Raw genomic sequence first — 223,676 nt, 5'->3', positions numbered from 1 at the left:
ACATTTCTAAATTATTTTGATACCACACAGTGCAACCTCATCAGTGGACAGAGCATTCCATGATATTTATTGTCTTCCATTTTTCTTTCGCTGAGCAAAGATAATTCTCAGATATTTCACATCAGTGAGGAAGGAAAACATCATAACTACCACTGTGAACTGACAGGCTATTTTTGCAACACTTGTACGTCCATGTTGCCTCATACAGATGGAAGCTGAAATGACTTGTCATTTTAAGCTAAATATCCTTAAAGCCAAGACTCTGTTGCTGCCAATGACCTGGCAACTGTTCTCTACCCAGCAGCTGGGAGCTGTGGAAGAGAGGTGTGGGCAGTATCGCAGCGCTCCTGCTGTTCTTGGCTGCTACAACAGCTCTTGAGGCCTTTGAGACACAGCACAGAAATTGAGCAGACATGAAGACTGTCTAATGTCGTGGTCCTGGGGAGACCCAGAACATGGGAAAATTCAAGAGACATATTAAACTGCTGCTGACTTTCCCACCACCTACCTATTCCGCCACTGGATCTTTTTTGTCCAGTGTAAAACAGATGGGTGATTAGAGTTTTCTACATGAAAAAGACGTACACCAAAATTTACAATATTATTACAAAATAGCATACAAAGACAAGGATGACGGCTATAATAGAGAAAATACTTAAATTAGCACAAATTGCTTTTATGATCCTGTCATGAGACAAGCAATATCTTTTTTTATATGTTCTTTTCAGTGCTCCTCCATCCTATTCTTTTGGGATCAATTGTTTTGCGTTGTCAAAAAAATACTTAAAACACAGGGTGTGCTTTGGATATATTTTAAATTGACAGTTTTATACCCAATTGAGTATATGATTGCCAATGTTAGAAAATACCTAGATAAAAATTTACTGTTAGTCATTAAAAGAATATTACAGTTTGGATAGATGATGGTGGTAACAGATGTATACAATTTTTTTCCGCACACATTTGTATATCTTTATTTCCTCAAATATGATAAAAAAAAGTCTTCTGGAATTGTTCAAAATTTTGCATTTGAAATACTAGTTGATATCTCTCTTAAAGTAACTTTCCTTATTTGCCCTGGAAGACAGATTGCTACTTGTGTGTATGTTCCCTAGAATACATGATGTGTTAATTATTCTATTATTAAATTTTACTATATTTCAGATACATTTTACTTTATTCTTGCATCATTTTTGTTTAACTAGTATGTAGTGTATTTGTTTTTAAAGAGAAACAAATAACTTACATGGTGCTACATATGCTTAACACTGTTTGCAGGTATGTTTTTTTCCCAGTGAATGGGAGGAGAGACTGACACAGGGAACATTTTGAAACATTAGTTTGAGAAAAAAAATCCTTGGAGAACTCTATGAAAGACAGGGCAAAGGAGTGAGAAGTTAATAACAAACTACTTAATAGAAAAATTATGAGTTTGATAAATATGACTGCAGTGCTGAGTTGTATATAGAATACTTACAAATGCACTACACAGAGGAGTACGTAAAAAGAAAATAAATGGCAGTAACAATAACCAATTATAAATCTTTCCATACTTCTGATAAGATCATGAATCACAAAGCTGAGGCTTAGATCAGTCCTAATATTGTTCCACAATCTATCACCTTATCTTTTCTCATCCATTACAATTGTTGTTGAAAGTCTTTTTCTTAGACATTGAGAGGAAATCATTATTTAAAATTGTTTCAGACACTGTCTGTGTGTATTGTGTATGTGCTGGCACTGAAGGAGGATTATTCTCCTTTGTGGATGGGGAGTGGCAGGGTAATCACGCTGATGCAATACTGGAAAGTTCTACTCACCATGACACAGACTATCAGCATTACAGAGACAATAATTATTTGCACTTTCATAGTATCTTTCATCCCAAACTATTACTGTGTTCTTTAACATGTTAGTTCATTAATAAAGCCACAAACAAATGCACAGAGAAGTAGAGAAGTACCAGTGCACACATTGTACATCCAGGGAAACACGTCAGTGAAGCAAACAGAACACCTAAGAGTGATTCATAGGTGTATTCCGTACTCCTAGATGGCACTTCCTGCTGACACTACTTCTGTTCAGTTGCCTTCAGGAAACAGCAGGCTACAATATCTAGGTCAAAAGTAAAAGTCCTTACTGATACCATAAAAACTGTTTTAGGGGCAAAAAGCTGTAATGGTAATTCTCAGCCATTTGAAACTGGGGGTTGAACTGAAGTGCAGGAGCCAATTTTACATGAAGCCAAGGTGTATCACAAAGCGTCAGAGGGTTGACTAAGCTTTTCAGCATATTGCACTCTTTTCTCTTTAGATATTTCTATTAAAATCAGAAGCAAAGAAGCCCCACCCAAAACAACTGAAGAGAGATTTACTGCAGAAAAAAGGGGTTTCCAGATGCTTTTTTCATCTCAAAATAGCTAAAAGAATTGTCTTTAAAAGTTGTACTTAAGGCTTGCTTTTATCCCAGTTTGCGTCAGGTGATTAATGGTGTAGTATTAGGGATATAGTAACTGCTAGAAAGAAATCAATGCACAGCACTCGGCATCCGAAATTCCTTCCTGGACTCTAGTTCTGCCTGTGGTGTTATCTGCCTTTGTGGCCTGCCACTCACCGAGCCCCTCTGCCTTCCCACTTTTAAATCAGGATAGTACTAGTTATTCAAGCTGTTTGGATAATAGCTAGCAGTTCAAGATTCACACCTAACAGTTGCCTGAGAGTCTGAAGTTTTTTGCTTAATGATCTTTGAATTCTTTAGTTATGTGTCTTCATCAAGCTAATAGGGCACACAGTTTTAATTAGGGAAGCGACACTATTGCTGGAGAGGAAATTCAGAGTATCTTCACTGAAGTTGGGGAGTTACCGTGACATAAAGTTCATGTTAGAAAATAATATACTCCACAAGTAATGGTCCGCAATTTCTAGATATTCCAGGCAGACATTTTTGGCATGATTAGTTTCCTGAGTGTTGAAAAAAATCCCTGTACTAGCATGTGATATGTACGCTGTACAAATATAGCACTCAGTCTGCTCTAGAGGAACCAAAGCCAGCAATAAAAAAGGAACCACAACTTTTAAATGTCAGCATTTGCTGCATCAGAGAGAACAGATTAAAGGAGCATAAAAATAAAATGTTAGTATATAAATCTCTACATCAATAATAAAGCTCTGTAAAATAAATACATCACAGTCATATGATATTAGCATAGATGATTTAGCTGGTACACGTACACAACAGAAACAAGTCCTGTATTTTCTTTAGGTAGCTTCTGATAAATATCTCTTCTGTCAATAATTTCAGTTATAAAAACCACATAAGGCTTTGCATTCACTTATGTCTACCCTCAGGTTTAGCAAGCAGTAACAGACAGTGCTTACTACAGTGAGAACTGTTGTTGAAGGCAGTGGGACTATATACAGTAATCCCTGTATATGGCTGGAAGCCTTTTGGAACAGAGACATCATTATATGTTTATAAACAAGGACCTGAGACTTCTCTGTGTCACTTCAGTTTTTTATTGCTGTAACTCCCTCAGCAGAAATATGGGAATGAGCCTTTTCATAACTGTAAGCATCACATCATGCCAAGGTGAGGCATTGCTGAAGTACACAGATGTGTAAGCTGCAAGTTCTCCTCAACTTCTGCCTATCTTGATATCAAGAATTTCACAGAAATGAGCCTTAAAATATTAAGAAAAATTATCAAGGTTTAACCATTACATAAGCCCATTCAGTATTACTAGTTTTACTGCCTTCTGCTGCCCATTTTTCACATGAATAAAGACCGAAGGCTACAAACTTTAACCTGGCCACCTGCTTTGCTTAGAAAGATTTAGTGTTTCTTTCGCTCCAGGCTTGCAGACATGCTTATGGACTTTACTAGAGCTAAGGCCTAAAAGGATCAAGTCTTCTGTGGTCAGTCTCCCTGAGGACAAATGGAGTGGTAAGAAGCCTACTTCCCTCAGTCATACTCCACAGCTGTGACTCAATCCCGACTAACAACTCCTCTTGGAGTGGAAAGCAAGACAATAACCAGACAGCTTCAAAAACCACAGTAGATCAAAGCCAGAAATTAAAATCAGTGGTTCCTCATGTAGCACAGTCAGCATCCGGAACAGAAATGTGCATTTATTACAGAAATAAGACAACTTTCAAAAAGTGATGATATATTCTGGAATCTATTCCTCACTGGAATAATTTGTAGAAATTCTGAAGAACGTATAAGAGGAATAAATATAATAAATAAGTACAAAATAGCTTATTTTAGCATAAATAGAATATAGAAACGGTATGAAAAACTTACAATTTTTTCCCACAATGATTGTATGATGATAAGCTGCTAAGTAACAATTTCTGTGAAGAGGAAGACTTTCCAAAATAAGGTGTTTGACTTATTCTCCATTTCGTAAATCTAAAAATTACAAAGTTGTCCTGATTGCCAAACAGTCTAGGTTCATGGTTACACAGGTCAGTCGCCTTCTTTCTGTTTTACCAAGAGATGCAGTTGGGTGACTGGTATTTCTGCTTACTTCTGGCAGCTAAGTATTTTGATTTAATGTTAGATCCTGCCTTTATTAAACTGATGAAAAATACCTGTTCCAAGGAGGTCTTGTGCCTTTTTAATACTGCCTGTGTTAGAGCACCAATGCTCCTCAGTGCAAGCTGTGTTATAACACAACAGCTTCTGCAAGAGTTGTTCATATTGTCGGCAGCCTTCCATGTATCTAACTATAACTTGCCAACACTGTGTTGGTAGAATCCACAGCGTGTTGTACACTTAATTTTCTGAAAGATTTTGGAGAGAGGAGGCTCTAAGCTCAACGTCATCACAAACCAAAAGAGTAAACTGAACACTTTTGTCACCAGGGACAATAAACTCTCTGAGGGGTGCCTGGGATTCCAGACGGCCAAGGCAGATCACTGCTGGGGAAGGAAGGCATGGCGTCAGCAGACAGGCTACCATAGCTGATGACAAGTTTCCTTGCAGTCCTAAAAAACCCACTCACAAGAAGGGGTTTGTTAGGAACCATCTGGCTTTTTTTAAACTGAACTTTCAGTCCAAAAAAGTACAGAAGATCACAGGAACTGAAGAGAACAAAATGTCTTATTGTTTACAATATTTGACTTTTCCCCCTTTTCAAGTTTCTGTTATGATCTCAGTCTTTTGCAATCATTTTATCAATAATTTTATCAATCATTTTATGCAATTTTTGCATACATAGCAATGGATATAAAAAGGCACCAGAAAAAAAGAACTGCAAGCACAAATAAGCCTAAACTGTCTCATTCGAATACTAAGTGTTTTTAGTTTATCTGTGTTGTTATTAGTTCTTCCAGAGAACCCTGGAGACCTGATCACAAGCCCAAGGATTGTTCTGCATCACGCTCCAGAGCAAAGAGAGGACCCTTCCCAGAAGAGATCTATCCCAAGCAGAGGGCAAACAGATACAGTTAAACACAGGAATGCAATTAGATAATTGGTCTATGTGGTAGGTACATCAAGGGCCTAATTTTTCATTCTTTTGGAAATATGGTAACTTACGAGCCCTGAAGGAGAATAGAGGAATCGTGGCATAAACCTACAAGGAACTACTAAATATAATGGATATATGTCGAGAAAGCTTAAGAAGACATTTTGAAACTGTAACAAGTAATGTGGACTAACAGCATTTTTTCTTTGAATAGAGGAATATTTGAATACCTGAGAAGAAATTTTAAGTAAAATGAAATAAAACATGAAAAGACTTGAAAAGATAAGGATGTGCTTGTCTGATGCAACAGAGAAAGAGGAGACAGGGTTAGGAAGCAAAAATGGGATGATGGCATTAAAGTGATGGAAAATGATCTCTGCAGCCATCAGCCACAAACTGCATGTCAATAGTTCTGAACTTCTGCATATTAAAGTAATCAGTGTTCTAGCTAAATTGAAAATTATTTTACCGCCATGACAGAGATGAAATCAAAGGAGGAAGTGTGGGATGGTTTTGAGGTTTAGTTTCACTGTCCAGATAATTAGCTAATTTCCAAATCTTCATGTGACAAAATCTGGTGAATCTCTTCAATTGGTATTCAGTTGCATTATCCACTCCTTTCTTTGCTAGAAAGCTAAAGAGTGTTTTATCAATCTCACTATTTAATTAAATAATTAGATCCAAATCAATACCGATGCTAACTTGTTATTATGAACTAATTTATTAATTATATTGCCTATTTTAGTGTGAAAAGTAATTTACATTTAATCAAGATTTTTAAATTGATACTGTGTCACATCTATTTCAATGTGCAACATGAGCCAGCACTAATGAGAATCTGGCAGATATCTACCAATAAATATAAAAGTTAACCAGCTCCCTGAGTTAACCTTTGTGTATCACATTGCATTCCAATTTAATCATGGAAAGCTGCTAAATGTCCCGTGGCAGCTAAATCACATTTGTGCGTAGCTGTTGAGAAGGTGGTCTCAGTACACATCATGGAGAAGGGAATGGAGACGATAGGGAATTAGAATTACCTTGGAATTCCAGAGTAGGGCCTGGACACATCTCAGTTCTTGTGCCTTCAGTACTAACAGGGTTATTACAAACTTCAGATGAGGAGGAAAAAAGAGATGCCACTGTCTTCACAAACCAGACATGCTGAGCTGACATAGAAGGGAGGCTGGGGACACCAGACAGTGGTAAAACCACTGCTGTGTACATTACTTCCCTGCTTGCAGAAGCACTACACCTGTCTTTGGAAAACTGTAACAGACGTTAAGACACTGTGAAATTGGAAGCTGTTGCATGAACTTTATGGATAATACACATAACTTCTGGCTCCTGCTTTTTTTTTTTTTTTTTTTTTTTGGCACAACTTGCTGTAATAATAACCTGAAGGATACTTTCTGAATGAACTCATGAGGAGAGTGAAGGCTATTATTTCAAGTTCTCCAAAATGAAAACAGTGCAGATAACAAGTCCTTTGAAATTTTCCCTCTTTGGAATAGTACAGGTAGGCTCAAGACAGCCAGGCACATGAAAGATATGAAATTATAAACAGATCAATCCTGGCCTCAGAGGGGATCATTCATCTTTGATTAAAGAACTGACAGAAGTCTGTGACTAAAGAGGGATCTGAAGAGCTTTGAATCTGCTAGGATACCCTGTGGAAGATGAACAAGTTCCTGAGAAAGTAGGCTTTAAGAGACATTTTCTTTGAGACCTTTTTAATCTGTGTGAGTGGTGTTTTGCTTTGTAGGAGTCAATAGGATAATCTCAACTCTGAGCCATTTAACTCCACAGTCTGAATTTCACTCAGATCTACTTAGCAGACAGCAATGACCTGCAGCTGTCTGAAGTTGGAGAACTGCATCTGAAGGAAGTAGATCAGGGATTTTCACGCTAAGAGGGAGCTATCTAAAGGTCTGAGATCCAAATGGGTTCCTTCAAGTCTCATCAGAGGCTGGATGGAGTTAAAAATTGTGTTAAGGACTGCTCTGCTCCCTGGTTCTGCCATTTATAACCTGCTCTACTTCTTCTGACCCCAGGGCAACACCGGTCAGGCCAGAGGGGCTTCCTCACCCTAACGCCACAAGCTCTCGAAACACAGTGTATCTGTAAAATAGTCCCATTCCTGAGAGCACAAGCTTGTGCCTGTAGTTTCCTTAATTGAACTATTTACAGTTTCCAGCTACACAGTGTTTGTTTTCCACTCTATTACGTAACTAATGGATTACGGACAAAGGGATTGGAGATAAACTTGGGAAGGTGTCCAGTTTTGTTCTGGAATTCTTTCTTTGTGCACCAGCATGATTCTGTGGCAATAAAATAGTGTATTACAAGGAGTTCAGATCAAGATATTGATTTTTCTGTTTCATTTTATAGTTATTAAAAGTTGATTGAATGAAAACTGTATAGAACAGTTCTGGGAGGAAAAAAAAAGGGCCATCTTCACAAATGGTATTGGTTGTCTACTAATCTTTGGGGCATTTTCCCCTATCTGCAAAGCAAGTGTCATGATAATTTATGTCAAAGAGCTTCCTAGGAAGTGCTTGCAAAATGTTTCAGAAATCTTAGGTGCAACCTGTACTTGAACACTCTATTTAAATTTCAGAATAACTTAAGTGTTGGCTTAAAAAGCATAGAAAGTATTTCCTTGTGGATTAGCTGGCTCGCAGAATTTTTCTAAATGTTGTTCTGCATGAACAACAAAACGACAAAAAAACCCACCCAAACTCCGAAAGCATTGTCAATATCGATGCCCCATGAGCTGCTTATTGAGAAGGTTAGAGCGCACACCTGGGCCAAGCCCTCAGGCTGCTCCGCCTCAGCTGAGCACAACTAGCTCCCCGGGAAACGGATTTTCGGAATCACAACAACTCCCCGTGGGCTCCCGCTACGATTTCAACACCCGAGGGCCGAGGCCTTGGCGAGGAAGCGCAGCCGGCGTGCGGCACGGCTGAGGGACGTGAGGGGGTCCCGGCTCCCGCCGGTCGCCCCTTCCCGCGCCCCGCCCTCAGGCGGGCCCCGCCATACGCCCGCCTCGGGCCGGCCCCGCCCTCCCCCGCGGGCATGCGCGGCGGGCAGAGGCCGGCGGGGCGGTCCCGCGCGTCAGCGCGCCGCGGCACCGCCCCCGGCGTACGGCGCGAGGGTCACGCACGTCCGCACGTCGCCGGCGCAGGGCTCCTCCCCGCTGGCGACACCCACCGCCGGGCGCGGGGAGGGGGCGGCTGCGGGGCCCGGGCGGCGCGGCGGGGGCCGCGGGCAGGGGTATATGGCGGCGGGTCTGTCCGCCCTGGCTGCCAGGCTCTCCCAGTCGGCCGCGGCCAGGTCCTACGGGGTGTTCTGCAAGGGGCTGACCCGGACCCTCCTCATCTTCTTCGACCTGGCCTGGAAGCTCCGCATCAACTTCCCCTACCTCTACATCGTCGCCTCCATGATGCTGAACGTGCGGCTGCAGGTGGGCGGCGGCAGGGGGCGGGGAGGGCTGGCGGCCCGGCTCTCAGCCCGGTGGGGCCGCCGCTGGGCGCGGGGGAGCGGTGACCGCTCGTTCCCGGGGGCGGCGGCTCGGAGCCGCTATCGCCTCCCCCCGCGTAGCGGTAAAGCGCCGCCGGACGCGTCCCCGGGCTGGGCTGGGGCGGGGGGAGGTCGCTGGGGTTCGGCGCGGCTGCGGTCGGCTGCGGAGACCCGCTGTTGCCTGCGTGCAGGGGTGAGTGCCCCGGCCCGCTGCTCGCTCTGGGCCGCAGCAGCACACGTGCCGCGTCCTCACCTCGAGTGCGTTCGTGTTACTGAGCCATAGTCAACTTAAAGACAGACCATAAATTGTGAATATGTGCGTGTTGGTAGTACATCCCTGCCACTCTAAGGAGCTAAGAAAATTTATTTCATAAGGTGTGGTTTTTTTTTTTTAAAGTCAAGAACAATTGTAGCAGGGAAAACGTGGAGAGAGTTTTAAATAGTGTCACTGTATGAAAATGACAGTTCAAATTTAATTTGCATGTCTCCTGTCTTGAGCCTGTTTCTTGAAAACACGGAACTCCCTCAAACAGCTTTGACCTAAAGACATGAGAGGCTCTCACTCTTCGTAAGGTTGAAGTTTCATTGGGTTTGTGATGAAATAAAAGCAATTTAACTGGCAACAGAAGCAGGCTATGGACTATGACAACAAACATCTGTTCTGGCCACAGATTGGACGCTTTCTTTCTCCTCATAAACATAACTGTAATGAAAGCTTTGACAACTGGCTAGTGTCCAAGTGCTGAAAGACAAGTCTGGTTGCAGTTTGTGACTTGTTAAAGGTGAGTTGAAATGGGAAGAGGTCACAATGTGGTGTCTCATATTTTTATATTTGGGTCTCATCCTACAGTTCTGAAGCTTGAAATCAAGCCACGCTGCCAGGAGTTGTACACGTAGCTTAGTAGCCTTGGTGGCTAAAAATGCTTTGCCTTTTGCTTGTTATCTGTGCTGGTACACAATAGTTCTCTTGTAACAACATCAGCTTGTCATTTGATTACAATACAGGCAATGCCCTCTAACTGTGCTGGTGCAGCCAGTCTGACCAGTTCCCTCTGGGAAGCCGTGCGTGGTACACTGCTGATTTCCAGCACTGTGTATCTGATTTCAGTATGCACTTCTGTTTACAGGAGTATTATTTTAATATTTGCTTTTAATGTTAAGCCTTTAATCAGTTACAGTCTGCATTTTCTACTGTTACCCAGCAAATCTCTAGCTTCTCATTTGCTGACTGACATTGATGCCTGTTACCAAAAGAGAGTTTGTAGCAGATTAAACTGAAACTACAGAAGAAATTTTATATTTGGGTATCCTTCCTACCTCCTTGGATGTGCTCAAGCAGCCCATAGGGAGACTTGTCTGTTTGGACTACTCTTACTTTCTGCAGTTGGGTTGTTCTTTATGTTAAAGATTTTTTTTAAAAAAATTTTTATATACCAGGCATCAAGAAACTGGGATATTAGTGTAATAAATTTCTGCATTTTTTTCTCTTTAGGTCCATATCGAGATCCACTGACTTCGGACTTGCTGTGCTGCTTGCACTGTATGCTGCAACTAGAGTCAATCGCAGTCATCTTCAAATTCAGCCTGTCGTGAAACAGCAAAGCTATGCTCGTCTTCTCTAGGACTATGAAGAAAGATTTAAACCAGAAACGAGTATGTGACGGTGGCCCAGATCGTCACAAGGCAACAGCTCACCTGACCCATGTGCATTCCATGTTGAACAATTCTCAAAATCATAGTAGCAGTTTACAAGAATTATTTTATTTTAACACCAGGAATTGTTCTCTCGTTAATACTATACCTCTGCCTTCTGTTGGCAAGGATATGCCTCTGAGTTTGAGTGAATCAGCAGGGAGGAACTCAAGTGCAGCTGCTCCTTGGAAGGATTCATTTCATTTGCATTTTTCTTCTGGGAAAGACAGTCTTGATAGGGTTTTTCACTGCATTAATAGAATTTCAGTAATGGGCTGGCTGGAGAAAGCTTGCAGTTTTGCTGGAGACTTTAGCTCATGCAGTCCAGGAGACAACTTTGTATGTTTTGCACACTTCTGGCTGGGAAATTTGCAGTGTAATAAAACCCTACAGTTTCTGGAATTAGAAATGAGCAGTAGCAAAGAGAATGAATCACAGCTTGCATTTCGTAAAGAGATGGAGCTTGGTGGACTTCCTGATCTCTGTTCTATTCCAGTTGCCTCACTGAACGAATATGCTATGGGACTCTTAAACAATCAGAAACCGTGTTTTTTGATTTGTTACTTAAACCTTGTATCTTCAGAGCCAGCACTTGGATACAATCAAATGCTTTCAAATATACAATATGTGACTAATAATTTTCACATCGTACAGCTAGTAACTTCTGTGCTAGCTTTTGCACTTAGCAGGTGTCTCATATGCAGTAGTGAAGGTAAAAAAGTACTAAGATTTTAATAATTATTTTAACATTAATAGAAACTTAAATAGCAGAGACAAGGTTACAGTTCAGGTTTTAGTGAGAAGTAGACAGCTAAAGTAAAAATTATACTTGTGTAATTGCCAGTCAAACTGGCTGCTGGAAGAATAGGGACTTTTTTGGGAAGGAATACCTGCATCTGCGTGGAAAGAACTTCTTAAATCTCAGAAATCTTTGGGACTTCTGCAGGTCTGCTGTTAACACTAGACTAGAACCCAATGTGATTGTTTAGCACAGATCCTTTGTTTTCTTTAGGGTTTGTATTAGCAGAGTGTTCTGGCTATTATTTACAACCATTTCCAATGAAACTGTTTCTTGTAGAATTGAATTCCTGCTCTGAATTCAACAGTAACTAACATATCAGTCCTTAAAACACTTTGAACTGGAAAGGTGTTGGGAGGGTGATCTTCAATACAGCGTAATTCTCAGCAGTGTTCCTTTTCACAGTACTGCTCTAATTTAAACAATATCTCATGAGCTTTATTGGGCTACAAATAGACGCTATAAACAATTTTCTAAAAGAATGTTTTCTTTCCTTGAAAAAGTGATTGTTATCACTGAAGCATAGTAATTATTTCTTGGCCTGTTGACTTTGGCTTTGGGACAGACTTCTGACAACAGGGCTTGGCAAAAACTGGAGCAAGAATGTTGGAATCAGTAGAGCTGCTTGTGAATAAGAATTTGCAGGAATAGGCTCCCATGGGCTTTTAGACGAAGAAATTAATTGTGCAGTAGGTCAAAATTTGAACGCAGTGTCCAAAATTCTCAACAAGGGAGTTGGTATAGGTGGGCTTAATGTGCTCCAGGGGCTTACCTGAAGAGGGAAGTATTGATACGGTGAGTTAGAATGCATCATCAGCTCACCCTTCACCCTGAGTTAAAAGTGAGGACTTAATGCAGAGTAAAGTCATGCCAGTGATTTACACACCAAGTATCCTTTTTGCTAGCTAGCTTAATTTTGGAAAGAGAGTAAGTGATGTTGCATTTAGTTTGAACTGAATTCACCTGGAAAGCCAGTAGAGTTTCTAATGTGGTGGTTATTTGGGTGTTGGCACACTTATGTAGAAAAGACCTTGATCATGAAGATGAGATGCTGGTTATCAGTTTTATGGGGAAATATGTTGGAATTTTTTAATGTTATTTGAGTCCTGAAAGTAAGATATACTACTTTTTATGTTAAATGATATGTTGTGTTTTTATTATCCCTATTGGTTGGATATTTCTTCTGGATGTTAGAAGAGAGAAAAAGCCATTTACTTTAATTTAGAAAATAACTTTTTCCCTGGTGTGTACTTATATTAATTGTTTAACTTTTAGACTTTTGACCACATGATTACCTGTCACAAAATTATCAAATCCCACAAAATAATAGGGGATTATATACTGTAAGTAATTATTTTGACAGCAACAGTTTCCTCTTAGTCAAGCCATTCATGCTATTCACTCCCACCTCCACTGCTGCAATTTATCACTCTTGCAGTGGTATTAACACGAGATTAACAACAGATCGCTGAAGCAATGTGGATCTGAAACCCCAAAACACCAGAAACAAATATACTTCTCCAAAAGTCTGTGCCTTATTTGAGTTATGGTGTTAAGCTGTTGTCTGCATACAGCTTGACCCAAAACAGGCACTTGGCAGAGCTGGGGATAGAGGAATGGAGGTGGGGAGGTGTTGGAGCGTGTTTAAGCTGGCTTGACTGCTAAAGAAAACATTGTGCAACTGCATCTTAATCTCTATAACTATATAGGTAAAGAAATGCTCTCTTCCTGTATGGTGAGCTTTTTTTTTTTAAGTTGCACATAAACACAGTCCTGCATCTACAGTTGCATTTACTTCCTATATAAAGACTCAATTGGCACAGTTGTACCTGTAGCTGGTACTTGAGACCTTGTCTGTTCAGCTGAACGATTTGGCCTGGAAGATTTTCTACTCTGCTGTACATAATTTGGGAACCATAGTCACATACAACAACTTGTAGGTGATATTGTCAGGTTAATAGGCAAGAGGAGTAGCTAAAGGCATAAAAGTATTAATCCAGTTTTTAACACAGCTGTTCTTTGTGGTGATTTTAAAGGGGAGGAAAAAAAAAAGGGAGGGGAAATGAAACATGAGAGAAACCACCTGTAAATTAGAATTTAAATGTGGGTACACTGGGGTGCCAAGGGTTGTCTCTATCCATGACAAGCCTATGCAGAAGGGGATCTTGGAACATTGAATCACATCATGTATCACAGTCCTGTTTTAAGCAAAATTTGCTTTGAGTAGCCTTTAATCACTTATTACAGGATCACTTTAAATACAGATACAATGCAGCAAAGCAGAATGATGGATTTTTTTTGTGTATATGTATATTGAACATAAGATATAAAGAATATGTCTTAAGTGAGTGGATTTAATCCATTTTAAGATAGTTTATGTACTTTGCCTTGGATTTTATTGCTTAAAACCTAAAAGGTAACCTTCTAACTTGAACATTCCTTCTGAATTTCAAATAAAGGATAGTTTGGTATGTTAAAATGTCATGTAATATACTGCACTTTAAGCTTGGGGAGGCCATAAATTGAAAGCACTGTTCTTGCACTAATAGAACTGTTTGACTGGCAGTGACAATGCTCAAATGGCTTTTACTGTCTGGGGGGAGAATAGTGAACCAGAAGGATGGCAATCCTTTAAAAATATATGTCAATCAAACACTATATGGTTTAGACCACTGTTCTCTTCCTACAAACGTTTTGATATTAACTCATCTCAAAAGATGGAAGGTGTCACAGCTAAGAACCAGTTTTCATGGAGTTTCGTGGCTTCAGTAAGTCAGCTGTGGAAAGCTTTTCTGAGTAAATATGCCATTAGGGCTGAGACTGGCTTGGATGATTATTATAATACAGAAGAATAACATTTTTAGTAGGGGTAAGGGACCTGTATACTGAACCGGAAGTTGCCTTCTTATTTCCAGTTCCTCTCTCATCTTGCTCTTCTCTTGGCGTTGGAAAGAGGTATTTCTAAGCAAAATGTCAGGGTTCTACTAAACAACTCATGCTTTCTGAAGTTTCATTGATTAGTGTCCAGATTCTTCCTGCACTACATAGCACAGAGTTCTATTTCTGCCATTAGAAAACAAGTAAGAAAATATTCAGTATTTAGAGAATTGCCTAGTAGTTTCCCATAAATTTACACTTGAGTGGAAATTTACTATATGGTATACTGCTTTGAAAACAAAAAAAAAACTTCTAAATGTATGCACACAGCTCTGCATGTAGATAAAAAGTGTTTTATCACAGTATGATGTTGGAATGCTTATGCAAATGCTTATTTACTTTCTGACATTACAATGCAAAATGCAGTAGAGATGGTGTTGTACTTCCCAGTGTGATATTAGCTAGTGCAATCTTTAAACTGTCTCATGGTGTATGATAATGCACACATAATTTCTATCTGTAGACCTTATTTAGCCTTTTGCTTTTTCAGTGTTGGGTTGTTTGGTTTTTTTGTTTGGGGCTTGGTGTTTTGTTGTTTGGGGGGTTTTTTGGTGGTGTTCTAGGACTGTAAAGACTGCACTTTCTTAAAACTTTGCCAAAGTTTGCTTTCTTTCTGCTTTTTTCCTCCCTTGCCCCTCCTTATAGGTATACACACTTCTAACTTTTGGAAGAAGCAAGTCTGTATGTACTCTCCTAATATATCATCTTATTGTCTACCTGTTCCTTTTGGTTTTGTGGCCTGGTCTTACCTGTATCTTCCTTCTCTTCCCTCCCCATCACTTCTCAGTATAAGCATATGCTGATATTCTGTTTCAGGAACACTCCCCTGTAATGAATTATGCATAAAAAATTGACAGAAACCATGTAGAGATGTAGGCATCCATAGTCTGTCACTAGGGTGTGTGACAAGTGGTATATCTGACAGAGCAATAGGTATTCAATGTGACATATCTCTGCTTTTTCTCTTCAAAACAGCTGCTTTGCTTAAAAATCTAAAATTTAATTTAAATTTGTAGTACCTCTGTCAGCTGAGAATTGCAGCTAGAACTTGTATCAAATACACTGAGGTCAGAACTTAAGAAACAGTTACACTAGCTTCAATACTCTTCAGGTTTTTAAGTTATTAGTGTAACTTTCTGAAAAACTCACATGAATGTACTCTGAAGGTTTAGAAACCTTTTTTTTCCCCTAGGAGTGCATAGAATAAAATGTGTTCTGACACGTGTTTCTGTGATGCAGTCAATAACCGGGGGGGGGGGGGGGGGGAACCCCACAAAACTTTTTAGGATTTTTAAAAAATATTTGTGATGAATCCCCTTCTAATATCTCGGACTACAAAGCCTCTAATCCTCAAGGAAGAGTTGCATTTGGTAGAACTTTCCAATAAACAACTTGTTGCCTATGAACATACTAGTATTTATGATCAGCTCACTTAAATACAATGATATAGATATCAATCTGCTGATGGTTTGAAAACAATAATATAGAAGTGCTAGAATAATGCTATCCTTTACCACCCTGCATGAAGTAAATCCTATTGGTGTGCACTTTGAAATTAATCCTGTATTGCATTCCAAAATCTCAATTATCTTAGTCTTTTTGGAATTGGTGATACAAGAGTCAGACCAAGTAGATGGTTCTTTTGTTGTTAATGATGAAATAAATTTAAAAGCTAAAACATCTTAGAAAATGGCCTGAGGGGCTTCCAGAAAGAATATCTGCCTTGAAGAGATCCAGTTTATCTCTGTGATCTCAATATATTTATAGTCTGTTTTGCAACTCTCTTTTCTTCCTTCTTTGTGGAAGATTGTATAAACCTGATGGCAAAAATTGTTAAAACCCAGATTTGTAAAATTAAAGAATACTGATACTTTTCTGTTTTGTAGTCAGTTTTATCTAGTATCAAAAATAAAAATACCTATATGTAATTTAAGCTGTTCTTAAAAGTAGGTAAATCTAATGCTTAGTTCCTGACGTATTACTTGAAGTTGAGTGTTTCATGAACTTCCTTGAAAATGGGGCCTGCTACCTGCTGGTGACTAACACTAACTTTAAATGCTGACACTTAATACTTCCTGTGAACTGTGATGTTATCCCTGCAGAACAATTTTAATTTATGGCCTTGGTCTTTGGCCCCAATAATTTTTTTTTTATAGCAATGTGGGAGATGGAGAAGGCTGCCACAAACCATTTTTGTTTGTTCCAGAGAAAGATGTTTACAAATTTGTATGTATTTTTAGAAATTTATTGTAACATTTCTTGAGAGGAGTTTCCATAGTAAACTTGAACCCTGTTGTCCTAATAAGGTGAATACAGACTTTTGAATAATATGGAGTGCTATTTAAGCTTCCAGAAGCTGTTGATTGTGATGCTGCTCGCTTATACCACAGGAGGGAGTTAAACATCAATCTTTTAAATATTTTCAGTTACGGCATCGTTTTTTCTTAGTACAGTGCATTTCAGTTTATAAAAGTATGCCGACTTTGGCTTGTCTTATGGATTGTCACTGCAAATAGGTTAATGTACAAAATCAATACACAGCAGTAATGTATTGTAACTGTTTACAATTGAATTCTGAGTACCAATTGATGGGTTTTATCAAGCTATTTAAAAACAGAAATAAAAGTCTTTTCAAAAATGATGTTTTGTCTGTGCTCTACAAAGGAGCTAGTTCTGGTGCTTCTCATTCCAATTGTATAAATTATACAGATATACTTAAAGAGATCATGTTTCTGACTATAGTCATAGTGGCTTTTTCAGAGATAGTTTGAGCGCTGTCTCTTTACTGAAACAAATTTAAAACCTGTCTGAGAATAAAAAGGCTAAATGCCTTATGCTTGGCTTTGGAAACTTGGTATTTGAGCTCTAGGCTAGCTTAATCATGTTAGCCACCAATATTCATTCATAGGCATTCTCTTTACACACTTTTTTTTTAGTGCCACGCCTTAACAAACCAGTTACATTCAATGCAGTTCCAAGGTATTTCCTAACCAACTAGCTCTAATCTTGCATCAGAGTTTCATTTTACAAGGGGGAAGGAAACCATGCTAAATATGTAGAAAGGCCACAGGAACTCTCTTGCTTATGTCAGGATAACATTACTGGATGTTTCTCTTGAGTTAGAATCACTGCAGTATTAACAGATATGTCAGACCTCTTGTTTTTGCTGAACAAAGTATTTACCTTAAAGGAGTGGAATAAACATGTATCTTCTGCTTAATGTTGAGCATTAAAAAACATTAAAAAACCCCTAGAAAACCCTCACTTCTCAGATCTCTCTTCTGAAAGTTGCTATCATGACTTTTTGATTCTAGACTCAAAAGACATGATTCACTTACAGTTTCTGTTTGATCTCAGGATCCCTTGATGCCACAAGTGATAACTTTGAGGAAGTATGTTATTGTTATGTGCTGTGTTTATTCTGAAAAGAAATGGTATTGACAACCCTGAGAAGGCTGATACACATTAATTTTGTACTGAAGGTATTTTTTTCTTAATGATGAATGCTGAGAGTATCTTTCCCCTCAAAACATGCTTTTTTTTTTTTCTGTTACAAAAAAAAAAAGGAGGTGAGGAGGAAGGGGAATGAATGTAATCATCTAATAAGATCTGTTAAGTTTTGGCATGTGGTTAGGCATCCACAGTTAAGAAAGTGCTATCAAGATGCTCTCTGCACTTCACTCTAGATTCCTCATTGCTTCTGCAATTCACGTGGTACGTACTGAAGTAATAGTTTCTAACCTGTTTGGATGCCCATGATGTTCCAGCCACCCCACTGTGACACTAATGTGATCTAGCCTTAATTACTCAAGTTGTCATCACTTTCAGATGGTTTATCAATAATTTTATATATATTTATATAAATGGGTATGATACCTGCAGTACATGGAGAACTTCAAGGAACTTGGAATACTTTTGCAAATAAACTCAGGAATAGACATGCTACCACGTGCATATCCAAATCTATTCCTATTAGGATTTGAATTCAGATTCAAGTTGGTGGCCTATGTCTTTGTCCATCTTGTACTGCAGAATTCTACGAGAGCAGCTAATTGGTACAGGAACCAAATTTCCTCTATGCAAATCTGAGACTGCCAGAGGACCTTTTAGCAATTTAGACCAATCACAGCATTTACCTCTTCAGTATGTTTCTCAGCTCTTGCCTTTCTGGCAGATATGATAGCAACTTAAAATTAAAAAAAACCCCTTGAACCAAACACAAATACCAAAGATTCTGCTGAAGATATTCACATTTCTTAAGGAGATGATTTTTTAAAAGTGGATGGAGTGCTTTACCTTCCATTAAAAAAAAATATTGGATGGGGGTCTTGTAATCAAGAACTATGGTGTGTTTGTAAAAATCACGTTATAAGACTCTTGAGTATTAGGAAGTGCTATGTCTGTTATCACAAATATTTTCTAGACATGTCAAAATACTCCTTTACTCATCTTTAACCTCATAGTTCAAAGAAAAGAAAAAAAAAAACCCCAAACACATTTTGGAATTCTGTCAAGTATTATGCATTGTTAAAAGTATCCCCAAGGGCAAAGGACCAAAATCAACACGGAAGTTAAATGCTCACCTCTTGCTCATTGAACAAAAATGACAAGCAGGATGTTTTCGATGCTCCTTTTTTTGGGGGCTAGTGGCTGGAGCCCTTAATCACTTCAGCTGGAAGTTATTCACAAATGACCCTTCTGAGCTCAGTAATCCTGTCTTGCTTCGTATAATAAAAAAAATCCTTTCTACAGCAGAGATTCCTCAATTGCCTTTCAGATCATCGCCTTGCATTCCAAGTACTGCCCACAGAATGCAAGCATGTATGACCTGCTCCAGAGTTAGAATAGTTACATTTCCGATTTCTGGTCTTTGGTCCCCTCCTTTGATATAAAAGCATTTAAGATTAGAAAAACAAAAACTATTTTTATGATACTGTATAGCACCTTTCTAAGGGCTTGCTTGTACACCTTCAGGTGTCTGTCATTTTAGGTCAGGTTTGTCGATGTTGAATTTTCTATCAGGCTGAAAATCAGAGACTACTCCAAAAACTAGATTCACTTGTCAAGACAGAATGAAAATTCAAACCATTTTCAGAGTTGGACAGCCTTCTTTTATCTTCTGTTCCCTCTGGCTGCTTTCTGAGTGAGAACATCTGTAGAGACTATAGCAGGTTTCAAGTACTTCACTTTGATATACAGTGTGTGTTCCCAACAATCTGTTGGTTAAAATAAAAGCTGTCTGGTGTGTGTTGTCACTGTCAAACATCATTTTCAGAGCTCTTCCTCACAGTTTCTTTCTGGTTTATAATCATTCATTCGTAGTTGATAACAGTATCTTCTGATTTCTTTCTATTTAGCTAAACTACTTACTTGCCAATGCCAGCAAGCTAGAAGTCTGTAGATATTTTCATCACTGGATGTTTTGTTATGATCAGTTTGTCAAGCTTCTTCACTACTTGCTCAATTTACAGTTAATTCTAATATATTTTCATAAAGTATCCATAGGCGTTGTAGCTATTCCTGAATGGATTATTTAGCAGTTTCTCTTTCCTCACATAGGAAGTGGTTTTTCTGAAGGCCTCTATTGAAACAGCATTGTCCAAAGGTTTGATTCCATTTTGTATATTGCTATTGTTACTACAGTTACTATAAAAGAATGCTTTTAACAGTGAAAATACCTCTGGTAAATCTTTGTTACTCACATGTGCTTGTTAAATCCATCAGCTGATCTGCCTGGGAGGGAACTGCACTTCTGCCTTGGAGCAGATATTCTAGCTGGGATAGATAATGACATACACAAGATGACCCTTCTCAACCTCACATATAAAACCTGAGAGGTAAGGAATAAACTCAGGGGGGAAATAAAAGACCAAGAAAAAAAAAAGTGCTTTGAACATAATCTTGGTTTAATTTTGATAGGTCATCTTTCCAGAAACATGGAATGAGAAGAAGTAAATTACAACTTGAGACAAGAGGCAACGTAGATATGATCTGATTTTTCCTTCTAACAGGAACTCTGTCAAATAGTTCAGATTCCATGTAGGGGGTGGGGTTAAATAAGGACTGGAAATGGGCTCAGAGGAAATAAAAAAGCACAAGTATTTTACATCCATTTTATGGAAAAGGAAAATGACACTTTTACTATTTTCCCCCGAGTTATTTCCAGTCCTACATATACCTTATGATAATGCAGAGTTAGAAGGTGAAGCAGCCCATTAAAAATGTGAGGAAAGCAAGCAAGGTTTTGGGGGTTTTTTTGCATTTCAGAAAGTGTAATCAATAAGAAGAGAAATCTGATAGTAGGATTTATCTGTTTAAGTAACTTAGAGTGGTTTTAGTAAGACAAATCACAGCTTCAATCCTGTAATCCAATCACAGAAGATCAGTACTGATATCTAGCCTTGTTGACTTAATCAGAGCTCTGGAAGCATGAGGAACTCCCTATGTGAACCAAACTACAAGGTCTGGACTTGTGTATTTTATGGGAATATCCTTAAATTTAGGCCAGGTTAAAAGTCCAGGCCTACTGACAGTAGAGTTGATGTGAATCTTCCCAGCAATTCAAATGGAGACAATACCATGTTCCTGAAGTGCTTTGAAATTTATTGCATACTTCCCAAATACTGTACTCCTCATAGAAAAACAATCTTAAAATAGAAGTGTATTATTTTGAAACAAAGAATCAGCATTTAGTAACTGAGAATTACAAAAATAAAATACACAGTGTCCAAAGTTACAGCATACTGGATGGTCTTCTAAAACAGAGAAAACTCCCAGGAATTCCATTTGTAAAATGGTATAATTTACTACTTCATTCGCATGAATACATTTATAACAGCTTTTGCTACGAATTTTTACATAGCTTTAGTCACTCTTGTTTTTTAATTTTAGATATTCTCACATGAACTGCACAAGTCATTGTTAACAAGGTTATTACAGCTTTTTATGCAAAGTAAGTGTAACTTTCGTTGTTTTTTTTTTTTCTTGGAGTGTTAAATTTTAATTTTTTTTGTTTCTCAACTACACATTGTTTACCTGTGATATGCTGGGTTTTTCATTACTTTGTTTAAATTCAGCTGCTTGATGTTGGTGCTGCAATAAAAGAAATAGAAGTTTCATATTTTTATCTACTACTAATGATCAAGAAAATATATTGGACTATCTTCTTGAAATGGTGAGTTAATGAAGTCACACCAAATTCCATTAATAAGAAAGTCCTTACAAGAAATTAGGCTGTTAGAAGAAATATGTATGAAAAAATATTTTCAGAGCATTTTTTCTTTTCACAGTTTAAATCACAACAAATTCTGCTTTCGAATTACTCTGACGTTAAGTTGTAATAATTTCTTGTTATTGTATGGAAGAATCCACAGTTTCTCCCAGTTATTCTGAAGGGTGTTGTGACTGACACACACATCGGCAGAGTAGTAATAGAGTGTCCCCTTGTAATTTCTGCTTATAACATAAGGCACCCCAACTAATAGTATATTCAATAATTCAGGGAGAATTTTACATGACATTTTTAAAATTTGCTGCTATTACTGTTGGCTTTATTAAAGAAGTACTACAGAAGTGTTAAATAATTGCTGATTGTTAGCAGAAGGAGAGGATAAATTATTTTAATCAGGCAGACTCCAAACTCAGAAGTGGAGTCTCTGTCTAAACTTTTGCTAATGAGGTCTGTAAGGAAATCAAAAAAGAATTCCCATTATTCAACCGATTATTGAACGTGAGTGGACATGCCTCTGTTCAAAATTGGACTGAAACCAACGCAGTATATCCACACCAGCTTTGCAGCAGCCTTCAGAGAGTCTTTTGCTCATCATACTCCCAGCATACCTCTAATCTTGTGATCTAGAGATAAAAGACCATTTCATTAACATAAAATATGAAGTTGTAGTTTTCTGACTGCATATATAACCATATATAAATATTTACATATAAACATACACATGCATGAATGTCTTTGCTTGTTTACCTCACGAATAAATTTCTGCTTATGTGCTTTCCATAAATGGTAAAAAGTCCAGTAGCAAAGAATGGAAACACATCCCTAAGTGCTACATTAAGCATGGTAAAAGCATACCTTTATTTTCTGTTGAATTATTCTGGAATTAATACATATATTCCAAAATTCCAGTGTGATAAAGGTACTGCTTTACTCATTCCTATTGCCTATGGTCAGCATTCTGGAATAACATCTTCAATTGATTAGCAGTTCAGATTTCTGAGAAAACTCGTTTATCTGCATTTATCTGTCATTACTTGCAGTTTCATAATCTAATAAAACCAATATTATCTCCTTTCTAATAGTTTCAAGAAAGCTTTTCATGATTTTAGCTGAAGAATATGAAGAAGAATTTATCTCTTTTTAAGTCATAACTTATATCTCAGCTATACTAAACCAGAATGAAATACAAAAAGGGGATCTTTGTACAAATTATGCAGAAAGCCCAGACCATTTCAGGAAAAAGCAGCAGCTAGAAAAAGCACTGTCAGGCTACCGTTCGTCATAAATCTGGAAATTCTGTAGAAGCAATCAGACACCAAAGATTCAAGTATAAGAAATGCCCAGAAGTACTTCATGGAAACATTTAACCTATGAAGGAGATAATCACTCTTGTCAACAAGTTAAAAAAGGTTTTCACTGTGAGAGAACGAGACATTATTAAGAATATAAATAGTACTCAGATAACAGTCTATTTATTTTGCAAATGTGATGACGATGTTGAAAAATTTATGTTTGTTTTAATTGTAGTTATCTGCTATCTTGTTTTTCAGGTTTGGAGTCTTCCATACATTTTGAGTCCTGGAAAAGCCTTACAGATGGGAATAAAGAACAAGGGCTCGATTTTGTTAGTCATGAGAATTCAGCTGTGCTCATTATCCATCCTCTACTGAAATGGTTTCTCTTCTAGCAGGAATACCGGAATGCAGGCCTTACACAGGCCAGAGAGGAGAAAACATCCTTGCAGAAAAGAATTCATTTGTTCTCAGCTGGTACAATAACTGAACTAAACATCCTAGATTCTCCTGCTTTTGAAGTGTTCTCAGTGTTCTTAGTCAACAGCAGATTTCAAAAACTTTTGTGTGAAAAGTCTTTGTACGGTTACTTTGTACTGTTATTTCCTAAAGCTTTCGATTTTTCCTCACAAACATATAAGGAAATGGAGAAGATATTCTGTTTAAAAAAATATTCTTTATCCAGTGTGAAAATGTTGAGAAGTACACATTTACTTGAGTAGCTCTGTCAATTAAAATTGTGCAGTAAATATTTTAAATATGTGAATAATTTTTCTATAAACCATGCTTTAATAGTTCTGCTGTTTTGAAAGCAAAAGATTTGCTTTCAAAATAGATCTCCACCATCTTTGTTTAATTTTTGGATATTTGGAAATCTTCTACATCCTGCTGAATGGCACACCTGATGTAGACATCCTTAGAGGAGAGCTTGCATCTGTACAACTGAGATTTCTGGTATTTGAAAATATAATGAAGCTTTTAAAGATACCCATAAAAAAAGGAAACAAAAAAATTTTTAATTGAATTACTTTGTAGGACATTAGTTTTTCAAATGTATCTATTGTATTTTGTACACTAAGTCAATTTTTTTTTTACATTACATTGCCTGTTTTATCTGAAGCATGGCAATTTGCCAACCTTAGCTTTTAGTGATAAATTGTTCTATACAAAGCAAAAGTTTTTATATCTGAGGCCACTTCCTTCTGCTATTTTATCATCTTCCTGGTTTTGTCTGTTTTCAATAAATGCCTTTGTATTTTCACATCTTTTATATGCATGTATACACAGATCCTTTCCTCTGTATTAAAACTGATAGTTCCAAGTTGGTAAGGATAAAAAAGACCAGACTGTTGACTTCAATTTCATTGCACTAATATACTATATGGATGCTTTTATATTACAGTGTTAAAAGATCTTAACATATATTAAAAGTATTTCTTGAATCTGGGAGTGGGGTGGGGAAGCAGGGGTTGATGTTTCATAACAAGGTTTTAAAATGGAAATAATCTCTGGGTACAGCTATATTTGAGTACTACAGATTGACACATGAAGGCTGGGTTCTCACAGTGAAAATGCGTTATTTTAAAGCATCTCAAATTTAAGCATACTGAAATATAAAATCTAAAAAGAAATTATGGTGGAGGCCAAACATCTCTCCTTCATCTGTCCCAAGAGGTTGAATATGTCTGCCTGAGGAGAAAAATCTAGAAAACTCAGCAGTGTGGAGAAGCCACAGAGATCCCTGCACACACAGTGGAACCCAAAGAAACTTGAGGGAAAAGAGAACTGAATTAGGGGTAGTCAGGGGAGAAGAACAAGATCAGAGGAAAAAAGTTGAAGTTGCAATGCAGCAAACTGGAGAAAAGCTTTTGGAACTTACAAGAAAGAGAAGCTGTCCCTGACGTCACTGCCCATTTTAGCAGTCTGTCATTAATTCCTCTTTCCCACAAAAAACTGTTACTAAGGATGTAAGCTGCAAATCATCATGTACTAATCTTTTTATAAAGTCATTTTTGTTGTTGTTCTGTAGACCTATTGTTCTTTTATAATTGTATTAATGGACTAAAAATAACAAGGGCAATTCCATCAGACATAATTTACAATTTTGTTTCTTAAGAATAATTATTTTATATTGTTCTGATTGAGATCACAGAAATCCTTTTCTGACCACAGAGGTATAAGGTACCAAATTCATCCTTCATGTAACTGCACTGAGGTAAATGGAGTTACATAAGGAATTAATTTGACCTGTCTCCTCCATTTCCTTGGAAAAATTCTTTGTTTTAGTGCCTGCCAAGTTTTAACTTTGACTCTCCCTTGCTTCACATCTTCTTGTACTCAGAGACAGTTTTTCCTTCTTTAAGACTATGAAGAGAAATACAGCAGGAGAAAGACAATTAAGGTGAAGATCTGCTTTTAAAATTGAAAGTACGCTTCGACTATGGTAAGAAAATACCAAAACCTTTTTGCTTTGGTATAGAGGTGTATGGCATTATTCTTACATCCATGAGAATATGAAAGGAATAAAATAGTATGTATAGCCATGAGAGGGAAAGGATTTAAGTGATGTTTTTCTGCCTCAGACCTCGTGTGTTTCTTTATAACTGCAGCAGTTGGAATAAAGACAGACCTTTCTTGGTTAGAGACAGTAAGAATTTAAAATATTATACATCACCTCTTAACAAAGAATCACCTCCCCTTTTCATCTGGACTCAACAGGAGAAAAAATAGCGTACAAGAGAAGCTGAAGGCATATTCTCACCGGTATACAACTGCAATTTCATGATACAATAAATTTAGTTTTTGGATGGCAACATGGCACAAAATTCTTTGTACAAATTCAACCCACCAATACAAAGTTATTTATAAAACAAAACTCTCACCAAACAAGGAGTGAAGAGTGGTTTTACTCCTGATGATTTTACGTTGGAGTTGGTATCATCTGTCTTCCTGTTGCCTGTATAAAGCCAGGATAAAGCTTGGTCTAAACACTGTAACTCATAGCTGGTAAATCTTGGCAGCAATGCAATTATGTGGTCATATTTGATCTTGATCAATTTATTACCATTAGATGATCTAGTACTGCACAGATCAGACATTAACAAGCACATAAGTCTGACTAGGAGCACAGTCTGAGAAGGGCTGAGCATGAGGGATCAGGAAGTGAAATTGATGGAGAGTCTGTGGTTCAGAATAATGTTAGAATTATGCAGGGATATTGTCCCCACTGACAAAATAACTATCCACCAGCCTGCCTGCTTGCTTTCCACACCATCTGTGTGTCAGTCTACCAATGCTGCAACTGTGCCAATGCAACTGTTTGTGGGAGCAGAGTGTGAACTTAATAGATGGAATAATTCTGGATAAAAATTATTAGTTTAGACAGAACTTTTAAAATCTGGATTGAGTGATCCGATTTACAGCATGGCTTCACAAACGGTTGCATGAACAGCTGAGAGGGCACTAGAAGTCACAGTCATTAGTTGCCAGTTCCTGCTCCTGTCTAAATTTATGGTTCCATATTTATTAAATCCAGATTTGTGCACTGCTGACTAGCCAGCAACAAGATTTGAGCCAGCTCATGTAGAGATACACAATTGCATTTCAGAAGCTCACTGGTGAATCAACAAGAGCACCTGGTACTAACCCTTCTAACACTGTATGTCATGAGCAAGTCCAGCTTGTCACTTGGCTGCCATATGTACTGTGGGATGCCAGCCCTGTGACACTGTGGAGGTGTTTAAGAAGGCTTCTCTAGGCAGGGAGGAGGAAGGAACTGCGGGGGCCTTCCCTGTTATCAGCACTATTACAATAAATCCCTCAACTTCTGCTGTATGCATGCAGCTAGAGCACGACTCACGTACGGTCTGCAGCCCAGCTACGGCTCCCAGTGCAGTATGAATTAGGAATTTCAAATTCCCAGGCCTTTGTGAGACTGGAGAATGGTATGTGATAATACATTTAACCATCCAAGCTGGAGCTAGCTAGCAGAGGTGAATTCACAGACTGCAGCTACTGCTCAGGGTGGGAACAGAGTCTGGCCTTAATCAGTGCACTCTCCTTTGAGAATTACTTTACATCAAGCTCTTCCATTTTCCTTATAGAAAAACCCTCTCAAGCTTCATGCAAAATTCCACTCATGATCTGTTTCAGCCCATGTCCTTTGAATCTCTTTCTGTTATTTTAGGCACAGTTTTCATGCTAGAAAGCATCCTGTTTGTGTCTAGTACTATGCATAATTAATACAGGTAGAACAAGTTCTAATGCAAAATATATTTCAGATCATAAGCATTACAGAGTTGGTGGACCTCCACAATTTCTAATGCGTTTGGTTTTCCTCACTGGGACATTCTGGTGTTCTTTACTCCATGAGTCACCAGTGGCCCTATCAGTGTTACACAATGGAAACAAACACTGACTTCCAAAACCAGTAATATCTGATGCTAGGAGTAGATTAAGCTCATTTAAAAGTCTTAAAAAACCCCAACAACCTCAAAATATGTTAAGAATTGGAATTTTAAATAAGCTGCAAATAAAATTCAGGATGTGATTTAAAAGTTCATCTGGAGAAAAACCCATGCAAAATTCTTAGGAGAGAGGCATCTTTAAATTTGGGGTTTTTTTTACTATTTTAAGGGAATGAGCTCCCTATCCATACAAAAAAAGCACCATCATAAGAGGTGTTTGACTTGCTAAACTTCAGCTTTGATGTTCTGCAAAGCAATATAAAATACTTGCATGTAAATTTTTTTTGCACTAAATGAAAGGTGCAAGCACTTCTGAAACCGTTAAGACAACCAGCAAACAGGATTTTCTATAAATGTGTTTTTCCAGCTGAGACAAATAAGATATGTGTGACAGCATAAACATTTTAAGAAACAATAGATGGCTAAAACCCGTCTGCCAGACAGAGGAAGTCAAAGAGTTTGCCTTAGGGGTTTAAGAATACCAGATTATTCAAGTACTGATAAATAAAAAAAAAATATAGGGGAAAAAAAGACATGATGATGGACTAAGACCTTCCTGTCTGGAAACTGTTAGGCAATGCTTCTTAAAAAAATAAAAATTGTTTGATCGTCTAGATTTGAAACAGAAGTATTCTTTAATACAATAGCTGAGTATCAGTGTCAGTGATTCTGACCATCAACAAGATATTGTCTTAGGAAATTTAATGCTTGCACCATTTTTCTAAAAATGTCAGCATTTAAGTGAGCAAGTAGTAAAATCAACCAAATAGTTCTAGTTTACAAAATGTCACGCAACATCTGTATTTTTTAAGATGTATCTATATTCTTTAAGATATGTCTATATTCTTTGAGAATGTACATTATTATTCTTAAGACTGTACAGATGTTCATGTCTTTAAGATTAACTGTTCTCCTTAAGGGTAACTATAAAATCCTTCTTACCAAATCTAACAGAAGTCACAACAAGACAGACTTACAAATTAGCAATGTCTTGACTGAATGCATGAAATGGGAATACCTGCATGCAGGATGGCTATCTCATTAAATAAGTTTTCAAAGATTCTTCTTTCCAACAGTAAGGTACATTATTCCATCTCCCCGTGTCTGATACTGATGTTTAGTCTGATGGCACAATGGCAGTTACTTTATTTCTTTCTGCATTGAGAAAAATCAGAATTGTATTTCTTGTCTTTGAATACAAGTTACTATCTACTTTGCAATTACTATCCATGTAATAAACATCATCATAGCTCATGCTTTTTAGAAATAAGTTTATGAAATCTATCATCATAAAATGTTTACATCACTGAAACATTTACATCACTGAAAGAGGAAATTTACCATAGTAAGATCAAGCTTATTTCTTTCTACAAGTAAACTGAAGATGAATGATGATGTTTTTTCAGAATTTCCATTAACCAGTAAAGAGCAATCCAGAAAAAAGGGAATCCACTCTTGCTGAGGAAAGGATGTGATAACCAACAGGGCTCTCCTACTCTTGAATTCTTTGATTATTAAAAAAAAAAGAAAAAAAAAAAAGGGAGGGGTAAAGAGTCATTTTCATTCACTGCTGCTTGGAATATGGTTCAAATTGAAATTCATAGAAATGGCTTAATATTTAATGAGCCTTTTAGACCACAAAAATGTGATGTAAGGGATTCAGTTGTCTTCACTGACTCTCTGCGTAGGGATGAATGTCATAACAGATGTGCTCCTGACCCCTTAAAATGAAAAATGACACGATAAAGGACTACTTAGTGGAAACTGAATCAGAACAGGTACTAAACTATCCAATGAGAAAAAAAGGACAAAGTGTATTATTACCTGAAAACTCAGCAAACAACCACACTTATCATTAAGGAATCAACCCTGCCAACAGCAGTTTTTGGAGAAAGCCCAATTTTCCCCTAAAAATAATTTCAACAGACCAGCTATTAGACTATTATTTACATGAATGACAGACTATGAAGTTCTTCCAACACAGAAGGTTAGACTTGTGGATATAAAACTGGCAAAACATACTTGTGGTAAAAATAGAGCTATGACTACAGAAGGGACTGCAAGAAAGAAAAAAAAGATCAAGCAATCTTCAGAAAACTGTTGATTGAAACCCTTATTAATATGGAGAGAAAAACAGAATTCATATGTGTTTCAAAACAGAAGAATGATCAAAGTTCCAGAAGACAAAGTAGATGTGAGAGAATTATTCACATGAGTAGGAAATAGTTTATTGGAGTGTATCCTAAAACTTGCTGAGATTGTAGCCTCTCTTGCTACTTGGCATCTTTGTTGGTAAGGAATTAACCAGTATTTAATGATAATGGCATTGTTACTGTCAAATTACCAAAAACTACAGAGTAGTTCTGCTATGGTAGAACTACTATAGCTACAATATAGAACTAGGACTGTAATTCTTTAGTTGATTTTGTACATTTTCAGAAAAACTATTTCTGACCTAGTTAGGTTTATACCCAGACATGAGACTTTATACACAGGAAAATGAGACAACATAAAAGGTTTGATCTTAAAAGCTTCTATCACACATCTCACCTGAAGATTAAACAGCTTTGTCCAGTAAGCACCTTGTATGCAGAACTACCAGTTTTATGCCCACAACACTTGCAGGATCAGGCCCATGCAACACCAAGTCTATTTATAGTTGTGCTGGGTTTGTGTGGTGGGGTTTTTGGTAGTGGCGGAGGGGGCTACAGTGGTGGCCCCCTGTGAGAAGCCTCTCCAAAGCTTCCCCTGCTCCAAGTCAGACCTGCCTCTGGCCAAGGCCCAGCCAATTAGCGATGGTGGCCACACCTCTGTGATAACATATTTAAGAAGGGAAACCTGAGAGAGGGTGAGGGACTCTGAGGAGGAGTTATGAGGACACTTATGTGAACACTGAAGTCAGTGGAAGGAAGGGGTGGAGGTGTGCCAGAGCAGAGAGCCCCCCTCTATCCCATGATGAGATGTCAGGGCCCCCCTGTGCCACCCCTGGGGGTCACCAGAGGAGCAGAGACCCACCTGTGGAGGATCCCTGGGAAGAAGCAGCCCTCGTGGTTGTAGTTTGGTGCTGGGAGGACTGCAGCATGTGGGGGTGACCCACGCCAGAGCATCTCGAGAAGAATGGATCCCGTGGGGAGGCCTCATGGCAGAGAGAGTTTGTGGAGGACTGTCTCCCGTGAGAGGGACGCCCTGTGGAGCAGGGAGAAGAATGCAGAGGAGTGCTTCCTCCACCCTGGAGGAGGCACTGGCAGAGTGCCTGCACCCCCATCCCCTGACACTGCACAGGAACAAAACTGGGCCTGGGAAGAAGGGAGGGGTGGAGGGAGGTGTTTTAAGACATGGTAATGCTTCTTCTCCCTGCCCCATTTTGTCTATTAAATGGTGGTGTTAGTGTGTGAATTAAAGTGATGTTCTTGTTTTTCTTCCCCTAACAAGTCTGTCTTTTGCCTGTGACCATTTAATGGGTGAGCCACCCCTCTCTGTCCTTATCTCCATTCCTGAGCCTTTTGATTAATTTGACTCCTTCCCAGCACTGGGGGGGGGAAGGAGCAAGTGAACGGCTGCATGGTGCTCAGTTGCCCTCTGGGCCTAAACCACAACAATAATATACACCTTATGTATGAAAATTTCAAGTTTTAAGGAATATCTACCATCATTTCAGAGACAGCCTTGAAGAAGACATTATAATTTCAATACTCTTTTGTACTATGTATCATGAATGTTATCCTACTAAAATAGGACTGGAAAGAATAGATTTTCCTTGAGATGGTATTGAATGACATATATTTCAAAGTTACGACAGAGTAAGCTACGTATTCAATAACGCAAAATACTGAAAATTTAACTGTTTGCTCAAGTTAATAATGAAGTTATAATAAAGAACATTTTGCTTATCTCACAAGTCTGACGTTGTCTGATTTCACCATAAAGTTTATATAAAATATCTCAACTGATCACATAACTAGGAGTCTTTTTTTTTCATATATTGCTTGCATCACAAAATAATTTTTACCTTTGCTATTAATTTGAAGAATTTTAAAACCTAGTATTGCTTCCATGAATTAAACAGGAATTTTGTACTGAATTGGTGGGAGGAGGACTGTTCTCCACGGCTCACTCTTCTCTGCTGTTAGAATTAGTGATTGGGCTATCTTTTATTTTGCACTAGAATTTTCCTTATAGCTAAAGTATATTAAGTTACACTGAAACATAGGAAGGAAAAAAATTATACTGACAAAAACAACAAAGAAATATATTTTATATAAATATGTAAAAACAGATTAAATGAAAGCAAACAGTCTGTGATAAATTATAAAATTAGAATTTTTCGTATGAACCAGATTCCCCTCTAATGTAAGTTAACAGTTTGCTCAGTGTGCAAAAATATTCAAAGCCCACTGTCAGTGTCTGCACTGACTTATTTTAAAACCATCCTGCAATTGCACTTTATAGACACATTTCAAAATAAATCTCTTCCCAAGGTTTTATGTAATCATATCCTTTTTATACACTAACTTACTAAAATTATAACAATGTTTAATCTAAAATATGAAATACAGATGAGTATTTTAAAGGTTTGTATTGTTTATGATTTCTAGATGAGGTAAAACGCTTTATCACCAGAGCAGCTGTCAGAGCCAAACCTCAGCTCTCAGCAAAATGGGCTGTAATAACCACCTATTAGCAGCGGTGTCAAGAGGTGAGAGCTCCCGACACAGCTTCCTAGACAGTGCTCTGTCCCGTGCCAGCCTACAAAAGGAAAATGAAAACCCCAATATTTTCCTGTTGGCTGACCCTTTCCTCCCACAGCTTCCTGAGTAAAATTTTGACACCAAAGGTTTTAAAAAAATAAAGAGGGGTGGTGCCTGAGAAGGAAGGAAGGAAGAACAGTGGTCTGTGCCAGCACATTTCTGCTTACCTTTACAGACTTTGGAGGCTGCCGAACCCTGACTCCCGTGGTATCTCACTGAAGATGTTTACTGAGGACTTAAGAAATCCCACAGATACTCTGACTCCTAGGGCAGTGAGCAGCCAAATCCTTTCTGTTACCAACACAGACAATACACACCAACGCAAAACCCGTAGGGGAACCGTCCCACTTACACACACATGGCTCCTGCGGCGGGGGAAGCACCCAGCACCCCTCCAGCGCCGGACCGGACTCAAGAACAAGGAGCAAGCAAGAATCAGCTGAAAACATGCAGAAACGTCATATGCCTCAGGCTCCTTTTCGGAGACTTCAACCCACCTCGTCCCCCGTCACGACGAGGCTTCAAGCCAGGTCGGCCCTTGCCTTCCTGTCACCTCCAGCTCTTTCTTCCCCCTTTTAGACCTCTCCAAAAGAGTCGGCGGCTCTGCAGACATTTTCTGGCTACCGCAGACCCCCAGAGAGAATCCCTACCGACATGACACCCAAGTGACTCGACGGCTCCCCTCAGCCCCTCCCGCCGTCGCCCTCAGGCTGCTCCCCAGCGGGTGCCCCGCAGACCAGGCTCCTCCCGCTCCCCGACCGCCGCGCTCGCCCCCTTCCCGCCGCGGCCGCCCCTCGCCCCACGGCGAAGCCCTTTTAAGGGCCTCAGCGCTGCCCAGGCCGCGCCGTGAGAAACCCGCCGGGGAGCGAACACCGACTAGGAGAGGCGGGAAAGCGGGAGGGACGCTCCCCGCCCCGGGCCCGCTCCGCCGCAGGGCACGGCCCGGGAGCTGCCGCCCCCTGAAGGGAGGAGGCAGCACGGCGGTGGCCGGCGACCCAGTGGCGGCGGGGGCGGTGGCGCGGGGCCGGCCGGGCCTGCTTTCCCCCCTCCGCCCCTCCGCGGGTCACATGAGAGGGGCGGGCGGCTGGGCCGAGGCGGCGGCTGCCGCCGGGGCAGGGCTGGGCGGAGAGGGACGGGGCAGAGGAGCGCGGCGGCGGAGCGCGGCGGCGGAGGAGGAGGCGGAGAAGGAGCAGAAGCGGTCGCGAGGCGCCGAGCGAGTGGAGCGAGCCCCGGGCCTCCCTCAGCTGCGGCCGCCGCGGAGCGCCCTGCTTGCGGCCCCAACATGGACGAAGAGGGCGGCGGAGGTGGCGGCGGTGAGTGGCGGCGCTGCTGCGGGGGCGGCGCGGGGGGAACGCGGCCCCTCACCTGGCCGCCGCGGGCCTGAGGAAAGCGCGTTCCCGGCCAGGGAGCCCCGTTCCCGGCCGGGGGGGCTGTGGGGGGGCCGCGGCTCGTCCGCCTCCGAGTCCGTGACACTTGCTGCCGCCGCCGCGGCCCCTGCGCGCCCCGCGCCGCGCCCTTCCCCTCAGCGCGGAGCTGCCCGCCGGTGCTGTGCCCCCGTCCTGCCCGGCGCCCCCCCGCGCACTGAGGGGCCGACTCGAGCGGAGCGACCGAGCAGTTCCCGGGAGCGGGGGAGAGTGGCGGCGGGGGCCAGCCCTTTCGCCGGCGGCCACAATGGGAGCTCTGTGCCCCGCGGCGGGCGCCCCCGCGCCCGGGAAGGGCCGGGTGGGGGGTGAGGCAGGGTCGGGCCGGCTCGGCTGGGCTCGGGCACAAAAGGGGCGGCGGGGCGGGGCAGGGCAGGGCAGGCGGGTCCCGGCCCCCGCCGCGGTGACAGCCCGGCGACATCGCTGCGCTCCCTGCGTGCAGCTGCTCGTCTGCTGGGAGAGGGGGGGAAGGGAAAAAAAAAGTATGTGTCTTGCAGTGTACGAGCAAGTGAAAAGAATAATTAAGCTCTGCGAGGGCTCTGTTTGTGTGTGTCATCTTAATGGAGGCTCGGTGATAATCACGGGGTGGTTCATCCAGTTTAAACAGGGTGAAATGTTTCTAAAGGCAGCGGCGTTAACGTTGCCAGATACTACTTTTAGAAAATCCGGACTCGCATCTTGGGGGAGCTTTTATTCTTAATTTTTGTCTTTCGGAGACCGGCTTGCGCACCGTCCCAGTTGAAGGCACTGCAGACTTGCAACACGCTTCCCTCCTTTAATTTATAATGCGTTTTGTGAGCGCGTGTGTAAAGCTGCTGCCTGAAATAACCAGTTCTTGTGTATCATCAGCGATAATGGTGGTTGCGGTGGCTGAGGAGTAGCTGAGCCTGCCTTGGGGCAGAGGGATTGACTGAATGGACCGCCCTATATTCTCTGTGTCTGTCAGCGTCTGTGTCGGTGGTGGTGGTACAGAATGAAGTGATGAGGATATATCTTAAATAAAATGCTAAACAGGCTGCGTTTGATTGAATGCATTGGCTGATTTCTAAATAGGTAAAGTAAGGGCTAAACCTTGTGTGATTAATAGTTGTGCGGTGCTTGCTAATTCTAAGTATAATTACCAGAACTCGGAAATCAAGTGGGTGTGGTGTTTGTTTTGACAACTTGAAAAAAAAAAAATGCTATGATGATTCAGAAAAATAATTCTTCAAGCAGTTGTCTGGAAATGTGGCCGTTTCTCAGCAGGCACTTCTGCTCATTTTGTCAGTGATAGACTTAAAAAAAATCTGAAAAAGGAAAACAAAAGACAAAACAAGCCAGTCCTGAAAAGTTATTATTCAAAACAGTTGAACGCTAATTGTAAAGAGCAGAAAGCTCATTCAGCTCAAAATATGTTATTTTTACAGTATTATGGACTTGCATCTGTACTTAAGGGAAATGAACATGCTTATTACTGGCACTAACCTTGTGTAGTATAGTCCTTAATCACATGCAAGATGTAAACTAGAAAGTGGATGTATTGCTGAATCAATCTTTCATAAGGTGTTAAGCATTTCAAAGTTTGATTTTCATGGGAGGAAAAATACTCAGGACCTCGGGAGGAGACAGTCTATATTTAGCTAAAGGCTGGTTCTTAGGTGAAGTCAGATTTTTCACCTAGCATGCAAGTGAAGCTATTATTTTATTTATAACGTCATATGACATTAATAAGCATGTTGCTTTTTTTGGGTCAAATTACAGTGTAGTTTATGTTCCTCCTTACTTGGCTTCATTGTAAACCAGTTGTAGACTAACAAGACTGGAAATTTTTTGCCATCAGTGTATTTGACATTTTACACTGTCTTCTTGTGAGTACTGCACTTTTTTCTTGAATAGAGATCCAGTCTGGCTTTTTCTTATGGACCACTGACAGTTTGGAACACCAGGATTAGTTAGGTCATTTCCAGCGAATTAATAGGTATTTTGAATTGAAAGTAATTTTCTTTTAATTTTTCTTTTTAAACAATAGAAAGCATGTGGAAGGTGTGGATTTCCCAGCCAGTTTTAAAATCCTTTATTGCCTCTGATTAGCGAGACTTGTGGGGTACCAAGGGAGTCTGACCAGGGCAGTCCAGTGTTTTGAACCTCAGCAGGTCATTTGCAGTCCTCAAAAAATGGACATTATTGAGTGGGAAACTCATAGAGATAAGCATATCGCTGTGCACAGGTACTTCAGGAAGCATGCAAATTTTTTTGAGGACTGCACAGAATCACCCTAATTAGAGACTTGAACTAGATAAGCATCTAAATATCTAGGACATTAAACTGTGATTCAGAAGGTAAACTGCTATTCCCAGTTTAGTTCTGCCTGCTGCCTTGCTCTTCAGTTTCATTTGCATCCTATGCTTCAGTTCCCTTATTTGTCAAATGGGGGTCAGTTGTTTTACCACCTCTGATAAAAACTGTGAATGAAAACAGCTGTGTAAAGTTAGGATTTGTTATTTTAGAAGCACTTGATAGAAGAGAAATGTTAATTAAGGGAATTGTTCTTAGTACCGCTTTCTCTTTTGTATGTGGAGCCCTAAATAGGGGCATGCGTTTATATTATACAATCCACTTACACACAAGCCTCCCATTGATTTCAGCAGAGGCTCTGTTCATGGATTATTGATGCGATATGATCCGAGTCAGTTGGTGTTTGTCTCAACCTTCTTTTGTGTTCTGATTAAAATATCTCTGTGGTTCACTTAATCCAGGATATTTCTCCTCCTCCCTCTTCTTGCTTCATTTCAAACCGCATCTTTTGTGATTTGACTGAGGCTTTTTCTCACATGCTTGCTGTTATGTGGTGCTGATGGTACCAGTGCACTGAGATCCTCACGTTGAATAGTGCTGTTGGCAGCAGATGATATGGTTGCATACTGCTAAACAGTAAGCAATCTTCTGTATAACGTTGAAATATATAAACAGGTAGTGCTGGAGGTGTAGTGTTTTTCTGAATTTCAGTCTAGTCATGCAGTGGCTTTGTAGTCCCCCAGATTCAACTCTGTGCCATTCCTCTTGGAAAAAACTGTAAGATTGACTACTTACCAACTTCTGTATGTATGTTTGTTTTAAGCTGTCTCTACAAAGGGCTCTAAACAGACATCCCAAAAGGTTAAAATCCTGCTTCTTGACAAATAGGCAAAATTATAGCACTAATTATGGCATTGAGGTTTCCCTACTGGTCCTCCAAACTCTGTGCTTTATTTCTGAATTTTGAAGCTTTTTTGGGGAGAGAGCAGTTCAGTTGCCAAGCTCTGTTAGTTGCTGGCTGTATTTGCCAGTGATGGTGCCAGGTAGCATGTTGATTCTGTTATGTAGACAGCCGTTCACGAGGAACTAGACCGAGAGACCAGATCGTCTTACAGAGGACTCAGAAGAATGGAGTTGCTGCCAAACCAGATTTATCAAGATGACTTCTGTTCTTCTGCAGGGCAAAGCAGTTACCCATTCATAGGTAAAAGCTGTTAAATGTAACAAAACCCCCAGATTTTTCTTAGAAAAAATGTTTTTAAATTGATTAAATTTATCTACCTATCTGTTTTGCGCTTTTAGACGTGAGCAGCCCGATCTCTTCTGTTCTTTTCACGTTGTAATATCTTTCACAGATGTTAAGGAGGATCCCGTGTGGCCTTGTGGTTATAGACATACTCTGAATTTTAGACTAAATCTGCATAAGAAATGTATTTTAACACAATGTTAAATATGTTTCACTCCCTACTCATCAAAGTGGATAACTTGTACTGGTAGTTTTAAAAAGTTGTCCCAAAAGTTCTTTAGAGGAGGGCTTGTAGTTTTAAATAGCACTCTAGGGAAATGCCAAGAATATAAAAATGCACCTGAGTGTTAGACTGACCACATGAATTGATTCTAGGAAGAGAAAAGAGCAGATAGAGAGATAGAACACAAAACCCTAAATGACATAAATATGACTTTCATCAGCCAGCAGACCTTTATGCTGTCTCTTTTTTGCTAAACAAATGCTAATCTCATATTTGTACAGGTTACCTGTCAGATCAGTAGTATCTTAATTTTTAGCCCAAAAAACATTTAATCTGTTATCACTCAAAAAAAAAAAAAAGCCTTCGTAAAATATTAATAATTATGTTGTAAATATTAGTTATTTCTGGTGGTATCAAAAAATGGGCTTGTTAATTGCAGTAACACATGAATAAGTTTTTTCTTAGCCTAATGTTCAGTATTTTTAGCTGTGACTTGGAAGAAAACATTAAATTTTTGCTGATACAATTTCCAGAGGATAGTTGGTTGCCAAAATTGATGTATTGTTATATAATGGTATTTGATGACTTGTGCTCAGCAATGTAAGGATGCCATAGATTTAGGGGAACAGTATGCCTATCACATAATATCTGTGTGTACTATTACATCTAGGAAAGAAATCTGTAGGATTTACTTACAGAACAGAGTGTACTTTGCAGAACAATGTCTGGGAATCATAGTAATAGCCACCTGAAAGTGGGCTCCCAATGTGCTACTGTTACTGAATCTTTTAATATCACTGGAGTTATAAGAGCTTTTACCAGTTGAGGGACTGCAGATCTTGAGGCAACAGACTGTTTTCCAAGATATATTCTGCAGTTCACATCAAATTTCTCAATCCCATCATATTTATTGTCTCCCCTTCTTTCTTTATAGGACTTTGAACACTTTTTCAAGGGAAAATGAATTAAATACACTGTGCCTTTCCGCCGGTTTCTTCTGCTTGCCATCTTTTTGTCCTATAAGTCTCCTTTCCTAGTACAACAGAAAAGTTTTAAAAGCTTTGAACTGTTTTGCTTATACTGTAGCTCCATCTTATCTGCTGCTAACTTTTGCTCCCTTCCTTTCCCTCCCAATGCAAACATACTTTAGTCTTGTTTCTTTTTGCATCCCATCTTTGGCCCCATTTACTTTTTGAACTACCACCCCATCTCCTTTTCATGTTGAAAGTCATTGAATGAGCTGTTTGCAGTCACTGTCCGAAGAGTATCCCCTCCAGGTTCATCCTAGGGTATTTCCACACTTGTCCTGACCCCTTGTACTCGGTACATTCCCTTCCTCCTCTTCGTCCTGTCAGCTGCTTCTCGTACTGTTTACTATATTTTTCTTTTTGAAATCTTGCTCTTTTTTTGGCTTCTTTGACTGTTTTCTCCTTGTTTCCCTCCTGTTTTGTTAATCGCTTTTTCATTTGGAAGATAATCTTTCTGCTTCCAACTTTTTTGTGAAGATTTACAGGACCCTGCACTTGGTTTAATGTTCTCTTCCTCTCTATATCTTGTTTCTGGATAATCAATTTTGCAAATAAAAATGGAACTATCATATTTAAACTGATGACTCACAGCATATACTGTGTGCTCTGGATCCAGTACCATCTGTTGGCTTGTTTGACATCTGAAGAATGCGTAATTGTCATCTTAAGCTTAATGAGTCTCAAAACAGAGCTCTTAATGTTGTTTCCACCCACTTCCTTTTTTTGATGTCTGTGGATGCACGCTGACATCCCGCATGGTTATTGACAAGTAAATAACAAGTGAGTTGTTATAATTTATTAGTTCTTAAAAAATAGTCTGTAGAAAAGATGTAATAAAAATGGCTGTAAAAGGGCAATGCGTAAGTATTGGAACACTTCTTCAATCTCCAAGTTATGAAAGAAGTTACATTCTTCTATGCAATATTAATTTTCCTGTTTGAACACACAAATAAACTTAATCTGGTTGTAAGTCACACGTGACATTTTCTGTAGACTTCTGCATGGGACTAGCCAGCATGTAGGATAGTGTTTTGTGATGATTGAAGGAATCTATATGAATTTTTTTCCTTCCTTTTAAAGTAAAGTGATAGTTAATGTCTGCTTCACTTTTCTCTCCCTGTAGTTCATGAGTACTTAAGCACGTACAGAAGGATTGCACTTATTTTAGTGAAGAGTTTGGACACATTGACCATGTGCTTCATTCACAGAGGATAAAAATAAGTACTTAGCAGTTGGTTTATTAGAAAAACCTGTCAACTTACAGAACTGTAAGGCAGGAATCCCATGAAAGTGAAGAACACATACCTAAAATTTACAGAAGCAAAGGAAAAATCACGTACATGATCATGTACAGGAACACCAGTAATGTTGGCATTTCTGACTTCTTCACTGTGCATTCTTTTAAAGCAGTATGTTGTATAGGAAAGGTATGTGATTTAGGTAGTAAAAGTGTATTTAATTATGCGATTTGTATAACTTTTAACATCTAGTAAATTGTTTTTAATTGCATATGACTTCCTTCTTTTAATTCCAACAATTTCATGGGAAAACTTAGTAGTGCAAATTTTTTGGATAGCAGTGTTTCCTCTTAGTGGGATAGACACACAAAATCCACTAGAAAACCATGTGTTTTGTGGTCCTCTGAGAGTTGCCTGAAGACGGAAATGGCTTGACCTATTTGGTTGCTATGAAGTAAAAACATTCTTGTTCTTTTTTTTTTTTTTTTTTTGTGAACATCTGTGTCACATTTATTTCATTAGTTTCTGAGGTTCTTTAAACCCATTACTTGGTAATATAAAGTTTTATTTAAGGAGAATAAAGTGATGTATAGCTGCTTCTACAATCTAATACCTATTTATACATAGGTATGATATAAGCAGGTAGGTTTTCCAATAAAAGTTGACATGTTAAAAGGCAAACACAAACATTATCTAACATTTCCTAGGAAAAAAGTATTTGACAAGTTCAATAGGATCTCATGGTGTTAAGAGGAAATGTTGCATGCTAGAAGCTTGTGAAATCTAAATCAGAATCTCATCTGGGATGTGGAGTACTGAAGATCTTTGATCTAATTTTTCAACAGATCCAGGCTTCTTAGCGTGGTTTTACTAATTAGCCTCATTTTCAGATGTTCTGTTTATTATAAAAAGAAATAGTTACCTTATGTCAGGTGTGCAAGAACTGTGAAGCTGATATTGTTATTTAGCAACCCAATGGAAATTGTGCCAACAAGCATAGGTTTTACTGCAAGGCGATTATCTAATAAGTCTTCTGAATTCCATAAGAAAATTCTTCAACAATAATTGAAGATCAGTTCATTTGTGAAAGTTGAATCTGAATTCAGGTCTGACTTTCACTGTCATGTCCAAGGGCTCAGTTGGATTTTGAGGAGCTGCTGCTGTTCTTTGCAGGTGTGGGTCCTTAATACAAAAGGAGAAACCGATGTTGATTTTTAGGTGAAATACCTTGAGTTTCTTAAAAAAACAAAAAAAGTGTGTGAAAACGATGAAACACAAGTCTGCTGACTTGCAGGCTGAATAACAACTGTGGGAATTAATTTTAGTGGCTTTTCTCCCCAGCTACCGGCTCACACACAGCTTGTAGGAGTATCTACTCCTCAGTCAAATTAGATTGAAATTGAGTTCTACACTAGGCGTGCTTTGGCAGAAGGAGTTGACGGGTAGGAAAATAAATGTGTCCAGTCTCTGTTGTGCTCACTGTCATTCTCACACACATGTGCGTGCAAAAAAGGCTAAAAAAAATGGCACGTGCAAGTAAAGAACTGCCTCTTACTGTTTACTCTAAGAGGAACTGAGAGATGTAATCATTTCATGAGTTACCTCTACATTTTTATACAACTGCCTCATTAATAGGCAGTGTAACTTAATTCTAGCATGGAGATTTGGTGTTTTTTTTTTTTTTTTTCCACTATCTGATTCATATTGCAAAATACCATCCAGGTTGTTTTCTTGTTTAATTCCAAGTATTCAAGAGTCTTTATTTGCTGTTACATTTTTGCTTTCATGTACTGTAGATACCATGTTCTTTAATAAGATCCTTGTTTAGCTCATAAGCAGTGTTGTCTGTAGGGTCAAATTCTGACATAAACAGATCCTGTGGCCTTAATAGAAGAAAGGGGGAATTGTCAAAAGGGGCATTTGTAATTGCATTGGATATTACAAAATAAGGAATTACGGTCGCTTCAAGCATTATTTCTTATATTCAGTAGTCAAATTCCAAGTAAGTGTTTTTTCTTTCTTGCTCATGTGAGTTTGGACTAATGAACTTCCTGCCTAGTCATTCTAATACACCAAGGAGGAATTTTCCCACCAGACTGTGTACTCTGTCTGAGTACAACTTTGACCACTTGCAAATGCAATTTTTGAAATTGTAAAGTTGCTGCATGTTTTTGTTTCAGTATCTCATAACTGGCCAGCTAGGGGATGTGGAGGAAAGTTTTCCCAAGAAGTTGAGGTTAAACCAAGTGGCTGTAAGAAGAGATGGTGGCTTTGTTATGGAGAAACTCTGTTCCTTGGGAAGAACCTTGCAAGTTAAATGCATTCTCTGACCATGCAACTCCTAATGTATACGGGACAGGGGCTTGGTCCTGCATAGGACCATTCTGAGTCCTTGAGAAGACCAAATGAACCTGACCCTTTGAATGTATAAAGTGCTCAGCTGTTTCTGATTGCCCACACAGGAGCTACTGTGTACAGATTGTGCAGACTGATGATCCATTGTAATAGATCCGTGGACTTTATTGCGTGGGGTACGTGAATGTGTGTTTATATACTGTTTTGTGGTTTCCCTTTTTTTCTTATTTCTGGTTCCATTTTTTTACATTTCTTTTTTCTTTTAACTGAAAGAGTTCTGCTTGGGACCCACCCAAAACAAACACTTAATATTTCAGGAATACACCTTCAAGAGCTTCTATCAGGCTGAAGTAATTCTTGGTTTAGTCTTGCATTTTGTAACCCCAGTATATACTAAATGGGGAAAACTCGTTTTTCATGCGGTATCCGCCATGTAAATGCCTAAATGGGTAGTCTGTATTATGGAAATATACATTTATTGTCTCAAAAGTAACTTTTTATATTTTATAGAACTTTATTATTTAACTTGCTTTTCTGCAAGTCAGGTTTTACCTAATGTACCACCCTTTTAGTTATTAAAATTATCATATCGCGTACTTGCAAGATTTTAAAGCAGCATCCAACATTCATCTGGGGACAAGGAGAATATCTGTGCTTTTTTCCCCACCATCTTTTATCATTTGTGCTGCTATTCCTGAATTGCCATTTGTATAGAAACTGTCCTAAGTGGCAGTTGAAACTGGTAGATGAGGTTAGTCAGAGGCAAAGTTTAGAGAAATGGCTGTTGTGTCTATGAAAATGCTTGCAGTCACAGAACAGAGAGACTAAAAAGGTTTCAGGTGTGTGACTAATTTCTTCTTCTTGTAGGTGTTGCTGATTAATACGGAATCTTCGACTGTGCCTTAAGCCTATCTTCTGTGTATTATGTGAGGTGAACTTCTTTAGGCAGCGTGTGGCATTTCAGTTTGTTGTAGATGTTTTAGCAAGGACAGATAAATGGACCATATGGAGTTGATTATTTATTTGGCTATAGGAAGTGGATTTTTGTGCATTAAATATAGTAACTTTCTTTTTTTAAATATCTGAGAGGAAGCTTCCCCACCCCCAGTGATTTTTTTTAAAAAATCAGAATACATGTAACTTCATTCTCATTTTGTGCAATGTAAGTTGCAAAGACTGCAATGTTTAGTCTTGGTCTTGTACCAATAAATGACATACTATCACATGAATGTTTTAAAAGATTAGGTGATATTTTATAAGAGCAAACATAAAAAGATGACTGGTTTAAGTCCTTCCGCTGTGAGTTCACTGATATCCAAAGTAAAGAGAGTCTACATTATGTTACTGTTCTTATTTTGCTGAAAAATTATTTTCCTTTTGTATCTAATACCCATGTTGTAAGCCTGAAAAAGTAACATGTGTTATGAAGGGGAAAGGTTGGGTGAAATTGGTAATCCAAATTAAATACAAATAATACTCTAAAGTTTATGGAGCCTGTGGGTGGGTGGACTTGGCAGATAGATCCATTGTGGTATGTTAGACTTGAAAGACCATATGGAGATTATTATTCTCTGGCATTTTGTAGTAAAGGTTTTTGAAGAAGGAATTGTTTTTTTATTTTGTAGAAGAGGGGTGAAAAATGGGAAGAATAACTTCAGTTTGCATTGAGTAGTAAAATAGCTTGTTGTCGTAGCATATGGAAAAACAATTTATTCAAAGGTAAGCTGCTAAAAGTTCTCCTACTGTTTTCCTATTGGCTCTCTTGTCTTCTGAAGGCAGCCAAAGATCCTGTGCAGCTGGGAATAATACAGGATCCAGCTGTAACTTTTTTTATTGTTGTTCAGATGTCCGGTGATGGTCAAATCTAAGTTATTGTGTGGAAATTCAGTAAAGGAAAAGGGTAGGGTGGGAAAAAAGTGACTCTCTATAAAAATATTCCAGTAAAAGCAACAGGAACTAGGAGTATCCATTTCAGAACTCTGCCATAAATCCCATCCTGAAATACTTAAACGCCTTCAGATTTTGCTGTAGACTTTAAGTCATCTAAGAGTTCTTGGTTTATTTTTTAAACAGAAATGAAGTTAGCTGATTGGAGTGGGAAAGTGGCCGTTCTTTTAGATTACTTATGGAAGAAGGTACCATTTTCTCATTCATAGTACAAGGTTTTAGTTAAAACAAAATTCTTTACTGTCTTACATATTGTACCAATACTTTAAATGTTACAACATGGAGTATATCAAACAGTTTTGATTTACTAATTTCATTTATGCCGTGTTTTGCTAGTCTTTGTTTTACAGAGTCAAAGTATGTAAGGAGGGGAGAAGCCTAATAGTTTTCTGTAAAGTTTGGTTTACCTTTGGTATATTTGGTGCTTCCAACTCTGTAGATGATGCCTTGGATTGAGCTTAGACAAAATAAGTGAGCGATGCAGCAGGTAAATGGAATGGTGAGAATACTTGATGATGATCAAAATAATGCATCCTTTTTTCTTTCAAAACAGTTTGGTTTTTTTTCCTTGTTAAAAAGGTCATATTTCTCAAGTTTCTTCATAATTGTAGCCAGTGATCCTTTTTCTTAGTTACTTGAGACTAGTGATGCCAGTGTAGAAATGCACTGTCCTTTAGGTATCTTCTTCCTTTCCAAATCTTCCTTCCAAACTTGAACTTGCCAATGGAGTCCATCAGATGGCTAACTGAATTTCAGTTACTTGTACTGTTACTGAGTCTTTAGTTTTGAGTGTCATTACTTAGTTTGTAATTATGCTAGTTTAATTTAGTAAGTTTAATAACACTAGTATACAAATTGTAAGTCCTAATTAACTGAAAGACCTATCTTGAAATACTGTAAGTTATTTCCATTACTAGTGAAGTGAAAGGAATTGTCTCAAGCATAATCCTGGACAGTATTAGTGCATTCCTTTCCATGTGCCTTAATTGGTTGTTGACATTAATTCTTTTATCGAGGAGGTGGGGGGAAAAAAAAAAAAAGAAAAAAAGGAGAAAGATCTGTGGTTGGTTTGTTGGCTGTCAGACAGCCTGGCATTTTGCCCCACAGTGCTAGAACATAACAGCAACAACAATTTATTTTCCTTCCTGAGCTAGTAGGAGCTGATCTGTGACTTCAAAGTGGAGGTGAAATGTGGACAAAACACTGTGCTGTGAAGGCAGAACACTTCTAACACAAATCAATTGGAATGCAAAAATATCTATGATGTCCATATAGTGATGTTTTAAAATGCAATAATTTTTGGAGTTCTTGAATGTGGTCACCAATACCAGTTGTATGAATGAGGAAGTTTTCTCGGTGGTAGGAGTGCTGCGGTCTGTGGGTAAGTGACAATAAGAGTTGATATTCTTTGCGTGGTGACTGAATTAATTCACTGTCAATGTGTTTTGTAAACCTGCAATCAAATTATTATTTTTTTTAAATCGACATGTGTTTCTTCTTTTTAATTAAGCAAATCATGACACTTCTTTTGCTCTCTTACCGCACTGGGTGATGTATATTTTGTATTTATGTTTGGGCTTTGGTCAGATTGTTTCCCAAACTCTCTTGTATTTTATCTTCTTTTTAAATACAGTATTATAAATGAATACAAGGCAAATAATTTGCTTTCCCTCTTTTTTTTTTTTTTTTTTCTGACATTGTAGGAATTAAATAAGCAGTACTTCTTCATTTTGTTTTACAAGAATGGTAGTCAAAGTTCTTTTCTCCCAATTTTTAAAGGTTATGATCTTTATTCGAATTGTGAGGAGCCTAAAGGAATCTCTTTCAGTTTAATTGTTTTCTTGAAGTACAGGTCAACTTTCAGTGCTTTTTGCAAAATTGATTGTATGTAAGGTCTGCCAATGTCAATTAAAATGCAACTAAAATAAGAAACTTTGCTTACAGATTTGCTGCGAGATGCTTTGGCTGTATTCGTGATATATTATAAGGGAAATTCAGAAAATATTCGTGGCTTGAGAATAAAATTTGCCAGCTAAATTGAAGAAGGTAGTATGATAACATGTTGCATCTTTGAGAGGGCGAATACTGTATTTCAGCTGTTACTTCATTCTGTTTTTCTCTGGAGCTCATATGGATTTAGGAGATGATTTTCTAATGTGACGGGAGAACATCAAAAGGTCCTTTTCACATTTGAGAAATAATAGTATAACAATTCTAGTAAAGTTTTGGCTTTTCACTACCTCATTTTACATTTTGAAGAAAGGGTTTCCTGCTGAACAAACACATGTTAGCCTGATAGCATTTTCCTGTATTTGAATTGCGAACAGTCAAATGACTCAAAAAAAAATTTGTTATAGTAGATACAGAATTTTAACATAGAGTATGTGCATACAATAAATCTATTCAACTAATCAGTCTGCTTCCTTTCTCTCCCACCCGCTTGCAGCTGGAAGTTCATCAGCTTCTGCTACTATATCTAGCTTCCTCTTGAGACTTTCTGGAATAGAGTTAACAGTGGTGGCAGGCATTAATGAACAATGTCATGATTATATTCTGTGGGTCTGTATAAGTTGTCATTTTCCATTGCTACTAATTCTTATGGAAACTATGTCATCTATTTAGTATGAGCACATTATGAGTGCCATGCAAAGTTGCATGCTGTAGTATTTAGTGAAAGCATGTACATCATCATCAAATCAGTAGAAAATATTTTTAAATTTCTTTAGTGCCCAATCTGCCATTGAAAATGGAAAATTTATGATAAGATTTTATTTTCATAAGTTCTTAGCAAGTGCAATGCAGGATGGCTAGACTTCCTTTGATAGTTTGTAATTAATTATGTTTTGAGGTTTGTTGGCGTATAGTAAGACATTTTTTTAAGGTACAACTGTGCAGGAATCCAGGAAAAAGAACAATTAGATGTTTCCATTTGTCTTAGCAGTTGTAAACTTTCATGATAAAATACCTGCAGTCAGGTCTAATGGAATCTAACAGCCTGATTAAAAAGTTGCATAACAGTGATTTTTGCTGACCTTTTTTCTTTAAAGAATTAAATGTAATCTTTCAGAACTAGCTTCTGGACATTTAGAGGTACTGGCTAAACATCTGCAGCTTCAGTTGGGTGTGACACTCAGGTGTTCTGATTGAGCTTCAAATACTTCAACAAAGTTTTAAGGTCCAATTTATTAAGACATTGAAAAGATGGTAGGACAGATGCTGTACTTGAAGAATCTTTCAGAACTAGTTTTTGTACAGTTTTGGACTGTAGATGGCCGCCTATCTAGACGTATGCTGTCAGGATTAGATGATGGTTGGTGACAAAAATCAATGCTTAATAGTGCCACCACTTTTATTACCAACCAGTTTTCTCAGTGGTTGAGAAATACTTAATAAAGAGTTCATATGTGAATGGTATTCTCCAGGTGTTTTGTATTCACTGCTGTATTGTCTGTGTTTGTGAAATCTGGAAGAACCTCTAAACTGCATTAATAAGTTTTCTCACTACCTGTAGCATGAGCTGTGTCGGCAGAGTTGCAGACACTGTTGCTACAGACTGCTTAACAGAAGTTACAACTTGGTATTTCTGGTTGCCCTAAGGCAAATTTGGGATGATTGCAAGTATGTTAATAAGAGTCAGATTTTTTCAGCCTTATACAAAGTTTGTCTTTGTATAGTGAAAGCTCATGCCAGGTAGAGCACTGCTCTGAAGAAGAGACTACCTCTTTGGAAATGTGCTTACCAAAGCTACATATAACCACATTGTCAATGAAGCTGGTGTCTGCAGGTAAAAAAATACTGATTTGCTGTAGGTTTTACTCATTTAAGAAGTGATATCTTTTATTGTTACCTTTTGTCTGATGTTGAGGGGTAGCAGAACTAAAGCATTTGGTCCCACTCCATTGTTTCCTAGTCACCAAAAATGTTTCTTATTTGAGCATGGCAGGATGAAGTGGAAATCTGAGAAAGAATGTTTATTAATAGGAGTAGCAGGAGCTGGTGGGTTTAAAAAGAGGTTGAGGGTTGAATGCCAGTTAGTTGCTTAAAGTTTTAAAATATCTATTCATTTTCAGGGAAAATGCTGAATTTTATATGCTGTAAGTCGGAGACATTGAGAGTATTAAAACTAAATTGCTTAGATCTTTGAAGTTGTAGGGATATTTTTTCTTAAGTACTTAGCTGAGAAAAAATGATTGAATTATTTGAAAATAAAGTACAAAAGATTATATGTTCAGATTATTTTTCACTGATCTCTGGAAGGAATGCAGTGATTTTTGCCAGCTTCAGACAGAAAAAACAGCTTAGAAAGGGCAATGTAATATTTTAGCAGATCTGGCTGAAACTGTTAGGGAAAGTTTAAATAGGAAGAATGTATTTATTCAAATGAGTTTTTGATCAGAATGCCAGAAGGTCTGCTTGGAGTATGAAAAATCTTTCTTTTTGTAACATGGAACTTATGTCTGCACTTACAAGGATTCAAGCATATGCTGAATGTGCTATATTTTGGAAGTATGGCGAGCCAGATTTGGTATGAACTGCTGATGGTCTTTTGCCAAGCAAAGAAAGAGAGACCAGGGGTTTGACCTTATGGTAAGTGAATCCATCCAGCAAATTTCTTATCAGTGGACCAGATAAAAAGCTCTTTTATATCTGGATTAGTGACCTGTCAAGCTAATTGTTTCATGGTGTGATGGCAACCAATAATTCACAAAAGCTAAATATACTCTTTTCTGAAGAATCTGAAAATGCTTTACAGTCTTAAACTAAGCCTTACTATTCCTTCACTAACAAATCTGTGAATAAATTCCTGACCTCTCTTAGTGCCTCCTGTAGGCTGCAGGACATATGACAGTGGGCCTGTTGATGTAATAGCAAGAAGCTGGAGCAGTTGAAGCCTAAGATGGCCAAGAAACAAAATACTGTATTACCTATAGTTCATTTCTTTCCAAGTACTGCAGCTCCATGGTTTCCATAGCAGGTATCAGGGTTATTTTTTTGGAAGAGACTGCAGGAATGTCGAAGGCTCACACAACGTCAGGCATCACATTGTGCATCCTGGAATTTGTCTTGTTTTGGGGAAAGGTAAATGTTACTCGAGCAGTTATTCGATAAGTGAGCAGTCCTGTATGGGACTCTGTAGCTGCCTTTTGGAGACATTCTTCAGAGGATGAAGATTGCTTTCAAATCCAGCAGTTGCTCTACCTCCTCCAGCGTGCAACTGAGCTAGCAAAATGAATAGATAGAAAGCTTCTGCAATAAATACTGCTTCTGAAATCTAACTCCAGAGCTGTGGCAGGCAGGGAGGGGGGAAGGGGAAAGATGAACTTTGCCTTGCTTTTTCTGCAAATTGGATTTGTGTGCTTTAGAAACAGCCAGGAATCCTAAGTAAGCTAATGCTCTCCACTAATGAGTGAAGCATAGTGAGCAGCTCCCTTATTGCCAAGAGTAGATGTTACTGGAAATTTGTGACAGAAAGACTGTCTGAGCCCCAAATGTTTTGCTGGGACCATGGTAGGTCTGATGAGCTGTACCTGAATCTCTAGCAGGATTCGAGGGTATTGCTGGCGGATGGCTGCAGGGGCTGGGCTCCGGGACCCCCCTGCAGCTGCTCAGCGACATTCCTGTCAATTTTCCATGCTGCTACTTGAAATGGATCTGACAGGAATGTCTGCTACTACTCTGGTGTGTTTGCTTTTCGAGTCTTTTTTCCAGGGTCTATCCTAGGAAAAAATGTAGGTGCATGCCAGCCAACCATTTCCACTTCCCAGTAACTGGGGGTGCTGTGGGAAACACAGCCGTTTTGTAAGCGCAAAGCTGAAACATACTGCTTCAATATTTTTTTTTTTTTCCTTCTCATAACATTTCAAATGCTGAAGGGATCAGTATGTTCTTGTTTGGCTCTTCCTCACCCAAGAGATTATAGAATCATAGAATGGTTGGGTTGGAAGGGACCTTAAAGATCATCTAATTCCAACCCCCCTGCCATGGACAGGCACACCTTCCACTAGCCCAGGTTGCTCAAAGCCCCATCCAGCTTGGCCTTGAACCCTTCCAGGGAGGGGGCAGCCACAGCTTCTTTGGGCAACCTGTTCCAGTGCCTCACCACCCTCACAGTGAAGAATTTCTTCCTTACATCTAATCTAAACCTGCTCTCTTTCAGTTAAAAACCATTGCCCCTTGTCCTATCACTACATGACCTTGTAAAAAGTTCCTCTCCAGCTTTCTTGTAAGCCCCGTTTAAGTACTGGAAGGCCATGATAAAGTGTTCCCAGAGCCTCTCTTCTCCATGCTGAACAACCCCAACTCTCTCAGCCTGTCCTCATAAGGGAGGTGCTCCAGCCCCCTGATCATCTTTGTGGCCTCCCCTGGACCCGCTCAAGCAGGTCCATGTCCCTATGTTGGGGGCCCCAGAACTGAACGCAGTACTGCAGAGTAGAGGGGGAGAATCCCCTCCCTCGACCTGATGGTCATGCTTCTTTTGATGCCGCCCAGGGTACGGTTGGCTTTATGGGCTGCAAACGCATATTGCTGGGTTGTGTTGAGCTTCTCGTCAACCAGCATCCCCAAGTCCTTCTCCTTGGGGCTGCTCTCAATCCACTCATCGCCCAGCCTGTATTTGTGCTTGGGATTGCCCTGACCCATGGGCAGGACCTTGCACTTGACCTTGTTGAACTTCATGAGGTTCACACGGCCCCACCTTTCCAGCCTGTCCAGGTCCCTCTGGGTGGCACATCCCTTCCCTCCAGCATGTCGGCCGCACCACACAGCTTGGTGTCGTTGGTGAACTTGCTGAGGGTGCCTCGATCCCACTGTCCATGGCACCAACAAAGATGTTAAACAGCGTCGGTCCCAACACCGACCCCTGAGGATGCCACTTGTCACTGCTCTCCACTTGGACATCGAGCTGTTGACCACAACTCTTTGAGTGCGACCACCCAGCCAATCCCTTACCCTCCGAGTGGTCCATCCATCAAATCCCTGTCTCTCCAGTTTAGAGACAGGGATGTTGTGTGGGACAGTGTCAGGTGCTTTGCACAAGTCCAGGTAGATGATGTCAGTTGCTCTTCCCTTATCCACCAGCGCTGTAACCCCATTGTAGAAGGCCACCAAATTTGTCAGGAATGATTTACCCTTAGTGAAGCCATATTGGCTGTCACCAATCACCTCCTTACTTTCCATAGCATGTGCTTATTTTTCTAGCATAGTTTCCAGGAGGATCTGCTCCATGATCTTGCCAGGCGCAGAGGTGAAACTGACTGGCCTGTAGTAACCCAGGTCGTCTTTTTTTTCCCTTTTAAAAAATGGGTGTTATGTTTTCCCTTTCCCAGTTAGCAGGAACTTCACCGGACTGCCACGACTTCTCAAATATGATGGATAGTGGCTTAGTCACTTCATCCGCCAGTTCCCTCAGGATCTGTGGATGTATCTCATCAGGTCCCATGGTCTTGTCCACCCTCAGGTTCCTTAGATGGTCTCGAACCTGATCTTCTACAGTGGGCAGTTCTTCATTCTCCCTGTCCCTGCCTTTACATTCTGCGAGTTGGGTGGTGTGGCTGGAGCCCTTGCTGGTGAAGACTGAGGGGAAAAAAGTCATTGAGTACCTCAGCCTTTTCCATGTCCTGGGTAACCAAGTCTCCTGTTTCCTTCCGCAGAGGGCTCACATTTTTCCCTATTCTTCCTTTTATCACCAATGTACCTATAGAAGCTTTTCCTTTTGTTCTTGACGTCCCTGGCCTGATCTAATTCTGTCAGGACTTTTGCCTTCCTAACCTGTTCCCTGGCTGCTCGGACAGTTTCTGTGTATTCCTCCCAGGCTACCTGTCCTTGCTTCCACCCTCTGTAGGCTTCCTTTTTGATGATGAAATAATCTCTGCTTTCAGAAGGAGTTGTCCCATCCTTGGTCTGAGGTGCTTGGATCCTGGAGCTGAAAGTAGTCTAGATGGGCTGCAGGACATCTGTGGTTAGTCCAGGTGTTTGCAGGGACTAGTGGGAGTTGTGTGCCAGCAGGAGATGGACTATCCCTGGTTTCTTTTTCAGCCACATGTACTCCTTGGGATTGTTGGGAGAAAGAGAGTCCAGTCGTGGTTGACAAAGAAAAGGAGTCGACAGAGGGGGATTTGCTCTTCTGTCAGTAATTTAAACTTTGCCTCACACTCCGCAGAATTGCTAGGAATCATCCCAAACCCTCCGAAGTGAACACAGAGCCAAATTCTGGTCAGTGGCGGCAGTAGTTAAGCAATCCAGCTTCCCAATCTGTACTGGCTTCCATTTGTTCACCTGTTTTCCATCAGCAGTCTGTGCTGATAGCTCTCCCATGCTGGTGAGCTGAAGATTATGTACAGGATCACCTTTGTTCTGTTAGAGGAGTGTGACTTTGGTGGTTGGAATGGAGGTAGTCCAGGGCTAACCACTTCCCATTTTACATGAAAAGGGAACGTAGTACAACTCAAAGGTGGATATTCTTTGCCAATTTTCTGATCTGGATTTGAACTAGATAATGTCTTCATATTATATAGCATAATGTCAGTCTGCTGAAGACTTAGTGGAAATCTGTTAAAGCTTATCTGAAGTTTTGAAATCTTGCAGTTGTTTAAAGTGATATTAATTAATGTCAGTATGGCCTGTATACTTGGCTCAATCAGAAGTCAAGTGTGCTGTTGTAGAAATTAGTTGTGGGACCATCCAGTCCCTTTCCATCCCATTCTTCATATAATTCTGTTTAGTAATACACTACACTTTTATTGGGCAAAATCATAAATCCCCAAGTTAAAAGGTACATGCTGCTTCTGTTCTATGGCTTAAGATACTATTCTGGGAAAGCTATTGCATCTACACTTTTTAATTTCAGAATTTTCTCATCCTTCTTGCAGGCAGTCCAAATCCACTGCTCTTTTGCTACCCATTCTTTCCACTGTAATGAATGAAGGGTTTCAATTAAATATGTGTTATCTTTAATGAGTCACTTAACTATGCTGTGCATATTTGGCATGGTGATCTGTTTCTATCACCTCCTAGGTAATACTGAGGGGGATCCTGCATTTCCTTTCCCAAGACTCCCACTTAAAAAGTGGCTGTTGTTCTGCATTGCAAGTGGATACATTATGTGCTATCAGCTCTTACCTGTGGTCTCTCCTGGCATTGCTGAATCAATCTCTTACTCTGGGGTCCTAAAATTTCTTGTGACCTGGATCTTGCTATGAAAGTGAACAAAAGGAATTCAGAATTTGCAGACTTCTACTCTATAAAGACTAAAGTTTTGTGTTAATACTTACTGTAATGTAATATGCTATAAGCAAGGGCTTTCAAATGCAAACATTGGAGAGAATTTATTTGATTTCAGCTGTAGCACTATGTAACCTACCTATTTGTTTCTCTGGTTTTTCACATATGGGTGCTCTGTGGGAGGAAAATTATTACTGAGTTCTTCCAAAATTATTTATCTGTGAGACTCTGCCTTGCAGCATACATATTGAGGGGGGGAAAAATTGATTCTGTTTGACAGTGTTTTGTTGATCTGATGCAGTGTAAAGAAAAGGCTTGAGACCTCTTATGTTTGGATGGGTAATTTCTGTATTTATACTGGTAGTGTTACTCACAAAGCTGATTCTGACCACCCCTCCCCATTATTCGCTGTGGGGGAAAGAAATCAGATGCAGTAATTTTGTAAAAAAGCTGAAAGCCAACTAAGAAAATTTTAAGGCAATATAAATGCACCACTGTCCCTAAACCAGCAAAACAATGCAGGACTGTGCATTTTTACTTAGGGTGCTTGGCACTGCAGGGTATTACATTTGTCCCACATTACCTCGATGTTACTGTTTTCCCTGTTGAAAGAGGACTATAATGTTAAGATGATAGTATGAGTGCCAGTGTATAGCTATAACACTGTTATCAGAATGGTGATTCACCAGATTTCTTGAACAATAATTGGTAACTGATGCTAATGAAGGCGCATGTTATCTTGGATAATTTCCTGTATCTGTGCTAATCTGTTCATAACCCTCTCCAAAATATTTGCCACTACAGTGTGGCCAACATCTCCCTTTATAATTTCCACATTAGCTAGCATAAAATTTTTCTTCAGTTCTTAAATATGCATGGTCATGCATATTTTAACAGTTTCTATTATTAATGCGAGTATTAATGTATTTGGGTAAGGGACTTAGAATGTTAAGTTAAACTCACTTTTCATATTCAGTAATTTGTATTTACATATTTTAGAAAGAAGAGTTGGCCTAGAAGCATCTTCTGATCTTGAAGCAAGAGTAGAATGACTTCAAAAGAAAAATGCTTCTAAAAGGAGATCCACACTTATCTATTTTTAATATCAGATTGAACTACTTTTAGGATTTAGAGAATACAACCTTGTAAGGGTGGGGTTTCAGGGCTGAGCTGGGCTGGTTTTAGGGCTGGCTGATATCGAGGGAGTTGCTGTCCCCTGTTCCTCCCTGTTACCAGGGGTTTCTGTTGCACCTGTTGCGTTGTCTTGGGCAATTCTGTGAAACCATTGGGCCTGCTAACCTGGCAAAAAACAAACCCAGAAAAAACAGGATCCAGACAGGATCATATATGCAGGAGCAGCAAGTGGCAAAGTGATGCAGGAACATACAGGAGCCGGCACCAACTCGCTACCTGGGAAATCTCGCTCAGAGCTGGTCCCTGTGTGGTTTTTCTTCTTTCTCCCCAGGTGATGCTCCTTTATTTGCTTGAAGGTGGTTCTTTTATTTTGTTGTTGCAAAACCACTTGGCTTCCTAATGGAAATACATCAAAATTAGGAAATAAGATACATTATTGAATATAAGATGCAGAGGAAGCAAATATAATGTAATCGTGGCCTTCACTACTGCCTGTTCAAAAAAGTAACACATCATGATTAGTAAAAAAGAAATACTTATTAACTTAATACTGCTTTCAAAAGGCAAATATCTGTGTCCATGGCATAATTAGGAACTAAAAAGCAAGGTAGATGTCTCCAGTTCTTTCTATGGATATATATATATATATATATAGCGCAAGGTGAAGATCTGAAAGCCGTTATAACAGCTCTGTATATACCTATTTGTGCTTCAGTGCCTTTAAGAAGGGCAACTAATAGCAGCAAGGGTTAGCAGCTCATGCGAGAGCTATGAAAAGCCTTTATGCTCTTCCACTTCACAGCTGTTGTTGCTCATGTTATCCACATACACAGTTTGTAAAGATACATATGCTGCAGCTGCAAGCTCCTGTTCTGTCAGGTTCAAGAAATGCATTTACTGTGCATTATACTTTATAGACAGAAGCATGTTTGCAGGCACCATGGCAAGGCAGCACTTCTGTGTGTGACAGCTGAAACCCAGTGTTTTTTGGAAGGCAGGTAAAATGGGTGGATTGGATCCCCCCCCTCCAAATCAGTGTTATCTGGACCCTGATTTTGAACAATTTTGGAACTGCCTGCTTTCTGCTTGACTAGAGATGCTAATTAAATTATATATGGCTATTTCTGACCAGGACAAAAACATAATCTTGCCTTATTTGAAGTAATTCTTATGGATTATAATAAAGACTGTTTGTTTTTTTAAAAGAAATGATTTAATAATTGGCAGTGCAGTTACCCTGCTGTCTCTTTTCTCTATAGAGTAAAAATGTATTTCATATTTCCAATTTTTATGCTTTTGTTTGTTCTTTCAAAAAAAAAAAAAAAAGTGAATCACTGGTATAATTAAACCTACCTTGTGCTGGAAGTAAAAAAAATCTTAAAAATTTAGTGGGTCATGTCAGAGGGAAACTGTGTCCTCTAAATTTCTCAAAACATATTTTCATGTGGTAATAGGATTAATACTGTTTTCCTACCATGTATTATTAGAAGCCCAAAAGGACAGTATCTTAACTATAACTTGCCTGTAAAGTATCTCCTTATCCTAGAGTGAAAAATATTTTCAGGAACATCTTGTAATGGTGTAATTTCCAGCAGCTAAACAATGAGAGCGATGGATGTGAGTTTGAGGTTCTTTTCTGGGTTTGGCCACTAATGTGCTTTCTGGCCACAGTGTCCCTCGTGACTGAAAACTCTCAAAATAACTTTGCAAGCCATGGACTTGGTCCTAAATTCCTCATACCACCAACGGGTAGCTTTTGTATGTGAAAGGATACTGTGTACAGGATTAGTTCCCCTCTTAATGGAAGTGTGATCGCCTCTATGCTAGAACATGTTCAGCAGTGACTAAATAGCAAAGGTTGATGCAGTAAGGTAGTTAAAAGAAGGAAGCAACCAAATCCAGCTAGTTTTACTGATTGAATTTAATGCAGATAGGGTTTGGTTTTGCACTGTGAAATGAATCTATTCAGAAGGATGTCCTCCTACAAAAACTTCTATGGAATTTTTAATAGCCACAAGTGGTCACAGCTTTGTTTATACATCTTGTCTGAAAGCTGGAAAATGTTCCTATAATTAAGTTTAAAAAAAGGGAGCGTGTAGGGGGAAAGTAAGAGAGAATAGCCTGAGAATATCCGTTGAGACAAATGTCCTGAGACAATCAGATTTGTTCTCAGGGATGAATGTGTATTATTTTAAAGGCCAGAAGAAGCATGTCTACATTCTGTGTACGGGTGAGGATAGGTTTGTTTAGTTTTAAGCCTTGCATTGTGTAAATATCTTTACACTCACAAGATGTTTCAATCGCAGCAAAATTATATTCCATCTAATTGTTCTTTGCTTGAATGGAAATACTTAAGACCACCAATTTGGGGCTGACATGGAAGAAGGAAAATATTTATGAAACCAAGTTAGTTGAGCAATGAGAGTCAGGGAGTTGTATTGCTTCATAACTGGGGTTATAGAATTAGTGTTCTATCTGTTGTTAGATATTGTTAGATGTTTGCTTTCTGCTGGCTATGGATTATTTTACTGTGTCCTCTTGAGAGACTGAACTCTGAAGTCAGCTGAAGTGGTAGAGTGAGGTTGCTTTACACCTTGGCCAGTGGCTGCTGATCAAAAAGCTATAAAAAATTTAAACACATGAGTTGTGGTTCATATGATACCACATACGGGAAAGGGTTTACTGTTTGCTATTGAAAAAGATGAAGGTATCAGGGGTATGGACTTGGAAAGTACTAGATTTCTATCTCCTGTTATGCGATTTGCTCCTAATTTTCAGTAACCTGTGGGACTTTCTTTGCAAATTGATGTGTTGCAGTTCTTTCTCAATCTGGAAAAGACTTGATTTTTTTTTTTTTTTTTTTTTTTTGGTGCCTGCTTGCTCAAAAATGCTTCTTATGTCTTCATAAATGTCCAAGTTCTGGGCTAATGCTCTTGTTTGGATACTGTACTTGGGTTGTCTGTAGTGGAAAAGCATTTAACAAAGTGATATCACAACTGCAGGACTATACACTGATTTCTGTGGCAGAAACAGTTGGGATTTTGTTTGGTTTTTTTCCTGACACATTTAAAGTAAAGAAACTTGTATTAAAAGTGTGTATTCCAGTGTTTGTTTACAGGAAATTAATTTAAGTACATTTAAATCAGTTACAGTAATTGAACAGAGATATGCCAAGTTGGAATATATTAAATTTTTCTTTTTTCTTTTTTTTTTTCCCCTATTTTGATAGTAGGAGGAGTAGTTGTAGTAGCAGCAGCATATACGGTGTTGTGTTGTGCTTTTGTCTCTTGCTACTTGGCCAAGAATATAATTTGTACTTTCAACAACTTTGTTCCTCTTAAATAAAATATCAGTAAGTATAATGACTTCCTATTTAGTAGTAGCCGAAACTCTGAAGCTTTAGAAAAAGGAAACGCTCTCCCTGTAAGCTAAAAGGTTTTCATACAAATGACTTGCATTCGAACTTTGTCTTTATATAAAGAATGGAAGATAGCATGAAAGCATGCTGCAGCTGCAGTTTGTTCACTACACTGAAATACTTTTGTTCTTTTGTAGTATTTAAATGTTCATGCTAACTCCTCCCATCCTGTCTACTTTGTGTTTAGATTGGTGAAAGACAAAAAACTTGGAAATGACTCAGGACAGCTAGAAAATTTATCTTACAGAACAAATATGTAGTATGTGCTCTATGAGCTCTTCTGTGTGGAGGATTATGTGAACACAAGGTTAGAAAAAGCAGAAGTGTTCTAGCTGCTGAAGTCAAAAAGGTGGCTCATGGAAGGGGTGTTGCCAGGGCAGATCATCACTTGTCAAGTATCTGCAATATTTGCTTAGGACTGTAAAGGTGTTTTTAATGCACCACTGTTATTTGTCGGCCATTTTTGACCTCCTGTTTGCTTGACATGAGTCTTAACACCAGCCTTGACACCCAGCATCTCAATTGTGGTTTTCAAATTTTTTTGAATAAATAAAATTAACATTTTTCTTTTCAAATGAGAAATATTCAAAGTGCTTATGCCACTTACTAAGAACACCTGGGCACCACAGCTCTACAGGTTTGCTTTCCCAAGAAAATTATTTTCAGTTTCTCACTGTGGTTCCTGCATTGCAGGTTGCATAAGGCAGTTCATGTTCAAGTTAGGACTGATTGCCATTCCTCTTTAGAAGTAGGATGTATAGTTTTTAATGTTTTCTAGGTGGTTTTGAATCATTAGGGATCATTGAAAAACAAAGAATAATTGATGTGGAAAACACAGATTCTTACGTTTCCTTACTGTAAGGAAGAGGTTTAACTAATGGTGGGTGCACTTTTGTGTTGGTGTGGTGTGGTGTGTGGTGGTTTTTGGTTTGTTTTTTTTTTTTTTTTTTTTTTCCCTTATTTAGCTGCAGTTGAATATCTTCCACTCTTTCTTTCCTTTCAGGTAAGGTAGGCACATCTTCCAATGTTAATATTTCAAAAGGCTTCATTGAAATACAGAAATATTGTTAGATTTTGGTTTAAGACAGAGAATTGAAACAACAGGGACAATAGACATGAAGTCATGTAGCCTCCTGGAGTTGCAGGCTGTAATGCCACATATAGTCTCTTAAGAACCTTGTTTTGGTGAGTTCATTTTCCCATCAATAAGTTTTTCTCTTCAGTGTGAACAGCAGCACTGGAGAAGGGAGGCAGTGATGATAGGCAACTTAGAGAAGGATGAGAATAAGGCAAACATCTTCAGTATCTCACACACATGTTAATTTATGGTGATGATAGGACAGTGCACTTAGGAGTCATCCTGACAAGTCAATCATCCCTTCTCTGTGCTGGTGGTGTGAGTGGAAGTAAAATATTGACTATACCAATAGTTTCTGGAAGCTGGCAGTACTGTAACCCCTGCTCAGTTGTATCCTGGTTCTTTTATTCTCAAAGATGCTGGAATCTTTTGGCTCTGATATTAATACCGTTATTTAAAGATGTTGCATTAATGTGCAGTTTTCTTTAAGTGCGGTCTTCTAAGTGCTCTCCAAGTGCAGAATCTTCTTTTCCAGCAGACTTTTCTTGTCTTGCATCTGGCAGATAGATACTTGATGTTATTTCCTAATGCAAAAGGCAGTCTGACTCCATTTAGTTTATTTCCTTTTTGTCTAACAGCACCATTAATTATACTGTGAGGGTTGTCTCTCTGCTGTGGCTGTGATCAGAGGAAAGGAAAAAACACAGCAGTAAGTCTTTGGGTGCTGTAGGAAAAGAATTGAGGTGTTTGATTTCTTTTCTTTGGTGGGTTGCTTGAGCATAGAAAACTGTTGCAATTTTTGTTGATTCCAAGTTTCACTTGTTCTAGATACTCCAGACCTGTCCCAAGGAGCTTTCACTGTGTGGTAATGTAAGGGGGAAGAAACTGCAGTACCACTCACTGATGTTCTGCTTTGGGAAGAGCATGTGATAGCAGCTAATCCAGAGATTTTGTAACTCAGCTTGAAGAAAAATCAAGCACCATCTATGAATTCTAAATATTTAATGCTTTAAATATTATTTTCTGTTTGGGTTCTGATTAGTATTTCCAGTTGCCAATGAAGGTTAGAGTTACCAAAATGTCTGCTGTGGCAAAGAGTTACAAAATTAAGAACTCTTACTAATACTGGTACTGCAAAATTTTAATCTAATTTCATCTACCAATGTAACATGTCAAAAATGCTTTAAGAATACTTCAGCATACTTCCTACCTAAGAGAGTGATTGATTATACACAGTTTGCCTTTTTAATAATCAACATTGGGTAATATTTTTTTTTTTATTGTCAGTACTCAGTTAACTAATTGGAATGTTTATGGTATGGGTCTGTATATAGTGTTCGTATAGTCATAAAATCTCTTGACTTTTGATGGTTTTAAGATCTTCGAGCATACATGTAAGACAAAGATGTGATGTAGGCACATGTGTTTATAAGGTTTGATGTGAAAAGAATCTTACCGGTATTTGCATACAAGGAATTTTTAGGAGTGGGTGAGTTTCTGATGAGATGAAGGGAAAAAAGCAGGTAAACATTTTGAAGTCTGGTATTAGTTCAACAGAAGACCGTCATTTCCTAAACTGGAAGTAATTGAATCATGTTTGTATCTGGAGTAGTTAAATGAGATCATTTGCCGTAATTACTTCATGTCTAACAAGGTCTGTTGCCATTTGGATTTTATGTTATGATTTGAATCTTAAAAAGAGAGGAGCTTAACCACTGGATGTTGAAAATAACCAATATATTTAATTATTAAGATTGGAACAGAGGCTGTGTTTCAAATGTGTCTTTAAAAATCTCCTGTCAAGGTGAACCTTTGCTTGTGATCCTTTTGCTACAGTCTGTTAACGTGTGTATATGACCTAAAGAAACAGCTTTGGCCATCCCAAGTGACAGCATTTGTTGTGTGTTGCTCTTGGGACAGAACCATTTAAGTATCTTAATTATTTTTGTTGTTCCATTTTACTGAGCTAGAAGGAGAAGCTGTTCTATAATTAAGGAGCTATTTCCAAGAAAGTGGGTAGCATTAAAACTGTTTTTATAGGATCATTGCAGAGGAGGTGAATATTTGTGGTTGATGTCTAGTGCTGTAAAGTGAGTGAGAGTAATCTCTGTCCAAAGAAGTTTCTTGCTAGGGAAAAATCTAATTTCTCAAGAAAAGCAGAGGTTTTGTGTGAATAACTTTTCATGTTTCCTGGTTGTCAGAGACTACAGGGTAAGATGCTGCTGCTAGAGTGATGGACAGCCATAGCTGTGTACAGAAACATGTTTACATCTTCAGTAGCAAGTGATTCTTATCAACAGGGTAACGTATTTGTTTTTGTGTAGCCAAGGAGAGACCTAAAATTGACTTAAATACTTCAGACTCAAATGATGTTATACAAAAACATAGGTTTGTGATACACTGCATTAAATAACTGATTTTGACTGTGTATTTATTTGTATATCCTACCGATGGAAAGTATTTAGGATGTTAATATGTTAGTATTGTACTTAACCTGCATCTCTGCTCTACAAAGCAACCAGATCAAGGGATGTTATCTGAAGTCAGCACCAGGATACGCATCTTGGTAACAAGTTGTATATAGCTTTGGATTTTTTTTGGCTTTTTTCCCTGAAAGATAGTCATGTCTTTTGAATCATAATTAATTTACATGAAGAATTTTGGTCTGTTACTGAAATAATTGGAATGATATCGGACTTGAATTTGTCAAATAAACTGTAGTGCAAATCTTACCACATATTATATGATAACAAGTTCCCTTTGATCGTCTAGCTTTCTTTTGAAAGATAGTTTCTATCCATAGTCATTCATTCAATTACCTTATGATTTTATAAAGTAGAATTCCAGTAAATTAGGTTTGTGGTTTTTGGTTGTATGTTTTGGTTTGTGGGGTTTTTTGTTTTGTTTTGTTTTGTTTTTTCTGAAAATGATTCCAACTTAAACAAAATGCCCTGATGGTTCATGTAAGCTTATTTTTCTTAATCAGGTTTCTGTGATGAAGGATGCTTGGAAATGCTAAGACTGTACATTTTGCTCTATTCCAGTGCCTGATGACCTCTCCATAGAAGAAAGAGAAGAGCTTCTAAATATTCGTCGCAGGAAAAAAGAACTGATTGATGATATTGAGGTAATTCATTTATCTGTAAAGGTCCTTAGAAGACTGATTCAGTAAATTAAGTATCAGTAAACTGCATACCTAGGTATGTATTCCAGGCAATGTTTTTAAAAGCATAGAAATGGCTTAAGCTAAATATTACTAATAATGAATAGGATTTATGCATCATTTGTGTGCTTTTAAAAATGCTAACTTCTGTATTTACATAATGCAATATGTGCATATGTACACATTTGTGTAATCAAGAATTCATTAAACAGCAGATTTGCATACAGGATAGGTGTGAGTGAGAAATCTGGGTAAAGAAATTCTATGCTGCAATTGGTAATGGCAGTTTGGTCTTCATACTCTGACATGAGCACACACTGGGAGTTTAGATCCATGTGTTTAACAGTCATTCAGTTGTGGTAAAATCTTTAAGCTAAATATCTAAGGAAGCCGTAAGATTCATCATTTTTCTTCAGGTGACAGCAAATATTAGAAAATAAAACCTAATGGATCATATTAATGTATGATAGATGACTTCAAAAAGTATTTTAATGTAGGTTAACATATTGTCCTTCCTTTTTTTGGCAGAGATTAAAATTTGAAATTGCTGAGGTTATGACAGAAATTGATAATCTGACTAGTGTAGAGGAAAGGTAAGTAATGCTAACATATGGACATGATTCAGTAAGACCTTGGAACAGGTCTTCCAGGAATAGCAAATAAAAATAGCTTTAGCATGCTAAACAAATATTGGATCACCTTTATTCAGTCTGTTATAAAGTCTCTAAAGCCTGACTTTATCCTGTTCAGGTGTGTCATTTGTTTGGCTAGAGAATATGCTGGATAGAATGTAGTATTTTAGACTGTCCAATTGGTAATGATCTAGTTCTCTGAAACTGTAATCATTTGAAAGAATAGTAACATAACTTTCCCCCTTATAAAAAGTGAATGTCTTGTTTTTGTAATAGAAAGTACAAAGTAGCCAAAATACAAATTAAAAGAAGCTCATCCAGAAGTTGTTGTTTTTGTAAAAGAGCAACTGATAACTGCTTGTTGTTTTTATTTTTTCTCCATGTGTAGCAAAACTACACAAAGAAATAAGCAAATAGCCATGGGAAGGAAGAAGTTCAACATGGACCCTAAGAAGGTAGAGGATTTTTTTTTTTCCACTTGTCAAGAATCAAGTTCCTGCTTGTAATATGATCTATGACAAATACAGTCGTGTTTTCTTAAGAAAACATTTCTGATAATATAAGTTCACAGGCCTTATTTGTATATCCTATAACACACTGAGCAGAGAGTTAAATCAGAAGCAGTCATCTAGATATTTGCTAGTCGTGTGTGCTTTTTTCACTTAAGCGAACCTTTTTCGATAATGGAGGTTATTTATCAACAATCAAATATGACAGGTATTGATTGAATTGGCTTGCAGAAAGATGATATGTACCCGATAGAGGTGTTCTATGTTGATATGTCAAACTTAATTCTAAAAATATTTTGATGTTTGGTTATTAGTGAGGCCATATGGGGTTTTTTTATGCCCTGCTATTTTTTGTTTCTTCTAGAATACCTTTAACATGTTTTTTAATTTGTTCTATAGACTTTCATATTTGCATATCTAAATTCTGTTTGTGAAAAAGTCATGTGAACATTTGTGTGTTTGTATACATATATACCTATATATGTGTAACTATATGGCTTGTACAAACACCTACAGGTAGAAACTTGGTTACCAATTTCAAGAAGTGTACCATGCATTTTGCCAAGAAGTAGTTAATTTCTCTGCAGTGCCTCTACTTTTTTTTTAAATAATTGTTAATTTTCTGGAAAATTCAGGGACCTCCACATTTTCTTACAGACCTCCCCCGATATATTTAAAAGAGCTGCTTTGACATATTTGACCTTTAGCCTTTACTTTTCATTTTACATCTTCCTTGCTTTGTTTTACTGTCTTCTGTTGTTTGTAATTGAGATTACATTTTGAATTTGTGGAGAGTCTTCTTTAAGGTCCTTTTGGAAATTGTTTAGCATTTGTTTTTCTGTGTTAATTCTTGACATGTTTTCTTTCCAATTGTATTGAATTCAGTTACAGTTTGTGGCTTTTCTGTGATGTTCCAAGTACAGTGCTGGCTGCTGTTCTTAAGGCTGTTTCCAGTCTACCAGAAACACTCAAATACTTTGAGATATAAAACCCTTTTAAAGCTACTGACCATGTCTTTTATTTTTATTTTCCATTTTGGTGACTGTTTAACTTATGTTGAGGGCAGAATATCCCCAAATATCTGGATAGTTTGCTGTTGTCCTCCAGCTCTTTCACATCCTAGAAGTTTGTGGCAAAGTCACAGGGTGATGTCAGATGCTTTCATTCCCATGTTAACTATTTTTTGTTGCTGTTCTTGCTGGGTGAAATTTTTCTATAAATAGATGCCGTGGCTGCATTGCTACTGTAACATAATTTAAATGTGGTAAACAGACTTACAGTAGTAATTTCTTAATATGTCTGTGAATCAGTGGTGGCCTGCAGTAGCTGGCTGCTCTAAAGCTAGATCATCATGTTGTTTGCAGCTGCTACTTTCAATTACAGGCAGCTAAAACATACGTCCTTCTAATGTTGAGAGAATTAACTTGGAGTCATTGCAAAAAGGATGTTTTTCATTCATAAATGGGAGGGAAGATGGTCTCTGGAGTTAGGAATGTGACAGAACTGGGATAATATGACATGTGCTGAATCCCCCAAGTTTTCTTCTCTAAAACCAAATAAGAGATCGAATGCTTTCATATCAGCAGGAACAGAGTGAGGTAATTTTCTTTTACCGCTTTTATTTGAAGACCTTTACATGTTCTAGTATGTATGTAGAGCAGTTCTCCCTACCTCCACCCAGAAAATCCTTGTTCAAAATAGCTGTGTTTAACGCAGTTACATGATGTAATATCACGTACCCCGCTGTTTGGATTTGGTTAACTAGTGTGGGAAGGGCTGTAACGGTAAAGTTTGTAAAAACACTTCAAGAATCTCTGTGCAGAGGACATAAAGCCATGCTTGACATTTGCAGCACTGGAAGTCAGTACTGCCTGTGTCAGGCCCAGAAAATGAATTCCCTGACAAAGGCAGGGTTTAAATAACTGCAAAATTTGTAATTAAGCTACTGTAAAAGCTATGAAATTCAAAGCAGATTTAATTGCACTGACTTTAAAAAAAATCTATGGAATATTTGTAGTGAATATTGAATATTTCTGTAGCCATGAATTTTGTGTGGTGAGATAAAACTAGTACAGCTGTCTTCCTTAAGAAAATTTACATCAAGACAAAAGATAGTGTAGGAGTTGATGGGGGGTTGGCAGGCCTATTTTACCATTTATTCCAGACGCTAGAGATGATGTCCCAGACAAATTCCTTTTCCTGTATATTTAATTTGGGTTTCTTTAACAGTTTAAGAGTTTTTTTTAAAAAAAAAAAAAAATCCAGAAAAAGGAGATTTAGATTTATTTTAGTAGTATGTTTAAGTATCTGCTTCTGTGCACAGAAATTTGTTTTCTGTGCTTCTAGTCATGTCCATTATCTTTTTCAGGAACTTGTACAACTTCTTTAAAAGTATTATGGTCAGTCTGTTTACACTAAGCGTGAATAATACTTGTTTATTGCAGGTGTTGAACAAGGGAATGTGCAACTGCTATTTCTGATGTCTTTTAGAAGGAAGGTTCTCTGTTGGTTGACAGCTGAGAGCTTTTTAAATAACTTGGTATGGGAAAAAACATTGTGTTTCATAGTCAAATGATTTTTTTTGTACAAATATTTAGTTATCAAGTAAGCTTTGAAGGGATCACTTTTGAGGAACGCTCAGCTATTTCTGCTTCAAGATAAAACGGATATATTCTTTGCAACGAAATCATGTCTGTTCTGAAATGACTTATCAAAATATTAAGTTGTCAGAATACCAGCCTGTCATTGAAATTAAGTTTTCAGATGATGATAAAATTGTGTTGAGAGAATTGCATTCCAGACTTTTTGAAAAAAGCTTCAAGCCTTATAACATCACAGTTCATTTTCTTTGTTAAATTAGGTCAGACAATTGACTTTTTTTTGTCAGTCAGGTAATAATTTCATTATAAAAAAACCAGAATCAACTAAACAGAAGGATAATTACTTTTCTGAATGTTGCTGCAGGGCCTCCTGTGCTATATCAAAAAATAATGGGAAGTTTTCCCAGTTGCAATGAAATAAAAAAGAAATATATTCCATTTGCAGAAATTGAAAAACTTCTAATATTTCTGAAATTATGAGATATTCTAGTAGAAAAGATTTGGAATAATTTATGAAGCTCTTCTGTTCGTATTTGGAATCCAAGACATTAAGGTTACTTACAGTTGCCATTTCTACTTTTCACTAGCATGCTGTTAACAGCTTTGTGAAAACAGCAGAAATAGCAACATCTTCGTTGGGATGTGTGGTGGGAAAAAAAAGAGTGCTATCTCTTCATGACCTGCTGAGTGTTGGAGTAACATTCCTTCCATCCTTTATGTAATCTTTACATAACTCTTAGTCTCCTTTCTTTACCGCTTTGCAGAAAGTTCTCTGGGCATCCCTAGAGTGTGCCAGTTATAGGGCCAGTAATTTATGGAGGCATAGGAGACCAGGGGCTTGATCAAGCACCCACTGAGGGACAGGGTAAGACTCTCCTCCTGGTTTTGATAGAAGCTCCGTGGTAGAAGCTTGACTGGTTCATGAACAGTCCTTTGTGAATAGTTTAGTTTCAGCACAACCAGAAGTCACTGATAATCGCAGTGTCAGCATAAACTCTTATAAACTGATTTCAGTATCCTCAGCTGAGACTTCTACTGCAAGTAGTGGCTTGATGTATTGGGTGGCAGTTTGTAGATTATAACAGATGCTTTATTTTGTGTCATGGTGGTAATTAAGTTATTCCTATGTACCTCTTAATTATATGATTTTACAGATTATGTCTCTGCAGATATTTATGCACTATTGTGACCAGGCCAACTCACACATTAACTCCAAAGAGCAACATGGAATCATTATTCAATTAATATTCGATATTTCTATTGTTGAGGGATTCAAACTGCCACCTAATACTTTTAGCCTTAAAAATGTGTTCTCAAGATAATCTTTAAACCAGTACTAAATATTGCTTATCTAACTGAAAAATATTTGTTTACCATTTCATTGTAAAAAAGAAAAAATTTGTAAGCTAATGTAATACTTAATGTGCTGTATATATGTCTGTGTCGGTATATTAATAACAAATGTTATGAGCAGTATTTACATAAATGCTTGTAGAAGAAAATATAACATTCCTTTTCCTCTGGAATTGCTCTTCCCAGGGAATACAGTTTCTGATAGAAAATGACCTCCTGCAGAACACTGCAGAAGACATTGCACAGTTCCTTTATAAAGGAGAAGGATTAAATAAAACAGTAATTGGAGATTACCTCGGTGAAAGGTAAAATAAAAATACTGAAACTTTGTTCTTGAGTTTGCAAAGCATACTTACGGGTTTTGGTAGTTACCTTCCCCTTCACAAGCTGGATGAGAGAGCTACTCTACTACTCTGAGATCTATAAAAGCTACAGTGGGAAGTAAAACTACCATGGTATTGTGATAGGTTTTTTTCTGTTAGCTTGTTGTTCTTTTTAAATGGGTACATAGTGGAATGATATTTAATTCATTGTAACTTACTGTTTTGAGAAAATACCCTTAAATTTGGCTATAGTGCAGAATTTAATACCATAAGCTTTGGAATGTCTGAGAGTTGTATTGCAACAGTTCCGGTAACTCTTGATACTGTCCCCAGAGAAGGAGTGATTTGCAATCACTAATAATTGGAATGTAAAGAAATTACTTATGAAAATAGGTAGTTCCTGGGACAATAGTTACAAGCAGCTTTTAGTGTTGTCGTCTTCCTGCACACAAACTCTCCATTAGTAAGGAGGAGTCTCAAAGGGCAGCCGCACCATATCTTTATCAATCTTAGTACAATAAACATGCAACATGCATATTTATGCATACTGTTGCAAAACACAATCAAAATGCAAATTATTCCATTGCTGTGCAACCCAGGAATTGATTTTGAAAAAGGCAGCAGAAAGAGGCAGAAGTGAAGAGTGGATTGGAGTATGTGTATCTGCATGCTTGTACATGTTCCAGGTCAGATGCCATTATGGAGGTTTTAAAAGTTGACTCATTTAGGATATACTCCCGTAGTGATACGTTCTGGCAGATCCCTTTTGAAGCACCCGTAATCTGTTTACAGCATGAATGGCTTAGTTTGTGCTCAGCAATTTCCTCCTGACTCTAATAGGTTTAATGAAAGTTTTTACTGTAATATTTATATCTTGAAAATAGATCTTCACTATGAAGTTTCTGTACAGTATATGTAGACATTTCAACAATTTTTATACAACAGTATTATGTGTCTCTTGAATATGCGGGCAATCAGTATTATAAAATCACTTATACGTTAATGTCCATAATTGCAAAGCTTGTATAAAGCAGTCTGTGTTCATTTTTGAGAGCTGCATTCTACCTTGGTATTGTCTTCTGAAATACTTCCAGTTTTTCTGTGAAGGGCGTAATATTAATATGGTAGTGGCAATATGGCAAGTGGTATTTCTGTCTTTTTTTCTTCACTTATATGAATTTATAAGGGGGGGTGGAGTTGAAGAGATGACAATCTGATTTTCAGGAATATGTATGGAAATTTCAAGGTAGTCAGGTCTGGAATGGGGAACTGATTCATCATACTCCTTTGAACTGCATCATTAATTTCTAGAATCCTTAATTTCCTAGAATTATTATTTTTATTCATGTTTCTCTGAAAATAATGTATTTGGCCTTTTGGTCCTGGGGTAAAATATACCCTGGAATAAAATAAAATGTGACCATTGAGGTGGTCTTACGAAACAGGCCATGAAGTGATTTGTGCAAATGGTGGTGCATATTATAGATGAGTGTTTGTTGAGTTATGTGCTATCATTTTATCAAGGCATTTGGAGTCTGAGGACGTTCTCTTCTATTTTGCCGCTCCCTCCTGGGGACCCATCATGAATTACTACTGCATTCTAGCTAAACATAGCTGAAGACAGGACCAGGGTAGTCAATGGAATTAAATATTTGTATAACATTTTGCCATGAAGAGTTATATTTTAAATTATTGACTTTTATAGCGTTATAGCACTCATCAAACTGGAAAAAAGTGAATGGTAAAATGGAACAAGATAATACCTAAAAATGTAAAATAAATAAGGGATTAATTACATCCTATAAAAGATCTAGGATTTCTTTATAGGTTGGTAAGTTTTCATTTATTTTTTGAAGTGGCTTTGTAGACCTTTCATGATGTTTGGTTTGTGTCTTTGGAGCTGTACTCAGCACAGGTATCGCTGTTAATCCAGTCTACATTAAAACCTAGAAGAGCAGAGATTAGAGTATTAGACTAAGACTTATTAAGAGTATAAGACTAATACTTATTCTGAATTACTGCAGCTTTACGTGCATATAAGCAAAATCAATGTTTGGCTTAGAGTAACAAAGTACCCCCATTCAACCCTACAGTTGAATTGTGCAATACTAAATTCCATGAGAATTGCTTCGTTTTGCTTGACAGAGCTGATACTGTAAACAATATGGGGACATCCTAATGAATAAATAGTTTTAAGGTATTTACTTACAAGTGTTACAGGTTAGTCTGACTATGCAGTTAGTAACGCAACAGGTAATTCTTGGTGGATGCACACCATTCTGTTTTCGGGTGGAGGCTGATATGCAGCATTCTGTCTTGGTGATGTATTTAAAGCACACCCTGAGGTTTATAAACCTTTATACTTCTGGCGTATGAACTCAGTGATGATGTAGACTAAATACTGTCTGCACCCAAATAGTTTTGTGTTCATTAATGTTTAAATGTTCTTTTGCATTTAGACACTTTTGTATCAAACAAAGCATAATTTGGCTCATGATTTACATAGCAATATAAAAGATAGGTGAGAGGAAGCCCATTCAAAACCTCTTCTGATTTTAGTAAACTTTCAGTGTAACGATTTTTGAGACTGGAGTAAGAATATAGTATGTACTAAGTAGCTCTTTTAAAAAGTTGTTCATTTTTTAGGTATGGTCAGTTGAAACATTTCTGTTCCTCTTTGTACATAAATTAATATACTCTTTAATATTTTCTGTTCTTAGAGGAAAAAATGGGATAGTTTTTTTTTCATGTGTTTGCAAGGCTAAAGAAAAGTCTTCTGCAGAAATTGTCATGAATTCTTCAGTGGATAAGTTTATCAGATATTATCCCATATCAAGGCAGCTGCAGTAATAATAAATGTGAAGTGAAGAAGGCCAGGCCATTTTCAGGTCATTTAAATAAGCAGTGCTAAAATCAGTTCAACTGTACTGGCTCTTGGTAACCTACTTTTTTAATGCCAGCAATAGTGGCTAAAATACTAGTGTTAAATATAAAAATACCTGTCAAATAAATCTGTAAATTATTTCTGATTATTTGATTTGATCAGTACGATCATTTATTTCCTTGCTTATTCTTGGAAGCAAATAGAGATAACTAACAAGCCTTTAAAGTTCAGAATTGTAATTCTCTATTTCCATTTTTGTCTTTCACAGAGATGAATTTAATATTAAAGTTCTTCAGGCTTTTGTTGAACTCCATGAGTTCGCTGATCTCAATCTTGTACAAGCCTTAAGGTGAGTAAATTCCTTCTTTTTTTTTTTTTTTGACCTGAGCTTCCTTGATTGAATTGCATGTTCATATGAGTCACTGTGTTGATTTATTTGCCAGAAAGCTGATCTACAGCTTAGCACTGTGCAAGTTAGCAGAGACAGCTCTGTTTTAACCCTTCCAATTGCTTGTGTGTGTGCTGCCTTCGAAAGGTGAAAACTTTTAACTATTTCAGACAAATACAAACAACTGAAACATAGCTGTAGCTCTGGAGTGCCTGCCATATGTGGACATTTGAAGATCTGTTTTTATATCTTAGCACAGAGATAGGTAAAAACCACTCAAACCCCTAACCCAAGCAAAGACACTTTATTTGCTGCCATCTTCTTTCTCCTTTCCTTCCACCTCAGTTTGTTCCTCTGGGTGGGGAGGGGGGGAATCCCACTGACCATAGTCGGTGATTATGTTCCGTTTACAAAGAGGTAAACTTTGAATGAAGTAATTTCCTTTTACTTTCCTCAGAGTTTCCCAAGTTGTCATATGAAAGAAAGTATGATATCTTCGTATAGTTTTTTCCCTTGCTGAGTGATCAGTTTACTTGATTTCTCTGGCATGCCAGCATACAGTGACCTTGTGCAGTCCCTTCTTGTCTTGGTGGAAATCCATAATAGATCTAGCAAATTAAGTTGATTCAGACAGTTCTGCCAATTCCATTGCCACAAGTGACTCCCTCCTGACACCAGATAAATTGAAATGTCCATGTGATCTTTGTCTCTGGTGCAGTGCCTCGTGATGTGGAGTCAGAACAGCTTTGCTATGGTTGAGTGATGTGGTGGTGATGAGAACTTGAGCTGCCTGAGGCTTGAGCTAAGGAAGCCTTTTCTCTGGCTGCTGAGGCTTGTCAGGGAGGCTTCATATTCCTGTCTCTTTTACCCAATTTAATGTTAGGTTTGATTTTATTCTTCCTTAGCAGCCGCTACTATTAAATGTTTGTATTTTGGTAGCTTACAAAATTCGTGATCTGGGTTGGAACCTTGCATGAGGTGAGTAAAAGACAGTATATAGAGCTGACAAACTAAAGATGGCCTGTGACACTTTAATGTCCTAAAATGAAAACTGATGAAGACAGGAATAAATGGTTATTATATTGACACCCAGTGTACAGGGAATATTAAGAACTTGTTTTGCATGGCAGAGCATGTAACTTTGCTGGTTTAGATCCTGTTTTAATTCAGATAATTCTTTTGCTAAGAAAGAAAAGAATAAGTGATTAAATTAATTGGAGCTTTTTAGCGCCACAGTGTGCCAAAAGTGAATTTGTGAAGACTTCTGTCCTGTATGCATTCCAGTGTACCTATATATAAATATATAAATAGTAAGTTATGAAAGTAAAAACTGTATTCCAGTTCATGCTGCTAAACAGGAGCACAGATCTCCTGCATGTATTACAAAATTACTGGATGATACCATGTGTCTTTCTTTTTTACTGTCTGGGTCTGATTCTTGTAGGGTGAACTTAGACTAGACAGGCAGCACCTCTCTAAGCACTGGGGTTTTTTGTGGTGGTGTTACTATTTTTTCAATGGTTGAGGAGTTCAAGTAAAGATGTTGTGTTGGTTTTTTTTTTTTTTTTGCTCCTTGCTTCTGTTCCCCACCAGAAATACTTTATGTAATGTGTCTTTTTACATTGTAAGTATAGTCTAGCTGAGTGTTTATTGCTTTTAGTAGCCAGGAAACCCAGGGAGGATTGAACTGATTGTTTCCTCATAGCATTCTCATGGCAAAAATGGGATGCATACAGAAAATTGTTTACCAGTCTGGAAAAAAGAGAGTCTCAGAATATGAACTGCCATATTATCTTGCCTGATAGCATGCAGTGTTGCTGGCTGAATAACTGGGCTAGCCATCTGTGCATGTTGCTTTATAATAGCTCCTGACTTGTGTGTTGAGAGATTGAGAATATATTTCTAGGACACTTTATATAGACGTTGCTGGGGTTTTTTTTGTTGTTGTGTTTCTGATTATTAGTATGTATGTTTAATATATAAATATTGGAATGAGCCTGACAACTATTCTTCCCTTCTGTAGGCAGTTTCTGTGGAGCTTCAGACTCCCAGGAGAGGCTCAAAAAATTGATCGTATGATGGAAGCTTTTGCTTCACGCTATTGCCTTTGTAACCCAGGAGTCTTCCAGTCTACAGGTTAGTCAGAGGAAACAATAGGATTTCTTAAGTGTATATGTTTTTGGTTTGTCGTTTTTTTTTTTTTTATCATATATGTTCTTCCACATCTGATGCAAGGAGACAATGGCCAGTTAGGAAGTTCAGGATAAAATAATATGTGAAATGAGAACTTTCTGAGAACTGAGAAAACAACTCTCTAATCCTACACTTTGTTTCCAGGAGTGCAAGCTTATGGTCAGAATGCATTTCCATTTATAAAACTTCAGCATTAATGGATATCTAACCCAATTAAAGTATAAAACACACTTTAGAAATGTCACCAAAGATTTTGGCTAGGAACTGGACAAGTAAGATTCTCAGGGGCTTAAAGGCAGTAGAGACCAGTAGGTTGGGTAGTCTTGCCTGTCAGCTATAAGGACTTTACACATGATTAGCTCTGCATCAAGTCAACCTATATGTGGGTATAGTATATTATCTAGAAAGTCATCCATTTTTATGAGGACTGTAGCCTTTCTCTTTAGCAGTCTGTTCAACAATGATTATCTCGGTTAGAAATGCACCTCATTTTTCTGTTGAATTACTTGGTTTAGAATTACTCAAGTCATGAAAGCTAACAAAACTCTGTGATACTGCACAGAATGCCCTAGCATTCTGGCATTATTGGTCTGTTTAAATACACACATAGCTTGCTGTTGATCGCTTAGTTTGAGGAACAAATGGGCTAGGAAAAGGTTAAAGCAGGACTGCAAGAGCTGGAGAGGAAAATACCTATTGAAAACAAAATGCTGAAGATGCAAAAACATTTTTCCTTTTTGTAGCAGAGAGGTTTTCATCCTGCTCTTTCTTACACAGGATCTTGTACTTGAATTCTGGGAGAACTTACTATAGTCATAACTGTGTCAAGAGACATGATAAGATCTCCTTTGTAATCTTTTGATATTATTCAGTGGTACTAGCCACCTCATGTATGCTAAGAAAGTGAGTCAATGTCATTTCCAGTCTGTTTAAATGCAGTTCAAATATTATTTTGAAGAGACTGTTCTTTCTCTTTAGAGAAAGCTTTAGAAGTACTTTGAGTAGGAGTTTGATAAAGTCTATTATAGGATCTACCAATATGATCTAGGCAAAATCTGTGTGCAGAAAACATTTTGCCCAACAACAATTCAGTGTTTCAAGGGAAATGTTAATTTAAGGTGATGGCAATGATTTCAAAGAGCTTAAAATTTTTTTTGGATTCTCTTGTACTATTTTCCTCATTTGCTTTTAATTTGAATTGCTATATATTTTGTCTTTTTAGGCTTACTTCAACAATTTTAAAGAAAGATTTGATACTTTGCTTTTGTGTATAGTGCTCAGGATTTTTTGACTACCTGTTTCTTTTTCTTTATCAGTCAGAATAAGCTATATATTCATTTTACAGGTTTGTGCCACAATGCATAGTAAGATAAATAATTTTTCAAATCTTATTTCAGATACATGCTATGTGCTTTCATTTGCCATCATTATGCTGAACACCAGTCTGCACAACCACAATGTAAGAGATAAACCAACAGTAGAGAGGTTTATTTCTATGAATCGTGGAATTAATGAAGGTGGAGACCTTCCAGAAGAATTACTACGGGTGAGTTAGATTGGGTAAGACAAGGCATTGCTTTGTGTTTTTAGTAGGAAACTTAGAAGTGTGTATGACAGTTCTCAGGCAAATTTGCAGAGGGACAGTAAGAAGAAGATTTTCTAGCATGTGAGCAGCTGAAAGAAGCATTTTCTGATATTCACAGCTGCTTTGAGCTAGTTCTCCCTGTATTCAATCTTTTGTTGAGGAGATTCCAGAGAAGACACTCTGTATATCTCTCAGTAGTTTGCTGTTGGCAAAATTCTTATGGAATTGGTGGCTTATGGAAAAAAGTAGTATTTCTGGATAAGTCAGAGAAAGCTGGAAAAAATAGTAAAAATCGTTGTTTTGTTATTGCCTCTCATTTGTTCCCATGTGTCTTGTGGAGCTTCCTCCTGTCCCTTGAGATATCAGTAAAAATACTTATTTCTCTAAGACAGTATGATGGTCTAAACCATTTTCTGCAAAGCCAGATTCATTCGGCAAAACTTGTACCAAATGAGACCTGAAGCTGAAACCTTTGAAATACTGAATGCTGTAGTTAAAGAAAAAATGTCTTTGCTAGGAGCACTTATAAAATCTGTAAAAAGAGACACTTGTTATAGATGAAGTAGTTTAAAATCAAACTTAATCAAAGTAGTAAGTAAAGATTTAGAAGAGATGGTCCAGAATTTTATGGACAGTATTTCCTATGCTTTTTATACAAATAGTCTGAGAAGCAATAAGATATCGTTGCATTTTCTGTTAGACATTTATTAATGAGGTCTTTTTCCTCTTTTTTTATTCTTCTAGAATTTATATGAAAGTATTAAGAATGAGCCATTTAAAATTCCAGAGGATGATGGAAATGATCTAACGCATACATTTTTTAATCCGGATAGAGAAGGTTGGCTGCTGAAATTAGGTTAGTTATAAGGGCAGTTTTGCTGCTATATGTTTGTTTGTTGTTAGCATGTTTGCTGCTTCCATGTCTAATCAGCTTTCTTGTGAAGGTAATAGGATTAACTTTGTAATTTATGTTTAAAAATGTATGAATCAGAGTAACTCCTTTACATCTGAAGGTTGTTACTTCCTATTTTACATATCCAAATTAGCAATCTTGTTTCAAACTTTGAAGTTTTATTTCTAATATATGAGAAAAACTCAGTGACAAAGAGGAAACGCTGTATGGTATTTACCACATGCTGTGACTGATAAATAACAACTAAGTCTCCGTAAGGTCATTTCAGAAAACTGTGTGATATTTCAACTCAGTTTTCTGTGTATAAAAAAAAAAAAAAAAAAAAGGGATTTCTCTTCAAATAGTTATTTTTGTATGTCTTTATTTTTCCATATTATTTGTGAGTTTCTCTTGGTTTGGTTTTGGCTATGATTTTTTAATGAGTGGTTTAAATGTGCCTTCTTGTTTTCCTTATGGCCTATGACCTATCACCTTTCTGTTCTGTGACTGGCTGTCTCTGCTTATTCTGCATTAGGAGGTACGTATCTGATTGCTTTCCAGTCTCCTCTTCTTCAGTTGCTCATTCTTTTATTTTCTTCCTCCTTCCTCCTTTTTTTTCTTTTCTTTTTTTTAAATCAAATTTATTGTAGCATTTTGCTTTTTCACTCAGTGTCACTAACAGTATCATCAGTGGTACTCCGAAAGACTGGCATGTCAGTGTCTAGCTCACATGCGAGTGTGTTCTGCAAAAGAAAGTGTGTACATGTAAAGCAGAAAAATAAAGGTGACTATTCAGCATGTTCTTCTTGTTCACTGAAGAACGTAACAAGGGAAGAATAATTTCTGCTGAGAGAAAACAGCATGTCTTACTCTTGTGAAGTTCCAGAGTGATTTTTTTTTTTACTTGTACATTGATTAGATTATTGAAAGACTGATTACATTTGAACTATGCATTTATAAAAGCTGTTCTTTTTCTTACTTATTTTCCTTTTTAAATAACATATTTAGTTTACTTAACAGAATCTTAAATGAGCACCAAATCTAGGGTTGCAGAAACCTCTGGTAATTTGCAGTCTCCTGGCACTGCAAGGTGGCCTCATTTACAGACTCTTAAAGTTGATGCAATTCACTTTCTTACTTGGCCTTCAGGATTTTTTTTTTTCTATATAAAGGAGACTGAAATTTTATTTTAACATTTGTTTTTCAATGAAATAAACCTCTTTTATATAAAACACCAGTACACACTCCAGTAGAGTCAGTTGTTGGCCACTTTAATGTATAACTGTTTGTTAAAGTAAAAGGAAATTTGTGCTTGGAGGATGGTGACTAAAGTGCTGGGGGGTGCACATGGGGGTGAGTATGGTGCAAGTAGAGCCTGGTTAGAGCCATGGGCCTGCTTGACCAATTGCACCTGGAAATTAGTGATCATGCTAGTGCTGGAAGGAAATAGATGTGAAAAGGAAGCATTTGGAATTCATTCACGTGCTCTCCAATGTCTTATTTTGACCTCTGCGCTACAGATGGTATAGAACTCTTTGTCTTTCTAACTACAAAAAAAGCAAAGCTCTTGCTTTTTCATGTGTGTTGGCTCAGGTGGCACAATTTCAAAGGTGACTTTGCAGCTTTTCTCCATTTAATGTGAGGTGATAGTTATCTCAACAGAAAAGGTTTTCAAGATGATGTGGATAAAATGTGCTTTCTGGAGAAGAGGTTGGGTATAAGCCCCTGCTGTGCATATTTCTGTTGCCAGTGTGCTCTCATATACTTAAACACATACTGAGAGCACAAGCAAGAGTGTGAGTGTGTGTAGAGTAGTGACAACATCTTTTGTGGAAGAGTCTGTCAGTAAAAGACATAAGAGATCTGATAAAAAATAGAGTAACAAAGAAATTGGAGAGAAAAGGTGACTGAAAGTCAGTGGGAGCTGCCAGGTACTTCTGCACTATCCATCTCTGGCTCTGGCACAAGGTCAATAAATCCAACTTTTCATTATGTACGATGTAGATGAGAGAGAGTGCACAGAAAGCCCAATAGTAAAAGCATGTGTGAAATGGAAGGGTGTTGCACATAACACTCCCATGGCGTGACGGTTATTTGAATAAAGAAATGAAACATGTCCAGGAGCCTCTGGTGAATCAGCCTGTAAATGAGTGAGGCTGCGCTTCCGTGAAAGAATCTGCATTTTTTTCAGCAGACATGGACTGGTGCAGACATGCATTTTGCTAGTTCAGATGCATTGACCAGAAATAAACCTGTCAATCTCTTTTTTTTTTTTTTCTTTTTCTTTTCTTTCTTTCCCCTTCCTTGAGTTTCGTATTTGCTAGGAGGCTTCCAACTGTATGTTGAGAGTGCTCTCTTGATCCACATTGTTTGCATTTTTGCAGTCCTTTCTGTTGGGAAACACTTCTTGTGAAATGGGTAGGGTTTCCCTCAGTTTTGGAAGATGCTGGTATTAAAAATTTCAGTATTGTTGAAATGCTAAGGAGACTGTATTTCTGTGTGAGAATTTAAGTGCTCAGTTGTGATAGTACTTAAAAGTTGAAATAGAAAGTTGTATATAAAACTATAAATATGACTAAGACAACTTGCAAACCCTGAGTATATCAAGACAGTATTTTGTATTTGGTGTTTCTTATAGTCAACTCTTGCCATTTCTCTACTTGTGCCCCCTTTTTAATATTCCAGGTCACTGTATTGATTATCTTCTGGGCAGGAGATGGGTATCATGAAACTTTGATATACTGTAAAATTGATCTGTCCCGAAGACCACTCTAGCTCTTTAGCCTGGCATTGGGTTTTAGAAAGCTGGGAGGGTGCAAAATGCTTTTGGAGTGTTTGCTGGTCTGAATTGTTCAGAGGTGACTTTGTGTAAGTCCGAGTGCCAAACCTGGCAACCAGACAGCAATTCTGGTTTTATCTATCTAGACTCAGCTGGTGCCTTTATATAGATGTCTTTATCTTGGTAAACCTGAATTACCATTCTGTTCTACATTGTTTGAAGCATGGTGTAATGAAAATAAATGCTACAAGTAAAAAAAATGAAAGCTGCTGAGTGCTAATGAATCCTTGCATAGAGCAGCTTGAGACATTATGAGCTTTTAGGTTTTTCTGCATCATAATTATTAGTGGTGTATTTTGAACGTGTTGTCTCTGCTGTCTGTCCTAATGCCCAAGGTACAATCGTTTTGCAAAGGGAGGCGTTTCTTTGCCTAAAACAGCTTTTCTTGGCAAATAGCTTGGTTTGCGTAATATTTTATTCTGTTTAGAGGGAAACTGTGACATTATTTCACCAAACTGGAGAGGAAATGATTCGAGCCAGACACATAATGGTGTTAATTTTTTTTCTGCCAGTCAGGCAGCTGCTGAGAGCTTGGAGAGTGTCCAAAAGCTTTGCATCCGGGCCCATCCCGGCAGTGGCGCTTATCCCGGTGCCTCTCCTTGAGAGGATGTTGTTTCTCTTCCCTAATCTGGGGCAAGAGAATGGTGGTGGTTGGTCAGGAAACTGGTGCCTTCTGGTACCTGCCTGGCTCTCATGGTAACTGATGCTCTTCTAGGTTGAGGCAGTTAATGTTGCAGTCGAGAGAAACTTCTTTTTCAAAGAAACCCAAACTTTGATCCAGTCGTCTGTATAACTGCACAGTTCCTGAGTCCATTCCACCTAGTGGCATCTAAGTGAACTGAGAAGAAAAAACATTCTTGATACATGCCCCTTTCTCTCTTTCTCCTCTAAAACTATATAAATGTGCTGAAGATTTGGGTAGAATTTTTTAACTCTAGATACATTGCTCCCTTTAGTCTTAAGGCCTTTTTTAATTTTGAAATTGGTGTTTCCTAAGTCATTGCCAGTTGTTTTTCCCTTTAGTATAGGTGGTTTCTTTCACCTTTGTTTTCTAGTTTGTACTTCGCTCAGAGCTGAAAGAAAATAATCCTGTGTTGGGTTACATAGGCTAAGAGGGTTTCTGTTCCTCTTTCTGTACATTTTGCCTTGTTGTGAACTTTTCTTGTAGTTTCCTTAGATTTCCACCTACAAGATACTGTGCTTCTTTATTTTGTTGTTTGAGATGTCTTTGCATTTTAGTTAATCAGCTAGATCTTTCAGAAGTACATCACTTATCTCTCCATTTCTGTAAATGTTTATGGATTCATACTCTGATTTTATTGATCCTCTTTTACTAAATTAATTCCTTCCATTTTAATCTTTAAAAGGCTGGGAGCTGGAATAAGATACAAAGTATGGTACTAAACCCTTTGTTGTTGTTTTGTGAGCCTACAGCAATCTCTGCCAAGGAAAAGAATGTTTTGTTATCACGAGTTCTTTATCCATTAATCTTGCATGCAGTGTTTGCAGGCCACAAAGCCTTATCATCCGGCTTCTTGGGTTTTAGCCCATTGTAAAGGCATATTAAATGCATGTTATATGGTGACCCCTGCAAACTTGATGAGTACAGATTAGATTGCCTTTCAAGCTGTATTAGAGTTTCTGTGCAGTTGGCAGCTGCAACTAAGTAATGGGGTGGGGAGACAGAGGCTTATATGTGAAAATAGTTCCTTGTCCCGCCAAAAAATCCTGGCTTGCTGCTTTTTTCTGGAAGAGTAATTCATAGCTTGGTGGAGCAGTGACTTAGAGTGTATTTCCATGACTCACGTGAGTGCTGTAACCCGGTGAGCTACTGGCTGTTTTAGGGAGAAAGGAGCAGTAAGAGGCATGTTGTTGGAGATACTTAATCTTCTTTCTGGCTTCAACATCAATACTATCCTGGAGCTGGGAAATGTTTCATGACAAAAGCTTCATCAAAACTGCAGCATGATTATAAAAAGTTTTGGGTTTGAGCAATCTGTCTTTTCTGAAGAGAGGGGATGTTGTCAGGAAAAACTTCAGCAAATTCAACTGTCATTTTCTACTTGGCACTTCATATTGTTGTAGGAGGTGTGTGTTTTAAGTTCCTTGTCTCTGCCTTAAATTATAAGCAGGCCTTCTTTTAAATACATGGGTATTATCTGATTTTTTTTTTTGTGTTTTGACATGTTATCACAGTTTGAGAAACACCTTTGTTCAGTTTAAGCTGCCTCTGTGATAGTAACCTGTTTGCCTGTTTGGTTCATCCTCTCTCCTGCTGAACTGTTTATCTACTAGAACTGGGCAAGCCATGACACTTGATGCTAGCTGATGTTACCTGTTAGCCTGAAAAACGAGGTGATGTTTCTGTTCCATAAAAATGTTAAATGATGTTAGCCTTGTTAACCTTAGATCAGAATATGACTTAAAGTCACAGCAGTGAACACTGGGTTATATGAAAAAGTGTCATGTTATGGCGATAGCAAGGACTGCCTTGGCAGTCATCTTGACTCAACTGCTGCTTATTCATTGATCTGGAAGTGAGTCAAGCTAAAGTTCGTTGGCTTTCCATTCCTAGCCCAAATACTTCCTGATACTTGAACTAGCTCTCAGTCAAGGTGATGGGACTTTTTCTGGTGACTTACATATCAGTTTGAATGCTTCTACAGTGCTTTATGTAAGGATCTGTCACAGTGGTTGTTCTAAAATGGCACCAGTTCTTCACTCACTGTCTCCAGTTCACTCAATCATTCATTCTGTCACGGCTTCTGCATCTTGCACTATTTTGGCTTCTCTTATTTCACCGCACCTGCTTGCAGATCAAATTTTTCTTAAGATATGTGTGCGTGCAGTAGAAACATGAAGTTTGAGTACATTGAACGTTGGAGTGTGTTGGCACTGGGTTATCGTGTAAACCTGTTGTAAACTGGGTTGTCATGAAACCAAGCGGAAGATATGACATGGAACATACTTAGTCTGCAATGCAAACATGTAGTGGGCTGGTATCAAGAAATTTCATTATATTCCTAGAAGTGTTCTTTAATATGATTTGGAAAATCGCACCTATCTCAAGTAGAACAAAAAGATTAAAAAATTATGCACGTCTTAGATTCAGTTATATGACTTGGATTAAATCGGGGGTCTTGTGTGTATTAATGGTGCTCTTTTATGCATGGGTGTTCAATAGCAAGATCAACTATTTTGAAATGTTGGGTTAATGAGATTAAATCACGGCTGAATGGATGATGCACAGGTGGTGACATAATCCTGAAGTCAGATAACTATGGTGGAACTAAGCCTGTATATTAATAACACATGAATGCTTTATCTACAATCATCTTTCCTGGAAATGAGGTTTAAAAATAATGTAATTGTGGAATGCTAGACATGTTCTGAAGTAGCCGATGGCAGAAAACCAGCTGAAAGAGACGAGACTATAATGTGTGTTTCTAAAAGGAACTGTTCCCTACAGTGTAGGGACACTGACATTAGCAGGTGTAAGAAAGAGCTCTGTGGTTGCTCTTGTCTAAACTGTTAATGCAGGAAAAATTGGCATTTTTGGAGCAGTAGCTATTCATTCTGTCAGGTGTACTCAAAGATATAGTAACCCAGAAAGAGAACATACTCTTAAAATACTAAATTATGAAAAGTGACTAGAAGTGCTACGTTTTGGCATAGGATTTGCTCCTTATTGATGACACATCATATTTGTTCTGCTAATAATGTTTATAAGTATCTTATACAGTTGATGTTGAATCTGAAAGTAGAGATGGGTTCTTAATTACATGTCTGCTTATGAGTCAAGTGAAAGGAAGGTGACAAAATGCCCTTAATTTTATTGATGGGACCCTTTTCCTTGTACAAGACAGGCTGTGGAGAGGGTCAGTCCTGTTGCTGGAACCCAGTTACTGGTTTTGCTGGTGATTGGCCTCCCTTTGCCCTGGCAGCACTGAATGCATTTCTGAGGGCTAGATAGTATTAATATTTTTGATGCGGTAAACAACTGTGATGGCATGGACAGAGGGAGCAGGTCTGACTGTGAAACTATTACATTCTCTATAAGAGAGGAGACATCTGCAACTTAAGAGCATACAGTTTTTGTGGCTGGTCAGCAACACCATAGTTAAGGCTGTCTCAGGAGTTTGATCTTAGTATGAGAGTTACAGTAACGTGTTCCTTTAACCTCAGCTCACCTGTGCCTGATCCATTTACGATTAAGTAGTTAAGCTATATTTTGAAAAACAAGCAAAAGTAAATTACTTTCTTACCCATTGTTGAAGCCTTGACAGCAACACATGTTTAATTCAGCCATACCTTTTGATTGTAGGGGGAAGAGTAAAAACGTGGAAACGGAGATGGTTTATTCTGACTGATAATTGCCTGTATTACTTTGAATACACAACGGTAAGTATATATTACAGTGAACTTCGTTTGTAATCAAGATATTTAAATGGCTAATAATGTGATATTTTCCTAATTTTTTAGGACAAAGAACCTCGAGGAATTATTCCGTTAGAAAATCTTAGCATAAGAGAAGTTGAAGACCCTAGAAAACCAGTAAGATATCTTAATAATTTTTTTTAAGTTAAGTAAACCCTATAGAATTCAGAAGTAGTGTTGAATTAAGATGTTTGTCAGTTTTGTTTTGGTTTTTAAATTTGTTTCTTCATCTCTACCCTCCAGAACTGCTTTGAGCTCTATAACCCCAGTCATAAAGGTCAAGTAATTAAAGCGTGTAAAACTGAAGCTGATGGTAGAGTGGTGGAAGGCAACCATGTAGTGTATAGAATATCTGCTCCCACCCCAGAAGAAAAGGAAGAGTGGATTAAATCTATCAAGTGAGTTTAAAGTCTTAAATGTCTTTCAGAAATGAAGTGTAAACTCTTTCCAGAGTAAGATACTAAGAGAATTTGTATTCTAACCTGTTTGAAGAATTCTGATGTCTCAATGTCCTCTAGGATTAATGACAAGCTACGTGGGGTTGACGGATCAAGACACGAGTCTGTTACTGTCTGGTCCTAAGGAAGTAGTGCTACTAACTCAAATGAGGAAAACATGAAATTTTTTTTTAAGCAGATGTAAAGCCTTGCGTGAATTGTCTTGAACCCTGATTTTATTAGCTTCTTACTTCACCTAATAATTAACTTTAGTGACATGTATCTTAAGCATGTTCACAGTGCAGCTTTAAACTTTCACAGCCTGACTTTATTTTGGAAGGTTTATAAAGCAGACCCGCAATTAAAGAAATAAATAGCGGTCAAGATGAAGGTATGAACTCTTAACAAATCACAGCTGAATAACATCTTTTTCTAAAGAAATATTTGTGATGCTTAGAAGTCAACCATCCATTATCTTATTAAGAGCGTGGAGTCATCCACAGGGAAGAGAACAAAATAGTTTCAGTTTTCAAAAACAGATATTTGTTAACCAAACGGATGGTTCCTTTTTTCTCTTCTAGAGCAAGTATCAGCAGGGATCCCTTTTATGATATGCTGGCAACAAGGAAACGAAGAATTGCAAATAAGAAATAGAACGTGAACAGCAACTTGTATACCTGCATCAACATATAAATGAGCATACGGTTGAGTGATAATGTAAAAATTGGACAAACTAAATGAAGACAATAACTGTAAATTTTATATATAAACACTTCACTATGATGTAAAAACTTGGCAAGACCTTTCAGGGTAAATAGTTATTGGCATGTAATTTGAAGTAAGCTTCAGATCCCAGAGGATGACTATAATGAACTTAATTCAACTGAAAACATGGAAGCCTTGTTTTCACTTACATTAGTCACAACTCCAGCTTACTTGGGTTGGGAGGGAAGGAATTCGAGGCTAATAGTAAAATGTCCCATACCTGTTATTTGAGCGCATTTCCCATAAAAGGAGGAGTGATTATAAGACTTTCATCTCTCACTAAAATGCAGTACCAAAAGTGGAGTACAGCGTGATCTAGCACTTAATTTTTCTTTAAGCAGAAATCCCACAATCTCAGTATGTTTTCAGATCTTGTGTGTTTCACAGTAAATGAACAGCTGAATGCAGCTTTCATTTAGGATTTGCTCTCCTTTATGGAAATAGCTTTTCTTTTTCGGAAATGCAACTCGGTGGTAGACTGGCACCTACGTGGTTAGCTAGTTGTGCCAAAGGGTTTGGTTGATATGCACTGAAGTATACACAGGTCCCAATGGCAAAGGTTTGAGTCTGGAGCCATGACACTAATTACAGATGTGGCTTGACATTTGCCAGTAGGCTAAAACTCATTCCTGTCTGCTCATACACTCACAATAAGCAGTAAGATTTAATGACTGGTTTAATCTGCTTTTTATATAGTAAGATCCTTCGTACGTTTTAGATATGTTGTAGTTTAATTAACACTAAGTTACTACTAAAAGAGTAAGATGACAGGGCTTGCATGAGTTTTTAAAGAGGAAAACCAGGAAGGTGAAATCTTTCTGCAGGATACAGCCCTAGAGAGTTAAGCAAGCAGGATTCATTCCTTTGCTTGATAACAAACTTTGGACATACCGAAAAGTTCAGTATTTTTATTGCATTCTTAAAGGCGATTTTTCAGATCTGTGCTTCAGCAATTGAAATTGAAAAAATGAATAGACAGCCTTATTTTTACTTTAGAAATAAAATCTTACACACTGATTACCTAGAGTAACTGAACTCCCCCACAAGCACATGTGTCTCTTTTTTTTTTTTTGTAATTTGTGGAAGATCTTTCTGTGGTCCTACTGATAGTCTTTCAGTAACATGTAAACTGCTATGGCAGATTCTACTACAATGTTTTTCTATTGATCGTGCACTTACCATTCTTAAGTTAAAGCCCCTAATTCCACAGCGGGGGCAAAATCTGGGTTTTTTTGGACCCTACTGCTTCTGTTAGTACTCAGTTTTTCACAGACATGTTGAACCTGAGCCATGCCTACTGTGCCAATGAATGCTTTGGACACCCAATACATTGTCAAAGCAGTTTTGCTTGTTGGAGTTACAGAAGCATCTCTGGATACATTATAGGGAAATGTGCTGCACTGATGAAACCACAGACTTAGTAAGTTCTATTTCAAATCTCCTTTTAACTGTAAGGGAGAGTGTGTTTCATTGTTCCTGACTTACTGATTTGCCTGGTTTTGCATGGGGTGTCAGCCTGTGAATGTTTTGCTTTATTGTATGTTTGCAAAAAAGGCCGAGAGGAAAAGAACAAAGTAAACTTTTTTACACCTTAGATTTTCCCCAGAGACTGTGGAATTGCAGTCTACTTGGATGGCTGTTCAAATCTGAGTACTTTCAAGGGAGTGAAACTCAACTAAAGGAGGTAGAATCCTTGAATAAGTATCAGTGTGGGGACATGTTTGCTTAATGGAACACATTTAAACTCTTTATAGAAACAAATTAAGTTGTATGTCCTATGTTTGCAAAGCAGCATGATTATAGCATGCTGACATCATTTGTCTTGAGTCTTCTGTTCCACAACTCCCAAGCTTTGTTTTCAGCCAATGCATACATCAGTTTTAGCTTTGGACAAGTAGATTTGTAATGCAAATAGTGCTAAGCCAGAATCAGTGGTACTAATGAGTGTAAAGGTGAAAAGCAGCAAATAAATTATTTCTGGAGAAATGTGAGATGACAAAAGCATTAAAAAGTCATGAAGCACTTTTGTATCAATTCTTATCTTCTGAAATATCACCTTCAAGAAAATCTATTTATTTAACTAGGTGAGGATGTCTGCCTATAAGCATGAAGGAAATGCCTTGAGAGTTTATTTGCTGTATTTAGTTTGAAGTTCTTATATCCGGCAGAAATACTTATTTAGAGTAACATGTAACTGAGGATATTATAGCAGGAAATATATTATTTCTTAGCATTAAAATGCAACATCTTAAACAGCTCTTTGTGGTGCTCAATATATCTATTTAATTTACCAAAGCTAATGGAATAACATTCTTGTGTGTGATATTTGATTTCAAATGTTCTTTGTAACAGTATTAACAGGGAGTGAAACTGGCCCAAAATTTCCACTGGCCACGAGGCCAGTAAAACAAAGTGGCTTGTGAAAGTTTTGGCCAAATTAGGTACTATCCATGAGGGTGAAGAAAAATCTCTCGACCTTTCCCTTTTTTATTGGGCTTCAAGTCCAGGGGTGGCTACTAAGACTAGCTGCTCGGTGGCCTAAAGCAGTGTCTGTTATGGTTTGGCCATGCTGAGGAAAAGTCCTCTGGGGACAACAGACTTCTCCCTTCCTGTTGCACTGAAACTTGCATTAATTCTTCAACTCTTTGTTTTTAACATTGCCCTTTACAACTACAGGGGCCAGGAAGAGCCACTACTGCTTCTGCCATGTGCATGGCTTCGCACAGTGTCTAAACCATTTGGCCACTAACATCAGCCACGTTGCCAGTGCAATCTAGGGAGAGAACTGTATATAATACTTAAGCTCAGCTGGACTGACTTAAATTTTACAATATCTGATAAAATAAGCTCTACATCACTTAACATTTTGAACCGTTTTAAACTGGTACAAAACTGAACCTTTGTAAACTGAGCAGCATTTATAATGCTTCATATATAAAAACAATGCATATTTTTAAGATTTATTACATATCTATGTAGATATGCTTGCTGGAAAAGCTAGGTCTGTTGTAGACCAAATGCTACAAATTAAGACTTGTGGCTTACCAGTTTCATTTCTATATTTTCTTGGAAAATGTTTCTAGCTAGAGTTTAAATATAAAATGTAAATACTGTACAGATATGTATTGATATAAGTATTTACTTGGTGTACACAAGTGATTTGCATGACAAATACTCTGTATCAATCATTGTTAAAAATGTGATGTCCTATGTAAATCCACTGCAATATTAATGTTTTCATTTATCATTAAGACCTGTTGCTTAAATCTGGAGATTTTCTCAAAAATAAAGTGTGAAACTATACTATTGTATAGCTCCTCATTTACCAATAACACGTGGGAGGCATTTTTTTTCTGAGAGCTTAAGTTTCAATTTTACAGCATAACTGCTCTTGTAAGTAAAAGGCCTCTTTTCCCTACATTTAGGCACACTGATTTAAATTATCAGGTTTAAGTTTTCAGAGAGAAAAACCTTCAACTGCAAAATAGATTGTTTCAGTAAAGTATGCTACAACTATGAGTGCTGTTCCATTAAGAGATGGTTTCCCTTGAGAGCCACCCTAAATTAAGGAGGTATTTTGTCAGTTCCCTTCCATGAGTTTCAGTCAGATGTAAGTAGGGGGCAGAAATCAGATCTCTGCTCCTCAAGTAGATTAATTAGACCCCCCCCAATTAGTAATAGCTAATGCTGCTGCAGTTGCCCAGTTTGCTTTCTCCATAGCTCTGTCTGAAGCTGTCAGGAACTGCCCTCCCTCCAGTTACTGCTTGTTATCTACTTCAGGCAGTTGTTGCTTCTGAGGTACAGCAGTCAACACTTCAACTTTTATACATTTATGTCAGAATTACTCATCAGACAAAAGACAAGACACCAAATCTTGGAGCTAGAGGACAAAAGAGGAAAAAAAAGCCAGATACAGGAACGGTATGTGGTTTGTTTGTCATGTTACTTTATGTAACTTCACATAACTGTTGCCATAGGAACATTATGTACACTTACGTACACTTATGGTTTGGCTTTATGGTGTTCTCCATGTACCAAAATATTACTTTAAGTATTTAGTAAAACATTAACTTTGCTCCTTTCTTTTTTTAGTGTCACACACAGTAAAAAGCTACTGCTGAGCTTCCAACCTGTTGCCTGGTTTTGGAAGCTTTTAACTTCAAAGGAGAAAGCCTTCTGCATTCTTGTCTAGGCAGCTGAAGTCCCAAGTTACTTATCTTCTCTGGGTCACACCGACAGCATCTTCTCACCTACCACTGAAAGGAAGATCTGATTTCTTGAGTATCAAACACACTCTGAAAGCTGTCAATTCACATGACATATTGCATGTTAAATAACTCAAGTAAAACTCAAGTAAAAATCCATTTTAACTTTGCTGTATTTATATACTATATAAATTTTACATGCTATATATTTACAGTGGGGCAAGTGCTTTTTATCTTTAAAAAAACAAAGATCAAACTTTAGACATCTCTGAACAACACAGCTTGTATAAACCAGACAGATTATTCAGATGAACTGTATTTAATACAGGTTCCCCACTCATCTCCTGATGCAGGACCAGTGAATAATAAGTGCATCACAGTTTGATAGCATTTAATAATAAAAATAAAAATCACAGTATGAATTTGTCTGTAACTAGACACTTTAGAGAGACAAAACAGACAACTGAGACTTAAGACAAGTGACAGTATATTAAGAAAATGTAATAAAAACATATGGAAGAGTTTACAAATAGTCTTGAGAGATACATTCAGAACTGCATATTCGTTGTTTCACAATGTTGAAAACCAGCAGATTTTCTTCAGATCTTGAATATAACTCAAATGTGAAGTAAATTAGTTTCTAGTGTCAGACATCACGGAAAAAAGATGACGCTCTTGCAAAGCTCTAGTTGTTTGAGAGCTTGTGAAATTTTAAATAAGTCTTTAAATTAAATATACAGACTGTCAGTTGCAATTTTTATAAGTCCTGGTCGCTCTTGCACCAGATGTCTAACTTGGAGTAACATTACATGAATAACATAAAGTCAACCTGAGTCTGTAATTAAGCAGCATTTGAGATGGTCTATTCCAGGGCATTACCTCACATGAGTGAGATATTTATGTGGTAATTTACAATGTTCAGCAGTTGTAAAAAGTTTCCACCCTTTTGGATTAGAAGTATATTTTAAAAAAGAAAGTCTCAAGTTAAAAACTAAAAAAAGTTCTTTCATGGTAAAATTCTGTAGAGAAATGTTAAGCACCACTTATGACTGAATTTTGTCTTGATGGTAATTGTTTCGATAATAGGTTTTGATGGTCAATATTGGTGATGTCGGGTTTGATGGTCAATATTGGTGATGTCGGGTTTGATGGTCAATATTGGTGATGTCGGGTTTGATGGTCAATATTGGTAATGTCGGGTTTGATGGTCAATATTGGTAATGTCGGGTTTGATGGTCAATATTGGTAATGTCGGGTTTGATGGTCAATATTGGTAATGTCGGGTTTGATGGTCAATATTGGTAATGTCGGGTTTGATGGTCAATATTGGTAATGTCGGGTTTGATGGTAAAAAGTTGTCGGGTTTGATGGTAGGTTTAGTTTGAGTAGTGAAGGCTTCCACCAGTAAGCTCCACAGCTGAAAGACAAAAGGAAGCAATGTCACTCCCTGTCGTGACATTCAACATAAAACTATGTCTCAGTGGTTTGATTTCTGAAAGAGAAGTCTCAAACCCGCCCACAGCTCCATCTGCTCTGTCACTACAGGATCCAGCTGACTCGAGAAGGTGGCTTCCTCACAATTAAACTGACTGCATTTCAGTTCTACGCTAACGTTGGTGAACTCTACAGAGTGTTAGGACAAAGCTACCTGCTTTAATAGCAAATGGTAGACCTGAGGTAAATTAAATTTTGTTGAAGTTTTGCCTAGACAGCATCCTTGTTTTACTAACAATCTTGTGGTCAAGCTGACCAAATCTTACAAACACAAGCCTTCAGAAACTTGCTGGAGAGAACATATAGGAGTATAGAAAATTAACTGCTTTAAAGCTGCTCTTTCTCCCATTTTAATCCTTAGGAATTTATTCAAAGTAACATGAGTCCTGGTGAAAAGGCACAACCTAACAATTCTTTCTCAGTTGTTCCTAGTCTGTCCCTGGCTTTGAGAGGTTCAACAATCTAAAAAGACAGTGCTGAAGTGGCCTTTTTTGAGATTAGATTCCATCATTCAGAAAAGCCTACTTGAGACCCCATTTTTTTAAAAAAGATTGACCTTCCACAAGATGAAGCTAATTAACATCCATGGACTTGATGAAATACTAAAATTCTCAAGACTTAAAAAATTGCTTTTCACAGCCCTCATATCCCTCTTGTGTTGCAATCAGTGTACCAAAGTGGGGTACTGTCATCATATTTAACAAAGAACATCTTTCACCCACATAGCCTGGTAATCTTAATGCCCCTGACCTGTGTAATGAGATGCAAGACATTTACTTTCTTACTATACTTTTGACTGGTTTAGAAAAAAAAAACAAGTTTGCCATCTGCTGGCTGGAGAATTCACTAAAGCCAAACCAGTATTAGAGCAGATGCATTTTCTTCTGGTTCCTGATCTATCAGCTAGAATAGACACAGTTTTAGTGCAATAAGGATTATTTTGACATTAGTGTCATAAAAAAAAGTATATTTTTACAACAATAGTATTTGAAAGACCTCAATTCAGTCCTCCTTCTTAAATTCTCCTTGTTAAAGAGATAAATATCATATTAAGTTTTACAAGAAGAATGTGTGAACCTTCAGCTTTCCCTCCATACTGTATTTTTAGAATAAAACTTTTGGTTGTCTATGTCCTAAAATACAATAATTGTTTTTCCACAAATGCACTTTCCTCTTCGCCTTAAGCAAACTTTTCAGTGCAAGAATCTACTGACTGGCAATTAACTTCAACGGGGAAACCACATGAAATTTTTGGAAATTAAAATCTATTCTAAGATTCAACTTCTCCAAATTGTGAAATGCATTCAGCTGTAATGCAATTCTTCTGGTTTTTATGCCAGAATGACATTTTCAACACCAGGCTATTAATGAACAGGATTGTCACTATTAACCCAATTCTTAAATTGTGGGTACATATAAAATGTAGAAAATTTGGAAAAAACCCCTTGCTTTTGGACAGGGAGCTCTCTTCTTCAGGGATTACTTATCTATAAGAGTAAAATAGGTGGTTGAGGGTGTTGTTTGTTTATTAAAATATCTGAGTAACCAGGACTGTCTTTATGTCAGATAATGGGCATTTATGAAGGTTTTATTTTTATAATAAACACTTCTGTTCAGAAAAGTTTAATGGGAAATGTCAAATTTGATTTTAGATGTTGAATTTGTTCCAGTGTGCAATCTTCTTCATTGTATAATTCTAGAGCTAATTAACTTAAAACACAGTATGTACTGAGAGCCCAAGTCAGGGCTATGACAAGCAACAGCAGAGTTGTGTAAATTCAGTCAGGCACTCAAGCTTGTATTTAGTTTTTATAAGCAGCACCAAACTGACTTTTTAAATATTAAAAATTGGGAAAGAGCTGTTTCATCATTCCACTTCTCTGTATTTTTAAGCCTATACTAACAGAAAAACACCAGAGGTAAATAAAACAATAGCAGGAATCGAACATACTCTCCAGGTATTAAATTGCAAAGCGTCCTCTGGAGGACTAACAACTGTGCTTTGAAGGCAGATCTACATCTGAAACCACAGTATTTCAGTATTGTCACCAACTTATGTTACTTTGAATAAGCAGGCAGCACTGTTTGTATGTTATGAAACAGCTGAACATAGTATGTTATTTAAATCAATTACTCTGGCAGTCTTTTTTAGGAAGATGGTGCTTCACTACAATATTACTAACAACCTGGAAGGCTCATGTCACCATCTTCCATCCTGGCTACTGAACCTCCTGTCTATGTACTAGATTCTTTTTCAAGATATAGCTGCCCAAGGTTTTTTTTTCCTAGTTAGCTGGACTGAATTTAATAAGGCATCTTGCATCTCTCCCACTTGTTCACCACTTAACCATCAGACCAAATTAAAATCACTTGCCCTTCAACCCCTTCGCAGTTTTATTTCAGACTTTCTTTCCTAGCAGTCATTTAAAAATAGGAAAAAAAAAAAAAACTATCAACTTTTTTTTATATTAATGCAGGCTGTTTGGGAGCCACGATAGAAAGCAGAGATTTCATCACACAAGCATTTAAAGATTGTTTTAAATAACAACGTCTATGTGAATAAAAAGCAGTCCTGCAAACATTCTGTGGTCCCTTACCTTTAACATACTCGGATGTGATGCAGCTGTATTTCTTGCTTTCACCTGCACCATCCTTGTAGGGTTGCTTACTGCCCTGGTTTCTGTATTGCTCACATAAATAGCCACCTGGAGGACAGGATTCTTCCCCCTTCTCCCGTGTTTTCTTCTGGAAACGATCATCTAAATATTCCAAGAAGCCTTTCAGTTTCCTGTCGTGTTTCTTCTTCTTCTTCTTTTTCTTATGTTTGCGATTGTCATTGTCGGAGCGGAGCATAGAGAAATCCAAATCACAAGGTCTGAGGAAACATGCAAGTTAAAAATAGAAAAACAGATGTGGCACTTGATGCATATATGAAACGTTATTTATTTTACCACAGGTGATGACTTGCAGCATGTCAGCTATTTTGTGGGAACTTCTGCCCATCTAACTTATTTTAGATGCAGCAAACTTAAGCCCTCAGACTGAAGGACAATAGGTCCTGGTTTGTACACAAATCATTAACAGGGGCTAGTTGTGGAATATGTGGAATTAAACAAAAAAATTGTTGCAATCTAATCAAGAACGGTGTGCAGATGCGATTCTAACTATGTGGTCCAGATCTAGTGTTCTAAAACAATTCAGCCTTATCTTTCCTATGACCTGACCCCCAGCCAGATTATTCTATATAAATAACTTGGAAACAATGAAAAAAAGGCAAACATGAGAAACACCCAGAAAAGAATTAGGAAAAAATTGCTGATTATGCAGGAATCCTCGCTTACATGTAATCCTTCTCTCGATGTTTATCTTTGGACTTCTTTTTCTTCTTGACCTTCTTATATTTTTTCATTCTTTGGTCATCTATCTTTCGGCATTTCTTTTCTATTTCGCTTTCGCTTCCGCTTCCGCTTTCACTTCCGCTTCCGCTTCCTTCTGTGTGGGTATATTTTCTTTTGAGACTTCTTAGTTTTTCATTGTTCCGGGAAGAGTCCTCGAAATTTGAATGGGTTGATACAGGTGGAAGTGCATGCCTTTCACGAGAATATTTTTCAGACAGCTGCTGAGGTACTGAACAATGATGTAAGCTTGCTCTGTGGCTGCTAAAGTGATGTCCGTCTTCCTCTCTAGAGAGTGCATTGTGAGACCATCTGCTTTTGCAATGATAATCCTTATGTGACCTGTTATTGTAAGCTTGACTTGATTTGTCAAAGTCTTTATCACAATGAGAGGACCTTCTCTCTCTACCATCTCTTGTTCCATGAGCAGAATAATAATCATTGTAGTATCTGCATTTTTCCCATCTCCGTGGTTCATCTTGATAGTATCTTTCTCTGCTCCAAGTTCTCTCTCCTTTGGAATAATAATACCTATTCCTGTCTTGTTCTGTTCTTTCTCTGCTTCGGGATCGATAACGAGAATATTTTCCTGAGCTTTTGCCATTATTTGGACTGTTTCTGTCATTATGGGAAGATCTGTACTTGCTTTCATTGCAATATTCCTGCTTATGACGATTTTGCTTGTTTGTTTCCACACTGCGAGAGCGTCTGCTCTTGTGGGAATAATCATCTGGTTTGCTTCTGGTTTGCTTCTCCTTCTCTTCAGTGTCCGAGTTTTCTCTCCTCCTTCGGTAGTGCTCTTTGTCAGTTTTTTTAGAGTCATATATTCTTTTCTTATGTTTTTTCCTATGTTTATCTTCTTCACATTTTTTATTATTCAGTCCCTCATCTTCTCTAGAAAATTGACTCTCCAAAACTTTATCCAGCTTTGTAATAGAAGAGTCATTAACAGGTGGTACTGCTACATAGTCATCAGAAGTGTCCATTGGATCTTGGCATTCATCGGTAATATCTAGAGATGCAAGTCTACATTCAATGTCACACTTTAAAGAGGAAGTTTGCCCTAATTTCTCTCCGCTCTCAGGAGACCCTTTGATGTACAAAGGATTTTCTTTTGAAATGAGTTCAGGTTCTTTTGATCTTCTTGGTTTGTCTTTGTCTCTACCATCTTCATAGTCACACTGCCCAAGGAATTCATCTTCAGTGTCCAAGGATTTTTTCCTGACCTTGTGCTGCCCATTGATATTGAGTTGCGCATTATCAGCTTTTGTTATAATACTTTCAGCAACTTCTTCTTTGGTAGAAATGGTTTCAGAATCTGATTGAGTAAAAAGATTCTCAACCTCACAGCTAAAGTTGGAAGGAAGCTTCCTGGATTCTTCATAGGCAAACAGTGCTTCCATCACTACAGTTTCCATAAGAGCATCATTCTCAGATTTCTGAGGTCCAGGGACACTGCACAAAATAAAACCACATTTTTCACTTGAAAAAGTCCATCTAAAAGATGAATGTTAGGAGTAAAATCCCCTTAATTAAAAAATCTGGTGGCTACTGCAAAACTCTGAAAGACATTCTCTTTAGAAACCTATTCTTACACCTTCCTCAGCTCCCAGAGGAGGTTTTTCTTCTCTTGGTTCTGCAAGTACTGCATTAAAAACCCCACACCCAACACATCTGTCTCCCTGTACTTGCTGCTCTGAATCACATCAATAGGCAAAACCACTATATTTGCTCTCCCCCCAACTAGAAAAACAGTAAACACATGGATTTCCCTCTCTCCCCCACATGGGAGAGCAGATGGTGGGAACTTACATTCACACATCCTAGGATGGAAAAAAAGGGAAAGAGGAATAGAAAAGTATTCCAGACAATGGAAAAAATACAAAAACATTCTATGAAGAAACCAGAGTTTTCCAAAAGGCATCTCCCTGCATTTAATATCAGAATAATATATGCTCAGTGCTGATGTTTGCAACACTAGATGTACATTGTGGAATTCTCTGTACTGATTTAAATCTTTCTATTAAATAGTATTAGCAGACAGGTAAAACAATGATAAACCTGTACGAAATCTGGTTATGAAATCTGGTTTTAATCTGAGTGTACTCATTTTACCTTATTTCCTCTGACAAGCTGTTCAGCTGGCTGTATGCGAGAGATTCTAAGATTATTTCTTGAGGAATTGGTGACAAAGCTACAGGCATCTACAATTAAAACATAGAAGTTAACAGAAAGTTAACAGAAAAACAGAAATAAACAGAAAAAATACTATCTTTAGTAGAAAACTACTGTTTGCAAAATTTCTACATTAGATGTTAAACATGATCACTTTAAGTTATATGTGCTATCCCTATTTTACACATCACCCCACTCACCGCCCCCAAACATATTTACAAAACTTATGAATATTATCACAGCTGAACTTCTCTTAAGTTGACATGTTCTCATATGTCAGCTCAGCCCTGCAAATTCTAATGGGATAATAGCACAAAGTTTTATGATGAAATTTCTGCTGTTTTCTCGGTATTTCACATGAATTAGGAACATTACAATGTTTCTGAATACCAAATACATCATAGGTGAGAAATTCTAGATGGAACAAACATAACTCACTGGTTCAAACAATCCATTTGTTTTAGAAAAGAAAATCTCAGAAGGTTTAACAGGTTGGAGTTGGCAAGTGGAATCATCAAGTTTCAGTCCATTTTCTTTAGATTCATTATCTAAACTAATAGCACCATTTAGTGAATCATTTTTTGGCAGCTCATGTTGGGATCTTTCTTCTTCAGCATTCTGACAGGGAGAATGGGAATTCTGCAATGTATGGACCACCTTTCCAAGCAAAATTCCATTAGCAGATATTATGTTGCAATTCTTTTTAAACAAGCCCTTCGACTCCTCAGATCTTCCTGAAGATTCTGCACCGTAAGGGACAGTGTTATCAGAGCTGAGTTTAGGATTTCCATTCACTGCTGGCTCAACAAAAATTTCATCAGGAACTTCCTGTTTGGAAACATTAATAGCAAATGACATTGTAGATGCATTTGAGGTAGACTCTGCTGCAGTAGAATTTGTAAATGTGGATGAAGGAACAGGCTTGCTTAGATCCTCATCCTCCGCAGCACTAGGACAGGCAGGTTGTGACACAGTCTGACGGGCAGGCAATTTGTTGTGAATACTGATAGTGATCTTCTGGTTTTTTGATGGGTCTGTAATTGAAGGCCTGGCAATTGCCCAGTTTTGAACACAAGCTGTTGGTGGAGCTGAAGATGGCCTTTTTAGAGTGACACCAACAGTATTTGCATCCTCTTTTAGGGGTCCATTTCCATTTAAACGACTTGAGTTCTGTATTTAAAAAGAAGAGATTGCAAGATGGGTATGTGCAAACACACAGCATCTAAAGTTTTAAAACATGAAATTCTCCTACTAAATATTTCTATAAATTGCCTCAACACCTAAGAAGAAAACATACCCCCCTTCAAAGATAAATCTAAGTCCAACAAGTGTTCAATTCCTGCTTTTGGGTTACTGCATATTGGTATCAAATGAGCATTATTTCTGAAACCCACCCAAACATCTTAACATTGAAAGCTATTCCCAAATAGATTTATTTTCCTCTTTAAAGATTCCCTGAAAACACTGGAATAATTGTTCTGGTACTCAGGAACAAGACAGTTTGTTTTCACTGTCTCAGCTAAAGTGACACTGATGCAGGGGGTGGGGAAAGCTTTATGTTTTCTAAAAAATTATTTAAGCATTAATTGACTACTTATATTGTCTCAAAAGAGTAGTTCTCAGTGCTTTAGAAAGCTGAGTTGGAAGTATTAAGTAATGAAGTAGCATGGCTGCACAATTTAGGATTAGCCACTGTTTGAATAATGCTGGCTGTAGCATGAGGGCTGTGAAGAAAGCTGCAGTGTGGGAGGGAAAATAAAACTAAAAATGCTAAAAAACAACAACAAAACCTACACCAAAACCAAAAAACAATATCAGCATGGTGCCCCCCTCAAGTTACCTTAATCATATGAGGAGGCAGTCGTGGTCCCATAAATCCAGTCTGCTTACTGTTGGCCCCCCGCTGACCAAGGAATGAACGGGAATAAGACGGTGCTGGTAAGTAGAAAGCACGGTCTCCGAGTGTCAAATCATAGCGCCTTGGGAAAAGAGCAGTGATCGTAGTTTAGAGCTTTTCTTTCAGCCTATTATTGGATTAAACCCCATACTATAATTTTATAGGAACAGTTTATATGACACAGAAGACATGTACAGAAGACTTAACCAAGACTACAAACTGAAAATTAGATAATGGTCTTCCTACAATGACTATCCTTTTCAGAGCAATAACTCATCCTTACACCATCTGTGGCGTTAACTTCTCCTCTTTTCTAAATTAGCCAGCTAGAGAGAGCAGATATAGAGCAACGTACACAAGTGCAGCAATTTAAGGCCAAGCAATGAAAGATAATAAATGACATAGGGAATTTCAGGTTAGACAGAACTGAATTCTACAAACAGTAATCTTTTCCAAGGACAGAAAGAAAAACACTTTAAAAGAAGAAAAATATCAATAACAAGAAAGTAACATATTCGGAACGCATTTAGTATTTGTTATTACCTGATATAAAAAAGTACGTAAGCTTGCTGATTGAGAACTGTTTTGATATCAGAAAGCTCTACTGAGGCATCATTCATTCGATACCAAAGTCCATTACCGGCCTGCAAGTAAAGACAACAATATCTTTAGATGAATTGCATGTTTTCCAGATGACATCACAGGTAGAACACTACAGAACAAAACATACCAGAACAAATCAAACCAAACATACAATGCAACCTCTTCCCCTAAACACAGTGGTTACCAGTAACATTTTAACTTGTCAGCAGATTTTACCCTGTTAGAAATCAAGCTGATATCTACCTTTATGAAGCAGAGATAGTGTCCAGCATTACAGTTGAAACCACTATGTACAAGAACTGCATATAAAGCATAGATGAGTGGTTCTCCAATTGACTGGGACATATATGCTCGAAGATCCAAATATTCAGGATATTTTACATCCTAAACACAAACGAAGAAGATTCAAAAATTATCCTGAAATACTTCAGGGAATAGCTCAAGAAAAACACCTCTAAAAACACAGCCTAGGATGATCTTAATATATTTAAAAGAAATATATAATTTAAAAATACTTATTCTCATAAACAACATTTAATAATTTAAGCTGCAGTGAACTGTCTTCTACAGAATTAGCTCTTTAAGAGTAAGGTATATTCTTATGGTCACACGGGAACTTTATTGTTATTAAAAAAGAAAGAAGAAGCCACAGTTGTTATATTGACTTTTCTCAGACTATAGTTATTAGTCTATACTTATCGCCTGCAAACGTTAACAACATTTAAAAAAGTATTCATCTTTGGAAAATCTCCCATTCCGATAAAGTGCATTACAGCTGTAAATATACCTTGTTGATCTTTCCACCTGTAAAATTTGCAAATCTTTTCAGTGATATTGTGAGAACGTTGGAAGAACGATGTATCGTATATCTCTTTGATGCAGGAACCATCTTTTTACACCTTAAAAACAAGCACAGACAAATGTTTTTCCCCCTCCAAAAGTCAAACAAGTTTTCATCTCTCACACATAATCTTTACTTGCATAATATGTTTTTTCTTTTCATAAATCCATACACTGCATTTCAGGTTTGTTAATAGAAGATAGCAGGATATAAGAGGATATAAGCTCTACAGAATAAAGGATTTAGAACATATCTTTTGATAGCCAAACAAATGTCTGAACATGTATGTTTGTTATGCCGAAAACGTAAGGCTTCCCAACAACTCCAAGTGAAGCAGGACCAGGAATTTCTCACTAGAGCGCATCACCAGAATGTGAGGCAAGGTAGTATTTCTTGTTATACTAAAGTGGCTATTTTGAACACATGTCCTGAATACATTCTTTCAACTTTCTGCAGCAATGCCAATACTAGAAGTGGAACAAGAGAGTCTCCATCCTCAGAACTAGAAACTGCAAGTAATTTCCAACACGGATCATCTATCAACATAAAAAAATTCACTGGAAGGAAATAGTCATTCTGCAGGAGGGAGACATTGGACAGTACTAAGTTCTCACGTGCTGAGGTTGTGTAGAAAGACACTGAAACTATCTTTGAAACAAAATTGTTAACTGTTTGTTGCATTGCACACTCAAAGGTAAGACCTACAGAGTAAGCTGTGAAATTCAACCACGAGCACAAAGACTGCAACATGTCAGTTTGCATCATTAGGAAAAATACTGTTGATAGTTAACAAATAGAAAGAATTAAATAGCCTCTTTCCAAATCTGATGTCAAAATACAAGACAGAAAATTCCAAACTGATGGAGAATGCCTATGAACAAAAAAGAGATCCACCCAGAATAAGCAAAAGAGAAAAAAAAAAAAGGCATTTTATAAAATTCTATGAAACTTGTAATTAGATACAAAGTTTTGAGGCAGTAATCTTTATTAGAAAAATTCGAAAAAAGGAAAACGTCAATTAGGAAAAACTTAAAAGTAGTAGAATAATTTACCAGCAATGGAAAAGATACCGTACATATGCTAAACTTTTCTTTTTAAACTCACAAAGACTGAAACTTCTGGTTTTATGTGTGACTGAACTGATCATACTGCACATTAATGAAGGATCATGCAACTGAGATGTGAAGTGCTTATTACAGTTATCTTACTCTTCCTCGACCATGATCTGTCAACTATGAGAATCCTTCATATATTACATGTTGCTTGCTAGGATCCACAGACTATAATGAACCTGGGATTAAATTATTGTAATAGCCTATTGGATGCTCTTTATTCAGTATCTGCATTCAAATGTACTAATTAACTTACAGTTTTCCAAAACAAAAAGCAGGTATTGCATTTTTCATTTAGGAGGATCAGACAGGAATGTTACAGAACTGAGCCTGGCGGCTTTTGCTTTTCTCAGTTTATGTTTGAATAACAACTTGTTCTGCCAAAATCTCTCATACAAATGTTCAATGCTCTTACATACGTAGAAACATTTTACATATTGACCAGCAATAGGACATCGTAATTTCATATGTTTTCACTAAGCATAGATTAAGTTTAGGGTGACTCATTTCAGGCAAAGGTAGTCCACAGGTTTTAAAATTCAAGAACTGTGCAAGACATTGTTCAATGAGCCAGGCAGAGGTTGCAAATATTAATTATCACTTAGTCTGTTCACATTCACTGAGACCCAATCTCACTTTGTTTCACAGTGAATGCTAGGACCTTCAGGAAGCTGATGTTGCTTCCCACCCCAAATCGTTTTCCTTAGCTCCGTGCTTCAGCTCACTGCTACTTATGGCCATTTAAATATTTCAGTGGGCAGATTCACACTTATGAAGACCGACAAGCCCCTGTGTAGACAGTATTAGGCATAAAAGTCTAACGTGAGGTAATAGCTACAATTCTTATATTTCCAAATATTCAAAGAGAAACAAAAAAATTACTCACTACAATACAAATGTATTATTTTCTAAGCTTTGAATAATTTCAGTGTATTAGTTATATAAACAAAACTAAATGAAAGAACAACAGAGCTGTGTCTCATTGTATTATTTCTACATGAAGTCAAAAGATAATTTATGCTCTAAGTCATGCAATACATTAAACTCATATCCTGTATTAAGATGTAATTAGTAATAATCTTACTTGCTGCACTTATAGCTGTTTTCGCCGTCAAGTTGTTCTGGCTTCACAAACTGCTCTAAGGCTTTAGTAACAGATGTAACCGCCTGAATGAGTAAGAAAGTAGAGCACTAAGTCACTGGAAATGCAAAATTTCGAACACTTACTAGTAGTTACAAGAGAACCTTGCTAGTTCATACTTAAGTGACCTACTGTGAACTAGTAAACACTGTGAAAAAGGAGGCAGAAACAGAGTTACCTCATTTGAAGATGATTCTACTTTGAATTAATAAATTTTGCAATGCCACAGAAAGCACCTGTGATATGCTTTGGCATCAGTAATGAGAACAATCAGTCTAACAATAGATGTACATTAAAGTAGAATAATCAAGAAGTATGATAGTATTACTGTTTGTGTAGATACAATTATTATTATTCCAGCTTAAATACAATGCCAACATGGAGACCATTTACATGGCTTCCACAGAAGAACAAAGTCTAATCCACTCCCATGCACCACCAAGCTCTTTTGTTTTAACAGTATACGTTTTCAAGTAAAATTACTTAATTTTAGAAAGCTCTACAAGTCTTTACACATCTTGACCCATATTCACAAAACATCTTACCTTTATATCCAAAGTAATATCAAGGAATGGCTCATATGTATCTGAAACCGCTTTGCAGTTCAAGCACTTGACTGGAATCAAAATACAAATGCTTAGCAATATGTGAAATTTAAATTATTAATACATATTACTTTAGTCAAACTACAAACTCCTTTACTACAGACAGACAAAAAGACACAGACCAGTTCAAAACACAGTGAGATTTTTAAAAAGTACCTCGGGATCTTAGATAGCCTCCGAATATCTGATAAATAAGTGTAGTGGCTTGAGATGATCTGTCCAATCTGGAAATAAATTATAATCAGACCTCAGAAGATTTAAGGCACCAAGTTAAAAAGCAAAACTGTTTGAAGAGTTATGAAAACCAAGGACATAGATTTTAATTTATGATAGTAAATAAAGGTGTAAGAGGGGCTAGAGAACATTGGAAGTTAATTTGTTTATGCTTACTTGGTGCTTCCATTCAAGCATGCCTTCTGCAAAGCGTCAACGGTGAAACATAAGAATTCATGGGCATCCTCTTGACTACCAAAATGGAAATGTTTTCCTATTCCTAATAAATAAGAAGGTTATTATATTTATCTCATATAAAATGAAAGAAACCTCATATTTCTAAAATCTCTCTTCTTTAAAGTATCAAAATCATTTATACGCATCAAATAATTATTGAAAAATTTAAAAATATCAAAAAATAAAACCATCTGAAATGACTTACTTTTAAGGCCATTAATAACAGATGTCGGCTTGATGGCACTGTTAGAGGAGCAGAGGACCTGGTTAATGTGAGTCTCCATGGTACACATCATACAAAAACCTTCTTCATGACCTGAAGAGTGAAAAAAGAAAGCATCCCAGTCTAGTTAAATATACATTGCTATAAAGAAAAATATAAAAAAAAATAATAATCTTTAAGTTATAGGTACAATGTCCACTCTCCACACTACATAGTCTTCTCCTAAGGTGTCAATATCCCAACACTGTTGTGACATTTTATTATGCAGAACTGTACAGAATAAAAATGTCAATTAAGTCTGTATTAACTTGCATTTTCTGATGAGAAACCTAAGTAACTATTGCAATATCTTTTTTTTTTTGCAGGCTGACAGGAATGTGAACTCCACAGACTGCAGAAGACATGAGGAAACAATATTGACATTGATGATACAGCACTAAGAGAGAATGTGTGTTATTTTCAGCACACTGCTGTTAGGTGAGCTGCATGAGAGAGCTAAGAATCCTCTGGGAGAAAGGAAAGATAAGTAATGCATGTATTAGTATTTCTGCCCTCCTTTATTCAACAGGATTCTTAACTGAAATAATTTTTATATATGGTAAGAAAACACAATTAAATTTCTAGGAACAAATACTAAGACATCAGACTAGAAAGCATACAGGTGCCTTTGTAAAAATACACATATATGGATACGAAAAGAGGCTCCTAGGCTTAAATAAATTAAAGTATAAAAGCAAAATTCAAAGAACACAAATTCAAGGGTTTAAAAACCACAAACTTTTATTTTGAATAAAATCAGTCTAAATTTTAATACAGTCCCACACAAATTTATATTTGAATTGATAAGAGTTAGCTTGTAGTGCTTTCTAGGATGTTGGGGTTTTTTTAATGGGTCAACAGTGAATGTATCAGTCATCGCAGTATTAGTGCGTTGCAGTATCTAGGCTGCAAAGACTAAGAATCTATGATGCCAACATCTTAAATTTTACCACCTTTCTACCAGCAGGAAACCCAAATGCCAAATGTTCTTTGAACACCTTACTTTACAAGGCACTTCACTATTCAAATGAAGCAAGAAATTATTCTTTTTTTTAAGTTTTATCATGGTGCATTACACGAACAAATGCACTTTATATGCAATTCTGAGCCTCCTGTTAATATAATCATAGAACCACTTTCCTAGGTTGGAAGAGACCTTTAAGATCACATTCAAAGTCAGCTTCTACAGATAAAATAAGACAACTAAGTTTTCGTCACAGGATCACTTGTTCTTTCACCTTCAGAGCTGTCCAACAGATTTATAATAATGTTAGAATGTACTCACATGACTGGGTGTGTTCGAGGGAAAGCATATAATTGGCAAGAGGTGGAGTGTAGGTCAAACACTGCAGGGTCGAATTGAGGAAACAGGTGTTGCCAAGATTGTGCAGGCCCACTCCAACGCTTTGAGTCTGCTGCCAATCCATGCAGATTTTCTCTGGCGGAAAGAGTATTCTTTGCGGTGGGGCGATTCCGTCATTAACAACTGCAAGAAAATTCTATTTTAGAAGAGATGTATTGTTTCTGTTTTAAAAAGGATATTTTAAAAGTAGCATTCTGCAGGAGCACCTGGAAGAACAGCTATACTCCAAACACAAACACATAAGTTGCACAGTTTTAACACTGCCACCTGAATTTGCTGGTCAACACACTGTTTTGGATAATAGTTTATTCAGCTGTTTTAATTCTTCTAATGCAAGACAAACTACCACTCTGATTTTGGTAACTATTGCCATCTATTGCCTTTAATCTGATTATTAATTCAATTATTTTTTCCTTATTGTAACTTAAACCATAAACTTACAATTATATACTAATAAACATAAGACCTAAGACAGAAAAATAAGCAAGTAGCTAGCACAGAAGGTAACCCTATAGACATCAGATCTCTTCCTGAGCAGTGTTATCATTCAAAGACTTGTGAATAACGGAAGCCATGAATAGCAATGGTAAAATGTACTTTTCTCTGCATAACAGAAAAGACCTGGGTAAGTCTGTGTATTATAAAAAGCTCCCCATAATTGATTGTAAATAGATCAAAACTAAGTTACAAATAGATTGTAAATAGATAAAATTAAGTTTTGCAACACAGGTCCCTTCAGTTGCCTTAGGGGATTCTCAAAATGGAAGCCTACCGCTGAAGTCTTTGTTGTAGTCCCATTTTATAGCAGAGCAACAAGCAAGAACTGAATTTTCTACTTTTGTTTTTAAGAAAAAGGGGGCAGGACAAAAGACACACTTACCTAGGTCTCTTTGGCCAAAAGGTTTAGATTTCTGAGAGGATCTGCAATAGATAGCACTCCCGGGTCCTTTGTCTACAGAGACCTTGTTCGTATCTTCTGGAGGTGCTACCCGGCCCAGATTGGCAGCGCGTGATGTCATTTTTTTTGAACGGGGTGCCTTGGATTTGTCTGATCGTCTTGACGATGATTTTTTAGAGTTTGAAGATTTCTGTTTAACTATTGTCATTGTTCATATCTGTAACAGAGGCAAAAGTTCTGGTTGACATAAGAACGTCAAGAAGCATTCCATAAAGAAAAGGATAGGAGAAATCCTGTCACTTAGTCTCAAAGAAATAACTTGAAGAACTAAGTAAGACTGATTAAAAACCAAAACCTGCAACCCAAAACTAAACACACAAAGCAAAATTTTCCATCAAAACTGTATCAATATTACTTTTAACTTCTGCAGAGCTGGTGACTGGTGACATTTCTTACACTTTCATGGGATTTTAATCCATTACAGTTATAAAGACTTTTTTTAAAGAAAAAAAAGGAGCTGTGAGCAGTGGCACATTCAAGTTCTGGCCTGTTAAGATCCAGGAGGAGCTGTTTGGCCCATCTTTTCACTCCTGGGAATCACACACCTCAGACACAGAGGATGGGAGATAGCTCTGACAAATCTTGGGAAAGGAGAGCAAGAAAATACTTGTAAATTTATTTCCACCTGGGTTTCTTCTGCCCTTCCAAGAAATATTTGTTTGGATACAATTTTGGCAGCAGTACTTGTGATATTTTGCACCTATCGCGTTTACAACTCTTACTATCAACCAAAAAGCATCTTTTTCAGTTCTACTTATGTAAAGGTGTACATTTTTCACTGGCAAAACCACAGAGGAACATAAGCTTCAAAAAGGAAATGCCAAACATAAGAGAAAGCAAACCAAACCCTCAGCCCTCAAGGACAAAGGCAATAACTGACATTAAGTCCTTTTTAACATGCTGATTAGGTTTCAAGATGATACATCTTTAAATATGTGTAATTGTGTGTGCATAGTAACCTGCTGAATAATTACATAATCAATTATCAATTTCTGTATTTAAATTTTTGCTACTATCCTACTACAGCACTTAGGATCTTTTTAAGTTTAGAAAAACTGTAAACTTAACTGAGGGTTTAAAGCACAAGCTGCTTTGTTATACTGAAATAACTGAGAGAACAAAGCATAAAGCAGTTTCAGATTTATGGCACAACTTGATTGCTACTGATAAAACTTAAGGTAGATTAAACAGAGCACAGTAAACTTCTAGTCCCACAAAAGAAATGTGCAAAGCCTTTAATTAGATCCTTTCCCCTTTAAATTTTCAATTTAAAATCCACTCAACACACATTTTCCAGTTCTGAGAAGGTAATACACAAAAGCGGAAAATTCTCTCTCATTTCACTGAGAAATGAAGACATCCTTGTCCATTTGGAAGACTAAGATGACAGTTCTTGGGCTCAGTGATTTTCAAGTAAGATCCTGTCTTCAAACTGCAGATACCAGTGGCATCTCCTTTTTCCAATTAAAAGGGAAAGCGTTTCAACAATGCATTTAAAACATATTTGTGGGACAAAAAACAGAATCAAGACTGTAGTGAAAGGCAAACTGAAGAATATTATCACAAAAGAGCTTTAGTGTTATATTGACCAACGTAAGCCTTATGCGTTTTTTAATTTTTTGACAACCAAGTGATACATCACCAGATACCAAGCACTACACAACAGCAAATATCAACACTAGTAAGAATGCACCACTTTTTCAAAATATCTCAATAAAAGTCCTAATTTGAACATAACATCTCTCTGACAAAGAAGTACAAAAACTATAAACACTGTCATTTCTTCCTCTCCCATTGTTCAACATACATACAGATTCTGTTCCTATACCACTGCTGAACATAAATTTACACTGTCATGTGTCTTGAGTGTTATTTCCCTGTGCGGATGTCCTAATAGACTTTTCCCAGTGTAATATTGAAAAGTAAAACAGATAAAATAGTTACTTTCCTCCCATTTGGAGTTTTGCAGGAGCATTATTTAGATTTTTTTCATCAGTCTCATCACAAAACGCATCAGTTATGACTTGGATCTAAATATTTACATTTGGTCTCCACTTTGCATACAAAGCCACAGCTCAGGAAGATTTTATACAAGATCCCATTCACAAAGCTACGTTTAACCAGGGAGATGGTTAACCAGGTGATAATGCATTTACCTCATTACAAAACAAACATTTTCAGCAGCGATTGTAAAAAAATTACACACACAAAAATACCTAGGTAGCAATAAGGACCGATAGAAAACTACTACAGCGTAGATACGAAGCCGAGGCACGTTTGAATCTCTAAATTACAAACTACACTTCCACCCTGCAACGCTACGGTAAGCAAAAAAAATAAAGGAAGTGAAGAAACACTCCAAACACACACACGCCGCGCTAGTTTTACCTTCATCAAAAAATAATCCAGCCAGAAGCCAGGAAAGGCGAAATTAAGGATGGCTTTACCCTGCCCTGGAAGGCAGCGGCGGAGCGAGGCGCAGCCGGACGGTGCCCGGTCCCTGCTCCCCGGAGCTGCCCGTTGCGGCCGGTTGTTGTGACGCCGCCGCGTTCGGGAGCCGGGGCCGCCGGGGGCAGCCCCAGGGGCCGCCCCGGGCTTTACGACCAGTGCTAAGCTTAAGGCGCCGACCCGGCCACCTCGCGCCCCACCTTTCTGAAGGGGTTCGGTTCCTGAAAACGTTTTGACACCGGCAGTAAAAGGCGGCTTTCACGGACAGGCACAGCCCGCCTGCCCGCAACATGTCCGCGCTCGGGAGCGGCCAAACACACGCCCAAAACAAAACCGACCCCGACTACAGCGGGCGAGGGAGGGCCGGGGAACGGCTCTGAGGGAGCCTCCGCTTCGCCTCACCCCTCAACTGACGCCGCGCTCCGGCCCCGCCAGCGAGCCCCGCGGCCCCACCAGCAAGCTCCGCGGCCCCACCAGCAAGCTCCGCGGCCCCACCAGCAAGCCCCGCGGCTCCCCGCCCGGCTGGGGGCAGGCCCAGAGCCGTGCTGTGCCGCCTCAGCGCCCGCCCTCCCCGCCCCGGATTCACCTTTCTGGGCCCGAGCCGGAGCCCGCGTCAGCGCCCTGCGAGTCGTCCGGAGGCAGAACCGCCACTGGGATGGCCCCAACGGCGACTCCGTGCCCATGGCAACGCGGCGGGGCACGCGGTGGGGCACGCGGTGGGGGGGCGGGGACCGCCGGCGGGGGGGCGGGGAGGGGTGCGCGAGGAGGCGGCGGCCGCAAGGGGAGACGAATCGCACCGGACCCTCGGAGCGGGAGGCGGCAGGCCCGGCGGGGAACAACCGCGGGACTCGGGGCAAGGGGCTCCCGGTCGACCCTCCCGCCGGCACCGGGACGCGGGGAGGCAACGCCGAGTCCTTGCACCGGCAGGAGGAGGAGGGAGAGGCGGGCACCGGCGGGACCCTGACGGAGGCGGCGGGCGCGCAGCGGAGGCATCGCGCCGGGCACCGCCACCCCGCGTCGCGCCGGGAAGGGGCCGGTCCCGCCGGCCCAGGGGGTGGTGGCGGCGGCGGGGCTGGGTCCCTCCGCCGCGTGCTGGGGACGGCGCCCCGCCCCGCCCGGGGTCCCACCCCCTCCGGCTGCCCGCCAGCCAGGAGGGCAGCGGCCGAGCGCCCGGCCGGCGCCCCGGCGGGGCGGGGTGGGCTGAGCCGAGCCGGCTGCTCCCGCCGGTCGCTTTCCCTTCCCTTTCCCGGGCCGGCCCCTCCCCCCCGGCCCATTGATTTCCAGGCAGGGAGACGCACGCGGCGCTGCCGGGCTCCGCCAGGCCGCCGCCAGGCCCGACGCTTCCCCCCGGCCCCATTACCTGGCTCGGCCCCGCTTGACTCGGCGCTGCCGGGTCCCCCTCGCCGCAGCCCCCGCCTCAGCCCGGCCCGCTCCGCCTACTGTTACAGCCCGTCGGGGAACAATGACGTCCCTCCGCCGGCCTCTTGCATCCGGGGCCCGGCGCCGGCCGGGCAAGCGGGCGGGGGGAGGGAAGGAGGCGGCGGCGGCGGCGGCGGCGGCGGCGGCGGGAGGGGGGGGAGAAGCGAGCTCCTCCGGGTCACACGGGGACCAGCACCGCCCCTGTGCCGCTGCCGGGAGCCGCTAGAGGGGGCTCGGCGACCCCCGGTCGGGGCGAGGGGGCTTCCGCGGGGCTGAGAGGGCGACGCGGGTCCCGCCGGGCGCTTGGCGGGCGATGCGGGGAGCCGTAGCCCCGCGCGGCGATCGGGGGCCCCGCCAGCCCCGCTGCGTGAGGGGACGCCTCAGCTCCCCGCCGCGACGCCTCGGCCGTAGCCGTCCCGCCCGTCTCTGCCTTCCGGGCCGCGGTTGTCCCTCTCCCATTTATTCCCCCAGTTAATGTTTTATTGCTCTGCGCTCAACGAGCGGCCATAAACGCTGGCCCGGCCCCCGGGGCCGCCCACAGGGAGGCGGGGAGGCCCCGCCGGCCGCAGTGAAGGCCCGGAGCCCAGCGCCCGGCATGTGGCGGGGTGGCCTCCCACCGAGGGTCGCGGCCTCCCGCGCTCCGCCGCCCGCCATCGAGTTTCCTGAGGAGAGCCCGGAGCCTCGCTTTGACGGTAAGCGGGGCCCGCGGGGGCGGCCCTGTCCTCTGCTCTGGGGAAGGTGTGGGGGAGCAGGGGGGTGCCCCCCTTCCCGCGGGTGACGGCGGGGCCCCCGCCTGCCCCGCGTTGGCAAGCGGGGAGGGAGGGTAGAACCGCCGCCTTCCTCCTTCCCTTCGTCCCGTCCCCATCGCCTCAGGGCCGCGGCAGCCACGGGGGGTGACGCAAGAGCGGACAGGCCCTCAGCAGCGCGCCCTGCCCGGCCCTGCCGCCGCTGAGGGAGCGCCCCCCCCCCCCCCCCCCCCCCCCGCCCCGGGCGAGCCTCGTCCGCTCCGCTTAGCTTCCTTCCCGAGGCGCTTATAAAAATTAATTAGTTTCCTAATTAGTGTCTTAAACTTCTCGCTCAGCGGCAGCTCGTGTGGTGCCTTTTTGTGAGCCAGGGGGGTGCTGAAGCTGTGTGGGTAGGGATGTGGATTTGATGTCTTGGTAAATAGGCACAAATCGAGACTTCAATTCCTTGTCTGACTGTCCTTTTCCAGAATCGGATGTGCCGGCGGAGCTGCGAGTTGCGAATGGGTCGCAAAAGTTTGTGAATTTCACTTCGACCATCCAAAACCAGCTGCTGCTCGTGTCGCTGCTGGAGCATCTCTGCCACATGTACACGCACAACCCCGTTCATTCGAGGTGTTTATTCCGAAGTTAGTATGAGTAGTTCTTTCCTGTCTCTTAAACTGCCTTACAGCAATATATACCAGATTCTTCTGTGCAGAATTACAGTATAATATCAATGCAAAACTGTAGGTCTTATGCCTTTGGGACAGGAGTAGTTCTGCAAAGAGGATGAGTACCCAGAATCGTGTTAATTGGGAATGAGGACCTGTCTTGTTTTTGAAAACATAATATTGTAGATGTGAGGATCAGACAGCTAAATCATGTGAGTAGCATCATGAGAAGGGTAGCAGGGTAAATTATCTAACTGTTAAATCTGATCTAAAAACACAGAATAGGAATTTAATAAAAATATTTATCAAGAAGTAGCTGTAGCATAGTCTTCACTAAATCTTTCAAAATTATAGTCTGTGAAAATCAGAGCAAATACCTTTAAGTCCTTTATTTTCCCACACAGTCTTTTGATGTAATTCAGGGAGCCCACATTTTTTAGGTCTGAAATCTGTCTTTTTGGTATGTGACTTATCTTAGGTATTTTGTTCATTTAGGCACATACTTAATGCATTTGAGAAACAGTCTCGGAGGTTTTTCCCCTTACCATACAATTGTAGAAAATAATTATATATTTATAACTGTATAAATAACTATATTGCTCGTACTTAAAATTGAAGACATAGCATCTAGTAACAGTGCAGACAGCTGTCATTTTTTCATTCTTGAAGTCTGATGTAGATGGTTGGCTCTGGGTCTTACTGTTACCTCCATCAAAGCCAAAAATATCAGGGAAAAAAAAAATCCAAATTGCTTCCTTTTGGGGAAGGAACAAAAAAACTCCAAAACCTGGTCATCTTCCAAAGTATGTAGCTGCTTGGCTTCCCAGTATACTTCTGTGGAAAATGATGTTCCTCCATTGGTACAGTTTAAACCAGTTTCCCAAGTGGAATAAGCCTGATGAATAAAAAAAATACATATTGCAGTAATCTTGTCTGTTTTGTGGTTTTGTCTGGTATATTCACCTTGGCAAGAGTGGGTTTTTCCCACTTTTCCACTATGTGTAACTGTATCCCTAAGGCTTGTGTAGCAAAATTCCTGATTCCTTATAGGTTCCCTTTCAATAAATGTCATCTCCTTTAAAAGATAAAGTAATAGGCTGTCAGTACTAGAGAAACGTCTTAAAAAAAACTCTTACAAGCAAGTTTGGTTTAAGACCTTGGAACTCCTAAAACTTTTAAGTGCATTTTTGTAGCATCCTTGCAGTTGCTCCCAATCTCCAGTATTGGTTAGGTTTTTGCCTGTGACAGTGTTGTTTTACTCCAGCTGAGAAAGACATGGTGCTTGGGGGTCGGGGGTGGAAGGGAGTCACTTCATTCTTTACTATGAGTATGTGCACAAGTGTGTGAGTTTGTATGTGAATTCATGTGAAATAATGTGAAATTCTTGATATTGCTACTTTTTATTATAAATGTGTCCTCGTAATTGTGAACATGCTTTGAATTTCTCTCTTCACTGATCAAAATGAGTCCAAGGGTAACAAGTGAATGGGTGGGTGTATGTATAGTTCATCTACTGAGATAAGGAATAAGAGGCGATGTAGTTGTGACCGTGAAGGGCATGGTAAATAACTGTATTATGCAAAGAGATTCCCACAGAACAGCCCTAGTTTGGGTCTAAATAGTTTTTATTGCTAAGAGTATGGGAAACTGCATTAGAGTAGGAGTGACCATTCAGTTTTTCAGATGCACTATCTTTCAAACAAAGTTTCTCATTTAAAAAACAACAACTGTTTACATGGTCTTATTGGCAGGCTTTATTTAATGTGACCTTTCTCTGTTCCTTTATACAGTACTTCGTCAGGCTTTCACAAGAACAGGGTTGCTCTCCCCTTTTGCCTTCTGTGATGAATTTAGTACTGTAAGACTGCAACATAATAGAGCCATTACTGAACTAATGAAGGCAGCTAATCAACAAATACTTAATGGGGTAAGCTTTGTTAAATTTCTTTGGCAACCTCTGCATTAAGGAATTAACACATCATTGCATCCAAAGAAGCTTTTGTTTGGGGGTTCTTTTAATACTGGATTGGGTCTTTTTAATAATTATACAAAATGGTACTCCTGTTCTGCCTTAGCTGTTTGGGATGGCGTGTTCTGGTTCTATAGGTGCACACCAAAGCTTTTGAAACCAGCAATATTTTGTTCCTTATTTAATAATAAAAAAAACCAGGCAAGGTGTTTAAGTATTGCTACAGCTTTTTTCAACAATGGACAGACATCCATTTTCAACTTTTAACTGTTCCAGTTGATTTGGTTAACACCTTTGTATTCATATTAGTGGAGGGCATAATTTGTATACTGCATAATGTGCTTCAGGCTGAATCAGACTGGTTTGCTTATCTCGCTGCTTGAACTAAGCTAGTTAATTTTGTCTTAAGCACATTTTAGAGCCCTCATTTTATCCTGCTTGCCAGCAGAACTCTAAAAGGGCAGTAATCTCTCCAGCAGAGAGATGTTAGATTACTGGTGGGATAATAATACTTTAATTTGCTGAAGCTCTCTGCAGAATGTGAATGGCTATCATAACCTCATTTTCTTCTAAGAACATGGTTGTAGTTTCTGTTTTAAGCTGTCCATGCTGATGACATGGTAGACCTGTTATTCTGTATGGCATGTTTTTATGTTGGATTTTGTTGTTTTGTAGGAAATTGATAATGGAGATTCTCATGCAATTGGGTATGTATTCAAAACATTTAGAAATATTAAACTTAACTCCCTCCCTAAAGTTCTGTGCTCCACTCTGAATTTAATTAGTACTGCATTTCATATTTTGGCTCTGAAACATAGGAAAAAAGTGAAACTTTCTCCAAACTCTCAAAACGATCTGGTAAAAATTCCTGCTTTAGTACAACTCTCAGGGTTAGTGCCACCATTTAGGAAAACAAGATTTATCAGGCATGAATTTAAATCATCTTAATACTCCTGTTAACGCAGAGTGCAGATTTGTAGCACGTGTGCATGCTGTTGCAGTCTGCTGGTTTTCAGCATTCACTGAAACAGTGAATGGTACAGTGTGGTAATAGCAAAGTATTTTCTTCTTTTCACAATGTAAATAGTATTTCTAGATTGTGTACACCTGCAGCCTATATAATACCTTACTTGTAAGTTGTAATTTAGTTTAATGCAGCCTAACTTTTTTGATTAGGGAAAAAGAAGTTCTCTTTGAAGCACAGACTTCTCGATACTTGAATGAATTTGATGAGGTTGCAATACTAGGAAAAGGAGGATATGGTAAAGTATACAAGGTATTCTTTACCTTCCATTTATAACTGATCAGTTTATATCTATTTTTTTCTTTGAAATTTAGAGGTACTGTTTCAGCTGTTTCTTTTATTTTTCTAACGGAAAACCAAAAATACTCATTTTCCAATAGAACAGGTGCAAACCTGCACACGTGAAGCATGTTGGCATTTCATTTCAAAAGATGCTCAGTTGTGATTTCTGTTTTGTTAGAAGCAGGATATGTCAGGTGTTTTACTTTGTGCATTTTGACTCTTTTAAACTGAACGAAAACTCCTTATTGTGTGAAATACTGTGATATATTGTATTGACTTAAAACAGCCACAGGAACTGATTAGTCTGCATACCCCAGTGTTCCAGTTGTGGCTGCTTGAAAAAAAACAGCCTTAATATGAATGTAAACTGTCCAACCCAGTGTGAATTTTATTAAATATTTGTAGTGTATGGCTACATGTGTGCCATATGTAAATGACAGTTGTGGTCTCACAGATTTATTGAGAACCTGTTTAAGCAGTTATGAGGACCCTTCAGCATTTTTTAGTTCACAGAATCATCAAGGTTGGAAAAGACCTTGAATATCATCTAGTCCAACCATTGTTAATGGAAAGATAGCTGTAAAGCTATGTATTTCACAAGGAGATGTTTGCAGTCCTGAAAGAAGGCAAAAGTAGAGTATCCTTATCTTAGCTGGGGCCTAATTCCAGTTTCATTCTCTGATGCAGTTGAGGGGTTATGTGAATGGAGTGCAGAAATTAATTTTTGGAAAATAGTTGGTTCTAAAGTATTAGTAATTCATCAATCTAAACACATTAACATCTAATTTTGTCCTCTTGCAATTGATTTCAGGTCAGAAACAAGTTAGATGGTCAGTTCTATGCTATTAAAAAAATTAACATTAAGAAGGCTACAAGAAGAGATTGCATGAAGGTATTATTTTTCCTGTGTTTCATCTGTGTTTAACTCCCTGTCTGCTCTAGCTGATTCTGATTTAATTTAGCAATGCAATTAATATTTCCCAAAACATCAAAACTGTTAATAATATGCATGCTGAGCTTCTAAAGATTTGACTGTATCAATAACTAGCAGAAAAACTAGCAGAAAAACTAGTAGAAAAAAACAAATGAGATGTATTTACGTCTATTAAAAGAAGTGTATTAACTTGAATTTGCTCATCTCTGCAACTATGAAAATCATAATTTGTTTTAAAGCATCCAAATTTTCTCCATTACTGTGATAATTTTATCCGTTCCTTGACTGTCAGAAACTGTTATTTTTTGTTAGCTTTTGGGTTTACTAAGTGTTCAGAATAAAGGACAGTCGTACTGTTTCTTTTTGGTCTTTTTAGGTGCTACGAGAAGTTAAAGTGCTGGCTGGCCTGCAGCATCCTAATATTGTAGGCTATCACACTGCTTGGATGGAACAAGTTCAAACATTACACCCAAAAGGAAAGTACAGTATACTGTGTAATTCTTGCTTGCATCCTGCTTATAATCTCTGCACTGTTGTTTGCAGGAGAGTATTACTTCTCTGATAAAATAACTATTTTTTTTCGCTCCTTAAAACAATGAAATAAAAGCAAACTACAGGTGCCCGCCAGCTCTTCATGTCCCTCTGTGCACTTCAATTTCTTGGCTAGTAACTCATCTGCTACTTAATGATGAATTTGAAGCTGTGGGAGTATTAACTTCACTTCTGGTAATACAGGAGGAGGATTTTAAAGTTGTGTGAAGTTCAGTGGAATGCGATGAAAACCTTTTAATGCAAAAAGTAGTGAGTTGACAAGGAGAAGAATGAATACTAGGGAATGAGCCACTTTTTGGGGAAAAGTAATGAATAGGAGAAAAAACCCCATAAATTTGTTACCATGTTTTGAAATCTCAGAGTTGTAGCAAAACTAAAATAAGTTTGTCACTATGCTTCTCTTCCTATCTGGAAAAGAGTTTAGAAAAACTGAAAGAACCTGGAAATAAATACTTCAATGGCAAAAAAAAAGAGAAAAGGTTCCCTCTTCTTTTGCTTTCCACAGGAGAGTTTTTTAATTTGATGAATTAAATAATTTCATAGTTCATAGTTTCATAGTTCTACAGTGGCAGAGCAATCTGGGGTTTTGTGTATCAGCTACTGTCTGTAACTGTTGAGAATTTATCTACTTTCATGTTAATTTTACACCTTCTTCCCTGCCCCCTTTTTTTTCCTCTTCAGTTTCTCTGTTCTCTGCTCTTCCCACACTTGGTCCTTTGGTCCCTTTGTAACCCTAATCCGTTGGTCCCTTTCTTTTTTGTCCTTTTCCGGAATGCCTTTAGCAGTTAAATCTTTTGATCCTCTCTTAGTGGGAGGTTTGCTTATGCCCTGTATGACTTTATTGCTTTCCAAGTCAGTGACGATGCCCAGTCAGCTATAAGCACAAAAGAAAATGCATAGGAAGTTGACAGTATAGTAAACCAGACAAGACTTTTTAACTGATGAAACTGAGAATCTCAAAGAATGCAACTTTTTAGTGCTAGGAGTACTTCACAAGTATTTAATGGTGATAATGTAAGTACATAACTAGATCTGTAGGTAGGTCCTGTGCTACTTAATGTTTTTCCTTGGCTTACAAGATTGGTGCATCATATTTGCTTCTGTGTGCTAAAACAAACTGCTTTTTCACATAAGTGTACAATTTAATGAAAATTATTTCCAAAATACTGAGTGTCTTCAAAACAGCAATAGGGTGATGCCAAGGGTGATGCCTTGTGGAGTTGCTTCTTTAACTGTGTATTATCATATATGTTATAAGCCCTAATTTTGAGCAGGCTAACTTCTTAAAGGTGATACCTAGGTGAATATCTAAGTACAACCCTTTCAGTGACCTTGTACAACATGTATTTTCTTTCCATTTAAAGAAAAATGAAGAACATACTAGGGTTGCTTCTTAGTAGACTAACAAGCACCTTTTGCAGCAGTAGAAATAGAGAAAAAGATATGGACAGATAATGAAGTTAAATTCAGTAAGATGCTGTAGCTTAAATGTTAACTTATAGTAAATATATGCATGCTTTGTTTTGTAAAATACTATATTTATCTTTTCATTCAATAGATAAAACAATAATGCAGTTGCAGCCATTATCTTTGGAGCAAGAGAGTAGCAAGTAAGTATTATAAATCTTAATGATAACATTTATTTGGCTTTAACATCAGGCTTTTTTTAAAGTAACATTGAAAGAGCACAGAATCCAGCATATATTGCACAAGTGCTTTTTGCTTCCAAATTATCACCAAAAAAGTCTTAATTATCCTTGTCATTGTTTCTCTTGTTGCATAAGCTGAAGAATATTACCAGATGCTTCTGCCTTTGGATCTCTCAGTTTCTGAGTGCCTGAATGTAGTACTGGGCTTCAAGTTTACTTCAAAAGTTCTGTGCCAGTCAGTGACACTGATTAGTACTGTGAAGTCTTATTAGAGTGATGGGGTGTTCTGTTTCTCAGAAGCGTTGATCAGCCCTTTTGATAAGGAGATGAAGCCCTGTGCAAAATACAGTGTGACTTCCTAAGTTTAAAGAAATGGTGATGCATCATACTTCTGTCCAGTGAATGTGGTGACCTGGGACTCCATGTACCTATGAGCTGTCTGGGTCAGCTATCAGAAATCCCCGCTGGGGGAAGGTATTAAAAAGGCTGGAGCCTACACTGCCAAGTATGTAATCCTAAAGTTTTATATGGAGAAGCAGCTGAACTCTTACTCTGGAATGCAGCTTGCAATAAAAGTTTTCAGAATGATGTATCACAAATAGATGGTATAAAACTCTGGACATATTTTGATTTCTCTCCCTTACTTTATTATTTTCAGCCATCGCTGTCACATTCAGAGCGTGGAAAGTGGTAGTTCAATTATCTTTGCTGACCTTACTTCACAAGAAAAGAAGTCCTGTGACGATACCAGTCTTAGAAATCTGAGTAGTGAATCAGTGCAGAATATGAATGTAAGGAATGATTTTACAAACAGCAATAGTAAAGAGTGTATGAAACCAAATAAATGTGAATTATCCATAGAACTACAAGAAGACTCTGTAAGTAGGGTTAGCAGTAGATCAACTGATGTGAAAAGTCATTCATCATGGGGACCTCATTCTAGTCTGGATGAAGATTCTAGCACTGGGATTAAGTCCTGCACTGAAGCGTGCTCCAAGAACGATGTGGCTCTCTGTGGAGAGTTTGAGGTAAATACAGTTCTCTTTAAATATGCTTAACTGCTGTCTAATTTAATGATGTTTGTAAAGTGGAGTGTGGTAGAATAATGATTTATAATGATAAATTTAAAAAAAATGAAATGACTGTGATTAGAGTCAAAAATACAGACAATTTTTACTTAAGTGGGTAACACCATTACAAAGAAGCTGACGAGAGGAGCTGGCAAAACTCAGCACACAAGAAAGTTTCCATGTGTTAGTCATCTTGGGTCCTTTCAGAGTACGTACATGAATAGAAAGTACTACTCCTGCATAACAAAAACCAACCATCAAACTGGAAAATCTTCAGTATTCAGTAATGATGGCTAATTCAGATATTGATGAAAGTGTCTGGGTGTGTAACGTGGACCCTATACAGTGTAGGATTACATGTGGAAAAGAGAGAAGCATATTTAGGCAGGGAATCACCACTCTGCCTATGCTTCTAAAACTTCATTTGCATTCATACCACTGAAAGGTTTTGTGTAACAGCCAGCTCTGGAATGCTGGAAGCTTTTGCTGTCATTTGGAGTTCCCTCTCGCAAGAAATCCAAGGTTTTAAAGGTGTTTGCTTGAGTTGTCCAGGTTATCAAATGAACTAGTGCATTATCAGAAACTGAATATGAAGTTACATATTCATGTTAATAAATCATGAAATCCCATATCAAGAAGTTGGGGGTTTTTTGCTATATTAATTTACACCATTTTCTTAAGCCAGAATGAACCTCTGTTCAGTATGTCTAGAAGCTTTTAAACTCTAATTTGAATATTAAGGTATGTAGCTGGCTGTCTTGTTAGCTTTTATCATAGAACAATTGTTAAAATTTGAGGAACAATCAAAAAAAAAAACCCCAAAACCAGACAGTGGTGTTGTATCTGCTTCTTGAATGCAGTAGATTAGTAATACTGTATTTGATGTCATTTTGGTATCTAACTTTTTCTAGTTTAATAAAAAATTTTGGTTTTATTAGCTTTAAAGAAAATAACTAAGAAAATACCATTCATATTACAGTGGCAAAATCATGGACGATTATTTTTTCCGTTAGGTGGAGTATCGTTTGATGCTTCATATACAAATGCAACTCTGTGAATTATCCTTGTGGGATTGGATTGTTGACCGCAATAAAAGATGCAATGAGAGAACAGAGGAAACTTCCAGTAAGATTCATCACTGTCTTAAAAATTTACTTATTCATTCAAAGCAAGTATTTCTTTTTTCCTAACTGGAAGTCCACTTGCCTGATTTTATGTTTTACTTCAGCAGCTTATATTATGGACCTTCTTCATTAGATTCTTTATTCACTTGATCAAATAACAACTAGTATCGAATCTTTGTATGAGAGATGTTGGTAAAAGAGATTAAAGTTCATGAGTTGTAGATGACTCTTGAAAAAAGAAAGAATGTATGCCTGAGGTATAGTTGTTACCTGGAGAGATCTGTGCCTGGGCAATACTACTTATTCGGAATAGAGTTTTTTATTGACAGAATCTGCTTTTTCTCAGTAATCTGTTTAAATAATTAAAATTTTGCTTTGATAGTAGTCTTGCAGCTACTAAATAGAGCTCTTCACTGGCTAATTTATCTGCTGTGGAAAATACAAATACATCTTTTGTTCCAGACAAGTTAAAACATACTTAAAAGTTTTTAAGTTTACTCTTAACAATTTGATTAGCTCCTACACAGGCTGATTTGTCATTGGTCTAAAGAATCTAATATTTATTTTGCTTGAGTGGCCAGTGGAGTTCTCATGCCCTGATACCAAGTGGTCTTCAGTAATTGCTGACATTTGGAAGAACAAGACTAATGCTCTTAAAGCATTAGAGACATGTTCCTTTCTCTGGAGTGGTTTTATAAAAAAAGCATATGCTTAACAGATTGTAAGACATAAACTGTATGATTAATGTATAATCTTAGTTTTAATCACTATTAAGATTAAGATGTTCTCTTCAGTCATGGAGTCAGGTTTACCAGCTATCAGCTGACTTTCACTAATCTCTCCTGTAATCATAGTCTTTTAGCTTTTGTAAGCTAAAAGATGACATTCTTGGTCAGGGAATGACAGAATTACTAGGGCATTTAACCTTGGAAAACGCCATTTTCACAGGTAACAGGAAGGGAAAGGTGAATGCTATCATAGGTTAGACATTAAGAAACAGAAACCCAAGTAGGAGTAAATGGTGAGTGTTCAAAGTAGCAACAGACATGTTAGATCTGAGTCATTAGAGATTTGGGAATTCAGAGGGTAGCACAATAGCAGAAGGATTAGGATCCAAAAAGGAAGGGTGCAAATCAATACAGAAAACATGTCATTATGTAAATTAGTATGATTTTGTCTGGAACAGTATTTTTCATTCTAATTCAGCACTTACATGCAAGTGAAAGTTTGCTGAATTCATAACCAAAGAACTATCTGATGGGGTTTGGAGGAATCTTTTCAAGCAGACATATGTTCATGTCCTCTGAATTTTCCTTTTTGGAATTTTGGGGTTAGTGACTTTTTGCTGTTTCAAAAATACTATCTTAGGAGAAGCATGGGAAATTCCATTTTTAAACTATGCTCATTCTGTTAAAAATTTCTTCCACATCATAAATAAACAGAATTCAACAAGACATGCCACCGTAAACTTAAATAACTAAGTAAAATTAGCTGAAATAACTTAGATTTGTATTGTTTTAAGGTCCATACCATATTGTGGATGCCCTCTGGACAATGAAAATTTTTCAAGAGTTATTAGAAGGAGTATGCTATATACACAGCATGGGAGTGATGCACCGAGACATTAAAGTAAGTTCATTGAATTATTATTTGAGGTCGAAGAAAACAAAGATAACTTACATTATGGGAGAATGAAAGCAACTTCATGTTTAAATTTGAGATGGCCTGGGCTCTTAAGAAGTTATCTATGTCACATATGAAAAAATACATTTTTGTCCTCTATACCAGTACCATGCTTTCTTTACTATGAGCATAGTACTCAATTACATTGACTTACAAGTGAATTATGATTAAGTTCTGAAAATGTTTTCTCCTTTATGAAGCCATTGTCTTGTCCTAAACAGAGGTGGTCAGATTGGTTTTGTTTTGTCTTGGTCTTTCCTTAACCAGGGTAGGACGTGCATTACCTAATTACCTAAAAAAAAATTTCTTTTAGTTAATTATAAAAATAACAAAGCCCCTTGGCTACACCTCAATTTACTAACACCGTATCACTTAGCTTTTGAAAATATCTTCAAGTTATAGTTCCTTGCTTTTTAAAAAAAAATAAATTCCCTCAGTCACAAATAATTGCTGTCTTTCAGAATGGTTGCTGTCTCTTCTAAGGACTGAAATTGTAGGTGATGTTAGTGACTGAATGAAAAGTTGTGGTTTCATTCCTATTAAAAGTAACGAGCAGACTTAAAATAATGATTAGAATGATTAGAATAGGATGCCCTTTATATGTTTCTGTGAAGTTTTTTTGGAACTCTAATCATAAGAATAGTTTTGACTTACTGGCTGGCTTAAATGTGAAGCATAGGTAGATAGATCTTGCTTCCTGCGCCCTGTAACTGATAGACTTAAATAGCAAGGAAGTGAATTTTCCTACTCTGCTTACTACAGAGGTTCTCTGCATTTGATACAGTAGATATATGAGGAAATTAATGTAAAAATAATTTTGATTATTAAAATTTCACATGTGGAAACTTGGAACTGTGGAAAAAACCCAGAGTCTTGGTTCTAGATTAATTTTTCTGCCAACTGTTTTGGGATCAACAGTTTTTCAGTTTGCTTAGCAGCTTCATGGCCTTATTCTCCAAAGTCCTGGTAGTTGTATAAAGAATTTGATACGGTTACTGGGAGTCAGTGCTCCTTGTTTTCACCATATATTCTTCTAATGGTGATTTTGAAGATACCTTGCAGAGACAGTAATTTCTGTGATAATATTATAAGAAAGTCTGTCAGTGTTTGAAGTTCTGAGAACAGAAGTCCAGTGGGTGGGTGTCCTTGATTATCTCTTTACTTCAGTGGATATGAGAAGCCTAGCAACTTCTCCAACAGTGCTGTATCTCTTAAATTTGGTCTGCATCGAAGAAATTAAAAGCGTGGAGATGGCCCATTTCTTGTTAAACTGTTCATTTCCGCTTTATACTCTTAACAGAAGATCAGCTATTTCCTTTCTGCCACCTGAGTAGGCCTCATGAATAGCTGTTTGTCCTTCATGATCTTGGGTATTTATGTTGCCTCTGTTACTTAATAGTAAATGGATGCAATCTGTATTGACACCTAAAATTCTGCTTGCTTTAGATGACGTTGTGCACACTGCAACGTGAAGGGCAGTTCTTCCACAAGTTGGGCTGGCAAAGTTAGTGTTTGCTCCAGAGGCAATTAAAGTGTGCTGCTACCTCTGTGTTTAGTGACCCTGCAGTTACATGAATAGGTGTCCAGCCAGACTTGCTGGTGTCCTTTAAGTTAAGATAATACTCAAAAAGAATGGATATATGTGGAAAGGCATCATCAGACTGTTGGCCTAAACATAGAAGACTGTCATATTTGTAGTTACTGATTTTAGGATTTATCCAGTGATTTACATTTTGCAAGATACAGAGATGCTGTTTGGTATTATGCTGTGAAGTTGGTTGATTTCTCTGAAATTTGTCTGAAATGGATGTCCCAGCTGTAAGTACTAGGCAATTTTAGTAGAGAAGGTAAAGTGCTATGTAGGCTCTTGTTATTTCTGTATCATAAAACATTGTTTTAGGTTAATTTCTTTTTATTAAGATAAAATTACTTAGACTAAAACTTATGGGCTGGTAGGGCATAACATAGTAACAGGTCCCAAAACTTCAGTTGTCAGAACAAATATTATGAGTTGCCATGACCTAACAGAAGCTTGGTCATTAACTTATATTTGTTAACCACAGCTTGTTTATGCCCAGCAGGAATGCATAAGGTGGTGTTAATGCCTTCAGTGCCTCTATTTCCTAGTTTTATAGCATGAGAAATGAGTCATCGTAGTTCAGCTTCAGGCCAGTGAAGCTCATAGAAGTGTAGGCAAGCAGAAGTTTCATCTCATCTGTACATACAGACTTAATCTGGCAGTGCTTGGGCCTACAGATTACAAAATCATAGAACGGTTTGGGTTGGAAGGGACCTTAAAGATCATCTAGTCCCACCCCTCTGCCATGGGCAGGGACACCTTCCACTAGCCCAGGTTGCTCAAAGCCCCGTCCAACCTGGCCTTGAACACTGCCAGGGAGGGGGCAGCCACAGCTTCTCTGGGCAACCTGTGCCAGGGCCTCACCACCCTTATGTCTTCTTTACATCCAATCTAAATCTACCCTTTTTCAAGTTTAAAACTGTTGGCCCTTGTTCTGTTACTACTGGCACTGTTAGAAGGTCTCTTTTTTTTTTTTTTTTTATAAGCTCCCATTATATATCATGACACTCACCATTCACTCTCCCTTTTCTAACCACTTACAAATACGTTGTTCAGCATAGTTCTTGGCAGAGATTCGTGCAAGAGTCAGTTGATGATACCTTCCACTGTGAAAGCTGACCATTTATCCTATTCTTTCTTTTATACCTTTAAGCTAGCTATCCATGTGGGGACCTTCCCTGTTCTGTTCAGTTTTTAAAAAATGTTAATTTCTTAATCTAAAATTATTTTTAATCACAAGTTACAATCCTGATCAAATGGTTACCTGGAGGGAGAGCAGGTCTATGAGGTGTAAGGGTCCTTCCCAGCACTCGCTGTTTCTCTGACAGGGTGATCAGCTAGTAAAGCTTTAACAGTGCTATTGTCATCTCCCATTACTACTTCATACAGCTCTTCATGGTGTGAATTTTATTTCTTCTGCCCACAGGAAAACACAGTGGCAGGCCTGCTGGCTCCTTTGATTATGTTACTCATAGACAAGGGAATTGTAATTTTTGTAATGAAAATCCATAATCAGAAATAGAGGATTTGGAATGGCACTTGAACAGTGTCATTCTTTGACATGTTGCAGGACGTCTGGTTCTAGAACAGCTTTGAAGTATCTGCATTATTCAGTGCAACATTTTAAAAGCACTACAAAACTAGCAAAAGTTTAAGAATTAAAAAAAAGGCTTGACTTTGCTTTCTTGCTGGTGCTAATTTCTATTTAGTAGGAAAAAACTCTGTACTAAGCAATAGTGCTTTCACTTCTCAACCAAACATACCTAAGCTCAGAAACCTTGTGATATAGACTAAGTAAACCCCGTGATTTCATATTACATTTTCTTTTGTCCAGCACATATGTGGTTTTTTTCTAGATACATAATGCTAGCATTTCTCCTCCTTAGTGGTCCTAAAGCCAAAATATATGGATAAAACTATTTCAGTTTTTCCAGACAGTGCTCTTGAGTCTCTCATAATTTTGTTTTGCTTCTTTAACAACTTCCCAGAACCAAGTAGCATGTTGAAGCTGTGCTTATTGTATAGAGAAGTATTTTGTTTTACATTATGTCTAGCCCAAAGATGGTATCTAGTCCTCCATCCCGCTTACATCAGTTAGTCTAATTTGCTGTCTGCTCTTGCCTGTTCCTGTTAACTGTACTGTTCTGCAAACTTCCTATTTTCTGCTGGAAAAAAGGAAAGTACTTTACCTTTCACTAAATCTGTTTTTCCTATTTTGCTTTTCTTCCTTTTTTCTAGATCCTTCATACATGGTCTTTCTGCCCAAATGGTGTTGCTAACACATAATTTGGTTATCAGCTATGATTATTTTTTTCTCACTAATGAAAGTGTTAAATAATTATTATCTTGTACCTGTGAATTGCTAGATTTTATATTATCGACTTTGAAGCCACTGAAATGCTGTAATTCTTTATATAGATATATTTTAGATTTTATACTGTCTTGGTTTGTAGCCCAGAAATATCTTTCTACATGGATCAGATCATCATGTAAAAATAGGAGACTTCGGATTAGCCTGCAAAGACCTTCTTTGGGATGATGCAGACCAGTGGTTTAAGACAGAAAGGATAAATGGTAAGAGAAGAAAACTTCATAGGTTTCAGTGTTCAAGCTTCTATAATATTAAAACCATTAAATATTAAATTTGTAGGTGAAATGGTAACCATGTAACACTAGCTGAGTAAGTCTAAATTGCCTTTTTAAAGGACTGACACACACTTCAGGAGTGGGGACTTGCCTCTATGCCTCACCAGAACAATTGCAAGGATCTCACTATGACTTCAAGGTAGGGAGTATTTTTTTTCTATTAACACATGATGATAGATAATAGGAATAAAACAAGCCTTTCAGTAGGTAGATACATGATTATTCCTCCTACTGTCACTCCTAATGTTTTTGCTGAAACATGGGTTTCAACTTTGCCTTCTAGTTTGCTAATGCGAAAATTATTTGTTCCGAAGATTATCTCAAGGAATGTACATAATTTGAATTTGTGTTCCTTTAGTAGTGTCATGATACTTTTCATATCATCATGAAACTTCTTGTTGTGAAACTTTTTCATATTGTGAATTTTTTACGAGAAAAAAGAATCTAGTGAGTATATAAAAATAGCAGTTATCCTGGAACTTTTTCTTCACCCCCTTACCAGTCTGACATGTACAGCATGGGTGTTATCCTGCTAGAACTCTTCCAACCATTTGGAACAGAGATGGAAAGAACAGAAGTTCTTACACATTTAAGGAATGGCCAGATTCCTCACACGTTCTACAAAGAATGGCCTATTCAAGCCAAGTACATTAAACTCCTTACCAGTCAGAGATCTACAGAAAGACCAACTGCTGCTCAGCTTCGTGAGAGTGAACTGTTTCATACCCCAGAACATGTAAGTTATGCCAGTAACCTCAACCTTTACAGGATAAAGAAATAGAGAAAAAAAAATGCCTTTTGTTTCCCTGCATTACAGGGTTCTTGTTTTGAACTTAAGAGGATTGTGTGATTGACACTTTTTTTTCTGATTACAATATTTAGGCCACTGTATTAATGTTTCTGCTATCTCTGCAATGAGAAATTGTCATTAAGTGGAGGTAGCTTTTTGAAGACTGGACAGTTGATTTCCATACAGCTTGAGGTATTTTTATAGGTCAGAAAAGCTTCTGAAGCTTTTTATCAGCTCTGCAGAATCTTTTTATCATTTTCCCTTTCCTTGCCACAGTTTTTTGTTTGTGGATTATCAAATACACAGAATAGCTGTGGTGCTGCAGAATGTCTGTAGTGGATTGCAAACATAATTCAAAGAGGTTTATAAGGCTTTATGCTTGCCTGCCTATAAATGAATTAAACAGGCTCTCATTTTCAGGTTATTTCTAACCTACAACAGAAAGTGAGACAGCAAGAGGAAGAAATAAAGAAGCTGAGAGAGAGAATAAGACTGCTTTCTGATGAACAAGACGAACGTATGGAACTAGGTTCTCCTGTTTAAGTACAGGAAGAACTAACCTCTATTGTATGCTAAGTTATATAAAACGTTTCATTTTTACATAAATGCATTCTGATTTTCCTGTCTGTTCTTTAAAGGTATTCATCTTTTTGTCTTAGTTCAGAAGTCTCCAGTCAGAGACTGGAAGGATTCTTGTTACATTTGCTTCAGTACAATTGAACTTGTGTAAATAAGTATTTGTTTTACAGGGAAAAATAAGGAAAAATTAGAAGTGGAGCTTGTATTTACAGAGGACTACTTTAGATACCTTATAATCATTAAAAAAACATGCATGTTATGCATCAGTTACAAAAAACAAAGGTCACACTCAGAAGGCAGCTGTAATGTTTTTATTGATTTTAGAATTCTGTCCAACTGTAGAACTTGAATACATCTTAGGACGGACTCAAACCACTACAGCAGGCATGAGGGGGAGTAAGATTAAAAGTACACTATTATGAAGAGTACAGGCTTACTTTAGTAGTTTCATAACAGAGCTGAAAGGTGCCAAGTTCTCACATGACTTCATCCATTTCTGCACATTGGCTGGGGCAGCATTTGCACTACCTGTCTGCTGAAGCGCACCCCATGCAACAATGTCTGCTACGGTGAGTTCGTTTCCCACCAACCACGATGTCTTGCCCAGGGCAGCATTCATAGAGCGCAGGACTGCTCCCTTTTCCTTACTGCTACCTTCTTTTAGCTGGAAAATGGCTGTATCAACCCAGCTGTCAATCAGAGTTGAAGTAACTGCATTGTACTTCTGGCCAAACAGAGAAAAGAGAAATCTAGCGATGTTCCCCTCTCCTTCAATAGGGCACATTGTTTGAATGCTGAACTTCATCTGGGGTTTGGGAACTGAAATTAAGAAAAGAAAAAAGTGAATAAATTCCACATGGTAGAAGTTAAATGTAACGGTAAGTCTACCATTATTTTTTTTTGTGATACCAGCAACACTGTTAGCTTCATTAACCTGATGAACAATTTTCAGTTTTCTTAGTCTAAATACTTAGACTACGGCAGGAACCCGGGGTAAAGAGATTACTTTTGGCAAACTTGAGCTCAATCGCCCACCTAATTTCTATTCTAGCTAATTTATTTGTAGAAATTGAAAAGCACTTCTATAAAAAAAATCCCGTGGGTACAAACAACCGTGTAAATGCCATGTGTATTTTAATAGCAGTAACCACAAACAAGAATCTTCCTCCTCTGTCCCCATCATTGTTCACAGCTATAAAAAGAGGGCAAAAATGTTATCAGCAGTACCTATCCATCACGTATCACCACAAAGACACCAGAGCATCTGTTGTCAAGGTTTTATAGCACAAATTTCAATCTATTGTAAAAAAGATAACTTTATTCTTACCATCCTTCCAAATAAGAGTAAAGCCCAACTGATATTCGTGACGTGGTTGCTTCTTAGTCTGCTCTCCAAAGCATTTCAAGAGGTTTTCTGGCACGCTTTTCACCGATGAATGTGTGTGAACAGCTGATAATATCTTATAGCGTTCACAAAGCAGACTGTGTAGTACTAACAGTGACAGTGGAGGTAGAGAAGGATTTGCATTGATTACAATGTCTTTCAGGGCGCCATAATCCTGAATGGAAAGTAAAACATTCAGCAGATAAGACATTCCAGATCAGACTTTGAAGTAGTGGAGTTATCATTTGACACCAAAACGTACAGAGCCATTCACATGTGTATCTGAAATTCTAATTTTATTCAAATGAATCAATTCAAGTTTGGACATTTAAGGCTTGTTTAAACATCTTCCTTCCTTGACATACAATTCAAGAGCATGACAGAGGTAAATTCTAGTCCAAACTGAAGTCAAAATTTCCATTTAATAACAAACAAGAAACCAACTGTAGTAATTTCAAAATGAACCATTCTAGCTTGGAATTCTATCCAAATGAGAATATATAGGATTTAGTATTTATAATATATAATAAATTATTATTATATAATTCCAGTTATAAAACATTTATAAATGTTTGTATCTGTAATCTGGATGCCCAAAATGAAATAATGGTAGGTTATTTGTAAGGATATAAGACTTGTATATTGAGTTCTGAGTGCACCAGGTTTTAATGCCACTCTTCCAACCCTGGAAATCTGAGAGCAAAGAAAGTATCTATCAATCTATGTGCTCAACTAAACTTACCTTTCCAAGCATCAAATCCAAATCTGCTCCATTTGTTGTCAAAGGGGAACATTCATCACTTTGAATGATATTAGTTACATCAAAGTCAGCATCTGGGGTTTGTATCATCTTTGAGAGACCATCGACAGCACTCTTCAGTTCATACAAGCGTTTTAGAATCTCTTCCTGGCGGGATTCAAGTGCTTGAAGTGACGGGTCAGCCTCTTCCTATAGGAGAGGAAAAAACAAGGTCACATAAATGTTTGCTCAGCTCAGTGTGAAAATAGTGCACAGCTCACTTGACAGTAAGTTTTGAAAGACTTTAAATACATTCAAATAACCAGAACATCACGGAATGTCACGGTCTTACATCTGTTAACTGTCTCTCTTCTTTCGTCTGTATGATAATGTGGTGAGAGATGGGTTATTTAATCAAATCTGAAATCTTCCTGCTTAACCTATTTTTTTAAACCACTCGCTACAGGAAACTCCATAACATAGTGAAAATCAGATCACAACCACAGAAACTTAAAGTTGGCAGTGAAATGCTGAATTAAAACCTGAAAAACCAGAGGTAGCTTGTCTGGATTCTTTTCAGCCCAGAAGTGCAGACTGATAAGAGTTTGTGTTGAGGCTGCCAAACAAGGCAACTTTTTGACAATTCAGATAGTTAATAAAAAAGCCTGCAGGTTTAGATGGATGGTATATCATATGAAATCACTCTTTGTAATCATTCTTCGTTTCACAGAATATAAACTATAGAGAAAAAAAGTCTTTGTTACATGTTAATCCTAATGCATCTTTTTGTTATCTCAACTATCTTACAAGTCTCTTATCTTACAGTGCTACCTCTTCTAAAGGATGAAAAGTATATTCCTGTGGGTGGTTTTAAGTCCACAAACTTACAATAATGTTAAAGAAAAATCTTTATATAGATAATCCATTTCTAATCATTCTGAATAAGAATTAACGAAACCCAACCTATGGAGCAAGCTTCCTTGTTTCAGTCTAATGGATGAAGAGATAACAAGCAAGGTATCCAAGTGAAATCTTGATACCCACTTTCACAATATTCTCAGACAAGACAGGGAAACACCTCTTAGTGACCATTCTTTGGCTAGTACACAATTCAGTGAAAGAAAAACCACTCTCAAAGCAGACTGATAGTTAATACTTTTGTTGTTGCAATGGGAGGGCAACTTAGTTAGCATTCCTGTGAAGTTCTGCCCCAAGTCTGCTCCTACTCAGTATCTCCACCAGCAACCTGGGTGAGGGCACAGCAAGTACTCACTGAAAAGATGTAATAGTATCAAGCTAAAAACGGCCACAAGCAGCCTGGAAGAATTCAAAGCATTCCTGACGTTGGAGAGAGGCTGAAGTCAACTAAATTAATGTAACATATTATTTTGCATTTTTGCCTTATTTAATAAAGAAGTAACTGAGACTAGAAATGGAGAGTGTGTAGCTGGCCAGTTCCTAACTCAGCAGCAGAAAAGAAAATAGACTTGAGCCAACAAAGCGATGATGCGGCGGGAAGGGGTGAAGCCCGCTGGGCCACAGTCACCGACCTACGGGCTTGCACGGCCTCAGCTCAGCACGGCGCTCCAAATGCGGCCGCTTAAAAATAGAAACTGAAAGACACGCAGACCAGAGCCCAGAGAAGCCAAGTTAAGAATTACCGAAGGCCTTAAAACAGAGAAATTCCTGGAAAAGCTGAGCTTATTAACCCCCGACCGAGCCGCTGATAAGCGCGGAGGAACCAGCGCTACCGCGCTCCTCCTGCGGGCCAAGGCGGGGGATCGCGGGGACCCGGCCCCTGGGAGCTCCCCGGCGCCGGCCTTCTCCCAGCCCCCACAAGCACGCCCGTCCGGAGCAAACACCGGCCCAGAGCGGGCGGAGGCAGCTCCGCCCGCCAGGCTCCCCGCCAGCGCGGCGCCAGGCGCCGGCCTGCTGCCCACGGCCGAGTCCGCCGTGGCGAGCACTGTGGGCCACGGCCCGGACAGGCCTTCCGCCCGGCCCGGCGGGCTCTCCCACGCCCCCTCGCTCCTACCTGCGGCGGCGGCGAGGCGGCGGGCGCGGGGCGGCGGTGCAGGTTGGGCAGGCGGTACATGCAGGAGGGCAGCTGCTCCGCCAGCACCTCCCCGCCGACCCTGTGGAAGGGCCTCACCTTGTACATGGGCATGGCGGCACCCGCCCGCACCGCGCACCCGCTCCCAGCCCGCCCGCCCGCTGCGCCAATTGGGCCAGGCGGGAGCACAGCGCCTTAACTGACTCAAGCGCCGCCCAATGCGCGCTGGCGACTGCCGCACCGCCTCCTTGTCTTCCCTCTATTGGCCAGCGAGAGCAATTGATCCGTTCAGCGAGTCTCCATAGGGCGAAAGGTGCAGCTTCCAGCTCTGATTGGATGGTCCTATTGACCAATTGGTGTCAAGGGGCTTAAAAACCCACGCGGGAGGGGTGGGCCCTTTTCTTCAGCAGCCAATGACTGGGCGGGGGCAGGGCCTGCGGAAGGGGATCCTGAGGAGAGGACGGCGCGATCCGCTGGGTCCCGATGGAGGCGGCTGCGCCTTGGTGAGCGCCTGCCCCGGGGCAGGCTGGAGCGGGCCCCGGCCCTGGGGCTGCCCCGCGCTCGCACTTCCCTGCTCGGGCCGCCTCTCCTCACGGCAGGCTCAGGGCCGCGCTCCCCCGCCGTGGGCCGTGCCCTGGCCGCTGGCGCGGTCGCGGCCTCCTCTGCCGCCGCTGGCTTCTCGGTTCCCGCCTCCCCTCCCGACTTGCTCGGGGAGGCCGGTGGGGCTTCTCGGGCGCTCCGCGTTCGGGTGCGGCCACCCGGGGTATCGGTGTTTTGCCCCCCGCCTCGCCTTTGGGCGGCGGTTGCCCTCACTTGCGAGGAACGAACGAGCGAGGCGCGGCGAGCCTTTGCCGCTTGCTTCACACTACCGTGTTTTTTCCTGTCTCTCCCCTCTTTCCAGCCTGCAGCCTGCCAAAGCCATCAAGCCCATCGACCGTAAGTCCGTTCATCGGATCTGTTCGGGACAGGTTGTGCTGAATCTTGGCACTGCCGTGAAAGAGTTAGTGGAAAACAGCCTGGATGCTGGAGCTACCAACATTGGTAACCTTCTTGCCATCATAATTTCATGGACTTCTAAAGTACTTATCTTTCCTCAAAACAGAGTGCATATTAACAAATCAGTGCACATACTTTCTGTTTGGGCCAAGCACGTTTGCCGTGGTTTTACACCTCAGATAAATAAAGCATTTTGATTCCCAGGCTCTAGCTGGGCCCCTAGAGGTATGTGATTTTTGTCTGTGTTATTTTATTTGTAGCCCTTTTTGCCACTGAATAAGGCATGTGGCCTGTACAGCAGTGGTGATTAGACTCTGCTGGCTGCTGGTCTCAAGCTAGCAGGTGGTTAAGGCAGGGTTGCAGTTTCCAGAGCTGCCAGGATGATGATAGCTTTGTAATTGGGAAAACTTCAGTTCAGGCAGAAGTTCAGCAAAGCTGGACTGTTTGTGAGTACAGGCTGGTTTGCATTAGCTTGCTCTAACTTTTGACAGGTATGAGGATTTTTTTGTTCAAACTTGACATGGAAAACAGTTACCTGATAAAATTGCTTCAAGTACATAATTAATACTGAACACTGTATGAACATACAGAATTAAAAGACTTTATTACTCAATTTTGTAGATATAAAACTTAAAGATCATGGAGCAGAACTGATAGAGGTTTCGGATAATGGAGGTGGAGTGGAAGAGGAAAACTTTGAAGGCTTAAGTAAGTTGTACCTTTTTCATAATTTGGACATTTTGAAAGCATGTTTTCAGTGAGAAAGCTACTTTTTTTAAAACAAACTTCCTAAGTTTAATAGTTTTTAACAGATACTCAGCTTTTATATAATGTGTGCATGACCTGCAAGACTTGGGCAAAACTAGACTGGACTTCTGTAGTGCTGTTGTGGTTATATTATTATTCTTGTAGCTCAGAAATAGACTTTGATTTGATTGCTTATTTAAGTGGAATGAATAATAGAAATATTTATAGAAGAGAGAGTCCTATAAATGTTGATTAGATTCACTTGTGTTGAATCATCAGTCGCTGTTGAAGGAGTCAAGCTTTGTGAAAGTGATTGCTTTTGAGAGGTGAATTATAAACTTGAATGTTTGCTGAAAGTGAACTGTCATTGCATGCCCAACTGTCAAATTTTCCATTTGCTAGCTTTAAATTGCACAAAATGGGAGCAGAAACCATACTATATGATAAATGTAACTAGCCATTGCAACAGAAATACCCATACCACTTTTTTCATATAATGACTAGGGATCTCTTTCACCATGAGTTATTACTCGGTAACTTTGTGTGTTCACAGTATGTACATGGTACATCAGAAACTCCTTCTCCTATTGTTCCAGGACAGTGAAAGTTCAGGGGTCTGCTGCTAACTCAGTTTGTTACCTGGTGGCTAGTGCTAGTGCTGCAGTGACTGTGTAGGCTGAGGCCTCCTCATGTGTAGCCATGGTGGAAGAGACTTATGCCTGTCTGCTATATACCATGCACAGCACAGCACTACAGTTGCTTTCTTGCAGGGCAAAATCTGTGATGGGTACATCAGTAGCAGAGGCAGGTGCTGTGTACTGCTCTGAGGCATCTTATAATGCACATACCAATAATGCTGTATGAATTTGGGGTGTAAATATGGAATAACAGGTGTATCTGAGGATTTTCAAGGGATCTTGCTTATAGGGAAAAGGGAAAGGAGACAAGTATTAAATTATTTAATAATGATGTAAAATACAATGAATAATACAGAAGTTCTTTTGCTTCTTGATATGCATGCAAAATCTACTTGCATAGTCTCTTTGAAGTGAAATATGTATGTTAAATATCTTTTTCCAGCTCTGAAACATTATACATCAAAGATACAAGACTTTTCTGATCTAATACATGTTGAAACATTTGGGTTTCGAGGTGAAGCTCTGAGTTCACTGTGTGCATTAAGGTATTAATATTAACTTCTTATTAGTAGAAAGTTACTATATGCACAAAAATAACTGAAGCTGACTTTTCAGTTTACCGTTATTGATAAAATGAGGCTTTGGAAACTTCCAGTTCCTTAATGTTAGGTCGATTTTGAGCAATAGGTGGTGTGAAATCCTGAGTCCTTTCCAACCAAAATTATTCTGATTCTAAGCATTTGAAGTTACTCTATGATTCTGAGCACCTGATCGGTCCTTTTATGTACAAAATTTAGTGTTACTTAAGTATGAAAATCCTTACGGGATAGAACTGTGTACTTGCATAAGTGTTTGATCCTATAAAGCAGTGTAATATCTAAGTGCTGTTTGCTAGGTTGTAACTCATTAAAACTGTACTTAAACTCCTCCCAGATAAACTATACATTTGAAATAGCACACCTTTTGTATGCAGCTCTGTGCGTCAAGAATATTCTGCTGTTATGTATTAGTATGAGGAATGTAGTGTCCAACAAAACCCGACTTCAACATTGCATTTTATAAGAGAAGAATGAAAGGGGTACAAATAAAAATGTTTGCGTTCTAGCTAGGAAAATGTTACGCCACTCTTTGGGTATATTTTTAGTTGTTTGTGGTGAAGAGTTAGTTTTAATTAAATCAATAGTATTGATGTAGTTTCTATGCCTGATTAGGTCATGAGGAATGGATAAGAAAATACAGTGCTCAGTGAGTAATTCTGTTGCCTCTTTCCTTCCATTAGTGATGTTACCATTTTTACCTGTCATAAATCTGCAAAGGTTGGGACTCGTTTGGTATTCGATCACAATGGTAAAATTACTCAGAAAACTCCTTTTCCACGACAACAAGGAACAACAGTTAACATACAGCAGTTATTTTATACTTTACCAGTGCGGCATAAGGAATTTCAAAGAAACATTAAAAAGGTAGGTTAGATCCGAAATTATTAATTCAAAGGAGTTTTATACTTCAGAATTTATTCACTGCTGAATATATTCAGTTCTCTGTAGAACACATGGATTATGTCAGACTATTTTATGCCTGTCTTATATCTTCATCAAATAAGAAATCAGTTGTCCTGTATTCTTTAGTCTTCTGTTTTGCCATGATCAATTTTATAGGTACATTCTCAAATTTTCAGATTTTGAAAAGAATCAACATCATGATCACTTTTGTGTATTTTAAAATCAGGAACTGCTGTTTTATGGCTAAATATCAATCTTGTAAACATGCTGTTTGTTTTTAAAGCACTATTTTTCACTTTCTTTTTAAATTTAGTTTGTAAAGATTTTTTTAAAATATTAAACTCACTCCCCCACCCCCTCTTTGCATTACCTGCAAATGTTGAATGGTTTTTTTATACATTTTTGTTTTAAAAAGAGACATTTCATATAAATGTGAACTTTCCTTTTTCTTTAATAGGAATATGCAAAAATGGTCCAGGTATTGCAGGCTTACTGTATTGTTTCAAAAGGAGTGCGGATTAACTGCACTAATCAAGTTGGCCAAGGGAAAAAAAACTCTGTGGTATCCACTACTGGAAGTCCTAGTTTAAAGGAAAACATTGGAGCAGTATTTGGGCAAAAACAGGTATTACTTTTATTATTGAAAAGAGAGATAATATAGCTGTATAGACAGATTTTTAATATCTAATAAATAGAGGGGGTGTAGGAAACCCTTAAAAACCGTAAGAGGTTGGAGCATGTGTTGGCTTCTAGCACACCCTACAGGTTGAAAAAGGAAAAACAGGGCAGCCTCCACGGATCCCCCTGAAGTTTCTAAATGTGCTTAGAGATGTTTCGATGGAAGAGAAATTTAGGAGATAGCGTTACTGCTTAATATCTCTCTGAAGCCAGGTTTATGAGCTGTAGTGCCAGCAAGCCTCTGAAGGTTTGTGCTTTTGAAAAACAGTACAGGCACTATAAGGTCTGTATGTCACAAGAACAAGCAATTAAAAAAATTCTAATAATGGTATGATGTGAAAGTCTTAATTGGGGAATAGAAAAATGAGGTGTTTCTAGCTTTTGCAACCTCTTCCTGCGTTCTGGTTAACCTTTAAACGGGATTACAGTCAGCCCCTGTGCAGGTGTGGACTGCAATGCTTTCTAAATATTAGCTATAAAAAAAATTGTTCCAGAAGAAAGCAAAGATGAAAAAAAGCATAAAAACATCATTCCTACAACTGCATATTACAACCATCAGGAATATTGAGTGGTTGATAGCTGCTGGTTGTTGATAAGCTCTTCTTTCCTTCACAGTGCCTGTGTAGAGATTTCAAAGCCTGTTCATGCTGTGACTGAAAGGCGAGATGAAAGGTGTAACTTTGTCTTGCCACATAGCAACAAGCATAGCTGAAAATTCAGTGTTACCAGAATAGAATGTTTAGTGTATAGCCTGCTTACATAATATCAAATACTTAAATGTAAAATCAGTAGAAGATGCTGTAATGACAGAAAAATAATCATGGCATGACTGGGAAAATGTTTGTGGTAAATGTATCTGTACTTAGGCAGCTCATGATTTAAATAACTTATCTTTTTTAATAGTTTTATTGTCCTTTCAAAAGAAACTTCCATCACTCTTTTTGCCTTTTGTTTTTGCATAAAACTTGATTAAGTCATATGTACATCCTGGAGAGTCCAAACTGTCAATCATTTTGTTGTTCTGTCTATGTACATTTTAAAATAAGGGTCTGTGAACTAACTAACACAGAAGTAGTGGTATCAAAGGATGAGAACAGCCACTCGTTTCTGTTTCTCAGTAAGCAGTGCTACTGTCTTCTAGTAGGTTTGGGTACTTTAAGTATTTGACTTGGTCAGGCAACTTGAAAAAACCCACCATTTTATCAAATAGATTTTAAGGCTAATAAATAACAATAAAATAGAAGGAAAAAATCTGTATGTTTAATGTTTCACTTCTTTGTTTTTTTTTTTTAGTTGCAGAGCCTCATTCCCTTTGTTCAGTTATCTCCTAATGAAGCTGTTTGTGAAGAATATGGACTCAATGGTACTGACATACCACAAAATCTTTATAGGTAATTAGAAAAGTACAAACCACTGTTGCCAGCGGCATTTTACCATAACCCAAAATTTAAAAAAAAAAAAAAAGTGTGGTAGTTAATAGTATTAAAAATAACTAAGATAAGCATAATAGGTATTAGTATACAGTTTGGGAAAGACCATTACTGCATTTAAAAAGTTAATTCAGCACTAAGATGTTGCTGGTCAGATGAGTGGGAAGAGCAAAACTACTGTTCCTTGTGTCCTAGTTAGTTATATATTACAGTAATCTGCTGGACGTCACCTTTGTCAGTGCTCTGAGTAATTGGATGGATGAATTGTATCTGTTGTATTTCTGTATTTGTCCAGTAGCATTACTGAGAAATGGTATGAGCTGAGTGTGAATCAGTTTGTGTAAGTGAATTACCCTTTACTTTCTTAAACTTAATTTTTTTTATCTCTCACTATACATGAGATCAGCAAATAGATGCATCAGTATTTGATCAATGACAGTTCACAGTTGACCCCTCCTGCTTTCAGAGCAGAAAATTTACAAATGCCACTTCTTTTGAAATCTGAGAGCGCTACTTTTTCAATTGTCTGATGCCTTTTTGGAGCTGAACATCTAGCCTTTGTCAGATAAGGAACTGGGAGAGGAAATACGTGTATGTATTTACTGATACTGTATAATGGTGTTTCTTTTGGCCCCTTATAAAATACTTTTCCATTAAATATGCTCAGAGTCAGAAAAATTCATTTTGCTTTGCTGCTCTATTTTACCTTACTGTTGTTATTATTCAACAGTATTGCAGGCTTCATTTCTCGTTGTGATCATGGTGTTGGAAGGAGTACAACAGACAGACAGTTCTTCTTTATCAACCAACGTCCATGTGATCCAGCAAAGGTGAGGTTTTTATTTTATTATGATCACCAGCACTAACTTATTCAATATTCTCTGAAAACCACTGGATTAGTAGCTGATATGTATATTTGTGGCTTGATGCTGCAAGTTCCTGTGTCTGAAGTTTTTGTCTTCATTGCGTCTATTTGTGTGAACAAAAGCTCAATCATACAAGATATGATTTAGTACATTAATTGGTTTGAAGGGGGTTAAATAACATACTGGTGGGAAACAGAAGATAATAGTATTGGCAGTTACTGTTTTTTCACCTTCTCTGCAGGTTGTCAAGCTTGTGAATGAAGTTTATCACTTATACAATAAACACCAGTATCCATTTGTTGTCCTTAACATTTGTGTAGATTCTGGTAAGTTATAAAAAATCTTCGGTAACCTTCAGTAAAGGCTATAACTTCATTGAAGAAGAAATTGTATTTATTTAGAGAATACTGTAACTTTTGTCTATATGACTTCGTGCACTGTGGCGATTCTTTGACCTACAGTTAGAGGGGGACAGACTGGGTCTAGCTGTGGTTTCACTTCCCCCCTGCCCCTACTTTTTCTATAGTCAAAAGTAACTTCTTATCTCAAGTAACGAAAAAGAGGCGATCTTGTGGTTAGCTTAAATACAGGAAAACTTGTGTCATATTATTGAACAGAATTAGCTTCTGTTTTGTTTGCTGGGATGTTGAGAAAGTTAAAACTTTAATTTGCAGACATACTGTGAATGTTAACTGTGGCTTTCGTTTTAATCCTTTGAAATAAAAATGGAGGGAGAAACAGCAGGAAACTTTGAGCCAAGGGTGAATTTTTTAAAATTTTTTATTTAGAATGTGGTTGTTTTTCTTTTTTCTTTAGAGTGTGTCGACATCAATGTAACTCCAGACAAAAGGCAAATTTTACTTCAGGAGGAAAAGCTTTTATTAGCAATTTTAAAAACTTCTCTTATGGAGATGTTTGGTAGTGATGTTAACAAACTGAATGTCAATCAGAAACTCCTGGACATTGCAGGTAGGACACAAACTGTGAAAGTTTTGTGTATGATATATGGTAGAGAATTGAAAATGGCGAACTGTGTTTTTAGAAACCCAAAGAAGAAATGAAAAAAATGTCTGGCTGTTAATTGATACACTTTTTTCATGTATGGTTTACACTGAAAGATCGTTATTGACATCAAATAACAAAAGGAGGACCTTAAGTTATTAAGTGACTGTTAAGAAAATTATGCATGCCAGCACAACATGATTTACAGTCAACTTTATGGGGAAAAAATTAACACAAAATTAACTGATAATGCTTGAAAAAGATCTCTTCCACTATCTTGGGAGAAATCTGTGTTTCCTTTATTTAAATGTCCTTGAGAAAGAATGGTTAAGGTTTCATAAATAAAATCTGAAATTTGAGTTTATTGAATTTTGAACTTTGATTCTTTTATGAGAACTACAGAAATTGCTGATTCTCTTGTGTCAGTATAATCTTTCAAAATCGCTTTTCTATGTTAACAGAAAGGTGTTAACACCACCTCATCCTCCTCATTTCCTTCAACAGAATCCCTTCTAATTTCCTTTTTAGTGACATACAGAATCAGTTATAGCCTGATTCTTATTTTAAATTAATCTTTAGTAAAATACATGTCGGACCGACAATTTGTGAGGTTGAAGTCCTCTAATTATCTACAAATCACATACACTACAAGTATCTATTGTGCCAGCTCCTAAACACCTTGCCAGCGGACTTTTATAGTGACTATTAAAGTGTAAGAGCAATTCACTTTTCATTGTCACTCAGTCATTAAACTCTTTTGCTAATAGCTGGTTACTGTTCCAGTTTAAAGAGAGATTAAAAATTCATTCACACAAGTACCATTAAGTTTCTTAAAGTTGTAACTGCTTGTCTGTTGCATATTAATGCATTTCAGCCCCATACTTGGTCATTGTCTGAAGTTTAAGGGCTCCTTTGAGGAGTTTGCTATATTTCTACCTCTCTTTTCATTTCCTTTACGAAAGCACATAATTTAATTCATGTTTTGAGGTAACTTAAAATCTTGAAATATTCTTTATTCTGGTTTTATTAGGCAACCTGAAGATGCTTCCTGAAGAGACAGAAAAGCCTCGGGTAGAAATACTGCCTGACTCTGAAACTGAAAATTCAGGTGGTGAAGGAAAAAGAATAATGACTCTTGCCAGATTAAGAGAGTCGTTCTCTCTTCATCAAACGACAGAGAGTAATTTTCGAAGCCCTAAAAAGGTAAAACAGCAGCACAGCTCACCTAGACAAATGTCACTTGATACCACTTTGAGTACTGTAAAGACTCAAAAGGCTGTCTTGACTAAGGAGTCTGAGAGTCATCGTAAGATGGACTCAAAGATGTCAATTCCAAGCAGGTATCTGAGAAAATTAGAAGATAATACAGATTCTGGATTCTGTAGCACCTCCGAGTCAGATGCTGGATGTAGTACACCAGAAGCTGGGAGCTGCGTCAGTAGTGAAAGTGTAATTAATCCTCCTGAAGAATTCTGTAGCTCAGAAGAACAACTTCAAAATGAATGTCTTAAAACTGTTGGATGTAGTGAGAAATCACTGGAATGGGATGTTCAGGTCTTGGGTCCTGAACATAAGTTAAATCAAGTGAATGACTGCACTAATCAAAATAAGTTATCTCAAGAAGCTAATAGTTCTTCCCCAAGAGTAAAATGTTCCAAAAGCAGACGCCTTAAAAGTGAAACAGATGACTTCAAGGCAGGTAAATGTCCTGAAGTGAAGAACAATAGGAACTACACAACAAGTGTTGATGTACTGGTGGAAGTTAAAAAGAAAACTGTGCCGCTTGAATTCTCTATGAAGGTTTTAGCAGAAAAGGTAAAAAAGGTAATACAGCAACAACAGAAAAGTACAGAAACACAAAATTACAGAAGATTTAAAGCAAAAATTAGTCCTGGAGAAAATAAAGTAGCAGAAGATGAATTAAGAAAAGAGATCAGGTATTATCACCTTCTTAACATATTGTATTCATTAATTAATAAAAATAGTTAAGGAAAAATATAAGAACTGTTTTGGGGCATGGGCAGGACATTTTACATCTCCCTGTTAGTTTCTGATATATCTTTTATTCAACTTACACCATTAAAATGTCCATTTGACAAGTTGTTTTACCTGACAGCAGCTGTTTGAACTAAGTGCAAATGGAATGTGCAAAAAGACACTAAAGAGAAGGCTACAAACATCATAAATTTGGTTTAGTTCAGACTTAAAATTTGCAGTGAAGTCAGAGAAACACCAAATTTCACGAGATAAGAACACTGTGAAAAGACTGCATAACTCATTTCTTTCTCATGTGAATTTGAAATATGGTGAGATATGGCTGTGAAAATAAGCTACATTCAGATGGTCACTGGACAGTAGAAGTGTATGACCCGTTAATTTTGGATTGAAAAAAAAAGTGTTAGGAAAGCCTTCTAATTGCAAAAAGAAGGCAAATGTGTCAACTACCATTCTTCAAAACTCTGATGCTGCCTTCAGAGTTACTCACTTGGACTATTGCCATGCTGCGTGTTTCTGGTTTTATTATCACCAGTGGCTGTATTGAAAATGGGAGAATCCTGAATGAGTCCTGTCTTAATGCTGGATTGTGTTCTGTCTCATCAGTCCGTGGCAGATTCCAGATAGCTGTACTTTTTCACATTCATATCCTGCTCAAATGAGATTTTTTTTTTAAGTAAAGTCTGTTCTGCAAGGGAGAAAAAGATGTTTTTAAGTTTTATAGTCTAACGTGATAACTGATGAAGTGTAATTTATAATCTGTTTATATTTTCTACATACAGTAAAGAAATGTTTGCAAAAATGGAAATCATTGGCCAGTTCAATTTAGGGTTTATAATAGCAAAGTTGAATTCTGATCTTTTCATAATTGACCAACATGCTACTGATGAGAAATACAACTTTGAGATGTTACAACAACACACTGTTCTTCAAGGTCAGAAGCTGATAGCGTAAGTATTTTCAGTGTTTTATCCTTCTGAAACATTGAGTTAAACATTATTCTTGTTATCTGTGATTATGTAGCATTTTACACATTCAAAACACTTAAGACAAAAGTTGGTTTTATATTCTGTGTTTCAAAGAGTCAATCTTCATATGAAAAATACATTCCACAGATACAGTCATAGCTATGCAGTGAGTGAGTGGTTGAACAGATTCCACAGTGGGCTTACATGGCAACCCCCAGCTTGGTAAGCGTGGTCATCAGCGAGGAGACATACAGTCATACATACAGTGAGGTACAGACAGTCACGCACTGGGAGTGCTGCCCAACCGACGTCACTCTGCTGAGTAACGCTTGGAAGTGATCTGTTCAGTAGTGAGACTTTTTTAACAAAGTGAAATGTTTTAATAGAGCTCTGTATTAGTGTCTCTAGATTGCTTCTGAAACCTATCTTAAGTGGTCTGCACTATGTGCCTATGCAATACCATATTTTCTGTCTCTTTCAGGCCTCAAAATCTCAATTTAACAGCTGTAAATGAAACTGTGTTGATTGAAAACCTGGAAATATTCAGAAAAAATGGGTTTGATTTTGTCATAAATGAAAACGGTGAGTTTTGGCCAGAATTAATGGAAGTAAAAAATGGTCAACAGTTTCATCTCATTTATCATGTAAAAGTCTCTTCTGGTAGTTATCAGAAACTTCAAAATAATATGCATTACAGTATATTTTTTTGTTTGTTTTTAAGACTTAGGATTCTGTGGTTTGTTTGCACTGTTTAACAGAACATTGTAGAGTATTTATCTCACCAGCTTTTTACGGAAGTTTCTGAAGACTCTTTGGGGTCACTGTTTGGCTATGTGGCTGGTGGTTTATTTTCTGGATGTGTTACATAAAAGTCATTTTTTTTTATACTGGTACACTTGCAGGTCCCAGCAGGGTTAGATGCAGGCAAATGATAAATCTAGTAACTTTAGAGTTCATAGATACCATGGATAAATAATGTTCTTCGGTTTTGTTTATGGCTTTAGCATTGACTTGCTGTGTAGTTTGGAGCAAACTGCATAACCTGCAAGCTCCTTATTGTTTTCCTTATACAGCAAGAATAATGCAAGTGCAGTGTGTTACCACTTTGGATTTGGGAAGTCGCTACAGACTTTCATCATATTCTTTATTCCAGAATCTCCAATTTTTGCCTAAAATGCTCTTGATTATCAATCACTTACCAAGAAAAATCCTTAATTATTTTGTAGTCGCATAACCTCAAAACAGCTTCATAAACATTTGTTCTTTGAAATTGAAGGGTTTGTCAGAAATTAGATCTATCTGCTTTTAAGTTTACAAGCAATTGTTTTGTTAAAGTTTAAAAGGATATCTGCCATAGTTACCATCATGGTTAGTTAGTGACCCCTGTCAAAAGACTAAATTTAAACCTTTGCATATATGCAGGTCACATCATATTAACATATCAAAGCAGTTTCTCAGTTCTCTCAGGAAGATGTAATTTCCTGTAATGCTCTGTTTGATTAATTACTGCAAATCTTTCAGCTCCTGTAACTCAAAGAGTTAAATTAATATCGTTGCCAACAAGCAAAAACTGGACTTTTGGTCCACAAGACATAGATGAGCTGATCTTCATGTTAAGTGACTGCCCTGGAGTCATGTGTAGGCCCTCCAGGGTCAGACAGATGTTTGCTTCCCGAGCTTGCAGGAAGTCTGTAAGTACAGCACTTGATGCTTGTTTTCAAATAAATACCGTATTTTCTGTTGTGTTATAGGTGTCTGTCTCTCTCTCTCTATATATATTGCAGAGGAAGTTTATTTACTATTGAGTGTCAACAGCTGATATCCTTCGTTTAGTGCCTTGTGTTTTTGTCTAGTGTAACTTAGGAAAAATTTCTGGTAGTTTTTTATTTTGTTTCAAGCTAGTGTGCTTACGAACATACTTAACTGTATTTTGTCTTCTGTTCATCTTGTAGGTCTTTCTGCTTTTAATGTCTTGCACAGTATTTATTTGCTCGGGTAGCTGAAGTACTGCTTTTACCTGTGTCAGTTGTCAATATGGAAAAAGAAAATAATAACTTTTTTTTTGCCTTTACTTGCAGGTGATGATTGGAACTGCACTGAATGTACAGGAAATGAGAAAACTGGTCACCCATATGGGCGAGATTGAGCATCCCTGGAACTGCCCCCATGGAAGGCCTACTATGAGACACGTAGTCAGTTTAGACTTGATTTCAACAGAATAAGTCAGTTTCTGTTTATTAACATTCTTGATTTTAATTCTTGGTGATACTTTGAACTTTTATCATGACTCCTTCATTTTGAGTAAAAATTTTAGCCAGTCTTCAAATTTGAAGACAGTAACACTTAAAGGTACTCTGCAGGGTTACACTGTTGTTCCTATCAAATCAACAATATCAGCATACTGGAATTCGTGTGTAAATAACATTTCTTTTATTGCTATTTACTGTGTGTATTATTTTTGCAACTAAGGCTTTTAAATAATAAATGTTTATATATAAAGATCAAGAGTAGGTGAACCTCATTTGTAGCGGAGTCTTAAAATTAAGTGGAATGTCAATTTAAGTCTCTAGTAATGCCATAAAACAAACATTATCGTAGACAGGATCTATAAACATAGAATTTTAAAGAAAATATAAATGATGTACAAGTGAAGATACTTTTTTTTTTTTTACTTATACTAAAGCTGGGTTTCATTAGGTAACTACTTCAAGCATTAATACTGCATTTAATGCTTAACTTACTGGTATCTGTGTTTAAGACTTGAATAGAGTAATTCATCTGGCATATTGCTATTCATTGGCATTGTTCCCATCCCTATTCCAAACTTTTTTTCAAGAACAGGGATTCCTTTTCTGAGAATGAATGGAAAAAAGCCGTCTCGCCAGGCACTGCTGATCAGGTCAGTCCAAATTACATCTTGATAAAATCAAAATAGTTAGAAAACTGACTTTTTGAATCAGAAATCCATTAAAACAAATAGCTAGGCTCTTCCACTTCTGTAGGACCAGGATTTGACCTAAGAGTCTTTGTGTTTATGAATGGCTTTCCCTCAGCACCTCCATTTGCTGCTCACAGGGCGGTGCGGCTGTGGGGCTGCAGCCCTGGTGCCCAGAGCAGCACCAGCTGCTCCTCTCCGCTCTGTGGCTATTCCGGCAGACCCAGGCCTAACGCCGTGACACCGTCACGCCCGTGGGCCCAGCACCGGCCCGGGGGCTGTGTGGGACATGTGCCCCGGCAGCTGCCCGCCGTCCTCCACCCCTGACTGCTCTGCATTACCCTGAGCCCAGCCCAGGCCCTTTCCCCCCGGTCCTGGGTAACGCAGAATTCATCTGACTCAAGGCAAGCGCGAGGCCAGGCTGCCCTCAGCGGCGGCCCGGCCCGGCCCCGGGCGCACTGCCCACGGCGGGGCAGCGGGGAGGTCGCTTCCCTGAACGCAGCCTGGCCCGTCCCGGGCTCCGCTGAGGGGCCGGCGGCGGCGCCCCATTTACCACCGGCAGGGCTGTGGCTCGGCGGCCCCGGCGGGGGGCCGCGGCGCGCTCGGTGTGGGTACGGCAGCCACCGCCGCACTGCGGCTGCGCGGCCGGCGGCGGCATTTGTGAGGCGCGGGGCGGTGGCCGGGGACAGCGGGGGGTGGCAGCTTTGGCGGCGGTTCCCTGCGGGCGGGAAGGGCGGCGGGTCCCGGGCTGCCGGCCCCGGGCTGCCCTCACCGTCCGTCGCTCTGCCGCTCGGGCCCTTCGCGCAGCTGAGCTGATACTGTAGTTGCCCGAGTGGAACGGGGCGCTGGCTGGAACCGAGCGGTGGTGAGAACATGGCGGTTGCTTGAGGCTGTCCCTGTCAGCCCTCGCCACTGCAGCACGGGGATTTGATTCTTGTGTTACAAAGCAGCGATGATCGGTCTGTGAAATGAGTGGGAAATGTGATTACAGCTGTTCAAGCAGTGCTGTAACCTTCAAGGAATTCTTAACTGGCTAAAGAACTTTATAAGCTCTAGTGGTTATTCTATGTTGTGGTTCAATTTGCAGCTCATAAGTTTGAAAGCAAGTTAAGTCAATAATACTAGTGCAGCTGTAACATTCATCAAGTAACTCACCAAACTCATATATTTGAGAAACGGTTTTCAAATCTTCCACAGGATTAGACACCTAAAAATCTCCATCTAGTAAAGATGGAGACCACCATGTAGCAAGTCTACTGGCAACACTCCTGTTGTAGTGGTTCTGATTAACTTCTTAGAGGTAATTCCCAGGTATGGCTTCCTGTTAGCCCTGCAGTCTGCCCACCATGACCTGAAACCACTGCCTTGAAGAACTGTTAATACAGAAGTAACTTAAAATACATGCATGTATAATAACTAAGGAAAATCATAATTTTTCATGTAGTTAGCTGGTTTTTGGTTTTTGTTTTTTTATCAAATAGATTATAGGGGGAAAAAAATCTTTACATAATACATGTTGAGACGATTCAGTAGTTATGGCAAAGGATAAAAAGAAAGATGTCAAGAAGGCAGAAAAACCTGTACGTTCTCCTATTCCTGCACAAGATCCTACAGCTGACGGTAGTTCAACAAAGCTGTCAGATTTGCAGACCTTAGTGATCGAAGTGGAAGAAACACAGGCAAATCCAGTGATACCAGATAAAGAACCAGCAGAGGTAGAGGAACCTCCAGTCCAAGATGTTCCTCGGTACTATGAGGAGCCTGTTCTTCAAGTTATTGTGAAAAGGTATGCTTCTTACGAATACACTGGTAAAGTTAAGAATTCTCATTTGTGTGGTGTACCCAGTGTCATACAAACACATACAAAGACTCTTGAGGCAGTGAATCAGGTTATTCAGACCTAGTAGTCATGACACCTTACGAGACTGATACGTGTGGAATTCTATTGTCTTCTTGCATCCTAGAGTGTTGCTGGGGATCTCTGGCTGCCAAAAGCCTCAGTTGTTTGGCTTGTTCACCTATGATGAAGTTTTGTCTAAGTATATAGACAGTGAAGAAAGTGCATCTGTGTCATGTAATGTTCAGTTGTTGCTGCCTTATAATGTTTAGGGCTGCTCATATCCCTTAACAATATCCTACACTGAGGAAGCAGGTGAATAGCACTGTTAACCAAATCCTTTGGTAGTTCAAGGGGACTATATATGTTTCACATGCTGACTAGGGTGCCTGGTTGTAAGTGAGTAAATGCTACCGATGTGATTTGTTTTCTTAAGTGAAAGAAATATGGGTCTGAGGCAACACAACAATTGCATGAAATATACAAGGAAGGTGCAAAAACCTGGAAATTTTGTTGTAGCTCATTTTTCTACACAAGATGCAACAACTGGCCTCTCTGTAGATCATGGTAAATCAAAGGTCGTTTATTTTATGTCTGTTGTGATTTAGGTCTACTAGCAGTGACTTGAAATATTCACCATTAGTTTGTTTTCCTTGTAGCTATGAAGGTGAAAAAGTCCGTGGATTGTATGAGGGAGAAGGATTTGCATATTTTGAGGGGGGAAATACATATAAGGTGAGTGTATAAATTAAAAAAAATTAGTAGTAGTGGATCAAGTTCTTTCTCTAGAACAGGCAGGATATTTCTTTTAATGTAGGTGAAGGTTGAGCACTCAATGTGTGAGCATTGAAAGCTCTGTTGGTTTCTGGTAATAAAACTTCATTTGAAACTAGTAGCTGGAGGGGTAATATGTCATTATTTTGAAATCTTACAGTTACTGTAGGCTTCAGTTGTGGTAAGAATAAATTTGTAAATGATGCCATTCTCTTCATTTTGAAGGGCATGTTTTCTGAAGGGTTTATGCATGGACATGGAACTTACACGTGGGCTGATGGAGTGAAGTATGAGGTAAAGTGCAATTTAACTTTTAACTGAACACAATTACAGGCAATTAGATGTGTAAATTCAAGGAGAGTAGATAAGCTGCAGTAATTGGTACAGTATGGGTGGCAACTGCAGAACTATGGCAGTGAATTCAATCACAAGCCTGACTTCTCCCAGATACTTGGAGAACAGCCAGTCTTAGTTTTTTAGATTTTGTAATTTAATCTTCTAGGGAACGTTTGTTAAGAATGTGCAGATGTTTAATGGCCGTTATACATGGAATGATGGCAGCATTTATGAAGGAGCAATCGAAAATGGAGTTAGGCATGGATTTGGATTTTTCAGGAGCGGTACTCGTCCTGTTTCTTACATTGGCTACTGGTATAAAGGCAAAAGACATGGAAAGGTAAGTAAGAACACCACATGAGAGCAAGGTCACTACCTTCTAGAACATCAAGCACTCTTGTGCAAAGATTTTGCAAAAATGTTTTGTGCTGTTGCATGGTCTTGTGCTATGTAGAGATTAGTTTTTCCTAGGGATCTTCTCTGAAGTCATGAATGCTAATTAAAACAATTGGGGTGGGATCTTGTTTGTAGTACAAGGGATGAACGGTATCCTAAATTGGCCTGTTATGTGGTTTGTACTTTATGCTGCTCCAAGTGGATGAACTGCATCAGTAGCCCCATAACAATGGCAGAACAATTAGCTTCACAGTAATGACAAAGTGATCCCACACCCCAAATGTGTTAAGCAGACCAAGTATGATATTTACAATTAAGACTGCCTTATCTAGTGTAAGTAATGTCTAGTTCCAACTTTGTAAAGACGAGTAGTGCTTTTATCTGTCTCTGTCTTGTGCGCTCAGATTGAGACACTCTTCTGGGCCCAAGATTTTGAAGCCCAGTGCTCAGCATGTGAAGAAAATCCATTCTAATCACATGGTTTTTTGTTCTGTGTCACTAATGAGACACTAAAATCACACGGGCTGCTGTGGATGGTCATCAGTGCAGTGGTCTGACCAGTTTGTTCTGAGAGGAAGCTATCAGATAAAGACAGAAGAATTAACGCTGTAGACCTACTGTTGGAAGTTGAATACTGAATGAGTCAGAAAACTGATCTATCTCAGAGTGACTACTGTGATTAAGTTGCCAAAGTTAGCTCTCTGAAAGTATTTCCAAGTGGTTTGAAAAACATGTAGACTTTGACATAGTGTAATATAATTTTTTTTAACATTTGGGTTTTTTTAAGGTCTTAACTAATATTCATCAAAAGACGTTGCTTTTTTTATTTAATTTTATCGCTTCAGTTGCTTTCAGTACAGTGTCTCAAAATGACTATAAGAGCGTAATTACATGTGTCATATAATTTGTATGTGATGTTTAATGTAGTTGAATAGGTATTTAAATTGACTATACTGTTTGTTTCAGGGTACCATTTATTATGATCAGGAACACACCTCTTGGTATTCAGGCAACTGGGTAAATAACGTCAAAGAAGGATGGGGAATGAGATGGTAAACATAATAGCACTTGTTCTTCATATTTTTTTTTTAATTATACGTGTATTATCATACAGTTTCTCCTATTGTTTAATATGGATACAAATGCTACCATTTCATGGTAGTGTGTATTTTCTGCAGTGGAATAAATAATTGTACAAAGCACTTTATAATAATAAAATAGACCTTCTCTATAACTTACATTTTTATGTTGGTGTATTTCTAGTGATCATTCCCACAAAAGAATGGCTAAAGACAAAATCCAGAATGATTGTTGGTAAACCACAAATCAACATTTAAAAACAATGATTTGAACTGATGTTGACTGATTTGAACAGACAGCTGCTTTCATGAATAAATGAATTATTTGTGGAATTATATATAAAATAATATTTTGATTAGCTATGGCAAAGACTCATTAGAAAAAAAGAGCCGCTTAATATTTTTACAGTGATTTGTAAGTTAAAAATAGGTGGCAAACAGTGGGTACAATCAAACCTCTGTATCCATGTCACAGTGAGCCAACTTTCAAGTAACGTTAATATTTCGCATTAATAAATGCTAACTTTATTAGCAATGAGGTTTTGCATAAACCTTGCTTTCATAAAATCTACTTAGAATTTAGTATGATTGAGTCATTAACTTTTATTGTTTTCTTGCAGCTATAAGTCTGGAAATATCTATGAAGGTCAGTGGGAGAAGAATGTACGTCACGGAAAAGGAAGAATGAGATGGTTGACAGCTAATCAAGAGTATATGGGACAGTGGGTGTATGGCATACAGGTATTAATATCTTCCCCAGCAACCTCTTTAGTTCAGCATCTGTCCATTACTCTAGTAAAACTAGATAGGGAGTTTTTTACAATATCAAAGGAGCTTTGTATGATTGTTTTTGCCAGTTGACATAGCGGAAATATGCTGTTGATTCTCATGTTGATTCTCATGTTAGCAATATTCAAATTTTTAAAAAACTTTTGACTTAGTCTTACAAAATCATAATATAATTATCTAATGGAAAATATAAAGCTTTTTTAATTAAAAAAAAGTTTAAAAAGTTAAATGTTTGTGACTATGCTTAGCTTGAGATACGACTTCAGCAGTGAGTATATGTGGCAGTTTGCTTCTGTGTCACCTGTAAAATATTAGACCACACTGTTCCTTCTTGTAAAAGTTTTATGATGGAAGGAGAAGATCTCTAGCATTTTCTGTTCCTTCCATTTCTGTTGTAAAAAGCATGTGAGCTACTTTCCCTGTCTTTTCACTCTGCATAAAATTGTCAAGTAGTCCAGCTTCTGGAACACTGTGGTGCTCTGTCTGTCATGGTGTTCCTCGCCTGGCTGTTGAGCATTACAATCAAAAGGGTTCAGGCAGGAAGGATGTCTTTAGGAGTCCCGTGGTAGAGCTTGTTGAAGTATGTGTTGATTTGATGTATCTGCGTGGTTCTCCCATCCACTTTTGTAGAATATAGTTCTGTGCATGGTTTGAAGTACTGCAGCTATCAACTGGGTGCTTTTATTGGAGAGATTTGCCAACAGTGACTCTTAAAGATGCCTCGGTGATTCTCTTTTTTAAAAGTCTGGATCTGTAGCAGTTCTAGCTCTTCTGGAGACTTTTTTTTTAAACACAAATTTTTTTTCAGCATGGATATGGCACCCACATATGGTTTTTGAAGAGAATGCATGCGTCTCAGTATCCTTTAAGGAACGAGTACATAGGTGATTTTGTAAATGGGGAACGACATGGACATGGGAAGTTCATGTATGCCGGTGGAGCAGTGTATGATGGTGAATGGGTTTGTAATAAGAAGCATGGCAAGGTGAGTATTGACACATAGTAAGACAAAACTACAGACCCCAGCAGAGGGGAGGTTGTTCTGCTTTGTATAATGGATCTCTAGATTTCTGTATGGAAAACTACATTCAATTTGCATTGTGGATGGAATCCCAACGTAAAGGGCAGAGTCCACTGAAAGCAGTAGGAGTCCTTCCAAGGACCTTGCTGGGCCACAGATTTGACTCCCTGGTTAGATGTGTGTTATGCATGTGAAGAACTGCTTCTTACTGTGGAGATTTTCAGTGCAATAGGTGCATCTTGATTTTTGCAGTGGTTGATCAGTACTTCCACTCTTACACTACGAGCTAATGGATTTCAAGCTATCCTTGCACATTAACAGATGTTTTAAAAAGCCCTGTGAGCAAAGTGCCACATGTGCAAAATAAAGATTGTAAACAAGTCTTTATATTTGGGGGGTATTGTTTTTTCCTCAAAATACTTTTCAAAATCAAACATATATAGGCAATTCTTCGTCCCAGCAGTGTACTTTAATAGATGACAAAGTACTTTATAAAAGAGGGTAGGAAAAATTATTTTGATTTATCTCTTATATTGCATTTTTGCCAAGATTCTTAACAGAAAATTTGATTTAGAGCATTAGTGTCATTTTTTCCTGAGCTTTGATTTATATTTATATTGAAATGAATCAAATCTGTCCATAGGGCAAGTTTGTCTTCAAGAAAGGTTATGTTTATGAAGGAGAGTTCATAGATGATCATATAGTAGAATATCCTGCTTTTCAAGTGGATGCGATGAATGCGGAAGAGCTGAATGCTGTTTGCACAGGAAGTCATTTTGGCACTAGTAAGCAGCTTAAGAAAACAAATTCTACTCAGTTCACACTTTGTTGTTCCTTTTTTCTGTAATGTGAGCTGTTCATACTTACTCAAGAGCCAGACATATTTCTTCAAAGAACTTTGATAAAGATAGGAGTTATCTTAATAATTAATGACTTTTGGTCTCATGCTTCTTGGTTCCTGTACATGACACTTTGAGTTGAGTGACACATCTTGTAATGCTTTTGGAACACTGTTGTCTGAAAGTTTCATAACATACGTAATATCTACATTTCCTTTTAGCTAGGGGTTGAATTTGACAAAATTACTCTTCCACTGTTATGCTGTTGATTATTAAGTCTACTCCCTATAAAGGAGTCTGTTCTCAGTTTGAAGTCAGTAAAAGAAGAAGGAATAATATGTTTTATTTTCTGTGTGTGTGTGTACATATTTAACTTCATTTTAGTTTGTTCTAATTTATTTTATTTGCGTAGTAGAAAACACCACAGTCATTAATGGCTCAGAAAATACTTTTGTTCTGGGATCAAATATTGAGTTGGATATATCTTCACTGCTTGACTTGTTGCCAGAGGAAGAGAGACATGAAGAACTGAAACAAGTAAGAGTCTACTGTTTGATACTTTCAATTTTCCCTCACAGTGTGTTTCATATTATTTCATTTCTGGTTTATTTGTATTAAAGTAACTCTTTCCATTACAGAATTATTTGAAAACCTAAAGGCCATGAAAACAGAAAAGCAAAAACAATGAGTAGACAGTATTGCCTCTTCCTGAGCTTTCACTAGAAGACAAAAAATGTTAACATTCTCTGGAAGGGCATTCAGCAACTGCCTTTAGCTACTGTGGGGTTTGTCTGCTAACAGAGACTAATTTATTTTTATCAGTCACCAAAAAATATGTATTATAACTACAGTTGAGTAATGCTCTCATGAACGCTTAACCAGGGGTTTGCTCTTGGAACTTACAAGCTCAAAAGCATATTGATTGGCATTATATGCCCAGTTACAGGATCAATACAAACTGATCTCTACTTGCTGTGAGACGATGCTGAAACCATACCCTGTTTTATTTAGGTAGAATTTGCTGTGTTGAGGCATATTACAGAACTGAGAAGAGTTTACACCTTCTACAGCAGCTTAGGCTGTGATCATTCTCTTGATAACACCTTCCTCATGACTAAACTCCAATTTTGGAGATTGCTGAAGGACTGCAAGTTTCATCACTCCAACATAACTCTTGCTGAAATGGATCGGATATTGAGTGGTTTGTATTTCTGTTGACTGGGGTCTTGAATCTAGAACTTTTAATAGTAAGCTGTGCAGAGTTGGAGTGGCAAGTTCTACAGATAGCTCAACTCTGGTAGTTCAGTGGCCCTGAGTGAGTACCTCTGTGCCTGTGAGATCTCAGTGGATGCATTAATGCTTCTCCAGGTGCTTCAGGTGCTTAAGTAAGAAAATGCAAAATTAAAATACCACTTAAAAAATTGTTCTAAAGAGCCATCTGTTCAAAAATTTTATTCAGCCCTGGTCTTGCCGTTACTATTGCATGTAGTTTTAAGAGGTCTGAGAAAGAGAAGAAACAGATCGATCTTTTTTTTTTTTTTTTTCTTTTTTCCAGTGCTCTTACCTTTAGTTTGCATGTAGTATGTTGTTTTTCTTCCATAGAGCCTCTTAATCAGTCAGTTCCCTTTAGACCTGCAGTGTCCCTAGTATGTGAAGGGTTTAACACCAACTTCACTTCCCCTTTCAATCCTGTATGCTGAGTGGATGCATTTCTAGGAAGAAGGATTTTGATAAGATTCAGCTGTAGGTGGATGGTTCTCCCTTGACGTGCTTGTTTGAAAGTGATGCTGTGTCTGGTCTGATTCTTCTGGGAGTGTTGTTACACTGTAATAGGTAGAGATGGAGAGACAAGGCAGGCTGACAAGTCAATGTGCCTATAAGCATTTTAATGTACATTATAGCAATAGAGATTTATTTTTTCAATTTTTTTAGGTGATAAAACACAACTTGAGGAGATACATTGTCCACATGAGACTTTACTGTTCAGAAGATTTTTATCTTACCTTATTTATCTAGCATTTCATATCTATCATGAAGAGCAAAAGTAAGTTTCATCTTCTAATAAAATTTATTTCAATGTAATCCGTTTGAGTCTTCCCAGACAAGAGGTGTTGGTTTTTTTTTTTTTCAACTGTAGAGAGAAAGGTCCTTATCTGCATAAGTGTTTCTTAGAAATGATGTCCAGGAATGTTATTCCCACTGCCTGTCATATCCAAGGTGAGTAATGGTATTTCTTCTGTGCTGTGCAGTTCATTAATTAGTACCACGTACGTCACAGTTTTATTGTAATGGGTTTTTTTTCCCAATCATTTTTTAAAGGTATCTTATTTTCTGAAGAACGATGTACAGTTTTTGCCATGAGCTACATTGACAAATGCTGGGAAATATACAGAGCTTTTCGTAGACCGAGTACCAGACCTCCATTTGAACCCACAATGACAATGAGGCACTTCCTTTGGATGTTGAACGTAATTTTTTTTTTTTTAGTTTTGTGTGATTAGATGTGCTTTATTTGTTCAGTTTATATGAGCATTTTAAAATACTCCCTGTGGCTTCTGCACAGTTGAAAAAGTAGGAGCGATGTTAAAGGGACAGTTGTTCTACAGAAATTATTTATGTACTTTTGCATGGTTGAATTCTGATTTCATATTTGATCATTTCAAATAGTCAAATCTTAGACAAATGTGTTTTAAGGGAATATAAATATTTTTGCTGGCTTTGCAGACCCCACCCTGTAAAATGTATATATGAAAATGTCTTACTGGTAGAACTCAAAGACTGGCAGCTTTTGAAATAACACGGTAAACCACTTTAATAAAGTATTAATTTAATACATTGCAAGATGAACATGAGATTCTTTACTAAAATTCAGTAATTCAGGGACAGATCAAGATTACACTGAAGCTAGGGAACAATTCCCATTGATATGCCTGGGTTTTGTGTCACTGTCACTGTTTAAATCCAAGCTTTTTTTCATGAAAAAAATGAATAAAAATATCACATGGCAAAATTGAAATTTTTTATATTTTTAGTTATGAGCTTTCACAAGTTCTTTCTTAACACTGTTTTTTGCAGTCTAGGAAAAATGTCCATTGACATCAGTAGGGCCAGAATTTCACTCTGTGATTAATTACATATGTGGAAGTACTATTTGAAACCACTAGAAAATTTGACACAGACTTTAAAGGGAGTTAGATTACATCCATGTGAGAGTGCCTTAAGTGTTGTTAATATGTAACATTTATTCTTACCTAGGATTTTAAACTTCTCAGCAAACAATTAACTGCTTCCAGACTTGTGGAAATACTTGTCAAAGATTGTCCCTCCCTACAAGATAGCAGTAGTACCAACCTGGAGCCAGAGGTGTGTATGCAAAAAAAATATAGTTCATTTCTACAGGAACAACTAAAATTACTTTTAAAAAATGCTGCAAATAGTGTCCTATCTGCTAGAAAGGAGGAAAATTAATTTATTCAAAAAAAATAGAGAGTACAAACTTGAGCCTCTATATTTGTCTTCCTTTGTTCTGCCTGTATCTTCTAGTTTAGGTCACGTACTTTTATCTTTTGCGTATTATCTTGCCCTTTTTAATACAGTCTCAGCATACCTGACCATACAGGTAACTCCTTAAGAGTGCTGTAACCCAGAGGGTGAAATACCAATTTTCTAGGAGAGTGCTGCTAGTACTAGTTCTGTCTGTGGGGCAGTTGCCTGACAATATGTGTGTGCAGTGATTACGCAGGGATGAATCTCCCAGCTGCTGAGGCATGCACTGGAAATGTTAAGATGGGTTGATAATTAAGATGTGAACTCACTGATCTTGAAAATCTGGTGATCCAAGAAACCTGATTAGTGAAGTGCTGCCACCTCAATGAAGTTGACTAGTGACTGTAGAAGACTCTTGCGCTACCTGACAGCTGGCCTGCTATTGAGGGCCTTCACCCTTAAAGAAGGGCCTTCACACTTGCTCCGTGACAGTCTATCGTAAATGACATAATTGATTTACTGTTTTAAAACAGTATCTGATAAACTGAATGAACACCCAGTGTAAGTCTTACTAAGGGATTCATTATATACCTATTCTTGGGCTTTCTGGAAGCATCATATGCAATGAAATGTTTTAGGAAAAGCAATAGTTTTGTGTTATTTGTTAGAGAAATTTCTCGTAGCTCCAGATACAGCAAAAATCTATGCAGTGTTTTATTTCAGTATGACTTGTATAGGGCGTAACACAATATTTTTTTTTTTTAATTTTTTGAGCTTTGGCTGTTTTCAGTTTTTGTTCAGAAGAAGGGATGTTTGACTAGATAAATGAGGCCAGTGAGGCTTCACCATCGCTTTTGAATTCTTTGCTCAGGTACATATGCCCATTAATGAAGGAATTTTGCAAAAATGAATTAATTAATCACCATATTTGTTTTACTCTAGTTGGTTTTTCTTGAATTTGTTGAAGCTCTTCTTGATTGTGCATTGGTGTATGTTACCAGTGATATGATTAAGGAACAAGTAACTTGTGATAATTGGAAAAGAAGTAGCTTTAGAACTGAAGGTCTCTCCGAGGGAACCACAACTATTTCTCTGTATCCGGAATATTCTCTGTCCCAGGTAAAGCTGCTGGAGACCTGTTAAATATTACACGACCCCTTAGAGGGCAAAGTCAGGCCCTGCAAATGTTCTGTGTTTCCTGAACGTAGAAACCAATTTCCTTTTATTGCATAAACAGTCGTTTGATTGGGTCCTTCTGCTTTTTCTGTCTGTTGCTACCTTAGATTGTAACATCAGTATAGACGTATTTGCACATTTTCCTAGATAACTATAAATACACATAAAATACTAGCAAGTCTTCTGGTGTTCAAAGGGGAATTGAGGAATTGGTTGACTGGTGGAAGATATGCCGCTCCTGCTTTAAGTCACATATCTAAAACTGCTCTGTAAAAATGGCATTGCTGTTGTATGTAGCAAGACTTGCTGTTTCCCAGCAATTAAGCTATGCTCTTTTTGTTTTGCTAAACTTTTGAATAAGTATTTTGTAGATTGTAAGATGTTGCCTGTGACACTGGTACAATTTAGATGCACAGGGTACTTGAAGGCATGAATTAGAATTGTTATTGTTTGGAATTATGCACAAGATTAAAGTATTTTTATTAATTCAAAGAGCATTCCTAAACACCTGATTTCATCACAGTGTCTGTAAGCCTGTAGTGCCACTGAACACCACCACTTCCCATTCTCTGGCCAGTTGTTCCCATCCTATGGAACCCATTCCCTTGTATCACTGCAAGTATTAGTGCTGTTGCACAGTGAAATGGCCTAGTTAAAATAGTCAGAATTTCCAAGACCAAAAGAAAATCTTAATTTAAAATATACTGAACATAAAATTCTTCTTGTGTTTACTTTTTATTAGTACAGCAGAAGTACAATTGGTACAGACTTAAATGATGACATTTCTGAGTCAGCTGAGCTTTACACTTGCTCATGGTTGTCTTCAAGCAAAAGTGTCATATCACAAGATGAAATAAAGAAACATGAGGTATGTAAAAAAAAAAACCCACACTGCAAGATGGAGCAGAGGGTTTGCAATTCATGGGTGACAGAGTAGCCAAGGTAGTTTTAAGTTTGGAAAGGGACTAGAATTTCATCTAATATTAAATACAGTGTGTTCCCATGCCTGGATGCATGTATGAGCCTAGAAGTGGTACATTTCCATTGCTAGTAAAAGCATTTGCTCCCACACATACTCAGCTGCTGTTATTTAGAATATTTTGTGGTGTCTTCTACATTAACTAAAACAGTGGTGAACAAAGCTACAGTTTTATTTTATGCACAAGGTGGGGAGTGAGAGGCTGAGAAGTGGACAGAGATTTAGAAGCACTAGGGAAGGTAACTAATATAATTCCTAAAACATTTTTCAGAATTCTTCTAGCAAACCTTTCACCATCACTGCCTTTACAGTTATGTACCCAGTGTATGACTATAATGAGATTCTTGATATTCCAAAAACAGAACTGTGTTTGACCTAAGTTTTTGTGAGACTTTTACTGTCCCTTGTTTGAAAAGAGTGGCATCATCAGGCTGCAGAAGATGCTTGGGATGACAGTTGGAAAGATTTCAAAGCATCCTTTACAGATACACTCTTGAACGTTGTTCTCTTCTTTTCACTCAGTATATTTCACTTGGAGTATATTCCTATAGTCAGGAGTAGAAATTCATTATTGTTTCCTCAGGAGCAGATAAATATTACTATGTAGAGCAACATGTAAGAACAGAGGGACACGTCTAAGAACAAGAGCTTTCATTCTCTGTACTTCTATCTTTCCATAGCTCTGAAACAGGATAAATCCTACTTCCCTGGTTGATATCAAGGGTGAAGTGTTATGACAAATTTGCTAATACTTGAAAGTATGAAACATTATTGCAATTTAAATGTTTTGAAATAGGCATAATTGCAGAATGCATTGGATTGGCAGAATGTTTTGGAGCTAGGGATTTGCATGACTCGTGGACATGTGATTTCACTTTTTAATTTGAACACAAGTCCAGGCATTTAGTAACTGAATTTAAAACTTCTTGCCAGTCACTGAGATCTTCTGAAGACAGGGGGCAGCCTCTTCAAGGATTTCTACTGGGTGAGTACTGTGGTTACTATAACCATCTATAAGCAATGGCGCTAGAGGAAATTAACTCTTTCTACAACTTTAAAGATGATTAAAATAGTGGCTGATCATTGAAATAGCCAATGAATTGCAGTTACAGAGGGTAAATGCATTCAGTTTGGCAATTGTGACAAGGTTCAGCTTTCCACACCTATACACAGATAGCTGGGTAAGTTTGAATTTCTGAACTTTTTGTGATTTTTTTTTTTTTTTTTTTTTTAATTAGAAGCTATCACATTTACCTTAAAAATAGCTTAAAGGCTTTTTAAAACTAAATTTTTCCTGTTCTGTCCCACTTATTTGGGCATGGAAACAGGAGATCAAACTGCACTGTGCTTTCATTATAAACAAACTTTTCATCAGTACAGAAGTGTTTGAATCACAGGTCTAGCTGTAAGGTCTGATGACAATTTATATTTGTTTGTGCTGAAGATCAAACCTGATATTTAATGCACAGAATTACAGACTGAGTAATTTTAATTTTCGTTCTTTGTGATATCAGATACTGTTCTCTCATTTCACACAACTCCTGGAGATATCAAAGATGTTCCGTCATTGTTCAGGTGGGATGCAGAAAAAGAACAAGATTTCTCTCCAGCAAAGGAATTGACAGGTAAAGCAGCCCTACTGTTTTAAGACTAACACAAAAAAATCTCTCATAGCTCTTGAATTGCAAAATTTTGTTGTATATGCAGATTTGTCACAAGAGGGCAGTAAATGAACATTAATTCTGGAGGAAGATTTTTAAAGAAAATTTCTAAAAGAAATTTTTTAAAGAAAATGAAACTTAATAAATGAGACTTTTAAGTACTGACTTAAATAGTTTCCCCATTTTTAAAATGCTGCATTTTATTTGTAGGGCATCTATAAGCTGTAATTTTGTTATTTTCTCTATGAAAAGCTCAGTTGGCAAGCCTGTCCAATTTTTTTTTAATGTGTTGGACAAATAAAACATATTACTGGTACTTAATATAAGAATTATTATTAATGGTGTGCCACCAGTAGTTGGGATGTCATATGATGGGCCAGCAGTCATGCAGAAGAGAAATCAGTGAGAGCGTTTTCATTTTTATACCATCTCCCTTCTGGCTGGTCTCATCTGGGTTGGTTTTTGTACTTGTTAAACGTTTTCCACAGATAAATAACCCAAATCCAAGAACATAGGTAGATAAGGATTTTTGTGTAGTCATCAGCTCTTCCACCGAAATCTAATGACTGAAAATTTACAGATCTGAAAAAACATTGCTTCCGAAAGAAACAGCATGGCCCCTAGCCTGTTTTTTGACAGTCCTGACAATTGGATGTTTGCATGCAATTCTGTTCTTTCAGGTAGTCATGTTTGTTCCTCCATTTCCCCATGCACAAGAGTAATGGATACTGAACTGTCATCAGATTACTGCAGAAGACATTTATCATAGGATTAAAGGGGAAAGTTCATGTTCTTTTGATGCCATTCCTAGGGACAGGTCACTCTGAAGACCCACAAAAGGGCCATCCCTTTTCACATGCATCAGTTAAAAGTTTCTCACAGTTGCCATCTTGAGTACCATGCAGAAGCCACTTTCCCATTGCAGGGTATCAGATCTGAAGTATTGTAGTCCAAAACACATTTGAAATAGAAGTGCCCTGCCAAATAAACATGTCTAATTTACATGTTGCAGATGAACCAAAAGAAGGCAAAACTGAACAAGATGAGGAATTTCGTCTGTGGATGTGTCAGGTGCAAATCTTTTTTACAACTAAGCTATTTCCTGCCTACCAGCATGAAAAAGTGCTGAGGGAAAAAATAAAAGAAAACCGAATACAAGATGCTGAATTAGCTGAGCTGAGAAAGATCAAGGATGAAGAGCTGGCAGAGTGAGTTGTTCTATCTTATCTTGAAGCACTGTTATATCTTATCTTCAACTAACAAAATTATTGAAAATAGGAAGTGGTATAGCATACTGTAACTAGGAAGACATCCAGGTATACTAAGCAACATACATAATAAAACTCATGTGACTTCTGTTAGTGTCAGGAGTAACAAATACAGGCTGCTTTCAGGTTACAGAACTCTTAACTCTCTGCTATTTCCTGGCATTTGAGCCCTGCTCTGGGTAAAGGCAGTTAAGACATATTTTTTTTATATACCATAAGTCAGTCAGACTTGAAGTGGTAACTAGACAGATTTTCTGCTTCTCTACAATATGACAGTTTATACTGCTCATCCTGTGAATATAGCTGTAGTTGCTTAGCCAGTATAAATCTGTCTTCCCCTCCTGCAGTACATTAAATTTAAACTTTGTTCATTCAGACTTATTGCTGGAAGAGAAGCAGAAGAGGCAAAAAGCCAAGAAGCAGCTGCAGCAGAAAAAGCATTGGATTCCAAGAGTGCAGATTTTAAGGAGTTAGAGGAGCCTGTCACACAGTTAGTAACAACAGAGAGTGCTACAATGGGTGCCTCTTCCTTCCGAGGGGGCACTAAGGTGCCTGCTGGCAAAAAGAGAAAGAAAAAATAAGTCTTCTGATGAGCACTGCTGAAGCTTCAAGTAAGTACTCTTTGAATAAGAAAAAAAAACCCAAAACAACCAACCACACTTGCAGTAAGGTCTAAAATACAAGTATGACAAAATTGTATGCACAAGACTTGCTCGTTTCAGAAGGGAACTGTCTGCTTTTACATTAAGGGGCTTGGGAAAGAGAACAATCATTTACATGAGTGTAACCCTTTAAACAAAACTATTCTAGAAGTCAGTATTTGACTTGTACCTAAAACTTCCCTCAGTGTTAAGTTGATATCAGTTCTTGTATCTGTTGTGATCATATGTCCCAATGAAATGGTTTCTACTTAAAACATGGTTCATTTGACTGAAATACTGCATATAAACAAGTGTGTAAATCAGGCTGAAGCAGGAGCTGCAAAGAATTGGGAGTCTTTTGTAACCAGTCTGGTTTACAGTGTTAGAAAACTAGCAGAAAGTCACACAATGATGCAAATGAACACAGGAAAACAAAAAGATGCCCTTAAAAGTGTAACAATTACTAGTTTTATTTTACTGGAAAATATTCACATAACAATATCAGAATGGAATGGTACAGATGAACTCAGCCTTGTTTAATTAGTTTGCACATAAACATTTTTAAAATCTAAAAATTTTATGATCAGAGTTTACAGATTTTAGTAGAAATTTTGATTCTTACAAAGCAAGTATTGCTTTACTATTGTCATTGTTCCAGTCAATAATATGACTAATAACTTTTCATGTTGAACAAGTGTCTGACATTGACATCTTCAATAAATCAGCCCTTTGCAGATCAATCCAGGAAGAAAATATTATTAAACTGTGTTGCACAAAGTTTCTTCACTTCTTCTGTTAAAAAAAAAAATAAATATTTCAGTATGATATTTGACTAGAACCTCTGCAAGAAAAACCCTGGGGATTATCAAGGTGAATTTAATTACATTCTAACAGAAAAAAAACCCTAGGAGTTTCTAATGTGGAAATACACTTAATGTTACTGTGTTTTCAGCACGAGAAAGTTGAGTCAAGTCAGACATGTCTCAGTGTCTGAAAGATGAGTTGTATTTGGAGTAGCTTAAGTGTAAATGATGGTTTGAGAATTTGTTGCTGGGCCATTCGTCTTGTCAAACTTTTACACTGCAACAGCAGAAGACCTAGCTTCAACACAAGGAAGTATATTGTAACCCCTTTTCAGGGGAAGGAGGGATTAGGGTAGCCTGTTACAATAAATGAAGACAGCAAAACTTTTGCTTTGTGCTGTCCAGCAGACACCACTTCCTCAGTTTATCAGGCACAGAAACACTGATTTACTGTTTCTGTATGGCAGATTTGATCCTGAAAGACAATTAGAAATCATTCTGTAAGTCATGAAACTCATTCTTTTTAAAATTTATGTTGCTAAGCTTTGGTCTTGGAGAATTAGTAATTCTTTCCCATCATTCAAGTGAGCACATTGCCTCCTATTAAAACAGAGAGCCCTTAAAGTGCTGCAAGTAAGACTCAAAGTGCCATTTCTCTTGGTTTATTTAAAAGCTTTTTGCATCTTAATGTTAATTTGCACTCTTAGTCAGAGTAAGTAATTTTCAAAACAGCATTAGAAACAAGACAACAATGGGATGAGGATCACTGACAGGATAGACATTATGTCTAAGTAACCTACCCATGGATCACTGACAAATAAAACCTAACTCAGATGTAAATATGTTCATCTCTCACCTGTAATACACTTCATTACTCCTAAACTAAGCTCACAGAGCTCTCCTTTATTATTTGAAGGAGGAAGAATGACTGATTAATAATTAAGAACATCTGCTGAATATTTATGCTGTTCTTTCACAGCTGGTGGAAGGCAGACTAAAACCTTATGCAAACTTACCTGGTCTATCATAGATAAATCCCTCTCTAGATTTCTTGTGAGATGGATTTTATTACTTCTTCAGGGACATACATTTTAGTAGTAACTGTATTTAAAGGTAATAAGAAACAATCCTTACCATTAACTTCAATCAGATTTGCATTTTTTTGATTCAAAATAACATACAGTTCTCGCTGGTCAGACTTTTTCCCCACTACCCAGTAATCACTCATTGCCTTCACAATAATTTCCTCATCTTCATCAACTCTGAAAGAAGTTTTAAAAAGTAAAGAAGGTGGCAGCAAGTTCATCTTCAATAACTTTATTTGTAATCATTAGGACAGCTTAATGTCATAAATTGTTGTGGTTGTGCAGCATCGAAGAGAGACCACCAATACTAACTTAGACATAGTTTGGCAATCCAGGATGAAGGCTTTATAAATGGCTGCCTAGGACAATTACATCCCCAGATGAGTAAATTGTTAACTAGCCAAACACTCCAGTGCTCTGAAGAAAACACCTACCATCCATGCTGTTAAGAACACACTTCATAGAATTATGTGCTACACGGTGACCAAATAATGAAAGCTGGAGGTGGTATGGTAATACTAAGCTTTCATGTATCTAATTGTTAAACCTAGAACTAAACCATGCTCAACAACTAGATATGTTACATAAAGCTGTCACTAACCCAAGTACTTCCACAATATGAAGAAACATTCTTTTTTCATTTATAGAAAAATAAAAACCTTGTCCTTAAACAGAGTGGGAAAATTGCTAGTCACTAATTATAGACATCACAATCATTCAGCATTTTCATGTTCATTAATTTTTACACTGACAGAGGGTCTCTCCCACCTTGAAGCACAATACCCATTGACAAGAAGCCAGTTATCTTCTCTAACAGCAGTATTGTAACTGCAAGGTTTGCATTTCATCTATTGTCTAATCCCTAAAAGCAGCCAGCTCTTTCAGGGGAGAGTATAATATAGGCAGAAGCAGGTTTCCCTGTCCTTTATACTACTTATCCAGGGACTAGACAGACTTAAGTGCAAAAGCACTTCACATTCCTTTTAAGTTTGTTATGGCTACTCTGAAGCTTCAGATAGACTAGATGTTTTCTTGGATAGAGGCCCTGGCCCTTCTTTAAATTATTTTTTTAAAAGGGCAATGGAAGTTTTGTTTAAGACAAACTACTTATAAACCAACACAAAACACCAAATATGACCCATGTTACTCCATTTATCTCAGAGAGCTATGAATAGCCATCCATGAACAAAAAGACATGAAAGCTTCACTCATTTGAAAAAAATCTACTTGACTGAGAAGGAGCTACAGACTATTTAATAGTTAAGCATTACCTGGAGAAGTCACTGTTGATGTCACCGAGAATCTTCATGAGGTCAGGGTGAACAGATGCAAGTGATACACTGGGTGTTTTCCTCATGTGAATGGTACTTTTCTCTGCCAGGTTCATGTGATTGAAATAGATAAACTTAAACTGAGGCTCCTTCTCAGCTCTAGGAAGATTTAGAAAAAAAAAAAAAAAAGTGACTTGTGAATACTGACATGTTCCATAAGCACAGACTTCACAGAGAACATGTAACTAGCCCGTGCAAAGCTTCCTCAGACATCCTGAAGTTTTATCTTCACATTGAAGAGACCCAAGTACATTAAGACTTGTGGCACGATCAAACTTCATTTTAACACATTTATAAAAACAACAGTAAGCCTGCAAAACCAACCAGTTTTTCCCCTTCTGCTGCTTAGGTTGCTAGTAAATAGGCACTAGACTGCTAGTTAATAGGGGAGTCTAAAGGCCTTGTCCCACTTGCCAGTAGTAATTTTTCTAATGAGCTGTTTTTTCTGTCCCCATTTTGTTTCCTTGCTGCTCTCCCCTCTGCCCGTCCAATCTAGTCTGAATGGATGCTAGGTCTTTAATCTGATCAATAAGTAATCTTTCAGTCTTTATTTGTTACAATCAAGAAGAAAGAACTCTTCCTTGATCCAGGCAATTAGATTTTCCCCCATCATTTGTGTGGGCCAAGCAAGAGACTATTTTCAAACTCCTGCCTTGGCAGTCTTCCTCCATTTCTTCTTTTATTGTTATATAAAATCTGTCACCTAGAACTCTGTTTTTGGTAGAAGTCACAACAAATTCAGACTGGCAAAAACTGGCTGTAGCAATTGGTACTTCAGGGTATGTATTATTTAGAATCAGGGAGATACTGTGATGACACCACTCACCTTAGCAAACAACTAGATACCCTTGCTCTCTGTCACCCAGATGCATTAGTGTCAAGAAACTGTATCATGTTTTCAGGACACTGTGGCATTAAACTTTTAAAAGAGTTAAAGTTGCCAAAGCCAGTCCCAGATGACATTAAAAAACCCCAAGTTTAATGATTTAGTAGATTGGCACAGTTTCAAGCACATCCTATTCTATACCCTGCGATTTTGCTGATTTGGCATGCTACCACTAAATGAGTTCAGTCACACACCTATCTTTGCTTTAATTCCTCTTTTGTTGTCATAGGCAATGCTGTTCTTGCTTCCCCAACTAACAAATCTATCTACAAATAAATACAGTTTTATGGAAAGTCAGCTACAGTTTTAAGTGAAGGGTACTTTCCAAAACATGAACATCCTTTTTCATTTGACACTTCTTTTGCCCCTTAAGTAGTTAACCTTAGTCCTGCAAAATAGAAAAAAATAAGACAGTTTTTCCTCACCTACCATACACAGCGACAGTTCAAGAAGCAGTAATTCTGGCAAAAAGTACTAAACGGTAAAGCTTGCATTATAACAAGTAATCCATTCACTAAAATTCCCATTTCAAACTGAACTTGAACAAAAGTTGTTCTAGAATCTAGACCTTCATTTTCCTTTTGGATTTGTAACAGAGTTAAGAGTTACATACACTCCATCCAAGCAGTAGTACTTGTGTTTAAGGCAATACTCAACTAGTGATGTCAGTGTCCACCTGATGTGAAAAATTCAGTTCTTTTAAAATTATACAAAACAGCAGCCTAGGAAAGCAAAAGTCAAAGGAAATCGGCACAAAGAAGGCCATGGGCACAAAGACAGTTGTATTTAATTTATTTTTTTTTTTTAATAAACTGAAATGTTTTACTAGCCCAAGGGCTATTTGTGAACACTATGGAATTCCGTTTTTCCTTAAGAAAAGTTAGAAAGTATAGACTGAAGTTAAGATTTTGCAGGAACTGCTACTTCTGTACTTCAATATGGGGGACAGTGACAGAAGACTACCACTTCAGTTGGCATTTTTGCCATCTTGTATATATTTCTGCAAGCACAGTAATCTGCAGATCTCATCACCTCCACAGGTCAGCTAGTTTCAGTTCACATATCAAAGAAGCAAAACCTAGAAGTTCTACCTCTTGTATCTGAATAATCTGCTAACAGCTAGGGGATAGAGGCAGAATCTCAATTGATAATGGTGAGATTTATCTTAATATTTACATGATTTTTTCTGCAACAATTATGCATGTAGAAGAAAAACGTTTCAGCTACACAATAAACACTCATTACTAAATTAATAACATGTATGTTGTTACTTGAAGGAGACCTAAATACGCGACAACAGGCATTTTATAAATGCTTAAGATGCAGAAAGGTAGATAAACATCATTTAAAGTACGCAGTTAACTCAATGCTTTCGACATTTGGGCTCATGTTACCATTATTTAAGGAGTTCATTAAACCTAGTTTTTAACCAACTAATGAGGGACTGCAACAGGAACAGAAATGTGGTACAAACCCCGATATTCTTTTGTTGATGTTGTATTGTTCACATATGTCTGATGCTAACACAGTGAGTTGAGGCCCAACAATGCTGTCCAGTTTACGGCAAAACTCCAGCGTAGGCGGAATTGAAGCTAGGTGACAGGCAAAGAAAGGGAAGAGATGAGATTCCCTTCCCACAGTTGAAGGTGCAGTTTTTCTGTAGTTGTTTTCTTTAAACAGTGAGAGTCCTGGGACAAATTTCTCTCTTAATTATAACCTTACAGATCATTTTGAAAGTGCATCACTAACTGAAGCAATATTTTGTCATTTTTTTGTGTAAACTGAGTTACTTATACCACTGGAACAAATATCAAAAGACCGATAAAAGCACTCATGAAGAAGTGACTCCAGTAACAAATTAACGTATTTTTCAAGAGTAAAACAAGTTGCATGTAATAGCATTTTGTACTAACTATGTCTTGGCAAATAAGTGATGCTAATAGGTACTTACCATCAATCATAAAGCAGACAGCTGCACTCATGGCCTGGAACAAAAAAGTTAAAGCAAAAAAACCATTTACAACAGGTTACCTCAACTACCTCAAATAAATGACAATACTTCAGTGAGGTCACACACAGGTAAACCAGTTAAAAAAAATTTACTTTAAAAGTAACACCTTGACAGGATCATCTCTTTGCAATCCTGCACAACACAGGATAGTTACGATTTTAAAATTCAGCCCAGTTAACAGTTTAAGTTGTAGGGGAAAGGTAAAATTTGCTAAAAAAGCATTTCATACAAGGATATATTTCTGCAAGAAACTTGCATCTCATTTTTAAAAAATTAGGTTTTTGTTTATTAATGCTACATAAAGCCAGGTATGAAACTACTTAAAGTAACTGAAGGCTGGTATTTTGTTTTAATAAAACAACTGTTTGTTTTGAGGAAGGTACAGGAGAGGGGAAAAGAGAATTCAGGCTTTAAAGCTTGTTGCTAGAAACACCAAACAGTTTTCTGTCTCTGCTTTAACCTGGACATATCAATGCATCTTTCTATATAATTCATAAGTACTTCACATCATTGTATATAGATTCCTAATTCGTTAGAATAATTGCAGAAAAAAATGGTAATACCTTATAAACAATTAAATGAAGCTCTTCGTAAGTGTCATCAGTGTTAACAAATATTTTGGGGAAACGGCATTTTGCTTCTGGATCATTAAGATTTAAAGGTCCAGTAAGAAACCTAGAAAATAATTCAATACGTCAGATGTGATGAATTCTTGTATTTCAGTTTTTTCCTATTTAACGGATGTTCTTGAAACTAGCAATTACTTGCATGTATGAATATATTTGAATACAATGAGTTTTCAGCTATCCAGATAGTTGTAGAGCCCTTTATATATTATCTCAGCACTCTTACATTTTTGAAATATTATTTGCATATATGCTCCAGAGAGTTACAAGAAACAGGATCAGAAAGCCAGAATAACGCTAAAGACAAACTACGCAGATCAAAGCAGCAACGACAAAACTCTTCCCACATTCAAGTTGTGACTATCTTTAAAAACCCTTTTTTTGTTGCTACTGGGAAAGCACTATTCCTTTGCTTTCCAACAGTACATTCAAATTAGTTTTATGTAGAACAGTGGTGCACCTAAACTTGGGGGGACGGCAAGGCGGAACAGGGAGTGTGTGCTAATGCCTTGATCCCAAAAGAATACAATAAATCAGGCAAGAGGTATTATCCTGATTAAAGAAGATGTCCAAAGCCATAATTATTCAAAATAACATTGCCCAGCTGCTTAAGTACAGAATTCCCCACTCTTGACAGGCTGAGTACACAGGTAAAATAGATAAATCCCTAGATTAAATCTACACCTTTGTCTGAAGAGCCTGACTGAAAAGAAATGACCAGAGCAGTTCCAAATTTTATCATGCAGTGTATTAAGAAGAGTGGGAAAGAAAAAGAAATATCAGTAATGTTAATGAAGCCTTTCCTCTTTTTTTTCCAGAGGTCAAGTTTTACATTGCACCAACTACTGTGCGATCCTCTGGAATGAACTATGTGTGGAATATGTACTCAAAATACATGTACTCCTCCCAAACATTTTGCCCTTGAGGGAGGAAGCAGCAGATGGTAACAGTAAACAAGAGCTACCTTCCATAGTGTTGTAGATTTCCTGGCATTTCAGCACGTATTGGAGAATCTCTTCCTGCTAACTGAAGCAAAAAAGAATACACATGAGAAAAAAACAGCTTAGAGGTATTTTCTGTTACATTTTGTGGACTGTCTTTAAATCAAATCAAAAGCAAACCATTTACAGAAATTGCCACTCATGAAGATATATACTGTTTGTGTAACATAAAGGAGGTAAAGCTAAAGTATAAGAGATGCTGATATAACAGGGCATTCTGATTTTGCATTTATTAATTTTAAAATTTAGTTATCCCTCCCGCCATCAAAAAGCTCCATAAGCTAACTCCATGTGGTCTCATGGCACTCCGTGCTGCATTTAGCCATTAAGCTGAAGTGATTCATTTGCAGTACTGAGCAGTCATCAGATATCAACATTCAGTAAGCTCCCTATCACCATCCATGTTCAAATTATCAGCATAATTCATATTGTAAGTTTTAGGTGCAAATACTACCAAGTTTAGTAAAGTGCCCCAAAAGCAATACATCTCAGAATTCCTAAACTAAAATTTAAGGAGGGGGAGGGTGGGGTGGAGAGAGATACTCCTTTTTGGTATTTTAGCCCTTAGTGGTACCAGGTAAACAGAAAGAAGAAAGAAAAAAAACACACACACAAAAAATAAAACCAACAACCACCTCCACCCCCCAACCCCAAAAATACCCCAGCTACCATATACCTCAGGCTCCATGTGCCTTGGAAACAGAGACGTTGTGAGATATTTGTACAAAATTCTCATGTCATCTTGTTCCAGTCCACTCCTAGAACATCAGGGAGAAAAGGAAACACAAGTGATGTTTGTGCTGCAGTTCGTATCACATGTTCTCCTCTAACCAGAACTCAGGCAAAGCACATACCAAAGCAGGGTAGCAACATTTCAGTGTCTCAGTAGATTGAATCCCAGAAATTAATTAGAAAATTAATTTCTAATAAAATGTTGGTTTATATGCTAAATACACAACACATCTAAGTTAGCCATAAACCAGAAGATAAATAGAAACAATATTTAAACAAAGATGAAGTTTGCTATTCTTAAGTCCATTTTTAAGTAGAACTCTTCACAAGCATTGCAGCTTTCTGGTTCAGAACCATATAAAGAACAATCCTTTAACCTTCTCTACTAAAAGGTCCTACAGAGGAATTTGTGTATATACACAGAGGCTCTTGCAATGGAAACGACAAGGACACTTTAGCTACTCCTCAGGCCAACTTGGAAGTAATCATTTGGTACAGGTTAGAGATTTTAAAGCTAAAGACCAATGCCCTTCTTACCCTTCTAACCTATCACTCATCCACCATTCAGTTTTCTCTTTTTCATGCAACTCTTTCACTGATACAGAAGCTTTGCTATTATGGCACTTATTTATAGGATGAGAAATTGAAGACACACAAAAAAATATTGAAGTACCCACCAGATAAGCTGGTCGTTGTAGAGAAATGCAGTATACTTGACTATGTTCAGGCTTTCTTCCATCCTATTAATAAATGACTGAATTTTCAAGTAAGTCATTTTATCCAGTGGAAAGAAGCTGATTCCACAAAACACATCCAGCAGATCACAAGACTGTAAATGCAGCGTCTGCAAATACTAGGAGAATAATTACAGTTGGTTTTTAGAATTCAGAAAACTTTCAATGTGTAGATTTAAATGACAAATTTGAGTCTAATCCCTAGTAATCTAAACTAATGATCCAAAAAAAACCCCACCAAACCTCTTCCAGTTCTGCTTGTATGACAGACTCCATGTGGGGACAGACTTTTTAGTAGGGTCTGTAGTGACAGGACAAGGGGTAATGGTTTAAAACTAAAAGAAGATAGATTCAGACTACATATAAGGAAGAATTTTGGTATATTGAGGGTGGTGGAACACTGGCACAGGTTACCCAGAGAGGTGGTAGATGCCTCATCTCTGGAAACATTCAAGGTCAGGCTGGATGGGGCTTTGAGCAACCTGATCTAGTTGAAAATGTCCCTGCTCATTGCAGGGGGGTTGAACTACATGACCTTTAAAGGTCCCTTCCAACCCAAACTATTCCATGATTCTATGTGAGAGTGTGTGAATGTGATTCCAGGTATCAGCTTGCAATTATTTAATCATAGTGATAACAGCTTTTAAGGCTAGCTCAAGATCTTTTGAGAGTGTAAGCAAGTACAGCCTATTTTACTAATATTTAATTTAAGAAGTAACTCCATAGAAATATTAGCAGATAAATCCATTAGCTTTCAGTGTGCAAAGGAAAAGATAATTTCTACTACTCTCTTTCTTGATACTGTAACCTTTACCAAGAGATTTCAAATGCACTACCAAATGGTCTGCTCCATGAAAGATGAGTTATCCAATGGCTCCCTCTACAGTCATTCCACATTACCAAAAACCCCAAGAAGTTAAATACAAATAGTGTGACAGATGTGTCAGAGTTTATAATCTAAGTCTCATTTCCTTTCAGAGTTTCAGTGCAGTCCAAGCCTGCCAGCAACACGTAGCCAATTTGTTCAATAGGGTTATAATAGAACAACTTGCATGACCAAACTTTTTAAGCATTTTAATTTCCCAGCAAGAAAGAGAAACAACTTTTCTTTGGATTTTTCTGTTATACAAATCTATAGCGGTTACTGTTTTATCTCAGTAGGAACTTCAAAGAACAGCAGTGTTTTGAAGATAAAAATCTATTACTTCCCTTTTTGCCATGCTCTATTTTTTAGTCTAGAAAGAAGTATACACCAGCTAATCAAACAAGTACTCCTTGTGCCAACACCATTCATTCTAAAGTCTATGACAGTGTTACAAAAAACAAGCAAAAAACCCCCCCCAAACCCACAAGCGAATCACAGAATCATTCAGTTTGGAAAAGACCCTTGGGATCACTGAGTCCAACCATCAGCCCTACTCTACAAAGTTCTCCCCTACACCATATCCCCCAACATCTCATCTAAGGAAGGCTGTCCTAAAATCAGTGTAAACAAAAGTACAGTTCAGTCTACACTGTCACAACATTGTGCTATTTTAAAAACCTGTTAAGAGAACAAAATTTTAAACACCAGTATACAGTGTCTGCACTCCATGATTATCAGAGACATCAATACTCAACATCTCTACCACAAGAGAATTAACTGCTGACAGCAGTCCTCTGTTTCCTTCCGTGCAAACGAGAAAAATGGGGGCAGACAGACACTTGGTTGCCATCTTTTAAAGCTAGCTTGATAAAACTTTTCATGTAGGAACTCTAAAATTCTGCCAGACATGACCACTCAGTCAGTTACTTTGTGAGAAATACCTGAATAATATTTGATGGATTTCTTGCTCAGAAGTAAGTTTTGCTTTCTGTCCTTTCACTAAAACATTTGCTTTTAAAGACTGAAATTAAATTCTGAAGACCAGAGGCAGTATTTCCTGAAACTTTATCAGGCATGACTACTAATTCCACATGGGGGTTGGGGCAAAAAATTAGAAATTACAACTATCTATTACTTCACAGTACTATGGGACTTCAAGTCTGTATATGCAGGTTGTGGAATCTCCATCCCTGGGTATTTTCAAGACTGAATCAGCCAAAGGCCTAGTTTGAATTCAGTATTACCCTACTTTGAATAGGAGGCTGAACTGCATGACCTCATCAGATTCCTTCCAACCAGAATGATTCTGCAAGAGTTACTCAAATAGGTCTGCACAGATGGTTATCACACTAACCAATTCAAACATTACAACAGAATTTCCAGAGAATGAACATGATTCCATCAGAAAAAATATCCAACAGCTAAGCTGTTCCACCAAGCCATAACCCTGCTTGTTGTTCATCTCCACTTAAAGAACCTACCACATTAGTAAGAAGCAGGAAGTATTTGAAAAAATGAGTAACCAGACTTCCTGTGTTGCCACTACACCTTTTCCACGGCCTGTGTTTTATAGTCACACTTCAGCCTCTTAGAGAAGATTTTTCCATTTTATTTCCAATGCAGAATCACACTGTATATGACTGAAAAATGCCTTACCCGATGGAAGAATTTCTCTAGTCTCTCCTTTAGAACTTTTACACCTCCATCTTCCATGGCTTTCAGGAATGTGCCATTGAAAAGCTAATAGTTAAAAGAAAAAAAAATAAATCAGTCAGTTGGGTAATCATTTACAATAATTTTTTATATTCATGGCTGAGTTATAGCTAGATTACAATACAGCTCCCGTTTCTCAGTATTTGGACTCCACATAGATCCAAATGTATCCCCTTTTTATTGAAAAAACATCTCTCAGATTTGCAGAGTCCAGGTATATATGGCAGCAGAGGCAGAATTAGAAAAGGAAACTAAATTCTCTAATGGTAGAGAAATTATTTATCTGCGTTGCTTAAGTATCTTATGATCTTGTTTTGTAACTACCAGATTGATGGCCTTTATTGAGTATCATTTCTTCAGCAGATAATACCTAACGCCATCAAAATCAAATTCTTAGTAGTGTAACTGCCCATGAAAGAAGAAATGTGGACTTCACAGAAATTAGAAGACCCTTATTTTTACAATAAACTAATGAACCAGCACAGGTAACTGCAAAAGCTTTATTTTTCTCTTCCATCAACACCACTGCAGCTTCAGGAAGAGAGCAAACAATAGTAATGAGACAAGAATGTCAAAGCAATGATGAGCTTGCACATCCAAATGGTACCATGAGGATCCCTTCCTCTGCCCAGGAGAGCCTCTCGTATTAACTCTACCTTGTACATACTGTAGCACTGCTGTAGGACCGAACTATAAACCTTGTCCTGCAGAAAACAGAACAGGACATTAGTGTAAGCAGAGATAGATTTTCAGATATTTTGGCTGAGCTACACATATATTTTCAAAGAGCCAGCAAACACACAAATTAGATATATCCATCTCAGAAAAATTAAAATGCATTTTCAGTCAGCATCTAGAAATTTCTTTGTACTTATAAACTACTATTTCAATAAAGGGAGTCCCTTTCCCCTTTACATTTAACACCAAAAGTGTCATGCACAAGATACCAGTTAGAAATAGTGCCCTTCCCTAAGGCCAGTGGTCAGTGAAAATGAACTTATTTCTGACTAGTTTTCTCTTCATCCAGGTCAAAGCCTAAAGGAGGTGGGACACAATTGCACATTTTTATTGGGCTAGGATCTTAATCCAGATGAAAAAAGAGACTATTGTTTATCTGGCAAAACAGAGTGCCTATGACACCAATCCTTTCCTTTGAACACAATGAGGAACAGAACTAGTGCACACTGTAATGAATGGAGGCAGCATAAGCAACCAGCTTTTTAAATATTATCCCACCTGGCCAAATACCCTTCCTGTATACAATTAAACTTACCTAATGATGCTGCAGTTTGGACAAGAAATCCCATGACAGTTGTTTGTTTTCCAGATTGTTAGTAAAGATTACTAACAGTCTTAAGAAAGTAGTAACATATATATTTAAACTTTATAAAAATACATAGATTTAAAATCTTGCAAGAATTTTATTAAACAAACAGATCCTAAGAAATATTTGTCTATTCCTAGCTAAAAGTCTCACAGCTGTATATTTCACTGATGTGTATCGGGTGATCTTGAACTTCTATCTGGATAATTCTCTGTCTTGCTCTCTTCTTTAAACTTTATTGAAAATTACTTTTCCCTTTTTCCATTTATGGAGGGATATATATATTTATATATAGAGAGATATATATCAAAAATCAAATTGGCAGCAGTTCAAGAAGAATCAAACTAAGATATTTCTGGAGGTACTCTTAAAATACAAAATAACCCATTAAAAAAATAAATAAAAGGAAAGATTTCAGTATTACCAGTAATTCTTCTTCCTGATATTCATAGACTGGCTTTCCATCTTTGTGTTTTTCTATTATGGGATTCCGTACAACCTAGGAAGTGGAACAGGCTGGTATTAGACAATGCAGAATGCATTGAGAACATTGCGATATGATGTTTTAGAAATATGCATATCACATGCATAAGTACCATGACCATCCAGAAGTTTTCTTCAGGTTCATGGAAAAATTGTCTGTTCTTCTGCGTATGTAGAGATTTTGCAGGTTTTGTTGGACTAAAGGTCCTGGAAAGAAAACGTATATGTAGACATAGATATTTATACACGGTCACAAAAAGAAAACGTATGATTAGGAAATTTAAAATACAGTGCTTGTGCTAATAGTGAGCCATGCAATCAGACTTCATACCTTGTGAATTGCACTATAGCTTCACATAGTCCCACATTTCTAATTTTTTCATTCTTTTCAACTTCATTGGGGTGATAGAAGAGAATCTTCTTTTCTTCCTATAATTTGAAAAAAGAATCAAAGCAAATCAGAATTAAAGGACACTGAATTCATGATTTGCTTGTTTTTTAACTTTAATCCCTTAATTTCCCAGGCAGAATTTTATCTTGTACCTAAATGAGCTTCTGTAATAATGGATAAAAGGCATCTTTAAGCACACTGAAGCAGTCAGTCATCACAAGATATCTCAAAATGCTTTATAAACTGAAGGGTATTGAAACCATAGGCCCTAGTCAGTTCATAGCTAGTTCAAAGCAAGGCTAGCTTCAAAGTCAGATCAAAGCATGGCTAGCTTCAAAGCTAGCTCAGAGTGCTCAAGGCCTTGTCCAGTGAAGTTCTGAATATCTCTAAAGATGGAGATTTCACAACCTTTCCGGGCCCTGCTCTGCTGTTTGACCACTTCACTGTGAAGAATTTTTTCTTCCATCTCATCAGAATGTTCCTTGGTGGAACTTCTTCCATTACCTGTCATCCCTTCGCTTCAAGAACCTGACTCCATCCTCTATACCCACCCTCGAGGCAGGTGAAGACAGCCATCAGACCCCCTTCCACATCATCTCTTCAGGCTGCACAAATCCAGTTATCTAAGGCTCTCCTGGTACATCGCGGGCTGCAGTCCCCTGACTAACTCAGGGGCCCTCCACTGGGCCTACTTAAGTTTGACAGGATTTTTCCTCCTCTGGGAAGCCCCCGAGGAACACAGTGCCCACCAGCAGTCTCACAAGTGCTGAACAGAGGGGAAGCAATCCCTTCACTTGACCTGCTAACGCACGCTCGCTCACGCAGCCTGGTACGCTGTTAGTTTTCACTGCCACAAGGGCACACTGCTGATTCACGTACAACCTGTTGTTCACTACAACGCCCCGGTCCTGTTTCTGAAAAGCTGCTTTCTAACCAGTTGGTCCCTGGCCTGTCACGGCACACGAGATGATTTCATCCCACATGCAGGACTTTGCTTTTGCCTTCCTTGAGCTCCACGAGGTTTCTGCGAGCCCATTTCCCCAGCTCACTGAGGGTCGCTCTGAATAGCAGCCCTGCCCTCCAGTGTATCAGCAGCTTCCCGGGCTTTGGAGTCACCCAGGGACTTGGTGAGGGGGCACTGTCTCATCACCCTGGTCACTAATAAGTACGGAAGTACGCTGTGTACAAAAACTATTAAAACTGAAGTTTATCACATGAACCATACAATATGCTGTTATCTAAAAATAGAGACTATAGTTTCTTGAATGCGCTTATTAAAGATCACAATGGCAAGAAAATGCTTGCAATAACTTGAATTTAACTAAGTTAAACATTAAGCTTTCTACCATGTTGTATCTACCTGGAGAAATTTATTTTTCCAAAAAGTTACTGCATCAGTAAAACATTCTTATTAACCGACTACCCCCCCCCCCGCCCCCCAATATTTAAAACACTCCCGGTTACTGTTCCTTTTTAGCCTGAAGCAGACAGATCCAGGCGTGCGAGGCCCCCGTCCCTGGCCCGGCTGCAGACCGCCGGTACACAAGCCCAGCGGCGGCCGCGAGCAGGGAAAGCCGCGGCTCCCCCCCGCCCAGCGAGCGAGGCTGCGCCAAGGCCGCCTTTGTTCGGGGATGCTCCGCGGAGGGAAGCGTTAATCCCGCGGGCACATGCTGCGGCCCAGGCCTCGGAGAGCGACAGCAGAGCTGAGACAGCTGCCCCGGGAGCCCCTGCGGCAACCGAGGCCGGAACAGCGCCGGGCCGGGAGCGTACCCCCCTCTCCCCACAACCCCGGGCCGCGACGCGACGCCCCGCTCCGGTACCTCTCCCTCTTTGGGCCCCAGCTTGGGATTGTAGATGAAGAAACTGAGCAGGGTCGGAGCGAGCTGTTTCTCCTGGCCGGCTCCCCCCGCCGCCGCCGTCGCCATACCGACCCTGAAGCAAGCGCGCCTGGGGCCGGCAGCCGCCACACACCATCAGGGAGCAACCCGGGGCCGTCCGCCGGCACCGGCCCCGCAGCACTTCCGCCTTCTCCCCCCGCCCCGGAAGAGCTCGACGCGGGCCCGGAAGCGCTCCCGGGGCGGGCGGGGGGCGATGCTCCGCCGCGCCCCCGCCGGCGGGGCGAGGAAAGGCAAGTGGCGGGCCGGGGCACTGCCTGGGGAGCTGCGGGGGTCCGGTCTTCCCTCAGCAAGAGGTTGTGCCTGGCCAGCGACCCGTGAGCCCTGCGGGAGCTTCCCAGCACAGCCCTCTGCAGGCGGGAAGGTGCGGCCGGTGGGTGCTGCAGTGCCAAACCACCGCCTGGCTGTGACACCCCTCTTCTGAAGAGCGAACACAGCGCAGTTCAGTTCCCCTCTGATTCGTTCAAAGCTACCTGGCAGCTGAAAAAAGTAGAATCGCTTTATATTTAGAGGTAAAATCCGAGATTTGAAAGATGAGATCTGTAAGTTTGCATATGTTGAAGGAAATGTCATCGAGCATCACTTAGTGCAGGTAATACTTTCTCCATAAATAGATACATTACGTTTATTCCGATTATTTTTTGGGGTTTTGTCTGGCACACTTAAGATAGTGGCATTTAACTAATAAAATATTCCAGAAGCTTTTCTGTTACTTTTCAATTCCCATTTTAATCAACATTCAGCCTGAACTAAATTGTAAGTAAAAAACATCTACCTGGTAAGAGATGTATCACTTTGCTTCTCTAGTTTAGGAATCTGATGCACTACAGTTACATAATTGGTTAAATAAACACCAAGGTAAGGTATAAAAGATACAATTTACCATCTTATTCCAGCAAGTAATTTAGAAAAGTGTACCTGTAAGCTTTCTTAAAGTTGTGCCAGATTAAATCTGACAGAAAACACTATTTCTTGAGATTTTCATTTTTCACTTATTATTTCAGTTCCTATCATCACTCTTAGTTTATATTTACTTTCAGTGCTAGTAGTGTCATTCTGGATAGTCCTCATCAGCCTCAGCAGTTGATGGTTTACTTGAGAACCCAATTCAGTGCTGTAGGAGCACTGTGTGGAATAATGATGCTGTAAGACTGCAGTACTTTAATATGTGTACTCAAAGAGTGATGTAAGCAAGAGAGAGAGAGAACCACTATTTCACCCTGGGCTGGTAGAGTCTCACATCCCTACTGCCATGCCATGGCTGCAAACCCTCCTGGCACCTGGCCTGAGGGAGGGGAGGCACAAAATGGAGGGGGCTGCCTCCTGTGAGGCACAAAATGGAGGGGGCTGCTTCTTGTGAGGGAGGGGAAGCACAAAATGGCGGAAACTGCCTTCTATGAGGGAGGGGAGGCACTAAATGAAGAGTGTAGCTTCTTGTGAGGGACAGAGGCACAAAATGGGAGGGTTGCTTTTTGCAAGGGAAGGGAGGCACAAAATGGAGCAGGCTGCGTCTTGTGAGGCATGAAATGGAGGTGCTGGCTGACTGGTCTGGTAAGCCAGGTGGGCAGCCACACTGAGGCCCTCTCAGGCTGGTTCAACACGGAGTTTGAATATGTAAATTCATGTGATTGTAGTGTGTGTGCAGACTCCCTTTCCATGAGTGCAGAGCTTATCACCACCTTGGGTGTCACCTTTCCTGCCTGCACACATGGGATTTAACCAAACCCCTCAAGAGCTGAGCAGGTCCTCATGTGTGGACTAGGCAGGTAGGAGTGGCACAACGGTCTGAGCCATAGCAGCAGACAGGTCTCAAACAGCTGTAGGAAATGCTTCCAAAGCTGCAGAGAGAATCTGATTTATAATTTAATGCAGGTGTTTTCAGAGAGGCCATGGCGGAGGGTGACCCTTGCCAACACAAGAAGGCATGATGGGGGAAGGCCCTGCTGTGCTGAGCTCCACGGGGTTTCCCTGAGCAGGGGCTGAGTAAGGATCAGACCAAATGTGTTAGGATGAGGCATCCAAATACAGTAATTCTCACTTCCCACCCTACAGCTCTGAGTTAGAATTCAGTAGTGTGCACAGATCAGCCCTTTAGCATTATGGTCTGTCCACTTGAAGGCTGTAACACAGATGAGACAATTTCTGGGAACATCCAGTCAGGATTGAATATATAAAATGAGAAAAGCAAAGTCCCCCTCCTTGCTTGTGCTATACCGGGGAGGGGTGGGGGGGCAGAGTTGGGTGGTGGTGATCAGGACTGCAGGTCACAGGGGAAGTTAATTTCTTTATACTACTCACCTAAAGCAGAACATGGAAATTCTTACAATTGGTGGTATTGATAGTCAAGTTAATTAATTTCTTACCAAAGAAATTATAAAACTGCAGTGACTGTGGATTTGGCCTTGGGTTAAATCTTTGGATGTGTGTTTGTTTAGGACTTAACACAATGGAGATCCTGGTCTATGACTAGGGTGCCTGTTTACTGCTGTAATACAAATACTGTTTGTTGCAAGGGATATATTGTAGTGGCATGCATGGTTGGACAGCGGATACTTATTGTAATTGGTGATTGCTAAGGAAGGTGTTTCCATGCCAAACTTTCCCCAGAAAGGGAATTAATGTATGTGTAGTGATTGCTAAAATATAATTCTGCTCAGTGCAGAATCATCTGTAACTTGACATTGCTTTTGGTGGAAGTATTTGTGAAAATCTACAAAGAGTAAGTGATAACAGATTCAATTAAATTATTACATTTCTAATGTACAAATTAACAGGGCAGGAAGAAACTTCGATTGTGGTTCCAATTTCATCCCATCTTCTTAATTGTATGTGCAGTAACACCACACCTTGACATTTGCAAAGTGGCATCAGATCACCCTGAGTTTGAAATGTGATTCCTAGCCCATGATTATGTAAAATTAAACTGCTGCATAAGTACGTTGGGAATTTGACAGGACAACCCCTGCATCAAGAGACAAATATTTAAAAACTTTATGAGTGCTTTCCAATTTATTAAAAAACATTACATAGGAGTAAGAAATAATATTGTATAGTCATATGTTTTGGTTTGTTGAACCTATTTCTAGGTACTATTTCAAGCATTTCTGTCAGCTGCATAGTAGCAGACTTAACAAAAAGGTACACTATAAATCACTCTGGGTATTAGAGCTGACAGCTGTAAATAAATACAGCTGACAGCTCAAATAGCTGTTCCATTGACAGTATGTGGTCTAAATGTGTTAACAAATGTGTAGACTCAGCAGTTTGGGATTAGTTTAGCAAATAAATTACAAAATAGCGCTGTGATCCAGCAAAAAGCACAATGCCTATGTATCCTTGGTCTGCACGCTTTGTTAATGCTGTAACAGGCCTTTGTAGCTCTGTGTGAAAATACAACACTGCAGCTAGATGCAGGGGTCCTGCTAAGAGTATCATTCATCTCCCTCAGATTTCTTCTTAGCGTGGTGTCAAGGAATGTGAGCAACTATCTGAGTGTCGTGGTGAGTAGAGATGGTTTAATAATGGATGTATTTGCTTTGCAGGATCAGAGGTTTCATAAAGGTAGTAACTTTACACTAGCTTTGGTTATGATTAAGGATGCAAAGTTACTGAACAGCAAAAAAACCTCTTTCACGCAAAACTTGAGATATTTAAATATTTTGACTTGTTTAACGTGTTTAACAGGCATGTTTAACAGGAATGCCTTGAGTGTTGTTACTAGCCGGGATCCATAGTACATGTGAAAGAAAAGCTGGGAAAAGAAGATGAGGAAGGGTCTAGACAGTTAAAAGAATTTCAGCTCTGAAGATGAATTATAGTAATATGTTAGTTATTTCCTCGCTGATCACAGCAAGAAATGAGAGAGAGAATTACATGAAGAATTATGCCATAGTTTGACATATTTAAGGCACAGTATTTTTTATGCGTAGAGGTTGAATAAAGCCACTGTTTATTATTATATATTTTCATTTTAACTATTCACAGACAGGGTAATATGGTACAAGGTATTATGGGGTAAATAATGTGGACATGAAATGGAACTCTGGAGACCTGTATTTTAATGAAATCACAAGTATTCTGGTATTTTCTAAAAATGTATTTTTATAGTTGTTGTGTCTAGTGAATAATTTTAGTATACAAGTGGTAATTCTGATAACTAGTTGCAACTTCTGTTGCAGTCCGTAAGCATGCTTGTCAGTAGTGGCTGATTTCTGAAAGCTGTCTCTCATGTCAAATCTTTCTAGCCAATGCAGTTGATGAATGCAGTCCTTATTTCCACCCCATTCATTAAATACATGATTATAGAAAGTGGCTGCTCATTCGCTTCAGTGAGTACCCATATCCACATGTTAAATGGTGATTAAATATGGTAAACAGGGCAAATTGTGCCTGACAATTTTCGTGGCCCTCTACAGCATTGGTGGATAAGGAAAGGGCAACTAACGTCATCTACCTGGACTTGTGCAAAGCACCTGACACTGTCCCACACAACATCCCTGTCTCTAAACTGGAGACATGGATTTGATGGATGGACCACTCGGTGGGTAAGGAATTGGCTGGATGGTCACACTCAAAGAGTTGTGGTCAACAGCTCGATGTCCAAGTGGAGAGCAGTGACAAGTGGCATCCTCAGGGGTCGGTGTTGGGACCGGCGCTGTTTAACATCTTTGGTGGTGCCACGGACAGTGGGATCGAGGCACCCTCAGCAAGTTCACCAACGACACCAAGCTGTGTGGTGTGGCCGACACGCTGGAGGGGAGGGATGTGCCATCCAGAGGGACCTGGACAGGCTGGAAAGGTGGGGCCATGTGAACCTCATGAAGTTCAACAAGGCCAAGTGCAAGGTCCTGCCCATGGGTCAGGGCAATCCCAAGCACAAATACAGGCTGGGTAAAGAGTGGATTGAGAGCAGCCCCAAGGAGAAGGACTTGGGGGTGTTAGTGGATGAGAAACTGACTATAAGCCAGCAATGTGTGCTCACAGCCCAGAAAGCCAACCGTGTCCTGGGCTGCATCAAGATTGGGCCTAAGTACATTTTTTATATTTCAGATGTTTTACAGGAACTTCAGATGCAGACAGCTGTGATATAGTCTTCTTTCTGGGAAATGAAGAAAGTTCTAATTTCACTCTCAGATTTTTTGCGGGCCATGGCACTGCATGAATCTTCTGTCCACCTCTGTCCAGTGACCTGCCCCAGTAATGTGTTGCATCTTAAGTGAGAATAACAGAATTTGGACTTTGCCTCTGGGTTTCTTTGTCTAGGTCCATGGTGCAAAGGCTGAGCCATTGAGAGGAGCTAGAGTTCAGAGTGCAACAGCAACTGGAAGATTCTTTATTTCACATGCATTTGCCTGTCTGACATAATGTGATTAGTCAAGGTCAGGACACTTAATTGTCAGTGAAATGGAGGGCAATTTGGTCGTTACTTACATGTGAACTATTCCAAGACCCTTTTGTCATCAGACTGTTTTTCATTGTATTTCACACACTTTATTTTTTGTGAATATACTGTGACATCCATCTTATGCTATGAGAATCTCCATGACTCAGATCCTCATGGGTCAGATCCTCAGCTCGAGTAGCTCTGTTTAAGTCGCTGATACACTAGTGATTTATGCCAAGGGAGCATATTTCATAATGTTAAGAAATATTGTTAAAATTCAATGTTCATTTTTTTATCAGTTTGTGGTAATTTTGCACAGTAAGAGGAAAAATGTGGTGACCATAGTAAATTCTGATGTGTACTGAGTATACCAGCTTACAAACAGCTTGTACACCAAATTAAGCTGCTTGCAAACATTTTGAAATGGGACAAAAATTCTGTTTTCACTTGTCAACTGCTTAGAATTGTGGTTAGAACATGTTTTTTTAAAAGGCAGTAGATTTTTCATGGCTGGCTCTCCAGTACTTGGCTTCCAAAAGAGTATATGGCTGCAGGGAAGACATAGAGGTGAGTACTTGGGGATGAATCATTATAGAATTTTTATCGGTGCAGCTGCCTAGGGTGTACTTGGAGGATGGCACTCCATGAACATTTCTTCACACTGGGTAAAGGAGAATTTTAATTTATTTAACTGCTTTTGCTTCAATGATGAACATGTTTGAGGCCAACAGGAATTTTTCTGTGACTGCTTTGTTAGGTTTGCAAAATACAGACTGGGAGAGAGAAAAGGGACCAGCATATCAAAGCATTAGCCATATGGACTTTGTGACTTTTTTGCTCCGAAAGATATACATTCCTTCTTGCAAGTGCATTCAGATTCTTTAGTCTCTTTCCCAGCAATAGCTGGTTATCTCATAAACAATTCAGCTCTGGTTTGGGTGTTTTTCTGCACGATTACCAGTATTTATAGAGATGTTTGAAAAGAAAAAAATACACTTAATTTTGAATGTAGTCATCTGCAGCAAAGGAAGAAATGCACTGAAACTGCAGTAACTAAACCATTCACTTTGCTGAAAAGGCTTCTATTGTGTTCTAGTGACTCCTGCAAGCTGCATGTGTGTGAACTGCAGTATATAGCCCTTGTTAGTGTTGAGAAAACAAGTGAATATGTAAATACTCCATAAGAGCATCTGAACACCTCTCTTTTCTAATGACTGAATTGTTCATAAAAAGACATTTCTTCAGCAAACCCAGAGATGGATGTTTTTATGAAGGACATTTTTAGTACAGCAGACATAGCCCAGAAATACCAGGTAGAGTACATTGGAGCTTCTTCAACATGCAGTTCTACAAATTCTTCCTCCACACTTTTAGTCCTCCCAATTGAAAAAGCTAGAAAATACCACAAAGATACCTTTTTCTTCCCCTCTGCTTTTTAAAACCTTACAGTTATCTGAAACCTCAAGTCCACATAGGCTTTCCTTTTAATTCTTTCTGTAGGAAAGCGTGTGGTTTTTACTTTCTTGTTCTCTTAATTGGCTAATGAAACTCTCATGCAGAAAGAGTGAAATCTCATGCAGAAACCACTTCTTAAGCAAAACGTATGACTGCTTTTCACTTGGAATTCAATGAGAGATTTTATCCTCACTTACCTTACAACTACATCTGAGCTCCTAGTCTTTGATGAAGATCTGACTGTTTTGAGAACTTCAAGCTTAATCCAGAAGGCCTATTGTAAACAGAACTCCCACTGATTTCAAAAGACATTCCATATATGAAGGTCCGATAAGATCAAGATCTTGGAGGGATTAACACTTTTAGTTTAAGAATTCACATATTTCAGCTTAGCAGTCAGAAAAACAGACACAAGCTACAGTATATGATTAATTTTTATTGGATGTTTTTAAGGGAAGTGTCTGCTTAAGTAGAGTTTAGAACATGGTAAATAGTCCACACAATGAAAAAAGTCATTAATCAGTGTTTCATTATGTTGCTAAGGCAATGAACAAATAACAGACACTGTCAAGATGAATAAGGGACTCCTGATTTTCAAGGTTTTGGAGTGTCTTGTGCAGATTCATCCCAATTCTATCTTGTTTGGTCCTTTTGAACCTCTAAGACTGCACCATTTCCTGGAATTCTGCAAAAGATAAGAGAATATTTACAGTAGAAATATTAAAATGAAAGGATTAGGAGTAAAAGATTAGTGGCTTATCAAGAGATTTAGAATAGAAATGAACAGAAAACAATTACCTGATAGATGAGCAGGGGAGAAGAAACATGTATGGAAGAGAGACATTGCCTAAACTTCCTCTTCTAAACAACAGATAGAAGAGCAGTGTTTTGTTGACATTTTTAAGGAATAATAAAATGTTCAAGGTAGTTTTAGCTTCTCTCTGAATAATACTGATTTTAGGCAAAAATAATGGAATGGCTAATACGGAATTTGAGTAAGAAGTTAAGAGCTGAAGTAAAGGAATTAAAAGTGAGTCCGTGTGTCTTATTAGCTGTTTGCAATGCTGCTGCAGTTGGGAATTATTGATTTGGAGCACAGTCTAAAGCTGAAAACATTGTGCAGTTCCATGTAGTATGATACTGAAGTATTGTGTTGTACAATAAGATATTGTTATTTGGAAGATCTTTCAAATGTTTCGCTTCTGTGAGTATATGATCAGTCCCATCCCTGAACAACTGTATTAGTATATAGATTGCTTCATAAATCATGTATGTTTATTCTGGCACATTTCCTAAGGAACTGGATTTAATTCCTTCTGAAGAAAGAAACAGAAGAGTTCTGTCCTCCTAGCGCAGTGAGCTAGGGAATCTGCACACCAGCACATTCCCTGCGTGCTATTCCTTAAGCCCCTTTCATGCTTGTCTAGGCAGCTTGCTTCTCTCATGGAGCAATCTGCCATTGGCTGCAAGCCTTTTGTGTGAGCGTGAGCTTCCTGTTCAAAATGGGACACAGAAATACAGAATTATGAGCTCAGAAGGTTTCTGCACTGAGCAGCCGTTAAATCACACTGGCATTTCCACAGGGTGAGTGCAATATGCTGCTTCCTAAAACAGCTGCTCCTTCCTATCTGGTCCTTAGCCTGCCACTGAAGATAAATGGCAACCATGCCCATGCACAGAGCCTGTTGTGGCATCTCGTGTCGGGTAGTGACACTTGATCATTCTGTTCTTATTATGCGGAACAAATACTGAACTACGGGCTGCTAGCTCTTGCATATTGTGAATGATTTCACTGACTAGTGGAATTTCTGTTGGGAGATAACTGCTGTAAATGAGCTGATGTATGTGCTGTTTATTCTCCTGTGTAGAGCTGCTTCTTTTGTCCTTGATTTTACATTTGTTTATTACAAATGATGCTAGCAGAGTAAGTGGGAGGAGAAATAAGGGGTAGTTCCTTTCAAAACAACTGGAAATTTGTGAGTGAGTGGCAATGAGAGAGTTCCTTAGGGCAGCCTAGATGGATTTTTTTGACTTGCTCGTGCAAAAGGAGTTGCAGACATGAACCTGTGACATGAACCTTTCTGCCCTTAAACAGGTTGCTACTGCAAGGGTTTCAGTAAAATCACTCAGGTACATTAAGGTACCATCAACGTAAAAGAGAATGACACATCATTACAACACATCCTGAGGAGCCTTATTCTGTGTATAAATAAGTTAATACCTTCAGCCCCAATTTTACCATCCCCATCATGGTCTGCAGTTGCCAAGAAGGTCTTGGTTTCTGAGGTGGTTAACACTCTGGCTCCACACTCAAACCTCTGAAGGAAATACCTAGGAGGAAAACAACTTTGATTGTGATTTTCACAGAATATTATTCTTTTATGCTGGTTGTATAACCAAACTGATAGGTATCTATAAATAAATTATTTACCAAAATAGCCAAGTCCTCCAAACAATGCTTTGTTTGACAAGTTAAATGTTAGTCATACACATTTCTGCTTTGTAAGTCCAGCCCCGATACAACTGATTCTGCCCACTACCAAAATCCAGCCCCGGCAGTTATCTTTTTCTATACTGAGCATTAAAGGCAGGTATTTGCTAATTTGTTTTTCTCTGGAGGGATTATCTACTTAAATACAACTTTCACAATCTGCTGAAGGTCTTATCAATGTTTAGCATAACTTGTGCTTTAAAGAACAGTTCTAGAAAGAAAAAAGTGCTGATTTTTGGATAGCCTCTAAATAGTTAAAATTCTTACTTGAGTTCATCTTCCTCAATAAAGCCACTTTGATCATTGTCGAGAATCCGGAAGATCTCCTTGAGCTGGCTGCTACTCTTTTTAGACATCCCACTGATCTGAAAGAATTTTTTGGGACTAAAGGAATCTGGAGCTGAAAATAAATTAACAAATAAATTAACCCCAGACCACTGCGTTCACTGTTCCTAAAGGGTCTGAGGATGCTGCTTTGTTACATTCTATTTGTTCTAAACATGAAAGATAGATAAAGCCTGTCAAAGAATGAGCTTTGCCATACTGCACCATACCCTCCTAAACATCAAAAAAAGTCACATAGGGATAAGTTACAAACTGACAATATAAACCAGTCATGAACAAATATACTGTGACAGCTAAGTAAAGAGATTACAGAAATCTGTTTACAGTATGTGCTTCTTCAGTATTCCTTTGGGACTGAATTAAACTTGCTATGTGTTACACAAAATAATAGATTTTTAGTTTTAATTGTTTTCTCACCTTGGCAGTCCCGCAGAGCAGCAGCAATATCAGAAGGGCTTAGAAAGTCTGTAAGGCTCATTTTAAACCTGTGCAAAATAGTATATTGCAAACAGATTTGTGAAATACAATATGAAGAATACTGTGTAGAATATGTAGAATACTATATGGCTAACAAGACTTCTCAGGGTAAATGGATCTAATCAATCAAACCAACATCGCTGCTATTCCTAAACAAATCAGAAGATTCAGTACATTACTTCCTCAAAAATAACAATGCTGAAATAGTACTTTTTAATGAGATGGATTACGTAAATGATGTTGTGAGTTGATGATCAAGTTTGTATCATTTACCTGCATCCTGTTTAAGTACAACACATTTTTAAACTCTATGTAACTGTTAATCTAATAATTAATCTTACTGGAATGCATGGCATCTGGCAATATAAGTAACAGTATATGCAGTGGAAAACAGAAAGTCAAGAAGGTTTGCTTCTGTTTTCTCCCCCAACAGCTCTGAAGAATAAAAAGAAAACTGATACTTATCTATATAATGTCCATCCATATGTAATACCAGCAATTAAAAGAAAAATCTTAGAACAATGGTTATTGTACTTACTACTGGTGCAGCTCTGCACAGTAATTTCATTTAATTAATCTCAAGTCAGCTGCTCACCTTTATAGTTTTCTCAGCTCGGTAAAGGAAAAATGGCTGAGGAGATACCAGGCAAAATAGTAATGTTGGATCTGGCTTGCCACTCTGGCTTATAAAGGATTCAAAAGGTGACAATAACCACTACTTAGGTTACTGTTTCATGGATCAAATGTTTGATTTGAGACCTAGCTCAAATTTCTTCCTTAACTAATTAAACTTTTCTTTCTATTTATATCCTAAGATAATATGGACAAGAAGAACAGTTTTTTTAATAAATCCGCTTGCTCTTAATTAAGTACAACTCTGTCATCAAAACATAGCCTTTCAATCTCCAAGTATGCTAAAGATTTTCAGTTAACCTCTGGACCTTAAAGTCACTCATTGGAAGATGACTCCAGCAGTCAAATCCTTATGAAAAGAAACTAGTTTGGTTTCCTTAAGTCTTTTGATCCTTTGGAATGTATAAAGGAAGTTGGAGATGAAAGCTCAGAGGTGACAATGTGTCATTCTGATAACTTGTCACTAGGCTAGAGGAAAGCATGCTATACTTTGGGGTGAGCTTTCTACAGTAAGCTTCATTTCATATTTCCTGACCGTTTTCTAAATTACAGCGCTGTCCCTGATCAGGGGTAGAACAGAAACCAATGCCTTCAGTGACAGCAAAATTCTGAAACTAGGTAAAGCTGAATAAGATAATCCTGTTGTCTGTATTCCTTGGAAGATGATGTATAATCAGATGGCCTACTTAATAATCTATTTTGAATATTTTAAATTACATGAAATCAATAACAGACTTACTTGAAGTTGTAGGAATCAGACTTTGTTAGTGTGGAGGTAGATTTCTGTACATTTTACAACACACACTCTTACAATCTATTTCCTTCATATGAAAATCTATTTCCTTAATATGAACTAAGTAGGGGTTTATTATATTTTTCAAGAGCATTAATTTTTGGAAAAAAATTTAAGGAAATTTGCAACAGCAGATATGACGTTTTCCTTCTCAGAAAAAAATCTATTTCCATCTTTAAGGGCATTTATGTGGACAGAATTCTAGGATGAACACCAATAAAAAACACATGTATTTTGGTTAGAGTTTATTGTATAACAGTCTATTAAGGTACCTAAAGTAATGTTCTCCTAATACATGCACATCGTTTTATTTTGTAGTGAATGGAAATAGCATGGTACACTGAACAAGTAATATTTTTTATATTAGCAAAAGTTACAAATTATGCTGTGGAGTAGAGTAGTAATATAGCTAAGCCTTAGTGTAAGTTAATGGACTACAGTGGGTTTACTCCTGATTGGTTTAATGACAGTGAGAATAGTATCAAACATGACAATTGTTCCATAGCACCTGTTGGTCTGAATTTGGATAGAGGAATACAGGGTATAATTAACACGAAAATGCAGACATCATTTAATGGTACTTTTACCTTTTTTGTGATCTCTTTTGTATGCAAAAGAAGGTGGCATAAATCACAAATAATCAGATTTAACTTTAATTCCAAATATCAGCTCTCTAGTAATGAAAGAATGCTCTCTTCTGTCTCTTTCAGTAGGAAAACTGTTTATAGTACTCTGGAAGAACACTTTCCCATTAAACATAAGAACCATGGGCTGTTCTAAATTAGTATTGTCTGATTAAAACAAATTGAACGATGCTGATTTGTACAAGTTGAAGATCTGGTCTCAGGTCTTTTGGTGTTCTTTCTGTTTATCTTCTTCATTCAGTACTATATATTCATATTGCTTTCTGTCTGAGATTTGCATGATATTATGATCTGTCAGATAGTGGCAGTGGGAATGAAGCGCATATTGTGCTTTCTGCAGAATCATCCTGAAATTGTTTTCATCCTTGAAGGTACCTTTTTGAACTCTTGTGATTTTTCTCCTTTATGATGATCTCAAGTTGATATGAGTTTGAACAGAAGGGGGTTTTACTGATTCCTCTTGACACTTTTATTGCCAAGATGCTTCTAGAGAAAAGGTTTTTTTAGACCTCTGCGATAGTGCCATAGAAGTTACTTTATAGGAGGCTTCCTTTATTTCTGCTTGCTCCTACACACTGCTCATTGAACTGCTTGCTTTGTTTAAATTTTTGACTTGCCATACAAAACTAATTATTAAAAGTTAATGAGAATAAGGAAAATGAAATGAAGTAGAGGAAAATTACGAGATCAAGGCAAGCATATAATACTCAAGCTCAAAATATATCTGCAACTAATTCAGGCATTGTATTCATGTAAGTACCAAATGCTCAAAGAATGACATCTGGTTACCTCATACACTCTGCCATGGCACACAGGGTGCTGAACTGGTTTTGTGTGTATTCAACAGTAGTAAAGTAACCAGAATTAGTATTATATTAAAATATGATCTCAAATAAAAGTGAGCTAATTGCTACAGTAAGTTCACTATTATTGCTTATGAAGGGATCTTTTAATGTTTGAAATTCAACACTGACAACAAAAGTGATGCTAATCCTGGCTGAAAGATGGTCTACAAAAGCCTAAAAGAGCTGAATTTCAGAATCAAGTTGATGTCACTGTATATTGATACAGGTGGGAATCTAGGGTTACTGGGTTTTATTTATTTATTAATGACACTTCATCTGAAGTACAGGTTTCCCTCTGCTACAATTAGAATGAAATAATCAGGGATGAGTATATTATAAAAGGGATATTTTAAGTAGATAATCTATTCTACAGTTAAATTATCTGCCTGTTTTCCTTACTTCTGTGGATATGTGTTAGTTTTGGTGATTGTAATCACTTTAGGGCTTCAAAAACTGAGATCTAGAAAAGAATTTTTCTAAAAGATGTTATACAAGCAATGTAATACTATAAAGAAAATACATAATAATTCAACCATATAGAATAGCTTCTAGGTAATGGACAGCTAACAATAGTGCAAAATCTGGTACAGAATCTGAGTATTGCACAGTTTCCAGGAATGTTTAGCACTTGTTCCTATGAAATTCAAGAAAAACTATTAATTTTTGTTTGTTTGTTTATTTGTTTTCGGTTTTTGCTCTACTAGGGACATTTGAAAGTGCTGTTGAGTTGTTCATGTGAATTTTTATGTCCTTCTGTAACTTTACCTCTGTTGTTTTGCCCCAAGGTGTCTTCATGTGCAGTATATACAGGAATATTAAAGCCTTTTTTTGTTGTTGTTGTTGTTTCAGACTTCCAGAACTAAGCGTGAAGGTGTAGTTCTGAGAAATACAGAACATTCATATTGATAAGTTCTTGCTAGGAATCTAAACATATATACCCACTGTTTTCAAATCAAGTACCATTCACTTCTCTAATAAACAAAATAAAGTTGTATTTTGGTAAATCATTGACAGGTTGTGGACTAGTCTTGTACTCTTTGTGTTCTGTTTGGTATAAAGTACAGAGTTAATTAGCAGCGGCAATCAACCAAAGACATGACTTCAAGTAGATGCAAAAGAAACATCAGCAGTTGTCTCAGATGAGATCAGAGGAGAGGTGTTAACCTGAGACCAACTACAATAGCGTAAAGAGATGCTGTAGCAGCTGTTAAAACCCACACAACTCCATCTTTCAGCCCTGGTTGTGTTAGGGCCAGAACAATTGTGTCATGATCCTGGGTAACAGATTCTGTCTTTGTAATGAGTTTGGAAGTAACTAAAATAGATACTCAGTAACCTATGCGGTTGATCATTAATGTTGATGCCTCAGTGGTGATGTCAGAGAACCTTCATGTGAATATAGCTATAATCATTAGAAAGGGCCTTTACAACAAAGTGAGTTATATCCTGCCACTTCAAGTGTCTCTTAAGGCACATGCTTTAATCATATAGGAATCATTACAGCATCTGATTTGAATGGTTGCTTGGGCCATAGTCTTTTACTATATTTAACAGAGAAGTTCAATAACATGGTTTAGTATTTGACTCTTTTGGTACTGTGCATTATTACAATAAAGGATGAAATCCAGGCCTTGGAAGCCTCAGTGACAAAACTTTCTTTCCCTGCAGCAAGTAGAGGATATTACCCAGAGCACTGAAAAGAGATGTGGACTGTAGACTCCAAGATACAAGATACATCCTGTGGCACTGTGGGTCTGGAGCTAGACTAAGACAGGTACTTCTCTCACATTAGGAGAAATGTCTTGTGTACTTTCCCCAGTTTAAATTATGTCCTTATCATTCTGTGTAAATGAGATTGATTTCTGTTTGAAAATGATAGCAGAATAGACTAATATAACTGGTTAATAGTGTAACTAATTCATAGAGATTGGTCTGATCAGGATATTTTTTCACTTAAAGAGCTGTCCTGGAAGATCTCTGCTAGCATTTGATATGCTGTGCGTTTGCCTTCAAATGCACTTGCAAGTGCTTCTGTGACTCAGTACACAATTTTCTGTCTCTGACCCTAAATATAATTGTCTAAGATGTTTCTGTCTGCTGTCAGCATTATAGACAGTGTCAGATCTTCAAAAGTAATCTTTAAAAAGTAATCTTTAAAAGTCTAAATTGTTCAGGTTTTTTGCGTATTTTAATAACTGTGCCCTAAGGTTGGAGTCTGTGAAATAATCTGTATGCTGCCTTTTGTGACATGTAAAAGATATGTACAGTGGTACTATACTGTTACAAAAGGCTTTCTGCACATGGCTGTATTTCACTATGATCCACAGTGTAAGAAGCCATGGTAAAATAAAACAAATAGCACTGAAGTGGTTCCAACTATTTCTATAGTCACTGTCTGTCCTCATTGGTGTCAGTGGGATTTCTGCCATTAATTTCAGCTGTAGGAGGATGTATAACCCTTAGTGAAGTATAAAGTAAAAATACCCTATAATTAGAGTTAACCTTATAAGTAAACATCAAAAGTCACTTGTTTAACAGAAATGGCCTTCTAAGTAAAGGAAAAGCAGGTGTCTAGATTCAGACAAGCGCTTAAAACACATGCGTAAAGCATGTGACAAAATTCTGTTTACAAAAGGCAACCACATACTTAGGGACTCTGGTGGAAAGAGTTGGATAGAAACACTTGCAGAATGCAGGTCATGGTCTCAGGCCTCCAGATCTATGATTCTAGAAGAGTGTTCTTCACTTTAAGGAAGCTGTGTGGAAATGTGTTTATGATCATGCAGCACTCTTTCCAGCTGTGGCCTTACAGGCACAATTTGAAGAGCTTTCTTCAAGCACATGATAGGCAGTTACAGAAATTTCCCAGTACCTGACAGCCTGTGTGAGTGAGAGACAGAGAGGAAGAGAAAGAAAGTGTATTCTTGTAGACAGAAAACAGCATTTTCTCCACCAGTCTGCTTAGTGGTAATACTGAAAGAAGGAAAGGTCTAAAAAAGTCTCTAGTCACAAGCTCTTCTTAACTTTCTGATCACTGAAGCTGATATCAGACTTACCCTGTCATTAATTTTTTACTGTTCTTAATGGAATGGTAAGTGGTGAAATTGTCTTAGATTTGTAGACCTAGCAGGCTAATCAGTGTGGAAGTAAGTGTGGTTAAATAAAGGACCTGCCTGCTAACTCAAAACTTATCTGAGCTGTCTGTGCCTTTCTCTCTCATTTAGCCATTAATATTGGTATGATGCTTGGAAGATCTTCGGTGACCCATATTAAATAGTGAAAATATAAAAGATAATATCAGCTGAGATACCTAGCATTTTCTGACAATAGTGAGAGCTTTTGGCCTTGCAATCAGACTGCAGTTACCAATTCTTCAGAATTTCCTTTGTTTATTGCTCTCCTGAGATGATACTGAAACCATAAATGTGAATTTGTTTGATGGACAATTCTTTTTTCACTGTTAAGGAAAATTCTACAATATTAGGGCCTGATTCATTCATTAGAGTTAATGGAAATTGATTTTTTGCTAACATATAAGGCATGAACACATTATTGAGTATTCATTAACATCCTGTAGATTGCTTTAATTTTGTGTAATATGATGATTTCCCAACATTGTGTTGATGTTTCCTTCCTTCTCCATAATGTTTTATCATAAATGTATTATGCATCAGAACCACTATAGCATTAGCAGATAATTTTCAAATGAAGATTTTTGATTTGCAAACATTGAAACATCTTCTTAAATAGCTCCCACAAATACAGTATGAGGCAGTCATCATACAGTTTTTCCAAGATTAATGCCCAAGAACAGACTCTTCCAAGAGTTGCAAATTTTTCAAAAAGAGTATATAGGAGTAACTATCATGTTGGAAATATAATGTTCTGGATGATTAAAGCCATCTAGATTTTTTTTAAAGGCTGTTTGGATATCTGTTTATTTTTATCACATGTATAAGCCTAAAAACCCCCATACACTGTAGTGTCTAGTTAGGTACTGTTAGCAATTATTTAATTTTTGTAACCCAATTTGATTGCTGTGTGTGTTTCTATTATGACAAGATCACAATGACATCACACTCTTACTTTCCAACCAGAACCCTAACTTAGTGCACAAGCTGCATGAACAGCTATGAGCAACTGTTCAGAATTTTGCATTCTCCTCGTTCCTATTTCCAGCTTGCTATTTCAATCTGTCTGTGAAGAAAAAAGATTTATTTCTTAGCGATTTTTTATGGAGGTCTTAATTTTATGATACTTTCCTCACAAACATTTATGCATTTGTTTTTACAACCCTGTGAGACGTGGGTGTTATGTTACCCTCAGTTTTAAGATGGAGAAAAGCAGCAAAACACTGATTATTGGGGCAACATGCCGCAGTTTTCCATTATGGAGCATCAGGGACTTGATTTTTCCAAGTGCTTTTCACCTAGCTATATCCAAAATACATCTTCCTTTGCCTTCAGTTACATTTGTGAGGGTTGTAAAAACACATCTTCTCTAATTAGACTTCCATGCAAAATAAACAGCTTAGAATTGTGCTAACAATTAATACTCTTTACATTGATCTTGCAAGAACTCATTTTAGCATAAATCCTGTTGGTATGATTAAAGGGTAACAAATCTCTGTTCTGGCTGTCTGTGTGCAGACCTTCAAGTCTCATACTGACAGAGAGAGGAACTCTGGGCTCCTGACTCCTACCCCTGTGCAGGTAGACCCATGTCTTGCTCCTTTGTATCTCTGCGCCGTGGTGTGCAACTTGCCAAGTACAGCCTAGTATGCTGCATTATTTAGTGCCATATGGATGGCACTAAAGGGCATTCAGTGTGCAAAGTGGACCCAGTAAAAGGTATTTATTCCCTGACTGCAAACTAGCACCACAGACCTTTCCTGAGACCTCTGTCCTGCTCCCAAGATCTGAGGCATAGGGAAACTTTCTCCTTTGGAAAACAAAATGTTAGCATTCTGTGTTCAGAGATGATTTAATCGGGAAAACTGAGTCATCATCAGAAGTGGGCATGTGGGATACTAGAAGTGTTCTGACTTGAATTAATTCAAGCAGATAGAATACTGTTTTAACTTCTTGTAAGTGGAACAATAGTGCCATCAGGTGGGCAAGAAGGTGAGTGATTCCCTGGAGAGTTTTGAATGTATTGCTTTTCAGTAATCTAGATTCATCTTGGATCCGGTTGATCTTATATTAAAATTGACAGCTTAATTAGTGCTAGGTCCTGCCATTTAATTATTATATGAAATATAATAAGTTGCATAAAGAATGACATAAAAAGATATGAACCATTGAATGCACCTTTTGATTAAATACCACCACTGCTAGTTACCATAACCAGTTTTACACCTGGTCATTTTATTAATTCTAGTTTTTTACAACAGGTGCTAGCTATTTATGCAAATATTGAAAATTAAATGTCCCACAGAGATGCTTTATTTTCTCCTGCTCTTAATATTTTTACTAGTATCTTTGATGCCCAAAACACAGATGAGCAGAGTGGATTCCAATTCAGTGTCCCCATGGTATAAAGACCTTCTGCTTAAAGCACTGGGGAAAGTGGTTTAAGTAGTGCTTGCACTTGTTTTCCAGCAATATGAAATCACTTGGCAGCAATTGTTCATGACCTTCCAGGGTACAAAATGTGTAAATACATAGTAGGCTTGCAATAGGAGAGATTGTTTATGGCACAGATACCTTGGTCTTTATCTTGACTGCTTGTTAAGATTTGACCAGAGCTTGAAACCTTGAAAAACAAATAAAAGAATAATAAAATGGGACCACATTTTGTAATTGCACACTCAAAAAAGTACTTTCTTAATTTGAAGAGTTAAAATGGGAAACTAATGATACTTCCTCTGATAATCATTCCTTAAAGGTAGCACATTGTATATTCATAATAATAGATACTTAAGACAGAGGAACTGTGCATTTAAATGTCACATTGTACCATAGTTCAATGGTAAAAAGCAGTGAAATTATACACTGAAATTTTATAAATATATCAATTTAAGTTCCAGTCCTGCAAAAATCTCTGTAGATGTAAAAAGGAACTGACCACCTGTAGCCAAGGGCAGAATATAGACCAGCTCCTGTGTTAGATTCTCTCTACAATACAGAGCAGATTTGAGCCCCACAGAATCAGATCCATAACATCCAGTGTATGGAGCAGGGCAGCTGCCTAGAGCGAGTCATTAGAAAGTCTCAAAGGCAGATGTTATTCTGTTTAATAAAGGCAGTCTTACCATCCACTCCAATTTTACCGTCTCCATCACTATCACCTGCTGCCAGGAATGCTTGGTCTCAGCATCAGTCAAAGCTCTGGCACTGGCTGAGAAATTCTGCAGGAAAAGTGTTAAAGGTGAGAGGACAAATAGTGAGACATACTCAGTACTGAAAGCATATAGAGTTTGTTATTGGTAATAGCTGTAAAATTCTACGCCTGATTCAATTCTTGAGACTATTTCAAAAGCTCTTTGTAAATCATTTTGAATTCACGGACGAAACTTCCTCTAACTTCAGTGAGAGTAAGGGTAAGAAAGTTAAGGGAATGTTGCATCACAACATGTAAAAATCCTTGATGACATTTTGGTTTCATTAGATTAAGAAGGCAAAATTAAAACTGACTCCATAATGGCAGGATTCATCTTCCCTCCTGTGTTATCTTTCTTATTTTCTTCTAAGATGTAGACTCTTAAGAGTGGAAAGAATTTTTCTGACTTTACTTTTTAAATTCAAAGCCAGATGAATATGATCTGGAAGATAGAATTCATTTGATAGAAAGATGAGAGAAAAATAGCCCTTTGAATTCAGTCTAGTAAAAAATCTTGCAATAATAAAAAGCAAACTCTAGCAGAACTGCTATTTTTATCTTCACAGTCTGTCAGTTATCCCTACATGAAACAAGTATTTTCGGTGCTATTAGAGTGTTTTGTCGTTGTGATCCAGCCTTTGTTATTTGTCTTGCAGGTCCTTCAGCACAAGCACGCACACACGTGCGTGCACATGTACACACACTCACAGGTTTGTCTCTCATCTAGAGAGACAGAAGGAAAGGGAGTATTTCTGATCTTATCCTGCATTTTTAGACAATGAAACACAAGCCTGCTGGTTACTCATTTATTTATTTACTTACTTCAGTTCATCTTCCTCAGTAAAGTCACTCCTGTCCTGATCAAGAATTCCAAAGGCTTTGGTGAGCTGGTCTTTGGACTTGGAGTTGAGACCCACTTTGACAAAAATGGTTTTGTAATTGAATGAATGAGCAGCTGAAATGAGCAGGGTGAGATGAAAAAAAGTAGTTCAAGATCTGGAACAAAAAAAAAAAAAAAAGCTTTTTGGTCAAAAAGCAACAAACTGTTTTGCAATACAGTGAGGGTCATTACAAGCCCCAATCAACAATCTTTGATTTTCCTGAGTTTATTTCAGATTAATGGGATTTTTTCCATCAATGATCTCTCAAACCTAGGAAGATAAATATTGAATGTGGTCTTCATCATGCAAGAACATACATTTGTAAATAGATAGTTCACCCAAAAATAAATTCACAGAACTTGAGGATAAATATTGTGCTTGTATTGAAATCAGCAGTTTTATTATTATTCTCTGAAAAAAACAGGCTTCCAGGCTCTGGATTTTTTCATATGTAAAATTGCTTCAATGCACAAGTGATGATGGGTGCCTGTACCTTGGCTGGCAAAGATTAAAACTTGCATCTGTTCCATTACCTTGCCTCCTTTTCCTCTTTTTGATAAAACAATTAAAGCTGTAATTAGCAACCAGACGTAACAAGAACATCTTACCATGTATCCTGAAGAGGAAATCAATATTTTACTGTCTAGTTCATCCTTTCAGCCTTTTCTATTTCCATTGGAATTGGGATGTTGGGGTAGTGGGGTAGTGAGGACAAAGGAATTTGATAAATAAACTGAACCCCCAAATTTAAAATGTAAATGTTACCTTGAGAGCTCTGTAGGCCAGCAGCAATTTCAGCTTATGTCAGGACAGCAGAAAGAGCCATGTCAAAGCTACTGTAAAATGAAAAATACTATTGGGTAGAGTTCATATTGATCTTGCTCTATCAGCCTTTGATGCTGCCCCACAAGGAGAGCCAAGTTTGACTAGTGGGGCAGTTGCAACCTAGGTCCCAGGGCAAGCCAGGGGAGCTGCCCTGCAGGATCCACCTGTTCCATCCTTTAGTTCAGATACATGGAGTGCATCTGGCTTGCTGTTATCTCTAGTTAAGTCTTCAGGTGCACAAGCTGAGGACAAAACCAAACGTATCTGTAGAACTGCACGGCATTTGGGGATCTTTGGTTATTTCCATGCATTTTTTGTGTGGATTATTGCGATGTCTTCAAAAGCTCCAGAGGAAAGATTGAACTCACCTTGACACTTAGTATTCCCAGAGCCAAGAACAGAAAAAACTGTAGGGTAAAAGATTTGCAGAGTCCTCTTGACTTAATTATTTTTCAAATGACAGAGGTAATGATTTACATAGACTTCAGTTAAGCCCTCTCAACCTTTTACAGAATTCCTAGAGCTACGTGGTGGCTCAGATACCCCAGGGGATAAGTTACTGTGGCTGAGAAGACCTGCTAGCTAATCACATTGATATTTATATCCCAAAAGAATGTGTGTGGTGTTTTAGAAAATATATAAGGTTTAGTGCCATACAAAGTAAATCCTCTCAGCTTACACCTACTTTTAGTCTAGTGAATGATTTTTGATCTGTGAATGAAAAAATATTTTTTTTAATTGCTTAGTGATAGCAACAAATGGACATCTTCATGGTAGACTTTGACTTTTAAGGCCCTGATCCTGATAGGAATTACCCATGAAACTTTACTCCCTCAGTAGTCTTCAAATAATAATAGTCTTCAAATAATACTAATACTGATAAATTTGTAATAGATATATCTGACATACAAGTAGAATCTCACAGATAAAAATTTTAATTTTAAATCAGACCAAAGTATTTTTAATAAACTGCTATATAAGCTTTGATTACCCAGTTACTGAAATATGTACTTTAGACTGTAAAAGTCTAATATTGAGGACATTTGCTCAGTATTAATTCATTGCATGGTGCACATTTTAAATCATCATAATAAATGTGTCCATTTTTAGAAGGTTGTCAGTTGTTCAGCAGCATACAGGAATATGCATCAACTAATGGTAAGGAGTGAAACTGAGCAGTGAAATATGTGATATTTGGCTCTTTCTTTCTGTACTGAAAAAATAAACTCCTGTAAGGATTCAAACAGTAGCTATGATCAAAGTGCACCTTTTCTCTTACTGGTTATCAATAGGATCCTCCACTCAACTACCTCATGAAATCTGTTGGACCTTAATGGCCTCAAGAATGGCTGAAATCAGCTGATGGTGTGAAAAACCATTGGGAGAACATTTCACACCCACACATACGTAATAAATGTGTACAGAGTATCATTGTAGATTTAAATAATATTTGAATTATGCCATTACATTTAAAATAAAGCCTAGCATTTGGTCAATATAACATAAAGCTGCTGTCTTTTATTTCAAAAATTATACATATGAAAATACAGACAAAACCTCATCTTGCACATCTTAGTTTCCTTTGATCATTTCTTCAAGAGAAGAATGCTTATGAGAAGCGCTAACTAAATTATTCTAAACCCATGCTGTGTGGTAAATGGAACATTGTGAAAGCAAAGTTTTCTGGACTGTAAAGATCAACGGAGCAAGTTACTTTTAAAGGCATTTTAAATCCTGAAATGGTGGATTTATAAACTAAATGATCCAGTCTTTCCATTTGGGAATCTAGTTTTGCCTTTCTTTCAGATTCCTAGAAAATAATTGAGATTATGGCCTGGGATCAGAGAGGGTCTGATAATTGTATTGGAATTACTGAATATTCAAGAAATAATCCTTGTGAGAAGACCACATAGAGATTACCAAGCATTTATCGATAAAAGTTTTGAGTATTTCTGTGGCAGACCAGAGTTTGCCTGTAGATGGCACCAAAGACAGTCAAGTCCAGACGTGAAATCTCTCCGGGACTACTTCGGGTGTGAGAAAACCAAGGAACTGAGAATGAGAACAGGTTAACAGGTGAGGGTTCATGAGCAAGGAAGAGAGGAGGAAGGAGCAGATATTTAAAAGCAAAAAGTCTAGTCTACCAAATCACTCGAAAGACTGGAATATAAACAGACTAAATTAAAAACTCAGAAATAATTCTGGAGGACTTTCCTTTAATGATGATTAGGAAGAATCGGGTTTTACTGTGTTTATTTGGCTAAATATTACAGTCTGTTAGGGAGATCATTGCAAAGATAAGATCAGTTTGTTCTGGAAGCCTGGGAGTTAGAGTAGAAAGTTAGCATCTAGAAAAGACCAGCTGATTAATATCTAGTTGTGATGAAACTGCTGTGATTTCCTTTGAGTCAAGTATTCACATATTCGACTTTGACATAAATTCCCCTTTGAACTTGGGGTCAATAATGTCTTTGTAACTTCAGGGGAAGGTGTTGTCTAGGCGTACCTTCTGTTCATATTGTATCCTGGAGTTTGATACACGGAAACTGATTTTCTTGTTTTCATGGGTGTAGGACATACTCATAAGCAAATCAAAAGTTATGGAGCAGCCACATCCCAACTGCTAGATAGTGTGCTCTATAGGCCTTTGGTACAGAAAGTGTACCAGAAAGGGCCTAGCCATGTAATGGTATTTTTCTCTGCTTGCAAGCAAAAGTAGTATAAATATTAAGTTTCACAGAATGCGAACACTTTAAATTAGTTCATATTCCACAGCATCCACTTATTAAAATGTTTTAAAATATATGAACAATTAAGCATGAAAATGTTAGGTACATGTCTGTTCAGGGATTTAATCAAGATGTATCTATTTCAGTAACCCATTCCAGGAAATGAATCCAGTCTTGGCCCCCTCTGCCCATACTGTATGTGTGAAGAGCTCCAGGCGCCTCTGATGATGCTGCATCAAAGATTTTCCACATAGGCTGGCTGCTAACTCAAAGAAGAAACTTTACCAGTCTATGTGTGCAATGAATGTTCTGACATCCCCTTGCCCTTTCTATGCTCTCTTACTTGTTAGAAGATGACTGTGAGATTTTGAACAGTTGGAGATCTGAAATTGAATCTGAAGTTTACAAATGACTCTAGGTTGGGATTTCCAAAGGAACATGAAGTTAGGAGGCAGCCACCTTCCACTAAATACCAGGGGATTTTATCTTATGCATGATTCTGCTCTTTTATCAGGTCAACCCAAAATTTCGGTTTAAGGGAGTTGATGGATTCAGTGGCTAGAGCACTAGGGTGGGTTTGGGATATTAGGTTGAACACTCTGGCCCTCTATATCCTTTTTCTAAGAGCTTGTGTAGGACAATCAATTTATTTGTGTTTAGTTCCCACTCTAAGTCATCATAGTATAGCTTTATTTCACAGGAAGTATTGGGAGGATTAAACTGCTCATACAGCGTAATGAGGAGACTGAGGTATGTCTGAGAACTCCCAGGCTTTGGCTCAGTGGAACTCAGATCTGCCACTCACATTTTGGGTTGTTCTCTAATTGTCTTAAGTAAAGGTAAAACATATAAACAACTTTTCCTTTGGAACTGTGAAGCAGTATTATACTGAGTAGGATGGTCTTACTCTAAACTGGAAAAAAGGTTATTGGTGTGATAATATAGGGTGTAGTTAGATCCTTTCTGATCTGATGTAGCAAAACAATTTCTAACAGAACTTTGATTTTTAACTGTGTGGTCAGCAGTGTTTTATTTGTGTAAGTCATTCATAAAAACTCGATGCAGAGGATTTAATCCTTACTTATTAGATTGCCCAGAGAGGTTATAGAACCTCCATCCTTGAAGATACTCAAACTGAGCTTAGAGCAGTGTGCCCTAAGCTGGCCCTCTGAGGAAGTGATTGAACCAGAGACCTCCAGAGATCCTTTCCAGCATGAATTACTCTGTGATTCTATACCTCATTGTGGTAACATTGTGATATCACCATTTGTCTCTTTGCTACTTCAGATGGCATCCACATAGACATCCTGCAACCAAAGGTTTTCTCTAGGGCAATGACACTGTCACATTCAGAGAACACTCCATGCTATTCCTTAAGAAAATTGAAGGCTGCCACTGGCTGAACTTAAATTCAGTGAGATGAACCTTCCATGAAAACTAAATTTTTGGAATTTGTTTCCTTTAGGTGGGAAATATTATCTTCTTGTTTGGTTAGCTCTAAAAATGCGAATCCCAGTGCCAACAGAAGACTTAATAGGGACTAGGTGTTGTTTTTGCTGAACAGTCTGTGGGCTTTTTTTTGAAATTGGGGACTTTTTTGAATTTATTGTTGTTCCTTCTAATGAAATGGCTGGATGGTTTTAATAAGATTTAAAACTCATCTTCTTGCCACGAGTTACTGTTTAAGAAAAAGAGATTTTCTCATAAACAAAATTCTCTGAGTTTTACTTGAAGTTGCAACCTACACAAGAATTGACTGATTCTCAGAAGTACTTAATGCCCCCTTGTGGCAACAGAAGGCAGTGATGTGCAGTTGTTTAGCATCTCTGTAATACAGGATAGGCCACTATGTAGTCTTGCATTTCTTGCATTCCACATGAGACTTTCAGATGTGCAAGGAATGCAGTATCAGGTCTGTCACTTATGTATTGTGTGTGCCATCTGCTTGTGAACTAGTGACCGGACATTTTAGTGATTAGTAGTGTGAAGTGCTAATGTATATATTACATCTGTATGATGTAGATCTGGATTGTCTGGTTTTTTTTCTTCAGCAGATAGGAAAACGAATAAGGTAAAAGGAACCAACAGAGTCTCATCATTATGCAAAATATTTCAGTGCTGCAATTAACAGCAGCTACAATTTAAGCCCAGATTTAACATCAAAGGCGGTGAGGATAGAATTAGGATTTATATTCATTATAACTCTGCCAAGGCTTCAGTGAGTCTGATTGCTAGAATTCCTCTTTTGCATTAGCCATCTTAAATCTGCCAAACAGCTCTCTTACATGCCTGGGTATGAGTGAGCTGTACTTGCCTCACATAATCATCTCACAATTCATGGAAATGCCAACACTGAATGTTACATAAAAGTTCCAGAAGGCTTTGTTTCTGCTCTTCTTCAAAACAGCTGCCAAATTATGTTATAATTATCATCCAGTTTCAGCAGAGTATTAAAATGACAGTCTACTTGTGAGCTGGAAACACGTCATGGTAGATGGGAAAGAAGACAACTAAATGTTGGTGGGGAAATTTCCAACCCACTCAGCCAGAAATGCACAACATCTACTCAGTCTATTGAGCTCTGCATTTAACCATGAACATTATTTACTTTGTCCATTAATGAAGACAATGCTATAACTAGCTCTAAATCCTGTAAGACACTTATCAAAGGAAAGACTATTTCTCAGTAATTTTCAGACTTGAGAAAATTGCTAATATTATGGATTATATAGATGAGTATTCATATAATAAATGAAAGAATGGAGTAATAGCCATCAGTTAGCAATGTAACAGAGCTTTAAGGTAATCAAGCAGCAAGATTGGCTGTTTTTTTGTCTGTAGGAAACACAGAAATTTACAAATGTGGCAAAGTATTATTGTTTTGTACATATTAAATGATAATAAGCAACATGTTCATGATTCACAGAAAAACCTCCAGGCCTGTGGCCCATGTTGTCAGGGGACTGTGACTTGTGACAGTGTCAGAGTTGGGATTAGACCCTTCTCCTCTATCTCACAGCTGTCTTAGATTTCATGAAAGATAAATCTTCTTAAGGGAGAGTTACATTTTAGGCCATAAACACTTTCTGATGATACATGCTGTAGCCTAGTACTTCATTTTGTAAAATTACCCACAAACTTATTCCATGTTTTGAGCTATGTGTCAACTCCTCTTAATTTTTTTTCCTCATATTCTCAGGATTGGGACATAATAAAAATTATTTTTAGGTATCTTGTTAGCATTGCTTTTCCTCAAGGATCAGAGAATTAAGCAGAAATAAAACTTAATGAAAGCCTTAAAAGATGTCATATTGTTTAAGATCATTGCCAGACACAGGTCTGGCAAGTCAGCATGGTATGAGGATGGAAAGTCAGCATAAGTATGAGGATGGAAAACCTAAACAAAATTTAAAAAACAGCTTTTTCCCCCAAGGTTGTGGTTTTTTAAATTTTTTTTTTCCTCCCCTCTTCCAGCCACAATTTCAACGTTATGAGTGGCTGAAAATCACAAAGTCCCGTCTTTACAATGGAAATGTAACAATACCACGTGACCAAAACATCTGTACATTGCAAGATTTCTCAGCAATCCGGTGTCTGAACTTGATGTATGGGGAATTGTTTACTCCTGCAACAATATAACAATGTACAAACACATGCTGAGTGCGAAGTGCTTGTTGGACGAGGTAACTGGAAGAGTCAGTCCAAGATTGCCTTTGGTCTAATGCTGTTTATGCCTTCACCAGAGATTGGAATTCTGTCAAGGAAGAAAATGAGAAAGGCAGGGAATAAAACTAGATGAAAGCGGTTCTTAACATCTTTAGAAAAGACAGATAAAAATTACTTAAACTCCTAGCCATGGAGGGCTCCCGAAGTTATTATAACACTGCACAAGCTACTGCTAAACTGAGATTCTGGGGGCGTAACAGATTTTTCACTCCTTAAAAAGAGTAAGTGCAGAGAGGAGGAGTGCGTCTGTAAATTCATATTTGTGGGAAATCCTGAGTTAAAGGTAAACTATCTTTAACCCGTTACAAACTCTGATAATAGCCAAGGAAGCAGAGAGTGAATTAGGTCGAGCCTGTAGCTTTCAATATGAGGGATTTTTTAGTTTTGTTATTCCAAAGAAAAAAATATCAGTAGTGATGTAATTTCAAAATGGGAGATTCAATGGTTAAGGGCTAAGATCTGCATAATATAATGCCCTATTTGGGGCTCATAAACAGAAGCTGCAAAAGCTGCTGCTAAAGCAAATTCCTCCAACAGTGTATCTCTCTCCTCCCAAACTCTGGCTAAGATTAGCACGTGTGTTTGTTAGAGTTATTGCCACCTGTCCTAGTTCAGCTGAGACAGCCCTGTTTTCAGTGACTTCATCTCTAATATATGATGTATAATGTCCTATTTTCCTTTGCTGCAATTCTAAAAGAAATATCCTGACCAGTTCACATCATCCCTGTGAGGTTTTCTTTAGGAATTTGATTTAGCTTCTCATAGGACTGCCCAGTGAAATTTGCACTTATCAGATAATTCTCCAGCACAAAATTCTGTACTGCATTGCAGCAGTTCTAGCCTTGAAAAACAATACCAGTCTTATTTTACATTACTGAATTAACCACTCAGTAATATTGGCTAATGTTTGATAGTGGTAGATGAAGAAATAAGTTTATGTAGGTGGAAGTGTGTTTAAAAATGAAAGTGACATATGGCCAGAAGTGCAGAGCACCCACCGCCGAAATGGAAATTCAGAGAGTGAATAGGTGTTCAGGATGTTTTAAAAATCTGGCACTTTTTGTCTATGGATCAGACACGTGACAAATTAACCCCAAAGCTGTTATTATTGATTGGAAGAACAAGCTTTACACTGGGCCTAGATATGCTGTTGCTGCAACAGAGACCTAACGGGAATAAAGCTATGACAATAAAGGAGTATTCGCTAGTTATAAAAATTGTGGCAGAAAGCACCAGGCCAAAGTACTTGGATGTACTCTTCATGCCACAGTTTAAATGCAGCCCTAAATGCATTTTTAAACACAAATTTGATGAAGTTTCCAATAATCTTACCTTCCACTCCAATTTTGCCATCACCATCAGTGTCACCTGCAGCCAGAAAAGCCTTGGTCTCCGCAGAGGTGAGGACTCTGGCACTCGAAGAGAAATTCTTCAGAAACAACCTGAAATAGAACAGGGTAGAGCGCTGTGCTTGAGTTTTATTCTCTGAAAAGTCCTTGACGTATTGGTATTTCTTGTTTTCTTAAACCCATGTCAAAAAACCCATAAGGTAATGCCTGCTCTTAGTATCTGAGAAAATCCAACAGATTCAAGGAAAGATAAGGAATTGTGTTTTATTTTTAAAATAACAGCAAGTTTCTTCTAGGACACCAAGCAAATTCAAAGGTTTGGGTTGTTTAAAGAAATACAGCAGCTGAACAGTACTTACTGAAGCTCTTCTTCTTCAATGAAACCACTCTTGTCCTGATCAAGGATTCCAAAAACTTTCTTTATCTGATCAGGAGTTTTGCTGGTTAAACCAACCGTGGAGAAGAAAGACTTGTAGTTGAAGGAATCATCAACTGGAAGAAATAGAAGTTGTTTAAATATTTTCCCTTGAAATTGCTACTACTGTATGTGTCCTTGGGAATATGCGTTTTCTTAATCATCAGCCTGCTCCTCTTTCTTGTGTTACCCAGTGTAGCAAAAAAGAAGATACAGTGGGTAATTTCTCTTTTTAATCACTCTGTGCCTGTGGTCATGTATCCTTTCAGCCAGTTTGAAGTTTTCTGCTACAATGCACATTCTGCTAAATCAGGATTTGTGCAATGTGTCAAATGCAATTAATAACAAATATTTAGAGGCTGCTACTGTGGCGTACAGACCAACTCCTATAATTCTTACTTTATCTTCACTTAGTCCTTACTTTGGTGAAGGAGTTGGTAGAAAAGTAACTCACAGACAAACTAGCTCTTTGAGCATTTGGAAAATTGTCTTGATCTTGCCGAGGAACTCTTAAGAGAACTGAGACTGGTCATTGCTTCACAAATGACACTTTGATTCTGCAAGCTGAGGCTTTTTTTGACATTTTGAAGGAAAAGTCTATTTAAATGTAAGTCTTTAATAGTTTGAAAAATTGACAGAGTTTAGAGTTAAGCCAGCCCTAACTGAAACTGTGGCCCTTTAATTGCTGCTCTGTGTTTTGGGGAATGTTACCCACCAAATAACCACTTGTGAGACTTTCTGAATTCAAGGGGCTATAGTGTAATGTAGCTAGAAAGAGATCTCACAGGGAAGGAATCTAAGGGGAAAATGATAGGCATGTCATCTTAAGACATAAAAATGATATGCATCTTCTGGCTGCAGAGAGACCATTCCTTACCCTGGCAGCTGGAGAGTGCAGATTCAATATCTTTAGCAGAAAGGATGTCAGTGATGGCCATTGTTGAACTGTAAAATAAATTAAATGTGAGCTACTTAGTCATTAAAATGACTTCTCTACCTCTTTCATGGCTCTATTTGAAGTTGCTGCTGTGACAGTATATGATAAGGGAGACATTATTCATCTAATTGTAAGCGGAGCATACTGTAACAGATGTCTGCAGCAGGTGCTTCCACTTAAAGCTGGGTAATGAGGGAGGAATTCTGCATGCAGGAAGATCTGATGCCTGTACTGCACTGGGAGAGCAAATCAAAGGTGTCTAGCACCACAAAACTTCATGACTTTTTTCTGGTTTCTGGAGGTGGATTATTATTAAATTAAAATAGGCATATATTTACAGCATACATAAAAGATAAGGCTTAGTATGTCTCCTGGAATAAATGTAATTGGAATTTAAAAAATCTAGTAGTATTATCAATAAATGTAGTGATATTTTCAAAGAATGAAAATAATAGTGTAGAATAAGTAATAATAATTTTACTCATTTCAAGGAAATCTAAATTTGAAGAGTAAGTTTCTCTGTTTAGTTGCAACAATAAAAGTAACTACGCTATAAATTTGGCTTGCTGAGCTGCTGCATCATTAAAAAACTACATTTCATGATAGCTTTATAAAAAAGTTTTCCTAAGTATGTTGTGGGGGTTTTTTTAATTCCATGTAGGTGATAATAAACCATATTTTTATCCAGATTTTGGCATTTCAGTATATTGATGTGCTTAGAACAGAGGTATTGATACTTAATATTCGTTCCTAGCAGAGTGGAGGAGGCGTTTTCTTCTGACACAGCAGCATTTGACAAAAGATACTCTTTGTACCATTCAGCCATGAACAGCTGCAATAGTTTGCCAACATAATACATATTGCTCAAGAAAATGCTACAAGGCCTGAATTTCTAGCCAATTTTTTAGTGTGAACATAGCATCAATGCATTTACAGTTTGGTAAACTGCACACACCAGTGCAGACTGGTTACAATTTAAAACTTGCAGCATTACTGTAAAGTAGCTTCATGTTAGTGAAGGAAGGGGAACTAAGGCATAGAAAAGTTATTCCTGAAAGCCCCAAGAGAACAGAAATACCTTTTCATAAATCCCTAACTGATCTTTAAGAACATCATTCCTCCTGTTTAAGCATGGAAAGCAGCATTCATGAGAAGGAAACCAGTGCTGGTAGCCATTTCTAGTTGGTGCGCTGGTTTGAGATCTACACACAGGTTTAAACTTTGCCTAAAATACGAAATGGCTGCCTCTGTACCTGTTGGTTTGCAGCAGAGGAAATTGTCTATCACTTCAGTCCCTTTCTGAATATCTCAGAAGGTGTAAGGAGGCAATGGGAGAAATTCACGCTGATGGCGATGGGTACTTCTCCAGCTAAAGCGGATGAGTTACTTCTGTTTTGCTAGCAATTATTTTGTCCCAGTCGCTTCTTGTGCAAAGTGCTTTCCCCCTCTCAGCACTACGCAAGATAATTTGGAGCTCTGCCATTCACCTAATTCTCACTGCTGACAGGATTAAAAGTGGGGAAGAGTTGAAGGAAAAACTAAAAATTGCAGCATTTTTTACAAGGGGCATCATTCCTGTCTTTTTCCATCCTGTGATCTGAATGCTGATTCTATTCTATGTTAGCTTGTAAAGATACAACATACTGGAAGCTGATATAAGAATAGTTATTTTAATTGCGTAGGCTCTTTCCATTTAGGGAGCATTTTGCTTTGTGCTTTTTCTGAAAGCAGAGGATCTAATCAGCTTACCTTTGTGGTCTTCTTGGCTGGATAAGGAAGCAATCTGGTTGGGAGGAACGTACTTGCTGTGTGTCTCCAGCAGAGCTGAGCTTGCATATATATACTTTAAGTTGTATACCATATACAGATTTTAGATTTCAGCGTCACGAAGGGGGAATGGTGTCAAATGAACTTGCCTAACTAATCATCTTGCACTATTTTTATCTCAAGAGAATACATATGATATTTGCAAACGAAACAAGATAAGTGGCTGGATAGGCGAAAAGGACAGAGTCATATTAAATTTCTTCTGATTTAAGCAGAAAATACCAACTTCTCTATATGATGTAGGACAGGAAAAAACCCCCACTATCTGATATGCTTGATCCAAGGAGTCAGATGAAATGAAGCACTACTAACTTCTGAAGAGATGCCTTTAATGAATGTTTAAATGCGATAACTTGTTATCTTATCTGTAGACGCTGCATGTGATAGAGTTCCATCATTAGAGCACTAAACAAACAAACAAAAAATATCCTCTTCAAATATTGTTCGTGTAGCAAATAATTTAGGGAAAACAATAGTCATGTTGTCTCCCAGAATGTCTGGTTTGTTGTTTTGAAAAAAACCCCACACAGTCAATTTGTTGCTACAGGAGGTAAAATAATATTATGTCAATCCATCGGAACAGTTGGTTGGGGGAGGGTATTTCGTCTGGTATGTTTCCAGAGAAAATCTTACAATTCTGCAAGGTTCTGACATCCTGTTTAGTCATGTATGTATGAAGCAAAGGGGTTGTGATCTACCCAGCTGTCTCTAAGACAAAAACCCCTGAGCCCTACATGAAGGATCTTTGCTTTCAGAACAGAGAGAAAAATTTCAATGGCAGCATCACTGCAGGCAACAATATGTGAAGAGTGGCATTGCAATTTTTTAGCCTACCCTCCGATCTCTTTTAGAGAAGTGATTATTTTTTAAATGTTTTGGCCAGTGCTGTTTCCAAGTGTTCCTTTGTGTTAGTTACTTAAAAAAAAAAAAAAAAAGCATAGAAACAATTTGATCATCTCAGTTTTCTTTGTGAACGTTGTATCCTAACTGGCTGAAGAGCCTGTCAGCTTGGATCTCACTTGTGCCTTGAGGCAGCAGAACAGTGAAAGACAAGTCATATGGATGACAGCACAAGATAGCATTATGGCCAGGGTAAGGGATGGCAAGAGATGACAGTGCAATTGGCATCACAACTTGAGGTGGTGGCACAGTAAGAGGTGACAGTGCAGAGACTGTCTTAATGTCAGAAACAGTATCAAGGAATCTTTTTTCCAAGGCATTTCCCTCTAAGATGGAAGGCAAACCTAGCCAAGCACTGAAGCCAACCACTAATAAATAAATCATAGTATGAGGCAGAAAAAGTGGCAAATGGGGTACCTATGAGCCCTTAGTGCATCCAACATTGACAGCAGCTGATGAAAAAGCAACAAAAGACTATTGCAAAAGATACTGTGTGTGGAGGGGGTGTTATTTTTCTTACTGCATATAAACATAAGAATGCTATTGCTACGAGGTTTTTTCTCTTTTTACAAATTCTGAATGTCTGTCCTTCATGAAAAAGTTTCAGACACAGATAATTCTTGTGAGGGGAAGAACCAGTGGTTAAGAATGGCTGTGGAAGATTTCAGCTTTCCCAGTTTTGTGAATGGGTTGTTGACCAGCTGACGCTGAAAAATTTCGAGAAGAATTTGATGGATAGATATTTAATACTGGCTCTTGTTGCCACTGGTGACATCTGGTAGAAGGGATACAAATATCACTTTCCCCCCTCAAAGTCTTCTAAGAAATGACTTTTATTCTACATGGGAAAAAAATTCCTCCCTTGTGCACACACCACCCTTTTCTCCCTCTCCAATTCGGAAAATTGCCTACATAGTGCCAACAACTGATGTGAAGTAAGTAGGGCGTCCAACATAAAAACTGATGGCATGATATGACCTAATGAAGCTAAGTTAAGAGGAAGGCCAAATTCTGCTGAAACTCTTGGACTGCAGGAGTCTACATGGGAATTTGGTCTCCGGTGTCTATTTCAGAGAATGCATTTGATTTTAGATGCAATGGCTTCTCATTTTGCCCAGAGCTAATTCCACATATGTTAACCCCTCGCCCCCACTCTTCCCTTTAAAAATAGCATTGATTGCTGTTATTTCCCTTAATGCCTGTGGACTGTTGCCATTAGGTTGAACTTCTGTATGTGAATCACATAAGGATGGAGTCTTTAAAAAGTGTGCTTTGTTTTCTAAGAGGCTTCAACAAGATGATTCATTTTGTTCTTTGAAATTTTAAGGATAAAGCATGAAAGTTAAATGATTTATGGTGGTAATCTGTTGAGTTGCATTCAGACTCCAACAAATTTTGGAGTCACTTTTGCAGTGAGATTGGAGGCACTAGAGATCCAGAACACATGTACTGGCTGGCAGGGTGAAATGCACAAGGATCATGTAACTATTTACAACCAGCCTCCAACATTTTATTTTCAAGCCCTACATTAGAGATTGCAAAAACATCTGTCCAGTCATTTTTACTTTCTTAAATCAAATACTGTTAGTAACTTTCCAGCTGTCATCCAACTTGGCAGGGAGAGGAACTGGGGAAGTATTAAAAAGTACGGAGAAGATATCCCTTTCAGATTGTCAGGTTACCACTAAAAGCAGCTTTAAACCCTGGGACTTGAGCATTTCACTTTGCTTGAGTCTCATTGCCTTCTAGAGGATTCTCTAATGGAAGGCTCCTCTCTTGTTTTATTCTTCCCATTTTCAATCTTAACTCTTCTAACACCTGAAGTTACCTCCCCAGGTTGAAAAGCTATCTCTTAAGTAATCATAAACTCTGTGATTGTTCTATAATATATTCTTATCATTTTTCTTTGAGTGCTGACATGAATTGTGTGTGCAATAGAATAACAAAAATACACTAAACACTTGTGAATGCCAACTTTAAGTAAGTGTGATTTGCTGCCCTTGTATATGCCTGAGATCATTTTCCCTGAATGCTTATGATAGGAGTATCCATAGTCACCAGTCAAAAGGAATAGAAATCACCTTATGAAATGTGTTTAACCTATTGTTAAAAGACATGTGAATAGGGAAAAGTAGAATATTCATTCAGCTTGTAATATGCTTTTGGAGTACATGAGTTGAAAGAAATTGTATGAATGTAATTTAGTGTAATTGTATTAATGCATCATGCTCTGGCATTTGAGGAACGTAACTCTTGGAGTGATCTGGAAATATTTGTGAGTGGTTTTAGGTTTATATTACTTAATCTAACATCTGTAGGTAACATGTAACTAACCCCTAGTAAAATGCTGAAAAACGCTAAAGCAGTTGCTATGGGGTGAGGAAGCTGTACACGGGAAACATACCAAATAACATCTATTTTATTTTTACAAACTTGAATGAGTCACAAAAATTAAGTAATTTATTTTTCACCAGTTATCCAGTTACCAGTTCTAGTGTCAAGTGGCTTCAATCTCTGAGATAGATTTTCAGAGATTCTAGGAATTTACAATGTAACTTTTCAACTTCAAGTGCCCTTTAAAGTGCTAATGTACAAAATTTCTTCAGTCATATTTTTCTTATATGTGTAAAACTTAATTTTTAATCCAATTGGATTGTTTACATAAATAAAAAAATTTCTGGTTCTGCATATCTAAAATTTGCAAGAGAGAGTTAAAATTCTTATTCCAAAATTTGAAAGGAATATGGTCCAGATGTAAAATCTATGTGATTTCTCAAGCTGTAGCTTGAGATTTTTGTTTCTGAATTCAATCTTTCCAGTTCACTTTGTTTCTTTCTGAAATTGTTCATGCATTGATGCAGAAAGAAAAAGGCCTTTTTTTGAAGAAAGAAATTGACATAGAATGATTTCTGAAATGATAAATTCCTGGGGCTGTTAAATCTGATACAATCATTTGTAAATGGACAAAATACTTGAACCTCCAGATGACTCTATCCATAGTTTAAAAATTACATGCAGCAAGTGTCAGAAAGCCTATAGAATAACTAATTTTCCTGCTTTAATTCTGAAGCAAATAGCTTACTATTTTTGGAAGTATCCTAATAAAATTGCCAGTAAAAAGGTATGTGTGGGTTAATCATTTTTCTGAGTAGAAAATAAAATCAGTTTTTTCAAGGCAATCTTCTTTAGCTAAGTTGAAAGTGAGGAAATATGCTGAAGACAGAAGTTCTATTCAATATTTGATGACTATATTCTGTTCATGAGCTATGTTTTTCAACTCCCGTCTGCTAACATCCCTAAGGAGGATCCTTGTTACAGGAATTGTAACATTAGTCTGTGTGTTTACACTGCGCAGCCCAGTGCAGTCCTGCTCCCTGACTGTGGTTTATAAGCACTATAAATAATCATCAGTTGCAGCAGGCTTTCAAATATAGATATGGTTGAAATTAACTCAGATGTTTTTGAGCCTGTCTGTATGTTCTTGTATAGGCCTTATCACACTGTGTAAACAGTGTATCCCACTATAAACAGAAACAGCTCCTTGTAGTTATGTAATTGCAGGAGCGTGAAATAAGAATTAGGTCATTATTCATACATATACTAATCTAGTACTGATATTGCTGAATAAAGCAGTGCCTTTGATTTTTCTGGCAGAGTTGCTTGTCAAGGATATATATATTTCAAGGATATATGGGTTTCAAAAAACCCAAATGCTAGCTGACATAAAATTGACTCTTAGAGATGTTTTTCCTGTGCACAAAGCCTATACCCAACCTGATTTACAGGTGCCCCATGAGGTGTGACTTAACTCCCTGCCTCTCCATTTGCTGAGATCAGTAAATGGTAAAACTTGTCACAGCTCCAGTCCAGCTTGTGTACTTGGGCTTCTTTTCTATGGAAACTAGAGTGTGATAAGGGGCTGACCTGTGTTTGTCCAAATGTGGAGTTCATGTCTCCAGGGCATGCACCCAGACTCAGGAACTCAGAAGCATTCCTTCGTCCCTCATTAGACACTGCCAACAACGCTGACAATAATTAGAATGTGGATTTTTCTATGAAAAGTAAGTTGAATTAATATGGAAATTGGTACTAGAGACATAATGGCATTGGATATGAAAGCATTAAGTCTTTACAAACAAGAATTCATTGAGCATTTGAGAGCTAAGCCTGGTTTAATCAAATGGTGCATCAATAAAGTGATTCCACTGTTCAAATATTTAAAGGATCAGTGGGATGAAAAGACAGAAGCAGGCATTGTTCTTACTATACAGTGCTGCATTTGTGCTGCAGCTCCTGTGTAATACCACTGTCCAGATAGTCCAGTGATTTCAGGCTTTAATTGTATAGTATGGAACAACACAGACAGAAAATGTGAGTTCTTATTACTCATTTATAGGCAAACTGCATCATATTCACTATGGATCCTATTAGCAAGTTGCTGCAGTCAGGTGTAAAGTAAATCACTTCAAATCTGTTGCTCTGAATGAAAAAATAAATTTATTGTATTCTAGGGATAAATTCGTGTAACAGTCTTTCCTTGAATAGTCTTGGCCTCCATCTGAGCTGGATTATAGCACTGATTGCACTTTACTAAAATGATACATTTAAAAAGGAATTTTACTAAACTGGAAACTTCAGGAGGAAAAGGCTAGGTGGATCTCTGGGGCAGAAGGCCTGTCTCCTTAACAGAAATTCAAGTCTGGCTGTGACTGGTTAGCAGATGTAGCAGAAAATGTCCTTGAACTGTTCAGAAATCGACTATGAGCTCTTGCTCACCCAAGACGAGGCCTGCCAGCAGTAAATGGGGAGATGCTTGATTGCATCTATTCTCTGAGCCAACTTGCAGAGTAGTAGTATAATCCATAGACAACAAATAGGTGAAGAAAACTTTTGAGGATCAATCTTACAATTTTTGAAGGATTTGACTAATTTTTTAACTTTTACATTTGGATATACTATATGGCAACTTCCAGATTTGAAAATCCAGAAGGTTAGAGCAGAAGGTATCTTGCTGATTCCTGAATTCTCTATATTGGCTTGTCCTTTTCTGAGTAGAGGTGGATGGAAGCAGGTGTTAAGTAAAATATATGCTTAAGTGCTTTGCTGATTTTGAAAAGTAAGACCATTTTGCAAGTGTATTGTATGTCCTACACAATGCTGAGCTGGGCTGTACAAGCTGCAGTTCTGGGCAAAACTTGGCACTTACAATTTTTTGCTGGAATGTTAATTAGTTCTGTGCACAATGTGATGTTACTGAAATTTGATTATCATATGAAATGTGAAGCTTTTACTAAGCAGTGCTCCAAAGCTCTTATCTCAGAACACCATGGTAAGGTAATTTCAGAATACCAAATCCCAGCTATTTCCTGAAAGTTACAGCTATATAAAACTTTACTTAACAGTGATGTTGAAAAATGCATGCTAATCAGGGCAGAAGATCTTCCCCATCACATAACATTATAATTAATGGTGTCATCAACAGCAGAGACAGTCATTTAAATTATGAATGCTTCTGGTTATGAATGATGGAATTTTTTGGCATAGGAATTAAAGTGTATGCATTATTAGAACTAGTAGAAGAATTCAAATCATGCTTTGGAAAAAAGTACAAAGTAGACATGGTTTAATGTTCATGAATATTTGGGTAACCAAGCATATTTTTCTATTAAATATGGAGGTATTACAAAACAGATAGAGAAGCATCCACTGAATAATGTTTGAAAGTTGTTCTAAGCCTTGCTGAAGTTGGTATATAAGGCCACTACTCTTAAATTAAAATATCTATAAGCAGTTATGTCAGTGCCTTTATGGATGCAGGAAGCTGAAATGATCAGCTTAATCTTTGTCAATCTGTTCTATTTTGACGGAGCTAGTCTAGGGAGCTTTCTGCTGAGCAGTGACTCTGATGGATCTGAGGGAGAGTGACTTCCTACATAGGAGTGACCTGCTGATCTGGAGTGTTTGCCTGAATATCTTCTATAATCATCTTTATTTGCAGAATACACTTCTATTTAGACCCCGAGTATATTGACAGCATTTAGTTATGTGTTATTAACGAAACAAAGAAAAACATGGGAACTCACCTTCTGCTGATATGGCCAGCAGGTCACCTTCCAAAAAGAGGATTTCCTTTGGGTGAGTGGAATTGGATTTAAAAACGAGAAGTATGAAAAACACGACCTGATAATCAAGCATCCCTTTCACTGTATCTTGGTGTCCTAATTCTGCCAGTTCTTCAGGAAGCCCCTAGAGTTTTCCAAGGAAAACTGTGTAAACAACAACAATGACAAAAATAGCAAGACAGCTATTAGAAAAACAAAACTAATAAGTAAAATGGAAAATAAAAGTGCAATCTTTAGAGGTTAAAATGCTGTAACTCCCTTTCCACAATTGCTTTTATGCTCTTCTGTCGAGGGAAACATCCATAAACCTCCTGGAGACTGCACTCTGGAGTATCCCCTGTGTAGGGATACTGCCTAGGAGGTGGGATTTGCGTGTTGGCTCTGGGATGAGGCCATGGCGCTTTGGCCCTTGTTATCCCAGCTTCTCCAGTAAGCCCAGTTAGAGCCCACGGCAGCTTGTGGAGATTGCAGCTGGCTCTAGGCAGTGCAGAAGGCATCATTACACAGCCTAACTCAGCTGTGCAGTGCACCTCTAGGAAGAAAAATAGCCTGAAATTCAGTTTTCTCAAAAGAGCAAAATCTGTTTTGAGATACTGTCTCATTATATATAACTGAGGAGAGTTTGAGAGTTTTTTTGTTTATATAAAATAGTCTGGGTAAGCTCGATTGAAATAGAGCAGCGATTTGTTTCTCTAAAGTGATCTTACAGCGCATACTTCAAAGTGCAAGCAGTGGACTGTAGGCCAGTTGCTACAACAGTTTTACAGCCCTGCTATAAGCAGTAGGAGTAAAACTAAATATCGTAACCTACTGACTTGTAATGACATGGGCTTGATGTAAGAAATTCAGAACTGAGCTAATATAGTTACTAAACTGTCTGTCTGTGTCCAGGGAATGCTGAACACATGCGGAGCAGATGGAAGAGATTAAAAAAGCATAGAATTATAGATGAGAAATGTTCACAATTAAAGTGACAAACAGATTTCTATGTATGTCTCTTTTCTGATTATTTTGAAGTGTGTTAGGGTGAAAAAGGCTTAACATATAAAAATTATTGTTAACTCCATTTAGAATCAAATTCATTTGACTCAAACAATGCTTTTCAAAATGATCTTTGTTTCCTTGCACTCCAGCCTAGCAAAAGCAGATCATTATGTTTAACTCCACCACTTAATTTATGACCATTTTAAGTTGTCTGATGAATTTGATAATTCAGCTTGTCCTCTACTGTTTCAGCTACTAAGGAAATTCCAGTTAGGATCTGCTGGATCAGATATCCTGTGTCTCAGCTGACCCAAAATCCCCATGATGGCTTTAGCACCATTCTTAAGACAACCATGCAGACTTAGTGACTAACAGACTTGTTTACCTGATCATGGCAGAGGATTTAATTTAAAAGATAATGGCATCAGTATTAGAAACCTTAGAATTAAAGGATGGTGTCTTGAATATTCTTATTTTTTGCTGCTATTTAGTGCAATTCATTAATGGCAATAAATTAAGTAGAAAATAGAAGCTTAATGGATCCCTCTTGTTGGTGGGAAATTCTCTCCACCAAAATTGTAAGTGAAGAGTAGAAATCTTTCTAGGAACCTTAGATGTTTTTTTCAAAACTCTAATTTCTAAGGATCATGTATCTTACTTCCACTGTGCTTATACTGAGCAAAGCTGAATAATACTATAGTAAGAACTATCTAGCTTGTGCTGCTGCTCACAACACTAATGGTGTGGTCTTGGTGCAAAAGCAACAGTACCAAAGTGAAAAAGACCATTAATTTTACTCCAGCCCCAGGGTTTTCTAAAAGGACAGGCTCTCAGCCAGCTAAACAGACCTAGTTCATGTTAAGACTGTTTTTATGGATCCCTGACAGGGTGTAAAATTACAGAGTGGTCAATGCAGATAAAGCTGACACATACTTTCAATCCTAGTGAGAGTTTAGGGCTATATTTAACAAAAACACTGCGTTCGGTGTTTGGGTAATACACTCTGCCTCTGTACCCAAAACAGTCACTGGAATCCAAACTCTCTCCAGTTTCTCCCGTTGATTACATCCTACATACTGGTTTCAAATTTTATCAGATTGTGCGTGCTTGGGGAAAGAGGTATGGTTTTGAGGTAAACACACAGAAGATATTTTCTTTAAATGCATCCAATTTTTAACTCTCAAGGACTTAGTCTCTTCTCTCCATAGTGTTGGTAAAAATGCAGCATTGTATTTCATGTCTTTTCATGCAGGTGAAAAAGTGCAATCTTGACAAGCTAGGGAGAATGGACATATTTTCTGATGATGCTAGAGCGTGTCTTTAAACCAGAGCTAACAGTCTGTCTCCTGCACAATGTGGACAAAACACCTATTTTTGCCTTTATCTCATAGTTGATAACATTAGACTACTAGAGTTAGGTTTTTGAAAGCGCTGCGTACTGAATGCTGAGTTTTAAAAATCTATCTGTAAATATCATAGTAGAAGCTGCTGGTACAGTGAAAAACCTGGGCAAAATGACTCTTCTTAACGCTGAAAATTAGGCCCTCTCCCCAAACAAACATAATGCGCTGTCTGTATTGTGTCAGCTTTGAAATCTATGCAATTACTGTTCTAAACTCCATTTGAATCATATGTGACAGAAGTCATTCCCTGGTGGTAACGGCTATTTCTGTTCTGAGGAACGCTGAGCACTTTCCAGATCTTTCTGAGATAGTTTGCATCATCTGACATTTCTGCAGGCAACATTTGCTCGGTGGCGAATTGGATTGTAAATTCTACAGCTGTGAAGTTATAGGAAACAGGAGTCTTGGCAAATCTCTAAATAGGGCTCTGGTAAGGAGTGAGTGGGAATTTAATGAATACAGATTGTGGAATCGGTCTCTTAATTTGTTTTGATTAGGGTAAAATGCCTATATAATAGGTTTCTCTGTATTGCATTAGTAAGTATGACAACACTGAAATTTATCGTGTGCTCCTCTTTATATTCTTTTTCTTTGCTTTTCATTCTTATAAAACTTTTGAGTTTCTCAGCATCGGGATTGTGGCCTCTTTTAACTTTGTATTTAAATCCTCCCAGTTGAACAATTTACAAAGAAATGATCGTTTGAAGTCAGTAACACTTGGAAAGGATTTTCCTCTGTGCATGGAAAGACAGGCTCTGTACGTGTGTGGTAGCTGTGTCAGACTTTTCTTTATGATTTTTTGTATTTACAGCTTTATAAGAAGAGAATGTTTAAAGAATTGCACTTTATAGCAACTGATAGTAATCAGGAGGTTTTATCCTGCATTAAGGAATCCCTCTGACCAGAAATAGTTTTTCTGGTGAATGAATCTAGTTAAGATCTCAGTGTGTCTCACCCTGGGTATCCCCGTATTCTGTCCAAGACCAGCAATATCCCTGTGTCCTGCCTCTTTACCCTTGCCAGTTCATATAGCACAGTGACAGTCACTTTGGCTGAGGAGGGCTGGACATAGCTCTTCCAGAGGCTGGTGCTGTCAATTCTGTATTGGCTAGAGAACAGATGAAATTGCAGAATGAAATTAACTTTCCCTTACAGGAATAAATTCAACCTGCACAGTGTTCCTGGGTCCAGGACAAGGAAATTCCATGGCTTTTTACAGGGAGTGGAGTAAGATTCAGTCTTCCAAGCAGAGCAATCATTTATAAATTATAGGACAAACATATGATATTTATAAATGCCTACTATACAGAGACTTCCTGATTCCATTGAAGTCAATGGCAAAATTCCCATTGACTTCAGTGCCAACAGAATCTGGACCGCAATAAGACAAATGTTCCCCATTAAAATGATGATATAATTAGCATTGGGAAACTGCTTAATGATGTGGATCTGATAGCTACAGAAGCTGTGGATCATTAGTATGAATTGGATCTTTCTTTGTTTCTCTACTACTTTAATTTAAAATTAAATAGTGTCCTTGTTTTTACCAAGCTCTTTAAATTTTTCATCCTGTACCTCATTGTGGTTAATGCCATCATAGTATTATTATTAGTATTATTATTATTAGTGAAACCTACATTGTGGACTTTGTCAAAACAAGTGGAAGTTTCTGTTAGGGCAATGTGATTATTATCAGTCATATTCTTCAGAATATTAGCTGTATTCTTAAATTTACTTTCCAGTCAAAAGAGGAACATTTCAACATACAGTCAAAGAAAGATGGTAATTTTCAGTATAAGGAGGAAACAGACACTCTTGAGACAGCAATGGTTGCAGGATCTCCAGGAATGGCAGCAGGTTGATATTGGGCTGAATAGTTCGCATGAGCTGAGTTTAGGACTAAGGATCTACTCTGTTAGGGAACAACAGCAAGTACAGGACTGGACCCCACTACTGTACATTCTGTAGTTCTGCCACCAGGTAGCTTCTGTCTTTATATTTAAATTGTTTACACTTATCAGAGAGACATACACAAAACCCAGGATGGAATATCTGAATTCTAATTCTGATGCTGATGTTGAGCCTCCCCGTGGCCCTGGGCAGCTATTATTTATTGCAGTCTGACACACATGCATTTAAGTGATAGGCTTTGTCCCTAAAAGAGGGTCAAAGAAAGAGGTCAAAGCCTAAAGGGCAAATTGTGATATCACCTCAGTGTATGTTGAATAGATTCTTGTGCTACAAACAGCTTCATGACAAGATAGGTGAATCTAGGAATCAGTTCCTACTGAGTGTAAGTGTATCACAAAGTTGTTGCTATAGGTTATTAAAGATGCTGTTTCTCTACAAGTAAAACATGGCTAATCTCTTTAATGACTTCAAAAGGTGTTGTATGAACTTGCTAGTTACAATTAATTAATTCTGGAGACGAAAAATTGTACTTAAATACAGGCCAGTACTTTTTTTTTAGTTTTTCTCTAAGTTCTCCATTTTGGTAAAAACAGAATTTGGCTTATGTTAGTCCTGCACTCTTGCTTATCCCTTTATTGCCAAAGCTTCTACTGGAAGTCCTTTGAAGTTTTACCTGATTTAGGGCTGCTTTATGGTGGATTTGGTCCATGCATTAATTTTCCCAGTTATCAACATGGTAGTTTTATTTTAAACTGAAATAGTCCCATCTGATCTGCTATGCAAGACAATAATAAATGGCAAAATACTCAATTCAGAAAAATTAAATTATTAGTATTTTTTCTACACTTCATTTTGTGCTGTAGAGTTCATCCTGGGTTGGGTAATGAAACAAATATTGTTATGGAGAGCAAAGAAAGAGTATAAATATATTTATGTATTTCTAATTTTGTCTTTGGGTGTTGAATTGCCCTGGGTTAAGTTGCGTAATGATAAGTAAAGCAACTGGACACAATCCAGTGCGAAGTGATGCATGAAACCAGCACTTTTCCCCCCTAGTGCGTGAAAATTTGTATCAGCAAGAAACAGATAGTCTAACTTGTATGTAGTTGGAGAACTGCCTGCATTTTGATACCTACATTCTTTTAAAATGAATCATTCTTCAGTTCAGACACAAGATCCCTAGCTTACTGAAGCTAAGCAGTGAGATGCTGACACGGCTACATTAACCCTCCATCTTCACTAACTTCTGTGAACTAATGTGACCCTCATAAGCGGTGACCAAAGAGGAGCTGTGGTCAAGGCTGTGGCGAAAGTAATTATTGTGCAGTGTTACAGCACAATACTGTACTTTGCAAATCCATACTGGAGCCAGGGTTAGAGCCAGGGTTACATCTGAAATCTGCTAACATCTTGTCACAAATCCAGTGCACTAAGCTCCTCATCACTGGTACTTTAGCGTATGATTGCTTGGAGTGGCCTGGTTGCAAAACTCACCATCCTGTTCAGCCACTTTTTGTCCAGAAGATGGGGCAAGGTGCTTCCTTTCTAAGGAAAGGGCCAGTCATTGCTTTTCTACTGGTAATCAGATATATTAGTCATTATGGGCTCAACAATTATCATAAAAGTAAATGCTTATGGTAATGATTTTGTTTAAGCATCTTTCACCCTGAAAACCTAACACATGACTTTCTATCAACTATATACCAGGGAACCCTCGTGTATAAAAAAAGCCTTTGGTGTTAAAGGAAATTACATTTTTTAATAAATAACTTACTTTTAAAACAACCCTCTGGCATCAGATAGTAATCAGGGAATAATTTTTCTGTTTTGCCTTTTTTTAAAAGTAAAAAATTTAAAGCTTTCTATTTTTAGGTACCTGCCCAACAGCTACTTTTATAAAGCATAGAATAATAGCATTTGTGTGAAAGAAAGAGGGAAAGGTTCAATTCTAGAACGAAGCTCCTATTTGGATCTGGTTTTGTTGGTTTTTTTTTTCAAAATCCACATTCTCTGGGAGGTAGGTGCTGTACTGGGATTTGGAGCAGTGCAAGAATAAATATGTAAATAAATCAGATTAGTCTCAGGAGTAGGGAATGTTTTAAGTAATGTTACAGACTAAGCCAGTGTAAAAATGTGGGTAAAGATCATGCAGATTTTGACTGTTGCTCAATCAGTCAGTTAGCAATTCTGCACTTACGTTTTTCTCAGTGTGTCTCCTTTAAATAAGGCACAGACATATAAACACACTGCAGATTTATCTTACTTTGTCAGGTGAAGATCTGCAGCCTAATTGCAATTAAAAGTAGCTGTTTATGGCTGGTTTATAGACCTCCCAGAGTTGAAACTAGCAATGGGAAAGCAAGCACATCTTTCTCCTCTGTGATAGATACCGCTGTCCTTTGAATGTACAGCAGGCCTTTTCAAAACTGCTGGGGTGTATTAAACACTTTGTTTGTTCTGATTGATAAAGGGGCAACTGAACAAATCATAAATCATCATGGATATTGTAATGCATCTCTGTGATCTCTGAATGGCATTTAAAGATTGAGAATTTGTTCCCGAGTGAAGCAGCGAGGTGGGAATTGAGGTCTTCCAGATTTTTGTAACAGATGTGCAGTACTTTGCTTTTGGAGGAGGTATAACTTAAACTATACTGTTGAGCAGTCAACTGTGGAGTATTCTGCTTCTACAATGGTCAAAGGAATGCTGTATGTTGGACAACCATTGCTGGAGCAGTAGAGGGATCAAGCTGGGCAAATTGACTGGTTTAACTAAAACCAAAGTGGAAGGATAAATACTGTCTCCTTTAGCTTAGTTGAGGCATTCAGCAGTGGCCCAAAGCTGTCTCACAGAGCCAATGGGCACTGTGCCACTGGAGGCTTTTTAATGACTCTGGTGTTGCTGTGATGCTCCTGGAGGCTGATATGAAGCAATGGCAGTGGATTTTTATTTATCCCAAACATACACCTTGCACTCCACTTTCTAGCTATGTAACAATCAACAACCATGGAACTAGTCTTTTCAAAGGATGTGGCCACTGTGTGTGGACTCATTAAATTCTACACCCACTTGGCAGTCAATCCTTGCAGATTAGATTATTTTTGGACTCCTGTGTGATCATGGAGCAGGCAGGATTTGCCTAAGAGGAAATGTCATAAAAATAGGATGGAAAAGAAGAGTGAATTCTGTTGCTTAAAGGCTGGTCCTTGAAGAATAGAAGGGATAATGCACTAATCAAATTCTGACAAGGTATTAAGGAGAAAAGAAAGGAAAGCATTTTTGAGCTGCCTGCACTAAAGCTGGATGCCTGAAAAATAAAGCAGTTCTTATGCATAAACATAATTTTGATTTAGTTGGCATTACCCAGGGATAAGTCATACAACTATAGCAGCCATAGACGTCAATGCATTCGAGAATGGGCCTCGCACATGCTGGTGATGCCAAGAAATCAGGGAGACCACCTGTTCTGAGATGAAGTACAGTATAAATAAATGCAGCTACCTAATCTTGCCCAGCTAGTATCAACACAGGTAGCACACGTTGCATTTAATGCACATTGACATGATTATGTGAATAAAGCATGCATGGCCTGACCTGCTTTTACAGGAGAAATATAAGTAACAGAGGATGTGATCATAATCAAGAACTGTTTAGGGAGAGCTTTTCATTGTGATCAGTGAGGTTTAGTTGTCTTCACTGTGATATTTATGTAATTACAAGTTCTTCAAACAGAAGCTGATTTTCAGACTACAGTGAAAGGCGTATGATCCATCTCTGAATTGCCCTCTGCAGTCTGGCTCTGCTGCAGCCGTGGTGGCAAAGATGGGGAGATCAAAGCTTTGTACATGTCAGTCAGGGGTTGGCTTGCTGAATCTTCTTCCTTTATGTTTTCTGAGACTACACAGGAGAAGCAGAGAATGGAGACTGAAGAGAAATAAATAGGCAGGGAGCAGAGAATGTCCAAGAGACAGGAAAATAACAAGAGTGAAAATGTGAACAAGATCTTGTGTTGTACTATACATCTTAGGCTATCTTGCCTTTCTCGTTTTTGCTTCCATTGTCTGAGCTTGGCAGGAAGAAGAGGGCACGTGTGGTAAGCCTGCAAATGCTGAGCTACAAGCTCTGGTAGGATTGACATCAGTATGTTAGGATGTCTCTTGGCTACCCCAATTTTATTTTCTTTCATATCTTACCATAACATGTTTATTACAGTTCATAAGAGTTCTTAAAATGTAAAGCCTTTAGACGTGGCAGATTTGCAAACACTGATGTAGAAAACAGTTGTTAAGGACCAAGTGTGTGAAGTGCTCACCCAACTTGGCTCCCAGCCACTAGACTGTCTCTGGGCCAGCTCAGCATCGAGCCGTTTGAGAGGGCCAGGCCGAGAGCACTCAGCGAGGTCGATGAGCACCATCTCGTGGCTGCTGGGCTGCGGCCGAGGTCCCTGGGCTGCTGGGGCAGCAGGGGCTGGGGAGGGCTTCCCCCAGTGCCAGAGGCAGCAGGATCAGGCCGTGGGTTAATTGCACTCCTGCAGAACAGAATGCCCTGTCGGCATGCTCTGGGGTGCTACAGTACGCGTGCGAGCTACGCAGACAAGCTGAGGCCTTGAGTATGTGAAAAATCAAGCCTGTAAACCACTTGTAATCATATTTTATGAAAAAAAGCTATCCCTCTTACACTGCTGAGTTAGCTGGGAGAATGAGGATTTATTGATAGGTCACTAAATCCTGCCCTGCTAGTGCGAAAATTGAGAGACAAAATGCCAGCAGCAAAGTCAAGGAAGTTCCCAGTGCTGCCCCTTCCAG

The 223,676-nt window shown here is 38.3% G+C and overlaps 12 protein-coding genes and 1 long non-coding RNA gene across 33 annotated transcripts; 5 read left to right on the top strand and 8 right to left on the bottom strand.

Moving 5' to 3' along the window:
- Window positions 1-8,662: 8,662 nt before the first annotated feature.
- Window positions 8,663-24,969, top strand: SMIM10L3 (small integral membrane protein 10 like 3). Of its 5 annotated transcripts, none has more exons than XR_012625179.1 (4): window positions 8,663-8,936; window positions 20,145-20,257; window positions 21,312-21,372; window positions 23,202-24,969. XR_012625179.1 is itself a non-coding variant. In XM_074840313.1 (3 exons), exons 1-2 carry the CDS (start codon window positions 8,751-8,753, stop codon window positions 9,736-9,738), a joined length of 261 nt encoding a protein of 86 aa, XP_074696414.1. In that variant the 5' UTR covers window positions 8,663-8,750; the 3' UTR covers window positions 9,739-9,774; window positions 10,485-17,061. The 5 variants fall into 5 exon arrangements, 3 of the variants coding, with proteins under 3 accessions (XP_074696414.1, XP_074696416.1, XP_074696415.1); XR_012625178.1 differs by having other exon boundaries at window positions 21,312-21,594; XM_074840313.1 differs by lacking the exons at window positions 20,145-20,257; window positions 21,312-21,372; window positions 23,202-24,969 and adding exons at window positions 9,664-9,774; window positions 10,485-17,061.
- LOC141930044 (uncharacterized) lies at window positions 20,144-33,188 on the bottom strand. 9 transcript variants are annotated; one of them, XR_012625185.1, is made up of 8 exons: window positions 33,035-33,188; window positions 32,510-32,596; window positions 32,325-32,421; window positions 30,425-30,595; window positions 28,428-28,564; window positions 25,826-25,899; window positions 25,618-25,714; window positions 20,306-22,274 (listed from the first exon to the last, which is right to left on the bottom strand). It is a non-coding gene; the product is annotated as an uncharacterized LOC141930044 (long non-coding RNA). The 9 variants fall into 9 exon arrangements; XR_012625186.1 differs by lacking the exons at window positions 28,428-28,564; window positions 33,035-33,188 and adding an exon at window positions 20,144-20,195 and having other exon boundaries at window positions 21,456-22,274; window positions 32,510-33,025; XR_012625180.1 differs by lacking the exon at window positions 33,035-33,188 and having other exon boundaries at window positions 32,510-33,028.
- Window positions 33,189-33,298: 110 nt separating this feature from the next.
- On the top strand, window positions 33,299-87,041 carry CYTH3 (cytohesin 3). The gene is made up of 13 exons (XM_074840998.1): window positions 33,299-33,470; window positions 61,783-61,865; window positions 62,430-62,494; window positions 62,922-62,988; window positions 67,182-67,300; window positions 70,471-70,551; window positions 72,614-72,726; window positions 74,181-74,329; window positions 75,113-75,224; window positions 82,424-82,500; window positions 82,582-82,653; window positions 82,780-82,934; window positions 83,555-87,041. Exons 1-13 carry the CDS (start codon window positions 33,440-33,442, stop codon window positions 83,625-83,627), a joined length of 1,197 nt encoding a protein of 398 aa, XP_074697099.1. The 5' UTR covers window positions 33,299-33,439; the 3' UTR covers window positions 83,628-87,041.
- Window positions 87,042-88,098: 1,057 nt separating this feature from the next.
- On the bottom strand, window positions 88,099-108,078 carry USP42 (ubiquitin specific peptidase 42). Of its 2 annotated transcripts, none has more exons than XM_074841073.1 (17): window positions 108,048-108,078; window positions 104,162-104,396; window positions 103,204-103,404; window positions 101,862-101,972; window positions 101,597-101,699; window positions 101,363-101,430; window positions 101,147-101,217; window positions 100,545-100,627; window positions 98,295-98,406; window positions 97,751-97,891; window positions 97,448-97,548; window positions 96,848-96,986; window positions 95,446-96,177; window positions 94,948-95,036; window positions 92,779-94,287; window positions 92,035-92,312; window positions 88,099-89,360 (listed from the first exon to the last, which is right to left on the bottom strand). In XM_074841073.1, the coding sequence occupies exons 2-17, from the start codon at window positions 104,385-104,387 to the stop codon at window positions 89,320-89,322; spliced, it is 4,005 nt and encodes a 1,334-aa protein (XP_074697174.1). In that variant the 5' UTR covers window positions 104,388-104,396; window positions 108,048-108,078; the 3' UTR covers window positions 88,099-89,319. The 2 variants fall into 2 exon arrangements, with proteins under 2 accessions (XP_074697174.1, XP_074697172.1); XM_074841071.1 differs by lacking the exon at window positions 108,048-108,078 and adding an exon at window positions 106,628-106,866.
- Window positions 108,079-108,276: 198 nt separating this feature from the next.
- On the top strand, window positions 108,277-125,414 carry EIF2AK1 (eukaryotic translation initiation factor 2 alpha kinase 1). 3 transcript variants are annotated; one of them, XM_074841087.1, is made up of 15 exons: window positions 108,277-108,798; window positions 109,320-109,478; window positions 111,293-111,429; window positions 112,147-112,178; window positions 112,648-112,747; window positions 113,589-113,669; window positions 114,088-114,187; window positions 115,822-115,873; window positions 116,571-116,940; window positions 117,996-118,107; window positions 119,629-119,735; window positions 123,822-123,942; window positions 124,074-124,153; window positions 124,517-124,750; window positions 125,225-125,414. In XM_074841087.1, the coding sequence occupies exons 1-15, from the start codon at window positions 108,702-108,704 to the stop codon at window positions 125,345-125,347; spliced, it is 1,905 nt and encodes a 634-aa protein (XP_074697188.1). In that variant the 5' UTR covers window positions 108,277-108,701; the 3' UTR covers window positions 125,348-125,414. The 3 variants fall into 3 exon arrangements, with proteins under 3 accessions (XP_074697188.1, XP_074697189.1, XP_074697190.1); XM_074841088.1 differs by lacking the exon at window positions 113,589-113,669; XM_074841089.1 differs by lacking the exon at window positions 108,277-108,798 and having other exon boundaries at window positions 109,341-109,464.
- On the bottom strand, window positions 120,738-123,615 carry ANKRD61 (ankyrin repeat domain 61). Its single transcript, XM_074841295.1, is given in 5 exon segments — window positions 120,738-121,082; window positions 121,084-121,329; window positions 121,331-121,614; window positions 122,679-122,759; window positions 123,558-123,615. Coding segments are annotated over 5 exon segments (1,014 nt in total).
- Window positions 125,415-125,679: 265 nt separating the features above from the next.
- AIMP2 (aminoacyl tRNA synthetase complex interacting multifunctional protein 2) lies at window positions 125,680-129,734 on the bottom strand. The gene is made up of 4 exons (XM_074841091.1): window positions 129,539-129,734; window positions 127,510-127,716; window positions 126,711-126,942; window positions 125,680-126,202 (listed from the first exon to the last, which is right to left on the bottom strand). The coding sequence occupies exons 1-4, from the start codon at window positions 129,668-129,670 to the stop codon at window positions 125,817-125,819; spliced, it is 957 nt and encodes a 318-aa protein (XP_074697192.1). The 5' UTR covers window positions 129,671-129,734; the 3' UTR covers window positions 125,680-125,816.
- A 242-nt stretch (window positions 129,735-129,976) lies between these two features.
- Window positions 129,977-142,877, top strand: PMS2 (PMS1 homolog 2, mismatch repair system component). Its single transcript, XM_074841086.1, has 15 exons — window positions 129,977-130,059; window positions 130,458-130,597; window positions 131,174-131,260; window positions 132,380-132,482; window positions 133,217-133,400; window positions 133,897-134,064; window positions 135,411-135,508; window positions 136,278-136,377; window positions 136,655-136,739; window positions 137,230-137,382; window positions 138,446-139,352; window positions 140,193-140,360; window positions 140,860-140,960; window positions 141,900-142,069; window positions 142,457-142,877. The coding sequence occupies exons 1-15, from the start codon at window positions 130,040-130,042 to the stop codon at window positions 142,598-142,600; spliced, it is 2,628 nt and encodes an 875-aa protein (XP_074697187.1). The 5' UTR covers window positions 129,977-130,039; the 3' UTR covers window positions 142,601-142,877.
- On the top strand, window positions 142,575-167,307 carry LOC141930370 (radial spoke head 10 homolog B2-like). 6 transcript variants are annotated; one of them, XM_074841083.1, is made up of 23 exons: window positions 142,575-142,600; window positions 143,215-143,277; window positions 144,795-145,099; window positions 145,810-145,885; window positions 146,150-146,218; window positions 146,427-146,600; window positions 147,623-147,708; window positions 148,356-148,476; window positions 149,333-149,509; window positions 150,189-150,330; window positions 150,800-150,921; window positions 151,396-151,585; window positions 152,317-152,428; window positions 152,522-152,601; window positions 152,704-152,852; window positions 153,640-153,747; window positions 154,813-154,989; window positions 155,789-155,914; window positions 156,959-157,010; window positions 157,540-157,650; window positions 158,699-158,894; window positions 159,331-159,565; window positions 167,156-167,307. In XM_074841083.1, exons 3-22 carry the CDS (start codon window positions 144,849-144,851, stop codon window positions 159,533-159,535), a joined length of 2,724 nt encoding a protein of 907 aa, XP_074697184.1. In that variant the 5' UTR covers window positions 142,575-142,600; window positions 143,215-143,277; window positions 144,795-144,848; the 3' UTR covers window positions 159,536-159,565; window positions 167,156-167,307. The 6 variants fall into 6 exon arrangements, with proteins under 6 accessions (XP_074697184.1, XP_074697181.1, XP_074697185.1 ...); XM_074841080.1 differs by having other exon boundaries at window positions 150,797-150,921; XM_074841084.1 differs by lacking the exon at window positions 146,427-146,600 and having other exon boundaries at window positions 150,797-150,921.
- Window positions 160,041-175,623, bottom strand: CCZ1 (CCZ1 homolog, vacuolar protein trafficking and biogenesis associated). The gene is made up of 15 exons (XM_074841090.1): window positions 175,401-175,623; window positions 173,521-173,618; window positions 173,303-173,396; window positions 173,131-173,205; window positions 172,039-172,086; window positions 171,326-171,409; window positions 168,748-168,923; window positions 168,015-168,096; window positions 167,302-167,363; window positions 166,275-166,386; window positions 165,652-165,685; window positions 165,175-165,292; window positions 162,755-162,913; window positions 161,533-161,660; window positions 160,041-160,387 (listed from the first exon to the last, which is right to left on the bottom strand). The coding sequence occupies exons 1-15, from the start codon at window positions 175,503-175,505 to the stop codon at window positions 160,332-160,334; spliced, it is 1,431 nt and encodes a 476-aa protein (XP_074697191.1). The 5' UTR covers window positions 175,506-175,623; the 3' UTR covers window positions 160,041-160,331.
- A 7,134-nt stretch (window positions 175,624-182,757) lies between these two features.
- Window positions 182,758-185,627, bottom strand: LOC141930264 (parvalbumin, thymic CPV3). Its single transcript, XM_074840879.1, has 4 exons — window positions 185,567-185,627; window positions 185,072-185,204; window positions 184,535-184,644; window positions 182,758-182,998 (listed from the first exon to the last, which is right to left on the bottom strand). The coding sequence occupies exons 1-4, from the start codon at window positions 185,625-185,627 to the stop codon at window positions 182,973-182,975; spliced, it is 330 nt and encodes a 109-aa protein (XP_074696980.1). The 3' UTR covers window positions 182,758-182,972.
- Window positions 185,628-194,753: 9,126 nt separating this feature from the next.
- LOC141930070 (parvalbumin beta-like) lies at window positions 194,754-196,614 on the bottom strand. The gene is given in 4 exon segments (XM_074840379.1): window positions 194,754-194,845; window positions 194,848-194,903; window positions 195,685-195,817; window positions 196,509-196,614. Coding segments are annotated over 4 exon segments (342 nt in total). The 5' UTR covers window positions 196,570-196,614.
- A 5,567-nt stretch (window positions 196,615-202,181) lies between these two features.
- On the bottom strand, window positions 202,182-207,585 carry LOC141930228 (parvalbumin, thymic-like). The gene is given in 7 exon segments (XM_074840781.1): window positions 202,182-203,051; window positions 204,356-204,465; window positions 204,732-204,864; window positions 205,665-205,732; window positions 207,474-207,508; window positions 207,510-207,555; window positions 207,557-207,585. Coding segments are annotated over 7 exon segments (447 nt in total). The 3' UTR covers window positions 202,182-203,025.
- Between the last annotated feature and the right edge of the window lie 16,091 nt (window positions 207,586-223,676).

This window comes from Strix aluco, chromosome 15, assembly GCF_031877795.1.
Source record: "Strix aluco isolate bStrAlu1 chromosome 15, bStrAlu1.hap1, whole genome shotgun sequence".
NCBI lineage: Eukaryota > Metazoa > Chordata > Aves > Strigiformes > Strigidae > Strix > Strix aluco.
This window is presented reverse-complemented; position numbering and strand designations above follow the sequence as displayed.

Bases quoted from the DNA above. Each gene is read 5' to 3' on its own strand.
- LOC141930264 (XM_074840879.1), bottom strand. From the start codon at position 185,627: ATGAGCCTTACAGACTTTCTAAGCCCTTCTGATATTGCTGCTGCTCTG. The intron at 184,645-185,071 runs GTAAGAATTTTA...TTTTCCTCCTAG, and splicing joins ATTGAGGAAGATGAACTCAA to GTATTTCCTTCAGAGGTTTG. The intron at 182,999-184,534 runs GTATTAACTTAT...TATCTTTTGCAG, and splicing joins TGGTAAAATTGGGGCTGAAG to AATTCCAGGAAATGGTGCAG.
- EIF2AK1 (XM_074841087.1), top strand. From the start codon at position 108,702: ATGTGGCGGGGTGGCCTCCCACCGAGGGTCGCGGCCTCCCGCGCTCCG. The intron at 115,874-116,570 runs GTAAGTATTATA...TATTATTTTCAG, and splicing joins TTGGAGCAAGAGAGTAGCAA to CCATCGCTGTCACATTCAGA. The intron at 116,941-117,995 runs GTAAATACAGTT...TTTTTCCGTTAG, and splicing joins CTCTCTGTGGAGAGTTTGAG to GTGGAGTATCGTTTGATGCT.
- CYTH3 (XM_074840998.1), top strand. From the start codon at position 33,440: ATGGACGAAGAGGGCGGCGGAGGTGGCGGCG. The intron at 70,552-72,613 runs GTGAGTAAATTC...TCCCTTCTGTAG, and splicing joins AATCTTGTACAAGCCTTAAG to GCAGTTTCTGTGGAGCTTCA. The intron at 82,501-82,581 runs GTAAGTATATAT...CTAATTTTTTAG, and splicing joins ATTACTTTGAATACACAACG to GACAAAGAACCTCGAGGAAT.
- USP42 (XM_074841073.1), bottom strand. From the start codon at position 104,387: ATGACAATAGTTAAACAGAAATCTTCAAACTCTAAAAAATCATCGTCA. The intron at 97,892-98,294 runs GTATATTTACAG...GTTTGTGTTTAG, and splicing joins CAGGTGGAAAGATCAACAAG to GATGTAAAATATCCTGAATA. The intron at 96,987-97,447 runs GTAATAACAAAT...TCTTTTCCCAAG, and splicing joins TACGTACTTTTTTATATCAG to GCGCTATGATTTGACACTCG.
- LOC141930370 (XM_074841080.1), top strand. From the start codon at position 144,849: ATGGCAAAGGATAAAAAGAAAGATGTCAAGAAGGCAGAAAAACCTGTA. The intron at 152,602-152,703 runs GTGAGTAATGGT...CATTTTTTAAAG, and splicing joins CACTGCCTGTCATATCCAAG to GTATCTTATTTTCTGAAGAA. The intron at 152,853-153,639 runs GTAATTTTTTTT...ATTCTTACCTAG, and splicing joins ACTTCCTTTGGATGTTGAAC to GATTTTAAACTTCTCAGCAA.
- CCZ1 (XM_074841090.1), bottom strand. From the start codon at position 175,505: ATGGCGACGGCGGCGGCGGGGGGAGCCGGCCAGGAGAAACAGCTCGCT. The intron at 172,087-173,130 runs GTAATACTGAAA...TGTTTTCTGCAG, and splicing joins ATCAGGAAGAAGAATTACTG to GACAAGGTTTATAGTTCGGT. The intron at 162,914-165,174 runs GTTTGTACCACA...AAATCTTCCTAG, and splicing joins ATCAACAAAAGAATATCGGG to AGCTGAGAAGGAGCCTCAGT.
- PMS2 (XM_074841086.1), top strand. From the start codon at position 130,040: ATGGAGGCGGCTGCGCCTTG. The intron at 139,353-140,192 runs GTATTATCACCT...TTCTACATACAG, and splicing joins GAATTAAGAAAAGAGATCAG to TAAAGAAATGTTTGCAAAAA. The intron at 140,961-141,899 runs GTGAGTTTTGGC...CAAATCTTTCAG, and splicing joins TTTTGTCATAAATGAAAACG to CTCCTGTAACTCAAAGAGTT.
- AIMP2 (XM_074841091.1), bottom strand. From the start codon at position 129,670: ATGCCCATGTACAAGGTGAGGCCCTTCCACAGGGTCGGCGGGGAGGTG. The intron at 127,717-129,538 runs GTAGGAGCGAGG...CCTCTCCTATAG, and splicing joins CCGCCTCGCCGCCGCCGCAG to GAAGAGGCTGACCCGTCACT. The intron at 126,943-127,509 runs GTAAGTTTAGTT...CTTTCCATTCAG, and splicing joins TGGATTTGATGCTTGGAAAG to GATTATGGCGCCCTGAAAGA.
- SMIM10L3 (XM_074840313.1), top strand. From the start codon at position 8,751: ATGGCGGCGGGTCTGTCCGCCCTGGCTGCCAGGCTCTCCCAGTCGGCC. The intron at 8,937-9,663 runs GTGGGCGGCGGC...TTCTGGCCACAG, and splicing joins TGCTGAACGTGCGGCTGCAG to ATTGGACGCTTTCTTTCTCC.